A 228,435-nucleotide genomic window follows, 5' to 3' on the forward strand; every position below is an offset into this window, starting at 1 on the left:
GTGCCCTCTAGTGGTGAAAATGTATAACTACATTAAGCAAAAAACAAACCATTTCGACTAAAAACATTTCTTGTTAATGTGTAACGAATATTTGATGCAGTGAGGCAAAATTTATGCAGAATATAAATCTCAATTCTATAATGTTCTATTTCTTAACCCTTCTGTTACCATCCTGTACCAAACTCCTTGCTAAAATATATTAAAAAAAAGCTTAATCTATCTTAACATAACCCTTCAGTGTTACACACTGGACCTTTAAACTAAGTGACAAAAACAAGTACACCAGATCAAATGGAAAGCCTAAGATGAATGAGCAGTTACTGTATGGGAAGAAAAAAAAACTATTGACATTTAACATCACTTTTAATATTCTGATATTCTAACAGCTGATCCGGGACAGACGGAGCAGCTTTCACACCGGATCCAGAATGAGTGTGTCGTGTCTGACTTGATGTTGACGCTGTGGATGCAGAGGAGGAGGGAGCGGTGGTTATTTAAAGAGCCTCATCCAGTCCAGGATAAATATCAGAGGGTCCAGTCCGTTGACTAACCGCCTCTAAATGGTCTTCATCCTGAAGCGTGTGTGTTTCTGTGGACATTTACTGTCTATCATTAGTCCAGACTGAGGACGCTTCATCCTCCCGCTCCTCTTCCTCATCACTAACACCCGCAGCTCTAGCAGCTCCTCTTCTTCTCCCGGAGACAGTGTCTCCAGTTTATTTATTTTCTATTTTCCAGGGCTGCGCGAAAAATGGGCAAAGATTACTACAAAACGCTGGGTATCTCTAAAGGAGCCACAGAGGAGGACATAAAGAAAGCGTACAGAAAACAAGCGCTGAAATGGCACCCGGACAAAAATAAGTCTGCATCCGCCGAGGAGAAATTCAAGGAGATCGCAGAGGCATATGAAGTCCTGAGTGATCCAAAGAAAAGAGAGATTTATGACCAGTATGGAGAGGAAGGTATGTGAATGCTTTATTTCATCCTACCATTTAAACCCCCAGTGTGTGTACACAGTGTGTTCCCAGTACACCCGTATAAAACCTGGATTATTGAATATATAGGTACATATAACCCTCATCTGGCTTTAATTCAAGGCCCAGCAATCAGCTTTACAGACACACTGTACAGGACTGTACATTTAGTTGAATTACGTGGAACCTTCTATTAAACTGTATCTGCAGTTAAATGGTTAATTGTCAGTCCAGATGGTCATGGGTGGGTAGCATGTTTCATGTGAGAAAGGGAGAACGAGACCACTGATTGTTTTTTGCATCCACATATTCAAATCTGAAATAGTGAATGTGAAAGAAAAATGTGAAAGAGTGAAATAATGTGTTGTTTTTTTTGGTTCTGATATGATTCATTTCCATGGTAGCATGAAAATGTACACACATGAATTTGGGAAATGTCTCTTTCAAGTCAGTGTTTAATCTGTAATGTGTCTTAAACACTAGGCATGTGCACATTTTGGAAATTCTTACTCCCAAGGACCCAGGTTGGGAAAGCCTTTTTTAGTGCTCACAGGACAAAAAAATAATAAATGAATGTTGGCACAGAGAACCAGTGTCAAAAAAAATAATTATCACTGGAAACATGGCTGCCAGCGGGAGCACACAACAGATTTAGCCACTTAACAAAAGGCTCACCCAATAAAATCTATGTTAGGACTATGTTTGCCACTTTATTTGACTGCTAGGCAACATTTTCCAGCTCAGGTTTGGAAACCGCTCACTCTGCTGCACCAATGTCCATACAGAAAATCTGTGATTTCAGGTCTCGGGAACACTGGACACGCTGGTCTACTGCTGTGTTGTTTAGTTGTTTTTTTGTGGTAAATCAGAACAAAGGATCTCAAACACCAAAGTCACAAAATAACAAATTCGAGAATAACTTTAAAAAGCACCCTACAGTACATTTGATTGTTAAATATGTTGTGGAACAAACTGGACCACAGACATTTTGCTCTAATGTCTCGACTCAAAATTCTCTTGGTCATTTTACTACGGGCCTACTCACTGGTCCCCTACTAAAGTGAACAAAGCAAATTGAAGGCGGATTGGTCCACTCATGGCTGAAACACGAGCCACTTAGAAAGGTCAGTTGTATGAAACTTGTCCAGCAGGTGGGACTGCACATCCCTGTCATCAGAGGAGTCATCTTCTGTTGCATAAGGCTCTCCCACAATGCAGTGTTAATGTCAGGATTCCTCATGAGTCATTTCTGTTTTCCACCAGGTCTCAAGGGAGGAAGTGGACCCACTGGTGAAGGCCCAGGAAACACCTTCACCTACACCTTCCACGGGGATCCTCATGCCACCTTTGCCACTTTCTTTGGTGGCTCAAACCCCTTTGAGATGTTCTTTGGGCGCAAAGCCAACGGTCGCGACGACGAGGACATGGATGTGGACGGAAACGACCCCTTTGGCTCGTTCACCAGCTTCAACCTGAACGGCTTCCCTCGGGATGGCCACATAGGCATGGGGGGGCAGCAGCGCCGGAAGCAGGACCCGGCCATCGTCCACGAACTGAGGGTCTCCCTGGAGGAGGTCTTCCACGGCTGCACAAAGAGGATGAAAATCTCCCGCAAAAGGCTAAATCCAGACGGTAGGACCATGCGCAATGAGGACAAGATCCTCAATATTGAGATCAAGAGAGGCTGGAAAGAGGGGACCAAGATCACGTTCCCACGGGAGGGAGACGAGTCGCCAAACACCATTCCTGCTGACATTGTCTTCGTCATCAAGGACAAACCACACCCTCACTTTAGGCGGGAAGGTTCCAACATTGTGTACACCGTTCGTGTGAGCTTACGACAGGTGAGGCATTTCCTGTTTTGGCAGTGTTAGTAGTATTAATAGAGTCTGATCAGAGACAGAGACTGTACGGTACATAGTCTGCCTGAAAAGTTGTTTTCCCTGGAAAGTACAAGCACACTGTGTAAGCATAGTACTGTATCTACACACACAGACTATGTATATGCACTTATGTAATCTGGTTCATCAACATTGAGAAATAGGAGCTGTATCACAGGGAGGGCAGAGGCGGCAGCCACCCACACACTCACGGTGCAAGATGTACTTATATGGCTCCTCTGACTGTCCTCAACACTCAGAAATACACCTCACCACCTCGTCTCTCAGTGTTTGACTGCTGCATGCAGACACTGTAGCAGCCCTGCTGCTCTCAAATATAATATGTCACGGGTTTATCGCATACGACGTGTATAAGCCAGCTAAATGACAGAAATAAGCCACTTTGACGGGCCCCAGTCATGAAAATAGTGATGGCTGAGTTCCATTTAGCTACGGCTTGTTGGGCCTTGTTTAGACTGTAGCCCAAATTGGATTTTTAAGCATATGTAAATTGTATCTAGCTTGACTTTTTTGGCAGTCTGGACAGCTGAAAAACACATGAGATCAGATATTTCCAAATCTGATTCAAACCACATACAGAGGTGGTTTCGAATGCGATTCTGACAACACAGTACAAGTAAGAAAAACATCTTCTACAACAAGTATAGAGGTGTCTACATACATAATTTGTACACCATTTGAACGATCTGAACGTCTTGGTCGCTCAGATAGGATTTCAAAGTGTCTTCTGTGTCAATCGCAGCTCGACTCGAACAACAACAACAACAACGACGTAGCTCTGGAGAGAGGGGAGTTGATTGGAGGCACGTTAAGCTGGACATACAAAGAGCAAAGCTCCCGATTTATGTGCATACACTATGCCGTCCAATGCTAGGATGCGATACCTTCACGAAAGCCGACAAAAATTTCAAACAGGTTTGATTTTCATTCGACCACTGCTGATCTGGAGCTGGTCGTGAGGGATTCACTTGGCGCTTGTTACCACATGTATACGACGCGATGCACGATGCGTGATTAAGCTGAAATTTGTCCCGATCCCCAAAAAATAGTTGCACGCAGTGGTGATTTTGGTCTGGAAATTCTGGTGGGGACCTGCAGGAAAATCTTATAATGCAATCCAGAAATAGCACATATTACTCTCATACCCTCACAACAAAAACACAGTAGCAAGTGAGAGAGGGGACCACAACAGCTTTTACACAAAATTGCAGCTGAATAATGCCATCACACAAACAATGCCAATCTGATAACATAGATTATCATACCAATAGTACCACCAAATGGTAGTGTTCAAAATCTCACAATATCAAATACTCAAGATCGTGGCCTGTAACTATAGAAATCAATGTGGTAGACTCGACTAGACTATGTCAATATGGACACATGGATCTGATCGGATAACTTGTGCTATATAATGTGAACAGTTGGTCTGGAAAATCCAATTCTGATCGGATATGCTTACAAGTCCGATTTGGGGTACATGCTGTTTCACTGTCACACTAACAAGAGCTGAACACAATCATTGTTAATGTGATGAGTAAGACCTGTGCTTTTCCTGCTGGAACTTGTCAAAATGGCCCATTAGTGAGACTTTGTCATCCACTGTTAGTTTGCATTTTGGGATATAATTTAAAATTAAACAGATTTAAGAATGTTATGCATCATTATTCAGCTCTATTTTATTATAATTATTATGTAATCATATAATTATATAATAGGCTGACAAATATAAAAGATTAATTCATGTGTTAGTTATTTTCCCCCTCGACAAAAGACAATATGTTAGACTGCTGACACATCCATATCCCTGTCTTTTCAGTCTTTGTGTGGATGCTCGGTTACCGTGTCAACGATAGACGGGAAGACGTGCAACATGAAGATCACGGACGTTATCAAGCCTGGCATGAGAAAGACTGTCGCCGGACAGGGTCTGCCCCTTCCTAAGAACCCAGAGAAGAGAGGAGATCTGGTGGTGGAGTTTGACGTGAACTTTCCTGAGACGTTGCCGGGCAACGCCAAGGACGTCTTGAAACGGCATTTACCTGCTTAGGACGAAGGACACACACACACACACACATGCTAAACGAACGAAAGGAGAAAATGGCATGACAGGACTCGACAGTGACAGCTCACAGATGGATGTGCAGTATATATTTTTTGAGCTAGTAGTTGGTGTTTTGATAAATACCATGCATGCTGCCAGGTTGATAAAGACAGTATGGGTTGTTTATGTATAAGATAATCCATTATTAGTCCCAGAATGGGAACATTTACAATGAAAGTACACATTTTATGTGAGTGGATCTTTTCCACTTGATCTTTTCTCTTAGTTGGATGTGTTTAGTTGTGAATGAGTCTACATTTGCCAAAAATAAGCCCCACTGATCGTGGGAAAATCTGCAGTGCCAAAACAAGAACATTTTTCCATTCTCTCATATAGATTTTGTCCATTTCAAGATTGTCTTAAATATGTGTGGTGTACAAGTTATTCAAGAGGAAGCTGGTCGACTGGACTTTAGAATCTTACATGTGAAGAAACTGAGCTTGAATTTTGAAATAAACATTTCCACCTGAATATGATGTCACGGAGAGGCATTCACTGCATCCTCCCCACGTGAAATATTAACACTAATCACTTTAAAATCCCACCAGGACTGCTTACACCTTCTTCTCGGGAAAAACAGCACAGTTATATAGTAAGATGTGGATATGCTGTTGTTTTGAAACACAAGTGGCAGAATTTCAAAGATAAAAACTAAAAATAAAATTCGACTGAAGCGACTAGTGGTAAAATGATGACTGTGTAAATATAGCCGTCTGGTCTCAGCTGCTGGATATCAGCTGCCAACACAGAGACCTTTACATTTTCCCACCAGGGGACGCCACATCTCTCATCATGACTCAGGGCTATAAGACAGATGGTATATCTATCACATGTCTGCGTAATGTACGTAATGAATACATTTTTCCAACGTATACATTATTGAGTAGCCACTATAGCAAGTTATTAAATCATCGTCGAGTAATGGACAAAAAAAAATGCTCCTTTTGCTGACAAACCTTTGTGTAAAGTGACACCGATGTCCCTGAAATACTCACATGCACCACAGCTTATGTAAATGATGAGTCACTATTATCCAGGGAGGGAGTAGAGTAAACACACCTGCTCCATCCAACCAAGCCTGATGACAATCACTGGATCCAATATCAAACCAACAATACTTTTTGAAATATAATATAAGTTAAGATAGTCCTGACATTTACATTGTCACAGCAGCAAAGACAGTAAAGATAACGATAATAAATAATAAACATTTTATGCATTTCCACATGTGTGAAAGCAAAATATAGAAAGATATTAACAATATAAGTTAAAATAGAATGTACATTATAGACAGTTTCCAGAATATATACACCATGGGCTTGATATGTATAGTATAAACAAGGGTTGAACATGAGATATCATATATGTATATTGCACTTATGTAAAATTACAGTATATTATTATGTGATTAATAGCCTGATTACGTGTGGTCCACTGAGAGCAGTGCTTGTTCAGTCACTAATTTAATGTGAGATTTGAAAGGGAAACCAAAATCATTTTTTGATAAATAAGAATAACAAGTGCCACAACAGCGGTAAAAGATGAGTGAGTGAGACTTTGGTGGTGATTCAGTGCAGATACTTACTGATACACTTGGTGGAGGTAAAAAGGGCTGGAATAAAAAAAAAATTGCAGTTAAGTTTTCATCAGACTATTATCTGGCTTCATGTTGACATTTAAAATCTGTTGTGTTTATATTTCCGCCCTCACAAAGTAGTGGGTGTGTGACATGTAAAGTGGTTAGAACAAAATCTGTATTATGTGTCAATGTAACAAAGTACCTTTTAAATGCTTTAACTGTTACTATATACTTTTGTACTGTTTTTCAGGTTAAATCCCTAAATAGAGACAAAAACTGAGCCTCCACACATCAGTAATGCTTGATTTGCAAGTCTCTTTTTCAAACTTTTCAAGCTAAATATACCAGGAAAAAAAAGCACAGATGACAGAGTGAACAATCCATCAGTTTAGGAAACAGTCAAAGAAAACACATTTGTTCATCATTTTTCGATGAGGCTATTCGAATAGGTAAAAATTACTGTACTGTAAATGTACATGTTATTCCAACATTAGTATGTATGTAAATATAGGAGATTTACCAAAAATGTATTACTTTCGTCAAATTATTTACTTCTTTTTTACTTCATTTGTTATTAGTTGGTCAAATGTTTTATTTTCTCTTGTTTGCTCATTTAATTATTAATTTACTACTTTAATTATTGTTTTCAATGGATAATTTAGCAGCTACTGAGACCCAGGGGCCACTGGCTCATCATCCGTATACAAAGAAAATTAAGTCATATATTTATTTACATCACCACAATGACACTCTATTAACCTGCATCACGTGTTTTTTAAACTCGGACTAATTGTTTAACAGTGCTGGTCCCTGTGTGGCGCTGAGTGTGCAGGTGCACCGGGACTGTGGACCCTCCTGCCCCGTGGAGCCACGGTTCCTCCCACTGCGCCTGCGTCCCACGGCACGAGAGACACACAAACAGAGCAGCTATTGTTAGCCGAGGCGCAAGCTGCGTGAGTTGTGTCAGAGTTTATCTCGTACTCACCATCTACCTGCTGGACACATTCTACACCGTCGACGAACAAAGTCGAAGGAAAGGAGAGACGGAAAGTGTTCGCGGAGGGAAGGGAAGAAGGAAGGAAGCGAGTAGGAAATAAGGAAGTAAATAAGGACGGCTTGGTTGGAACTCAACAGGTACTTCAATGTGAGAGCAGCGGCTGGGACTTTCGGATATATCACGCAGGAAAAACACACTCGCAGACCGCGTCAAGATGCCGCTGGGACCGTGGAGGAAGAAAAACAAGTCGACGAAGGAGCAACTGGTGGACAACGAAGAGGTCGGCGGCGGTCACGCTGGTGTCGGGACCGTGGGTAAGTCCACGGTGAATGGAGCGGGACTCCCGCCTCCACCTGCCAACCTGCGGCCCAAACTGGTTTTCCACACGCAGCTGGCGCACGGAAGCCCCACGGGCCGGATCGAGGGATTCACCAACGTCAAGGAGCTGTACTCAAAAATAGCAGAGGCGTTTAATATCAGTCCACCTGAGGTAAGAGCTCACCTGCTCTTCGCGGAGAGGAAACATTAGTCTTACAGTCAGCGGTTTAAGCTCTACCTAATTCCACATTTTTCTCGACTTTTTACACTGTATGCTGTTGACACGGCCGAATGAACTTCCTGAGGGGTATCAGGGCAAATGTTTGTTGTGTGGCCCCCTTTGGCCCCCTCTGTGGATGAGTATGAATCCTTGACAATTAAGCAGAAATTGATTTCACTGATACATTTTTTTTGTTTGGATTTAGTAAATCGGTCAACCACCTTCTAATTGCTACCTGCTTTTGGCAGTAATTACAGAAATTGCCTTGCTTAATTTTGGAGATTAGCTCACGTTTTCAGGATTTTTAAGTCTTTTTTAACTGATCTACAGTTCGGCATTGTTCACTTTAGATTCTTGTGTCGGACGTCGTGCTCATGACTCTTCCATTGACGACACTCTCTGACCAATCAGTGTCTGACAGTCTGTTGATGACATCACATTTTAGTACCAAAAAAAGCACTAGTTACTATCACTAATGGAAGAAAGAGTCGAACCGAGTCATGCTAGAACTGAATAATGGAAAAGCGCCAATACTGTTCAAATTTTGGATTGATGCTTTTCTTCAAATGTTACGAATACACGTCACTGTTAATGAGAGTGAACTGTATGGATTTGCGATTGTGAGTTGGAACTGAATCTTGACGCACCTTCAACATTTACATTAAGAATGATACGACTGAATAAATTATATGTTCCAGAAAAAAAACTTGCTTCACTTAGGAAAAAACAGAAAACGCACACCTGGCTACAGCTAAGTTTAAGTTAAATAACATCTTAAAGGCTTCAGGAAAGGAAGAAGCAGGATATTAGTTTGTACCACTGCTGTAACTCTGCTTTACAATGAAAATATGTTAAAACAAATACTTTAGGAAATATCATGGGATGTCTATCAGACAGTTTGAAGGTTTGAGTAAGGTCCTGTCATATCTTTAAATAAACAATTTACGATTGATTAGATGTGCTCCTGTCAGAAGATAAACGTCAATCTCATGCTGCGAATTTAAAGACCACAAAGGCCTGAAGTGGTTATTAATGTTGTTGTTTTTTAGCAATCAACTGATATTTAATGAAAACAAATATCAGACATATCATGAATCCAAATAAGACACATATATTGTGAAATGATGATAAAGAACTGAAAACATGTTGATACAACACAGCAAAATCCCACTGCAAGACCAACATGGACAGTTAGTAGTATTATACTTATATTATTAATATTTTCTGACAATGCCAATATAATTCTACAAACGGAAAGAGTTTTAAATGCCGGCGCATTCCTACTAGACAGTTTATTTGACAGTCACATTCAATTCATGACATAACTGTTTGTTTGTAAATGAGCCACGGTGGCCTTTAAATTGAACTTTGATTGTGTCATATCAGCATTAGTAAAGCATGCCCTGCCCACAGCTTCAGTCGTTTAAAGCTGAGTAATATCTTTATATCACAGTTAATTATTATTTGACAAATTCGTTTTGCATCTATTTTTAGAGTGTTTTTTTCATTCCATGGCCATTCAGCATCAAATTCCTTTTGGAACCAAACACAACAAAAGTCGTGTCTGAGTCCTCTGAGCTTAACTCTTCAATTCAAAGGAAAGTGTGAGTGGCATGTTTGGCATGCGTCAGCCTGGGTATGACTAGATAGGCCGGCAGGGCAGCCTGTTATCAGCCTACTGTGCTACTGGAGCTGGAGTCGCAAACTTCCTTCCCTCTGGAAGCTCAGAGATACAGTTGCTTCATTTAACAAGTGCAATAATTGGAAAGGAATTAGTCTCTGTGGGGTTGTTACACAGTAGAAGAAGACTTTAAATATAGCACAGAATATTCCTGTTGATCTTTCTGATTTAAAGAAAGCAACAAGACTCAAAGTGAACTATTCTTTTCGCCTGCATTAGACATTTAGCCTTTTTCTACAAGCATTTGTTCCATCATGTCTTATTACTGATATTCTAAGAAGCCATCTGTCTCTGTCTAGACTTGCTCTAATACTGATGCTGTCTTACACCTTGTTGTTTTCCAACCACATTGCTACAGAGGAGTCAAACAGATCTCAGATATGAAGGTTGAATTGCACTCACCACCAGCCGCTGCCCTGTTTAAGTATTATAGACAAAGACAATTGTTTCCATGGACAGTTAAGTAGAGCTGTGGTTGGAGCACGACTAAGCCATTTAATTGGACTACCGTCCTTGTCCCAGTATAGAAACACTGGTGGGGAATCAAGTGTTTCCACCTGGCCACCAGACTTAGATGGTGGCTAGTTGGTTGCATAATCAATCTTTTGAGCTGAAAGAGCATGAACTCTAATTTTTTGCCCTGTTTCAATAAAAACTGGTTATGGAAACACCTGCATTTTCAAAAAGCCTCTCAAATATCGCTAAAACATTTTTATGTTCCCATGAGGTGGTTTTTCACACATGGCGATATAAGTGAGTTCACTTGGCGGTGTATGTGTGGACAGAGTTCCCCCGCTGCCTTCGTCAGCAGTAGAGGCAATCGAGATCACTGTTCCCAAACCATGGACACGCAAAATGCCCCCGCCACCTTCCTCAAAGTGGAATTGCGGCTCATACGCAATACACCCTTCAATGGTAACATCTGGAATTTTTTTAATATTGCTTTTATTTTGACAACTAGTGTTGTCTTCTTCTACCAGGGGGTGGCAACTGTGGAGAATCCGACAGATACATTTAGTAGTAATTTGGACAGCAACTAAGTTTTAATGATTTCTTTGTTATATGGAGCAAAGAAACCAGAGAATATTCAATTTTAAGAAGCTGAAAACCCTGAAAGCTTGTTTTAATCATTGAAGAAACACTCAAACTCATTAATTATTGATCAAAAATAGTTTAGTAATTGATTAATGATTGATTAATCATTGCAGCCCTAGTAGTAATATGACTCCCAGTCACATGGTGTGTTAGGACGACTTTTAGGAATATGATTTAGCCCAGTTTCCTTCAGATTATGTTAACGTGTGCAGTTCTGGTCAGACTTGCTCAATAATTAGTTTCTTTCTACTGTTTTGCTTATGTACTGACTCATCCTCTGTCATTTTTTTCTACCCTCCCTTTATAAAAAAGGAGGAAGAAATCTCGTTTGTTTTGATAGTTGTTTCATTGGCAGATAAGAAATAGTTTCTTGCTTGAGTTATGCCTGAATGTCTTACAAGAAGGTAGCAGAGGAAAATTACAATTCAATTGCCAACTTTTCAAGTCATACCATCAAGCATTTACTGTCACACTGGCATCCTTTTGACGTACAATAGAGGCAAAGAGTGAATGTGTGTCAGAGAGTTTTCCTTTGACCCAGCAATCTGGCACAAATAACTATACGCACGTACAAAGACAAATAGACGGAGGGAGGGAGGGAGTGCAATGAGATAATGTTAGATTGGGGCTCCACAGGTTTTTACCACAGGAAGTCCCTCACGTCCTGCTCAGGCACAGCCTCAAATCTAACCAGATAACTCGTCCCAGCCACAGCCAGAGACGTCCCAGTGGACCCTGGAGACCAGCTCTGCCCTGGGCCTCCTCCCTCCATAAACACCACCAAACCCCAATGTAGTGCCCATGTTGACTGGGTGTGTGCGTGTGTGCGTGTGTGTGTGTGTCAGACAGGACAAAGAACAGCCACTATTGTCAAATGGAGAATACATTTCAATACATGCAATTAGAGCTACTGTTGCAAATGTGATGCTCAAGTTTGGCTACTGGTTTTCTAAATTATATATGCTGAGGAGTATCTTATTCTCATTAAAAACTTGAGGTGTGACCTCAAGAGAAAACAGTGTAAGTGCAGAAAATAAATAAAGTTAAGCAGACAATAATTTGACATTCCAGTGGCTTGTTATTTTTGGTACACTAAAAAGACGTGAGGCAGAGCTACAGGTATTTTGTTTATTTTATCTTTTTAGTTTTGTTGAGCATATCAAAGCGTCTAAGTAAAGGTCAGTTTTTCACTACAGACAAAAGAGCAGTCTATTTTTTTTCTTTTTTTCAATCATTATCTTTGCACAAAAGCAAACTACTAAAGAATGTGCTCAAAAGAAAAGAAATTCAGCATTTGTCGGTGTACAACTGTGACACAGACTCAGTGACAGACTAAATAGTGGTTGCTTCTCAAAGTCTAGAAAGGATCCTTTCATGGCTGAATTTTATTTGCATGAATTTTATTTTTGTTGAGCAGTGTGCAGAGTTACTGGAGTGATGGCTTTTAAATTTGCATTTACACGTTTTACAACTATCAATGTATTACCACAAAAGGAAGCTTGGCTGGCGTCATTACTGGGCTATAAACTGCAGATTTAATCTGTAATTGCTACATATTTAATAAGAAGAAATGACAGCTAATATATATCAGTAAGTGCATACAAAATATCTAGAATAATGCAGTTTGCACACACTGCATGGCTTCATGTCTCCTTATCTGGGGCTGTGCCATATGAGATTTTTTGAATTATGATCTTTCTCCTTAAAACAAAGTACAAATGACAAAGAAACTAGTTTTGCTTTTATTATTTTCCCTTTGTGAGATTTGAAAAAAAAAGAAAATTCTCTTTAGGGTTAAAGTGCAAGACAATACAAGCCTCGAAACTAGCGGCCCTGCTATTGTAAACAATGGCAAAAATGTAACTTTTCAGCAAGTTTTCTACTGGTTTCAAACAATGTCCCAACTTCCAGGGAACGACGGTAACACCAAACTATGATGAAATGAGTCAAACTAGCTGTCAAAAGCAGCCGTGTTTGTCTCTTTTTTTCTCCCGTCTATAAGCTGAAGTAGATGCTTCTGTGTAAACCACAACCACAATGTGAAACAAACTCTTTTATTTCTCGAGGTCAAAATAGTTTCACAGAAACTGTGACTGTGGCGGTGTGTTAATTAGTCGTCACGTCACGTCAGGTCACGTCACGCTGAGGTTACATCATAAATGCTCAGCTGAGCCTCATTAGAATTACGCAATGAACTTACATTGTTTCGTCCACAGCACGTCAAGATCGGCTGAGCACCTATTGTTGTTGACAGCAGATGTTATAATAGACGTTATAATTGACATTACAATAGATTCAACAGTCAATAACTGATGGGAAGGAATTTGACGTGAATTGAAGACTATTTTATGTAAATGAATAGCCAGCAAAAGGCACGATGTGACATGGACAGAGCTTTAAATGGGCTGTTTTATGAGCTCAGGTCAAAGTCTGGTTGTTGTCTCTACAGGCAGCTGCAGAGTTTTAGGTGTGGCTGTGTGACTTTGCCTCTTGTCCACCTGTTGCAGTGAACCTGCTCGCTGCTCGCAGACAGCGCACGCACAGCCATTTGCCTATAGTTTGAATACCTGAGGCTTCTTGTGAACCATGCATCCTGTCTTTGTTTTGCAGGCTCCAGGTGGTTGTACGTTCCACGTTTGCAGCCTGACATTTCTTAATCGGGGAGGATTAGGGGGAAACAATCTTATTTAAGCTTCAGTCTGCAGTTTGTATTCGCTGAGCTCCTTGCGCTCACTGGTGTGTGAAAGCCACGCAAGCAGCAGGATAAACTCGAGCTAAGACTCACCTGCTTCTTTAGTCTCTTTCTGCATGTGAAGTCTTCTAAGCTTCTAAAACTATGAGGTTGAGAAAAGGTTTGTGGGGCTGCTGTAAATCAATTTCATTGTTCAGTGTGGTAAAAAATGTTATCAGAACACTTCCTCAGAGCCTAATTAATAATTTTCTTTTACAGTACGTGCAATTCCATTTATGAGGTGTTGCAGAATCTAATACACTACCTATACTGTAAGTGTATAGTGGTATTAAAGTAAAAAAAAAATCATGTGCTTCTCTTAAAATAAGCCTTTTATAATATAATTTACCGCGAACCTACTAGATAGGGCTGCAACTAACAAGTATTTTCTCGATTAATTGAGTAATCAATTGATCCATAAAATGTCAGAAAATGTTGATCAGTGTTTCTCAAACCTGAAAATGATGATGTTGATGATGAAAAAAATCAGAAAACTTGTTTTAATATTGAAAAACCCCTCAAACCGATTAAGTGATGAGCAACATAGTTGCTTTTGTATGTTTTTTTTAATTAAAGAAATTGTTGGATGCATCTTTCAATTGCAAATTTGTTTATTCCAAATAATGTATAATTGTTCTCGTAGGATTATTTCATTATATCAGAAAGGAAGCTTTCTGATTGTAATATAGAAGCTTTCAGGTTTCTCATTTGTTATTCCTTTAGTTTCTACATCATGGAAAATAAATAAATAAATAAATCATTTTAATAGCCACTGGAGACAGGTCAGAGAGATGACTAGAAGTTGCACTTGATTATATTCAGTGTCCTGGAAGCAAATCTGCCTATGAGCACGGCACACGCTCATAAAAAAACAAAATGTGATGCTCACGAGTGTGTGATGTTGCAGAAACAGATCCCAGGTGTGTGTGTTCGTGTTCGTGTTCACTGCGCTGACTGGACGGCATCTTATTTTTATAGTGGTTTAAGTGGTTGTTTACCAGCGGTGATGCTGAGGAAAGTGTTGCCATGGAACCACACGGCCAACTGAACAACAACTGATTTTTCTGAGGAGATTTCAGGTACATGGCGAGAGAAAATCAACATTTGTTCTAACCTGCGTGTGATGGGTGTGGTGATGTACTGTGCTGTGTGAGCGGGTTGTTGTTGAACAGCTGTGACAGCAACCAAAAACTCTTGAGTTTCACGTTTTGTCATCAAGTGTTCAGTTAATTATGCACCTTAAATCCTCCCTTGCACTGTTAATGAAGTAAATAAATACTTTCCAAGCATTCCAGGTCAACATTTATATATTTGCTTTTAAAAACACAGATCCCAGTCGCTCCGACTTGGCTCTGTGAAACAGATTAGTCCTGCCAGTTTACTTTGTTAGGCTCATTTAAGACGGGCTTTTCTCAATAAGCCCTGTTTTTTTGACCCACCTTTATGAAACAGTCATTGTGAAGAGCCTCACATCCGCAGTTAGGTAAATGATTACACTGGCTCGAATGCTGATGAATGTGATTTCCTGTTTAAAAACGCAGCCACGCCACAGTACACACCGCTTACATCAGCATTCCCTGTCAACAGCAAAAACACTGTAATAACAGTAGACCAATGCAGGAAATTGGAATAACATAATGAGTGCTAATCTCTGTCCTATCAGTCTGACCCTTGTTTATGGCTCGTTGAAGCTCACGCCGGTCACGGACAGTTCAGTTGCCAAAGAAACAGAATTCTCAAGCGTTTACTCAATCACAGTTTCAGTGCAGACAATGTATGAGAGGGAGATCCAATTAAAGCTGAAGCAAGGAGGATCATGAGAGAAACTGAGGATTATTCACAGGTTAGAAATGTATTTGTGTTCTGAGCTCCTTCCATCACATGAACACAGACAATTCCAAAAACCTCCTGCCTACAGCTCAATAAATACAGCCTTTAAAAGGTACAGCAGGTACCTTTTTAAAGGCTGTATTTATTGAGCTGTACCGTTCTGTAAGGACACTGCCGGAGGAGTAATGTCTAATTTCACTATGGGGATTACATGCAGGGGGGACATCTAGTAATTGAAAAACAGACTAACTTCACAAACAGAGGCCTGTCTATAAGCTCACTAGTCTAGGGTCTTGTCCACATTCCCCATGTCATCTTATTGGTATTGTTTCAAGAAATGTCTTCACCCAATACAAACCCCCCCCCCCAAAAAAAAGAAATGACTCTAAATGCTGTAGTACATATGCCAGACCTGTATGTGGTGCTGTAACGCCGCCCCGCCACATAACTACTCCAAAAAATGGCACGATGATGGAGGTGGGGCTATGACATAATCTTTTTCCCAAAGTAGTGTATTGGGGGGCATTTTGAGATGTTTTTGGGGCTCCCACAATTCCAGTTCTGTGTGAATAAAACCTATCAACCTTTGCACATTCTCCTAAACTCATTCTCATGTGTATGGACACTAGATCGGTGATAGCTGTTAGAATATAGAGAAATTTAACACTTGTTTCAACTAAGAAATTTAATTGACCACAGCTAGCGAATGCAAACGGTGATGTTGATTTCAGGCTACATCCATCCATACTACTACGTTTTCATTTAAAAAATGCTTTTCAGATTTTCCTGACGATGTTTTAGCTCTGTTTCAGAAGTAATCTGTATTCATACTAAACAAGATGCTGGGTCATAATTTCTAAAGGTCTTTGTTTACTATGCTAAAACACCATCCTGCATTTTTGCACGTTTGGGACCATTCAGAGCAGAATTGATGCATTTTTAAATGAAAACAGAGTAGTATGGATGTAGCCTTAGCCGTGCGCCAAAATATGGATTTGGTGATATATAACGTTGTCCTTCCTCGTGCAATACATTAATCGATACACCAGGGCAAATATTGATATTAATATTTGTCACTACTTGATGTCTATTTACGGTGGCGCTGCTGGAACAATTGAGGGGAACTTGTGCAGAAGTTACCTGGCTGAAGTAGAGTGAGTTTACAGTGGGATAATGGTGGAGAAAGCTACGTTTAAGGAATACTTCACCAATTTGCATATAGCTTTGTATTACTAGAATGGGGTAGTATTTTTGAAAAACTGTACTTCCCAACGTCAGTTTCCCCTGAGTTGAGAAATATCTACATTCTTTTCTTTGTTACTTGCACACCAGTGACACTTGGTCCTGTTAGTGTAACTGTTAGCAAAGATGGCGGACACTGTTTACATTCTGGGAATGAGGTCCCGTCCCCTAAGAGTGGGTCTAAAAAGTGCGGAATTAGCTTTGCAGTTTCAAGCCTCGGACCAAGTGTCACTGTTGGGCACGTCACAAAAAAAGAGTTTCTCTCCTAGACTTTAAAAACATGTAGAATGTAATATTTTCTCCAAAAATGAACAGAAAAGCTGTCGCCTCCAACTGATTTGGTGTATACTTGTAAATTACTTAGTGAGCACTGACTCATAAATAGCACCGTCATGGTTGATGCTGAACAGATTGCTCCTTCCATTCTCCCTTGTCTGTGTGAATATCAAGGCCTTGGTTGGTGTGATGCCGGGCCGTGGGAGGTGAAGTGTCAGTTCTTGTGAGCTGGGTCATCAGTCAAAGCAGAAGCACACACACACACACACACACACACACACACACATGACAGTGTGAGGTGAACGTGCTGTGGCTGTCAGCCCAGCAGGAGGAGAGCTGTAACACACGGAGATCTGCGTGTGTTACAGTGAAGCAGCTTAATACAGTCGGCCGTCTTGGGGGCTGTAGGCGTCTGCTGCTGTTCCTCCCACTCACTCTTGGGTAATAACGTGGCCTGGGGGGGAGGTGTCTGTGTTATTTATTTTTTTTGTTTTGAGAAGAAAGCAATAGAGACATCATTTCAGCTACAGTATCCTCCATAGTCTTTCAGTTTCTTTCTTTGTGGCCTCCTCTCCATTATAATCCTGTTCTTTAATAGTCTGGTAACCCCAGGCAACGTGAGAGGCTATGTCAGCGAAACTGCATGTGTGAACAGCGCCTGTTGTTGCTCTGAAATAAAAAGGCAAGGCCTTTCGCTGCCAGAGCCTGATTGGTGCACCAAGGTCACTTTCCTGGTGATCCAGTACAAATCAATCCCCCGTTGACTATGCAACTAGGAAGTCGGCCTCTTAAATCCTGGTTCTGTGTTCCTCAAAGCCCTACACTAAGAAGCTGATCCAGTTGTATAATTAATGCAATAAAACGTAATGTTCTGTCTTGGTGAATAAATGATTCAGAAACAGTCTCATGCTGGGTTTCGCTGTCGTGTCTCATTTTAAAGAGCTGTCAAATCTGTCCACTTGTGTAACATGTTCTGGGTGATCACATTTCCACCTCTCCGTTCTGCCAAGATGCGGCTGCAGCAAGGTGTGAAGCCAGATTTCTTCAGTTCTGGCTCGGGAGGAAAGGTCATTTTCTGTCTTGGCTTCACCACAGACTGGTCGTGCCTCGAGACTTCAGACACATCTCGGTTAAATCCACAGTTATGGACACACTGGTGTGGTAGAGGACTTATGTGCATAAGTCAGCCTGCTGCAGTGAAGACTGAGCCCCCTGATGATTCCTGGTTTTAGCATTCTGACGAAGCAGTTTGTCACCTACACTTTTATTTTTGAATATGACTCAGTTTTCACGCTGTGGCTAACAATAGAGCTTCTTTCTTTTGTGATTTGTGTGTAAATAATTCATATTATTCTCAGTGTTTCCCTCACTGTTTTAAAGACAAATGTCTTTACTTTTCTGTCTGCCTAGTTTTAAAGATTTTATTTTTTTTAAACGTTTTTTTTTTTTTTTTGCTAAACCTCATCAAATTTGACATTTTGTGTCTGCGTGTCTTGCACAGCTCCTGTTCTGCACCCTGAACACCCACAAGATTGACATGGACAAGCTGCTGGGGGGGCAGATCGGCCTGGAGGATTTTATCTTCGCCCACATTAAAGGGATCAAGAAGGAGGTCGAAATTTATAAATCTGAAGACGCTCTTGGCCTCACCATCACAGACAACGGCGCGGGCTACGCTTTCATAAAGGTGAGGACATTAAGGAACATCTTGCCCCCTGGATAGCAAATCAAAAATTCTGTTCTGTTTTGTTTGGTTTTCCTGATAGACCAACCATGATATATCATGTACTTAAATGCTAGTATTTGTAAATAATGCAGAAAGCTGAGTTTATTGGGGTTAAACCAGGAGGTGTCCAAATGTTTTGCCCTCAGCAGGATGAAACTGAAACATGGTATGTGCTACAGGTCAAAAATAAACAACTTTTATATGGTATTAAGATACTGGGATCCAAGGTTCCTAGATTAAATATTCTTTAACATGGTTAATCGCAACAAAAAGTACATTTTTATTACAATAAGTATCCAATTTTGGCCCCACTTTTGGCAGTCCTGGGTTTAACCATCTTTAAAGACAGGTTAGTCAGTTTGTGCATGATATTAAAGAGGGATAAGTACTCACTCAACATTTTATCAGGAAATCCATTATTACTAGGTTAGGCCTCTCTATTTTATCAAAATATCAAAAGTCTTTGTTGTGTCATTTCCACCAGATGGTGGAAATGTTCCCTTAGGATACGTGTCAAATGTCAAATGAAAAAGAGGTTTCAAACTTAAAGTTATAATGAGTTATTTCTGTATGTCATTTTTTAAATTATTTCACACTATAGACATATATATGATGCAAAATGCATCTACAATGTCAGTCAGTCAGTCATCATCTACCATTTGTTTTGAAATTCTGTCAAATATCATCGTAAATATTACTATTTTATCACTGTGATGGAATCTATTTTAGGCTCATATCGCCCACCCCTACTCATCAGTTGCTTTTTCTTTTAACAAAAGTTTGGCTTTTTATTTAAATTGACTGGCCTCTGCTGACCAAACTAAAAGGAGAGAAAAATCTTCAAAGATACAGCTAATATGCATAATGCATAAAACAATCTAGTAATCCCTTAACTTTCTAAAATAGGTTAAACGGGTGTTTCCTGCATATTAATTTGATACAACATTATTGTCCTGACCTTTTCATCCATGTATAAACCAGCAGCTGCTAAAGCACTTCCTTGACTGCCATTTTTAATTTTGCAAACTGGCTTTCTGGGTGCATGTCATGATTCAGCTTGTTTGCTGCCCCTGGGGCGGAGATGGTCTCAGGTGCTTATTTTTGGTCTCAGTGAGTGAAGAACACACTGCTGCTCACATGTGCCATCATGTGACTCTGACGCTGCACTGCACCCTGACAAACCTTCACTGCTCATGACACCACGGGTGACTTCATTCTGTGGTGCTGTTGTTTTTATTCGAGAATTTAAAAAGAGCCCAAAGAGCCTTTGATTGACACATTTGAATTTGATGTAATAACTTGTCAAATGCAGCGTTTCTGTCACATCTGGACTGTTTTACATCTTCTCTTCTTTTCACCGAGAGAGGTTAACTCACGCAAAATATATATATATATATATATATATATATATATACTGTATATATATATATATATATATATATATATATATATATATATATATATGTATGTATATGTACACACACATATATGGAAAAACCTTCTAGTTCAAAGACCTCTAAGCTGATAAAGCAGATGTCCAAACATGGATTTTAAATTTTTTATCTGTCCAATATCAGTGATTTTGACTAATATCAGACCAAATGTAAAATCTGATACAATACAAATGTTTCTATATCGCCTGCTTCTCTATGCACGGACTGTAAAGAGAGTTTGTGATATCGGTACCGGACACATAAAAGTGGTATTTTAACATTCACCGTCTTATCCACATCCCTGACATTTGCTGTCCTCCTCTCTTTTCTCTTTTCATGGCAGCGCATCAAAGAGGGCAGTGTCGTGGACGGGGTGAAGGTCATCTCTGTCGGCGACCACATAGAGTGCATTAACGGGCACAACATTGTCGGGACGCGGCATTACGAGGTGGCCCGCATGCTCAAAGAGCTGCCCCGAGACAAGTCCTTCACACTCAAACTGGTCGAGCCGATGAAGGCGTTTGGTGAGTAAGAAACAAGATTCAGGAATGAAGTGCGGCTCAGAGCAAGTTTAACATGTTTGTGAGTTGGATGTTGTGGGTTTGACTTTATTATTATTATTATTATATTATAGATGATTTGATTAATTAATAGGTCAATGAAGTGTAAAAAAACCCAAAACAAAACAGAATTTGGCCTCTGTGATGTCCTCAAACTAGCTGTTTTGTGCATCTAAATGCCCAGAAGGTATAAAGATATTTGATATGTTTGAGAAACACACTCTTTCTTCTGGTTGATAGAAATGCTTGAGCCCAGGTCAAAGGGAGCCAAACCTGCCAGTGACAACAAGATCGGCACAGGGAGGGGGACACTGAGACTCCGCTCCAAAGGCCCGGCTACTGTAGAGGACGAGGTTAGTCTCTCTTGGTCCTTGGGTTTGACAGTTCATTTAAATTCCCTCCACATCAATGTCTTTTATTGTTGTGCTCATCGAACTGATGTCATTACTATGGCGTCTTGTTTTCGATGCACACAGATTGCCCACAAAAGCTTTCATACAAGCTCGTATTTAATGTTCTCAGATAATACACGTGCAGGAGTAAAGGAGTTGTGTTTTGCAGCCAACAGAATTTGAGGAGAAGGCAGTGAAGAAAGTGGACGATCTCCTCGAGAGCTACATGGGCATCAGAGACACTGAACTCGGTGAGTGATATGAACTCCGTCCGTCCATTATCTATACCACTTATCTTTTTACAGTTGTGGGTGCAGCTGAAGTCAATCTCAGCTGACATTAGGGTATTAGGCGTTCTTCTTCTTCTTCAGTTAGTTTAATTGATGGTGGACACAACTATTTACTTCATTACTGCCACCAATTGTTTGGGAGTTGAACTGCATTCATCTGTCATCTCTGGTTGTCGTTTAAGCACCTAGTGACAGACATGAACAGGACAGGGGCTCTTCAGGGACCAATCAGATTTCAGCTCTGGCCAGTTCCCATCTTAGCCCCGCCCCCTGGACAGTTGGCCTGTCTGTTACAGGATCAGCATAACTGAGAGTTTGCTTCAAATAACAATAGTCCAGCACCTCAAATTGAGCTAGTGGTTGACACAGAATCATCCATTTGTGGGTGACAAAAGGGAACGGAATGGCGGGGGAAAGCAAATAATAAATGTTTTAAATATATAGTACATTATGATAGAGAGAGGATTCAAGGCTGTTTCTTTTTTCATGAATCATGTAGGCGTGTGCCATTAACATGGCTGACACAGCTGGCCTACACAGCTGAAACACAAGCCAGATCAGGGTCCCATAGTGAGTTGAACCGAACTCATCTGCCATATAGAAATGCAGCTGCACAGAGAAAAACAACCCTTCACACTCACATTCTCACCGATTGGTCAATGTGGAATCTCCAGTGAACCTCGCTTCAATCTGCATGTGTGTGGACTGTGGGAGGAAGCTGGAGTACCATGAGAAATCACACACACACACACACACACACACACACACACACAAAGAAAAATAGTCAATCAATCGTAGTATGCACACAGTTGCTCTTGTCACGATTTCTTTTGTGCATGTGGCTTGTAATGGTGTGTGAGTCCCCATATAAAAACAGGTAAACACTGTTCTTGAGGATTTACTTGTATCATCCATCAATGCAAAGACATGCTGTTCTTGAATTTATTAAAATGAGAATTTCAAACGTAACAGAAGTGAATGACTTTGGTGTTGAAATGTGAATTTGTACACAATGTTGTCTGTATGTGCAGTCAGCAGAAGAAATACACAGAAACTTATCCATGTGTGGAGGCACGGCGGCTTAGTGGTCAGCACTGTTACCTCATTCTGTGTGAAGTCTGCATGCTGCATGAGGTTTGCATATTCTAACCTGTGGCTCTCTGGTTTCCTTCCACCATCAAAACATCACAGTGCTTTCCTTTCTTTTGACCAAAAAGGAAAACATTCAGTCATCTTGTCATTTTGATATAGAAAGTTGAATTTGCATCACGTCCGTCTCTGCTCTTCTGTCCAGCTGTTGCAATATTTATTTATTCATCTGCTTTTTATTATTTATCTGTCAAGAGATGCTGGACAATGTGATCAATAAAGTATTTATCCATCTGTCTGTCTAGCTGCTACGATGGTCGAGGTTGGCCGCGACAAAAATAACCCGGATGAGTTTGCCATGGCGTTGGACGAGACCCTCGGAGACTTCGCTTTCCCAGATGAGTTTGTCTTTGACGTGTGGGGAGCCATCGGTGACGCCAAGCAGGGAAGATTTTAATTTCATTTGCTCCTGCTTCTGAATCTCACACACACATACACACACACACATACACTCACACACACACACACACACAGATGCCGCCCCCCAACTCACCTCTCACTATCCTCAGAAGCCAACTGGACAAACTTCAACAAGCACAAGCAGAGGTGGATGAAGTGTTCTTACCATCACTCCGTTGTTAGGTGTAGCTTTGCACTGCGATGGAGAGTCTGTCGGTCAATGCAAAAAAATGTCACACGTCAGATTTCAGTGCGATCTCTCGCAGAAGTCTCATGAAATGTAGAATTCCGTTTCCAACACTGGACGAGCCTCCTGCACGCAGAGGAATATATTCATTCATTCATTCATTCCTTCCAGGTGTTTTATCAAAGCGTTCATAAAATCACCATGGCAGCAGGATCGCTCTTAACTGCTTCTTAAAAGCTCTTGACACTGTTCCTCAGGTGGAACAGCCAACATACTCTAACAGTGGTCTACTACACTGGTTTTAAATGGTACGCGCGCAAACTTAAATTGTAAAGCAATCGCTTGGTTTTAATCACTTGTTTTAATAGCTGTGTAATTTTAATACACGTGTCACACAGCTTTTTATAGGCTTTTTTTTTATATGTGAACATGTGTAATTATATAACTTGTAGCAATATTTTGTCACTTTTTTCCCTCCATCCCATCTTTTAAAATCTTATACAGGATATTATGTTAAAAATATGTCAGCGTTTTCACCACACTCACATTACTAATGTTGTTTTTATTTTGTGATTTTCTTTTAATTCTTCCCTGTGCCCTTAAACATCTCAGCTTGAGCCTCGTTTCCATCCATCAGAGACTGAGCTGTAACTGAGCAATACCTTTGTATGCCTTTAATTCAGGTTTGACTACACACATTCCTTATGTTTCTTATGGTATTATAGTCCGTTAGCACTGTTATGTCATGAACTGAGGCATATTTAGAGAAGCTTGTTTTTCCCCCCCTCCTCCTCCCCTGTAATTTATTTCATCATGAAAAATCATATGCTGTAAGACATTTTGTACAGCGACATGGGCTTGACAGGGAGAGACTGTCTGGAATGGGAACAATTGCAATCCGATGTCTTAAAATAAAAGCACTCGCATTGATGTAAAGTGCACTAATTAAATCACTGTCAAACTGAATTGAAATAGTGACTTAATTAGTGTCATGTACTGGATGTTAGCTGTTCACAGCAGTTGTATATTGTATGACGAACCATAAGGGATCCCTGTTGTTGGATAGACAATAAAATTTGATATAGTTATTTCACTGTTGTGTCATTAATGTTTCTGGCTAATGTGTATTAATTAATATAAGTATTTTATATGCATGTACTGTAAATTGATTTGACACTGTTTAAGCAACGTGTCCAACATGATCACAATCCCTCCTCTGCACGTGACCAAACCATCTCAATCTTTTGACTTTATTTCCAAAACTATTCAAAATATGCTCATTTCTAATTCTGTCCGTCCTGGTCACTCCCACTAAAAATGTCAGCATCTTCAGCTCTAATGATAACAAAACAAAAACATCCATTACTCATGGTCTGAATCACTACTTTCAGGTCAGAATTATGTCCATTTTATAAAAGGATGTTCCTGTTGAGAGTCAAAGCCATGATAAAGTATTTGCTCATGGACATCGAGCCTCTAAAACTGAGGCCTCAAAATGGCAGGTGTTTCCACTTGGCCCAACAATGAAACCATCCATGTTCTACTGCTTTATCCTCCACAGGCTCACTGTGCCAATCTCAGCTGACAGGGCGATAAGTAGGGGACACTCTGCCAGTCCATCACAGCGACACAGAGAAAAGCCACGCTCAAGCTCCATGCAGAAAGGCCCTTATTCCAACCGGGTCACGAACCTGGGTCTTCTTCTGTAGTGGGTCTTCCACTACACCAGTGTTTCCCAGCCCTGGTCCTCAGGGGCCTGGGCCCTGCATGTTTTAGATGTTGCCCTGCTCCAACACACCTGATTCAGATGGTCAGCTCGTCAACAAGCTCTGCAGAAGCCTGTTAATGAGCTGTTTATCTGAATCAGGTGTGTTGGAGCAGGGCAACATACACCAACCGTGAAGCCCAACAATGACACCAAATAACACAAATTACCCAATACATTAAACTTTATTTGCACACTTGGCTGTGAACATGTATAAAATACATTGAGATACTTAACCAATGTATCCATGGCTCATTCAAAGAGTTTAACAAGGCTGGTTTAAAAAAACAAAACAAAACTGGTGGTGTCACTTCACAAGCAGCAAAACAAACAAACAATCTGAAAACAGGATTGAATGAATAGTAATTATTTTACAGGAAGGAGAAGTACAGGGTAAAAAGTGTGAAGGATATAAAGAACGTACTGAAGAGGATCTTTGGAAGCACATCACTGTAGGTGTTGGCCAATATCAAGCACTGTATCAGAGTGTGTGCGTGTTGCTGTTGGGTGAAACCATTAAAATCACCGCCGGTGCAACAGAAACGCGTCGACTTCAGTTGGTCTGAACTTGGCATACAGACGGCGCGACGTGTCCTTTCACCCAACAACAGGTGAGGGTTAGAAAACACAGCAGTTACCTTGGCTAGCTTGAGTTGTTTACAGTCAATCCTCGACAGACATCAAGTGCAGTATATGGCATTTCGTTAACACTTCATTACAAATGACAATGACAAGGAAAACAAATGCAGAATACAAAAGTAATGTTAGGACTGTTTGCTCTGTGAGAAGGTTCAAGTTTAAAGTATGAGTATAAATATTGAAAGAGATTGTATCAGGGCAAGTGCGACGCGTCCCCGGGGGGCGCTCCGGTGCTCAGGCAGAAGAAGAGTAGCCCTTTACGGCCTGACGCCCGCCGCTGCCTCCTCACAGCTCGTCTACAGAGTGACCGTGTTTGAAGGCATCGCCCGTCAGCTTCTCCTGAGCCTCCTTCATACCGGACACAACTGAAGAGGCAAAGGAGCAACAATAATCAGCCACTTTTTACAGTCCGAATCACAAATATTTGAACAGGAACAAAAATAATGCCGGCAGTTGTAAATATAATATTCCCCATCAGTAAAAAGACGATGATCTGCATTGTTACCTTGCTCTGCGTTGCTGTAGAAGTACTTGTAGTTTGGATTCCCGTTCCTGTTAGTGATCTCAGAATGGACTTTGCCGGTGGGATCTGTGATGATGGTGATGATAAAAATGTTTATTTAGTTCTTGATGAAATCCTAACAGGAACTCACCACCATTTTGGTGATGGATTCATTTCTTGCTTTGTCCATTAAATTCACCCAAATCCTCATTCAAATGTCACACAAACGGTCAAAATGCTGCTTATTGTTGTTAACAATTCAGCAGTCAGTCTCTCTAAAGGAATCGTGAACAGTGTTGACATGAACGCGACCTCCTTTCATACCGAGGAAAAGAATCCGAGGAATGTATCCACCATCAGGGCTGAAGTCTTCATCCTTTGGCTCCTCCTCATCCTGTTCATATAAGAGACAAGAAATGATTTACAGGTCAGAGAATGAAACACTGGCCATTCATTGAAGAAAGATCAGAAAGGAAGTTTCCTGAAAATGCTGCTGCCGTCAGTATTTTCTTACCTCCAGGTTGATCATTACAAAGTTGTGTGCAAGTTCAGAGATTTCCTTAGACTCTGCAAATTTGGGCTTCAGTGCTGGTTTAAAAAAAACAAACAAAAACAAAAAGACTGTTAACTTTCTTCAGTTAACTAATTTTAGATTATATATCTCATTTTTTGATAAACCAAACCTGTTACTCTTCACAGGTCACAACAGTTATTGTGACTGCTTCTTCTTCCAATAATAGGAATTTTTGGCAGGCTGTACACTGAGGTGTAATGCTGCCCTCCACAGTTCAAAGTTCATTATCACATTGTCAAAGGTGCATTGAAACGCATGTTTCCTACCATCCATGAATTTACAAATATCTATTTGTTTAATCTCACAGCATAAAATCGGTCTCCTTGTCAATCTAAAACAAGCTTGAATTTCGGCTGTTTAATGTCATATAAACGTGCCAAGTGAGGGCCTCAGACCCAGACTCACCCTCCAGTTTTTACTGAAAATAATAACACTTCTCGTTAGTCCGGTCCAACAACAGGCAAGTCTGGTTCAGCTCTTGGGATAACCTCACTGACATTGTCTCTTTGTCTCTCAACAACAGTAGCAGCTCCTACTGATCAGCTGACAATGTGTCGACAATGCAGAAGTCGCTAATTAAAGTCTTATGTAGTAGTTTCCTTTAAATACAACTGCAGATTTACTGAACTAAAAGAGGAAAAACGTAAGAAAAAATGTCCAATAATCTGACTTTTAATCAGTCGCTCCATTCTTGTATTTGTATTATATTAGTGGACATGTACTTTCATTGGAATGTATATTTACCTTTGCAGGCTCCGCACCAGCTCTTGTGGATGATGACCATGATGGGCAGCCCGCTGTCAACACAAAACACACAACAACGTCCGTCACACTTCACAAACAGTGAAAAACAACAACTCTCAGACCTGTAGCCATAGTGAAGATATTCAATATAAAGCACTGGATATATGGACACATACAATAGATCAACCAATATAGGAAGATAGAATGATAAAACAAAAGATACACTGATTTAGAGGCAGAATGGAATGGACTGGAACTCGTTTCCTCAAGTTTTTCCCACCGGTTCATTTTGTTTGCTCAATTCATAGTGTTTTTTGATGAATATTGACACCAATCTAATTCCACACAGATGTGGATTCTGCAAAAACATACTCCTTCACAATCATATTTAAATTTCAATCACGATCGTGGGATATTGAGAATGCGTGAGAATACCAAACAGCATTAAAGTGCTCCCTGAACAGCTGCCTGACTTTGTGCCTAAACGTTCCGTGACAGCTGCTGCTGTTTCCTTCACCACGCGTATGTAACCAAGTTACGCTACATTAAATAAAGACATACAACACATTACTTCCCACTGTAGAAACATCACAAGAGACACAACCGTTGTTTCTTTTCCCTCTCTCTGACTGCCTGTGTGTTTATGTACGTTTGAGAGTAAGAAGGGATGGGGGCGGGGAAACTAGGTCATACACTGCAGGGTCTATGAGACTGTTTTGGTCTATAAAAGGTTCTGTGCTACAGCTTTAATGTGACAGGAAGTGTGAATATATATCCAGGAAACATAGACTTGTCTCCCCTCTTGTCCTCTCTGTGTCCTCTGAGTATCAGCTCACCTGGCCTCAGCTTCTTTCTTCCCGTCGTCCAGTGTCCTCCAGTGGATATTATCTCCAAACCCTGCAGGGGAATGAAAGAGGTGGAAGAGGTTTTATATTTCTGGAAAAGGGTGGATCTGCCCTAAATACAGCTTCAATAGAGAGGAAGGTTCATCAAGAAACTATGGATAATACGACTCCGTGTGCGGTTATTCAATATCTGGCTGGAGGGGAACATCGACCGTCACCTGCTACTTCTTAACCAGCTCGTAGATTTATACGGCGGCAGCAAACAAATAATCAATACAGACAGCAGTGATGAAACTTCTATGTACGTAAATATGTATGTCGTAAATATGCGATTATTTTGTTTGATGATAAAAACTAAAGTTAATGTGACTTTCTGTTAAAAAAGTAAAAATTGTTTTCAAAACTACTACAATGACGACACAATAGGTGGCGCATCTATTACCATAAGGTGGCAGCAGTAGGAAGCATTGAATTAGTGAACTTGAGAAGTGTTGAACTTAAATGCATCTTGAACCTGCTCCTCTAAGTTCAACACAATGTAGTTCCTGCAAAAAATTTACCAATTTAATTTTTGGTCTTTAAATGCATCTTACTGCTGCAACTCTTAGCTCTCAAACTCACCACCTGTGGGCCACATACAGACCCCAGTCCATGTTCTGTGGCACACACACACACACTGATCAGTGACAGTGAATTTGACCTTTAACCTGCATTTTACCCATCCTTGTTACACACCAGTAGTAAACACATACACACACACAAGCCGGCAGCAATGGGGGATAGTGTGCCTTGCTCAGGGGCACCCCAGCACTTGGCCCTTCCCGGGATTGAACCCGGTGACCTTCCGGGTACAAGCCCATTTCCTATCCTTTGGCCATGGCCAAATGTGCACTATATATCAAAACAAACACTTTAACTTTGAAATGGTGTACAATATCAACCTGGCGATTTTTAATTTACAACTTCATGATGGATAATTGAGATATCATTTTAATTTCAAATCACTGAACAGTTCATTTTTCACTTGACCGCATCCCAGACCCCCTCCTGACCAGACTAGAAGTTCACTGGCCCCCAGTTTGAGGCCCCTGCTCTACTGGAACCCCATGAAATTTAGAAAAGGCTTCAAAGTACCAGTCCAGTTTGTTTTAATGGATCTGTATCTTTTTAAATTCAAAAAGGTGATGAAAAGAGTCTTAGTGGCCCCCTGGTGCCTTTTCTCTGGGGCCCCCAAAGTCCCTTAAAACGCCCATGTATGCAAATAAATACATTTACAGGTTATTTCACTTTGACTATGCACTTTCTTTTCTTTCTTTTTCTTTTTTCTTTTTACACATAGAGTGTTTTGTCGTGGGGTTGTGGTAACTATCAATGAGCAGCTCTGAAGCTGTGGACACTGTGGATATAAACTCACCTCTGCCGCTGGCTGCGTCCACGACGTCCTGGAAACACGTCCACGTTATCAGCAGCTGCACACACAAGAACACGGCGATGTTCACCACAGACGTCTGCATCTTGTTTTATCGCCGTTTTTCTTTCTCAAAGCTGCGGGAGGGAAGCGGGTAATGGAATAGCAAAAATGACTGTTCGTTCAACCCGCGACCCAGAAGTACAACCTCTTCACTTCACAATAAAAGTCTTCAAAATGCAAAGGATGTTGATGGAGCGTTTTTCCTTTTAATTTTTACTTCCGCTCTCCGTTTGCTGAAACCGGAAACTAAAGGCAGCAAAGGTTTTTATTTTTTTAATTTAAACTTCTCTTTTACAACACTCTAAGAAGACATTTTAACATATTGAGATAAACAAAGAATAAAAAACAATACAACATACACAAAATATCAAAATATCAGCAACAAAATAAAATAAAATAAAGGTATGGAGAACAAAAAAAAGACTTAAAGTACTCAGTTTGTGAGGCCATTCTTTAGTAATGCACAAAGGTATACATTTTAATTTCATTCATTTAAGGGACTTTATATAGAGTTAGATCTCATTATAAAAGCATGTAAAAATGGATGGAGTCTTTATAAAATTTTCCTTGATAAAATAAGCAAATCTTAATCATTAGGTCCAGTTTCGTGCTCTATATTATTACACCAATAATAATATCAGTTTCATTTAAAGTAAAAAAAAAACAACCCTGTATTTTATATTTAACCTTCCACAAATCTTTTATTGTGAAAATCAGAAGCGGAAAAGTGTTTTGATGCTGCTGCGAATGTTAGCTGCTCGATTCCAGCCTCATTATCATCGTGATCACTAACAGGTTGTCCAACAATTTGCATTTATAATGATAGTCATGATAATAGTTATTTGATTTACTCGTTAACTGATTTTGTGTCTTCGTTTGTTTCGATGACGACGTCAGCTGTTAGCCACTCGTTTAACCGACAACTCGTATATCTTGTTTCTATAGCCACCGTGCTAATAATAGCTACGTAAGCCTTCGAGCTAGGTAGCAACCATGTTAGTTAAATATACGTTTTATTGAAATGTCATTTTTAAAATCTTATTCTCTTGAGGGTTTTTTTTCAAGCTTATACTGCGTTGTCGGTGTATTTGTGTAAAATTGTCAGCTATATGTCAAGTGTGTGCTAGCAATGCTAATGTGCGCAGCTGAGAATGATCTGAGCTCTGATTGCCTAATGTACGCTGTGTTAGCTGTATTTCAACATAAACAGTGGAACCCACTTGTGTAGAAAACCTTGTAATTGTTTTTGTATGTGTTTGTTTTTTATATATAGAATATAATGAATCAAGAAAAGCTCGCCAAACTGAAGGCGGAGGTCCGGATAGGTGGAAAGGTACAGTCTCCTTATTATGTTTTATTTGTTAAAATCTAATCTGTAAAATGTGGGCAGTTGAATCTCAGAAGCCATGAACATGTGTGATCAAACAAGTAAGTCGAGTTTTCAATAGTGCAAATCAAAAATGTGCATAATAACCTGCTTATTTGATGCAATTTGTGCAAAGAAATTTGAGATTCTTACACACATATGTTTTGGGAGCCCTTTTTAATATTTTTACAGTACATAAATCATGTTGTCAAATGTCCAGCCCTTAAATCTGAGTCTGGACACTCAGGTTTGTCCTGTCTTTGGCTCGACGGTTGCTCATGTTAAAGAATGTGATGGCATCCAGCACTTGCCATGGGGAGAACAACCCCCTGATCTCAGCATTTTCTTTTATGAGGACAGGAGGCGTCAACTGGGGCCTCTGGCTTTTGCTCCCATTCATTGTGAGGTCTGCAGCTGCACACTAGGTGGCGTTATTTATCATTGCTGTGACAAAGGCCTTGTGCTTTTTTGCACCATGCTGTCGCTTTTAACAAAACGACACACTTTTGTTCACTTGCACTTACAAAGACGTTCACTCTACTCGGGAGCTCTTAATCCCAGGATTTTGTCAGTGAAAAATGATCAGTGAGTTTTGTAAAATCCCTTATTTAAACACCTAGTTGGATTAAATGTATGAAGGTGGCTTTTTATATATAAAGACTTGGTTAAATGCATCATTTAAACACTGTCTGAGAGGAAAGTGATATCAATTATGGTAAGGGTTTGTTTCTGAATCTGATCCAAGCACTTTTAATGGCATTAAAAGAACACACAGTCCAAAAACATGCAATATGGGGATTAGGTGAATTGGACACCCTAAATAGACCATAGGTGAGATAGTGAATGGTTGTTCTCTATGTGGCCCTGGCGAACTGTCCAGTGTGTACCCCGCCGGTCGTGCTATGTCAGCTGAGATTGGCACGGCACCCCCTGCCACCCTTATCGAGGATAAAGGGGTAGAAAATGGATGGAGAACACATACTGAACTTACATATTAGTCTGAGCATATAGTTTACAACAACACTGCCGATAGATATTAAAATACAGGTCATAGCAATTGGCGGTTTTATCAAGATCTTGTGTGTGTAGCTGTAGCTGCATCACCACCAGGGTCCAGAAATGAGTAAATTATGATGAAATGGATTTTAAAGATAGTCTAAGACAATGTATTGAACTTGTTTGGCAGTTAGTTCATTTCTAATCCTTTGTTTGGCTTTGACATGCGTTCTCTCCCCAGGGAACTCCCCGCAGGAAGAAAAAGGTTGTTCACAAAACGGCAACAGCTGACGACAAAAAACTCCAGGGTTCCCTGAAGAAACTGGGAGTGAACACCATCACAGGGATAGAAGAGGTGAGACATTTCCAGCAAGAATAAAACTGTGAAACGTATAACAGTGCTGTCCTGTTTTTTCCCCTCCCGGCTTTAATCTTTCTTTTTGGTTGTTTTATTTTTTTTACAGTTTCAAAGAATCAAAGCACACATTTTTGATTGAACCTGAGGAATTTATTTTTGCTTCATTCATTTATAGTGTGGCTCTGTTTGCCAGTTGAATTCCCAGCTGAATTATAAAAATTGACGAGATATTCATTGAAGTTTAAAGAAAAGACTAAGTAAAGACATGTTACCTAAAGTCGCAAGGTATTTAGAACACATTTTGTGTGCTATGCGTAAATGTCCTTGCATGGTAACTACATCCCGTGGGTTTTTGTGGTGTTCGACTTGATACACGATTGTTTTTTGCTTCTTTTGCATTCATCATATTTAGTGATAACACCCATTGTGGAATTTATTATCTAATAATAAAAACCTCCCATTAGATTAACCACACTGTTGAACAGGTGGTTTGATAGTTTACTGAAATGGCTTTTACTTTTTAATGCACCTTAACCATCAAGTGTAGTTTTGATCACTTCAAACACTGGTGTTATTATCAGCTAGTGCCATCTTATTTAACTGGAAATTGGCTACAGATACCGAGGTTCACACCATACATCAGTGCATCCCTAATCGTGTGTCACTCATTGCAACACTTGTGTCTAAAACTGACAAATATAATTAAGGTTTAAAACATGAAGCACTGCTGACAAATGTTTGTTTTTCTCTTTTGTTAAGCCTAGTTAACGCTACATGATTTTCAGTGCGATATTTGCAACTTGTAGTGCACACCTGACATTAACATTACTTCTGGATATGTGTCCGGTGACTGCATGGGATTGGATCCTGCCCTTTACTCAAATGCTCTCAGACATCATGACTGTGTGCAACAATAAAATGATGTCTCTGTAGGAATCTTTGATTGTTCACAGTTGTAAATATCACGTCTAAAATCATCTAGTGTGGGATTCAGAGTGATACTCTGACTCTGAAATTCATGCCATGTGAATTTGCTTTATTAAGTCTGACTGTCTTTTTCTCTGTCTTAGGTGAACATGATAAAAAGCGATGGGACGGTAATCCACTTCAACAACCCTAAGGTCCAGGCTTCCCTGTCAGCCAACACCTTTGCCATCTCCGGCCACGCTGAGAACAAGCAGCTCACTGAGATGCTGCCAGGAATCCTGAGCCAGTTGGGAGCTGACAGCATCACTAACCTGCGCAAGCTGGCCGAGCAGTTCCCACGGCATGGTGAGTACACACAAACACACACTCTCATAAATACAGAGAAGCTCAGATATTCCCTGTCAGTCAGGGTATTAGTGTAATGGTGTATTTTCACCGGCTCTACTCGCCTCGGCATGGTTTACGTAACGTTTCCACTAGCATTGTACCTGCTCCGGCGAGATTCCAAAAGCATACTGAGTAGGAACTATGCGATGATTGGTCAGACTGCTGGCCACTGACTGGCCAGAGTGCTATCACAGGAAGAGACGTCCGACACACAAATCAAGCCGAACAGTGCCGAACTGTAGATAAGTTTAAACTACTTAACAATCCTAAAAACGTGGGTTAATCTCCAACAGCTACCAGGAGTCTGGTGTAAAGTCACTAGTCACTCGTTTGTGTTTGGAGCCGGTGGAAATACGCCATTAGTAGACAACAGAATCCCTTTTCTTCTCTTTGGAAATTAGGTTTGAGTTACATTAGAGGAAGAGGTAGATGTGTGTTCACACCTGATATTGTTTTTGAATGAAGAGTGTTGAACTGATTATGATTGAATGATGGAACAGTATAGACTCGGCAGACATGTTCTCGCTCACTGAAAACATTGTTTCCAGTGGTAACACAATGAAAAACAGATTTTAACCACTTAACAAAGTTGTATGCTCAAGTCTACAATATCTGAAGAGTATGTTGACCGCTGTATCTTGCTGTTGGGTCTATTATAGCTGATAACGGAAGCTTGTTAATTGCTCACTCTCCTGTACCAAAGTCCATACAGAAAATGTGTGTTTTTAGCTTGTGACCACACAGCAGCTGTTCTGCTGGTCTGCTGCTGCCTTGTTTGGTTAGCTTGTGTCACTTAGTAAATCTGAACAAAGACTTTCAAACACAAATAAACACATTTAAACTCACTGATTGGGACAGTAGTAAAGCAACAACCGTTTCTCGTTGCCAAACGCAGTCTAACCATGAGATAAAACAACAAATCTATTCTTAAACTGTAGACGTCTGGAAGATTACATTTATTAGGTGAGACTTTTGTTAAGTAGCTCCACTCTCTTTTTACCCTTTGTCACTGCTGGTTACCATGCACTGACAACCATATGTGTCAGTACCTCATACTTCAGAAAACTCAAACTAGCCCTTTCATGCATAAATGAACCAGAGAGTAAATCTGTAATACAACCAAGAATTACAACTGCCACACTTGATGAGTCACAGCAAATCTTTCTAGCTGCCTGTAAGAGCCTGACAGTGTGTGAGAGAAAAAAAAACAGAAAACCACAAATATGGGTGTGACATATTGTGACATTTATGTTCTATTTTAAGTTTCACTTAAATGGTTTCAGTGATGAGGCCATTCTTCCTATTAATGTGACTCATAAAATCACATTTATGGCAAGAATGGCCTCAGTGATGATTCCGCAGTGATGTGCTGGTTAGCACCATCGCTTCACAGCAAGAAAATCCCCGGTTCAAATCTGTTTGACCTCTCTGTGAACAATGGAGATGTTCTGTGCGTAAAACCTGCAGATGGAGGTTAGGTTACTATTAGGGCTGCAACTGTTATTCAATGAATCAATCCCTTAATTCATCGGCAACAATTTTGATAATCGCTTTGAGTGTCAAGAATTAAAACACGCTTTCTGACTTTTCAGCTTCTCGAATGTGAAGTGTTTCTGATTTCTTTGCTCCATATGACAAAGAAATGATTAAAACTCAATAATTTTGGTTTGTGGACAAAAACAAGACATTGGAGAACATCATAATCTCTAGGTTTGGGAAACACTGATCAACATTTTCTGGTATTTGAACAAAAAACTACTCAGTTAATGAAGAAACTAATCGATAGATGACTCAATAATGTGAATGTGAGTTTTTATGGCTGTTTGTTTCTGCCTGGCATACTTGAACTAGTATGATTATGAAAAAGAAGCTGTTTAAAATGGACAAATATGCTGTGTTTAACATGGCACCGTACATAAGCAGATGTGTGTGTGTGTGACAGTTTGTGCAGTGCCATTTTCTGTTTAGAATCACTGCAGAACCAGTGGAGGTTAAATCTATGTAGAGTCTGTGACTGAGAGAAGAAGCTGGCTGAAATACTGTATGACGACTGTGATCAAAGAGTGAGAAGAGCAACAGGAAGATTTTTGAGCATTTTAAGGCAGCGTGTGAAAGAAGATAAAACTTTAGCACAACACAAATCTAAATTAACTACAAAGAACTTATTTCTACAAGTGGCAAATGAGCTTTGTGTGTTTTGCAGCAATGGACATGAAAGCAGTCAAAGAGGAAATTGCAGAAGAGGAGGATGACGACGTACCAGGTACAGATGAAGATTTAATTTCATTAAACGTCATTGTAAATGTGATTAATATTGTGTTTGTGATGGACTTACTTGTTTTTGTGTCTTTCAGATCTTGTGGAGAACTTTGACGAACCTTCAAAGAATGAAGCAAACTGATGAATCCTCCTTTTTTTTTTTTTTTTTCTCCCTCTGCTCTCCGTCAACCGTTTTTTTTTTTTTATGTTTACCTCTTACGGACTCACAAAGGACATTTCCTGTTGTGGGGAAACGGTTGTTAAAGGTGCAATGCATCATACCAGGAGATATGGCTCAGACTGCCACAACAACATGCAGTAGGTTTTGATTTCGGTCTGCGTTGATGTTTTGAACACTCCGAAAAATGCGGATCTGTGCGAATCTCCGCACCCAAAGGACTCAAACTACTTTAAATATGCTGTAAGCTTTTTACATGGCTAATATTTAAGAGATTGTTTATTAAAATATAGTGAACTGAATAAAGTGAATGAATATTTCCTTTTACATAGAGTGATGGGGATGAATTAAATAAAAACATTTTTGGCCTGTTCACGATACTTGTTTTTATTTATTTTTGTTTTACTTTCACTGAAATAATTAAACAAAGAAGCTGTAGTGTTGTATTTTCTTCTCTAATGAGCAAGTTTTTAATTATTTGTTGAGGCCTTTACATAAGACATTTATCGATGCTCATGTTATAAATAGAAAAAGCCACAGTGAACCTCTTCCTTTACACTTCCTTGAATTCATAGAGCTGCTCAGCTCATCTGAGCTGTGGTGGAACACAGATGCCTGGAATGTGAGGGGGAAATAATCAGTGTAACAAACTAAACTTGAGAAAACCTCTGTATTTGTGATTCATTAATTAACATCTACAGAAGAAATATAAAACATTTAAAATAAGATTATGAAATGACTCCATTAGAAGTGAATTTCACTGTCCTATAAATCATTAACATGCATTTTTATTAACTTATTTATGGTTAATTGAACATGGTATATGGTAAATGGTGTGTGTATGTATGTGTATATATATATATATATATATATATATATAAATAATAAACTCAGTAGTGCTGTCAGTGCTTGATATTTTTATGCAACAGATCCTGGTTTTGTAAATGTTACTCTGCAGAATAGACACTTTTAATTTGTAAATCAATAATGAAAATGACTTGGGGCTGAATTAGCAAAGCTAATGCAATGAATTCAATAAAAAGAGGATTGTGTGCATGGATAAGTAATGTGGTGTTACACTCATCATCCACAGTCACTGCTGTCACGTCTCGTTACATTGATCATGGGTGACGCTGCTCTCTCTCTCCGCTGCATCCTGCCGCTGCTGCAGAGCAGCTCTCACAAGGTTAACCGGGAATGAACTGGCCATTTTGGCTCTTGAGTGTCGTAGGTGACCGGGACGGAGCTGCGGACCCGCCCCGGGGCTCATCACACTACCTTCAGCAGCCGCTTTGAGCCAAAATGTCCCTCTTGCTGCTGCTGGAGCTAAGTGCGGGAACTGGATACGCTTAACAGCATCAAGTTAGACTGTAACAACTGTATGCAAACAGGAAATCATGAGTTGTCACCCAAAAAAATAAGAGTTCCTGAAACGACTTCATAAAATCTTGCCTTGATGAATCTTAGATCATGAGCGTTTTGGGGGACTTTACGGGCCCGGTGTAAAAGAGGCTGGGGGCCCCAATTTTTTTTACCAACTATTTGAATGTTTTGCTCTTACTTTTTATACACTTTGGATATACTTGTTTTTATTGCTACTGTGCACACTTTGAGATTATTTTGCGTTGTAAAGTGCCGTATAAGTACAATTTATTATTATTGTTATTTTTCATCTTACTAAAGCAAATAGCTCTGTCACACAGCATGGCTCTGCCTCCAATTCAGATCCATGATACAAATCACACGGTTTTTCTCTTTAAATTTGAATGCCTATTTTAATTTTTTATTTTTTATTTTTAATGTCATTTTAATGTCTTGCATTTATTCTGTGAGTTGCCAAATGTATTTCTAAGCCTTTGTAAAGCACTTTGAGTTGTATGAATAGTGCCACAAACTTGCCTTGGTGTGAACAAGGACAGGTTCACTGAGAGCACTGAGGTTCTGAACAGAACTAGAGCCTGGATGGGAACCACGCTGGTGCCTGCTGATGTGAAAGCCCCAATCAGTTGTCTGCCAGGATCATTATTTGACATCGCTGTTATGGTTTATGGTCGTATCTATGATGGTAACTAATCGTTTCTGAACTTTTGACTTTTGTACCTGATAAATGAAAAACAGTATTGCCAAATGTTTTTTTTAACTTCTGTTCGTCATGACCCAAATTCAAAGAGGAAAACCCACAAAATTCAACCTACGTTATTCTTAGCTGTGGTATTCACTAATTTGCACAAATGAAATGCCTCTTACCACAAATGTGTCTATGAGCTTCCCCCAGCTGATTTGACTGACATTATTCATAAATAAAAACAATATTTAATGCTGTGTTATGTTTACATTTTTGTAGGCAGCTTTTACTCCACTTTGTGTGTGTTTTCAATTCTAAACAGTGGTTTGGATTTATTTAGCCTTTCTTACTTTATTGTTAAATAAAGTTTTTAAAAGGCCCAATGGTCACTAAACCTGTTGCCAGGATTGTTGTGTTTTCACAATGCAGAAATATATAAATAGAAAAGTATGAATTAAAAGAAAAGCATCTCAACAGAAAGCATCTAACTATGCGGTTTTTAAATCCACCCGTCCATCAAGAGTTTTATTTTGAAGTCTGTGAACGGAAGTTCTCGGTGTAAACTATGCTGTCGTGACATTGCTCCTTATTTTTCCCCTAATATTGAACGTAGGGAGGGATACTTGAGTGGTGTCGCACAACTACGGTTGACTTACAGGCAATACTTTCCGACCAGTGCTCGCTGTGTGTGAGTGAGGCAGGCTGCTGCTGCTCAAAATAGCCCGTAAAGGCGATTAGCTATGAAGGATACTAACAGAGGGGCTCCACGGGACTGCACGTAAAGATGAGGATTCCTCCGGTGAGTAACTGAATTTGTTTTCGTGACATTTCACAGAGAGGCTCTAACGTTTCCACACAGAAGCAGGCATTAACTCACCGTGGGTGGGCGTTGTGGTATTTTTGTATTACGGCGTGTCTAAACGGCGAGGAACGCCGATACGGTGGCGTTACGGTAACGCTATATTTTTTTTTTTACGTCAATTACACAACACGTTAACGCTTCTCCTTGGCTTTACTAGCTGTGACCAAACAACCACCAAACACCGCAGCAGGCGTCACTTTCCTGGCGGCTGTGAGGGAAGAAGGCTGGAAGTGAAAGTGCTTTTCAAAAAATCCCCCACAATCTTTTAAAAAAAAAAAAAAAGAAAAAAAGTGCCGTCAAGTCCAACGAGTCATTGGTGGTGTGAGTGTCCGCCAGAGCAGCGAGTCGCTGCCGTCCCTCTGCTCACGACTGCCCGCTGAATCATTGGTGCTAACACTAGCTACTCCATTCCCTCTCACAGTGGTACAGCCTGTTGTTGCTAACCAGCTGCACTGCACTCTGTTTAATAACAGTCTCTCATTTTTTTTTACCACACTGTTTCGTCGACTTCGGCGATACTCACTCGTATCACCAAATCCTCGCGTGGATTTGGTGAGGTCAGTTAGCTGACCTGCTAATACAACTAGTATCCAAGTTATGGTGCCAAACTGTAGTGCCCTTTTCTTCTCAGCACAGCGGTTCTCTGTGTTTTCTCAGCCCACCTGTGATTAATATTTACTATCTGAGGCTGAGTTTGGCCTGCAGGCTGCGGCCACAGTGCCACTTTATGGTTGCATAATCCACGTTAATAGTCATCTGTCTGCCCCTGACAGTTGGTTTGTTTGTGCCTTGTGTGTAGCCTTCACCTCATCATTTCACTGTTAAAAAGATATTTGCAAGAATGGGGCCCATGGCAGTGTAGAGCTGCTGGGAGATAATTGAACAGCAATTGTCAAGTGCATTTTTTTTTTTAAACAAAAGTTAAATATGTATTTGATTGGGAGTGGGATAATGCACAATATTATCATGAATTGCTATTAAAAGCACACACAATAAGTTGATCGTGGTCAATTTCTTCATATAATAATACAAACAATAATCATGAGTAGAGAAAGTCATTCCTATTGCACATGAGTGACTTGAAAATGCTGCCAACATACAGTTCTAGTGATTTATTTTGAAGTAAAACAATGGGGAGCCTGCATCTTTCCAGTCATTCCAGTACCTTATCATTTATAATGATTTTATTTAAAAGTCTAGTGTGTAACATTAGAGGTGAAAATCACAGGGTACCTCACGGTACAAAAAACGTCTAAAGTTAAAGGGCAGGATTTCTCTATTTATTCACAACAAAGAGAACAAAGTGCATAAAGTCGATGTATTGAACAAGGATAGGGCATCTCAGCTTTCTCCACCATTATCCTGCTGTAATCTCCCTCTTCTTCAGCCAGGTAACTTCCAAAGTTACCCTCATTCATTTGAGCAGCGCCACCGCAAGGAGACATGAAGTAGTGACGTCTGGCAAGTGAAACTGGCAGAAATTTAATTAACTGTCATACATCGATTAAAAACTGATTTAAAAAAAAAAGTTTTGATCATGTCACTCAGCCACATGTCAGCCAGCCACAGTTACACACTGGATAGTTATGTCAGTGAGAAATCATAAATTAATTTGTCACTCAAGAGAAAGCCTTATCGGGTACTAATTAGTTTGTGCTGAAAATATTAATTGGTAAATGATCAATAGTAGTATAATAGTGATATATCCATACACCTCCAGCCTTCTCAAACTATCATATATATTATAATTAAGTAAATATCTGTTTGGATTTAAGGTTGGACAACCTAAGGCTGTGCAATATGGCTGTAGTATAGTAGTTGAGATTAATGTCAAAGAATGCAAGATTGATACTTTCTCCTGAGTGAAAGTCATAGAAACCACAGAATCATTAAAAAACTAAAATATATAAACGTTCAAAACCTTGTACCTGGATGAAGATTAGTTATTTTGCCATTGAAGAAAAATATACTTTAGTAATCATTGTTTTGGCCCTACTGGACTGTGCACAGTTCAGCCTGCTCTGAAAGTGAGTCCTCCACAATATATCAGTTCACGTAATGTAACTGGAAAAGTCTCTGCTTAATATGACATCCTTCATTTTCTTGTCTGGCCTGGTTTGGCATCACTCCAGTCTGGGTGGGTCTGGATTTTTGTCCACTACGGCTGTGAAAATCACACATTTTACCTGTTGCAAAAGGAAAAATAATATCCCACACCATCTCATGCAGTATTGAAATAGATTGGGGGGGGTTGACTGACTCAGTAGACTGAGCCAAAAGGCTTCCAAGCAAAGACGAGCTCTCTTGTGTGCACACTCCCCTGATGTAGGTTACTGTATACTTTCACAAAGTATTACAAGTCTCTCCCTGATGGCAGCACAGCAGCCTCTTATTCTGTCATGCAGTGGCTAAATGTAGATCACAACATACGGGAGACAGGAAACTCATAATGGCTTTTGACACTCGCTGAGAAGCAGTGCAGCTTTGTAACACACAGACAGCTAATCTCTTCTTTACCTCCTGACAAAGAAATTAGCGTTATTAGAAACTCTTTGGATGTGTCACCCTTTTGAAGGCTACAATTCTGCAGCATGCAGCATATGTTCTGCTTTAATTTTGTTTCTCTCCAGAAGAGTCTGGGAATAGAAAAAATAAAACTCACAGGAGTATGGAGGACAACTCCCAGTGAACTCCCAGTCAGGGCGGTGAACGTCGCAAAAAGATGTGTCACTCAGTCATGAGATCATGTTGTTGAAAAGTGATGTCAGTCCATTCTTAAAGGGAGGAAGTGATCATTTGAGGTTTCCTGCGTTCGCCCTGGGCAGACGGCGTCTGGAGCGCGGCCGCATCGCGAGGCGCCGTTTGTCAGGATGTGAGCGAGCTGACATGGGAAGTTTGTAGCACCAGAAAACAAGTTACAGCACAGACATTTGTTTGTGATTTATTTCAGTTTTACAGCTGATTTGACTTAACTTACAGAGAAAGAGGGTTTCCAAAAGTTAGAAATCCCCCCCATGTACTGTCAACAATTGAGCCAAAAACTTTCCCATTTAAAATTAAAAAAAACCCTAACTCTGCATGAAGATGTAATACCAAGCATTTCTACACTACAAGACTGATGTTATATAGTTTGTTGAGTAGTGTACTTTTCCAGCACACTTTAAATCCATTGAAATCAGTATTTATATTCACGTTAATGGACCATTTCATTTTTGGTTGGCTTGTCATACCGTGACCCTCATGTGGAGCAGTAGAGGATGAATAAATGAATAATGATGTCATCTGCTTTACCTGTCTGTGCTATTGTGATGAACAAATGCCATTTGTTTAACCCAATGTGCATTTTATCATCAAAGCCATTCTGCCACCCAAGCTTCTCAAAATCCACAGTGATCTCTTTAATTTGCTTGTTTTGTCCAATCAACAATTGCAAAAAAATGAAAGGTTTTTAATTTACTGCCACATATATAAAGAAAACGCAGCTGTGATCCAAATCTGAGATGTACTCCATTAATATTTGGTATTGAATTACCAGCCACAGGTTGATTGCGATTATTTTGATGATCAATTAAATTACATTGGTTTAATTTCTCATGCCAAAATGCTAAACACAAAAAAACTTTGTTACATTTCATGTAGTTGGTTTAGCAAAAGGTAAATTAAAGGCCTTACAGTGGCATTGATGTGATGTTATTTATAATTTTATAGACAAAACAGATGATCGAGAAAATAGTCAAATAAAAATAATATATCTTTGTATTGCACTGCTCTCAGAGGTGTGTGTGTGTCTGTAAGAAGATACACACCACAATACATGTAGAAGAACAGCAGCCCTCTGCTGACTCCTCTCATTCTTCTTGCTGAAGTCAGTTTATATGAAACTTTTATGAAACAATTCTTCTTTTATCCGCAAACTCTCAACTACAACTTCCAGCTAAGTGTAGGAAATAATTCTCAAGTGCAGATTTCAGTGACACAAGTGATTTATGATCTCTCCCCTGAATACCCTCCCTCCGGTTACCAGCCTATAGCAGGCCTTCCAAAAGTTTTGCGTCAGAGCTTTATCACACCATTCATCATGATTTAATGCACAGGTTGTCATGATTATTCCTTCCTGAAATACTCATTCTCATCACTCACTGTAACACGCTGTGTACTTCAGTATGCTAACGCACACAAAATAAGCCTATGATAACACGTGTTCTGAGAAATGAGGCCAGAGCCCTCCACTGATAAATACTGTTGTCTTAATATTAATATGTTTAAACTAGCAACACATTACTTATTCAATGAGTAACTTCTTAATTCTTAAACAACCACACTGGAAGACCTGTCCAGTGGCCTCCATTAAGCGATCAAAACGTTTGAAACAACTGAGGATATTCCTGAAACTTCTAAAACTGGGTCAGAACTCTCCAGGACTTTATTAAAATGTGGAAGTGTAGTGGCGAATCATAGTATTCAAGGGGAAAGGAAGTCCGAAAACAATTTGAACGATAATATTTGGTGAAATTCTACGTAAAACACAATAGAAAATCCAGTTTAATAGTGGAAGTAAAAGCATTTCCACACAGACAAGAGGAGGACTCGAGGGACTGAGACTAAACAGCAGTGTTACCTGAAGAAAACAACTCATCAGTGAGGCTAATTGGAGGAAAAGGCTTCAATTTCCTAGGGAACATAAAGACTATACTCTGGAGTGCTGTGTGACATCAGCCTGTTTGTCGTTAATGTTTTTCATAGGGTGTGTTATCTTGTCTGAGTGCAGAATGGTGCACTCTGTGTCTGTGTGTATGTCGTGATGACTGATCAGCTGGTGTCCCCTGAACTCTTGAGCTCTCCTGGTCTTTAGGAACATTTAGGCAGTGTTATTTATTCTTAATCTGATGGCACTCTCAGAAATTATAAATAATAAAGACCAACATTTTACTTTTATGTAGCTTTAAAATAGTTTTAAATTAGAGATTTCAATGTTGCCAAGTGGAATTAACATTATTAATGGGTAATGGATATTTAAAAAGTAATTGTATAGCCAATTATAGGTGATGTCTATTCAAACATCTTACTTTGTCTGACCAACAGTATAAAATCCAAAGTGAAAATCCTCATGGCTGAGAAGCTGCAACCTGCAATAGATTATTTGACTATCAAAATATCTGCAGATCAATTTGAGTCACTGGGTTACCTGTGAGGTAAGCTTCTATCAGAAAAGAAATTAATGGCTATAGAATGGTGAGCATATATTGATAAAAGCTAAATGGGAATAAAAAGGACCTTTCACCCAAAACTGGCTTCATCCATCCTCATGTTCAAGCAGGAATTAGAATTTAAGAAAAACAATGAACCAGATGCAATTATTGTAATGTGCAATTTTGTGTGTGTGTGTGTGTGTGTGTGTGTATTACACAGCCCAAAAATAAATGGCAGATGACACTAATGACTGAAGTGATCTCCAGCTGATGGGTGAGGAAGTGAAACTGAGTCTTGTTTTGAAAGCGAGGACTTGATGAACTGTAGAAGAGTTGTAGTTTGTCCGAGTCTCCTCGCTGGTTATGAGCTCGTCTCATTTGATTATGCTGTCATGCCAGGATGTCGAGTCAGCCATAGTTTATTGTGTTAGTTGTCTGTGAGGCCATTTCATTATTAGCATGTCTGGCTTTCGCTGGAGCTGGACAGTGTTCTTCATTTAAAAAAAAGAAAAATCGAGTGTGTGGTTTTGTTTTAATCATGTTTCATTCAACATTTTGTATTTAATGTTTTACACAATGAATGTTCTGTGTAGTCATGTTTTTACTTTGACGCTCAGAAATGGTGAAAATCAGATTGGTCACATATTATACATCTGTTTCTGTGCAGATCTCTAAGCAAACCTCGATTAGTAGTTTTGCTGTTTGCAGCAGCTGCTGCGTCTTAAGTTTTTATCCAGTAATTAAGAGGAATTGCTGAAAATATGGCTTTTATATTTTGGTTTTGATAATGAATGATTTAGAGTGTAAGTGTAAGTCAGCTAATGGTTTGAAGTGTTTAAAAATAAATGTCATTTTCAATTAATGGGTACTGGCCAATTGTTATTTAATTATTTAGCTGAGTATCACTGAGTTTTGTAGATTTACACTTTTTATTTTACTTGTTTTAATGTATTTTAGATTTAGTTTATGAATTGTAAACAACGTTTATTAAAGACTCGCAAGATATTTTTTTTTATTATTTGTTATTATAAAACTGTTATATTTTTATTAAATCCTATCAAATTCTGCTCAAGGCCCCATGCAGGCCTGGGTCGGCTCTGATACTGTAGGTGAATGTCTCTCAAGTTGTAGTAGTGGCATATTTGTACATCATGCAACTAACAAGACTTATTTTCTTTAAATAATATAGACAGTGACTGACACAGTCTTTCATACATGCCATGCATGTCTCCCTTAAAGCCTCCTCCCAAGTTTACATGTCTAAAAATACCTCTCTGTCATGAACGCTGGCTCAACATGCATTATTCATCACCTCTGCAGAGTAATTAAATCTTAATCAGAGACGGGCTCCTGTCCTCATGGAGGTGTGTGTGTGTGTGTGTGTGTGTGTGTGTGTGTGTGTGTGTGTGTGTGTGTGTGTGTGTGTGTGTGTGTGTGTGTGTGTGTCAGGAACTATTCGTTGCATCTTCTTGACTACAGGCTTTATTCAGGTGAGGACACAACAACGCTGCCATCTGCTCGTTTGCTCTCTACCCAATGAATTCTACAGCATTTGGCTTCAGTTCAGTTTGTTTTTCCGAAGCCGTCTCCTAATACAGATCAGAATCCAAATGTAAACAGTCAGGTTTAAAATAATACACAAAGTGCAGACTAGAGTAGAGCTTGTTGTTTGTTTGTTTTTTAGTTAAGACTGAACTGAGTCTGTTTTGAAATCTGAGCTTTCAAGGTTTGTTCAGATTTGTTGTTTTTGTTATGAAATAATTCCTGATTGAAATCAAAAGTCGGTCATTGTCATGGATGTCCACTCTGGTAACCTATACATATATAATCAAATGTATTTTATCGCTGCTTATGTTTTGACCACATGTAACAATTTTGTTATTAATTTTCCTTATTGGCAAATCTGCATTATTGTGATATGTCAGATAAACTGTACTGTACTTTATTTCAGGAAAAAGTTGCTGATTACTCTTCCTGTTCATCAGTTAATCAGCTAATCAAGGCAGGTGTCAACTGTACTATGAGCTACACTATTGTGTACGGCAACAAAATCATTAGTATCGCCAACCTAGATTCACTCTTTCATTCCCTGACTTATTTGCATTTATAATCTTTTCCACAAAAATCTAGATAGACTGGCAACTAAATGTTGAGTGACTGTAAAATAATTAGTGTATATTATTTTTCCCCACATGCACAAAGGATTCTTTAAAATATCACTGTTTACCTTTTTATTCATTAGCAAGTAAATCAGTTCCTCACTCAGTGACTCAGTGTGTGCTGATGTTACTTGGCTTGTCTCAGTGCCTGAAATGAGTCATCATGCTCCATCTGGACTGTGATTGCCTATAGGGTTGTAATGTTTTCTAATTGTAGTTTATTAGTTTTGTTTCATTCACCAGTGGATCATTAGTTTTGTAAGTGTTCTGTTATTTTTGGCTTTGACATCAGTATCTTCCTTCAGCCTCGCTCCTATAATGACTGAAATGCTTTGATTAATGCGCATGACACATGTGGGCTCCTGTCCTGTCCTGTCACTGTTTAGTGCTGACATCGTGTCCATGCTTGCATTTTAAATGAACTGGAAAATGTGTTGACTCTGCTCCATTCTCCGAGGCCTTCACTCTGCGGAATATTTGGTCTCTGGTGTAATCCCTGGTTGCTCTTGTCCTTATAAGAATGACCCTGAAGTTCAGCCTGGTTGTTTCTCATTTGCAGCCCTACACACACACACACACACATCTCATCCGCACTCCAAGGTCCCCTCATCAGCAAGGACATTCTGTGCAGGTTTATGATGCAGTAATTCAGGCTTCAGCTGTTTTACATTCATGACTCTGATTGCCTTGTCATGATATTATATGGATATTGGCTCTCTACCCATGTTGCGCTAGGTGCTGCACTGCTGTTTTTGTATTATTCATTGATCATGAATTCAGGTGTTCATGAATCATGTTATACACTGCTAACATCCGAATGCAGGGTATGTGTTTTGTCCTATAGAGTTTCTCACTCAAACGATCTTATTGGGAATAAATCTGCCTCCTGTGAAAAGTCCGTCCATGGGACCCTTGTAGTACTTTATTCTCTGACATCAAGTTGTGAAAAAGAAATCCAGACTTCTTTAAGGAAACTCAGTGCAACTTATATTAACTGCATTTGGCATAATTATAAACAGTTAATCCTTTTCAAATTGACATGTGAATTTGAAAAAAAAACAACAACTTGGATGTGCCTTCAGGAACTGGAAAGGTGCAGCACCCACAGAATGAATTATCACTATTTAATTTTATGAAAGTCTTAATATTTTATGTCTGAAAGTCACAGGAATCATTATGTTCTCTTTTTTTGGCCATTGCTCATCCCAGTAACTCAAGAATATAAAGAGATTGTGACTGAATTTCTTAAAGCTTAAATAAAGACTCCAGAAATGAAACCTCAAGCTCAGAATAAAAACTCAGCTGGCTTTTCTTTTCAAAAAATCTGAAGTTCATTTACTGTAAGAATGCAGGGAATTCACTTTATCTTGCTGTGGTTGTATCACCACACGGTGTTACAAGCAGTTTGCTTTGCTGTACAGGATGAGAAGCAGCGCATCACTGACTGGTGCTTTCCCTCTGTGTTTAAGGTGTGGGCGCTGGGCGCTTGCCAGACTGGGTGAAGTGACAGCTGAGAGGGAAACCTGCTGAGAACAAACACTGCCTGGGACGGCTGAGGAGAACCTCTGTGCAGGTGAGCACTTGTGGAAAGAAGGGAGGAAAAGAAACGCCAAAACATTTCCTTCTTACAAGTTTGTTTCCTGTCATTTTGATCAAAGGAACTTGTTTTAATCTAAAAAAGACTCTTTGACAGTACCAGTCACCTTTAATTCTCGTCTCGTCTTCCATCCAAGCAGTCATCTCTTTTAAATGAAAGAGATCATCTTTTTATTATACAAATGTATTATCATTGAGTACAGAACATATTTGTTAAAAAGGAGATAGGGCTCGGTCCTTTTGAGACATTTACATACAATATGGAAATGTTGGTGTATTCTTCGCTAAAGACTCACTCTTCCTTTCACCAGGTTCACGTGGCTGTCGACAGGGTGGAGCTTCCTGACCCATGGAGAATTACTTCCAGGCTGAGGCCTTCAACCTGGACAAGGTCCTGGATGAGTTTGAGCAAAATGAAGGTGAGCTGCTGTGTTAGCTTATAATAGGTGTGGAAATGAGACAGGGACCAAGTGAGTCACTGTGCTTGAATGATGCATTGGGCAAGATGCATTAGTGAGGTGTGGTCAGGATATAGTACTTTTCAAGTAAAGTTGTCAGAAACAACAATCTTTTCTTTTCTCTAAGTGATTTTTCCAACCAAGGTAAATTTTTCACATCCAACCAATCACAATGCCTGAATGTTGAAGGTGATGTGACATTAGAAATATTCAATTGAGCAAATACCCACAGCTGGGACTGTTAACAAACAAACAGGACCAAATCTCAAACTAAAATGCATCTTCATCAGTGAAGTGGTAAAGTATAAGCTCCTGAACCAAGCCAGCTCTCCTCTTCTTCAGTGTTGGTTTTACTCTGGTATATCTTTCAACTTTCTTTTTATTTAGTAAACACACATTTAATGCTCACAAATGTTAAAAAAAAAGAAAAGAAAAAGATTTGGGCCTTTATGAAACTGTGCTTCAACATATTGAGGTTGTTTTAAGTGTAAACACTGTATTAAGTTTAGAGCTGTGTAGGTGTTGCATCCCAGTATGCGCAATCACATTATCAGCGAAAAACTGTTCTTGCTCTGGATTTAACAATTTGAAACAAAATGTCCCTGAGGAAATGCTAGTCCTGCTGAAACATTATTTTGAAAGACTATTTTGATAGTTCTGTGAGCTCAGTTTGTGTTTTGGCTGAGTGATTATCTGTGTGTCCTCTACTGGAGATTCAGCATGGCAGATTAACGCTGTGTGTGTGTGAGAACTGAACACACACTAAAACAGCTTAGCATGAATTCCACTGAAGGAGGAGAGAGAGTTATACAGTAGCTGACATGGCTGTGTGAGAAAGTTGCTTTAAACAAATACTGTAAGAATTTTCATTTGTTTTACAGAGCTGTCACGTGTCAGCCTGAGTGATGGCTCCCACAGGGGAACCAAGGCATTTGGCCCACTTTCTTATAATTTCCCACTTCATCTATGCACTAATTTCCCACTTCATGCCAACCTCATTTCTCATTTTGTCTCCTAGTTTGTTCAGCTTTTTTCTTTTTCTTTTTTTTAAGCTCTTTCAATCACCTAGGAGTGTGTATTTGTGTGACAGTACCTTTGAGGTTTTGAATCCTGTAATTGGAGAGCATGATCTTGGAAGCAACTTTCCCCTGTGTTCTGTTATGTCTTAAATGTGATGATGGGATAACTAAAACATTTATTTTATATTTTCAATTTACAGAATAATAATTTCCTGTGATTAATTGTTTCAGCCATTGTTTGAGCTTGATGTCATTCCAACTTTTTATTGACTAAACTAATAAACAATTCAAAAACAAGCCTAGTTCACACTTCATGATTTTTAGTGTGATAATTTGCCTCAAGTCAGGGACCTAGATGGGGTAATGGCTGCTAAAAACAGAACTACAACAGTGGTTCATCAGAAAGGAAAAGAGGGAGAGGGATAAGAGAAATACATCATTAGAAAATTGCCTCCTGAAAGTCTTGTAGGCTGCATCTCTAATTTGATCTAAGTCTTCGCTTTCTTTTCTTCTCTATCGTCCAGATGAGACGGACACTCCCATTCTCTCTGATGCCAAGTGGACCCAGATCCTGGCCCCACCAGCCCACCTGCTCTCTCTGAACCCCGCCCTGGCCCACGCAGACCTAAGCCCCCGGGAGAGTCCGCTGCCTTTCAAGGCTCTCCCTGACTCCTCCTCCAGTGCCTCCCCGGGGGATGACCCTAAAAGACATCCTGGTCCTGAACTTTCATCCTGGACAGAGGAGAGGCCGGCAGACGTCCACAGTCCGCCTCTCCCCCAGCCCAACATTGGCAAACTGGTGGGGACTGACGACCTCTCGCCGCCCCCTGTGACGGCATGTAGTGCTGTGGAGAATGGTTGCTCTGCAAGCCCACCACATGACAGGCTTTGCAAGGAGATAAGTTCTCCTGCAGACAACAATCCTGGTGCAGCAGACCAGGCAGTTAAACCTCATCAGGAGGAGAGAGCTCCCTCAGCAGGAGGAGGGAGCTCCACTGTCCCTCACACTCACTTTAACTTTGAGCTTGGACATGGACATGGTGAAGCTTTATCTGAGAAGGTTCGTCCAAATGTGGCACCAACAACACAAGATAGGGAAGATGTTGCACTGGAGGACAATGCAGGTGTTTTACAGGACTATAGTCGAAAGAGATGCATTGCAAAGTCGAACATGGACAGGGGCGAAAGTCTCCTTAATGGTGGGAGAGATGTTCAAGCAGGTTGTGAGGTAGAGGAGAATGGTTTATCTCCTCCTAACAGGGTTGGAGTGGAGAAGGAGAGGAGTTACGATTCAGAAGAACACATAAACCAGCTCCTCAGAATAACAAGCCTTCCCAATGGTTTGGAGCAAGAGAGGAGTAGTGATTACAAGCTGATTGAGGTAGAACAGAAGGAGGAGGAGGGTTTCTCTCCCTCTCCTGTTCCCTCCAAAGAGGACTCTGTGACTGAGGAGAAAGAAATGGAAGAGAGCAAGCAGGAGAGCAGTGATGGAGGAGCAGTTGGTTCAGGTAGCATCCAACCAAAACTCAACAACAGTCGGCTGCAGCCGGTCAGTGTTCCGTACGGAGGGGCACGACCGAAGCAGCCTGTCAGCCTCAAACTTCAGATTCCACAGCCACTGTCAGGCCAAGTCCAAAACCAGCTTGTCACCAAGAACAAGAACCTCGAGAACCAGGGTCGGAGACTTACGCCACAGGAGACGAGTCTCAGTGGGTCTGATCAGAGTGCAGTTGGGGTGAATGGAGATGATGTTGTCCACTCTCCTTCTCTGGTGCTTTCAGAGAGCCCAGATAATGATCTGCAAGCAGGTCAACAAGGTGGCTTGTGCAAGAAACCAGCCAACCCCCTGGGTGAGGTTGCTCCTGTGTGGGTACCCGACTCCCAGGCTCCTGTCTGTATGAAATGTGACGTCAAGTTCACCTTCACCAAGAGGAGGCACCATTGCAGGGCCTGTGGCAAGGTTAGAAGAGTGTTGGGACTACTTTAAAAATAATTTTTTTTCTGCCCCTATTGTACCAGAAGTATTTAATGTGTTTAGCGGAAGATGCATAATGTCAAAAAGCTGAAAATCAGTTATCCCCATTTGCTTTGTATTAATTGTTATCATTGAACACTTGTATTTTATCAGGTGGAGGAAAAAAAAAAAAGGAAATTTGCTAAATATATAGGCCAATATATCTTTTGCCCTGATTTCTACAAATACCTTTTATGATCTTAACACAATCGGATTGACATGATTAATTTGGATTCATCAATGTTAATGAGTGTAGTGCATGTTTTATTTGTTGTGGAAACAACAAATAAAATAGATAAGTAGGGCAAAATGTATGATATCGAGGAAAAAATTGGGAGAACAGGAAAAATATTGACTCCATATTTTCAAAGCATTGTTGGACTCTCTGGAGTAAGGAGGTAAATTAAATACAATGCATTGATATATGAGTTCCCTATATTGTAGATGAGCACATAAGGTGTGCAGGTACATTTCTTGCAACCCAGCCACCCACACATGCAGCAGCGGGGCGTCCACACAGTGTTCTAGAGTGAAGATGTGGTCGCTGACACTGCACTGGAAAATTGCTGGTCTGCTACTTAATTTCCCATGGTGGTAAACAAACACACAGTCTACCACTTGAGCAGGCACTACAGTCATACTGACACCAGCATTGGGGCCCACAAAAAGAATAGACACAGTGGGATCCTCACTATAACCACCACCAGACTGGGAGCTCTACAAATGCAAAGCTTCTAATGGTGCTGCGAGACTCTAAAATGATCCACTACCCTTAGTCTAACCATTTGCTAAAATACATATGACTGGATAATGATGTGTAATGAGGTGTTAATCCGTTGAAATTGAAGTGCCCACTGGCCAAGTACAGGAAATCAATATCCATAAAGCGGTTCATTTACTGCACACTTGATCAGAACCTTTACTTCAATCATTCTCAATTTCTTACAAATAAATCTTTACAACTGTGAGACGATAAGGAGTAAATGTCACCCAGATTTGTTCAACATGCTCTAATCTTTATTATGCGAGACACTCCAGTAATGTTTGTGTGTCTGCCTGTTATTGTGTAGGTGTTTTGTGCGACGTGCTGCAGTCTGAAGTGCAGGCTCATGTACATGGACAGGAAGGAGGCCCGCGTCTGTGTCACCTGTCACTCTGCTCTGATGAATGGTGAGCCTCATTGAAGTTCTTCATCGTTATGAGCACAGCAACTGTATGAGTATTATTCTTGTTCATTACAACTGATCTAATAAGGCTACATTCACATGTAGGGCAAGCTAAAGTGAGTCATATCTGATTTTTTTTAGTTTTTGTTTTACACATCTGTTTGCACACAGAAATCCGATTGTCAATTCTGATTTTTAAATCAGATTTGTGTCACTTCAGTGTGTGGTCCTAGATTAGATATGTGAATGAGAACAGTTATCATGCAGCTTTTTGCCTTTGTGCACGCACATGGGAAAATAAAACAACAATTGAAGATAGTGACAATTTGGCACCTTGCTTCGGGAACCCAAGGCCTTGACCTGGTAGGGATAAGAACTGGCAACCTTCTGGTTACAAGCCTAATTCGCTTCCACTTATCCATGAGCTGCCTGTCCTCTAGAGCTAAATCTCGTCCACATATTTTTGAATTACCCTAAAGAGGATCAGTAAAGATGCCTCTCATCTTAACTCCCACCTTAATACTGAGTGGTTGGTCACACAAATGGATCTTTTCTGTTATTGATAATGACACATGAAATAAGACGTTAGTGCACATACCTGCCATTTGAGAGGGTAGTTGGATTCAGATGCAAGACACTCGTAGTTATGAATGTGAACTGTAAAATCTGATCTATGCTCAATCAATACTATTTTAATCTGGTTTGACTAGTGTATCTTTGGTGTAACCTGAATGTAGCCTCATTGGAGCAGAGTCCTGATTACGGAAATTATTGTATCTGTGATAGTCATTCCAAGATCCACTCATTTAACAACAAGAGTATTATAATCAAAATATGCTCTCAAAAGCATGTTTTGATTGAATAATATTTATAATTAATTGATTGATTATATGTATTGAATATATGTGTGAATGTCAAGCACCTGTTTCCAAGTACTAGGGCTGTCAATTTTCCTCTATAATCCCATTCGAATTCCATTCCTTATTATTTTTATTCATTATTATTTGAATTTTTAATTACAATTTTCAATACATTTTAACTTAATATCATGTGGTTGTTATACGTTCTGTCCACTGGGCCATGCGTTGGACACTGGCGGACTGCAGGTGCCTCTCAGTGGCGTTAATATAATATAATAATATGTCTGTGATGATGGAGAGCACTGACTCATGACTCGCGCTCTACTCTCCCCGAGTTTGTCGCCGGTGCATCTGGCAACGCGACGTTTTCGGCAGTGTGGCTCGACTGAGCTTTGGTCATTTTGAGAATTATATCTATGTCTGTGAAATGTGCGGTGACTGTCACATATGCCTCTGTGGTAACTCTGTCTGTGATGGTCATGCGGCTAAGAGCCATGTACCTTGGCGCAAGCTCTTTGAAACCGGACCCCTGCGAGATGTTAATCGGTCTTTGTAAATAAAGCGTACCAGTTTGTCCGTAATATCATTCTGATGAGCTGTAAACCCTGCGATTTGGAGTGAGGCAAAAAAGATGGTCAGGATTGGTGACCTCTGTGGGTACGTGACCAAAGCATTTTCACTCTTCGATAGGCAGAGGAAAAGAGGCCCGGGCTTGAGTCGCCCCCTTTTAACAAGTGTATTCTAAAAATGCACATTTGAATAGTAATTGCAGCATTCGATTATTCGATTATTTTTTCTAATTATATTCGACTCCCGAAATTCATTCCAACAGTGCTACCAAGTACTTACTATGTTCAATATATTCTACACACACAAAACCTAAAGCTAAAAACCTTTTGCTCATAGCCTTGTTATATGTTCGGTCTTCCAGCTCAATCATGGGACACACCGGTTTCTTCAAGCAGCCACAGTCCAAACCCCAACAACCCAGCGGAGTACTGCTCCACCATCCCCCCTTTGCAGCAGGCTCAAGCCTCTGGGGTCCTCAGCTCCCCTCCTCCCACTGTCATGGTGCCTGTGGGAGTCCTTAAACAGCCTGGCAACGAGGGTACGACCTTTGCCAAGCATAAAAATGTTTCACATTTTTCATCGACGTTCTGTCCACCCCTGCTCGTCCTGAGAATGATCTGTAGTTTTAATGTGTGGGTGTTCAATTAAGACACTCAAGTGTAATGTATTTTTTTTTTGTCTCTCTCGTGTTTAGCGTCCCTCACACGTGAGCAGAGGAGAGTGTGGTTTGCTGACGGCGTCCTGCCCAACGGAGACACAGCAGAGTCCCCCAAACCTCCGAGCTCCAGCCCCGTCCCCTTGCAGTTGCCAGCCATCTCCACAAGTTCAAACAAATCGTCCACTTCCGGTTCCTCAGAGGTAAGGTCAACACGAAGAACATTCAGCCACATCTAAGGCTCTTAGGTCAGCATGTACAGCAATGTTTGCTGAAAGAAGCTGTGAAGAATTCATTCTTTTTGTGAAGCTTTAATAAAGAGGCAGTAAACATAGTTGAACAGAAACATTCCTTCTTTACATAATCACAATGACAAATTCCTGTGGATTTGAAAAGCTTAAAGCTGGAATTTGCATTAAGCCAACACAGGTGATCACTCGCTTAAAGGAGAATTTTTCAAACAAGGTCCTGTGTTTGTATTGAGGATGTACAGTGTAAGTGAATAGTACTTAAAAAAAAAACACTTTTAGAATTGGACCAGTATGTTATTCTATCGGCCAACTACAGCGTTCTGCCTTATGCTCACCAAAAGTGCTTGTTTTCACCAATAAACAGCACTGAAGCACTAGTGCCACTGTCACTGTAAGCACTTACACACCCACATGTATAAACATAAAGTCCAGCTTGAAAAATCCTGCAATTACTCTTTAAAATTAGCCTCAGTGCATTAAGCTGAACAGTCAGTTGTGTTGGGCTGTGTTTGTGCCTCACACTCAGTGGACTTGAATGTAAACTGTCAGGATGATTCATGGCCAGTCGAGGGGAGTGATTGTTGAAGTGGCTCTGTCTGAGGTGACCTGCTGATGCTGTGAGAAACACAACTTGGGTATAGAATGAGACTTTTGCACAACATTGTGAAGGTCATACTGACATATACTCCATAATATATGAATTTGAGTTCACTGCCAAAAGGTTTTGATTACAGGAAGTTCACCAGTGAGAGTAGAAAAAGTGATGAGTTGTTTTTTGTTTTTTTTGCTTTTTTTTTTACAGTGGCTGTGCTTTTCATGCTGATTTCATGGATTAACATCTTGCAGTATATGAAATAAAAGGGGGAAGAATGTGATGGCGCATTCAGCAGTAATGACAAAGGACCACTCACTTAATTGTATATGTCAAACTCTATTTAGGTTCTTCTCAGTATGGGAGGACAGTCGCATGTTGTCTTCTGTGGCTCTGGAGGAGCTTTATAGAAAATAATTAACTGACAAAATAAATCACATTTGTAACGGAAAACTCGCATTACAGTTTGTTAATATCATTCTTGAAAGCTTACGAGGCATTGCATGTCTCATTAAAGAAGGTATTGGTTTGTATCCAATGGATTCTGTGATTCACTTTCAGAGTCTCCACTCACAGACCAACAGTATAGATGCTCTTCTATCAGCAGTGTTGGGTGCTTAAAGCTGCAGTGGGCAGGATTGCTCATAGTTACATTGAGATGAAAAGTTATTACCACAAAATCCTACCCCCTAACTTAAGTTAGGTTGTGATGGCACTGGTTTTATGAGTGAATCACATATGTGAACAGTATGTGCTCCATACTGTAAAATACATTTGATTGTGGTCTAACCCTGCCCCCGCTACACTTCCTCTTCATCCTCAGGCAGCCCACACCCCTGTGGCCCCGGTGGGCAGCCCCGTGGGCAGCTCCCTCAGTCTGATTCCGGAGGACGGGCTCCCTCCCATCCTTATCTCCACTGGAGTCAAAGGAGGTACGGGAGGCCACATCACAGGTGCTTGCCCTCATCCTCACCATTCTGCTGCCACTTCATTGCTTTGTCAGCTGCTCTGCTTGTGTTTATTTAGCCTGTTTCTCATGTGCTTTATATCACAACTCATGTTACATCCACTCATTGCCAGCAAGAGAGGGGGGAGGGGGTTTGTATTGCTGTATGTTCATGGGAATGCTGTGTAATGTCATTTTTGGTGGTCTCCATTTTTACCCTTTTATTTGTTCTCACCCTCTGATCTGTGTGTTTATGAAACTTAACTTCAACTCCTCCACCTATCTCTGCTTCTTTTACTCCACCTTAACCCACCGACAGACTACGCAGTAGAGGAGAGACCGTTGGAGATCGTTCTTATGCAGCAGCTGGAGGAAGGAGGCCCAGACCCCCTGGTCTTTGTGCTCAATGCTAACTTGCTTGCTATGGTCAAGCTTGTAAACTGTAAGTTACCCAGCTGGTGCTGTATTCTTCAAACATTGTTTTTTGAGGGAAGGGAGCGATAATGAGTGAGACACTGAAGTATTTATAAACTGCATTTGCTATTGTATTGTAAAACCTTTTTTTGCTGTTGAAGCTTGAAGATACTCGACCTGTGTGTGTGGGAAATCTGTGGGGAAGATTTGCTTAAATAAATCTTCAATTTAATTTAGTATTTATTACACAGTTCTGCTGTGCACTGTGAAAATCCAATAGTGTTTATTTGGCCGCACTTCAGTTTGCGATTAAGCTGTTTCCTGTTTGCTTACAGCCTTTATCAAAATGGTTTTGTTTGAAATTATTATAGAGTCTTGTTTTTTTTGTAGTCCGTGTGGAGTCAGCACTGATGTAGGAACATCAGACAGCATGCACATGTGTCATTAACAGAAAAATCACCCCTCATGTCACCTCTGTCAACCCACAGATGTAAACCGGAAGTGCTGGTACGTGACAACGAAAGGCATGCACGCCGTCGGTCAGGCAGAGGTGGTCATTCTGCTCCAGTGTCTCCCTGATGAGAAGACCATCCCGAAAGACATCTTCACCCATTTTGTACACCTCTACCAGGAGGCTCTCAGTGGTAAGAAGGCAGTCGGCACTTCACTTCACATTAGGGGGCTCATTGAGAAACTAGACCACCTCCAGCCCCACTGTGGACTCCTCTTAGGGGGAGACAGCAGCTCATTAGGAGCCACAGCACCGACCAGTGTAAGGACCCTCTGTCCATTTAAAAATAAGCCAAACCAAATGTTAATGTTGTATAGCATGAAGGGAAAGTGTTCCAGCTCTACTTTTTTGTTCCATGGAGACGACAGGTGCACCCAGCTGTCCCCTATTTAAAAACCAGGTTACTGCTGAATTGTGTCTCAGCCTTTTCTGTGAAAAATGGTCCAAACATTTGCCTCCCGCTGTCAGGTCGCCTCCCTGAAGGCGTGACATCTCATCACTGCTTGTCTTGGGCTTTTAACTCCATGTGCTGCGGGAAATGCTGCTAATATCGGGTGGCTTTTACAGCTCTCTCCCCTCAGGCAGTTTTCCCTTCTGTATTCACACTGGAGCAGTTTGACACTGGTGGAAAGGAAACATATTGTGTGTGTCGTTCCTGATTATGTTGCCATCAGTCAGGACTCAAGAAAAAGTGCAGGCTTTAGCAAGTCCCAGCCACGGAGCCACGGTCTTGTCCTTAGGGTTATTGTGTTACATGCCATCTAAAGCCAATGATGCCTCCCATTGATAATTAGTAACATAAGCCCTTTGTGGGTAATATGAGATTGTAGAGGGGAGCAGGTCATTTTTTATTCACAGACTAAGTTAAACCGGGAAACCTTGTTCCTGTCTCTTGCCTCTTCATCCCTCATTTCGCCATTCAGTTTTTCCTCCATGTTTTTGCCTTTATTTCTCATTTGTGTTCTAGTGTGTTTTAGCTTTGTTTTTTTCTATTTCATGCTTCCATTTTTAATCATATCTCTTTCATCTCATTCTTGGCATTTTTTCTACTTTGTGCCCCCAAACAGGGATTACATTACCTCTCTTTTTCTGCCCTCTGTCTCCACCGGCACCTGACTGAGCCTTCCCACTCTTATTTCACCAAGCCCTCTTCCTCCCGCACATATCTCCAATATCACTAACCTCTCTCAACCCTCCTCTTTCTCTCTCTCTCTCCATGCCTCCCTCATCTCCTGAAGGCAACGTGCTGAGCCACCTGAGTCACTCCTTCTTCACGCAGAGCTTCCTGGGCAGTAAGGAGCATGGCGGTTTCCTCTACATCAGCCCGTCCTTCCAGTCGCTGCAGGACCTGCTGCTTCCAAACCCGCCTTACCTCTTTGGCATCCTGATCCAAAAGTGGGAGACACCCTGGGCCAAGGTCTTCCCCATCCGCCTCATGCTGCGGCTGGGCGCAGAGTACCGCTGTGAGTTTGTACCAGTAATAGGGGAAGGATAATTTGGTTTAAAATTACTTAAGAGTATAGGGGAAAACAATCTTCATACACAGCTGGAGCAGTCCCTGAAAATGGTTCACATCATGTCACAAAGTCTTCATTGACAGTCTCAGTCATGTTTCCTCATTTTCTGATTAGCAAGGTAGGCTCCAGCATCCACATCATTTCTTGTGTGTGGACTTTGTTCAACATTTTCCAATACTGGTATCGCTATGAAATCTAAGATTCACATTCAATGCCAGATATATTTTTAGAGTATAAACAAGCTGTATGAACAGGACATCTGTAACAGTAAAACATCGTACAGGCCACACAGGATGTGATGTCATATTTCTGATGGATAATGCAGAAATATTGATCCAAGTGATCCCAGACTGTAATCAGTCTGTGAGAGAAATGCTGCTGTTTGCAGCGTGGTGTAATGTTGCACTAAACATGATTTTAAAATAAATGCTATTAACTGGGGACATTGGCCTGGTTAAAAATATGATCATGTTTGTCCAAGAAGGAAATACTAACTTGATGTGTGGGTTTTAACTGGAATGAAGAAATATAGAGCAAATATGAAACATAACCCAGGTATTTACTGAGGCATTGTTTCTTTGTTTAACTGAAATTCAGCTTTGCTTAAGAGCAGTTTATTGTGGCAGAACAACAGTTTTATGAATAACTTGAGAGGTAAAATGAATGTCCTGTTTCTGTGGGATTTTTTGTGTGACACTTTTTATTTTCATAAAGATTGAACCTATTTATTTTCACGTGTCGGCAACAGGAAGTGAAAGTGACTTTGCTGCGAGAGAGGAGATAAGACGAGAGGAGACATTAAGGGGTTGATAAAAGACAGTTAAATACGTTACATTTCCACAGACTGAGTTCATGAGAGAGAGATATTGTTGGCTAAAATGGGCTGAAGTTCTCTGTTTTGTTGTTGTTTAGGAGAAAATATCCACATGTTACATTGTAACACGTCTTCATAGGAGACCTTCGTTATTCTTCTCTGGTTGAGGCTGTTTTGAAAGGGTTAGTGAGAATTATTAGTAAAGTTCTGACTCATAGCAGTTTGGCTCACAACATTAAAATGTATTTTGTGAATATAGTGGCCCGCACCACTGTTTACAAAAATGTGAGCATCACCAAGTGACATTTAGTAGAAGGCAGAGCAGAGAACGTGAGTATCTTTCCTCTCGTGTTTAAACATTGAGATCCTGATTAATCCAAAGAGCCTTACTCGTTCAGTTTTCAGAAGAAATCTGTCGACCTCATACCCACCTGCTCTTATATGTTTGTCACAGCTTCCCACAGGAACCAGAGAGTCAAGTGTGTTGTGTGAGGTTTTAATCAAAGAGGTCCCTCTCCACCAAATCCCTTTTCTCACTGCCAGACGTGCCAGCACTGGGCGCCGCCTGGCTCCGTTAAGCCTCTTGCCGGCTTCCAGCGAGCGGGGATAGAATATATTAACAAAGACACGTATGACTGAAGCTCTTAAACACACAATTTAAGCAGAACCATGAAATTAGCCCACCACACACACACACACACACACAAAATGTTCTCTACACTCGCACCTCCTCCATTAAGCAGTGACCAGGAGAAGGTTGGGGGGGCTCGAGAGCGTACAAATCCCTGGTGAACTGCAGTCTTGTTGCTAATGAGAGTTTGTGGCGAGATCTTCTATCCAGCTGTTTGCTGAGATAAGACTAAAAATAGTCATCTAAGGCGCTTTGGTTGCTGGAGAAAGAGGCAGCATTATTTTTCACTTGTGGATTTGGAGTGTTCCTCCTAACTGCCGGCACAGTTCACTGTAACTGATGTAAGTGTGTGGGGGTCACCATCTCAGTTCATCAAATGCAGTGAATATCTTGGAAACATCACATACACTTATTAAAAGACCCCAAAACAAAAACAATGTTTGAACTGTTTATGCATTTTTATGCATTTCAACTGAATAATAATAATGACATCAAAAGATAATGACAGGGATGCATGTCTTTTACAGTTTATCCGTGTCCGCTGTTCAGCGTTCGCTTCCGAAAACCACTCTTCGGTGAGACTGGTCACACGATCATGAACCTGCTCGCAGTAAGTGCTTTGTTTTCCTCCACAGCTCTGTTATTAGTACATTTAATGTTTTTTTGTTTTAGGTTGAATGTCTCTGTTATATGTGATTTATGGAAAAAAAATATTCCCAGCATGTAAGCGTGTAATGGCTTTGATGTCGGGGCTGATCAGTGTATCACGTCTGTAGTAAAATGATATTTGTCACACAAACGGTTAATCTTTTTGTGTCTTTTTTATTTTCCCGTCTTTGTTATAGGATTTTCGTAACTACCAGTACACACTGCCGGTGGTGAAAGGCCTGGTTGTGGACATGGAGGTGAGGAAGACGAGCGTCAAGATCCCCAGCAATCGCTACAATGAGGTGAGTGACCTGCATTTGGTGTTTGTATTAACAACATCAGTTTCTGTCAGTTTGTAATTAAGTTATAAAAAAAGTCTTAAATATAATAAATAAAAATAAATAGACTTGTGCACCAACATGATCAATGTGGAGAAATTAAATTCTGTATCTTGCTCTGTACTGAACATCGTCTGTAGATTTGTCAGAAAATAGTCTACACTCAAAATATATTAAGTTAAATATGATATAAGGTAGTGTGGTGGTTAGCATCATCGCCTCACAGCATGAAGGTCACAGTGAGTGAATGTGTCTGAGTTTTCTCCGGAGACTTCAGCCTCTAAAAACTACTGTCTAAAGATATCCAGATTGAGGTCAAGGTCAACTGGAAAATATCTATTTTGGGGATTTTTCTGATAGGTATTGAGAAAATGTGAGGGATTTTGTGGTATCTAGAAAACACTACTGTTCTTAATTTGTGACGGTAAATTATTGAAAACATAATTATACATATGGTATACCATTCCTGTTAATGGATCCTCCCTACATTTCACACAATAGACCTTTTTATATATACATTTTTATTTTTTTCTAATGCAAGTTTGACAACTGGGATTTACATTGACTCCATTATTTTTTAATTTGCAGAGAACACAAAACAATCAAATATAGAACAATGAAATTGCAGCCTTTGCAATCTGCCAATAGCATTCTTTCAAATTGCAATTTTGATTTGGAAAACTATGATTTGTTCAGCCATGCTCTGTATGCTGCTCCTGTGATGGACAGTTAAAGGTACATCATCATTTCCTAGCCGCTACAACTGTCCCGATAAGTCCAGGTATTAAGCCTCTGTTGCAGGGGCCTCAAACTCAAAAATGACCTGGGGGCCAGTGAACTTCTAGCCTGGTCAGGTCAAGAGAAAAAGTTAACATAGCATTCTTTGTGATTAGAAATTAAAACTATATCTTGACAATGCATCATTTCCACATCACATCATTTGTTTTGACATTGATTTTATAAGTGTTATAAAGACCAGACCAAATGGACCAAACCAAACAAGCAAATTACTCCAAAACCCATTTGGACTCAAAGTCCCCACGGATTCTACAAAATATGAATAGATGCTGACAAAATAAATCCTTTCACCACATTAGTGACATCAGTGGAGGAGTTATTTTGTTTTAAAGCTCCATGTCCAGTCTGGTGATGTGGGATACAGTTGAACAATGGCCGGAGTTGCCAAATGGTTGTGATGCTGCTGCCTCCAGGGTGTGAATGAATGTCCAACCAAAAGAAGCAATTCACACCAAGCTCCATTTGGCACAGAAAACGCAGCATGGGTGTAGAGAGTGGTGCCAGTTGTAGCGTTTGGCTGCTCATGCAGTGACAGATGGGAGACTCGGTGAAGAAGGGACTGTTTCTCAACAGCTTGTGAGCTTTTAGTGCAGCAAGTGGTTAAAGCGCTCCAGATTTTCAGTTTTATTTCTGATTTGCATAGGACGCCCTCAAAGGGGCTCAGAGGAAGTGACTTTGGAGGAATTAATATGCGGAATCTTTCAACTATTGATACCCATGATATGTTAGTGTCTCTCTGCGCTATCTGTCATCTCGGTGTCGTCCCATTTAACTCAAGGACTCTGCCCTCAAGCCCAGTGCAATTAGGCAGAATCAGGCAGCCGCTCTCAAACCCATTTTTCTCAGCCCACACCCAAAAGACAGCTTAATTAACATGGATGTCATGTGTCCTTGTAGCTGATGAAGGCCATGAACAAGTCCAACGAGCACGTGCTGGCCATGGGGGCGTGTTTCAACGACCGCGCCGACTCCCACCTGGTGTGCGTCCAGAGCGATGACGGCAACTATCAGACGCAGGCGATCAGCATCCATCACCAGCCGCGCAAAGGTCCGTACACAGGAACACACGCATTGCTTTAACTCTTCTTTAACTCGTCTGGTTTGTATGTGCAGCTTTGTTACTGGCTGTGTTGTAGCTCATGGTTGACTTGTGAAGTGGTCCTCAAGTTGTGATTCTCTTCCTCTCTCAGTTACTGGAGCCTGCTTCTTTGTGTTCAGTGGCGCTTTGAAAGCCTCGTCAGGATTTTTAGCCAAGACCAGCATCGTGGAAGGTGAGAACTGTGACAACAGACAAACACGTTGACTGTAAAAATGCTGAAATATTACTTGGCTGTGTTTGTATGACTCTGTCACACAAAGGCCACAGAATGTGCTGGAACTAATGACTGTGACGACACCGATAAATGATCAGTGACGCGACTTGGAGATGCTGTGTAGTTGTTTCTGTGGGAAATATTATAAACTGATATTTCACATGATGTTTGATATCATTTTGTGTATTTATTACACTGGAAAATACAAAGATATGTACTGCATATACACAGTTTATCACATTTCTCTTCTATGTCCATAAATGAAACTGGCACTGTATATCACATTATACTCTAATAAAGTAAATTACCTACTTTAAGATGCAGCTAATGAAAAGTGTGTGTAAGAAACTTCATGATCACTGAAATGTCATGACATTGTGTAAAAGTCAAAGTTCAAGTCTTGCTGGGTTGTTTTTGTTTTTGTTTTTTTTTTCAACAAAACAAATCAAAGATATTAAACCCAGAGATATTGAAACGGAGAACAGTAAGAAGTCTTCACATTCAGGAATGTGGAACTAGAAACAATTATAATAGTAAATAAGAATTATTAGTCATTTTCTCCCACCCACAGATGGTGTAATGATCCAGATCACAGCTGAGACCATGGACTCTCTGCGTCAGGCTCTGAGGGACATGAAGGACTTTACCATCACGTGTGGCAAAGCCGACCAGGAGGAGAACCAGGAGCTCGTCCACATCCAGTGGACAGAGGATGACCACAACTTCAACAAGGGGTGAGAAGAAAAGACGGATCCCAGTCCAACACAATTACTACTTTTTTTTTTTGATGCTTATTGCTCGTGCTCGTGCATGCCCTCTGGAGGACACTGTTACCAGCAGCAGCCGGGTGTAATGATGAGATTTGATGTGGACACACAAAACACAAAATGGTTTTACTGTATCCTGATAACATTGCAGGAGTCAGGACACTCAATAACACCGTTGCAATGAATTTTCTGGATATTTTCTGCTCATTTTTTGCCTTTTTTGGCAATTAACAGCAAAATAAAAAAGAGAAAAGCTTCTTTGGTGGTATGCCTAGTTCACACCAGATGCTCGGCTCGACATTTATAGTGAGGTTTAACTGTGGTCAACACTCTGAACACACACTGATCAGACGTACTTTTATCTAAACCCACCTCTGTCTTGTGTGTTTTTAAAAATACAGTGTGATCAGTCCGATTGATGGAAAGTCTATGGAGTCCATCACCAGCGTTAAGATCTTCCACGGCTCCGAGTTCAAAGCCAATGGCAAAGTCATCCGCTGGACAGAGGTACGATTCTCGCGCACAGGTGACAGGTGTATGTGGCCCACAGACGTCACATCTGAGTCTATATTCACAATCTTTTTTTCTGTTGTTTAAAGTATTGAATCTGAATCTGATGAAGTTTTCTCAAGAAAGAATGACATTTTGGTTCAAGAATTGTTAGTTTTACTGCACAGAATCTTTTTTTTAAAAGCGTTTCTCTGATTTCCTCAGGTTTTCTTCCTCCAGAGTGAAGACCAACCCAACGGTCTGAGCGACCCGGCCGACCACAGTCGCCTGACTGAGAACGTAGCGAGGGCTTTCTGTGTGGCGCTGTGTCCACACCTGAAGCTGCTGAAGGAGGACGGCATGGCCAAACTGGGCCTGAGGGTCACACTGGACTCTGACCAGGTATGACGATGCATGTTAGTGGGATGGGATGTTACAGTGTCCTTCAAGAGTTTGGAACATGTTTCACTCAACCTTGTTGTAAGTCAGTCAGTTGGTCAAGGGGGGTGCTGCATCTTTGTATATTTTCTGTTGAATTGTTGGGCTGAAAATCAAATTACTCTTAGAAGTGGTCAGGATTTTGTCCAACATCTGTCTTGGTTGTCACAGGTGGGTTACCTGGCAGGAAGTAACGGTCAGCCTCTCCTGCCTCAGTACCTGAGTGACCTGGACAGCGCTCTGATCCCCGTCATTCACAGCGGAGCGTGTCAGCTGAGCGAGGGCCCCGTGGTCATGGAGCTGGTCTTCTACATCCTGGAGATCATCTCCTAGGACCATCTCTGCCCACATCTCTACCTAATGTGGACCTTCTGCTCCAAACTTCTTCTTGTTTTTCTTTTTAAGTTTTTTTTTTTTCCCAAATCAACCTCCTGACATCGTCTCACAGCCTCGTCCTCCATCGTCTCCCTTCAACTGTTTGCACTTGAAAAGAGCCTGAAAACTGTGCCGTGCCAGGTGTGGTAGCATTCCTCCACTCAAACCTATGCATCCAACCACCAGAGGTCGCCAGAAGGCTCAGAAGAGCAGCAGCAGCAGCAGCAGCATGTGTCTGTCAGGTGCTCCGATCACGCTGGGTCCGTCCTCATACCCACACTGTACATGTTGAACCGTGCTTTATAAAAGTAGTCAAGTGCCTATTAAAATACCACATTATTACAGTTATTATTATTTAACTGCTAATCAGCCGTGCAGTTTGTCAGAGGTAAATTAAAACAACGCATGCAGGAGTTTAATGGAACTAATGGAGACATGACATCTGGTTATGTAATCAGATTATTTTGATGGGCTTGTGTTTTAAGATAAATGCTATATTTTTTACCATGGAGCATAATTGAATATCAGATATATTTTGACAACACTAACCAGTTAAATTCAGAAGTGTAGGTTATCAGTATTAGGGGATAATCATCTGTGGATAGTTTGTTATTAACGTGTAGAGTTGCAGTGGCTCAAACTGTGGCGATCCATGAGATATTTTAAACAAATTACTAAATTGTGTAGAAATGAAGAGAATCGAAGTGAAATATATTATTTTCTAGCGCATAAGGACCTTTTTTTGTCTGATAAAAGTCAAAAACCAAGAGTCAAGTCCACAAAAAACCCATGAAATTACACCTGAGAACATTTAAAATGTGAAAACCGTGGCCTTTTTGCTTGAAAACAAAGTGAAGCGATGAATAAAAGCACTCTTCCACAGCAGCCATTTTGATGCGTCTCAGCAGGAAAAGCCTCAGGTGTTTGTGATTGAACATTAACGATGACTCTGTTCAGCGTTGATTATTTACACCTGTGCTTATTTTTTTTTTTACTGCGACATCAACATGGCTGCCAAGAGAAAGGTGGGTAAATGTTCAGATTTGCTTTATCAGACGAACGTCGCGTCAATCAAATTAACATTCTATAAAAGCCATGTTGCTACAATAATAAAAACTTTAATGTAGAGTTCATCCATAGAGAAACAAATCAAAGTATTCATTGAAGTATTAGTGTAGTAAACGCAGACCCTGAAAACAGTGTCACAGCAGTATTAGTGTACTGTGGGTATGTGTGTCCAATTTCAAGATGTGGGACACACTTAGCAGCAGGTGTGTGTGTATTTGGGCGGACCCGTCCCATCGTTACCATGGTGACCTGAAGAATCCTGACGCTTCTGTAGCACGGACGCTCTTACAAGGAAGACCGCTGGGAGAAAGTTTGGACTATTTCTCGATATTTATGAAGACAAACGAGGACAAATGACGAGCTGAGGAGGGAGACGCTGCCTCTGTGTGGTGATTTTGATTTTCTTTCTGTATTCCTTGAACTGTTGTTCTTAGTGCCTGCAGCAGCTATCCATCGAGGGGAGATGCAACAAATCTTGGCTCCCGGGCATTTCTCATTCGACGCCTGATGCTTTGCTTTATGGACAAATGCGTTGACTCTTTGTACATATTTTTACAGGCAGAACAGTCCCCCCCCCCCCCCTCCGTTACAACTCTTAACATCTGTCAAGACAGTATTACTGAAGTGAGCATCACAGACTCTTTTCTGCTGTGAAATGAGATTTCACGAGCTGCTCTGAAGTCAAAGAAAAGAAGCTCCTTTTGTCCTAAAGTAGACAATAAAAAAAGGTTCCAATGCTTTATTGATGAATTCAAACAGTCTGTGCATCAAGAAAAAGAGGAGGAAACATTTTTACTCCACTCAACTTCAAAATCATCAGTTGCTTGGTGTTTGTCCAGCAGTGGTTGGGAAAATCCCTCTCCAGGTATCTTTTTAATCATACAGAGACAATAGCTGGTGAAGATGTATAAATATATATAGATATATATAGATATATTATTAAAAACTGTATTAAAGCTGCAGAACTGGATTCTAAGCCATCTACAGGAGGAGAATCAAAGCAAGTGTCATGGCTGCTGCTGCTGCCACTGTGCGCTGGAAGACGTTTTCTCAGCAAGAAAGAGAAAAAAAGTTCTGTGTTTTTGAAGATCAGGGTTCCTGCAAAGTTGACTTCAAGCTGAATGTATTTCATCTCAAGTTGTCTGCAACTTGACGCCGTCACAGAACCTTGAAATCGACGTCATCCTGCTCCGGACTTGTCAAAACCTACGTTTGGAGACCTGGTTGATCACGGTGTTGCAGCTCCTCTGTCTGCTCTGTTCTGTGTTCTCCCTCAACAACATGGACCTGGAAAACAAACTAATCTAAAGAATGTATTCCTCCCGTTTCTGCTGTAAAATCAACAAAAATGTGTTTTTGTTTGTGTTTTTTGTGTCGCCTTGCCACCAAAACATCCCACGGTCCGTCTTTAATCGTCCTAATGTGAACTAATGTAAACCATCAGTGCAGTACGAGAGGGGAAAAAAAAGTGAGAACCAGACAATCACACGAAAATCTGCACAGGAGCCGACGCTTCATGTTTAAATTTGTTCTGCTTTCATTTATTACTCCATTTAAAGTATGTCAACTGTAGCAGAGAAATGTTAGTGGAGCCGAGGACAAACGGTCCAACAGTTCTGGGTTAATAAACCAGCGCTGGTGTCTCTGAATCGCTGTGTGACGTTCTTAAAAAAATAGTGTGAGTGAAGAGGATGTTTTCATTCTGCCTGTTTTCTGTCATCTGTTGTTTTTGGCATCATCTGCCGTGTGCAATATGTCCTTAATCCAAAAAAAAGGTGCAATTTGTGTGACTGAAAACGTAGCATTTTTCTTTTTTTTGTATTATTCAGTTGTAAGACGTTACTGTCCAAAACTAACACTGCATGCAAACAGAAACGAGCTAGAAAACAGCGGTTAAACAAATCAACTTTGCATTTTTACAGTTGTGTATCCTATTTCACTATTTTTTTTTCCCAAATAAATATCAGTCATCAGAAATGTTTGAAAAGCCAAAAAACATGTACAAATCTTTCTTTACACTACAAATGTTAGCGACAAAAATCCTGTAGTATATGTAAAATAAAAACTTATAGAAAATTGAAATAAGTGCTTTTTGTATTTAATTTCTTCTGTTCAACGTCGACAATTCACTTTCCATATTCAAAGGAAAAAAATAAAAACAAGGTATTTTAATAGACCATTTAAAGCAGGATAGAGACAATTTTAAAACAATATATTCTTGTTTCTATAACTGAGGCATTTTTTGTGAATTCAAAAAGGAGAGAAATATTTCAACAGAAACTAAAATGTTTGGTAAAAGTGAGTTCACGCGACGTGTCCGTGACAGAGATTCAGAGAAACAGAAATGTTGTGACCACACTTTGGAAAGACAGAGTTGAGGTAAAGCCGTTGGAAATGGGAGTCGTGTGATCGGCTCAGTACGTTCACTTATGGCTTTTTTTCTTTTTCTTTCAAAGCTTCAGTTGAAACTTTAAAGGGTCAGTTCACTCAACTGAATAACCCAGCTACCCCGACGCACAACTTTCTCACTTGAGGCTGCTTTATTTTGCAGCAGAGCAACGGTAACCTCGACAACCGAACAAATTAAAACTGCTGATAGAAATATTAGTTTATAAGCTGCTCCGCTGTGTTTGTCAGCTAATCTCTGATGAGGGAAAAAACCTGAGAAATTGGCACATAATCTGTTTTTTTGTGGCTTATAATAGAAAACAATGAGGCTACTAGAGAAATATATGATTCTTCATCCAAGTTGTGGATGTATCTGCTTTCTTTAAGACTATTAAACCACTGTCGGTGCTCATAACACCACCACCTGTGTTTTGTGACCCATAACATTTAAAAGTTTCCCCTTGATATGGCCAAAATAATCAGGTTAAATGCTGTAGCTTCTGTTAGTGTCCATTCAACAATTGTTTTGGAATTTATACATACTTAACAATTAAAACTACCAATCATTATTAAGCTGATGTAAAGGTTACCATGCCAGTTGAAGTCAAAACATTTTAGTTTTCCATCAAAAGTAAGTTAAAAAAGATGTCGTGACTGGTTTGTTTTAAATGAATGTTTTATATTTCTTCTTTGTAATTTGGGTGAACTGACCCTTTAAAAAACTGGAACATTCTGTAACCACACCACATGACAGAAGAACTGATGCATAGTTTTGAAAATAACTTTAAAGAAATACTTTGACACTTAGGTGAAATTTTACTTTCTGCCCGAGTCAGACTGTAGTGTCAACATGAAGGCTATTAGCTTAGCTTAGCTCAGCATAAATTACTTAGCCTGGCTAGCTCTAAAATGCTTCTTTCTTTCTTTTTTTAAATAAGAATAACTACTAAACCAAAATATAATATTTATCATTTATTTAAACTCCTCAAAAAGGTCATCAGTTGTTTTGAAAGGAAGTAGCCGCACAGCATATTCGTAGAAAAAATAGTGTTTATGGTAATTTGTAGCGATAGTGGGTCAATGAAATCAAAGTTGTTTAAATTAGCATGTGGTGCTGTTGGGCACTCTGGAGAAAGCTTTATGCTAAACTAAGCTAAGCTAATTGCATTCTGATTACAGGTGAGTATTTAACAGACATTTCCCAAAAATTTTTATTAAAATAACTTGAGTCAGCCAATGATGTTTACTTATGAAAGTGTGAATATCTGTTAAGGTTAAAGTAGTATTTAGTTTTCTGGACTGGAAATGTGAAGCTACTGCTCCTCACATGTAAGACAAGGTTTTTTAGACAAGTCTGACGATCTGGAATCACCGTTACAGATATCTGTGACGTCATTTTGACTAGTCAAAACTACAGTTTCTGATATACATAATTCACTTTTTACTAGGGAAAACATCACGTTTGTAATTCATGTGTATGGGGTTTGTCATTTTGGAAAATGATGTCTCTAATTCCAGTTTCGGAAATCTACAACTTCATTCTGACTATGCAACACTTAATTCAAGATATCCAAAAAGGACAAGTTAGATATCTTCAAATGAGGATAATTAAATATATCTTATGACTAGAAATAATGACGTAGATATCTGACACTGGAATTAAGAGATATCCAACTCTAGGTAAAAACTGAATCACAGATATCTGTAACTGTAGTTATGACGAGTAAGAATGATGTCACAGATATTGTTAATGAATATTATCCACTTGCCAAAGTGTCTCAGATTTGTGCTGTTGAGTGTAAACAAATGTGTCAAAGTGTGAAGTGTAGTGACCACGGTTTAAACGACGTAATCAAAGTGAATGGTGCCAAATAGGGAGTGTGGTCTTTAATATAATCATAACCGTACCTTGTTCAGTATCTTAATATCTTGTGAGGTGCCGCACCTGCATCTGCCTGATACTTTCACAAGAAAAGAAAGAAAAAAGAAAAACCCTGACATTTTCTTATCCCACAGCATATTTTAACCTTTCCAGTCGCAGGTTTGGCAGCTTGAGGCGAGTTCAAATATGCAGGATTTTACAGCAACAGTGATTACTTTGGTATTAGTGCATAGATACCAGAGCTGTGTAATATGAGGAATATGTACACATTCTTTTCTCTATATTATATTAACTATATTCATGTAGGGCAGCTCAACTCTTGAGCCCCTTCAACGTTAACTGTCTTCCACCAGGAGGCGCACTAATGGGTGCAAGAAAACCTTCATGGATAAATGTTGAGTGTTTTTCTCTCTGCATCACTCTGATGCTTCACGTCCCTGCAGCAGTTCCTTTGACTTCAGTGAGAGGGCGCTCCTGTGTCTAATGTGCAAACGCTTTAAAAGGTCAAAGACCTGTGAAGGTTCAAACTGTCCACACCTTCCCCTCTCCACGTCTTCTTCCTCCTCTGGGTGTTTTTGATTGAGTGCCTTTAATCCAGAAGACAAAGACCTAATCTGTCAGGAGGAAAACATTTATTATAATAAGTATAAAAACACCATATTAAATACAATATTAACAAATGACAGACATTTATTAATGTATGGGAATAATTACCTTGTAGCGTGTATATCTTGTATCATCATCTAAAGAAGAACCTTAGAGTAAAAAAAAAAATTGTTGTTTTTTAAATGATGCACTGTAATACATTATCACATGTGTCACAGTTAAAAAAAAGTAAAATACAAATACAATGAAAACAATAACAGTATAATTATCCAGATGCCAACACTGAGCTACCTGTGACTGGTCGATCACCAGCCAGCGCTCTGTGCTCGTCTGCTTGTCCTGACCGCTCAGAGGCTCCCGCAGTCGCACCTTCACTTCAACACGTCCTCCGGTGGCCTTGCGACCGTCCATCACCTGAGACGAGAGTTTACGTTCACAGGAAAACCATCACATGGGAGCTTAAAAACACATGTATGTAGAGCTGAAACGATTAATCGATGAATCGATTATTAATCGATTACTAAATTCATCGACAACTAATTTGATAATCGATTAATCGGTTTGAAGCTTTTATCATGATTAAAACAAGATTTCTGATTGTTTAAGCTTCTTAAATGTGAATATTTTCTCCGTTACTTTGCTCTGGATAACAAAGAAATTATTAAAAGTCAATCATTTTGGTTTGTGGACAAAACAAGACATTTGAGAACATCATCATTTCCAGGTTTGACGAACACCAATGAACATTTTTTAAGGTTTTCTGATATTTTATGGACCAAACGATTAATTGATTAACAAATAAAGAGAAAATAATCGACCGATTAATCGATTATGAAAATAATCGTTAGTTGCAGCTCTACATGTATGTAATATTCAGACTTAAAGCCTTAAACTCACCTCTACGATTTCCCTGATTTCACTCTGTGACTCTAGTTTGTCCATCTTCACCACGGCCGTTCCAATCGGTTTGTCGCTCCGGAAGAAACCGCTGTAAGTAAATGCACAACAACAACAAATACGTAGCATCAGTACCACTGTTTGACTCATTCTCACTTTTCCCCGGTCTGCAACACGTGTAACAGAATGGATATTTGACTCTTATAATGTCATGACTACCGACACAGCGCGAGTGGACATTAATCCAGGCGAATTCAGAGTTATCTTCAACTTTCTAAGGAAGACTTTAAACATCAATGTAACATATTTACATTGTCTGTGTGAATGTAGTTGTGCAGCACGAGGGAGCAGCTTTGTGTGTGACTCACCCTTTGTGCAGCAGCTCCAGCTTGAGGCCTTTAGAAGTCACTATCCTCCTCAAGCCGCGGTGGTTGCGGTTGATTGACAACGTGAAGCTCTGGTTGTATTCTGGTTAATAGTGACGCAGTAGAAACAGTAGAGAAATGTTGACAAAAAAAAAAATGCAATAAATCCCAACAAAACCCCCATAAGCCTGCATTTCCAAAAAGTAAATGTAACCGTGTGTCTGACCTGGAGAGTTAGTGTTCTTGATGACGGCAGTTTTGTGTTTCTGAGCCTGCTCCTGGTGACAAAATAAAAGACAATTATTAGTGTATGTTGCATCAGTAGCCTGCAGTGTGTGTGAAAAACAAACACACAAACAAAAACAGGCACAGTTTGAACTGTCTTACAGAGCTGGGGAAGGGGAAGTCAAACTTGACGTAGGCATCCAGATCGTTGGTTTGAATTCCTAAGGGAACAAAAAGTTGATCAAACTCTTTCGGTTGAAATTACATCATTTAAACCGGAAACTAGGCGACATTTAAACACAGAAACCTTTACAAAACTAAAAGTTTAACCTTTGAAATTTCAGTAAGAAAACCAACTACTAATATTTTTTTCAGGACTGACAAAGTATTGTAAAGTGAGGAGTGCTGAGGACGACTGAATGTTATTTTACCACTTGGTGCAGGAAGATTCATCCCTTTAACGATTATAACAACCATGTCAGTACTGCTCAGCTCTGGAAATATCCTGAAAGAAAGGAAAGGAGGAAAACATATCAGAATGAACTGCTCTTGAAAATAGTTAAAATTGCGACACCATGTGATGACATATTGTATTTCCTGTGTTGATTTAAAATCTCGTTAAATCTTGTTGCTTCTATTTGAGAGAATAAAGGTCAGTCAGACTTCCTGAATGTGCTTACCTGACGGTGTGGAACGACTTCTGTTCAAAGTGATATTTAGGAGGAGGCAAACCCCTCGTCTGAGCCAGCTTCAGCACCTCCAGGCTGTTCTTACAGCTCTCCGCCATCTTCTCAAACCTGGAGAATACAAACAAACATAGTGAAGGAGTCAGTGAACGCATCACAGTTGTTTTCATGACTGTGCTGTTTTAGGCACTGAGTTTTGTTCATTATACTTACTTTGTAGTTTCAGAGATGTTTCCCAGGTGTGTGAACTGCTTGGAGTGAGTCATACATTTCTAAAACGAAGGAGATCCAGAACATGTTAGTCAAGAAAAACAAAGGATTTCTGTGGCTCTGAATACATTTTAGAAAAAGAAATAGAAATATATATCAAAGCTAAAAAAAAAAAAGTCACACTGAAATTTAATCTGGGTGTGTGAAGTGTGAAGAGAATTGCAGGTATGCACATGATATTATAGATATTTCAGATTAAGAAATAGAAAGCAGGCAAAAACATATAATTTAAACCTTAAACCAGCCTTGATATCAGTATAGGACAGATTTGAAGCCTAATCTGATTATAACCCATAATTCACGCCCAGATAACTCATGTTTAGATATTTGAATATTTGTAAAGTACATTTCCAACTTTCCAATTCTAAGTTTTTTCAGCAAAAACATACATTTTCTTTTAATAAATATCAATAACGTGTTTGTGATCAGCAATCGGAGAAATCTCTCAACTTTAATCCTGCAATTTTACCTCGTACTGTTCTTTGAGCATCTTGGCCAGTTGTGTGTAAACCTGCTCGTCTTTCTCGGAGAGCTGAACGTCCCTGTGATGAACCAGGATGAAGTCTTCCTCGTCGTCACCAGGGGGCGACGGCACCTACAGACACGGGCCAGGTCAGTTATAGCTCGTAACTTGAGCATAAACCTCCACCATGACCTGATTTTAATATGATTGCACAATAGATTAAATCCACTCTCTGCTCACCGTACTGATGTCCACACTTTTCCCGCTGCGTACTGCGTCGATCATGGGTTCGAAGCCCTTGGCTGTGCGGAGGAAAGTCTTGGCCTGCTCCAAATCGTTCTTCTGCTTGGCCTGCAGTGCTGCCTTCATGTACTGCTTCTTCCGACCCTCCAGGAACTCCAGCTGCTGAACCGCTGCAGGCAAAACAAGGAGATTAAAGGAAATTTAAGGTAAAATGCTGCTAAATAATTAGAAGTACTTGCACATGGACTCTAGATATGGATAATATCAAAAAAGAGTACACAGTGAAGATAACAGATAACAGTGCTAGTTTAGTCTTAACAACTTCAGCCTTAACAGCAACAAATACAACATTTATTACTGATTAACTGACACGGCTTTAATCAGAAAGCTTTACTTTTGAAACAAACCTGTTGGGGAAAGTCCTTCCCTGTGAGTTGATCTGTCAGGTGAAGGTGAAGGAGTCCTTTTCCGTCTTTGACCTGCAGTGGAGACGTCTAACGTGGTTTTCTTTGGCTCCTCTGGAACAGCAGCAGGCTTTGACAAAAAAAACAAAACAAAGAAAGACACAAAATACTCTGTCAACACAAAAATATAACAAATAAAAAAAAAAAAAGATAATTTCCTGGAAACACTCACCTCCTCTTTCTCTTCATCGTCTTCATCTGGTGCTTCAGCAACATCGGTAGAAGTGAGCTTACTGGCTGCCTCCAGAGCAGCAATAATCCCCTGCTCAGCTCCTGTTGCTTTCTGACCTGGCAATGGAGGAAAACCTGTAATAAAGAAAGAAAGAAAAGAAACCAAAATACCTTTTCTGATTAACAGTGAAATGCTTTAAATACATTTATTTTTGCTTCATGTCTTGACAGACGATAAATTAAACCCCTATCTAATTTCACAGAGCTGCAATTATTTTGACACACGGAAAAAATAAGTTCACCTGGAGGAACTGGCAGCTCGTCAAAGTCGACTGGTTTTCCTGCTTTATGAGCTCGGATGGCACTCTGGTATTGCTGCAGCAACAGAGATGTGAAATGATTTCACACAATTATAACTACAATATTTATTCACAACACAGTTTCCCTTACATTAGGATGCAACATAGTATTTGGGGACGTGATTTGTTGTTGGATTTTCGCCCAGAGCAGTACAGAGCTTTGAAGTTGGGAATGATGGTATATCTTTAGTTTCATAGATATCAAATAATGGTCATTTGTATCTAATATTTTACACTTATGATTAAACAAATCAAATTTTGATTCTCTAACAGGACATCAACGGGAGAGTGTGAGGTCAGCGTACCTTAGCAATGCGGTCATGCATTCGTGCCTTGCGGTCATTTCCACTGGCTTTGGCTTGAGCAGATGCCTCCACATACTTGGCTAGTCTCTGCTCAAGGGCCTCCAGCACGTCTTTGGGAGCCACAGGAACCGATGACGCTGCAGGGGCTGAGACATGACAAAAAGGTAAGATTGTTTTATAGTTTCTCAATAAAGAGATTTCACCAAAAAAAGCTCAACTGTGTCTAAAGCAAATGCAGAGTTTCTCCTATTCACACTTAAAATATGTGAGAAAATAGTGGCTGAGAACACAAAATTACAACAGTGGAGTTTCTCTCCAATCCTCTGTTCTTTAGACATGCTCACACAAAAGTCACCTCTAATCATAAAACTAAAGATGACTTAGAAACTTAAAATAGACTTGATGAAAAAGTGTTGAAATAATAACACCTGGAGCTGCAGGGGGCTGCGTGGCCTGTGTGTTTTCAGCAGAGGAAGGTTCTGTCAGTGGGGCAGAGCTTGCGTCTGAAACTACACCACAATAACAGGAGATGAAGCGTGTTAGACAGAAACAGATACTGCAGATAAAAAACAAACAAACATCAGAACAGTAAAAATGCGTTGGGTTAAAATATAACACTTTTTGAATGTGATGAGTTGTTGTTCTGCTTGTTCAGTGTTTTTTTGTTGCCCTTCCAATTGTAATGGTAAGTCCATACAACAGAGATAGACATGCTGTTTAGTTTTAAATTACATTAGTGTAGTGATGGGACGATACAGGACATTATTGCATATCGTGATAAAGAGGACTTACAGTAATTTAATCTTGGTGGATTTAAATTCTGAATGGAGAAAAACATTTATATTTTACATGAGTGACTTAAAAATCCCGTCTACAGTCCTTGTGATTTATTATTTTGTGTTTTTTGATTTTTTTATGTGCCACAAGGGGAAACTGCATCTTTCCTCATGACTTATTAAGATATTAAATGTATTATTTCTCACTAAAAAGATATGTATCCTGTGTGTGATGTTTCTGACCACCCTATGTGCTGACAGAAGGCTACGCCTGTTTAAGTTTAAACATCAAACATAAATTATATTTTTCAGTCGTCGCAATATCGTGAATTGCAATTATTTTGGTCAGAGTAATCCCAATGTGAGATGTTTGAATAGTCCCATGCCAACATTAGTGCCCAACTTCTAAAAAATGCATATTTAAAGCGATTTAAACCTGATGCTAAAATGTAAAGAATGTATAGAAGGTTTCCTCACGCTGGCCTGGAGGAGGTGGAATGCCACTCAGGTCCACTTCTTGTCCTTTCTCCAGTGCCTCAATAACTGGATCGAATTTCTGCACAGAAATATAGGAAGAAAAAAAAAAAAATACCAACGGTGTCAAACATAATGATGGTCTTTGTCAGCATCCAAATTGTTGGGAAGTTTCACATACTGTGAGAGGAAAACCCTGCACTCATAGTCTGCAGTGACACACCCACAACAAGAGATCACACAAATAATAATCTGTCAGAAACTTAACCCAATCGAAGACTGTTTTTTTAAATTTATAATTTATCTCAGGTCCACAAAGCTGATGTGCAGACTTTTAATTATACCGTTAATTAACAAGTTTCACACTGGCCCGATGATAGTGTGGTAAAATGAATTTGGTAATTATTTATCGCTATATCTAACACATTTTTGTCAGTGTAGGACAACTCCTAGCGATAATTTAAATATGCTTACAACCAGATAAGCAACATAAAATTCCATTAGAAGGAAAAAATACTTATGAGAAATGTACAAAAAGTTTTTGTTAATGTCTTTTCATATAAATTAAATTAAATTAAATTAAATTAAATTAAATTAAATTAAATTAAATTAAATTAAATTAAATTAAATTAAATTAAAAACTTTTCAAGACCAACAACTAATCCGTCCACAAATCACAACAGTGCTGGTGTAAATGTCTGCACAGGGAAAGACACAGTGTCTTAAATTTAAACAAATCACTGAGGTCTGTAATCCGAGATCACTCACCTTACTGGTCCTGAAGAAAAGTTTCGCTTGCTCCACGTCTCCCTCTCTCTTGGCTTTCAGAGCTGCCATCTTGTATTCTTTCTGCCTCTCCAAAAGCATCGCCTTTGTCGCCTCGTTCGCTGCAGATTCCATGGACGACAGACACTCAGCAATTGGCTCAGTAAAAGGCCACATTCATAAAATATTCAGCAGCCCCACCCTCTTTTTTAAATATGCTGTATCTGCCTCTAAGATAAAAGATGAAAACTAAAAATAAAAATTGATAGTAAAACATATTAAATTTAAGATATTGCATATAAAAGAGTTCAGGAATTCCCATTGGCAGTGTTTTAATTTCTACGGCAGTGTCAGAGTATGAAACAAAGTGTTTGTGTTGACTGAATTTGTCATTAATAGTCATATAACTAACCAAATCAAACCTTATCTAATATGACTAATATAAATGTCTATTCCAGGACAAACTGACCATCTGTGTGACTGGTCTGCAGCAGGAGAGCAGGTTCCTCTGGCTGCTCCTCTGGAGAGGGGACGCAGCTCAGGTGAGGCGTGGCGGTGGAGGACGACTGCTCCTCTTCAGTGGTGGGTGTGATGATCTCTGGCACGCCAGGAGGTGGCGCTGTGGCCTCAGGCTCCTCCTGCTGATCTGATGGAGTGGATTCGGGGTGAGAGGGCACAGGGGGAGCAGGTCGTGCGGGGACAGTGGGACGAGAAGCAGTGCTGGGGGCTCCAGTGGCAACAGGAGGCGGGATCTCTGCCTCGCTCACAGACCTTCCCTTTTTCAGGTCAGTTAACATGGACGCCAGTGTCTGTAGACACAAACTTCAACAGTTAGCTTGATGCAAAATTATGTACACATCTTATATAATGACAAAGGATTTGGGAATTCATTTTAATGAGGAAAATCCCAAGAGAATCCAGGGAGACACAACTCAATTTACCACAACAATAGCTTGGTGTAAAAACAAAACAAATTATTAAAAAACATATGACTGTATCTTCTCATCAGGCAGTATTCTCACACACCTTCAAACCACGGTCGAACCTCCTGGCTTTAGAAGCCTCCCCTGCACTCTTGGCGTTCTGTAAGGCCGTCTTGTACATGGCCATCCTCTCCTCTAGGGTGTGCTGTAGGCTGCCGGGGGCCGCTGAGGAGACCTTTGCTTCCTGCTGTGGCACCGCAACAAACGGAAGATACTATAAACACGTGTTTGACGACATATTAAACATCGATGTGAGGGTAAGGAATGACTCAACGTGTAAAACTGTGGGTTGACAAATGAACATATTTGTCACAGAAAAACAGTTCGAACACCAGCTCCTGCACATCCATGTTTTATTTTTGATCACTTTTTTAAAATAGTTGTCAGGTGTTCAGAACTTTTTCTGAAGATGGAAACGCGAGAATTACGAGAATACACAAGTTTACCAGCAATAGTAAATAAATATCTCAAGTCTAACTATTTCAAAAGTCACAGTCTACACGATTACACGAGGTACACGGTTGTTTTGAGGTAGTTACACAAGAAAATGTGTGTTGTACCTGAGGCGGTGGCGACACTGGTGTTTCATCTTTGGAAATGTTGACAGTGGCAGGAGTTGTGGAGGAAACAGTTACGTCATCCTCAGCTTCGCCCTCACCCACCACTTCCTGTAGCTCTGCCTGATGAGGGAAAATACAGCATCTGATCAACAGCCATCTTCTGATTGATCATATTAGCGGCTGAGGTTCAGAGAACACGTGAGACCGCTTTCCGTTGTCAGGTTTGGTAAAAACCTGTAGTTGTTTGACAAATTATGTGCAAATGAAAATAAGACCAAAACAATAAATCAGCAGCAGTTTATGGAATTTTTGAAAATGACTGCTGTGTTTGCTCATAGGACTAACACCAAGAATTAAAGGATGTGATCAACATGACCAAGACAGTGGGAAACATCCCTGCACAGGCGTCAACTGTGTAATATACCTGATTTGCTGTGATTTGAACCATCCAGACTCCTCAGATTAACATAGTGGATATTTGTTGGATGTCTACTCTGCATCAAAACATGCGACTGGCTTAAAAGACTACTTGACACGAACCAAAAGATCTTCATCGTCTTCCACATTTTCGTCATCTTCATCGTCCACGTCCCTCATACACTCATCGGCCATTTTTGCGATGTCTTCCATTGGCAAAGTGCCTACAACACAAAGACACATTAGTTAGTTAATTAGTTTATTCAACTGAGTTAAACGTGTGACATCAACAGCTAGTTATGCGTCACTTTTAAATACAAATAAATGTTTGTAACAGGAGTTCACACAATGCTGATTAAGCTCCACACATCTCTCTCTGTTTCTCAGTATAGCAGTATTGTGTTTCCATCCCCATGCTGCACACCAACTAACTAACTAACTACCTAACTTACTAACTAATAAACTCACAGAGGAAAGGCGGAAGCACAACAGCCACGCTAGTAAAGCGAGACATCTGCTTGAATATGGACCTTGAGTCATCCTTTCATAAAACTCTGCAGGCTCAACTGAAGAGTGGGGAAAGTTTGATTTCGCCGTTTGCCTCACTGTACTGCTTCCCTGTCCAGGAGCAAAGTATCCACAGCAGTATGTATGTCTTCTTCTTATAATAATAATTTATGGCAAGCTATAACACAGTTTGTGGCCATGGCCTCAGTGAAAATCTCACCATTTATGCAAATATTAGTCTAAACATTAAAATTAAAAAAATAATAAGTGTAGAAATAAGTGGTTTAAGACTATAAACCATAGCCCGTGTACTCACTCTTGCCCCTCTGTTTGGCTTTCTCTCTGACAGCTTTACTTCCAGTGATAGAAGCAAGTTCATCCTCCAGGTCTGAGTCATTCAGATTGTCCTCCTGCATTCCCATCATCATCTCATCAGGGTCGACAAACAGACCAAACTGAAACCAGAGAGCACAACATCAACTTCACTTCCCCCCTCCTCCTCAACTATCAAGTACTTTTACTGCACCACATTTCCTATAAAAAAAGAAAGCCTGATATTAAATATATATCTTTCTAAAAGAAAAGCCACATTTTTCCTAAAGAATTGCACCACCAAATTACGAGTTTACAAAACTGGCTGAACAAGAAAAGCATCAGGTCACTGACTTGTTACAAAAATATGCAAAAGAACATTAGACTGAAATAAACGCATATTTAAGAAAAAATTAAAATAAAACAAAATAAAATAAAACAAATCCTGGCCCTTGAACACCCATACCGCAAACAAACATGGTAAAAGAACGGGAGGGAAAGGAAACAAGGTTCCTCTATGACAAGATGCAAAGGGATGCAAACAAAACACAACAAAATAGATGCACACAAAGATAAAGACAATGAACACCCACACATGAAAATGGCAGCGGAAAAAGGAGGCCGCTGCATTCTCGAGGAAATCATAATTTACTTTAGAAAACTATAATCTGTGTGTGTATATACTGTCCATAAAAAAATTGTTATTTCTTTAAAATTGTGCCTGCTGGGATCAAAGGTCAAAGAAATCACTCATAATGTTGCTCGGGCTTCGACTGCTTCTTCCTCTTTAGCCAGAATTTTCATGCAAAACCCATCCCGCAGGTTTGTGAACATGAAACATGATACATGAAAAATGCAGTTTGGCCAGGAATGTCGTACTACTATGGCTATTTTTAAGTATTTCAAGTAACCATGGTGACAAAAATCAAGAAAAACTGCAAAAGAAATTCCAACTGTAAATTATTTCAGTTGGATTTTTTTCCATTTGTTGTTCTCCATTAGTTTCTTTTCTTTTGGGGGAATTTTGGGACAATTAATGTTGAATGTTGAAATGAAAAAAATGACAATACCTGATGGTTCTCTCGCTACGTTGGCTATCAGTCAAATTTCCTATTGATTTAAAAAAAAAAAAAAAATTGTTTTGCCTTTTAGAGCAATTGATGGACAAGGTCCACAATACATGTGTGACCTTTTTACCCCATACGCGATATTAAACCGCTTCTCGTTTGTGTCTCTGCGTCTGACTGATTCAGCTGACCAGCTTTTTGAATTGTCCGGTGGCTTGTTTTTTAATCATTTTAATGGTATGTTTTTATGCGAGGTATTTTAATCGTTGTGTTATTTAATTGCACTCATCCTGTCTTATGCCAATCTGCACTTTAATTGTTAAAGCACTTTTTTTTTTATCTGTGAAAAGGGCTATAGAAATAAAGTTTACCTACTACTTACTTACAAAAAGTAAACAAAGGATTTTGATTACATTTTCTGGTGATGCAAGTTATGACCCAAATAAGGAAGCAATTCCATTTTGCTGGTGATCTATCTGGATACAGAAAGTGAGCGGTCTTGGTGAAGGATTTAAGGTGCTTTATCTGTTTATTAAAGTAACCTGAAGATCACTGATGATCTCACTCTCTGCCCAGGGACAACAGGTGAATATGATATTTCACATAAATCTGTATAATATCTGTATTTTCTGTTGTCCTTGTTAAATAACCAGTGATAAAATAAACAGATTTTGATTAAATTTTCTGGTTATGTAGGTTATGGCCCAAAAAAGGAAACAATTAAATGTTGGTGGAAATCTTTTTCTGGTGTTCTTAGTAAAGGTTTGTGGATTGTAGGTGCTTTATCTTGTATGCAAGTAACATGCTCACCGTCTACCCAGGGACAGGTGAATATGATATTTTACATACATCTGTAATAATAACAGTTTACTGCCTGTGCTTTTACCTGAGTGGGGCTAAATGTAATGAAGGTTATGTTATAGCTCAAAAGTAAAGAAAGGGTGAGAAGTCAACAGCTAACACAAGCAGATAGATGTTTGTTGATTTCAAACATTAGTAAACAGCTGTTCTACCTGCATGGCAGCAGCAGCGCCCTGGCGTCTGGGCTGTGGAGCTCTCTTCTTTTTACCAAACATGTTGTTGTTGTTGATGATGATGACGATGATGGTGGTGGTGGTTGGTTGGTTGCTTAACAAGCCCCTCGGCGACTCTCCAGTGAGCCAAACGACGCCTAAAACACGAACACGTCCATTAAAAGCTGGTTGCCGTTGTTAGCAGTAGCTGTAGTTAGAATCATGTGAGCGGTTGTCAGGTGGCACACACACACACACACACACACTGACAACGATCTGACAACTCGACTGTTAGCCGTTAGCTAGCCATGCTGCGAGAGTATGACCGTTAAAAAGTTAATTTGTGCACCGGAAGTCGTCTGTTTCCGTCGCGGAGAATTCCGTGTGTCTGTTCGTGTGAATGCCTGTGTTTACCTGCTCGATCGACACTTCACCGAAGAGTTTTCACAACAATTGTCTCATGTCTGCGGCTTGAGATTGACATAGTAATAAATGTTGCCCTGCGCATGCGCAGAGCCAGGGAGCGTCCCAACCTCATTTGACCACGGTTGATTTTTCTCAGAGCTATGACTGTCAGGCACAGCACGACTGTGTAACACGACTGTGTAACACTACTCTCTAACACTGTAATACTTCTGTGTAACACTGTGTAACATGTTGTAACGCTGTGTAACACCACTATGTAACACTACTGTCTAACACTGTAATACTACTGTGTAACATTTTGTAACGCTGTGTAACACCACTATGTAACACTACTGTCTAACACTGTAATACTACTGTGTAACATTTTGTAACGCTGTGTAACACCACTATGTAACACTACTGTCTAACTCTGTAATACTACTGCGTAACACTGTGTAACATTTTGTAATGCTGTGTAACACCACTACATAACACTACTTTCTAACACTGTAATACTACTGTGTAACACTGTGTAACATTTTGTAAACACTGTGTAACACCACTATGTAACACTACTGTCTAACACTGAAATATTACTGTGTAACACTGTGTAACATTTTGTAATGCTGTGTAACACCACTGCGTAACACTACTGTCTAACACTGTGTGTAACACTATAATACTACTGTGTAACACTACTGTGTAGCGCTGTGTAACACCACTGTCAACATTACTGTGTAACACTACTGTACACTACTCTGTAGTGTATGGAGTATTGGAGTTGACAGAATAGAATACAATAGAATATAATAGAGTTGACCAGAATAGAACAGTATAGAAGGGTTGAATATAATACAATATAATATAACATAACATAACATAATATAATATAGTTATAGTTATATAGAATACTCTTCTTTAATGTCCCTGAGGAACAGTTTAGTCCAAACAACCTGGACCGTTAAAGCTTTCTCGCAACTTAAATTTATACTTACTACACATCAGCAAAAATAAAGTAGCAGTAGTAAAAGTACTCAGAGTAAATGTTTTGTGCTTGTTAGGAAAGATGGAGTGATAGACCAGTCACATTTACTTTCTTCCTACTTTCATAATTAAAAAAGCACAACAATGAAGTGTTGGAGCAATAACTTTTCAGATGGGTTTAAAAAATCACACATCAAAGTTTCTGCAACTTTCCTGGGCAGATCAAAGAAGGCAAGACAGAAAACAAACAGATCAAAGGCAACAGCAAGAGAACTGTTGCATTTTCTAGGGAAATACACATTCTAGTTTTGAATTAGGTCATTTGAATTAGAAACTTTTCTTTTATTATTAAAAATTGTGTGGTCTACCTTTTTTTGTTGTGACCTCTTAAACCAGGTCACTACAAAACTATCTTTTGTATTTCCAGTTTCTTTTTTGTTAGTATTTATGAATTATACTTTCAGTTTTGTTTCATCAGCACTACTGCTTCCTGTGAGGTCTACCTGACAGACCAAAAATAGGGCAAAAAACCCCACCAAATGATGGCATTAAAAAGAGTCTTAATATGTTGTCCTCGTTTTAAATCTCTATAAGCTGTTAATTAAGATTTCAGGCAGGAGAATAAACATGTCAACACTAGATTGTAAACACAGATATTTTATTATACAGTAGTATATAAGAATACATAATAGTTTGTTGAATAAAAAGTTACATTCCTTCCATGATATAAAAGTCCAGAACAGGGATTATAGGCTACAGCTTGTTAGAAATATGTAAAGCCTGATGTTTAGTGCAAAGAACATGTAATCCAGTTTTGTTTTGAGATTATAGTGCAATGAGAAATCAATTCAGAGATTAACAAAAATGTAAACTGAACTATTACAAATCCCGGTGGTTGCTGCTGAGCAGTTTAGGGAAAGATGTGCCGATGGATTGGCCGTGTCGATACACGACCAGCTCCAGCACGTACTCGTCCACTTTCACCACCACAGACGTCATCTTCTCAGTGGACATGAGGAAGACGATGGTGAAGAGAGCAACCTCGAACTCTGGACTGACACCAATGAACGAGCCGCCAACCGGTTTCACTAAGCCCTTCCAGCTGAACTGTAGGTTCAGGACATGGTCGTCTTCATCAGGCTGTAAATAAGGATATTAATAAAATGTAATTAAGGGAGAAAAATGATTATATACACAGTCTGCATGTGCTCTTACTGTATTTTTGTTGTCTCTTGCTTTGTAGCCTTTGTAGTCAACATGGTCGTGTTTTTCCTGCAGGTAAAACTGGACCCAGTTGTGCAGACCCATGATCTCCTGGCCGTATTTGGTTTCTCCAACAAACACATGTTCAAATCCACAAGAGTCTTCACTAAAATGAAGGAGAAAAATCACTTTGTTGAAAGATTAATTTCTCATTAGTCCAAAGTTTTTTTTTTTCCTTCTCTTATCCTCTGTTTTCTCTTAGCTGTGTTCCAGGTGAAACTATGTGCTTCTCTTTTCATTAATATGAAACATATGCTAAGATAAGACATGCTAAGTGAAGATTAGGTCGGCTGTGTGACAAATCAACAATCCAATTAAATTCATTTCTAATATGAAAGTCCCATTTTGACCTTGGAGACCCTTGATACTGACCTCTAATATATAGTTACCCTATTAATAGTTTAATAGGAATATTGTGATAACAATTTAACATAACTCCAAAAAAATGGACTTAAAAGCTCCAGTATAATGGCAACTGCGCTTGAGGCGACAAAGACAAAATGAACATTTCAAAGCATGTTTTTAAAGTTTCTCCTCTTCATACATTTTATATGTCAGAAAATGGAGGCTGAGAACATGTTTCATCCCATTGTGCTGAAACATACCCTCCACTTCTGTCCCGATGGTAGAGGCGGAACCAGATGTCATACAGCTGCCGTTTGAAATGTGAACGTTCTGATGGTGACTGGCCCTTCCTCACCAGATACTTGTGAGCACACTGTAAAGAAGACAGAATAGTGCAAATACAGCATAATGATAGTTAGGTTTCCCCATAGCTTTGGATAAAAGCGTCTGCTAAATGACATGTAATGCAATGTAATGTAATATTACACTGCAGTAACTGCTGCTGGCTAATCTGATCTACTGGACCTCTTCTACAAGACTTTGAGAGTACTAAGTAGGAGGCCAGGTGAAAAAAAATCCCTGAATATTCACATTCAAAGTGACATGAATGAGATTCTAATGCAACGTGGATGAAAAAATAGCTTTATTAATAAATACAAGTATCTCTAAATGTTTGTGTGACATGTTTCTTTACACAGATTCTAAAGCACCTTCATGACGTCTGTCTCCATGATGGCGTTGATGAACAGCTTTGTCTCCTGCAGCTCCTCTGAAGTGACCCTCTCTGACACACCAGTGGACATCTCATAGTTGTCCAGCAATTTGATGAAATCTGCGCACAGAGGACAAGAACGTGTTTGTGTACAGTGTGGAAGAGAAGATTTTAATGTGTAAAAAAGAAAAAAGAAAGAAAGAACTGCTTCTTACGTGCATATGTCTCGATATGCTTGAGTTTGTCTTCGTTGACGTATGAGAAGAGCGGAGCCCTGGCTCTGTCTTTGGCATAGTTGCTTCCCTGAGGCACGTAACCTGCCCTGCCCTGGACAAACACACACACACATACACACACATCAGCAAGTGAGTGGATATGGTAATTTGATCCCGCACAATGCAAACATACTGGAGCCCTAAAATAACTACAACCAAGGAAGGTAGGAAGGAAGGAAGGAAGGTTATGCAGCCCCCCAATCAATTTAATACAGCCAACCACTTAATATTAAGTTAAAATTAGTTATTTCTGCATGTTTTTTTATTAACAGATTCATTTTGCATCATAAATGTGTTTATATGATCAACTATTTATCATTCCATAGCAAAACAAAACACCTTTATGTTGAAATTATGTGAAATATCATAAGAAATATTGTTATTTCTATATCTTTTTCTAAAAAAGGAAGGCCCTCTACTTTTGTCAGTAGAGGGCCAGTAGACTGGCCCTCTACTGACAAAACTAGATACTCAGTGGCCCCCAGGTCATTTGAGACCCCTGCTCTATGGGATCATCACCAGGAGGAATGGTTTACTGTTCTTATGATGGAAGTCATTGCAAAGGCTGTTGGAAATGCAGTGTTGGGTTATTTCTGTAACAACTGTTATTGTTGGTGTCAGAGAAAAAGTCAGGGAGTCACACAAAAAGAAACACCTGCAGAACCTGCAGAACATATCAACCAAAATCGATCATAATCACACATCAGGCATTGGCTGCACTGATTTAGAAAGATAGACATCACCAGAAAATTCAGTAATCCAGATGTTTCATTTAATTTGTGACTTATGCTCCTGAGAGGCAGAAAAACTTACCCTTCTTGGAGACATTACAAAATGTTAAGAAATAATTCCTAATTTGCAGCATATATAATATCTATGTACATGTATATAGGTGAATGTATACTGTATGTATATTAACCTTACCATGATTTAACAGCTCAGGCTGCTGCTGCTCTAATGATGTGACAAAGCTCTGGACTCTTTAATTCCAATCAATCAGTGTTTCTAAACCACAGTCAGTGTGATTATTGTTGGTGAACATGTGCATCACTATACAGCCACAGTAGGTCATGTTTTAATGGCTGCTTCCTGCATGATAATGATGCTCCATGTCACACAGCGACAGTGTGAGACTTGTCTGCTGCTGATAAATCTGCAGAAATAAAACCCTTATTTCCAACATCTTGTGAAATTCAGCAGATGAGACAGGACTTGCAAATAGCATCCTTTATTGTTGACTGAGCGTTTTGCATTCCACAGAAGTAACGATAGCAGTTTTACTGACCTGGGGGGAAATGATGTAATCAGACCCTGGTGTGAGGCGGTTGCTATCCAGGTGCCAGAGTTGGTTCAGCACTTCAGTGAGCTCCTGGTCAGCCTGTCGACTTTGAGAAGGAAAAAAAATCATAGTAACAAATGGACAAAGTGAAAGAAGTAGTGGTAGAAGCTGTGACTAAATAAAAACAGTGTTTCCTAGTGATAATTTAATTTAATTTTTTGTTCTGTAGAAAAATAAGTTAGCGATAAGAGGTTTTTCAGAGGATGTTTGACGGCTGTGTCTTTTCATGTTTCCCAGGTTGACGTTTTTCTTTTATTGTTAATTGTTAATAAAAGTGGGACAATAGCATAGAACGAACATGAGTTGAGAGTTTTAACTGGTGCTGATCGATCAAGAACGTGTTAATCTCATCTTTGTGGCCTTTCACACTTCTGTGTTCTGTGTCAGGAAAACCAATAATGTTTCATGTGGACATAAAATTAATCCTATTTTATTTGTACATTCTGGGCTAGAGATGAGGAAAAACATTCAGGATTTGACTAATATTATATAACATGATATGAAAGTTAAGGTTCAGTTTCCCCCAAATCACTTGAAAAACTTAACTCACCCTACACTTTATTGGTTTTATTTTAATGCTAAGGAGGAATAGTATCAGAACACAAACAGCAACGTTGCAGTGTAAATTGATTTCTGCCATTTAATTAATCAATGAACGTGCAGTTGATACATACACACCAAAAACTAATTTATAGTTTCTGCATAGGAGCTCCAAATCACTTATTGAAGCCATAATGTTCTAAGTCATGTATTGAGCCTGTGCAACCACTGGGGGCGCCCTGTTGTGCTGCTGTTTTGCTGCAGGGGTTTATTTGAACATAACAGAGACAACTGACCTGAGGGGAAACCACCACCAAACTACGTGACCACACCTTCACCACACCACAAACACATCTGCATGACTCTAAGTAACAATCACAGCTGGAAGAGAGGCCCAAAAGAAATATTAATATTTATCACAACATAGATTTAAATCAAAGATTGATGTTTTGACTCTGAAAGAAGTTACAGAAACCAGTTGATTGTGTGTGTTTTTCACTTCTTTATGAGGAGAAAACAACAAATAATTTTGCACATTTAAGGTAAAGGTCTCCAAACATATGTTACAAAGTATGTTTGTGCTAATTAATATTTGTTATGTTGCTACTGAAGGGGTTCAATATTAACATTGTTTAATTGTCCTGTCCAAGTATGTTATTATATACGATTTCTAAAATAGAATCTAATAAAATAGTCTCTATAGAAATACAGTAATTCCCAACGACAGCGTGGACTGTGTAAGTAACACACAAAAACAAGTTGTGAATCTTTTACCAAACATATCTCTTGGAAATTACTATTCATAAATAAATGGCAGTAAAAAACTGTTTGTTTGTCAAGTCATAAAATATAGAGAATATAATCTGAAGCCATGATCAGTGTGTCCAAAGGTCAATTTAAATCTTTCGGTTGATTCAATCTCCTCACACTTGTAGATAGTTTTTTTGGGAACTGCATTAACATTCAGGAATTACAATAAGTGAAGCACCATTCCTGTGATACAAAAGAAGCAGAGTTTAAAGTGAAAAAAAGAACCAGATGACAGGAAGTTGACACAAATTCTCTGTTCTTAATTTAACTTGGGCACAGATGTGGAAAAAATCCCAAGACAGAGCAGCTACAGACTGTTTTACTGCCTGGTTCTAGAGGAATTTATGTGCTGATGATGTTGTTCTCTTTTGTAGCTGTCTGATTACTAACAGACTCTGCTGCATCCAAACAACATGAAATCCCCCCCCCCCCCCAAAACATTGAAACCAAAACGTTTTTTCAACTATTTACCAACAACAAATAGCATCAGTGTCACATTACAGGGAAGTCAATGTTTACATCACACATTTCACTCCCTTGAATAGAGACATTGTGTTGAGAAGAATTTCACCCAGTCCCAAACAGCATAAGATCAACAACAAAAACTTATTTAAAGATAATTTGTTCTTAATTATCTAATTTATTTGATCTTGCATACTCACCCTCGTGCCATGATTCCAGGAGTATGTTACTCTGACTTCTCTTTTTCTCAAACGACATATGACAGTTATCTGAGGCCTCACTCATCAACTTTCTAGGGGAAACAGCCAATTACAAGGCAGGAAAAACGTCAACGCGCCGCCCCCTGACCACGCCCCGCCTCCTGTCACAGTACAAGGGCTGACTGTGACTGTGAGATAGACACTTAACCCCATGTTGCAGTGTGTGTGAATGACTAGATCTATATAAATACAGACCCTTACCAACTCTTCTTCTTCTGATTTTATTTGGTAGTAACGAGTAACAAAGATAGTTAGAGGAAATATAATTTGTGGAGTAAAAGTACACAATTTATTTAGAAAGTTGCTAGGAATATAACCAAAGTAAAGTACAGATACGTGAATTTTGTACTTAACTGCAGTGAACTATTTGTACTTCGTTACATTACAACGCTGCCAGCAACTCAACGCCCACATTGCTCTAAATTATGTACATTACATGTTAAATGTAGTCTGAGAATATTCATTGTAAAGAAGTGTTTTATTCACATGATTTACCGCGGCGCACACGAAAAGTTGTACATTATGCAATTGTGACGTAAAATCAATGCTTTTATTTTGAAAACCCATTTTGTTTCGGAAGTCTCGTATCGAATCGTGTGCGCGCGCAGCAGGTGCACACGTTGTTTTGGATTTTCAGTAAAAGCATGTGGGAAGGTCTTTATAAAGAAGCCCTTTCCCTATGTTTACGTTATTACATGTTATTTTCATGTGAAGTTTTCGCGTAGGTCTCATTTTGAACCTGTGCTTGGTGTCACTTCGACCAAGCGTCAACTTTATCCACAAACAATCGACGTTTGAAGAAAGCTAAGTGGCTAGCTGAAGTAGCAGCATGGCAGCTGTAGTGGAGCTGGTAGCTGGAAGCTACGAGCAGGTCGCGTTTGGTTACCGAGTGAAAACGGATGAAGAAGTAAGTTTAAGTGTGTTGTTTTGGAGTAATGTTTGTAACTGTTTGTCCAAAATGTTTAATAGTGTCTTAAATCGTGATGGAAAAGTCTATTTGTGACGCATTTGGATAGATGTATACTTTATTCATCACCAAGAGAAGTTTACATATGTCAGCAGTGTCCACAAACGTAAAATAAATAAAGATTAATGCAATGCATACTAATAAAAATACAGTAAAAACATGAGTCCGATACAAAGCAGAATGTATAGTTTAAGGTGAATGGTATGCAGTGTGTACTTCAAAATGTCCAATTCAGAAACCACCTAATAGTTTTTTCCCCAATTTTAGCATATAACTATTGTTTCCTAGACCTCGAATGTTTGTTGTTGTTACTTGACTTGAAGTATTGTTTTTAGTGGCTGTGTGTGTCTGTTTGTGTTTCCGCACTTGCCAATTTGACCAACAGAGGCCGACATAGGCTTGTTGCGTGAATGGGGTTGAAGTCTGCCATCTCTGATTGTCTTGTTTTTACAGGAGTGGATATCCAAAGCAGACTTCACTCATCACGCACACACGGCTTCCATATCAGCTGTGGCAGCCAGTGAGAGGTTTGTGGTAACGGGCAGCAAAGATGAGACCATACAACTGTATGACATGAAGAAGAGAATTGAGCATGGCGTTTTGCTTCATCATGATGGTGAGTGTCTCGAGTGGATCTAATACTTGTTTTTCTTTCTACTGTGACATGTAACAGGTGTTTTAAAGACACTTGTATCGCTCGCTTGTATTAACTTCTTTATGTTCTGTCCTCACAGAATTTAATACCTAGAATTATGTAGTCTTTATGCCATAATTCTTTACTCCAGTGTTTAATGTGTGAATAGGAGAAACTCTGAATTTGCAATAGCTACGCCATCAAACTGTGAAGTTTTAAAAAAAAGTAAAATGATCCATAATGTAGAGTAATTTCTTTTCAACATTAGGTTTTCGTGTTCAGCCCCTCCGAAGAGTCTTTGGTTAACAGTACAGGTCTGAAAGGAGTTAAGATATATTTTCTCAACTGTGACAGAAATTGTATAATAACCCATATAATATAACCCATTGTATATACCAGTGCTTTATCTAAAATGCTTCATGGTCTTCATTTTTTTTGCTGTCGGAATAAAAAAATAACCTTTCTCAAATCGAATAAATAAAACAACTTGTAGGCTGAAAGTTGCCTTATGAATTAACATTAATGGAGAATGACGTCACTGACCTCCTGTAAATTGTGCTTTCACGATGTTAGTGTTTTTGCCATGGGATTTTTGCAGAAAAATTACTACTATGTCATAGCATAACAGAATTTGTGTTATTCCTTATGGAAAAAACTGAAACGAATAATGTTCACCTGGCATCTATCATGTTTTTTGCTCAGGGTTGTTTATGATGAAAAGAAAGCTACCTGTGTCTTTAACAAAGTCTTGCTCCTTTTGCGTCTGTTTAACAGTGATTAATCCAGTAATTTTCCTTACAAACATGTGCCTCAATCTACCCTGTAATTGCACAGGCACCATCACCTGCCTGGAGTTTTATGGGACGTCTCATTTGCTGAGTGGAGGAGAGGATGGACTGCTGTGTGTGTGGAGCACGAAGAAGTGGGAGTGTATGAAGTCCATCAAAGCTCACAAGTATGTGCACACACAGTTTCAGCAGAAGCACCAAGATGTTTGTGCTTTATAGTTTGTATTAGTTTGGATGAGTCAGAGTAACAAGTTTCATCCTCTCGTTTTCTACAGAGGACACGTCACGTCGCTGTCCGTCCATCCATCTGGGAAACTTGCACTTTCAGTTGGGACAGATAAGACTCTCAGGTAAAATCCACAGCACTGCAGCACCTGTTCCGGGGAACAGAGGATCAGAAGTGACTTCTTTGTTGTTATTTTTTGTTCTTCTAGAACATGGAATCTGACTAATGGAAGATCAGCGTTCATCAAAAACATTAAACAGAGTAAGTTCAATTGTTAATTTAAAAAACTGACTGTTTTACTGAGATATTTTTTGTTTTTGAAGTGACCATAATTCCCCTCCCCCACACAGATGCACATATTGTGCGATGGTCTCCAGATGGGACTAAATATGTGGTGGTGGTAGATGACACGATGAACATCTATGACCTGGAGACAGCCTCCGTGACTGGAACAATCACAAACCCCAAAAGAATCTCGTCAATTAAGTTCTTAAATGTAAGTTTTCTGACTGGTACTCTGATTCTTTGACATTAACAGACACAGGGATGGCCATGGCTGCGATTATTGGTGTTTGCCTTTTAATCTCACCAAAAGATGACCGCAATGAATGTTGTTTTTCAGAACTCCATCCTGGCTGTTGCAGGAGACGATGAAATTTTGAGGTTATATGAACTGGGAAAAGAGAAATCGGTGTGTGAGTTCAAGGCTCATGAAACCAGGTAATTTCTTTTTCTGTGTGTGTTTAATTGTATTTGTTACTTCTTTTTGGACCTTATTTTTAACATGAAAATGAAAACTTGTTGTGTGTCTTCAGGGTGAAAGCCGTTGACAGTTTTGATATGGAGGATTACTGTGTGGTCGTGACGGCTTCAAATGACGGATTCATCAAAATGTGGAAACTCCATCTTAAAGAGGCATGTCTCTATTGTTGTTTCCTTCTCTTACAAGTAGAAGCCATTTTTTAAATTGCAGTTTCAGTCACATTCTGTAAAACATCTACATTTGTAACGGCAGTATTTTGTTGACATACTAAACATCACTGACTTAACAAACCAGTCTAATACAAGTTGTTTAGCAGCAAGAATAAGTAATGTAAGTATTTACATACACATGTATGTAAAAGAATAACATATAAGAAAAAGAAATCAGACTGTTGAGCTGCTAAATGTAATGTGATGTCCAACAGGAGCTGGATCCTCCCACCCTCCTTGGCGAAGTGAACACAACAGCCAGACTGACGTGCCTTGCTGTGTGGAAACCTTCATCAGTGCAGCAGATCACTGAGGAACCAGCAGCTCAGGCCACAACATCTGAAGGTGACATCCTGCAAACACTAAACCCTCTTTCACACTGAAATTTGTGGGTACACCTGGGGTTGTGAGGTGAAGCCACTCAAAACAAGTACTCAAAAACAGAGTTTCATTGGTTTTTCTGCCCTGTGCCTCTTTGTTCCTGTCTAAACAGCAGGCTTATTTAGAAGCAGGTAAATTATTTCCCCAAAACAACAATTTCGCTGGATACAGAGCGTGCTGAAAATCAATAAAAGTGTACGCCATGGGAGAAGCGGCTCTTGTCCTCCCATCTTAAGCTGTGTAGACACTGGTCCCTGAATTTGAGGGAATTGGTCCTGGAAAGTCCTTGAATTTGATGTCAACCGAGGTACATAATTATTGTATGGAACAGGAAGAAGTGATATGGAGCCACCCTGCTATACTATTGTGTCATGAAAAAGAAACTAGAAAATAATGTGTGCAGTACACAGTCCAGAATGTTGACACTGCACGGAGGGAATCTTCAAGCTAATGACAATATTTTACTGCCCTCAAATAAATTGGAAAGTTTAAAGGTATCATTTTTTTTTCTTTCTCACAAACACCCAACATCTGCTTTCGTCTGTCCACAGAACTTGCCCAAGAACTTTCAAAGACCAAGAGAGTTCGCATTACAATGGAAGAAGTCATTCTAGAAGATGAGAGTAAGCCCAAAAAAAAGAAAAAGGACGGTGGAAAATAATGTGACGACAATAAAAAGCTTTTAATATCTACTATGTTGTAAATCTAAACATTTTATACGTCAAACATGCCTTTATTTGTTATTTGCTACTGGGAGGTGATTCAGTGTTGTTTTGATTCAATATCTTTGTTGTGTGTACTGAAAAAGTCATGGAAAATGAGATTGGTAACATTAAAAATGGTTTAGTTTACATGTCTTTCATTCATGTGGGTTCCAACCCATATTAATACAACAGGAAATTATGCGACAGATGTGGTTGTGATTAAAAATAAGTAAAGTTAATGCAGTAATTCAGAATGATGGCAGAAATGGTGGGAAGAAAACAGAAAAGATGAGACACTAAGCAGAAGAAGATGCAGCTGAACATGATGTACACTGTCCTAAATATGAGAAGACAAGTCACAATCAGTGGAAAATGAATATACAGTTTGACATAATATGCTTTCTACAACGGAACTGAAAAGTGCAGCCACATCCTACTGCAGTATTGGAAAGAAAAATATAGGATACTTTTAGTTTATCTATTTTTTTTGTAATTTAATACCATATATGCCAGTCTTCCTCATCCTTACCAGATGGTGGCGGTAATGCACCACGGATTTTGTTACCAATTGTCAATAACGAAGAAGAAGAAGAATCAGTTGGAAGAAGAGGAAAAGCTGTGAACAGAGTGTTTCGGTTTATTTAAACACTTTTCTCTCTCACCGGAGCCTCTGTCTTATCTGGTAAGTGTTAACCTTATTTGTTTTTTTACATAACCTGTCGTTCATGATAAAAACCTTCGTTTTATACAGTTTTTCTTCACTTTTTACTGACAGACACAGTCTCCAGCTCGGTTCTGGTCATGGCTGTGGACTGGATTGGCTTCTGTTATGCTGTTCTAGTGTCGGCTGGAGGAGTCACTGGTTATGTAAAGGCAGGTAAGACAACACACAGGTTTCCATGTCTTAAGAGGACATTATATTGACTTTGATTCATTTCCTGTAGACGTACTTAAACCATAACTACTGCTGGACTAACGCTAATCCTGACCCTTACCTCATCTCAACCATACAACATGTCTTCGTTATATGATTGGTCTTGTCACGTTCTAGGGCCTTTTGTCTCCATATGAAGTCCCTTTGCTATGACTTAAGACAGGTTGGCGCAAGTAATTATTTTATTATGATATTCAAGTCATGATTCGATGAGAGTGAGCTCTTGGCACCATCTAGTGGTCAACTAGCAGTTACCTGTTTTTTTTTTTTTTTTTTTAATGCTAATCCACAAAAACCTACCTGGCCCTATGTGAACAAGTTATTTTTCTAGTGTTTTGAGATAAATGGCAATGAGTCTACCACATCGCTGTGGAGGAATCTGCACTCTTTGCAGATTTGTTTAAGTCTTTAAGTCTGGACTTTGACTAGTAATAGTACTTGTATGCTGGTACTAGGACAGTTGTCCACTTATAGCTTAAATTGACTGTGTATGGAAACACACTGTGTCATTAACAAAGTGCAGATGATCAGATTCTGAGGCCAGAAACACATGTCATATTTGAAGCTAAACCTGTATTTGCTCCATAGGCAGCACCGCCTCTCTGGCTGCAGGACTCCTGTTTGGCCTGTTGGCCGCGGCTGGTGCTTATCTGGCATCTCAAAATCCAAAGAATGTCTGGCTGTCACTAGGTGAGCATGATTAGTTTGTCTAGTCTGTGCTATAGTGCATCGTCCAAACACACAGAGCTAACAAACACGTCCCGTCCCTCCTGATGAAATGCAGGCACCTCAGGAAGTCTGACTGTCGTCATGGGACTGCGATTTGTCAACTCCTGGAAGTTCATGCCTGCAGGTTTCATGGCTTTAGCCAGGTAAAACATCATTACCACACACTTAAATGACCATGTGACTGCTACTGGATTGATAATAAACAATATTCTGCACCAGGATTATCACTGTCTTCTACCTTTTAATGACTTGAAAATCTTTTTTTGACCATGTCCTGATAAGAATGTTGTCATCTCTTTTCAGTGGAATGATGGTGGTGAAGATTATAACTGGGATGCTAAAGACGCCACACAAGTCTTCATAAAACTAAAATCCGTCTTTACTGTTAAATAATAAATACAAATTCATTTTATATGTAAAATGTGGGGAGCTGAGCTCACTTAATGTCAATGATTATTTTTGCTCCATTGTAATTAAATCATAAATGCTGCTGTTTGTGTAAAATGTATTGTACATATGCTGTATCTGCACCTTTTCACAGTTGAGAAATAATAAATTCACTTTCTTTAATACAAAAATAACTAGTTTATTTCTTTAGTTACTATTTTACAAAAACAGTCCGACGGCCTCTTCACGCTACCGATGGCCTCCGTATTTGACGGCCCAGTCGACTCGTCCGTGCACTGACTGTACGTTTGCGCTCCGTGGGAAAGTTTTCTTCCGCAAAGAGCTGGTGTTGGATCCAGGAATGTGAGGATTCACACATCTGCTCCTCCACCTGTCATACTCTGAAAAATCTTGTGTTGTAGTGAAGGAAAAAGGTGTGTTTGGACATCAGTCAGAAAGCAAAATGAAGTTGATAATGTGTATGTTTTCTGTTTACCTTCATCTGAGGGTGGCAGTTTATTTGAAGACGTCTTGTTCTTGCTTGTTTTGACTTTGGAGTCAATTCTCAGATCAGCATTTAAAGACAAATCAACTGAAAGATTCACAAAAGAAAAGTGTGTTGGAAAAACTCCTACATCATTAACAGCCTTCCAGGTAAGGAACATTCTGATTTGTTTCTAACTCCAGGGGGTGCTTTTGCCTTTTCTCTGGTATGGAGAAAGGCAAAGTCAAAGATGTTTGTTTTTGTAGTTGTGTTTTGTGTGTATTTGGTTGCATGAGTATACATATCAACATAAATCATGTAAGAGAGAGCAGTACATTCATGTTGACAATGCTACTTAACTGTTTGAACTGGTTTTATTGTACAACTTGATACTAACCAAGCACCAACTCAGTAGTAGATCCAATTATGGGTGGATAATTTATATTATATGTACATACAGTATGTATCTACTTACTTTGTTATATTTTTTGTATTATAGTGAATTTCTTAAGAAAGATCATATTTTAAAAAAAATATCTGAGCAGGCAAAATTTTGTGTGAATGTAGATTTTAGTATTTGCACTGTGAGAGTGTTGTGTCTCACCTGCCGTTGTGCCTTCACTCAGTGTCCGTGTGGTTTTCTGTGGAGCTGCTCCAGTTTCCGTCTTCTGAAGATGAGGAGATGATATATTCGTCTTGGTTCGGTTGTTGTCTGAAAAATATAACAGAAGAGACATCTGTCACATGGGAACTACTCATCTCTTCAGTAGTAGAACAGGTATGTAGTCCCTTCATTCATGTTACCTTTGGGAAGATCAACATCCTCCCGAGTGATTTCCTTCAGAAGCTGCTCATCCCTTAGTTTAGGAAGTCTGGAGTCTAATATCACGTCACAAAGGAGGAGGAGTAGAAGAGGAGGAACATGATGATAAATCATACAGAGAAATAAAACAATTTTTTTCCCTGATTTGGCCTCGAGGGACACTAACATTTAGCAAGAGTCATGAGAAGAGATGTTGTGCAATTTATTTCATTGCCTGTTTTAGTTTCCCCTCACTAATGTTACTTCTGGCTTTGATACACTGGCCAAAATACGAGACTCAAATGTTGAAATAAATGTTTCTTACCTTTACTACGGTCCTGTTGTTTGGTCAAACATGAGCTGTCCCACAGGTTTCTGTGGGTCACATGACTTACTTCTGACAAGCATTTCTTTGGATTAACACCTGAAAAAGACATCGATCTGAGAATTCACTCACAACATTTATTGTTGACCCATTTCTGATGAGACGAGCCTTTTTAGATGCAGTACATAAAGCTCTGCGAGTTTGGACATTGATGGTCATTAAAGTTGGGAAATTGTTGACTATTCATGACACAGAGTGTTTCAACAGACTGAGATTCTGTTCTGTGAAACTAAAACAACACTGACAGTTCTTTTATTTACTTTTGGTCCTTAAATGTTTCCACCACAGCAGTGAAATGTTCTTATTTTTCTCACCTGGCAGATACCTGGACTGGCGGAGGTAGTGCTGCTTGGCAGTCAACGGGGTGGAGTCAGTTCCGTTCATCCTGCCATTGTTTGGTAACTTTACTACAGTTTTTATCTTTGACTCTGAAAATCTGAAAAAAGTATTAGTTTATTTATTCTACAAAACTAATAACAAAGACACTTTTTAAAAATGTAAATGGAGAATTCTAACCGACAGCTGTCTAGTCTGTTGAGTGTCCTGTCTTTCAGGAAGCTTGTTGTGGGTTTTTTGGAGATAGAAACTCCGGCGTCTGTGTCGTCACCATCATTCCAGCTGTCGACTGACTTTAAAGAAGTCTGTCCCCATCGTTTACGTCCAGTCCTGAGTCCACATACACTGTTCTCTGCTCCAGGTGCTGCTCCTCTCTGAAGTAAAGAACAGAGTTCAAAATCAAAATCAGTAAGTTTTACTCTTGACCTGAAAAGGTTTTAAGGTCCAGGGTGTAACATCTGGAATATATATAACACAACCCATAAATGTTTTTATACATTAATAATCACTTTTTAATTTATATATATATGTATATATATAAAAAAAATTCCATTTCCGTAGCCAAATAAGCCATTTATATGTACTATAGTCAAGGGCCTTTTTAAGGTCTTTTTATAGTGGAGTTTGATGTGAACGTATCTGAATGATACCTACAGTGCACAAGCTCAACGGCTGTCCGTGCTTTACTAGACTGAGAGGTTCCTGCTGCCCTGCTGTAGCTTGCCGTATGCTTGGCTCCATGTTCTCCTGAGGAGCAGAGATCTCCTGTAGAGATTGTCTGGAGTTGTGTGGCTCAGTCTGGGTCTCACGGGGCTCTGACTCTGTCTTACACAGAGACAGAGGCTTTGGTTCCACCTCTGTCTGAGCCTTGTGCTGCTCTGAGGACTTTAAAGGGATGACGTGGAAGTAGGGATATCGCAGAGCCTGCAACACAGATATTACAAAATAAAAAATAGTTACCACATATGTTTGAGGCCAGAGTAAAAGTCACATAGTGTTGCTCTACAAAAGGTGTTATTTCTGAACTATTAACCTCTTAGGATAGAGGAATTTTCAATCATAAATGTTCTTGAAACACATCTATGTTAAAACTGTACCTGAGCAGCACTGGGTCTTTTCTCAGGATCCCACTGTAACATGTCTGTTGTCAGTGCGATGGCCTCGTTGCTGGCGTTGGGGATCAGAGATCTGAGGCTGGAGGGGACACACTTTGGGAAGCGGAAGTTCATCGAGGCGGCCAGGCTGTAGCCTTCAGGCCAGTCAGGCTGAGAAGACGAGGAACGAGATGACACAACAAATCTGTGAGTTGGTGTGTGTGTCAACACTCTTCAATGATGTGCAAGATAATAATAATCAAAGAAGAAAAACAGAAAAGCTTTCCCTACAATCAATCTGAATGGCAAACTAAAATGAGCCCAAACCTAAAACTCATATAATACTACTACTACTATTGCTACTACTACTAATAATAATACTATTGCATGTAAATAAAGAATATACCCTGATAAAAGCAAATGAATAAATAAAATGTCAAAATGTAATTGAATGCTAAAATGAAAATTTGCAAGAACAATAACAGGATGAAACGCTATTAAAAAAGTGACACAAAAAAATGATTTTAAAGTAGAAGTGTGTTTAAGTCATTTAAGCCAACTTAGATAATAAAGTAAAATAAACATAATTCTTGCTGCCAGAGTTTCATGAGAAAATAATTGTATCATGCAGTAAAAACATCATCCTCGAAAAAACACATACTGTACAGGTGATAAACTGAGGTCGCACAGACGATATGACACCAGACATGGCTCACCTTCTTCAGCGTTCCCAGCACCTGACAGATCTTGAAGACCTGGTCCACCTCGCTGTTGCCAGGGAACAAGGGTCTGAGAGTGTAGAGCTCCGCCATGATGCAGCCCACGGCCCAGATGTCGATGGGTGAGCTGTAAGTGTTGGACTTGAGTAGAACCTCTGGGGCTCGGTACCTGAAATGAGAACAGTGTTAAATGACCTGCATTACAAGTGGAAGACGTTTGACCTCTCACCCGAGAGGCTTCTTGAGTTCAGCCCCCCAAATTATGATTTTTTTTTTTTCAAGATTTACTTCATATGAAGACCTCCCGAACCAGACGACCGACAGCTAACATGTGGCCGTCACCAAATAAATAACACTGACCGATACCGATTCCCATCACAAATTAAAAACCAACGCAAACGCCGGGAACCGTCTTGTGTGAGACACCATTGCTAACCACTACACCACCATGCCTCCACTGAACCAGTGTTTTCAGAATATAAAAACAAACATTCTAATAAAAGACTGGACACATTTGTACAAGATGACAAACTGAATTACATATAGCATGACATGGTGTACTACTGTATTATCAACATGTCCTGATTGGTACTTAAATGTTATTATGCTGCATAAATGGAGGATATCCGCTTAATGAGCCCCGAATAATCACACTGTTGATTATCCAACCGTCTCGTCGGTTTGTTTTCCTCTCCCCGAGTGGATTTACTGTCATTCTCATTTGTCAGTATCCATTAACTGTCCTAATCTTTTTATGGTACATGCGCGACAAGTGATTACTGTAGCAGGAGTGACTGTGAGTCAGAGGGTCGATTCAGGTCGGGTCAACAATTTCCAGCATAGCTTATAATGTGCACCATCTCTATATCAACAGGAACAATGTAAATGCGGAGACGTTTCGTAAACAAAAACAAAATCAGTCTCACCATCTCGTGGACACATAGTCAGTGTAAGGCGGCTGGGAGCGGATTTCCCTGGCAAGTCCAAAATCTGCAATCTTCACCAGCTCTGGGCCCATGCAGAGCAAATTCTCCGGCTTCATATCTCGATGAAAATAACCTGAAAAAGTCAGTCAAAATAAACCTGCTGATGTTTGTCAAGATTTACATTATGTTATGAAATAAAACAACAAAGGTTCCTCTAGCTTCTACAGTTTGGTTGAAACCACGCACTTGTAGTGAACAACAGCAAAGATAGAGCTCTGTATTAGTTTTATGCTTACACTTATACGTATATTTGGAAACACAGCGTTAAAATATCTCGAAAAATACGCTTTAGAAAGTGATTAATGTAGAGAAATCTTGTATTAACACATAAAATATATCTGTGATATGTCAACAGAGATGAAGGAAACTAATTGAAATACTGGCTTCACTGGTGTCAACCAGTATATTCACAAAATGAATTTTCATTTGCAAGCTTCAAACTGTGTTTATGTCTCCGTTTACTCTATTGTCACGGGACAACTAGCTGTTCAAAGTTGGAAATACTGAATAATAGTCGAGATCAGTCTTGTATAAAGCACCTAAAGTAGTAAGGGATACTTGAGTAAAAGTACTAAGTATCTTACCAGAAAATAACTTTGGTAGAAGTTGAACTCACTTTTCTATAATATTACTTAAGTAAAAGTCTTAAAGTTAATGACATTAAGTATCAAAAGTAATTTTACTTTAATTTTGTAATCTAAAATGTACTTAAGTTTAAGTAAGTAAGGATGTTGCAGCATGTGAATGACAAAACTGTCGTGTAAAGCAGTTCATCAAGACGAGAAAAGCTCTATATAAATACAGACCATAACCAACTCTTCTTCCTCTGATTTTATTTGGTAGTAACGAGTAACAAAGACAGTTAGATAGGAAAGTTTATAACAATAAAACAAACACAGTTGCATGCACACAGAGTAATGTGCCTGCTAACTGTTTTAACACTACGCGTTGCTGCATATTTTTCCTACGTCACCTTTCACAAAAAAGACAAAAGAAAAGGAGAAAGGCAAGAGGAATCTCTTACCGTGCTTATGCACAAATGCTAAACCAGACAGAACTTGGAACAGAATATTCCTGATCTCATTCTCGGAGAACATTTTATCTTCCCTGGCAGCAGAGTGGAAAAACAAGAAAGAAAGATTGAAAGAAAGAAAGGATAAAGAAAAAATAGTGACCATGCTAAAATAATTATGCCTTAGTGAGAATAACAGAGATGCTGTGAAAACGGTAAGAAAAAAAGTAAAGCAAATGAAGCGAGAAATTGATCTGTTTCACTCACACCTCCTTTTCACAGAAGCACAGAGACATGAGTCATTTTTGTTTGAGAGAAAATTATGGGATGCCTCATGATTTATCAACTGTCCATCATGATTTTACTCTTTGGCTTGAAACACAATGTGTGTAAGTCTCTGTTCAATCAGTGAATTAGGTACAGGGTGTCAGTGCTGGCCGTTGATAACGCAGCATCTGGAAGAACTACCATGTTTGTGAACAATGGACAGTCCCTGCTTTATCTAAAATGTCATGTTTCTGACAAATGACTCAGGGAACTTGTTTCTGCAAAGAATAGATTAAAATAAAAAGAAACTGGCACATTTTGACTCAAACTGACCCCAAATACTGACCCCGACGTGTTCTTACCTTTCTTTCATGAGCTGATAGAGGTTTTCTTTCATGAACTCAAAGACAAAGTAGAGGTAGTCATTCTCCCTGATGACTTCCTTGAGTTTCACCACGTTGGTATGGTTCAGCTTCTTCAGAGACTTTTTTTTTTTCAATGAAACACACACACAATAGAGACATTAAATGTAGTCATTAACACATCACATCATCATTGCAGAAAATGTGAACACATTTTAGATGTATCGTACTACTGTTTTTCAATGTTTTAGGTGAAAGTTTGTTATTTTATTGTCCATAAAGAGGTTTACCACCAGATATGAAACCTCTATCGCACCCTGCTGATTTCCGGAGTAGTTACCAAAACAGTCTGTGGCCTCTCTGACCCTGCAGTGACCCTCTCTCCCCAGGATATTATTCAAAATCTTATGACAACTCCTTATATTTTAATACATGTTGGACAAAAAAAGGAGTTGGATTTTGAATTGTTGTTGTTGATTTTGAAGAATAATCTACATTATGTATAATAACTGTTACGATCCTCACCTTCACTTCTCTTAGATTCACACACTCATCCCAAGAGTAAAACTTCCTCTTCATCCTGTAGAAAAACATGATTTTCATAATTATGTTATCATTATTTATTTAATTCTTAGGCTTGAACAAAATCAATTAATGCTAAAAGTTCCTACTCAATCAATAATTCTGTAATGTCTGTAAGGTATTGTAAACGTGTTTTATTTGTTATTTATATGTTATTTTGAGGTATAATGTGGTCATTGTACAGTGACTATGGGCTACACATCAAAAACTACTACATCACTGTTATCTGGAGTGAAAAAGCTAATTTTTGATCTTGTTTTGAACTTATTTCCTCAAAAACTTTTCGCGATACATTCTTGGAGCGACAGTATACAGTGTACTTTCACCCCGTTGAGTGTCATCAGTCGGATCAGCTTACATATAACCTTACATTTACAAACAATCCTAGTGGTGCCTTGTAAAAACATGATTCATTATTAAATAAACAGCTTGGACAAATAAGGAGCCTGAAAAGAAGAAAAATAATAGTATATTAATAATAATTCTAAAAGAATGGCTACTTTTGAGAAGAAACCTGCGTTTGTTGATGCCTGAAAATGATCCCAAACCTTGTCCTTTCAAATGCCTTTTATTGGAAAATGATGCAAAGACAAAACCTAAAACATTTCAAAGCATTTTCAATCATTATTAATTAACTTCAAAGCACTGGTTATCTCACAGTTTGTATCCTTTATGGAACAAATTTCCCTTTGCTTCCTATGTACAATGGTGTTCCACAAGGTTTAATTATTGGCCCTTTGTTTTTGATATATATTATATTTAGGTGTATGAATAACTATATACCTTTATAGCAGTTTAAGAGCTTTGAATCCACTTCTCTTAACAAGCCAGTGTTTCTCATATGGGTATGAGTATCTCTTTCATAATATAGGTTTGATGGTCACATGTGTGAAATGTAATGCTGTTTTGTCCTGTATAGTTGCATTGAGTTATAAGTGAATACGTGCATTAAGTGTATTTTTACCTGTTTATTTGTGTGAAATTGAACTATTTCCTGTAATATACTCACATAGGTTGATTTTCAAGCCCCTTGAGGGTATTTGGCAGTTATTATTGCAGCTATTCATTTCTTTTTTATGTTTGTAAACCTGAATCAATACAATACAAAATACCATTTACTCATGTCTGCCAATGTCAGGATGCAACATTGGGTCTGATGCGCCCTGCAGTGTCCACTCAGGGATTAAATCAGCTTTTCCGCTATGAGACAAACACAAGCAGTAAATGTTGGTCTCTGGTGTGTCTAATGGAGCTGCACTCACCTCTTTATGGCCACCAGCTCCCCAGTGTCATTGCTCTTTCCCAGGAGCACACTGCCATACGTGCCGTCCCCCAGCTGCTTCAGAGTGGTGTAGCGCTTCATGGTCCACAGAGAGACATGTCTCTCCTTCACTGTGGAGCAATGACTGCCCCACACAGTCCAGCAGTCAGTCATTGTAAGCACAGCCACATCTCTCCTTCTACCTCTGTAAGGCTGCTCACAGGCTTTTACTCTGACAACAGGTGTAACACCCCCCTGTCTGGTGATGAAAGAGTGGATGTTTATCTGGTGAGGGAAAGTGGAAAAGTGACGCTGCTATGTCCACCCTGCCTGTTGCTGCACTGTGTGTGTCTCACCTAGTCTGATAAACTATAAGCCCTTGCGGACAGAGGAAGGGCAAAGACACTGTAAGGGATTAAAAGTGGAGCTTAAAAGAATGTGTGCCAGGAAACAGACGTGCAGGAGGAGCTGGTTTTACCTCATTAAGCTCGCTGACAAAGAAAGAAAGGAAGCAGGATCATGCTGGCACATTTCTGTTTTGTCAACAAGTCTGTATTCATGAAGTGGATCCAGGGACAGACATCTTTGGCTAACTTAAAATGAATATAATGTCCTGGGGGGGTGTTAGGACAACTGAGCTGTGTTGTATTAGAGCCACTCAAACCATAGTTATTAGACTAAATGTACCTCAACCCAAGTCCGAACTTATTTTCTTTCTTTTGCTTTATTGTTATCTTTTTGGCTGTCATTTAGGGTTAGGATTAGCAAAATGCATCGGAAACCACAGTATATAGAGATAAGTGGGGAAAACAAAGTTATTTGTCAAAGCTTTCAGAAATGAATGGAGTGGAAAGTACATCTTGGTCAGACAAACAAATTATTTCAGGGAAGTCCAATGAGTGCAAATGTAAGCATGGCAAAACTTTTTAATAGCATGTCTTTGGGTTTATAAGTCATAATTACTGGTTTTATGATGGGATATTTTTCAGATATTGACTTACAGATAAGCTATCAAAGGGAATGTTTTGGAAAGTTGAATTTAATGATGAATAAAACCATGAACCTGGTGCTTTTGTTGCACAGTAGCTTTAATGTAGGAGATACTTTCCCTCTGTGTGCGCTCATAAAAAATGCCCAAAAATTAAAACAAAACAAAAAAACAAACCCCAATCATGACGTGCTCTATTTTGAGGGAATTAACTTAACTCTTAATTTGTTTTTAACCAATGTGGATTGTTGCATAAGTTAGTTATTCATTACATGGACATACAACTGAATGACTTCTTTCTTGTCTCTGGTTTTCAAAATGTGCTTATGTTTTATAAGTGTGCCATCTAGTGGTAGTTTCACCTCTGCACCTGACTGTGAATTCTTTCTGACCTATGATAATAAACGATCCGTCTCGATAATAATCCGATTTCTCCCAATTATAGAATTTTTTTCTTCAAATGAACTGCAAATGTCAAACAACATTAAAATGTCCCATATAGTAGAAGATGTTTTCATATTCCAGGATATATCTGGTATGGTGATGTTTGGTTAGTAGCTAAAATAGTAAAGAACTATATTTTCCCTGGCAGCCACTGAGACTAACACAATTATCCTTAAAAAAAACCAGAGCCCATATTTGACACACCCACAGTCAGATTTAGTCCAAAAGAATTGGCGACATCTTAAGGTTGATTTAAACTTGTGCAAAAGATGGAGTCTATCATTCCACCTGTGCAAAATCCACTTGCGTTTCAGTCTATTTCGGATCAAGCACAATAAAATAACCGCGTAAGTGTTTTGCCAAGCCATGTTTGTTGCCACTTGGTACTCGCTGCTGCCCTCTAGAGGAAGTATTGTGTAAACACCAATAGAAGCGCAAAAGACGCTGGAGATAATGTTTGGGACAAACAAAAACGGAGTATAAATGTGCCTTAATGGTGAAGACTGCAGTTTGTAACAGTCGTTCAAAACACGACATGTGTGTTGGTTTCTCTGTTTTTGACACCATAGAAACATGGCAACAAAAGATGGCTGCCTCTGTACAGCAAGGCCCTTTTCCTAAAATGCATATAAAAAGCTTATTCTAACCATATGGTTTTTATTGAAACCATCACGCACATAAACAAACTTACCTATGGGTAGTTCATTCAACTAACCTTCCTCAGTTTCCCACACTGGACCTTTAAATGTATTAAATACTCCTTATGTCACAACAATGATCCACTTGTGCAAACATACTCACAAACGTATTCAAATGCTGTCACTAAACCCTGTTACTGTAAATGTCAGAACTCGAGGATAAAATGTTGTTTACGGCAGTTTTGAAGAGATTTGTCCTGCAGCGACGTCTTTTAAAGACAGACTCACTGCGCCAAACACAAAGGCTGAGCGACTCCAGCGCACAATGAGTCTTCAAGCATGCAGGCATGAAATGTGAGGAATGAAAATCATGAGCAGCATTCTCGAAATGGCCATACTGTAGTAAGATCACGTGCCGCGCATTTTACCTAACAGCTGTGCAGTCAGATTGTGGAGTGTCTGCGCACAGTGCGCAGCGGAGAGCCGCTTTTTCCCCTCCGAGCCTGTGCTTTTGGTTACTTACGGTAAGGTGGACCCGCAGTGTCCACTAAAGGATCAGGTGATCCACGAGCTGAGGAGCGAAGGCTGACTGTGGAAAATGCAAAATGACATATAGCAAATGTCCGAGCATAATTCATTCACGTTTTCGCCACAAAGTCGGACTTAAATCGCACCGCCGGAGCTCCAATGTGACGATGGCTCGTTAGGGCTGGTGGCGCGACTGCGATTTTTTTTTTTCTTTTTTGGGGGATATTTTAATTTATGAAAAATCACATTCACGGACAAATATTGCTGTCAACATGGGGCTCTGCTACAGTTTGCGTCCCCGGCTCTTCGGGGACCTGAGCGGGTCTATCTCCAACGCTACCTCGGACTCGGACCAGCCTCCGGACGCCGCCGTGCCCACCCGCGCCGGGGGAGCTCGCCCGGAGGACACCGGGGGATCCGGGGAGACTTCGTCGCTACGCGCCGGTGGCGGCCCGGTGCGCCCCGGGGACCCTGCTGCCAGGCTGCCGGCCGGGGAGCACCGCCGTGGAGACACCGGCACCGACGGTGTGCTCATACAGAACGGAGGTGGTGGAGGTGGCGGAGGAGGCGGCGGTGGCGGAGGAGGCAGCAGCGGCAAAGGGACAGGGAAGGACCGCGGCCGACGCTTACAGCTGCTGCAAAAGCCCAGCACCCAAAAGCAGAAAAACTGGGACAAATTGCTGGTGGAGGAGAAGGAGGCCGAGAAGGATGCAAAGAAAGTCAGTAAGAACATTGACAGGGAGCTGAAGGAGCAGAAGCGAGAGTACAAACAGACGCATCGACTGCTGCTGCTCGGTAAGTCGCTGTCATTGTGTTTTATAATTAGAAACCAAAAAGTACATGGCCTTTTACTAACCATGTCACTACTGTGTGTGCTGGTGGTGGTGGTGGTGGTAGTGAGGCCTGTTGTTGTTGCCACATCTGTGAGCTTTAGTGTGAACACTGTACTGTACACCTCCTCCTCCTCCACCTCCTGCTGCTGCTGTTGTCACTGACACATGCTGAAGATGGACGGAGCTGAGAAACCTGGAGGTTCTATGTCAGACTCAAGTGCCACATGTAGGCTGAGGGATGAGGATTTTGGCCAGTGGTCAGCAACTGGCGGCCCGTGGGCCAAACCTGGCACGCCAGCATTAACATCCGGGCCCATAGATTCATAAAAAAGAAAATCATAATTTCAAATGTTTGCTTTTCCTTCACAAAAACGACAAAGCCATTTATTCTCAAAAAAACACAACCCAATATTAACTGAGTCAAAGAGAGATTTCAAGACATTCTGTGGCAAATTCAAGTTACTTATTTAAACCCACATGATTGGCCATTTTTGTACAATATTGAATAGTTTACTTGGAAGAAAAAGGGTTAGTTGACTTGAGTTGTTATTTAGATTTTGGCTACTAGGCAGGTTTATCTAGAGCAGTGTTTCTCAATCTTTTTAGACCAAGGACCACTTAACCCATAAAAAACCACTCACAGACCACCTAACTCAAAATAGCCCCAAAACGGATGCGTTCAGCGGTGTCACAAACTGGTCCACTGCACTGCTCAAGTCAGACTATGCTACAAAACAAATATTACAAGCTACTAGTTGATTTGATATTGAAAACAACACATATATGTTGCAGGCAGTTTGAGAAACACTGAAATTAAAACACTGAAATTTGAAATTTTAAAACATATGCTACTTGCTAGTCACCTCACGGACCACACTTTGTGAAAGGCTGATCTAGAGCAATAATGAATTGTATAATGCTCTATAGTTGTATAGTATGATACAGATAAAAAACTGCCCATCAGCTGATAGTGCTGTGTATTGACAAGAATCTATATCCAGGTCCAGGGGTGACAATACTATAATATATTGCGATTTTTTTCCCCCTTCAAAATATCCTATTTTTTTTAGAAATAACAGCGTGATACACACAAACAATATACTGTTGAATTTGTCAACATTTGACTTTGTCAAGAAAGTCAAACATTCTGAGAATCTGCTGTTAACTAGATGAAGGAGGTTTAACTACAACTCTAAACCACTGTCAAGAATATTTCCAATATATCCTTTACAGCACTTATGAATTATCACAAATAAGTATATAAAGTATAAAGTATTTTTCTGAATTAAGCATACAGTGCATTGTAATTTAGTACATATTGGCCTGTATCTTGTAAAACTCTATATTGTTACAGTATATTGACTATAATTTAAATGGATTTATTACTACTTTGTTGGTATAGTGGAAGCGCGTGATTCTCCAGAGACTATTATAACCTACGGCTGCAATCAGTGATTATTATTTCATAATTGATCAATCTGTCTATTGTTTTCTCAGTTAATCGACAAGTTAAGTCCATACAAGGGTTGATGTCATCAAATGTTTTTGTCTGCAAACCAAAAATGTAGTTTTACTGTCACATACAACAGCAAAGAGAACATCAGATTTCAAGCTGAAATCAGAGAGATTTTCATTAAAAAAATCTCATGCCAACTCATTAATCATTTATTAAAAATGATTGAAGATTATTAATGTAGTAATTGACTAATGATCAGTGAATCGATTCTTCGCAGCAGACATATTATTTACTTTAAGTGCATCCAATAAATGAGTCTATATTGTGATGGAGAAGATAGATGCAGTATCACATGCAGTATTTGTATTGTTATTGTGTAACAGTATAGTAGGTTGTAGTAAACAAATCTATATGGAGACAACTTAGCTTTTGTAATGCATAGTCTGAGACTGTGATTGACATTTCAATAGTATAACATAGTTGACTAGACTGTTGCATAACAGCGTGTTGTATACAGTAATACTATCATATACTATGATATAGTGTACAGTGTAAAAGCATGCAGTGTTAAGAGGTTATAATATAGAATAGTATTGTGGTCTGTTGCCTGTGATTTATTTTTGTTTGTATGTTTTGGACAGCCGAAGAAAAATAGTACTTTGAATGACAGTGGGATGTTTAAAGTTAAAGTTTTCTTATAATAACAATGAACAAGTGGCAGAGTAGAGTGCAGAATGGAAACTCATAGTATAGTATATATATATATATATATATATATATATATAGTATCTGCTGATATTGTGCCGATAATACCAAACATCCCTACTGGAAATTATTACGTTCTCAGATGTCTTATTTTGTCCACAAACCAAAATGATTCAGTTTGAATGATGCCTTTGTTACATGGAGCAAAGAAACCAGAAAATATTCACATGTAAGAAGCTAAGCTAAACAACAACAACACTCAAACTGATTCATCGATTATCAAAATAGTTGACGATTAATTTAGTAATCGATTAATTGTCACAGCCCTTGTTTTGTGTAGTAGTAGTGGTATGGAAAGTATTTACATTTAAGACATTTACATTCATTTTTTTGCATAATAATAATAATAATAACAGTAGTGGCAGGTACAGTGCAGAATAGTAGTTCATAATATAGCACAGTTTTACATTGCATAACATAGAAAAACAGTATTATATAGTATAGTACAGTATAGTATAGCATAGCATAGCATAGCATTGCATATCATTGTATAGCCGTTTTAGTGTTACCGGGCTGGTGATCTGTTCAAAGTCTATTTGGGTAACATATAAAAAATAGCCATTTTAGTATCATCATGATAAACATATAAAAGCAATAACAGAATACAGTACAATATTATATTATATATATATACATATATATATATATATATATATATATATATATATACATGAATGGATGGATGGATGGATTGATAAAAAAAAAGATACCAAGTATTCCCATAAGAGCACAAATGTAAGGTTTGTGTCAGCTGCTAATATTTAAAAATAACCCAGTCCAGTATGAGGGCACCTGATGTTTTTTTATGGCATGTCAGGTAAATTCACAGTATAATCACAGTCATAATTTACTGAGGAGTTTATCAGGAGAGTTGTGTTATAACATCACACATACCATAATAACCATGTGTGTAAGGTAACACGGTGTTAAAGTCCGCCGCGTAAAACTGCCTCAGCGATGAGGAAAAACTATGTTTAAATGTCGCTACATTTACACTAAAAATAGCCACCTCTTATAAACAGTGTCACACCTAATGCCACAGTGTGTGCGTATGCTTTACTTTAAACAGTGCACCGCTCTGGTACTCTACATAATAAATGGCTACCAGTTTAATTTCCTGAGTAAACAGCCCTCGCTAATTACACACAGGAAGAAATGGCTCATCCTAATGAAGTCACACAGGGACGTGTCATACATTCTTCCATGAGCCAACAGCTGAAAACTATAGTGACCTGTCTCACTGTGTGATTTTAGTGTGTTATTATGGTCTTTGTACGCCAGTCACGATGGTTTTTTGGGAGCGACAGTATGTGTCCTGGTTTGTCCAGGAGCTTCAGCATGAGCCACACTTGCTCCCACACACTTTTGGTTTCTCTGAAGAGGCCTTCGGGACTTTACACCCTCCTGGTCTCCAGTAGGACTCCTGTTGCATGCCAGAGGACTGAGGTGGTTTGTGTTCCTCTGAAAGTGGACACCTTTCAAATAGTGTTACATTTCAAGGCAACGTATGTGAGCGAATCTGGGTCACTTTATCTGTTTGTATTTGCTGCGGGTATTTAGCGGAATAATGATAGCCATAAAGTACCTTTCGTATTTACATTCATCCTGCCATGTTCAGCTGCCGCTGTTAAATTTATATTTATAGACATTAAAAAATGATTTTTGGTGTTAATTTTATACATTGTACAACTCCGAGGAAAGATTCTGCAAAACTCAGGGTAGATTGAGGGAAAATGTCTGAACAGAATTCTAAAAATTAATCACAACAAAGGCTTTTTATTGTTCAATTTTAATGTATATTTTTTTAAAGGTGCAGAAATGACAATTAAAATATATCTTCATGCTTGCAAATAAACCCTTGTCAGTTACTAGTACAAATAGGACTGTGACGGTACATTATAGCGAATGCAGTGACCTTTCCAAAAGAAAAAGGCAGTTTCATTAAATTCATTATAAGAAAACAATACAGGGATTTAAAATGTTGTCAAAAAGAATGTAAAATAAAGTTAATAAAGTATGGGATTGAACACAAGCGAAATAAATACATACATTTAAAAATGAAAAGTGATATACAACAAATAAATCAATGTAAAAAAAAAAAGGACGTTGAATGCTTCAGAGATCAACTTTTGTTTGAAAGAGAACATGGATTTTATTAGTTTATATAAGAATGAAATATACTGTTTATCAGAGCTGAAACAACAAATCCACCAGTCAATCTGCAGGTGTGAATGTGAGAGTGAAGCCATGAATCACTGGAACAGGAGGATATGATATGATATGACTCCTCATGAGCACAACAACATTGTCAAGGTGCTGTGGCTGAAAGAAAAAAAAAATCTAAATTCTTTTAATAGAGTTCCCACAGACTTTATATTTTAGTGCATGAATACAGGGACAGGAACTGGAAGGCCAGTTCCTTTTCTTTTTTGGAAAGGAAGTGACTTTATTGTTGGGTCTCTTGGACCACGTTCAGTGTGAGCCTATGATCATATCTGGTGCAGCTTTCCTAGATGTTTTTAAACCCCAGCCTTATCACGACACATACGCAACAACAACAACATACTGCTAATGTAGTAGCAGGGAAACAGCGGGACAATGATTAACATGTGTTGTCATTTGTTTTCATTGGTTTTTGAGTCATGCATGTGAAACCACGTTTTTTGCACTGACGTTCGTTGTGGAACCCTTTAAAATGGAGTTGGATGAACTTTGCTTCCGTCTGAATAGGTTTTATCATTGACCTGACTTCTTTGAACTTTGCCACGAACTCAGCTGAGTTCCCAGCTAATACAACGACCAACAGAAAACAAATGTTGCAATAACAACAAAGTACAAATACAAGTACTACTGTACTTAAGTACAAAATTCACGTATCGTTACTTGACTTTGTTATTTATATTTCTAGCACCTTTTAATTTTATGCCACTACTTTTCCTCTAACTATCTTTGTTACTCGTTGGTAATGGTCTGTATCTATATAGACCTTTTCTAGTCTTGATCAGCTGCTTTACATTGCAGTTTTGCCATTCATCCATTCACACGCTGCAACATGTGGTCAAGTGTCTTGCTCAAGGAAACATATAGACTAGCAGAGCCAGGAGTTGAACCCATAACCTTCCAGTTGAAAGAGAACTCGCCCTACCACTGAGCTAGCATGGCTCAATCCTCACTTTTTTAATACTTTTACTTCTAAAACTTAAGTACAGTAAATATCATATACTTTAAGACTTTGACTGAAGTAATATTATAAAAAAACTGACCAAAGTTTTGTGTTAAAATACTTGTAGTTTTACTCAAGTATCCCTTTTTAAGGTACTTTATACAAGACTGTTGAAAACACACAGGCTCGGATTATTGTCGTGATTGTGATTTTGGTAACTGTTGTGAAATGTCCAACAGAGTAAATCAGAGTCAACTGCACCACATTAGAAAGACGTGCCTGTGCTCGGTCGCCTTCATTTGCTTACTTTATAATTCTGCTTTATCAAGAGCTTGTGTCCCACAGAGACTGCTCGAACGTTCTTTCCGGCCTCAGGGGAAAAGAAAAAAAAAAAGATTTCAAGGAGGCTAATTTTATCTGGATATCACTTGGATGTCTGCCTTGTTTGTACCGTACATGCTTCAATTACAGTCAGGGTTTGTAAATAAATGGAGAAGATTTATACACAAGAAATGAACTATTTTAAGTGACAGATATTCTTAGATTTTTCTGAACAGTGTACTTCAACAGGCACCAGGAAAACCAGTGTATTTGTGTGTATTTAATGCAGTAATTATGCCGAGTCAGCATACAGCATACATCTTTACATTGTTGAGAGTTGATCTGCCGCTATTTTTAAAACCCTCACGCTGCCGTGGGGAAGAAATGAAACCCCAAATTTAGGTGGTGCCATTGCCATTTTGCAGCACAGATCTGCTTTCGGCCTGAAAATACTAAAAATATCTTTGTGAGACTCTGAAAATTGACTACACCGGTAGAGCTGAGTATTTTTAGACTGTTTTATTACAATGTTTAGTTGAGAAAAGGAACTGGAAAGTCAGCACATGCTCACAGAGGGATTTATCGTGGAATATTTCTGTGATTATTGCAATGTACTGTAAATATTACAATTATGGTTTAAATCTCCTCTCCAGGCGTCTGAACACATGATACATGGTACTACATAAAATAGGGCTGCAATCATTTTCATTATCGATGAATCTGTTTATTATTTTCTTGGTTAATCTAACACTTGTTGATCTTTGAAAATTCTTGATCACTGTTTCCCAAACCTTGAAATGATGATATTTTTAATTGTCTTGTTTTGTCAACAAAACAAAATGACTAGTTTCAGTGATTTCTTTGTTATATGGAGCAAAAAAACCCGGAAAATATTCACATTTAAGAAGCTGAAAAATCAGGAAGACTTTGTTTTAATAATTAAAAAACCCCACACAAAACAAAATGTTACAAAATTTGCTCATATATACATTTTGAAGGTACAGTGTGAAGTTGGTTGTTGCAGCTGAGTATTACCTCATTTCACCTGTTCCTTCCAAGTGTGTTTGAGGAACCTATGTATCAAAACTGAAAAGATGTTTCGTATGTCCTTTTGTGGGCTTTTGTAAAGATGTGGTATTCCAGAATGACGACCTTGACAATCAAAAAAATAAGTGTAATGATTGTGAGAACGTGTCCCCATAAGCAGAAGGTGAAGTAACAATAAGCAGAACAGATTTTTGAGTGGATGTACTGTAGGTACCTTGAAATTAGGACATACACACACTCTCTAAGTGTAGTTCAGAGTGCAAACTAAATATACAACTCATACAGTACTTCCTTATACAGGATGCTAATTTGTTTGGTTCTGTAACATTCATGGGGAACTGTGTGTAATGCTGCCTGCACCCACTAGAGAGTGATGTGGGCCAGTCACTTATTTTGTGACCTTGCTTCCTGAAGTGGGGAGGCCGGACCTGTGATCTTTGGGCAGGGTTGGGGTTGTGGTGGTGGTAGCAGTGGCAGCGGTGTTGGTGTTGGTGCTATTTTCACACCACAATAGGTGAAGTGATGGTTCCTGTCTCGATTTGCATGATGCACAACTCTGCTGCCCTCATTTCTCTACGTAAAATAAGTATTTGCATTGTGTTTGCGTAATGGGTACAATAACAGTGCACTCCTTTGTTATATGTTACCTAAATAATCCTTCATGGGTGTCTTATGCTGTAGAGTGATCTATGAGTGTTTGCAATGCAAGCATGTATATATGTACTGTATGTATGTATATACAGCTCTACTGTACATGTAATGGTTGTTTTTGACTCTGAGCTCAGTGAAGCAACAGTTTAGCATTAGCTTCTTGTCACAGCCCTGACCTACAAAGTTGTCGTGGCTGCTCCAGAAGGTAAAAAAAACCCGACTCTCGGTCTCACATGATGTGACAGAATGACAGCAGTGTTCGTGTTGACGTTACAGTGGTCGTCTAAAAGTAAAGTAAAAGTGCACAGAAGGGTAGTGAAAGAGTCACACTTTAACAAATCCACACCCCATTTCGATGTGGTTGAGAGGAAGCCACAGCAACCTGAACATAAATGTCAGACACTAACAACACTCTGAAATGTCATAACCATAACTCGCATCACCACACTGGAGTTAATGTAATACCTGTTCTGTGTTTATCTTTATCTATCTGTCTGTCTGTGGTGTACAATATATAAAAAATATACTTTATTTGACACTATACCTACGACTTACTCTAAAATCTCTACTACTCTACTACTGTCTTTTCCTCATGATGAAGCTATCCAACATTATATAAATTATATAAATAAAATGACCATACCTCACAACTTAGTGGTGTTTGCAATAATCTAATACCATTGCATCATTCTACAAAGTGACATAATGCACAGAGTACTTTAAGTGCAAGAACATTTTAAATGTAATGTTTGTACTTTTACTTCAAATGCAGGACCTTTTCTTGACAATAGAAGGGTGGCATAGTAAGTTGTGCAATGTACAGTAGTAATGAAGTACATTTACAGTAGTTTCCCTTGATATACGTATTTGAGGAAGAGCAACTTATTAAAAAGTACAATATTTTGCTCTTAAAAGTGGAAAAGTAGAAATAAAACAAGCATAAAGAAACAACTACATATCCCATCTTCATACTGTGCAATGGAGATATTTACTTGATGTAACCAGTCTTAAATTTTCTCTACGTCGTGTTCAGTGAAATGAAGACCAGGATGCAATTCTTCTTCTCAGTCTGTATTATTCCACAAACAACATGCACTCATTCATCTGCTGCCATCTGATCACAGATTCCATCTCCAGCCATATTGATACGATTCTGGCTCAATTAATAAATTTAAAATAATATTACAATCATTAACATGAGTTCTTAACATTTCTTTTAGCTCTTAACTCGTTCATATTTCAATAAACCAATCCATTAACCACATTAATCATAATGAAAGTGCATCTCCATACCTGTATTATTCCACAAAAAACATGCAGTCATTCATCTGCTGCCATCTGATCACAGATTCCATCTGTAATTGAACGAAGGAGATGCATGCAGGACATTCTCTCTCATCCACGTGCACACATACGTACGCACACGTGCACACACGGCTAGCGTTAGCTGCTAGTTTGAAGCCAATAGCTCGCCAAATTCAAATGCTCACCCCACGACTAACCAAACCTAATTATAACAGTTTTAAGATGTTTACAACAAAATTCGACACTTTACAAAACTTAGCACACCGAGCCGCGGGAAAAACACTTACCTCCAGCCATGGAGTGAGCACACGCACTCCCATACCTACGCATGTACAAGATTACGTCACGGTCCTATCACGGCCACACACGCAAAGACTGCACCACAATACAGAATGGAGATTACATTACAGAACTTATTAATACAATTTTTGGTGTAATTCAAAGGCCTTATCATAACAACCCTGTTACATCCACCCCTCCTGAATTTCACCAAAATCACAATAGACCTCAAAACACTGACATCGAAAGTGCACAAGCATAACAGTCGACATCCTACACCCGGACCAGTAACCATAAAGACCTTGTCTCAAAATTCGCTATACAAAAACCACCTGCAAAGCAGATTAAAAGCAAACATGGAGGTTGTACAGGCCCCCAGCCCTTTTAGAATACAAAGGTGCAGCCTACACCCCATACCATCTGGTCCCTTAAATTACATGTCTAACCGTACCTCATCCCAAATATTGTATTTACAATCAGTGTGCTTTAAAAATTTTAAAAATAAATTAAAAATTCCTGCAACAGCACATATATAATAAACCCATGAGATCCTTTAAATCCTCAAACCATGGTCTCAATGAGTCTGCTTAACTGGCTTTATCACCCTTCCCACCCTTGTGACCCTCTTATCCTGCCTCGTGGCTGAGTCGATGTCACGTGAATGGTCAGAGGTCTGAAGGAAGTCGAAGTCAACAGGGGAAACAAGTCGAATGGAGTCAATGTCACTGTGATCTCCTCCAAAGGTAACTGAAGTACCGATCGACTGGGCCCAGAACCATTTTGTGGATCAGGTGCATCATCGTTGATAATGTCCCCTGAGAGAACGACAACTCTGGTAGTATTATTGCGGGAGTCTGACAGGACCCACAAGGAAGTGTGTGTCCGGGTGGATTCCTCCTCCAAACCACTCAGTTCATCCCTCTCCCTGGAAGCACTGTGGCCATCAGCATCTGAGAAACTGTCCACTGACTGACTCTCCAGTTTGTTCTTGACAGGGAGGAAAGTCACATCCAATAGCAAATTGCGATGAACAACCTTGCGATGGCCTGCAGAATCACCGATTTCATACACATGATTAATAGGGTTCCTCTTAATAATTGTGTACACGACCGGATCCAACTTATCCGCAAACTTTTTCTTGCCTCGCTCTCCTTTGTTAGCAAGCAGCACACGGTCTCCAACTTGTAATGAGACACCTTTAGTTCTTTTGTTGTACTGGCAGGCCTGATGCTTTTGTCTTCTTGCAGCGTGCTGTTGAGCAACTCTGGCGGCCTCAGCCAGATATGACAAGAGCATCTTGGAATAACTGCTGAAATCAGTAACCATAGGGTCGTTCAGAACACACTTGAACTTTATGTCCACCGGAAGTCTTGGAACACAGCCAAACAACAAATAAAATGGTGCGTAGCCAGTAGTCTCATGCTCAGTAGCATTATAGGCACATATCAGCGTCTGAATCTGCTGTGGCAACTCTTGTTTGGCTCTAAAAGGGAGAGCCCGTAACATGTTACCAAGGGTATGATTGAACAGTTCTGTACCACATAGGGTGGTAGGCTGTAGTGTGAGATTTCTTGATCCCGGACAATTGCAGGAGTTCAGACACCAACTCACTCTCAAAATTAGTGAGTAAATACGCTGTGGTAAGCTCTTAGTTTTGCTCCGTGGGTCTCTTATCTCTCTATACAGGATCCCATCCTGAACTTTAAGTTTCTCGCACTGCTTCAGCAGGGCCAAGGACTTGATGTCCATGCCATGTCTCTCCCATCTCGAGGGACGTCTCCGACGAGTAACAAAAGGCGCTACACTGGAGATAGTGGGATCAGAGAAATGGTGGTCCTCCAACTCCAGATTGTTACTGCTAGACATAATGAGCTAGATGAGCGGTTCTACATTTGGCGTCATCCTCCCAATCCTTCTGGGATTGCAAGGCAGCTTTGACCTCACCGACACTACAACAACCAGCCACATTTAAAGGGGACTCAGACAACTGGAGTGCCTGTAGATGCTGGATCTCAACTTTGAACGCATCCTGAACAATTTCAACTGCACTGTCTACTTCTTCTACCAACCTGTGATATGGTTCCTTGAGGAGACGTTCGCTAATGGAAAAGGTGAAAGGTTCACGACTGAGTGCATCTGCCACTACATTTTTGGGTCCTGGAATATACTTCAGGTCAAAGTTGTATGAGGATTACTTCGCCACCCACCTTTGTTCATAAGCATCAAGTTTGGGTTTGGTCAATATATGAGTGAGCGGATTATTGTCTGTCCAAACCGTAAAATCATGCCCCTTCAGCCAGTGGCTGAATTTCTCCGAAACACTCCAGTTCAAGGCCATGAATACCAGGCGATGGGCTGGATATCTCCTCTGTGACTTACTGAGAGTCTTGCTAGCAAAAGCAATAGGGCGTGCTTTAGTCTGTCCAACAGGTACCTGGGATAAAACCGCTCCCAGTTCATCCAGGGAAGCATCAACATATAGAATAAAAGGTCTCGAAAAGTCTTGATGTGCCAACACAACACAGTTCAGGAGTTCATCCTTTAGCCTATAAAAGGCTGTGCGCACACTGGGAGGTCAAATCAGCAGTAAACTTTCGGAACATGCCAGCATTGCGGTTAGTCCGGCCCCTCTTCTTCTGACTCACCATCAGGCTAAACAGGGGCTTGGGAATGGACAAGCAACCAGGAATGAAGCTCTGATAAAAAACACCATGCCCAAAAAGGACTTGATCTTCTTCACAGAAGGTGTACAACCATCCTGCTCCATGAGCGCTGATACAGTGGGTGCCAAGCCATGGAGCCAGAATCAACCCATGCCCTTTAATTCAGCCCTGCCACCTAGTAAAAATCTCTCTAAAATCTGTACTACTTTATACTTCTTCTCCCCTACCTGTGACTATTATACTGCATGTTATCATAAGACAGAACCAGCACAAATGATATACATTGTCTTTCCTCATGATGAAGCTATTCAACACTATATAAAATATATAAATAAAATGACCATACCTCACAACTTAGTGGTGTTTGCAATCATCCAATACCATTGCATCATTCTACAAAGTGACATAATGCACAAAGAGAACTTTAAGTGCAAGAACATTTTAAATGTAATGTTTGTACTTTTACTTCTAATGCAGGACCTTTTCTTGACAATAGAAGGGTGGCATAATAAGTTGTGCAATGTACAGTAGTGACAAAGTACATTTACCCTTCACTGTGTTCTCAATTACAAATGTACAGTAGTTTCCCTTCCTTGATATATGTATTTGAGGAAGAGCAACCTATTAAAAAGTACAATATTTTGCTCTTAAAGGTGGAGAAGTAGAAATAAAACAAGCATAAAGACACAACTACATATCCCATCTTCATACTATGCAATGGTAATATTTACTTGATGTAACCAGTCTTAAATTTTCTCATTGACTCTCTCATAAATTGCGTTGTGTTCAGTGAAATGAAGACCAGGATGCAATTCTTGGGTTTCTCAGTCTGTATTATTCCACAAAAAACATGCACTCATTCATCTGCTGCCATCTGATCACAGATTCCATCTCCAGCCATATTGAAATGATTCTGGCTCAATTGAAGGTGACATAGACCGGAAGCTCCAATTAACGCTGCGTTTGTGTGTGAATCTGCGTCATTACCTCGTTTATGAAACCCTAAAGTTTCAGAACAAACAGTTCAGCCACTGCTGAGAAAATAGTGTTGTATTGTTTTCCTGGGCTCTGCGAAGCGGATCGACACTTCCTTAATTTGATGTCGTCATCAGAAATCCTCACCACCGTAGCGCCTCCCGGTGCGGGCACTAGTCCGGGCACATCCGGTTGCGTACATTCAACCGCAGAAGAAGAAGAAGAACTACTCTCGTTGTAGCTGCTGAGATGCAGAGCATCCACCGTGCCAGAGGGGGAGCTGTGTATCTGAGAGCTGGCCTATCTATTACGTCACTTCCAGGTACCTGGCCAATCACAGGACAGTAGGAAAGCTCTCGTTGGCTGGCCAATCACAGCAACTGTTTGGTCTGAAACAGCGCGGCTGACGAGAGCGTCAGCGAGGAGATATTTTGATCGGCTCGTTTGCAGCGATTAGGAGGTTTTTAATCATGAAAACAAGTTAATATATGTAAGTAGACCTCCATAACTAACATATATGTGTGATACAAGCATTCTATGTCGCCTTTAATAAATTAAAATAATATTACAAACATTAATATGAGTTCTTAACATTTCTTTTAGCTCTTAACTCGTTCACATTTCAATAAACCAATCCATTAACCACATTAATCATTATGAAAGTGCATCTCCATACCTGTATTATTCCACAAAAAACATGCAGTCATTCATCTGCTGCCATCTGATCACAGATTCCAACTGTAATTGAACGAAGGACTCATCAGATGCATGCAGGACATTCTCTCTCATCCACGTGCACACATACGTACGCACACACACGTCTGTTTTATCAGATTAAGGGAAAAAAGAAAACTGGACAAAAGGGAAAAAAGCTACTCTGATTTGCAAAGATTGGCATCAGTGCTGGCCATGGAAAAACCCACATCAGTCCAGTATTTTAGTATTATAAAGGTCCATTGTGTAAGAATTAGGGACCTCTAATGGTGAGACTGAAGATTGTAATAAGTGGAAGACTCCTCCAGTCATCCTTCCCTTTCCTAAGCAATCAAGGAACCACAGCGGCTTTTATGCACTAGAAAGACTTTTATTTATTTTTTGCTGAATAAGCTTTTGCTTCAAAATGAGGAACACACACTGGTTGGTTTGTCCATTCAGGCCACTGTAGAGAAATGGCAGTGCGAGATGGCGGCCTCCATAAAGCAAGGTCCCTCCCTTGCAGTATAGAAGGATAATCTTGCTAAGATACACATACAAAACTAGTCAGAGAGAGAGAGAGAGAGAATACAGAATGAGACAGGTCAGCTTCATACTGAGTGTCCTCACTTTTGGATATTGTCCATAGAGAGTTTACCCACTTAAGTCCAGATTGTGATGAAGTCCCAGAGACTCCAGTGTTTTTTTCCTCTTCAAAAACATGTCTTTTTTCAGCAACATTATGCCCTATTTCAGCGGTTCTCATTTCTCTTTTTATACCAAGTACCACCTGAGAAAATATTGAGCTCTCGAAATAACGCTAAATATTGTAAAGATTAAAATCAATTCTGTCAATTATTACTATTTAATTAATTACAAAAAAAAACAAACTCCTTTCTTTCACATTTGGAGTCAGATATCATAATAAGAGGTGAATGCATGAATCCGTCTGTCATGGCTGGGTTGCAAACCCCGGACTCTGGATTCAAACACAAATAATACATTATAAAACCGAAGCTGTGGCCCGTACAAAATCTGACCGAGGGCCACGGTTGGCCCGCGGGTCGGGGTTTGGACATGCCTGATCTAAATAAACAAGTTTGCATAAAGTGTGAGAGATTTTTTTAATGTAGACTACATATTTAAATAAATACATGTGAACATCACTAACATCTTTTATTTCCTAAAAAAAAAAATAATCATAATTTAGTGTTTCAGGATGTAGTATCACAGACATACATGCCTCATATGGATAAGGGGATTTCACGAACTGTTTTAAGTGAAATGGCAGAAAACACTACACTGAGTTATAATGGTAGCTCCTAGATTAGTTTTATGTAAGATACACATTGATAAGTGAAGCCCAGTGCACTCAATCACCTAGGTTATTATAGTTAACGAAAAAACTAAAATTGAAAAAAACATTTTCCGTTAACTGAAAGAAAAAGTAAAAAAACAAAAGAAGTAACTAACTGAAACTGAATTGTGTGTTTACTAAAAAAAACCTACCTTTTTTTGCCTTTCACACTAACTTTATCCAACCTCAGCAGTATGATGTGCATTTTGTACTTCAGGTTACTTTCTTGTCGACTGTTATATTTGATTCAGGGATGGTTGTTCATCTGATACATCTGATTTATCTAATACGACATATTTTGTTGGGTTTTTATGACACAATACGATCTCTTTGCATCTTGCACCTGGCAAATGCTCGATATTATAAACCGTCCCCTAAAACGAACACTAAAACTATTAAAAACTAAACTAAAATTAAGCATTTACCAAAAATAAAACTAGCAAACTCACTCTTAAAACTAATTAAAACTAACTAATTTTAAAAATAAAAAGTCAAAACTAATATAACCTTGTCACTCTCAGACACACACACACACACACACAGAAACACTGTAAATTGGTTGCCAGTTTGGGTCAGGGCCTCCTCTCAGAGGGAGGAGGAGGGGAGAGGGGGGTGGACCAGGAGAGGAAGAAGAAACACAGCTAGTTCCTGTCTCAACCAACAGCCGTAACTAACTACCACTATTTCACCACTTACTCTGTTGACTCCTCTCCCTCTGCTCTGCCACACACGTTATAAAATACTGGTTAATGTTATAATTTAGCGCAGGTAGGTAGGTAGGTGGGTAGGTGGGTTTGTTTTCCACCCCCTCCGCCTCCTCCTCCTCCTCCTCCTCGTCGTCGTCCTCGTCCTCCTCCTCCTCGGTCCACGGCTACTTCCTGGTGCCACAGAGAGAGGCAGTGCTGAGTTAAAGAGGCAGAAATGCTGATAGAAATTCAGATAGAAAAAAAATACAGAGAGAAGAGAGGGGTTGGAGCCACGATTGGAACAGTTGACTGGATTCCCAGAAAATGAAAAAGCCTCTCTGTCTCTTCTTGTTTGTATGTGTTTTTCGGGGGGGGAGTGTTCCTCTGTTTCGCCGAGTCGCCATTCTTCGTCGGTGTGTAAACTACCAGGCGCTGTGGATGACGGTTGGCTGCGGCTGAAGCGGAATTGTAACGGGGAACGTATTCCTCCCTCCGACGGAGAAGCCTCCGAGAGATTTTCCCCGGTTTTTTTTATTTTACATTAGCCTCATTCCTGTGTCATTTCAACCCACAGTGTCGGCCCGGGTGTTATTCTGTGCATATATACACATACCGTTTTACGATTCCACAAGGAAGGGTTAGGGCGACGGAAGATGGGTTGTTTGGGCAACAGCAAGACTGAAGATCAACGCATCGACGAAAAGGCACAGCGAGAGGCAAATAAAAAGATAGAAAGACAGTTGCAAAAGGAAAGACAAGCGTATAAAGCCACACACAGGCTGTTATTACTGGGTAAGGCTGCTTTATGTGTCACAGTGCTATGAGAAATGTAAGCTAACCGTAATCCTTGTCGTTTACCGAACACGTAGCCCCATTTGACAGCGCTTGCAATAATATGTCATGGGGGTGGATATTGATGGAAGCGAAGCTCCACCAGATCCGTCATTTAACTGGCTTCATTTCCACAAAAACATGTTTTTGTTTCTGCCGGAGGTCGGGAGGGCTTTACGCTAAACAAAATGTCCCCCTTTTCTGTGCTAACGTTGGTGACATTTTGTGTATTTTTGTGTGGTCTGTCTTCGAAGGTGCGGGAGAGTCCGGAAAAAGCACCATTGTGAAGCAGATGAGGATTCTACACGTCAACGGCTTCAACGCGGAGTGAGTGCTATTCACTTCGCTTATTCAAAACAGCAACGTTGCCGGTTTGAAATATGGATAGCAGTGCTCATTTTCATGGCTTCCCTCTTGGTGAATAACACTGTCGGAGACCACAGCAGAGCCTGTGAATGGATTTTCCCCAGGCACTGCAGCGCCTGTCGGGCCCAGTATCCCATGCAAAGCAGCTAATACCTTTCCCCTCTCTGTTCTCCTCCTCCTTTTCGTGCACATGTACAGTTATCATACATACGTGATGATCTCAGTATCACACAGATGCCAATTAATTCACTGTTTCCTGTTTCATGTGAGAGGGTGAAAGGTTGTGATCGACACAGGCCTATTGATGATTTGTTTTGCTGCAAGGCCTTGCATGGCATTGATCTTACCAGTGGTCTATTTTAAACAGGCCTAGTACATGTCCAAGTCCTGTAACTGCACAAAATCTTCCTTTTTTATGATGTCCAAGTGTTTTTTTTAAAAGAGGAGGCTGGATTTTAGAGGACACAGACACAATGCTTTTTTAAAAGCACAGTACAGACCTATAACAAGTTTCCCACAATGTCAATACACATCTGAATCCAGATCTGCATCCAAATCTCAACCAAAATCATAATTTTTTCCCTTGGCCCACAATGTACACCGGCAGAAAATGCCATCCAAATGCATCCTTTACTTTTTGAGCTATGCTACTCATAACAAACAGAAGTGGCCAAAAACATAACATCTTTTGTGGATGTAAAAATGTGAAATGTCTTGATTACAGCACATATAACATATGTATGTATGTATGTATATATATATATATATATATATATATATATGTGTATATAATTTACTTTACCTTTACTCCAGCTTCACATATTACCCCAACCTTATGTATAATTTAAAATATACTCTACCCGGTCCTCTCTTCATGGTAAATGTGACTTTTGTCTTATGTGGGTTGTGTTTTCGTGACTGCTATCTCACACATGTGTTCTGTTCCTAATGCAGAGAAAAAAAACAGAAAATCCAAGATATTCGGAAAAACGTGAAGGATGCCATAGTGGTGAGTTTCATACACTTCCCTTTCCCAAGAAATGCTCAACCATTCACACTGCATTCCCATTTCACCCATTATTATACAGACAAACAAACAGAGTTTCTGGGCCTGTATTCTCCTGTCCTAATGATTGTTGTTTTTGTTTTGTCCCACAACTTCTGCTTTATAGACTATAGTGTCTGCGATGAGCACTTTAATACCCCCTGTACCGTTAGCCAACCCAGAGGACCAATTCAGAATCGAATACATCAAAAGCATAGCACCTCTCTCTGACTTTGACTATTCACAGGTAAGATATTCATTACGGTTATATTTGTATGTGTTTGCAAATGTATGTGACAGTGAAACATGGGCTAGAGTGTGTGTGTGCTATGTCTTTCTTGTGTCTGTGATGGTATGTGTTGAGAGCATTTTGCTGTTGAAAGGCTAACAGTTTTGGTCTTGGTGATATAGCTCAGAGATGTCGGAGCTAATTTTGCTATTATAGGTCTGATGTTGCCATTTTTGAGAAATTAGGGCTACATCCATGCAATGTTTTCATTTGAAACTGGCTTTTTCAGATGAAAACTGTCTGCATCCAGATGAGTGTTTCAGCTCTGTATTAGAAATAACCTACATCCATTCTGACGCAGCTGGAAATGAACATCATAGACTTGTTTAGATAAACTGGGCGTGCACGTGCCAAATAAGAAAAGCTTAGATTCAGCTGCTATTAATGAGAATCAACAATGGAGAAAAGTAAAAACAAAGATTTCTGTTGTATTTCAAATAATAAGGTGAAACTAAAACTAAAAAGTTTTGACCGAGCTTTTCGTTCACACCTGACAGTCGAGTTGTGGCTGGTAAGAAGTGAATGGAGGTAATGAGGATCACTTTCAAAAGTCTGAATCTCTGCTTGTCCAGACTAAAATGCAGTCCCTGAGTTTTGAAACCAAGATGAAGCTCATCAGCTCTTTCACACTTTTCGGGTTAGTGTTGACGAAAGGCTTATCTGGAGCACAAGTAATGCGTTCAAAACAAAAATGGAGTAGTGTAGATTTAGTGCTTTTTGTGACGTAGTGGAGTCTTAAAAAGAATGCTAAAGGTATTGTCCTTTAGTTTGAAAGTCAAGAACTGGAACGACAAGAAGTTTTAAATTTCTCTTGGAGCCAAAGCAGAAATAGTTTGTGTAGATTTGAATGCAAGTTGAAGAGCATGGGATTCTTTTAACTGCGTGATCAGCCATTCAATAGCGTGAGGTCATGTGATGGAAATGTAGATAATGTTTTACATAATTTTGTTAAGTGTTCCTTATTTGACACTGGTCATGCGGTTCTGCCAAACTAGAGTGACAAATTAATGCAGAGCTATACACTCATGAAGATTTGGATTTTTGTTATAAGTGCACTTCTGTGGGAACCAAATTAATATTTTTGACAAACTATTAGATCAATCTTGTGTTGATGTATTCATCAAAACGTTTGCTTTTGGTATTATGTTCTATGTTGCTTTTTTGTACACCAACACCCTTTTTTAACTGAAACCATTGGATGAGAGAAAAGCAGTATTGATAATTGATTGTTTTGGGGTAATTTTACAAGCACAAATGTCAAAACCCCCCACATTACAGCTTTTATAATATGAGCACTTGCAACTTATCTTTGTTTCATATCATTGCAAACTGAATGGAATTTAGTTTTGGACTTTTAGTCTGACAAATCAAGACTTTGATTGAAAATTTCACCCTGGGCCCTTAGTGATTGGCATTGCTTGACTTGGTTAGTTATGTTCTTTTGGTCCTTAGGTCTAATCCATACCATCCAAATATTGCTGCGCCTTGTCTTGTCTTTGCATTGCTACTTCAAATCTTTCAATTATGTTTTCTCAAGATCCCTCAAAAAAACTTGCTGTAATATCACTTGGAAAGGTCCATTCAAAGGATTTTGGTGTTAATTTCTGACCAGGGCCCACAGTGAGTTTGTTATCAGTGTTAGCAGTAGTCTGTGCTGCTGCTGTGATGTTGTGTGAGGGCCGGGGCCGTGGGGAGAGCTGGCGTTGAGTTCCCAGGCCTGGCCAAGCCAACAGGAACAACATGGCTCTGTGTGGAGTGTCTGTGCTTGTCATCAGTCTCGGGTTTCACTTGTGCCGTGGGTGTCACCACTACATTGTCACTGGGTGCCACCAGGCATGATATCCAATACAACGACTCAGGAACACGGCCAATCACAAACCTGTGGCTTTCACCTGTTGGTGCTGTTTTGAAAAGTGGAATCACATTTTACCTGGAAAACGTTTTGGCAGATGATGTCTTGGTGAACCAAAGTTTGTTAATTTCTAAATGAAAGGTAAAAACCAACTGTTTGTTTGTTACAATTAAATACATTTTGTAGATATTACCTGCAAGAACTGGATGTGTGAATGCAAGTGTCTAAATCATTTGAAGGAGACACTTATTCTGACTTTAGCCTGCCAGTTTCCCAGGCTACAACCATACTTCTGTGCTTTCATTTAAAAACTTAATTTTCAGGAAAAAAAATGTACATCTACATAGGCTTTCCAGCTATGTATATACAAAAAAAATCAGCATCCATATGAACACACCTAAACACGTATATCACTCGATCCTTCAGATACACTGCATGCACATGCCAGTATAAAGTTTAAAACGGCATCTGTCTTCTGCAGTTGTTTGCTTAGTTTGAGAAATTACTATTAACCAGAAACGACAAGAGTGAAAAGTAAGAACAAGGAATTTGGTTGTGAGACTGACACTGAGGTGAAACTATAACTAAGTGGTAGTGGATGTTTTTGCTCAAAGCTGATAGTTCCGCCATGGCCAATATGAACCAGTCAGAAAGGGAAAGCTGGCAACTGCGTCATCATTTTCAATGGTCTGTTTCTGCCTGTTTAGACCAAAATATAGTTCTCGAGTTTTCGTACAGAAATGAATTCCATAGCGTTTTGAAATGTCATGTGTTTTCAGTGGTCTAAAAATGCCCTGGGTAGTGTGAACAGCAGACATATCCAGAGCACAATTTATGTGTTTTAACACAAAAAGCAAATAGTGTAGCTGTAGCCATAGTCCTTTTTGTTATATGGTTATTTAAATATACTTGCATACTTAAAAATACAAACATACTGAAGAGCTACTCTGGACAGTGTCTGCACCCGAGTATTAGTAGACAAAAGTTCCAACATTTAGCTGAATGACATTTTGCAGTCAGTTAATCTGCCAGTTGTTTTCTTTGTACAATTGTCAGGCAATAAAATGTGAGAAAATAGTGAATAGTCCATCACAGCTAATGGATTGTTTGGCCAATCAACCATCGGAAAGTCAATGATTCAACTTATAATATTCTCCATAAAAACAGAAAATCTTCACATAGAAGCTGGAACCAGCAGCCATTCTTTTACACGAGAAGCAGCTCAGACAATTTGTTGATTATCAAAACTGTTATGATTCACTTTCTATCTCATGGCTCACTGAAATGTTCTGCCATTAAACTCTCTTTTGGTTTTTTTGCTCTTGAAAACATTAACAACTGATTCAAAAGTTTTCTGTGAGAATGTAATACTGTAACTTAACTCTTTTGGTAAAGAGTGTGTGTATTACAGATAAATAATTCATTCTCTACCTTCTGTGATAAAGTTGTATTATACTGCTGTTCTGTTATTGGTGTTACAGCATAATGAGTGAAATAATTGCTTTTTTGTATCTAATTATATAGCAATACCCGTGTATTGACTATGACTCATTGGATATCTGTTGTTTCGTGAGGTCATTCGATGTGGCAGTGTAGTAAAGTTTTTTTCCAGTCCTAAAAAAGTGAGTCTGAGACAGGACACCATTGTGGTGTGATGTTTATGGTTATTCAAATAAAGAGGGGACTAGCAACAGAGCCATGGCTTCATGGTGTTGTGATCTACTGCAGATTTTATTGGTAGAGAAGTTGGTTTCACTTCTCGTATAAATTGGATTTCTACCCATATGGTTTATTGATATAAAATTATGACATTTACTGTTGACACTGCTGTCTAAATTAAAGGTAGTATCTTTTTGCCAGGTAACATTATCAGATTTTGGTGAGTCAATTCAAACATTACTGGTTAGGCCTGGAGATACGACCAACACACCCTAGTTTGTTTTTACAATAAAGTGAAAATCAGGTGAATTTTTTCTTCCAATTTGAAAATGTTTTTTGCAGGCGTTTTTGTCATTGCAGATCTTTGTAAGGCAGTCGTTTCCACTTGTCCTTTTATTCTAAATGACATGCTCAGTTTTGACGGCTTTAAATCTTTTTTATCCAAGCAACCTCCAGTAGCTTGAAGTAACCAGCACCCATCGAAAAAAGAGCACATTACAAACGGTTGTCTATGCAAATGGAAACAAATGCCAATGTAGTAGCCACACTAGCCACCCAACAGTGTGTATCAACTCAAGTGGAACAAATTCAAATAGGACTCAGTTTTGCACCATGTATCTTTCTCTTTCCCAGAAGCCTTTTCCATTTGATGCCTAAAAAAGCAGGTCATGGTAAATACTGTAAAACCATTTGAGATTCACTAATTATTCTTTTACACACAACAAACATCCAAGGATTTGATCTCCAAAAATGTTTTCCTTTTTTGTTGGCTTACAGATATGGATTACATTAAATTGTTCCACTGCTCCAGAGTATCTAGCCTCACCCATTGTGAAGTGATCTACTTTGTGATTAGGTGCAGAATTACTGGACTGAAAAAAGTGGATGGACTTGGATACTTTGTTGCACTTCTTTTAGCTTGAATATGATATGCATTCGCTGCAGCATCACTTTGATAAGCTTATGCAGTGTCGTCCATGAACTTGTCTTTTCCAGCACACCCCAAAAGGTTCTCAGTGGGGTTAAGGTCTGGACTCTATGGTGGCCAGTCCATGTGTGAAAAATGATGAATCATGCTCCCTGAACCATTCTTTCACAATTTCAGCCTGATGAATCCTGGCATTGTCATCTTGGAATATGCCCGAAATCCTTGGTCATTCAGTATATTTAGGAAGTCATCTCACCTCATCTTTGAGCACATAATGTTGCTGAACCTATACTTGCAAGCCCTACCTCTATAGACTTCAAATGTAGACACTGTTACTTCTATTTAAATTTCCTTAGCTGGGTTTGGCTGGTTACGTTTCAGCAGTCACCCGTGAGTGTGTATCTTTATTTATCTTCAGTTAACATGCCAACCTATACACATGACTTACTTACTATCAGAGAATGTGACCTGAATTGTGCTCCTTTTTTTCTTCACTACCATCAACGCTAATACCTCTATACCATTACTTTTGTTGGTAGCCTTTTAGTGATTTCCTCATGATGAAAAGTGTATTTAAGGTTTAATTTTTTGCATTAACTTTATGCTGGATTTTCCTGTACTCTACTAAGGTAGCCCATCTGCTGCGTGACTCTTATCTTACACAGATATCCTATTCAAATGAGGTGATAATGTGAGCTTGGGCTGTGAATGTCTTCCTTAGAGGACAATTCGATATGTATCTAGATGCATGAGCTATGTCAGGAGTCACGGAAAATACATCTTATAAAAGAAGGATATTATTCAATGCAGTACATTTCTGTGTAATATGTTGACATTCATTTTCAATTGCAAATTAAAATGAGCCAAAATCCATCTCCACTTGCCTTCAAATGTTTCATAAAAGACCAGAGAAGCTTATGAATGTATTTATTTTCCTTTTTAATAACACATTACTGATTTCTGCCAACTGGTAACTGCCTAATTGTTATTGGCTGTACTTGGGCACAGTAAGCTTTCATTGAAAAGTTGATTATCGTTAACAGACGGGCCACATAAGTCATGACTCAGGACCAGGTCACAAGTATCTAATGGCCCTTTTCCTCTATGGGCCTGCCTCGCCTCGCCTCACCTCGGCACGACACGTCACAGCACAGTTTAGGTTGCATCTCCACTACAAAAAAAGTACTTACTCAACGTGGGCGTAGTCACGTTGAACTGCGGTGACTTCGTTGTACATGCAACATACAAACTAGTGACTTGTAAAGCAGTTGTTTGTTGTTTGTATTTGTTCAGTACTTCCTCTATGAAATACAGCGTCAGGGTTGTGATGCCGGTCGCGATCTGCAGTGCTGTCGCTAAATACACCAGACTCCTCGATTTTAGATTAACCCACATTTTAGGATTGTTAAGTAATTTTAACTGAGTTCGGCACTGTTCGGCTTGATTTATGTGTCGGACGTCTTCCTGTGACGGCAGTCTGACGACGTCACGCATAGTACCTACTCACCACGCTTGGAACCTCGCCAGAGCAGGTATAGTACCTGGTACCACAATTGTAGTGGAAACGCAACTTAACCGTGCCACGCGAGGCGAGTAGAGCCAGTGGAAACACGCCATAACATAGCTACTTGTGACGTCATGATGAAAATGCACAAATCAATTTATCGATAATCATTGATAAAATTATCAGACAATTGATCGATAAAGACAATAAGACACCAGCCATGGGGGGCACATCCAGTGTACACCTAGTGTCGGTCCCAAGCCCGTATAAATGGGAGGGTTGCGTCAGGAAGGCCATCTAGCATAAAAATCTGGTGATCCACTGTGGCGACCCCTAGGGAGGGAGAAACCAAAAGAAGACAGAATCTGACATGGAAAACATTTCACTAATCTGAGACAGACTATTCAAAGCAAGTATATGTGCATACAAAAACATGTTTATACTGAACCTTTCTTATATTGAAAATGACAGCATATTATAAATAATTAATGTAATTGAATTATTGCCCAGCCCTGATCTATTCCAGTGGGATGAGATGAGGTCGTTGATGTTGATAGTCTGGCTGGCTTTGTACAGAAGAATTAGAGGAGATTGACTATTGTTGTACATTTTGCTTAAAGGCCAAAGGTCCCTTCAAAACTGTAGACGGAAGAATTCCAGTGTCCTGTTTTGACTGAAGATGCAAATTGTTTGCTTCACATCCTTGTTTTGCTTAGGTGATTGGATTTTGTCAGTTTTTGTCTGCATGACCTATATGATTTATGTGAAATACTACTTTATGCACACACACACATACCCAACTTCATAAACTCTGACACAAACACAGAAATTCTGTTCCAGCAGAGCCATCGGAGAATCAGCATCTCATGGCTGCTGGTGGAGCGGTGTTGAACTGGGAGGAGCAGAGGAAAGAGTTAAAAAAGCTTGTGTTCAAGCAAATTCCCTTCTGGACTCTTTCTGTGTTATCAGTTCCTCTGTAGGGCACTGCAGCACACACTGCATTTATTCAAAGGCCTAGTGTCACACGCCTCTGTGGAAAAGAGCCCTGAGGACCATACTCTGCCTTTTTTCCTCCCTTCTCTGCCCCTTCCACTCTTTTCCATCCTCCCTCCATCAAGTCCCAACACTTAGTAGCTTTGTCAGGCCCTTCTTTGGGTTCTTCAAGCCCTCCTGTGTCTGCTGGTGTAAAAACTTTGCTTTAACTATTAGCAGCTGAATGTAATCAGTACTGTTGAAACTCATTGATATTAGTTGAGGTGTGCGTTAAAGTTGGAAAGTCCCAGAAATGGAAGCAAACAGAGGATAGAGAGCAAATATGGCCCAATCGTCTTTGTTAGTTAGAGTTTGCAGCAGGTAAAAATGTGATGTTATTATTACAGGAAGCTGAACCGTAGTTGTCAAATTGAAAATAATGTATGACTGACCCTGACACATAACATGACAGCATAAAAGTGTTATTCCTGACATATGCCTGAAAAGTTATATTTATCGGTAACAAAAAAGTAAACATCCCTCTCTCTGTGAGACTTTCTCTGAGGACTGGACCAGTGGATTTCCTCCATGTTGAACTTAATCACCGGATCTGCCGAGAGGAGCTCTCCCGAAGCATGTGATCATTTATCAGGCTCCTTCTCCCTTGCTCTCTCTGGTTCAGGGCTATTTTCACCCTCTCCCCAGTCGGAGCGCAGAGCCAGTGCTGAGTGCAGAGAGTCATGTGGTGGTTCCAGGCTAGAGGAGGAGCCCATCTGAAAGACGTGCACAGAAAGAGACGAGGGATATTAGCCCAATCATCTTTGTTTGGGGCATACAGCGAGTCCTGGGAAATGTCTTAAAGTCATTGATAAGATGTGTTCCCCTTATAATGCTCCCCATTGTCCAGGAGCAGGAAGTCAGCTGAAGCACTAAGACTATGTATAGTCATTTACAGCACCAGACCTGTGGATGGATTTTGCACAGCAAAAAAAGCTTACTATGTCTGCCTATTTCTGTTTTGTTCTACAATTTTTGCTGAATTTGATCCAGTGCTAAGCTATAGCATTGAAGTGCTGTACCTTTTGTTGCTTGAGCTTAGGAGAGAGGAAAAAGCTTGTGACCAGAAAAGTCACAAGTTTGATTTCAGAAACCGCTAGATAAATGTGTATCGAGAAAGCGAATGACAACTGCTACAGCCGTGAGGGGTGTAAATGCAGGGCTGCAAGTTCATTGATTTTCATCATGAATGAATCTGCCGATTATTTTCTCGATTCTTTGATCCATTAATTAACTTTACTAGAATTTTACTGCGACGTAAACCAAGAAAAGATGTGACATGATCACACTTAGAGCAAGTGGAATGATTGTTCATGACTTAAATATGTCAGTTTACAAAATGGAAGGCAGCTCGAGTGGGAAGTGATTTCATTTAGTCTTATTACTATACACATTATTATACAGCCTTTTTGATACCCGTTTATCAATAATGATTATGATCTGTAGTTGCAGACCTATGTAAGATAAATGTGATGTTTCTATGATCTGTGATTTCTGTTTTTCTCTTGGAAGTAGGGCTGGACAATAATATAGTAACAATATATTGTGCAATGTAATTTTATCCAATTTCTATATTATTATATCTATATGCACTGTGCAAAACAATATGAGAAACAACACATAATTGCTATAATCTCTTTTAACATTGGTATTATCTCAGGTGTGTGAAGTCTTATGTAAGTGGTTTCTTCAACTTCCAGTCAGGAGCACAACTTAATCCTTAATTCTGATTCTGATATTTTAGCTACTGATTTGAAACGTTGTTTTTACTGTGATAACATGTTTGGTCTTATTGTCCAGTCTTACATGAAAGGTAATCAAAAGATGGCTCCACCACTAAAACCACTAAAATGAAAATATTTACAGTTCAATGTCACTTTTCAAGTAGAGGAATAGTTGGACATTATCAGGCATTCAGCTTTATCTTTCGAGAGTGGTATCAGTTTCATTTAAAGCCTGATAACAAGGATAAACGGAAATGCCTTCTCACAACTTAAAAGAAACTAAAAACTCTCGAGTCAGCACATTATATTTTATTTGTTTAATCCAAACAAACAGAAATAGAAACAACAATTACTAGTTTTTCTAGTAAACTGTGGTGTGTAGCTTAAGCTTATCCTGCACAGGTTGCCAAAAGGAGTTTGTAAGTATGGGTGTCAGTGTGCAGTAGGTCCGCCCCGTGTGTATCAGCTCGATCATACCAAACCTGACAAACTCCAGGAAGCAGCACACTGTCGTGTAGCCCAGCACCTGTTTGTCGAGAAGTAAAATACTATTTTTTCTTATCCTGCTTGTAGAGGAGCTTTAGCAAAATATTCTCAGGACACCATTACTAACAGAAGACGGTGGCTGTGCTTGGCAACAAGATCTTGCATCACTATAATACAGGGACATTTGCGATAAGGGTAATCATAACAATATTTCAACAGAATTTCAAAAGTGAAAGCATTTGTTTTGATCAGGATTGATTTATACTGTACTGTACACATTAAGAAAAGACACCCACATATGTAAAATGCAAAATGAATGTATAAATATTACAAAAATAGATACTGTATTATCTACATGCATGGAAGAAAGATAAGCGTATGTATTTTTACTTTTTTTTAATCTAATACATCCAATAATATACACAGGATGTGGTTGGAAAGAAAGGAAATGAATAATTTGAAAAGATTGTTTGATAAACATAAAAAATGAGTTTTTAGGTGTTATAATTAATGAAAATGTGCACTGACAATCACATAGAAATTAAACAAAGTAAAACGAATTAAAGCATTCATTAAATAAAAAAAACATATATAATATTATCGACTCAATGATTGTGCCATATATGACCTAATGTACTTAATTATGGGGAATCATCAGTCGATAATCATCAAACTCTTTATTAATTAACTTAATTTTATGAATTAGTATTATGTTTTGCAAATCATATATAAAGCACATTTGAACACTTTGCCCTCCAGTATTCAGAAAAGATGAAGACAAAAAAGATATTATGATTTAAAAGGAACAGCGATCTATAAAAATACCCAGATTCATGGATTGATGTATCACTGTAAAATGAATCAGTTTATCGAACACACAAATATTACATTCAATAAGATAATTAATGACAACATGTTCAAAAAATATGATGACTCTGTGTGACGGTTTGTTTTTGTGTGTGTTGTTGTGACAGTTACATTATTTTGTGTAGAATACTTTATGATGTATCAGAAAAACAGTAATAAGTGAGAAGCCTTATTTTACTTGTGTTTTACTAATTAATGTCATATTTAATAAGGGCAGATAATAATAATAATAATACGATTATTCTTTCTGCTCCTTTTCATTCATCTCTTTGGATTTTCCTTTTTTTAATTACATAATTTAATCTATTTTTATTTTTGAAATATTGTTTTCATGTCAATTGGTGACATACATATTTATTATTATTCTGTGTATATTTGATTTTTTCGTCACAGGGTGCAGCTTTGCATGAGTGAAATTGTGGTCTGAGGTTTGAGTCATTAAAGGTTTCGACTTTTTTTTTTTATTAACTTTTGCATCAAAACTTACCTATATCTGTGCTGTAGAGCCAGGAGTATTTTCTCTCTGACACATCAGATGTGTCTAAAGGACATTTGCATTAAAACACACCATTATATCTCCATAACAGTGCTGATCATGAATGATGCAGCCTCTGTTGCAGCAGCTGAGGCAGGCTGAGAACCAGTGTGTACTGTATAAAAGAATGCTGATATTTTTGGCCCCGTTTTCCAGTTGAGGTCTAGGTTTTTATCATAGCATTTATCATCAAGTTTTACTTAACCCAGTTCTGCTTTCCTCCCTCATGTGGGTGTGGCTTCACACAGACAAGGTTAGGGAGAGGGAAAGAGAAAGTGCTCTGGTTAAGGAGAGTGGTGGTGTGTCGCTGCTACATTATGGCCCTGTTTACACCTGGCATTATAATGTCTTTTCTGTGACCAGGTAGCACTTCACCACATGCATTTACACTTAACATGTATGTCCAGTGTCCACATCAAAGATCTGATCGCAATCTTATCACCGTTGTCCCACCGTCCCCTCTAGCAACAGACTACGGCATCACATACTTTGAGCTCCCTTATCAACAACAACAAGAAAGTTAGCCGCATGTGAAGTCACACTATTGTATGGACTCCTCTGCTTTTCAAAGCAGGGGGAGGAGTCGTCTTTCACGAGCAGAAAACCGCTATCCTCTGCTCACGTAGTTGCGGGTGGGGCAGAGATGCATTGCATTTACATCTCTGTTCAATGTGGTCACAATGCGTTTCTGCCTACTTCCTGAAGTGGTATGGCAGATCGGATAACAATCCGTTCTCGCGTGTATTAACACCTGATTGCAATATGATCACAGAAAACACATTTTAATTCCAGGTGTAATGGGGGCCATTGAGTGTATGAATGAATGGATGAAGTGGAAACTGTGTCAGCTATATTGTTTATATTATGACATGGCATTTTCTTGTCTTGTAAAAACGTGTAGCTTTTTATTATTGTGAATAGAAATATAATATGGCACAGCCCCAGTCTACTATTGCATGCAACTTTAAAGCTAGTGTTGTACTTCCCACATCCATGAGGTTGCTTGGGTTTGAGTCATGTATATTTCATGTACAAACACGGTTGAGAGAGAGACTTATATCCATCTATGAAGATAGTATGTGCTATTTGTTTGTCTCTGTTTCTTTTGTAGTATATATTATCATTTGATTTCTTAATGATTTTTTCCTTCTCTTTTTCTCAGGAGTTCTTTGACCATGCAAAGAAGCTGTGGGATGACGAAGGAGTGAAGGCATGCTTTGAGAGGTCCAATGAGTACCAGCTCATCGACTGCGCACAATAGTGAGTTAAAACCTGCAAAAACTACATTTTGTGGAATAGTTTTGAGCTTTACTTAAAATGGTTTGCTCTCAAGCACCTGCTTTGTGTCGGTATAAGATATTGAGAGGAGGACAAGTGAGTTTGGTTGAATTTGAAGCCTGTAAATTGTTGTCCTGTCGCTGCTCAGTCTGTCCTCTCTGTGTCGTGTTTGAGGTAAAAGCTCTCGCTGTGTGTGCTGCTGTCGTGCTTACATGAATATGGTTGAGATGTGTTTACTCTGGGTGTGGCAAGGCAAGCAACAGTTGTATAATGGAAAAGTGGTCTCAGACTTTTGGACCCCACTGTATATCTTTTCATGTCGGCGTGTTTGACGTTTCACCATGGCAATATGCAAAGCCAGCTCTGGCCTGTATTAAAATGTCCAGCCATTGTATTCAGCAGCTAACGTTTATTAAGGTTTAATAGGTTTATTGGTCGACTAGTTTGTCGATTAGTTGAAAAATGTCGATCAGTGTTTCCCAAAATTCTAAATGATGATGTGCTTGAATGTCTTTTTTTGGTCCACAAACTATTCAGTTCAATGTTTTTGTTAGATGAAGCAAAGAAAATGTATTCAATAGTCATCAACTTAGAAATCGGTTAATCGCTGTGGCCCTAATGTTTTTTGGCAGGTTGCTGAAGTTAAAGTGTCTCATATTAGTGTTGAAAGTGAAAAAACTAACTGTGGTGTTATTGTGACAGATATTCTACATACTTAAGATTACTTCAGTTATGAAAGTATGATAATTGCTGTGTGGCAAAGTGCAGACTGATGCCCCACATTATTTGGAAGGCTCCTACAATACCTTGGGCCTTTGTGGGGAACTGGTTGTCCACAGACCAGGAGCCCCATGTTACCTGTAAAAGGAAGTTTGGATATGCAAAGCGATTCACTGATTACAATGTCCTCCTTCTGCTTCCTCTCTGACTCACCTCTGGATTCACATGTAAATATGAGGACGTGCACATGGTTGAGACTCAGGAGTGCAGCCCACTGAAAATTGTCTCCTCCCATCCCAAAGGTTGGCTTCTGTTATCACCCAGGGTTTGGTCAAAGGCACACTTTATCAGCGAGTGGGGGATATTGTCTTGTTGTCAGCCATCTGTGAGCCTATGTTACATGAGCTTTAAAGTTGGTATAGCACAATGACAAAACAGGCTCTCCTCTCTTTTCCTGAAAATCCTCTGTTCCTTGGACATACATTTTGACTTTGGGTTTAGTGGTTCCTTGGTTGCCATGCCTGAAACAGCTTCCATAGAAAGTAGAGAGATAGTCAGGTGATGTTAGAGAGTCACATGAATCTGTAAGGTGGAGCTGTTACAGGCCAGGGCCTGTGTTTGTCTTTTCTTCTCTGTCTGCGTTTGTGTGCAGTACGACTGCACAATATGTGAAAGAGCATCTTGTGTCAGTCAGTCATGTTTGACATGTATTTTAAACTGTGTTATTAATATTCTGTAAATGCACAGGTCCTCTGAAAGCTGAAATCATAAACCACAATCTCTGATTTTATCTGCTTTTCTGTAGAATCATCATAATATGTGTGATTGCCAGAGTCATGTGTGCCTGGCTGATGTCTGGAGTTTGTCAGACGGCATAGCTTCTCACTTACTTCCTCTTGCAGTTTTAACCTCTGTATGAACTCTTTGGATGGAGGGCATTCATAGATACTCTGTCCTACATGGCAGCAGACCTGTCTGTGTGTAAAGGACCACACACACACACACACACACGCGTGTGCACACTGCACACACACACACACACACACACCACCTATTGTTGTTAGGACCACTTAACTGTACACTCTGTTCTTATCTACTGTGCTGGATGTAGTGCAACAGTGGCAGACGGCCTCAGCAGCCAAGTAGGTTGAAAGGAGAGAAGCACAGTTCATAGGTGTAGGGTTTTTATTTTTTTTGTATTGTGGTATTTTTATCATTTTGTGTACGGATGGCTTGACACTACCTTTTTGTGTCGAACACCAATATCACAATTTTACTGGTAGCGATGAGGCTCAGGCTTCATTGTCCAACACAGTATCTAAATAACTTAGTTGTTGATATGACAACTTCAAGATGTATCCGGTTCATCTATTAATTATCACATTGATAATGTTTATCCTGTACACGTTGTAAATTTTTTTCATTTTGTTTGGCTTTGTGCTATTTTCATTCATTTTAATCTTAATTCTTTTTTTTCAATTTTATAAACTTTTACTTGTGTGCTCTTTTTTTCTGGTACTTACTGAGTCTGATATGGAGCAACTGTAAAAAAACAATTTCCTTTGGGATAATAAAAGTATTCTGATTCTGAAATGGAAACTACAATTTTAAGCAAAAGCAGAGGCTGCATTTAATTGTCGTATTTTTGATTGTTCCATGATCTGTTGTGGAAATGAAAAATTAATACTGCTTTATGTTGTTTTGGATTGAATGAATGTCCTCTGTTTCTTGGACATACAGAGGATGTGATTGATTATAGGGCCACACTGATGGCATTAGCAACGCATCTACGTCACATAATGTGGTGTTTTTCATATCGGCACACATGTTAACAAATTAGAGCAGCCACACTGTCCAACTGAGTTCTAAATTCATCTCATCCAAGCAAGCCTCACTGTTCTTCTCATGAATGGAGCTACATTATTACCACACTGTTAACATCTATGTTACAAATGTTGTTAAATACATTATACATGTACACCTTTCAAATTACACTGACTGACTGATTGAATATCTACCAGGGCATGACTCCATTGGTTGCAAAAGAGAAATCTAGTTGATGGTCAGATAATGGTCTCAATCTTTAATTTGTGGCCTTCTTCAATAGGACATTATTTTGCTTTTCTAAATTATGTTCCCAGTTAGAGAAATATAGATGATAAAATGCGGCACATATGAGTGAACAACAGTGTGATTGACAAGTGGTATTTTTCAATAGGTATTTGGTTTCAAGTGACGCCTCTGAACGCTTAGTTAAAAAATGTCAAATTGCAGTTCTACAGGTTTCAAATCGGGAATTCCAATTGTTAAAGGCAACGTTACGACCGGTTGCAGTTAAATACCATGTTGTCCGGGTATTTAGTTGAGAACAGAGACTTACTATGTGCATTAATGAGGTTGTTTGGAGGAATGTGTCTTGAAAAAAGTTGCTATGGATGTACAGTTCATTATGAGCCAAGAAAGAAATGATAAATTATTAGACTTTCGTGGTGAGGAGTAGTTGTAAACTTTGCAAGATAGGGGTGTGTTTTGATGCTGTGGGAAACTGAGCGGCCCTGACGCAAGTTTGCGCTCTCTGCTTAGTTAAAAAATTATGTTACTTATTTTCAAAGACAAACCTTATGTAAAACATCAGCAGCTTAACAGTGTACACACAGGTGATGTGTTCCCTGTGTGGGAGGTGCACAGGGAAGCAGCCTAAACACAGGCCTCTAGTGTGTCTCACTGGGTGTGATCTTGTCCCATCTTCCACTTATGATCCTGTAGTCAGACCAGGATGTTGTAATTTCATCTTCTTTTTTTGTTTCGTTTCTCGGTCTTTTACTTCATATATTGAACTTTCACAGACTCCTGTTTGTGTAGTAGACTGTCTTGGATTACAAATGTGATAAAAATGCTTTCAGAAACACAGTAAGTAAATTAAAGAGGAAGTTGGCCTTTGTGTTGCTGTTTGTGGGTGGAGCGTATTCACAGCCAACAATCTAACATGCCAGCAATCTAATATAATAGATATATTGTCATGACATCCTCATCAGATCAAAGCAGAAGATGATTTGTCCTTCACAGACCTTGCTCGACTGGCACAATGTTTTTCCAGCAGGCCCAACACTAGCGACCCATTGGATAAAGCCACAGGAAATAAGTGCGGCCCGATGGCGGGTGCTTGTTATGCCAAAGAGCATGTCCATATCGATGCATTTGGAATCCTGTCACCCATTGATCTGCCCTCTGCATTGCACATTTATACGTTTTAAGAGCACAGATATGTGTCTGCCAGTTGATTGATTATAAGCTATTTTTAGCTGCAGTGTGCTGGCTCCATTGCAATGCCTTGTATGTGTCAATGGAAAAAGTCAAAAACATTTTTTTCATGTGCAGTCCCATAGCAAATTACACCATTTATACCAGGTGTTTACAACTGTAGTAGCTGATTGTTATCCAGTGATGGGTGTTTTTTTTGCTGAAATGAGGCTCTCTCTGCGTCTGCATGTGTACTGTGGCTGGGATGTTAAGTTGCAGCAGCAGGGACGAGGCCAGAGCAAAGCTGGCCTGGATGCAGATGGTGCTGGAGCTGGAGTCTGGGAATGTAACTAAAAATTCCCCGCACCTGCAGGGCCTTCAGTATCGCTGCTCCAACCCTCTGGAACTCACTCCCTCTGGCTATTTGCCAGACACCAACTCTGGAGTAATTTAAATCACTGTTGAAGCGACGCTTGCTTTGTGTTTTGGATCTGTCTTTGTTTTTCTACTGTACAGCGACCTTGGCTTTCGTGAAAGGCGCTTTATAAGTTATTGTTATTATTATCATCATTATCATTATTATTATTATTATTGTTATGATTATTATTATTCGCTTCCGGGTAGTGCTGGGTGGTATGACCAAAAATGTATATCATAGCATTTTTCAAAATTGAATCGGTTTCATGACGTACAACTGAAACCGCTCCAGCAAGAGAGAGAGGCTTAGTTCAATCTATGCACATACAGAGCAAGTGGTCAAAGAGGGGTAGCGGTGGCGTAAGCGTAAGACAATTTACGCTGCTTTCCCAAGTCATCAATCTCAATTTTTTGTTATTGTTTTTCCCTAGTGGCAGAAATTACATACTCTGCATTTATTGCTTGTCTTTACTGTTTTCTTTTACTAAATATCTTTGATTTTTCACCATTAGTGTTGCAAAACTACAAAATGTACACTAAATATTTATTCACCTTTTCAAGTATATTGTGGCATAATAATTGATAGCAAAAAGGAAAAATTACCCATTTCTCTTAACATAATTTTATCTGTCGTTTCATATCAGTTGACCATTCATAAATGTAAAACCTGAATGACTGAACCTTTATCTTGCCCGTCCACACCACAAACATGAATGAAAGACATTCATTTTGATAAGTGGCTTGTAGTGGCGAAAGTACACTTAATTCCAAAGCCACTGAATAGTCGTTAGCTGTAAGTAGGTTTCAATTGGCTTGACTCGTAGGTACTGGTGTAATTCATCAATCACGAAGGCGAGTTGTGTGAAGGGTTTGAACATTTATTTCCTCTTGCCGTACATCCAAGTTACATTTATATGCAGACCACCGCCCACCACGGCACCTTCAGGGAGGTGCGTCCTGATGGGCCGTAGCCTTGCCACCCTGACACCCCCCAGGCCGAGCAAAGGGGACCAGATCCCCGACGTCCAGTGACGCCCCCCGGCCACCACAGCCGCCCCCCCACCCAGACTGCCAGCCCCAACACGGCTGAGGGGTGGGCAGGAATTGGGTTTTTGTAGGTGGTTTACAAATAAAGCTAACTTATCATTATAATAACAATTTATGGTAAATATAATTATCATAAAATATTAAAATAAAGTCAGGCCAGAAAAACTGCAGACATATTATTATTATTATTAGGCACAATAACAACGTGGTAAATGTAATTTTATAATTATTTCACTGTGTTCATCACATTTATCAGTAACTTTATGAACCGATAGTGACGATAAGACAAGCAGCCTCGAATGACGAATAAATAACTGAAAACTGCTTTGTTGTAATATTTTAAAAAATGTAAAAGAAAACCCATCATTGCCTTCATTTATTCACATTTCTCATAAAGTTTTCACATAGTACGGTTCCCCGACAGTAGCCGTTCCCGAGACGCCACGTGCTTTGCTGTGACGTCACTCTGGGAAATACGATTTTTCTTTTTAAGGCCTTTAGGAAGGTTTTACAAATGTGAAGCACTGATGCCGTTTGATGGTTTTACCTATAAATGGCAGATCAGAGATGTTAATTTCTTTACAGAGTGTTTCTTCAATGTCTAGCCACAGGCTGTCCAGTTGTGGAAGTTCCAGACCACCATAGGCTTTTGCTTTTTGGAGGGCTTTTAAACTGATGCGTGCTGGTTTGTTTTTCCAGAGGCATTTAGTGGTGGCAGAGTCTAATGATTTAAACCATATTGGTGAAGATTGAGTTGGGATCATTGAGAAGAGGCAATTGATTTCTGGTAAGATCATCATTTTTATGGTGGTAACTGTTCCCAGAAGTGATATAGGTAAGGAATTCCATCGGAGGTCATCCTCTGTTGATTTAAGTTATGGAGTATAGTTTAATTGTGCGAGATCTGACAACCTGGACGAAAAAATTACACCCAGATATCTAATGTTTTCTGATTTCAGAGGACTGGATGGTGGTGATTTGAAGTCATGGTTGATTGGTAGGATAATCGATTTTGTCCAATTTATTGAGTAATCTGATTTGGCTGAGGATGTATTGTGTATTATTTTCAGAAAGAGAGTTTTGTAGGAAAAGTAATACATCATCAGCATAGAGGCTTATTTTGTAATGCAGTTTTGTTGTTTGAATACCAAAAATTATATTTTTGTTTGTGCGAATTGTGCTGCAAGTGGTTCAATAAAGATGGCAAATGGTGATGAAGAGAGTGGACAGCCTTGTCTGGTGCCTCTCTGGAGGGTGAAGCTTGGAGAAGTTTGATCCTTTGTCCTGATTGAGAGGCACTGGGTGAACTCTATACAATTTTGATCCAGGAAATGAAGTTTTCTCCAAATCCAAATTTTTGCATTGTAGCAAGTAGGAATTTCCAGTTTACTCTATCAAATGCTTTTTCTGCATCTAGTGATCTAAGTTTATTGATTGTGCAGTAGTTATATTTACTAATCTGCGTGTATTATTAGTTGAATGTCTATCCTTAATGAATCCACAATGAAATGTGTTTATGTCTGTACTAGGGGTTAGTTTACCGTCTGAGTCTTTTATGGAGTGGATAGTTGTTTTTTCTTTGTTTAATTTAAGTTGGTTAGCTAGGTATTTACTGGATTTATTGCTATGTTCAAAGTTTTCCATGCGTAATCTCTCCAGTTGGAACTGCGTTTTTCTTTCTATTATTTTGTTAAATTTGAGTTTTAATTTTCTTGTATTATTCAACAAGTGCTCATCTTGGGATGTAGGATAAGCAGTCTCTAATGTTTTTACTTTATGTTGTAGTTCTGATCCCAGTTAGTTTTCTTTCTTCCTTTTAAATGAGGAGTAGGAGATTATTCTATCCCTCATAACTGCTTTTGCTGCCTCCCAGAGGACACCTGGTGGGGTTCCTGGCAGGTCGTTTGTTTCCAGAAATATTAACCACTCTTTTTCGTAAGTATTTGGTGAAATTTGGATCATCTAGTAATAATGTTTTAAATCTCCAGTTTCTGGTTGGTGGTGTGATGGCCTTATTAGTTATTTTTAGTGAAACTGGTGCATGGTCACTAATAGTGATAGTGAATCAGAGTGTCTGTGATGTCTGATAGAATTGAGCTGTTGGTGAGAAGTCAAGTCAATTCTAGAGAAGGAGTTGTGTACAGGTGAGAAGAAGGTGTATTCTTTGTCGGCTGGATTACAGGAGCGCCAAGCATCACAAAGACCATAATCACTCATGTATTGTTTAAGTGTTTCTGTCAATTGCCAGTTTCGTGTTGTTCCTGCCTTACTGAGCCTATCAAGTTCTGGGTTGAGTGCCATGTTGAAGTCCCCTCCTATTATCAGTGTTGTGTCTAGGTGAGTGGACAGTGAAGAGAAGAAAGTGTGAAAAAAGGAGGGGTCATCGACATTTGGACCATATATGTTTGATATACAGAAGTCTGTATTATTGATTAATAAGTGAAGTATTATAAATCTAACTTCTGGATCTATCATAGTGTTTTTATGTGTGAAGTTTAATTTACTATTGATCATGATGGCTACTCCTATGTCTAGAGTTGTAGCTTGCTGTGTACATGTGGGGAAATTTTGATGAGGTGAGCTGGCAATCTGACTTAGCTAGGTGTGTCTCTTGTAGTAAGACAATGTCTGCTTGAAGACTATTTAGGTGGTTGAGGACTTCGTTTTTTATGCTTCGAGGTGATTCCACGCACATTCCAAGTGACAAGCCTGAGTGTATTCATCTTATTAACCATATCTATTTATCTAGTGTAACCTGTGTGTGTTCTCTGTGCGCAGATGTGCACGTGCTGATGCCTAGGATAGGGTGTGTGTGTGCCTGTCTGACAGCCTATGTGAGCTGATGTCTAGGATAGGGTATGTGTGTGCGTGTATGCATGTGTGTGTGTGCCTGTCTGACAGCCTATGTGCGAGACTACAGCCTGTATATCGATGTGTGTGTATGTGTCTACGCGCTTGTGGCGTGTCTGTGTGTGCGTGCGTCTATCTGATAACCTGCAATACTACACCCTGTATGTGGATGTACGTATGTGCGTGAGTTTACGCGTTCAGTGTGTGTGTGTGTGTGTGTGTGTGTGTGTGTGTGTGTGTGTGTGTGTGTGTGTGTGTGTGTGTGTGTGTGTGTGTGTGTGTGTGTGTGTGTGTGTGTGTGTGTGTGTGTGTGTGTGTGTGTGTGTGTGTGTGTGCGTGCGTGCGTGCGTGCGTGCGTGCGTGCGTGCGTGCGTGCGTGCGTGCGTGCGTGCGTGCGTGCGTGCGTGCGTGCGTGCGTGCGTGCGAGCGAGCGAGCGAGAGAGAGAGAGAGTGCATGCGTTTGTGCCGTTATATACAGGGACCTCGTTTTGATGTGGTCATTAATTACAGGATACATGTTGTAGATAATGACAACATGTATGTTTTTCTATGTTTTTATGAACATAGAAAAACATAAAAACATAAACATGAAAAACACACAGAGTTGACAAAAATAACCAACCAAACAAAATCCAACAATACATTCTTACCGCAGTGATTGTGAAGTTAGTGACAGATTAGATGAGGGAACGATCGTATTGATTTATTGGGGGCGATATATCGGTTTTCTGCGTGTTTAATAGAGCCAGGGGGTTACCACTTTAAATTCGCTGTCGGAGGATGAGGCTGCTCCAGGGGAGTCCTCCGGGCGACTGCACTTGGAGGAGGGGGTAACCGCTGGTTGTTTTTGGTAGATGGTGCGTGCTGAATATGATGGCACATCGTTTAGCGGCGTTGCCATGGCAACTATGCAAAGTCGGATTTTTGCGACAAAAAACAAACTGTCACAACTTCCCGAATCCTGGTCCGATCTGAACCAAACTTGCTAGGATTGATAATAGTTCGGCCCCGAAGACGTCTATATGAAAATATTCAATTTCCAAAACAGAGCCCCCTGCTGACAGCAGACAATATGACGTTTGGTATTTGAACGCACTTTTCCTAGAGCTTTTGGGCGATCACCTTCAATACCGGTATGACATTATGCTACGCAGCAATCGGGCACAGCCCACACCCCACCTGTCCTCAATCGAAGCGCAATACCCTAACCCTGGGCTTTACCGTACCACACCAAACTGAACCATGAAGGAAGCGCAGCATAAAAGATACATGCATTATGATACAGAAGAAAAATAATCACATTGGAACCAGAGTTCAAAGCCTGTATTTTTAGACTTTAAAAGTCTTCCTTTTAAAAGTATCTAAAAGTCAATGATTAACCAAAAACAAATGAAAACACAGATAATTAAAAGTATTAACCATTTGTCTTAAAATATAGGATGGAAGCACTTTGAGGAGCCTGTCTCATCGCTCCTGTCAGGGGAAGGAATGTATCTCTATTATCTTTGTAAAGACAGTTATATTGTGCCTTTCCTGATTAAATAAATAGAGCTAATGTCTCCAAAACACTCCTCGTCTACTGTTCCATGGGTTTTAAAGATTAATGCAGTTATATTTAATGAAACAAAGCATCACTGAATGTTTGAAGTTGTAAGGGCTGTTTTAGATGAGGGTGTAGGTTTGTGAAGCTGGCCCAGGATGGCGAGGTACAGCCGGGACAGGACGAGTCTACAACAGTCCTGAAAATCGCACATAGACGCATGTCTGAGGCTGGGTCTGGTTCTTGGCCTAGACTGGGGCTGAGGTTGGGGCAGGGATGTAGTGCTGGTCACGGGACTCTGTCATCAGCCTGGGGGCCACTGACACAGTCATCTGTGGCAGTAAAGTTCTAAGAATGACCGGCATTGTCAGCCAGCCCAGGCCCCTGAACGGCCTACAGAAACAGAGGGGCTACACTTCACAAACAGTGGCTCTCCTCAATAAGGAGCCTCTTCTGTTCATGGAAGAGCCCGAGAGAGCGATATTTATACACTGGCTGCATGTCACCACTGCTTCTTTCTGTCACCAATAAGTTGCTTGATTTCTCCGTCTTTTAGCTGACTTTATGTGCAAGCAGCACCAGGGGATACAGTTGAGCTGTGGGTGTTTTCTGAACGTGTTTGAACTCATCTGTGCACTTATATTTCAATGTGATAACTTCTTACACATTGGTTGTCACATTGTTTTTTATGCATGAGAAATGGGCTTTTCCACTTACAGTAGATGTTTGTCTCACTGCAGCAACAGAGCACCATTTGAAATTGTATTAAACCTTTATGGACTGTATTGTTTTAACCACTTAAGGGCTGAAGTAACCATTGAATGTGTGCATTTAAAAAGTCTGATGCTGAAGTATGTTAAACTATATGTACTACACTGTAGTTTACTGACAACTTTAATGTTAATTGTACCTGGAAAAAAAACTGTGATGAACAGGTATTGAGTGGAGGCAATGAAAAAAACAAAAACTAAAATCTGTATTGTCACTTTGAATAATTAACTTTGGCTTAAAGACAAAAACAGACAGCCCAACTTGTGTTTTCTGCAAAGTTAAAAAAATTCTGCACTATAATACAATTGTTACCATCAAAACATGGGTTATGAATATGTATAGTGTGTTTTGGTATTTTCATATCCTTATATATTTATACCATTTACAGTCAAACTATTAAAATGTTTTTTTCTGATGATGAGATGATATGATCTTTTTGTGAGAATAAATGATGGTGCCTATGTTTACTATGGCTGAATTAAAATCATCATCTGAAATGATCACAAAAAAGAAATACTTTATTCATAAAAATAATCATAAAAAGCCTGATTAACAAAAACCTTTGTGTCACTTGTTAAAATCAGATGACCCTGCTGTCAGCTGACTGAGAAATAATCAAAGGGGGCACTATAGTGTGTTTGTGTGTGTGTGTGTGTGTGTGTGTGTGTGCGGTGAGTGTGAGTGAGATAGAGAGATTTCTGAGGAAGAGGAAGGAGTGGTTTTGAGCATAACTGTAGAATCTGATCTGCTGGAAGCTCAGTTTGACACTATATACAGAAACCACTGCCTCCTGGATTTCATGCAGTTAATGCATTTTCTTATCGATAGTTGGTAAACAATAATTGTTATTAATAAATAATAGAAACACACAACTTTTTTGTTACATGTACATTAAGTTGTGGTCCACAAGCACTAGCATCATGGCCGCTCTGTCCTCCGCCCGAGTTGCGACGTTATGCACTGTCAAATCTGTGGCTTAGAGGCAGCTTAATCTTGCCTCACTTTTTGTTTTAATGCTCTTTGACCCTTTCTCATATTAATTATGCTAGTGCTTAGGTTAATGTGTGCCGCCTGCCAATGTAAATCTTAATTACACCGCATGTGCAGTCCAGAGAAATAACACGCAGACGTAAAGAAACATACATGCTTGTTCATTGAGTAATTATTTCTTACTCCATTAAATTCTTAACGTCAATTAACTGGCCAACAGTTAATCATTAACATCCCTAATGGCAAAAGTTAGGGTAAAGGGCTATGAAAAGGATTATGTCCGAGTGTCCTCACAACTGTAAAACTGAGTGTGTGTGCCCTTTTTAGATGGGCTGTCAAACACTAAACATATTCCAGTTTAGCAGTAGGGCCTTGGATTTATTGCAGTGGTTAATGGCTTTATTTCCTTTTTAAGTGTTTGAATTTGCTTTGGAAACCGTGAGAGACAGAGAGTGAGAGCCTAAAGCTGCACAGTGTAACATGCTACATGTCACAAGATTAGCTTCACAGCCTGTGTGTTTTTATTTTGTTTCTGGAGACATTAAGTTAGATCACACTGGAAAGGCTTCACTCCTAAAGAACAAGATACGCAGTTTAAGTAGATCATTTAAAGTGAGAATCTGCATTCAATGAATAAGAAAATAAAAAAGCCTTTTGCACAATGTATCAAATTAGCAATATTGTGCCATGTTTGGTTTGTGTTTACTGTTAGCGTTCAGCTTCACTTATCTTACATATGAAGTGTTGCAGAGAAAAATGGAAATCTATGTCCCACTTAAAGAAGGAGAATTGTGGCTATAAATAGATTTTTATTTTTGGGTTAAAATGTGCGTCCATTTTAAAGGACAGACGGAGACATGGAGTGAGGCTGGTGAATGGCGGATATCTGCGAGTCTGTTGGTGTGTGCTGAATACACACACGCCTTTCTCTCTGACACACACACACACACACACACAATCAGGAGTGTAAAGGCACAGACTGTTGGAGGACAGCAGTGGCACTGCAGGTTCCTTGCGCAGAGATTGTGGAATGGTCGTCCACAGACCCCCTCCTCTCTCTCTCTCTCTCTCTTCACTGAAGCTTCCCCCTCTGTCACTCCCTTTTCGCCCCCTCCCCTTCCACCTCACCCCCACCCCCCACCCCCCTTAGAGCTTATGTAAACTAGCTGTGGAGCCAGGGCAAGCTGAGGCTATTTTTAGCTGCAGTACTGCAGAGCAGAAACTGGCGAGGGAGGGTCACGTGTGCGCAGCCGAATCAAAGGGAGTATCCCGGCAATGCGCTGTAAACAAAGGGAAGGTCAGTAGCAGAAGGTGAGACACAAAACGCCTCTGTGTTGGTTTTGTGTGTGTGTGTGTGTGTGTGTGTGAGAGAGAGTTTGCACACGCATGTACGCGTGACCACTCACTGCCTAACCATACCTCCTCTCCTCTTAATGCCCTGACATAAACAAATCATCACAAGTGTATTAATGTCCCCATATGCTTTCCCCCGTTCACTGTCTCCCTACTAACAGACACCGACCCACATGCACGCATACATACATACATACAGCTCAACTATTACTTCCAGTGTTAAAGACAGAGAGGGGAAGCTGAATTGATCAAAGCAGGGTCTGACAAGTAAGGAGACATTTTGCCGTCTAATCATGACAGAGGTTCCCAGCTCCTCACTCTCTTCTGACATTGAGCATGAGACGAGACTTAAAGTCATAAAAAAAACCCTCCAGAAAAGCTCATGACTATGTGTGTTTAGCATTCTCACTAGCATGTTTGTATCACAGTTGATATCAAACCACGCCGCGCCTGCTCAGTTTGCGGTCGTTGTGTGCTGTAGCTCAGGTTGTGTAGCCTGTAGGCCTGGCTAGCAGCAAGGCTAATGGTTAGCATAGTCCAGCCACACCCAGGCAAAAGGTTTCCCTCCACCTCAGCCACTAGTCAAACAAGCCTCAACTTTCACCTTGTGTGGAATGTGGTCAGAGAGGGACACAATGATATTTTTAGAAGTCTTTTATATTTTTTCTGTCACAGCAGATTGTTTCCCAAGACTGATTGAGCCGTTGCCTGTTTCATCAGACTAGGTTGAAGGAGTTAGCTTGGAGGCTAACATAAGTAAACATCCGGCTCCAGCACAACAGTTTTGGTTGGCTGATTTATTGTCGTAGGCATTCTTAACCTGGAATTCTGAAGCATCTCAATACTGATAACTACTGGTTAAATACTGGTCCATATCTAACCTAAAGTGTCCTGACAAGACTGACAAGATAATATTCTATGTCAGGGGCGTATCTGGTTCCTCTTTGTATGCCTTTGTGGTTTTTCAGTGTGATACTGTACTGTACCCAAAATCAATATTTATTTAGAAATTTAATTCCCATCCTTACTTTGTGTTGTTACAGCTGCTACAGGATAAATAAAGGCGTAATGTTTACGTGTTCCTTTGTGCATATTGGTAATTAGATTTATTTAGTAATGTATCTTCCTGTGTCTGCTTGAGCATAAACACTTGGAACTTGAGCTAAACCTTTAAAGTCTTGAATCTTAATCTTAAAAAAAAGCTACACACATTTGTTTTGATGAACATTCTAAAGATATGTACCAGGACTAAATGCAACGTAATATATTGCACATAAAAAATGTATATATTATAAAACCATTTTGTGTAGAGTAATTTTAGATTTTTGCATTTCATGTGGCTCTGTAAATCACTTTGATTATGAAAGTGCTATAAAAATAAACATACTAACCAAAATAAGTTGATAAATGAGTCAAACAAGAGAAAATGATCTAGTCTCATATTGCTTCATCATCCAAGTAATCCAAGTTATATCTACCCGTGTCTATTTCAGTTTTATAGATATAGGGACAGAGGGACTGTTAAGTGAGCTGTCTATATACATCCACCCGAGCATAACACATGGTATATTTGTGTAGTGCAGTGACATCATTCACAAAAATGTGACTACTCCCCGACACGGTGCTTAATTAATCAGTGCTCATATTTGTTTCTTAATATCTAAATGTAAAACCCATAACCTGTGTTATGGTTTTATACATTATTATTAATGTATTATTATTATTATTATTATTATTATTATTATAAAATAAAGTAAAAATATGTAGTTCTTTAAGTCAAACCACCCCATCGCTAAATGTTCCTTCTAATGTTATTCTTAAAAGTGGTATTATAATAAGAAGAATATTATGGCCTATGGCTGGTCTCACAGAATGTTTTTAAATTAACTCTAAATAACTTGGAGTCACATGAATCAGGCTGTAGATGTTTAACCAAATCACAATGATGTGTTTAATCACTGAATGCTGAAAATGTTATGATATTTTTTTATTCTGTATTAAAACAAATTTCAACTTTAATGTTACCTTTAGTCTCTTTAAGTTTTACTGTAAGTTGTTTTTGTTCTCTAATCCTGTTAGATATGCTGCTGCCTGTCTTTGCCAGGAGACATTTTAATGATTATAATTATGTGTTCTGTTACAATGTCAGATGTCCATAGTAAAAGTGGCTTAAATCTAAAGCCATTTTTTAAGTAATCCTCTGAATACTTTACTATGAGATCGAGGCACATATTCGTTTACAAAAATTGCATACTAAGTATGATTGTAATTGGAAGAATACAAATACCCAACAGGGCAGGTTTACTATACACAGTCCTTCGGCAACAACAGAAAAGCATTTTACCCTACAGGAAATGCTAGCTTTCGAATGTACTAACAGCAGATATTTTAACTTCAGATGGAATTTTGGCACATTGATCACACAGAAAAACCAATAGGGCACCTTTTAGACAGTACAAGCTGTCAAGCACACGTTCTCCACTCGTGTGCTGTGCTTTATTGTCTATTTTCCTTTAAATTGTAACCTAATTTACAAAATTGACATCGTGTTCTATTGAAGAAGAGCTAGAATTAGCATTTAGACCATCAACTCCTCAGGAAAATGTTTACTGACATACAAATCAAGTGATAAGTAGGCTAATTTTCCTTTTACAACCAGCAAGTCACCACTCACTACCAGTGGCTACTTCTGTCTTACTTCCCTGGATTCACTTTTCCAACATCTATTGTATCAACGTATGTTGTCATCCAGCCTTCTTCAATTTTTGTTTTGGTACCTAGTCATCTGTGTGTCCATTATCATCCACACCATTGGTGATTATGTCCACAATGAAGTGTAACAGAACAAATGTTGCTTTACTGAGCATTGCCGTGGAGCATATCATGGCTATGCTACTGTGGGTTAATGAGTGTGGCTACATTGCATTTTTTTATTTGTTTGTTTTCAATGCACAAGGTAGCTTTATTCACTTGTCTCTTTTTGTATATTTTGGGTTGTCTAGTGCTAAAGAGAGGAGATGTTGATGCTCTCATATAACATCTAGTGGTGGTGAATATTGTGTATATAAAATCTTTAAAGAGGCCTGAACATAGGCTGGTTCTGTCAGAAGCAATAATTGGTTAGTTAATATTTTGGTTGGAAAACACAATGTAGCATTGTAGCTTGAAAAACAAATGTACAAATCAATCAGTCAACCAATTGTTTAAGCTCTAGTCCACTTATTTTAACAGTATTAGGGGGAGTAAAATCAGGAGAGTCTGATAACTAATTTTACAGAACATCAAACTGAGACAACAATCCACTGGAATAATCTGCAGGATTCTGACCCTGTTCTCACCTCGTCATAAGCAAAGTAATGACACGGTACATACACTCAATAATCTGGGCAGATATTCCACTAATCACCAACACATCAATTCACTTCAATCCATTGCCTCTGATCTGCTGGTGTCACAGGAACAACATAGTGAAATAACTTGGTAATTTGTACAGACTAGCTGTGTTCCAGTTTATCTGGTTGCTACTGTTTTTTTTTTGTTTTTTTTTTTAAATTGTGGTTGTCACAACATCGACACAGTTACCACTTGGTCATGAAGTGTCATTTTCCAATATGCCTTACCGTAGCCATGCTCCATCTCATGGGACTCTTATTGACTGCTTTGTGACTTGTAACATCCTTATCAATTATCCCCACGGTTCGGCTCTCAACTCACATAACCCTGCGTGTCTAATTTATCAACTGACACTGTGTCTGTCAGGTTGTGACAGAATGCAGTAACTTTGTGCCACTGTACATGCTCCGCAATGCACAATATTACAGTCCTCTCTTTGCAGAAATGAGACTTGTGTTTGGTTGAGTGCTCAGAGAGAGAGAGGGAGAGGGGGAGATGGAGAGAGAGAGAGAGAGGGAGGGAGGGAGGGAGGGAGGGAGGGAGGGAGGGAGAGAGAGAGAGAGAGAGAGAGAGAGAGAGAGAGAGAGAGAGAGAGAGAGAGAGAGAGAGAGAGAGAGAGAGAGAGAGAGAGAGAGAGAGGTATGAACTGACTGGGGTTGCCATGGGAACCCAGCTGGTAAAAGCAGGCAGGGTCAGTGTGGAAGACAGGCTGTGTGCAGCAGGAGCGAATGGATGCCACCCGGAGGCTTGTTTGTGAACTACACAAACATCACAGGCCTGCACAGATCAAGTTCTGACTGAATTTCATATCTTAAATCAAATCTTAAAATAAGATGTTAAAAATAAATACTGGAAAGTTTCTTTCCTCTTGTGTAGATATTGGTGATTCCTAATCACCAGCCATTTCAGCCTGCACTTGATGGATCAAGCTTATGCAATCTGCACTGATACTGTGGACTTCCCTGTCTGATATGTCATTGGTTATTGAGTTTTGATTCAGGGGAAAGAGGAAAAGCTCATCGTCACTAGGTCACCGGTTGATTTCCTAGCGGAACAACTAACATGACACGAGACAGTAGTTTGCAGGTGAGAGAATTGAAACCTGCTCCATATGGTTGATTCGACAATTTTTTCTTGGTTTTCTATTTTTGGCACAGACAAACTCAGTAGCTGACAGATAGTATATCGATGTCGGACTTCAGTATTATTTAGAGAAACCCATCAGTCAATGCTACTGTGAGAACTGTATTTGAGAGCCTCACATGAGTCATGGTTTAGACTCCACTGTAGTTCAAACACTGATTTTGGGGGCTGAGTCTATTTTAAGCCAGGGCAATGTAATGGTCCACATACAGAAGACACTGAACAGAGACAAAAGAACATTACAATATATTTTACATTTTTATACAACACCTTTCAAAACCTCGACTTGATGCAGCCCTGGAAGGTGAATTGGCGGCCTTGAGATAAAGCAGGCACGTTTGTTTACATAAGATTTGGTTTGACTTTCACGAGTGTCTCCATTCTTGCTCCTATATTTAGGAAGCACCCACTGAGCTGCTGATGGATTTTTCTAGTTTCAGATCCATCTTCTAAACTGTGTAGTGTTCCTGTTTAGATGGATGAGACAGACCCAGGGCTCAGATCTTTCCACCAGGTGACCAGGATCTTGCACAACTCCTCCTTTACTTGTCCCACTGCATGTGACTGTGTTTGCTGTACCAGCTCAGTACCTCGGAAATTCTGCATTACGAGCTTTGTTGTGCAGCTGGTTTGTTCAGATCATGGGTGTGATGCAAGAAAAGATGGATGAAACATAAAGGAAAAGGTTTTCATGCCAAGATATTGGATATTGGATGACATTATCCTATATCAGGATTTTGTGATACAGAAAATGAAACCAACTACTCTTTTGTTAAACAACATTTGAGTTAGTTTGTTAGTGCCCCTTCATTTTAACACCAAGGTTGAATATTGTCACTCAGCTATAAAACACAACTGCACTTCAATAAAACAGGACACAGAAAATCAAATAGGCATATAAATTGAACAATTTAAATAAAGCTTTCCTATTGTGACAGTGTTGCTGCCATGTTCAGCTGTCAGTGTTAAAGTGCTTGTCACCAGTCATAGACTAAAGTGAAAGTCCATTGTGTTGGCCTGAGCGGCTCAAAATATGGAAACTATTGATTTGATCCTCTGCTCTGCTAATTAAAGATGCTCCGCTATTTGTAAAAAGTCAACCCAATTATCAAATGAGCACATGAGGCTGGGTGCTGTTGGTTGGTGTGAAGGTTGACTGACGGTTGCAGCGGACATTTTTGAAAAGCAGTACTCGTGTCGTTTCAACTTTGCACTGTGTTTTGTTTTTGGACATATGCGACCCTGATGGTAGCAGTTTACTGTGGCATTAATTTAAGAGTTTAAAAGAAAATTTATGCTGTTTCATTCACTTATTAACTAGTTTTTCCATATGTGTAGCTTTATTTGTATTTGCTTGTTTGTGTGTTGTCAAATCCTCACAGATTTGTCATGGAGCTAGGTAACCCATGTTCCTGTCGTACCATACCATCACCACTAACACCAACATCCCTCTCCCTGGAAAATGTGGTGCCTGAGCCACTCCTCCTCCTCTTCCTCCTCCTCCATCAACAACTGTCCCTCAACCTGTTTTCATGCTTGTGTCTGTGTTTTATGGAAAGATGAGGCCAACAACACAGAAAGACCAGGCCAAGTCAAGTGATACTATCCACAACAAAGCCTATACATAGCAACACAGTCAGGCCCGCAGGACGAGTACAGTGTGTTTTGGCTAAATACAGAGAGAACCCAGCCCTGCTGACAAAGACAGAGGGACTGTTATAGACAAGATAATAGTGGAATAGTAAGAAAGCCTCTTGATATGGCCTTCTTACTGTGGATAAAATGATAAATGAAGAATTACTCCTGGATTAATGTTATTTGATGTTTGCAAACAGGTTTTAAAATGGGGAAAATGCAAAATAACAAATGAAAACTGCAGTCATTGACTGGACCCTCACACTCCTCTGTGTGTGTGTCAGGGTGTGCCACTACCGTGACCAACGCTGCGACTGACTACCAGAAGACACAGCTCTGAATGTTGTAGAATTATGGATGCCGCTCAATAGAAGCTGCTGTTGGTTCCTCTGCCCACTGGGTGGTGCCAGAGAAAAATCACCAATAATAGTTTATTGTGTAAATCAGGAAATGTGCATTTCTGGCAAAAAAGTCAGATGGAAATGCTGAGTACTCGCACCTTTTGATCCATACCTTACCATGGCAATCCATGTCCAGATCAAAACAGAAGAAGACGGGTATCCATCTCTTTTCATGTTAAATATAGCCTTATAGCCAAAAAAAAGGACGCACATTTTGTGATTTGTTATTTATGTTTATGCATGTTCAAGCCACCAGAAATGTGATTATTGTGAGAAAAATAAGAAAAATTACAATAATAGAAGTAAAAGCAATAGAGAACTCTTAATGTCTGCACCTGACTTAAAAAAACAAACAATTGTCTTTTTGGAACTAAGTGAAAGATCTTTGGCCTCCTATTTTCCTCAATGCACTAATTTGCTCAGAATGACCACATCACACAGTGAGCTAGACATAGTTCTGGGAGGAAAGTGAAGGAACTAATATAAACCAAAGGTTTCTGTGGACCTAAAGTGCAGCTCACATTCATGTAGCACTCAAACAAGAGGAGCAGTGATAACTGCACCTAAACCTTCCACTCAGACATTATCTGGAAGGCCACTCAATAATCAATGTTATCTTTTACATTGTTTTTCTTTGTTCTGTTTGTTCCCCCCTCAGGCTGGGTTTAATGGCTATACATGGCTCTCCAGTGCTCCACCAATAGTACTTCTGTCACATGGCAGTCACAAAGAGCTCAGTAACTACAACATAGCTAGGTTTCTGCAAGGAAGGCTTACTAAAAATACCCCCACATTGTTGCAGTGATGGGTCAAAATCTGGAGGTTTTTGAGGCTTTGCTTGTGTTTTTGTCGGAGCAGTACATGTGTTACATCAACATCTTTTCAAATGCAGTCTGATTTGCTGGTTGCGTTTGTCTCAGACACACACGGATTTATAAAGTAGATGTCATTGATTGAGTTTTCTAAATGTTTTTCTTGACTTTTCTAGACAAGTCACCACATCGAGTGGATTTGCATTTTGTCTCTGCTCAGTGATGATGTCGGAGACATTTACATTCAAATTCAAACTTCTTTTTTTTTATCAAGCACAGAAATGAAACATCATTAACTACTTAGTTAATTGATAAACCAAGGTTAATTTCTCAGTTGTGTGAATTTGTTTCCCTTTGTCTTTGTTGATGAGCTACTTTTTAAGTCATTTGTGGTGGGCATGTTATGGATGAAGTGACTGATCGAGAATATAATTAGTAAACTAATCAATTATGGAAATGAGGAAAATGTTAGCTGCAGCCCCAATCAAGTAGTTCGGGCATGTTTCTTTTCTTCTTTGTGTCATCTTCACTCCATGTCTCAGTCTATGTTTTACAACTCTGTAGTCACACGCATACTAATCTGCCTTTTAGACGGATAGAGCAGTGGCTGCTTCCAACATGGGTGTTGTAATTAAGCCCACAAGTAAGCTAATGAGGTAAAGGCTGTATGATTATTCTTTTTTTGATGAATAATTGAAGCCTGAAATGCCAGTAAATGCTAATTAAAACTACAAATTGACATCTACAGTTGCCTAGTTTTATTTATTTATGTATCACTCAATGTCCAAATATTCAGAAATATTCCTCTTCTCCTGCAAATAATGTCATTTAAAAGTTGGAAATTGGTGAATATATGGCATTGTTTATATATTTCTGTCAATGTTTTTTAGTTTTCCTGCAAAAGATGGCTGCTTTAATCAATTCCGTTCCAGCTCTAAATTTGATAATATCCCGAGTTTAAAACTTTTAAGACTTTCTCTTTACTTCTTTCTTGTGGTTTGTTTTTGAATTTTACTGCTTGCTTTACTGCTTGTCTCTTAAATATATATAAGTAGGGGGAAATTATAATATCCATTAAACTGTTCATCAAACCATTTTTATTTACAGAGCCATGATATTCTTAAGCGCCACATTTTGACATTCAGTATCTGTACAGAGGTTAAAGTTCAGGTCCACTAGTTCAATTTTGCAGCTCGTCCAAAATGTATCAACTGTCCAAAGTCCAGGGTGTAAGTTAGTGGCTTTCTGGGCTGTGTGGCCACAAAGGAATTGTGGGAATTTCACATTGTAGATTAGATGCCTGACCTGCCTGTGGAGATTATTGTTTATTACTTTTATCTCATCTGGTTAATAAGTCTGTAATATAGTGTGCCATAAAATAATAATAATTCATCCTTGCTGGTTGTATCTGTTCATGCGCTTTAACCTCCAGGTAAAAAATTAAATAAAAAGGAGTTACGTGTTTAAATATTTGCTCGCAGCTTTTTGTTTCAAACTGAATGTAGATGGCTCATGTTGCATTATGTCCTGGAAATATACTTTCTCTCCTCATACTGTGTGTTGTGTCGATGCACAGGGTGTCTCTCTGTGAGAAAGTGCAGGAATAACCTTACTTGGACTATGTGAGGCAGAAATTAAGTCAGTGTGATGGAAACAATGTTGTGATGAGTGGTGTCTCTGTTCCTAATGTTTCATATTGGTGCATTCATTTCCAGTCATTTAATTCGAGATGGGTGTGGTTTTTTGCGTGCTACTTTTAAAGCTCTGAGTTGATCAGCTATCCTAGGCTGAGACCATGCGAACCGTACAGAAACCCAAACCCTGACCACTGATCTTAACCTGCATCAAGTTGCTGGTACAGAGAGATTGGGTGAAATGATGGGATGGTGAGACGCTCCCTGGTCAACATCTGTATCCATCCAACATACCACTGTCACTCAGCATCTACAGCTGTAGACTCTTCAAGGAATTCCCTTCTCATCTGTTGCTTATTTTACTCATCATTGTGTATATTCAATTTAAAACACTGCAGTGAACATACATATATATATGTATATATGTGTATATATATGTATATATGTATATGTGTGTGTATATATATGTATACATATACATATATATGTAACTTTGAGGTACAACAGATGAATGTTTTACTTTAGATGTGTGACATATCTCTGCAATTGTTAATTGTTTTCGATTCATTAAAAATTGTAAACGCTACATTATCTGACACTGGTCAAGTATCGACTGATTTGAAAATGAAATAGGTCACAAGTTTAACTTCCTATACTTTAATTCAATCTATTCTATTCATTAGGTTAGAAAACAGTACACAGCAGTCACATTGAATGCCTTTTTACGGTCTTTTGCCGGCGTCTGTCCTGGCTGTAGCACTGTCTTTTTTGGGGCCTTTTCATGGTGTGATCTTGATCCTGGGGCTTGAGTAATGCCGTGTTTCCCCAGCGTTGGTGGCCAGAGCCTGGCTGCTGTGCTGCAGAGACTGAACTGCTGCTGCTGCTGCACATGCTCTCTCAGTAGTGAAGAGACAGCAGCAGCAAGCTGTCTAACCTCCATAATAAACCGCCTTATGTAATCACTCTGGCTAGAGACAGACAAAAATAGCTCAGACTGAGCAGCTCTGCCCTCTTGTGGTAACCATGAGCCTCAACACAGGCCTGACGGGCCTCTACAGGGAGTCGGACATGGCGGCTGCATCTTGCAGCGTTCACTGCAGCTCACATGGGCATGAACTAAAGAATCCTTTCAAACAAGAGATGCATTTAATAAATGAGGTCACAGTGAAATGTGATTTGTTATTTGGTTGACGTTAATGCTCTCGTTTTTATCAGGAAAGTGGCTTTTTTCTAAGAGATGATTATGGTTTGGTCTCTCATGCAGTCAGACGTCATGCTTTTCCTAGTTTTCTTGAGTTCAGAGAGTTCAATCTGAACAGGTTTGTTGTTCTCTCTGACTAAACAAATGAATAGACGTTAGAGCTAAATCTGGGTCTCTCTCTCTCCTTCTCTCTTTGCAGTTTCCTGGACAGAATTGACTCTGTAAGACAGAGCGACTACACACCAACAGACCAGGTCAGTCCTCCTGCTCATCTCCTCAGCACATGGGCTACATATTAAAACCCAAAATCTAATACTATTTGTATATAACTCTAAACTGGACATCTCCTTTGTTTTTGTGTGTTTTACAGGACCTGTTACGCTGCCGAGTGTTAACTTCAGGGATTTTCGAAACAAGGTTCCAAGTAGACAAAGTGAACTTTCAGTAAGTCTTTTGCTCAGTATTTATAAAGCCCATAGTTTACAAACATCAGGGATAGGAAGAGTTTAGCTGATTCTACATCTGTGCATAAACAACTGCACTAAACCTCAGAACTCTGGCAGTTTACACGTATCTGAAACATAACGTAAATCTTCTATGGTCTGAGCCAGTTAAAAACTATTGGCCATTGGTTGCAGTTAGAGTGAATGTTGTGTAACTGCCTTGATGATGTCAGAGGAGATGACCCATTTCCACAGTCACAGACACAACATACTTATTCTACTATCTGAAATGTGCCTTTGTTTCATATTATATCATCCTAAATGTTTCTAGAACCTGACTTCCCTTTGGATGTGATTCCTTTTTTTTTTCCTATTCCTTGTTCAGCCATGATGACCTCATGGTCACACAGGGAACTGAAAGCTGTTCTTAATATTATTTATTCATCAATTGATTATTTATGTATCCAGGAGGCATTTTAATGCCAGATGTGAAAGGTTGTACTTTGAGCGATACGGCCACGTTCAGTTTGCTTAGGACGGATGTTAATATCAGGTTTGAATGGAGCCCTAGATCCAGTTTTTCTCAAATCAGACCAGACCTCAAAAGAAAAGAAACATCTACTGTGAAGTGCATTTTATATTAATTTTGATTAATATTAAAGTACTGCCAACTACAATACAATGTGTACCTGGTGTCTTCAGTCCTGTCCCAGTTGGAATGTGAACATTGTGTCCACAAGAGGGCAGTGATGAGTGTGTTGTTGTATATCTTGAGTCTGACCTAGTATTTTGTGTCTTACACAGCATGTTTGATGTTGGGGGCCAGAGAGATGAGAGGAGAAAATGGATCCAGTGCTTTAACGGTGAGACTTGCTCTGGCATCTCTGCTGATAGTACTTTCTCCGACCTACAGCATCACTTCTCCTTCTATTCACACAGTACTGTGTAAAGGTCTTATGTCTGTCAAATTCTTTAAACATTGGCATTTGGATTGAAATGATGAGATGTGAGTGAAAAGTTGATTTTAAATGTGTTATTCTAAAATACACCTGCATCTAGTGATTAAGTCAAGATGCTGTGGTAGACGAAATTGTACCGGCAAAAAAGGGAGAATTTTAATCCCAAACCGACACGTAATTAAGATTAATCAATGCACCGATGAACGGCAATATCATGTTGCAGCCACTGATGCTGTTCCTCTCCTCTCTCCTTCTAGACGTCACTGCTATCATCTTCGTGGTGGCCAGCAGCAGCTACAACATGGTAATAAGGGAAGACAATAACACCAACAGGCTACGGGAAGCCTTGGACCTCTTCCGCAGTATTTGGAACAACAGGTGAGACAGAAATTGAAGTGATATCTAAACTTTTATGTCCACGTGGGCTTTCTTTGCTGTGTCATTTTGTCTTTATCTAATTTTGGTCTGTGTTATGCTTTTTTTTCCCTCTCAATGTTCATCTCACACATCCACTTTGTACGATGTCTAATTAGGTTAAAACCACTGGATTAATTTTTAACTCAAAATGTAGATTAATGATAAAAGTCCACGGACAACTTTGGAAATCTACATATTAATGGTTGAACCAATAAACCAAATTTTGTATTTTCATTTGAAAAATGTTCAACAGTATTGTTGGTGAAGGATGATCTGGTCATGGAAAAATAATATACACACAAATGACTCTTTTCACAGATTTTATGACTTTATAGTTGAGGAAAAACAGTTATTCGTCCCTATTGAATGTTTGAGAGATATTTCTTTGTAAATGAGAGAAAAAGAATCCTCACAATGAATGTCTTTGGACAATATGGACATAACAGAAGAATAATCCTCATGGTTTTCCGTTCTTTGTTTTTCAAACAGATTGAATTGTTTTGGATAAATCTCAAGTGTTGTGCAATTTTAAAGATTAATATTCTTTCAGATGCAGCACCTGCAACAATGATATCCTAATTGTGACTTTCTGATATTCCACTTAAATCTATCACTCGAATTTAAAACAACATTTTAAGTAAAAGTTTATCTTAAAATACATAACAAATAAGCCAAGCAGCATAAATGTATGACTCTGTGACACAGTGGCATCACATGAACACAAGCTCCAGTACGTTATCTTTACTGTGTTTACATACATGTTTGAATACTCGTAGATTTTCTATAATGGCATTTGTGAACATGTCTTTGCAGATGGTTACGCACTATATCGGTCATATTATTCCTGAACAAGCAGGACATGCTAGCTGAGAAAGTATTAGCTGGAAAATCCAAAATTGAAGACTACTTCCCAGAATATGCTCGCTACACCATACCAAATGAAGGTACGTGGCGAACAGAACACCCATATCCTCACACGAGCACGTCTGTTGTGTTGACTGTCAATGTGTTTTTATTTCCAGCAACTCCTGAACCTGGTGAAGACCCACGAGTGACAAGAGCCAAGTTCTTCATCCGAGATGAGTTTCTTGTGAGTGTACAAATATACGTATTATACATAAATGTGGATTGTTTTGAGAGCTGGAGCTGATGAATGTTCTGTCATCGACAGCCTTGTCCTGTTAATTCATAACCCAGGATTTTCTGCTCGTGCTGCTGGATCTACGCCATGTATAAATACCGCCTGTGCATTTTTATGTAGAACTTGATAAACTGCTTGTGCTTGCGCTGACCTTCTCATGAGGACAAGTCGACGGGCAGAGCTGCTGAGCGACACTGTTGTTGTTTTTTATGGTGCTGTATGAGCAGTCCATGATTTATTTAAAATGGACACAAAGGAATCTCACCTCAAGGTTCAGTTTCTAACTTTTTTGAGAGCTTTTCTCGCCGATGCATCACAGAATGTCTTGCTTTTTATTGAGGCACATGTTAGCAGGTCAGGTCGACCGCACTGCCAGCATGAGGATAGTTGTCGGCTATTTCTCTATGAGTTGTGTATGTTTTAGAGCAAATATAGTTAGTGAAAATTATCCTTGACCACAGTTTCAATGTTCATATCTGTCAGATATGTCACAACTTTTTTTTTGCTCATTATATAAGCATAAACGGGCCAGGAAATGTCCCTGATAAGTTTCGATATCTGGCAGTTATGTACAATTTACTACATGTTAAAATAGTGTATTAACAATTTATTGAGGTAAAAACATTGTAGTTTTACATGAACACAACAGTATAAAGCATATTTAAACTAACATTTGTTTGAGTCTTTGTCTCAATGTCCAAAAACAGGCTGAAAAATGGAAACTATGTCCAGGCGTTTTCCCAACGCTCTCCTTCCTGGTGACAAAGATGAAAGTGAAATTACTGTAATAGCGTTCAGAAACTGTTGGGAGTTTTTCCGATAGCACAAACCGTTGTGTAATTACAGTTATACAAAGTGTGCGTCTTCTGTGATGCGCTCTGTATTAAAGGGTTTTGAACAGTAGCTTCCTGTGAAGGAGACACGCACTGCACATGCGTCCAGATTAAACTCATTACAATAGATATATTACTCTCCTCCATGGAAACTAATTGTCGTAAGTATTAGAATAACAATTTAGATTTTGATACAGTTACCCCATCAAAACATTATTTCAGTTGCTATTTGCTCGCTGATTGATTCAAAGCCCTATTTTGCGCACAGGCTCATTGAATGAATTTGACGTTGACCAGGTTCATCACCTGCAGTCTTCATCGTCCCTCTGATCTCTGTCCTCTTTCTGTCCCCTCAGCGGATCAGCACTGCGAGCGGCGACGGCAGACACTACTGCTACCCCCACTTCACCTGTGCCGTGGACACAGAGAACATCCGGCGGGTGTTCAACGACTGCCGGGACATCATCCAGAGAATGCACCTGCGGCAGTACGAACTCTTGTGATGGGAGACCGTCTCCGTCAGCCGTCTTGTTTTCCTCCACCATTGTGCATCCTTGACAAACCCCACCTGCACCTGAACCTCCACCCTCCTCCTCCCCTAAGAAACCCTCAATGAACCCTGACCACCCCTCCTGTCGAGGACTATGAAGTACTACTGAAGTGTGTCAAATACTCTTCCTCTTCTTAACTTCTTAGCTTTTTGTACTTCTTTTTTTCTCTCTCTCTCTCTCTCTGAGAACGATTCATCCCCATTTCACCGATGTAAAAGGAAGGATGGGGAACAAAGTTGTTGCGTGCCGCTTCTTCTTCTTCTTTTTTTTTCTTTTTTCGTTCCTTTTTAAATGCCTTGATTTTTTTGTCATTCCACTAAGCCTTGGGCTACCTCCTTCCCCCCGCCCCCCCTTTGTGTCCTTCTGTTTTTTGGCTTTGTCATTGGACCTGGACTGGTGGGTGTGGCTACGTAAAACACACCTACAGGACCTCAGTGTAGAGGCAGTGTGTGTTAATGTGTGTGTGTGTGCGTGTGTGAGATGACGAGCAGGAGGAATGCCATGTGAGCAAGCGCGCACACGTGTGTGGGAATGTTTGTGTGTCACCTGCTGGATAAAGCCGGCATCACCACCATTAAATTTTCCCCATTTTTAATTTTAATTTTTTCTTTTCACGTCGCCCTCTCCGACCTCCTTCTTCTCTCCGCGCGGAAAGACGACTGGACGCTGAAGATGATGAGGGGAGGGTGCAGAGTGGATGAAGAAATAAATGCACTTTGCATCAGGTTCCTTAATCATTTTTCTTTTCTCTTCTTTGTTTTTTTTTTTTTTGTTGTTGTTGTTTTTTCTCCAGAGGAAGCATACACACAATGTAGCATCACAATATTTATTACCCTGTCACGACGTTAGCTTGCCGAGCTGCAGGGTGGACCGAGCAGCCAAGCCACGTGTGGAGCGAAAGATTACACGATGACAGGAAATCCGACGAAGGCGACGGCGCGATGAAGGATTTTAATGAAGGAAAAGGGGACTGAGCTCTCTGCACCTTAGCCCTGCTGCCTCCACGGACTCGGACCTGCCTCCTTTTTCCACACAAACCATCCTTTTATCTTAGAGATACTGATGGGAGGGGGAGGGGGAGGGGAGGGGAGGGGGAGGGTGGGGAGAGATAAAAATGTATTGTTCTTTTTTTTTTTCTTTTTTGTTAACTTGTACACTGTGCAAGGTTGAATTATCCTGTACAGACTGTAAAATGTAATATTATTTTGTACAACTTAATTGAAAGAAAAACAAATCTACTTGTAGATCTTTGTGCCTTGATTATGGCTGTACCTGTAAATGAGCTCAGATGTAAGTATGTTTTCGACTGCGCTGTACAGCTTGATGTCAAACTCTATCGGCAGCGGAAGACTGCGGGTAGGGGACTTTCTCTGTAGAGTTTAGTTTTTTCTGGTTTATAAAAAAAAGGAAATGCTGTTTAGTAAAAAATAAAAAATAGGGAAAAAATCCTAAAAACCTGTATACATTATGCAAATTAACCACTTACCTGCAGTGAAGACCAGATGTTGCAGCGCCATGCCTTTTTTTCTTTCTTTTATTGGTTTTAAATTTTTCCTCCTTTTTATTTTTATTTTCGTTTTTTGAATTTCACAGCTTTAAAGAAACATTGGGAATCCATTGAGAAGTGTCCAAATTGCAACCTGGTGTTGTTTTACTAGGAACCAACATTTCTTTTTTCTTTTTCTTTTCTTTTTTTCGATATGAAGTGTGTCTGAGATCTGTACTGATGTGCGTGCCTGTGCGCATGTGTACGTAAAAACAAACATAGACTCACAGACGCATTGTGTGTGCGTGCGTGCGTGAGGGCGCGTGAGTGTGCGTTGTGTGTAAAATTTTATAAATGTATGTACATGTAAATTTATAGGTATATATAAATATATATGTACAATTATACATGTTTAATTATGTGTGTGCCTAGGTGTACATACCTATGTATGTATACGGTAAATATGTATACATACACACATAGGGAAGCATGTTTAGAATGGAGATGAATAAATGAGAGCGTGCAATATTAGTAATTCTTTGGTCCTTTGGAGCCATAACCAATGGCACAGGCACTATGAATGTGTGAGCAGCACCCAACAAGACAAGCTCTTCTCCTTGTACAAACAGCATCAGCCTTTTCTTCTGCTACAGTACACGTCTATCCCCAAAAGAGAGTGAACTGACTGGAGGTGCAAAAACCTTGTTTGGCCTGGGAGGATGATTAAATGACATTTTTATTTTCTTTAAATAAAGAGGCACATTAGAGGACTTTGCTTTATTTCCACCTTGGTGTCCAGATGTGTCCACATTTGTTGCCGTGTTTTGCCTTTGTTTGTTTTTGGTGGATTTTCATTTGTGGCGCTGAAGATGCAGACACATGATGGGGTTCCTATATGTACACAGTACACCCGGTGGCCAATTTATTAGGTACATTCATTCAGATAATGCAGTCTTACCCTCTTAGAGGTGTTGATTCAGCTGCTTGATCCCCCTCTTAGTCTGTGTTGCGTCACTTTTAAAAGTTAACAAATGTTCATCATCGCATTGAAACCTTTGTCAAGTGGGTTCTGGTTGCTGAGTAAGCCGATCAGCGCCACGCCACACAAAATACTAGTGGTTCGAACTTCTGTCGACTGGCGACTCTCCCACGCTGCACACAGGAAGTGATTTGTTTCATGTCAAGACAAACAAATCGTGAGATTGTGAGACGGCTGCAAACAGGTTGGAGTACGACTGAAGTTTTAGAATTCTGCTCAAACCCGATTGGACATCAGTAAATGCTTCTTTTGTGATGTCACTCACTCAGTCACGTCTGACGATAACACTTGACCAAGCCTGTTTACACATGAAGTTAAAGTTAAATAGAGGTGGCATAATGGCATAAAACGTATCTATGAATGGTAATACATATGGCTAAAAATACAATAGAAGCGAGAAGGCAAGTTTCTAGCTGTTAATAACACCTAGAGAAGGGAGGCTGCAGGGGAGGTGGCAGGGAGACCGTCCTTGTTCATTGCCCCACCACCTAGAGGTGGTCCATGACTGATGACCCTGCAGCTACCAATGTGGTATGCGGTCCGGCTTAGGCCTGACTCAGGGAAACGGACATCCCTGCCATGCATAGTCTTCCATGGGCACCTGTGGAGGTGTGACAGATATTCATCCATCCGTATATTCATTTTCTACTGCTTTATCCTCCACAGGAGGGTCGCGGGGGCACTGTGCCAATCTCAGCTGACATAGGGCGATAGGTGTGGTCACCAGTCCATCACAGGGACAAATATAAAGACAAACAAACATTCACTCTCACTCTCACACCTATGGTCAATTTAGAGTTTAACTAAACCCCATATTGCATATTTTTGGACTGTGGGAGGAAGATAGAGAAGCCGGAGAAAACCTACACACAGGGAGAATATGCAAACTCCATGCAGAAAGGCCCTTGTTGCTGCAAAGGCAAAAGTGTACAGTGTTCAATTCAGTTAAATTCAATTCAACTTTATTTATTTATTTATTTATTTACTAATAAATAAATACATTTATTTACTAAGGCATTTTATAAAGACTTAACAAGGTCAAGTGTCAGTACTGACATACAATACATTCTAATAACATTATAATCACAATGTGATGAGATTAATTTTATAAGCTAGGGCTGCAACTATGATTATTTTCGTAATCTGTCAATTATTGTGACTTGTTTGGTAAAATGTCAGAAAATGTTTAAATGACACGATGATGTTCTTGAATGTCTTGTTTTGTCCACAAACCAAAATGATTCAGTTTTAATGATTTCTTTGTTATATTTAAGAAGCTGAACAAAAACACTCAAACCAAATCATCGATTAATAAACATGTTTTGAGTTTAGACTCCAAACTCAAACATGTTTTACCCTAAATTCCATTTCTTTCATCAATGCCAAGCTTTGGATGATGGATCAAACATTGTTTTAAACAAAGCTTTATCATGAAATATTTGCCGGACTGATGGATGTGCAGCTTCAAACTGAAGATTTAGTCATTTCCAGACTCAAAAACTCGTCTTAATACTCTCTTTTATTTATGTACAGTTCATCAGAAATGTTTTTACAGTTTGGCAAAAAAATAAAATAAAATCTCACAAACATTTGGCACAAAATGTCAGCAATAAATACATAAATGTGCTTCATAAAAACAAGAGTTGACCGGATGGACGGTCAGATGACGACGACAACAACAAAGTGTTTACAGCAGATCACAGTTAATCATCAGAGTGACAGAGACATCAATTACCAGCATACTAACATGTGACTGTAACACCTTAAAATAAGAGCAGGGGGTCTTTAGAACGTACAAATCTGCTTGTTTGATTTGTAATAAGTGATTCCGAAAGTTACAAGAGAAGTTCCCCCATATGTGGCCCACATAAAAACAGCAGAATAGTCCTTTAAAGACATTTAAAATCTATATTCGAGTCCTTCACAGTGCTGAAGAACACTTGCGCTCACGATTGGAGATGGTACGACCGGACGTCTTCGCCCGTTCCGAGGAGGAAAGTCACATTTGCGAATCCTCACATCGAGTTATCTGTAAACTGCCCACTTCGTAGTTCTGTCCTGCCACCCCGAGGTGCGCTCTGGGTAACGTAGTTCACAGAGACTTGTGCTTGCCCAGCAGACAGAGGCTGGAGCACTGCAGCAGGCCTTTTATCCACATACAGTGAGCCAGGACGAGCAGCATCAGGCAGGCGCCCGCCGAGCAGTACACGCCGATCACCGTGCTCTCCTCCGGCAGGAAACACTTGGACAGAGTGTAACTGTCAGGCGACACCGACGCCTACCGAGGAGGAGGAGGAGGAGGAGGAGAAAAGGAGGAAACAAGCATGAGAATAGTGAGGGTAAATGTATAATGTATATGTAATAATAATGTAAATTACTCACCAGGATGAAGCTGGGGTTGTTCCTGTTCCTCCAGCTGAAGGACGGAACGCTGATCTCGGGGTACTTGTTGTCATGGAGAACCTCACATCCGCTGTGGGTGTGTCCGCTGAGGATGAGGCGGGGCTTGAACAAATGCAGCAGCTGAGAAGAAGAAACTTGCACGCTGTTGATTTGCATCACCGCTTTCATCATGTGACTGTTTCTGTTTCTTCTAACTGTACTGCATCAATCTGCTTTAGACACTCTGTGTGTGTGTGTGTGAGGAGACTGCAGAGTACTCACCCTCTGTGAGGCCTCCTTAGACAGCACGTCATACTTCTCCCTGAACAGCAGGTGTCGCTCTTCAGGCGGTGCAGCGTCCTGTCCTGTGCAGCCAGCGTCACTCACTCTGTACAGAGGATAGTGCTGGAGAGCAAGAGCAGCAAGAGTCAGTCATTGAGAGGAACAGGGTAGTATAGTTTAGTGATTTATTTATTTTGTGCGCCGTTTTAATGTGTCACAGAATAAATGGGACAGATTCAGGGATTTAGGGATGGGATTTTTTGTGTCCGATACAGTCATTTCAGACCATTTACAACACATTTGTGCCTAAACATGGCTCAGCTAAACTGCTTTTGCTGATTTTATTAACATTTTTGTGTGTGCATAATGAAGCATGCAGATGATGATGATTCCCATCCCTATTTTTTACCGTCTGTTGTTGTCGCCCCGTCGTTTCCTCTCATCATGCAATAACCCCCCCCCCCCCCACTGCTGCACTTTTCTGATGGGGCACTTATGTATGTGTTTGTGCATAAACATCGACGCAGTGTAACACTGGGTGTAAGTGCAGTGTCTTATTTCCTGTTTTTGGAGAATCTGGCAACATGTAAACTAATTATACTGTGGGTAATTAAAAAAATAAATAAAATTGATTCTTTTGTTACTTTTTCAAATGTGGTCACTTTAAAATGCACCATTTGAACAGTTTCGATTAAAGTGACTTCACTGTGAGCGAGTGTAACTGTGATTTACCTGTAACATGATGGGGGACGAGGGAGGAAAGAGCTGCGAGCCGTCACAGCCGTCCGTTGATCCACCGCCAGCCTGCGAGCTCTGCAGAAAAAGACAACAGGACAGTGTCAACTCCAAACATGGACATTTAAAACCAAAGTGCTTTACATCAGGGGTCTCAAACTCAAATGACCTTAGGGCCACTGAGTATCTACTGTAGTCTGGCCCGTCAAGTGAAAAACTTTGGAACTATTTAGTAGGAAGGCGGGCAACATGAGCTTAAAATTATATCCTGAAATTCCATCATGCCATCGCAATGATAGCTATTTCACAGAATTTCAAAATAAAAGTCTCTGTGTTGATATGCAAGATGTATAGCTCGCAATAACAGTTTATTTATGACGCAAAATGAATCTATTACTAAGAATAATTCAATATTGTTTGGGGGGGGGGGGGGCCGCAGAAAATGGACTGGAGGGCCGCATGTGGCCCACGGGCCATGGCTTTACATGCTTAAATGAAGTTAAGTAAAGCAATAAATTAAAAATAAGGAAAGTCACCAAATAAATTGAGTAAAAACACCCATTAAAACAAGTATAAATAATAATAACAATAATTATAAAGCTCAATTGGAATTGGTTAAGGTTTTTTTTTAGCATGAGTATGAAAAATATTATGTTCATTTCACTCCAAAGAGACTGAATGACCTCTGATATCCGCAAAAAGTCCAACATCGCGCATCACAAAGATCTGGTTTACCAAATAAAAGGATTTCAGTTTTCTTTACTTAAATGAAAAAACAATTCTTTAGGGATTTAACTGAGTCCTTGTTTGAAAACACCTGCTCCAAGAACAGCTGAGGCTTGGATTCAAAAGTTGCTGAGGTGCGAGTTTGTGTGTTTCATTTTCTGTCGTCTTCACACGACTCCACACACCTGGGTGTGTTCAAGGTGCTGACAGTGTGACACCGAGGCACTGACTTAAAGAAACGTCCTCTCACCTGAAGGGAACAGTTGAGATCTTTGGAGAGTTTGATCAGCTCCTTCTCCACTGACTGGCAGATGGGGCAGCCGTCGCCGTGCAGAGCCACGCTGTTCACCAGCAGGAAGCTGACGAGAGAACAACAGTGACCCTGAGTGACTCTGCAGACACTTCATCCTCCACAGTATTTCACCTGTACATTTCATGTAACTTGCAGTTTTTTTTTTTTGTCCCTTAAAGTCATTTTAATGAATGCCGAAGGCATCAAATCTGAAAAATACACCTGTTTTTCTTTTGGTAAATAAAATACAAGTTGTTTTACACTGGAAACAGTAACACACTGTTAAGGTAGTAGTGTTTTTCCTTCCACTTTGTACGAAAAAAGGCTGATTAAGTGATTTCTGCGACTTTTTTCCCCCAGTTAATCAGTCAGTTAATATTAATGCATGTCTTCAGCATTAACCAGGTTCACAGCGTGAAAAAAGGGCGGACTGTACTTTGTCATTTGTGCAGAACATCTCTAGAAATGACTGTCATCTTGAATAAAAGCACTCTTTTCCTGTTCTGCTGCTGCTGCTGCTGCAGACAGACAGACAGACACGGGGGTGTTCATGACATGTCAGCCTGTGCTGAGTCCCATGTTTGTCCTGCTGAGTCATGTTACGTGGCATCTTCCTCTCACTCACTTCACTCCCTTTTTGGTGACAATCCTGGTGGAGGAAGCGTTGAAGACCTTCTCGAAGCGCTGCAGCTTGAACCAGTCCATCCTGCGGGGACACACACAGACACACACACAGCACAGCACTGCACGTCAGGACACACACACAGACACACACTCAGTCTTTCACATCTGTCTGTCACACACTGTTACATAAGAGTTCCACTTCCTGAGACGCCGCATGTCCACATCATAACCCACAAACATAACCATTGTGCCAATGTGTTACGAACCACTTTTGCCAAATTTGAAGACATAAAATTTGAAAAACGTTGCACAAATGTTTCGAAATTTGAAATATTTTCAGAAATATTCTCTGCTCTGAAATGCTGAGGTGCGTGTCATGTTTGCACTGCATTCATAGAGAGAACACTCATGCACATAATGCATTACTGAGCCCCTTACACTAACCCTTAACCATTACAACGAAATGTCTCACCCGTAACCTCAACCCACATCTAAAACTAACCCTAAAACCAGGTCTTAACCCTGAAAAAGCTCTTAAATGTTGCATGGACCAGACAAACTGTCCTCACTCTGTATGATTTATATGATCTTTGGTCCTCACACACACACACTGGTTTCCATGACTTCAGAGGACATTGCATTGATTTACATTCATTTCCTGGAGACTTACTATAACTGTAACTATAATTACTACTGGCCTAATCCAAATCCTAATCCTGACCCTAACCTTAATTTTAAAACATGTCTTTACCTTAAAATGGAGTAATTTATATTATGGGAACTTGATTATTAAGTCCCCATAATGTGTCTGTGTAATCAGATTTAGGTCCCCACAACATAAGGAATACCAGACACACTCACGCACACACGCACACACGCACACACATTCTTGTACAGAATTCTTAAGGGAAACTGCATAATGCATTCCCTTGCTAACCCTCACAAATAAATGCCTAACCCTTAACCTAGATCTAACCTAAACCTAATTCTAACAATAACCTTAAGACCAAATTTTGACCCTGAAAAAGCCCTTCAAGGTTGTGAGGACCAGACAAACTGTCCTCACTCCACATGGTTTATACAATATTTGGTCCTTACAATGCCACAAATACAAGAACACACACACACAAACTGGTTTTCCTTGACGTCAGAGGACAGTGCATTGAATTACATTCATTTCCAACACCATAATTAACCATAATTACTACTGGCCTAATCCTAATCCTGACCCGAAATTTAAACTGACCCTGACCTCAGTCTTCACCTTAAAATGTAGCCATTTACGTTATGGGGACGTAATTATGACACACACACACACACACCCACACATGCACATACCTAATGCCTTAACCTAGATCTAACCTAAACCTAATTCTTACCCTAACCTTAAGACCAAGTTTTAACGCTGAAAAAAGCCCTTTAAAGTTGTGAGGACCAGACAAACCATCCTCGTCTCTGCATTTTATTAAAGGTTTTCAACCTGTGGCTCTCGGACAAATGAGCTGTTTTAACGTAAATGGGACGGTGTAAAACATTTGGGTAATTTGACATTCCCAGGTTTCAAAAGTTATTAATTAGTCATTGTATTATCATTTTATCAGTTGCATGTATCCAGCAGTAGCCAAACATGTCGAGCGGTAAAGGTGTGTTCACTGTTTAAAATATTTGGCTCAAACTCAACAACTGATTATAGATGTGTCATGGAAAAACAAACTGTACCAGGGAACACGCCGACAAATAAACTGCCTGTAAAGGTGTCGTCACCGATTGCTTAAGAGGTAAAAAATCACATTTTCACGTCACATTGTCCTGAAGAACAGAACAAAGTCCAAACAGCTGCAGTGAAAATGCCAATTATTTAATTCAGACTTCTTTCAACTAAATACTTGGAGCTTGTTACTTTTTGTCCTTGACCTATAATGAAGTCTTCTTATCGAGTATAAACTCCTCCTCTGGTTTTTCAAGAATGCGGTGGCTAGTGTGTGTGTTTTTTGTCTTATAATATAAAAATAGAATTTAAATACAAATACCAAACTACAGTACTAACATATCAGTATTATGGTCTTTAAATTCACTCACAAATACAGTACATAGGCTGGAACTTTTGAATCTGGGCACACAGTTTCCTAATGTAGCTGATTTTGAACAAACAAACCAGAAAATAGTGTGTTTGTTGGGGATGAATCACCTGCACAATCACACACATTTGGTGTCCGAGTGAGTATTTACACAAGCACACGTGGGATTAAGTGAAAAGTAAACCTATTTTTAATCCTTAATAATGAAGATCTATGACATGAAGTCATCAGACACATGCTTTTTTATCCAGAGTGACTTTCAAGGGTCGTGTATTCACTACTGACTACAAATATGGCACAGAAGCACAACCATCTTATGTTCATTATACTCGCTCCACAGTCAATTTTAAATATGTGCATAAATGGCTCAAATTGATGGATAAATCCCTGCATGACATGAGCACATTAGAGACATTTTAAACCCAGTTGTACCCAGGGACGTAGTCAACACAACTCTGTATGTGTTTCCAGACACTAACTTTTTTAAACTGCCTTTTATTGCCTGGTTTTTCACATTTTAATTTATTTCACCTCTAAAGTTTTAGTGCTGTGAAGCACTTTGTGAATTTTATTCTGCTGGCTTTAGTCGTACTGACACAATAATTAGTTTTTTTTTCTCATGTCAGTCATGGGAGCATATGGTGCTTTTCCACTAAATAGTCCCGCCTCGGCACGGCACGGCACGGCTCTACATGGTTTCATTGGGTTTTTTGTAAAGCAGTTATTTTCAGTGTAATTGAATCATTAGAATCAGTTGATTAAGAATATTAGTTCAGCACTTCCTCCATCACTGGAGCACAGACTCCGTGTGACATACAGCGGCAGGGTTTGTGATGCTGTCTGCTAACTGATTTACAGTTCGGCACTGTTCGGTTTGATTCCTGTGTCAGACGTCGCGCTCATGACTCTTCCGGTGTCGCGGCATAGTATCGGCTCAGCTCGCTTAGAACATCGCCAGAGCAGGTACTAAAAAAAAAGTACCAGGGGCTATCGCTAATGGAAAACAAAAAAATAAGTGGCAATACTGGGTGTCTCCTGGAAGGACCTGACCCCTAGTTTGGGCACCACTGACCTACAGTGTCACCCTGACTGTTAAATAAGTAAAGTCCCCTCTTAGTGGATCATAATCAAATCATTTCTCAAAGGATTTACAATGTGAACAAAGTCCTTTTATTTCTTTTTATGAGGCTAGTCCCCTGGTAGCTGATAACAAAATCTCAAGTTAAGACACAAATGACTGTTGTCCACACCTTTCTGTAACCAGGGCGGTGAGCCATACTCATAAAATCATATCAGCGATATTCTGAAGGGACATGAATCTTTCTTTCAATTTGTCTTCAATCGGGACTTCCTGAAACAACGCCACGGCTGTTGAATCAGGCAGAATTCCAGAGCAAATGTTAAACAAACAATAAAAACAATAAAGCCGTGAAACTCGCTCTTACTCATAATGGAACCCGATGTCGTGGTTTCCAACCAGCACAACCAGTTCTGTGTCAGTGGAGTGTCTGAACATCCTGTGGAAGCGGCGCACGTCGTCCTCCCAGTGCTGCAGAGACACGACGACACAAGACAAGACAACACGAGACAACACGAGACAACACAAGACAACACGAGACAACACAAGACTCAGCTGAGGCAGCAACGAATGTACAACCTTTAAAATCAAGAGTTTGGGCTTTTTGGAAAAGTGGTTACATGAGGAGCAACTGACACACTGACATGTGAGAAACAGACACTGGCTGACAGTGGGGACACCAGGGAAAACACAGCACACGAGAGCGGTTGATCCACTGCTGCCTCCATCACTAAGTTCAAATGTGCTTTGGTTTCCAGTTGGAAAAAGCTCTTTAAAGCCTCGTTCACTCAGAGGTAATGTCGCTGTCGTTTGACTTTGGTCCCTTGGTGAAACTTGACGGCGAGTATAAGACGATTTGAGGTCACTGACAGGATGAAGTACGATGAAATAAAAAATACTGCGTGCCGTGCCAAGTTGTACAAAAGTACAGTTCCCTAAAAACATGAAGCAGACAAGGAAGAAATGATCTGATGTCAATAAAAAAAACCTGGATTACAGGGATTGAACACAGGTTAAAAAACAAACATTAAAACACAAAAATAAACAGGTGTTTAGACCAGAGGGAGCGTGGCTTTACAGTGAGATAAACATACTTGGATTTTATTAGGTGAACCTTTTGATAAGTGTCTTTCCCTCTGTCCATGTTGGCAGCCATGTTGTGAGTGAGAATAATCCCTGTCAGCATGTCCATGTGGGCCTCTGTAGGGATTATCAATGGGCTGACAATATGGGTTGCAAGCAGGTTTGTCCCTAGTTACCATGGTGACCCCTCCTGTGTTTGCCCACATGGGAAGCGTTACTGAGACCATATGGGACCGGCTTAATTTGCCCACTTTGTGCCCAATTAGCCTGGAAAGTGTACGAAGTGGGCAAACACGGGTAAAACTGAAACAATTACTCGATTAATCAATTACTAAATGAATCGTCAACTACTTCTGATTGTATCAGCTTCTTAAATGTGAATATTTTTTAGTTTCTTTACTCAGATAACAAAGAAATCCTTAAACCTGAATCATTTTGCTCATCATTTGCAGGTTTGACAAACACTGATCAATGTTTTTTAACGTTTTCTGACATTTTATGGGTCAAACGATTACTCGATTAATCGAGAAAATGGTTGACAGATGAAGCGATTATTATGATCAGTGATGAATCAGTTTGAGTGTGTTTTCTGATTTTTTTAGCTTCTTGAATGTGAATTTATTCTGGTTTCTTTGCTCCATAGAACAAAGAAATCATTTAAATCATTTTTGGTTTGTGGACCAAACGAGTGCTTGATTAATCAGGTAAAATAATCGACAGAATATCATCCCAATGGCCTGTACCTGTACGCTGAATGTTTACATACCTCATATTTTAAATGAATTATCACTTTAATAGGAAAAACAACAACAACAAAAACCTAAGAGTTATTAGAATCTGTGAGGTTCAGCCTCCTGAGCTCAGCTGCTTTTGTTTCAGACTCTAGATTTAATTGTGCACCTGCACACCCGCACACAAGAGACCTTTAATTACACCAGTGCTGTGGGTTTACATGATGTTGTTCACTGTGATGTGACTAAATGACTCGCTGACGCCGCTTGTAATTATCACTCAAACCATATTAGTTGATCGCTTGAAAAATCAATTCATTGCTTAAAAATATTTGTTGGCTCCAGCCTCTCAAATGTGATGAGTAGCTGCTTTTTTCTGTCTCATATGTAACAATAATATATTCTCTTTGTGTTGTGGAAATATTCTTTTTTTTCCAACCTGCTATTTTCTGACAAAAAGACCAAACAATAACTGCTGGAGTCAAAGCCTCGTGGAGTTTTTGGTTAGTTTTTGGTTAACTGTTACTTCTATTATTATTGCATGTCCTCCCTCTTTTGGTGCGATACTAAAATCAAACAAGAACATGTTATTTCCTTCTCTCTGTGGAAATGTGAGCCCTGTGTTCCTGCCAAAGTCCATGGAATACAGATGAGTTAAAAATGAATGAGGAAGCAAAAAAAGAAAAGAGGAACACACTGTGCTGCTGGAGGAACTCTTGTTGTTTTTTTGTGCTGCGCTTGCTTCTCTTTCTGTCTGAGTTGATGAAGTGATGGATGGATGAAACACAGGCAGAGAGGTGAACAACTGATGCTGCTGTTTCCCACATATCTGCATCTTTGTTACTAAATGATAATGTTGTTGTTGTTGATGATGAGGATGATGGTGATGATGATGATGATGAGAGCACTGGCCTCTGCTCTGCATCAGCATGAATAAACACCGTGGCTTTGCAGACAAAAGCAGCAGAGTATGGGGGGCGGGGGGGGGGGTGGGGGGTGGATGTCTACGTTACCTTCTGCGAGCTCCACTTGCCTTCGTCGAAGATGTCCCCGAGAATGAAGACAATCTCGGGCCTGAGCAGCCACAGCGCGGTCTGGAAAGCTCGCTCCATCTGCCATTCCCTGCGCGTGCGGACACACAGTTCAGCGTCATTTCTTGTTTATGTTTACAAAATCAATCCAGGGATGATGGGATGGATGAGGTGCAGTAATGGACCGCCTTAAAAAATGAAAAAAGGCAACCAACGTATTTCTTTTTTTTTTTACCTCCTCAGCTTGTCGAACCAGTGTCCCCCCACGGCTCCCAGGAGGTGCGTGTCCGACAGAACCATCGCACGGACGGCTGTGTCCTGCGCGGGGCGGCCGTCCGTGCCCTCGGTCCCTGCCCGGGCATGGCTGGTCTTCGGCCAGGCGCACTGCAGGATGGCCGGGAAGTAGATGAGATACTCGCAGAAAAAGAAAGCGCCGCCGACCAAGACAATCAGCAGCAGCGCCACCATCCATCTGACGCTAAACCTCGGCATTTCTTTGTTATTCTGGGTTGTCGATGCCCTGAAGTGGCGCACTGGTGCCGATGGAGCGGTCCATGAGGCATCTTCACCTCCTCCGGACCCGACGCTTCAGGTCTCCAGCCGTGTGATGCTCATGGCAAGTTCAGCGCGAGGAGAATAGAAGACAAACCGCACAAAGTCCAAATGAGTCGAAATGTGACGAAAAAAAAGGGGGAAATACAAATAAAATACAACAATGTCCTTCGATGTTAAAGAGGGAGCCGAGCCACAGAAGCAGCACCAGCAACCCGCCACTGCTTTACATGTACAGCATCTGTGCGCTCTCTATGGTCAAGTTAGAAATAACACTTCCGCTGCTGGCTTTTCAAAAATAAAAGACCAATGTCTATTTGTAGTGGCAGTAGCAGCAGGTTTCAATTGGCTTGACATCGTAGGTACTGTTGTAATTCATCAATCACGAAGGCGAGAGAGAGTTGTGTGAAGGGTTTGCACATTTATTTCCACTTGCCGTACAAGTTACATTTCCATCCACATTTATCCAAGCTTCTCGAGGATCAACGGCACATAGAAATATTCCCTTGATGTTCAGTTTGTGAATGACGATCTATAGATTCCAACAGTACTACACAACCTGTCCCGTAGTGACCTGATGGTCAAATACAGCTTCTAAAACGGACACATCCATCCAACTGCTCGATATTTTTCAGTACATATCTTCCAATTCCTTTATCTATCATAGGCGTCAAAGATGTCAAAGTGTCCATGGTAGCTTTTATCTAAAGAACATCAGAAAGGCCACAAAGCCACGTTCCACGTTCAAAGGCAACTGTTAATAAATGACATTGTAACAAGTGTCAAATCTTGCATCAACCACCCGACCTAACCCTGAATTAAGGCTCCTACTATATTTTTTTGGTGGTTTGTCCTCTTGAATCTATATATAAAAGTTGTTGTTGTTGTTTAAACAAGAGAGAAAGCACTCTAGAACGCAATCTTTTGCCAAGGAATTTATTTTTTGGACATTCTAAATTCCTTAATCCATATGCATGAATGGATAATCTAATCAATTGTTCCATGTGCCATAACCTACTTCCCCAAGAACTGTCATCAAAATCAACACAAAGAAAATGTGGCCAAAAACAGTAACAAAAAGACATTTTCAGACATGGAGTATGCTTGTTGAAAACAGCTTAATTCGTTATTTGTCTTCTTACTCTTCATGTTTTTGTTTGTACAAAACATGAAGAATCTTAATCTGCTTTGAAACAAAACAGACCAGTTAAGCAATGACAGAGTAAATGGTTCATATCCCTTCTTTGAAAAAAAAAATATGTATATATATATATACATATATATATATATATATATATGTATATTTGCCTACCAAGAGCAGAGGATCAGGGGAATTCAGCTTTAAAGCAAGAATCATACAACTTCCTGTTGTTTTCTTGCTCATACCTGTTAGCTTGACGACACTTTTCTTCTCTTTGTCAAAGAGGAGACATGACAGAGAAACACTTCAACCACTCCAACTAAAAGTTATTTTTAAAAGCCATGCAATAAGTAATCTGAAAAATACCATCATATTGATAAAACTGATCAGTGATCAGAAGATCTGGCATCAGTCCACACAAACACTAACAGAGGATTTGGGAGGATAAATGTGATTAAGTGCTTAAAAGAGCAGTTTTTGTGGAATCTTACTGTCACTTGTTTTAACACTACCTCTTATTGTATTTTGACTATGTACTGTTACTGTATTTCCTTAAGATCTTATGTTTTTATGCTGGTGAACCGACGGCAAATGTGGTGGACAATAAAGTTCTATTCTATTCTATTCTATTCTATTCTATTCTATTCTATTCTATTCTATTCTTAAGGGCAGCTGTCTGCCAACAGAGGAACAGAGAGGTGTTTCACGCAGGAAACATCCAACCAAACACCACTGCTTTCATTTTTGGCTTCTGGGTTGAGTTACCTGCTAAACTAGTTGGTTTGCAATAGTCTGACATGCATGGGTGCTTCAGAAGAGAAGACAGTTTCACACCCTTTTAAAAAAAAACCACATGTTTTTTTGTTGTTTCAGCAGCAGCAGCAGCAGCAGCAGCAGCAGCAGGAAATGCACAGTGTATGATTTCGGACTGAGGCAGAATGAGGAATTTGGAGAAGTGAAAAAATGGAGCATTTGCAGAAAACAGCAGCAGCAGCAGCAGCAGAGTGAAACTGACACATGATGATGAAATGGAAAGGCATTCACGCTCCCATACAGCAGCTCCATGTGATCATGAATGAGCATATCTGTCTCTGGAGACTGAAAAGGGTTGAGACTCTGCTCTTTGCTCCAGATGTGTGGCTTCACTTCACTTCCCTCACAAGACTTTTACTTGCACATGACCAGTTTTTTCACTTCAAAACTTAACACACAATTCTGATTAAAAGACAACAAAGCTGTGCTGTGAGCATCTGCAGAGGGACAGAATTTCAAATCTGGAGATTCACTGCCTTGCCTGAAAACAACAGAGAGACAGAATTTACAATCTTTTATGTTACAAATCCCACTTCCATTCACATGCAGGGTCATGACTGGATTAACCCCCCACATCAGGGGAAAATCCCTGGGGTTAAATGTTTTCACTGCAGTTGCCATTATTATCAGTCAAGTGACAATCATGACAATTTACTGATTTAATCTGATTAAAATGTATTTAAAAACACAATTTTACAAAAGTATTGGGAGCAACACAATTATTGGATGTGATCTTATTGGTTCACGCTGGAGTTCCTCCTCATAGAAACGACTTTTTTTACTTATTTTATACTTTGCACAACAGTTGTGTTCTGTCTTATTCTCTGTCCTTTAGCGGCTGCAACATCTGAATTTCCCCAGTGTGGCATCAATAAAGTATAATCTAATCTAATCTTTATTTTAAGACTAAAATGAAATTTAAAAGCCCCCTTTTCAGTGTATCACACAAAAAAAACTACAGAGACTTTATTTTCCCCAACTCTGCATAAAACACTTACACCATCATTACCGTGACAAGTGAAAGCAGCACAGGACATTTCCATTTCAGTATTTACATATTAGAGAATAAAAGCATCCTGTTAGTGGATAAAGGAAGCCGCTTACAGTAGAGTCGAACCGCTGTGTTACATTAGTCTGGGTGGTTTTCCCTCAGACGCTGAGCACAAGTTATATAATGTGATGTGGGAAGAAAACCTGTGAGATCTGCCAACGCACTGCAGGTGCATTTAAATGAGTGACTTGTGCTCGTGTGTTGCTCAAACAAAAAGTTTCCTCCTAATGAAAGTGACTTTAGTGACACAAGTTAACTTGAGTGTGAAGCTGAACACGGGTGCAGGTCATCTGTTAAACCACACAGATTCTGTTTATGAATATTTAAAGATCCCAGCCTTGTTTTCTTTCAGCTAACTTCCCCCTCCCTCTACACAAATAAATGCCTAATAATAATAATAATTTTACATAATACATTTTATTTATATAATAGTGCTTTTCATGAACTCAAAGTCGCTTTACATTACCCATTGTACCCATTAATTGTTTTAGGCATATTAGGTTTATCTGACTTGTAAGGTGTGTTTTGATGTACTATCAACTGTACTTTTATCATATTTTATTGTACTGATGTTTTATATTTATCATACAGCACATCAGTTGCATCATTTGTACTGTATTGTCCCTATTTAAATAATTAAAAAAACTCTATTCTATTAAATGCACAAGAATGAAAAACAAAGGACAAATAAGTTAAAAACCGTTAAACATTAAAATCAGTCTTGAAGAGGTGAGTTCTGAGGAGTGATTTAAATGAGGAAAGGTCAGAGTGAGTTCCAGAGGGAGGGGATGTAATGTTTTGCTTTGTCTCCCCAGGTTTTGTGCTTAGTCCTGGGTTCTGTGAGGTAAAAGAGAGGGGCCTGGTTACGGAGGACTTTAAAGGTGACAAGGAGGATTTTCTGTTTACACGTACATTCCACTCACACGAAAACAACAAACTGCATCAGTGCAGCGTTCTGCACATACTCACTCAACCTCATATTCCATTCTGGTGCATCTCCACCAGGAGTTCCCTCATTTGCATTTCTGTGTATTCTTTGAGTTGCACAGGTGTGACCTCATTTAGTGAGTTGGTGCTTTATTCATATTACGAAGTGTCTTCGCTACCATCTCATCCACGGTGTCCAGATTTCTGCTGGCTGGTCTTTCCAGCCCAATGCTCCCTTCTGGAAAGGGTAACCAGAACAAGTACGGCGGGCACAACTCGACTGTCTTTCTGAAGGTTTATTCCACATACACAGTTAAGCAACAGTTAAGTTAAGTTGAAGTTAGTTTGAAGTCAGTTAGACGGTCAGTTAGACAGTCAGTTAGGTTGTAAAACCGACAAGTCGTACAAGTTCTAATGATAGATAGATTTACAAAGGCGCATACGAAGGCAATATATAACAAAACATGGCTTTGACGATGCACCTTAAAGGCACTTTAAAGGCAACGGTGCTTTGATACCAGTTACAACAACGAACAGACCAATAGAATGAAAGACAAATAGCTTTGCCTGCTAGAAAGTTCTACACACGGCAAGTAGAAATACTCCCAAGTCACTGAATGCAACCAAAGGTGGAGCCAAGCACCAGCTGGATTGCTCTTTCATGGAGTGTAGATGCTTAGACGTGTGCTAAAGTCTGGAGACTGTCCGGAGGAGCTGTATGTGTGAATACAAATGTCCGCAGAATTCTCGGGAGATTCTCCTGCCAGCTATCTGGTCTAATCCCCGGATTACGTCCAAGTGATCTTGTGAGAATGCAGCAGGAGTTCACTCCTACATCGTGTAGTCAGGCCAAGTACCACCTCCTCGTCTGCATCCTCCAGAGATACTCCAGCTCCTATAAATGTGTCTGACTATAACAATCTCCAGCTGTGTTGTTCTTTTGTGAATAGCAAACCCCAGATTATGTCCAGAGAATTGGTTTGGGACATTTTCCAGACTTTTGCTAAGTCTGAAAACGTCTGAAACAGCTGCAGTCACAGACGATAGATTTAAAACAAATTTTTGGTTGTTGATGTAATTATTCTGCCTCTGTTTGGTGTTGGTGAATATCATTCGTATGCTGCGTCCTTCATCTGAAAACAGGCTCAGTCTCTGGCTCAATTGAACCTGAACCTGAACCTAGCAACAATTATTTCAATAAAACCAATGAGACAAAACTAGAGTTCATCGGTTTATTGTGGTGTCTACGTAACAATAGGGTCTCCGTATGCACAGTTTTTCTCGATACCCAGGTTGAACCAGTTGCCTTTTCCTCCTTTGTATGCACTGGTGACAATTCTGGCCCAGCCATGTTCACCCTGAAGACAAAAAACATAGTATTTAGTCTGCAGGCAAGAAGCACAACATCGACTACTTCTTGAAATCTCTTCACTGTGTGGTGCAAAGAGAGGAAAAACCAACCCAAAACTCTCCCCAAGAGTTCCTGACAATCCAGTGCTCTGTGCCGTCCTCAGTCACGGCCCAACCAGCCACAGACACGATGTGATTTGGTAAAGACAGGGGGTGAAACTCTGAGAAAATTCCTCCAGAGTATCCTTCCAGGCCGTCGGTAGCCATCAGCGCACAACTGAAAGACACAAAGGAGCTTCTGAGGTCCTTCACCCTGCTCAGTAACATCTGAAACATGGGGTTTATTCTTTTTCATCTCTTTTCACATTTCTTTAACATTTCATGAGAGCATTCCTTGAATATATGTTGTTATATATGTATATTATAACGCCTGGATGTGAAAACCAAGATCTGTGCTGTAACTTTAATGTGTCTAAGGCAGATTTACACATTTACAAGGGCTGATTTTCAAGTTTATATGTAATGAAACTTAAGGCTGTGATGTTATTAAAAAAATAATAACATTATATATATATATATATATATATATATACATATATAGACTTAGAATAAAGCTTTTAAAGCCAAGCTTTTACTAAACAAATCACATTCCGGACAAGATAAAGAGTGAAAGAAAAACATCTAGGGGTGAAGTTACATATTGAAACCAAATGAATAACCTTTGCAAACAAAAGGATAAAGAAAACACAGTTATTCATTTTTAGGTAATAATACATTTAAATTATTGTTTTCAATTCTGTTGATAGAGCCCATAAAATTATATGCACTGTGTATTAAATCCTCATTTCACAGCATTGGATGTACTTACTACACACTTAAAAAGTCTTAAAATGGAAGAAGCTTTGACACGTTAAAATGTAATTAAGTTTAAAAAAAAAAAACACGTAGGTACAGGTTGGTGAATGTGAAGAAGCCACATGCAAAAAAAACTTTTGTTGGCACATGAATATTTAGTAGCAGTGGGGTTTTTTCCTCCCACACAATTATGCTCGTATTTTTCGTAATTTAAGAATTGCTCTGTGAGTCTCCTTCACATTAAACAACTGTAGATGAAAAAGAATAGTGAGGATGAATGATGGTACCTGACGGGCCCGTTAGCGTAGATTTCAGCTTTCATCTTTTCTCTCCCGGAAACTTTTCCATAATCTCCCACTTTCCACAGAGTGTAATTCTTCAGCACGGAGCATGAGTCAAAGAAGGAGCAGGTGCCACACTGGTTAAACAGCTCACACTCTGTGGATCAGACAAGGAAATGATTTAGCATACAGTGATGAAATGTTCAAACATGACTATAATTGTATCGTTTTTTTTATTTAATGATGTCAAATCTTGGTGAGGATTTTCAGATCTCAGAGTGGGCCTCTGTCTGCATACTTTTGTCCATATATCTTTGATTATGGGACAAACTTTGGTTTTTGGCTTGATAGTTGTTGCAGGTTTCATCGGGGATGCCACTCTCGTGTGCGTATGCGTAGACTCCCATGTGATCTCCACCATAACAAGAGCCTGCCCTCCCACAGTCGATCACGTTCTGTACGGACAGGTAGGCAGACGGCCACGCTCCTCCACGTTTGATGTTGATGCGGTCTAAGACAAGACAACATAAACCATTACGGGGCTGAAACAGCAGCACAGTTGTGTAATAGTTCTAATTTCAGTTATTTACAAAATAACATGCAATAATTATTCTATTCTTTCCTCCCTCCCTCCCTCCCTCAGATGTCATGGTTACCAGCTAATGCACTGGTGGCCCCCATGGCCCAGCAGGAACCACAGTACTGGGGAATGTGCTGGTTCCTTGTGACGCTCACATAATTCTTGCCCTGGATGTTCCTCCAGTCCCACGACGGAGGAAGGTCCGACAACTTCACATACTCGTGCGGCCGAGGCCGAGTCCTGAAAGAAGTCAAGGGTACGTATATATATATATATATATATATATACACATATATATATATATATATATATTCACTGAACAATGCTTTCAGGTGACATTCAGGTCCATTTCATCTACTTACTGAGATTATTAAAATAAGCACATGGCTGTTAATACTTAAATAAATCAGTGCACAGCAGCATACACGCAAACACATTTGGTCAACACTATTATGGATGAACAATTGATGCAAAATACCTAATTGCAATTTGAGAACATGAAATATATTACAAGTCAGATTTTATTTGTGATTTAACTTTTAAAGTCAATGTTCAGTTATATTATCCACTGTGTTAGGGATTTAAAACAAAGATGCAGCATTTTCACATGCGATAACATCATTATAATTATCTGCATGCAATGCAAAGATGAATTGTCAAACACATCAATGCTTTTGTTTAGATTAAAAAAAATATGGTCTTCATGTGCTCTGAAGTGCCACGTCCCCATCAGGATTGAGATCTAATATTCAAGAGGAACATACAGTGTGTCATACATTAAATAACAATCTTATCATCTGGGATTGACCCTATGTAATAAAAAACACAGACTCTACACTTGTGTATGGACCTACAGAGTAGAACAGGTCCAGGGTCTCGCTGTGATTTCAGTTCAGAACAGAAATAGCAGTGTAAACACACACAGAGTGTAAGCTGGTAGATAATCACAGTTAAAAAGACAAAATGGCCACAAAGCAAAAGAAACTGATCCCAGTGAGACTGAAATAGTTAGAGAGACTCAAACTGACCATAAAGAGGTGTAAACTTTCACTTTTGGGGGTGCGGGGTCAGAGCTGTGGTGCCTTACTGTGATAAAACCATCAACATGTTTAATAAATATGCTTTATCCATCACCCGTCCCTTATAAAGGATTTAGAGGATTTGGTACACATACATGTGTCCTCTTCATCCTTAAACATCAATAGATGATATGATTGTTTAATAACACTACACTACAGTGAAATGTTAATATTATTGTTTTTAGTGTGTATTACTGTATGTACGTAATTTCTAAGGCATTTAGTTTATTTTATTTCGAACATTAATAACAAAATCTTTGTCTTTATATCTCAATGTAAATGGGTTCGTGTTTGGACAGTGCTTTAATTTTCACATCCATACAGTTCCTCAGTTTCACTCCACACACTGAAATACAAAAACTTTTCCTAATTTCCTAATATTGAAATGTAATTTCCCTCATTTGTTTCTGGCCTTGAACATTACTTGTGCGGTTTGGTATTCCACCATTTATATGTAGCTATTCTACAGTTACATGCATTTTTACATGCAGTTTCTCATTTATTCACCTGCTTATTATTTCAATTATTATTATTATGAAGTCTGTGTCCATGTCTTAGCCTTGTCTTTGGTTTGTATAACCTGTACTGCAGGTCTGGGTCTTGGTCTCTTCTTCTACAGTCTTGTTGGGTCACTATTCTTGAATGAACAATTGCTGTGTGTGTGTGTGTGTGCAGTGTGATGATATTTGTGGGACCCTTAACTGAGCCTTAACTGGTTAAGTCTAATGCTAAGTTTTGCATTATGGTTATGTGACAGCATCATCTGTAGTGCATTACTGCTCCTTTAAGTCAGGCAACCGTGACTCATCCACAGACAAACGTAAACAACAAGCTCAGTGTTAATGTATGTTATATTGTTACTTACTTGACACCGTCTGGCCTCTCGTCTCCGATGGGTTTATAACAAGGCTCTGATAAAAGTCGAGAGGTTTGTAATGAAAGTGACAATGATGCTAAATAACAACACAGCAGAAGTGGAGACACTGAGGACGCCATGTTGGGTCCTGACTGACTGTCCTCTCTCGTCTCGCGCGCACACACGTCGACCTCTGTCGGCCAGAGCGACCACTACACCCTTCCACTGAGTCTACCAGACCAATAATATACTAATATAAATGAAAACCTACATGTAGGAACCAGTATTGTTAACAGTTAAGGTTACTCTTAGATGTGGTATCGTGGACCTTTGATGTTGTTAGATAAAGGGCACTGTGGGCCTTTGATACTTTTTATGCTGATAGATAAATAGATGGTTTGTTAGAAAATATTAAGCTATTATAGATAAATAGATGGTTTTCTAGATAAATAGATTGTTTGCTAGAAAATATTAAACTATTATAGATATAGACAATTTAATATTGTTGATCTGAGAGAGGCTTGGGTATGTGGATGGAAATATAACCTGGATGTATGGCAAGTGGAAATAAATGTGCAAAACCTTTACATAGAAACAGTATATACGAGTCAAGCCCATTGAAACCTGCCAACAGCTTTATCATTTTGAGTGGCGTCGGAATTAAGGTTAAGTTTGCCGTGAACAGTGAACACAATATTGCATGTCATTGCATTTTTCTCTTCACAGTGCATAGGACTATAAACTACCTGAATAGATTATCTGTAGCTGCTCTCTATCCAAACCTGACGGTGTGATTTTCAAATTTCAAAAGACATTTTTAAACTGAAACATTTATTCATGCAAATGACTGACACTTGAGCACAGGAAAAAAAAAAGAAAAAAGAAACATCCTTTGTGCAAATATGTCTTTACTTAACACACACTCTTGACTTCTCCGTGATAGTCATCTTTATCCAGATTACATGTCATGTCTCACCACATGTTCACGCTTATACTGCAGCTAATGCAACAAAACACTTTAAGCATAAACTCGGCCCTGGTACGTCACAAAGCACAGCTGTGTTTTAGCGTAAATCACACACACACAACCTGTGAACTCAAAATCTGTCAAGAAAAGCATTTTATATTGATATATTAAACTTTCAAAGAGAAGATAAGAAGCACAGTGGTCCATCTCCTTTTATTTAACAATAAATCTGTAAATGTCCGAGTAAATTATGAACATTCTCCCTTTGGTTAAAGTCAACAGGTCACATAAACTGTCAGGATCAGGACAAAACACGCATCAGTTCTTCCTCATCGTTGTCCCCCACACCTTCTGTATGACTGTCACAGGTGGTCACGAGACCAAGTCCCAACTCTGCCAGCTCTTCACAGCTCATGTCAGTCGTCACCATGATCTTAGTCTCCAGGCGGTTACATAGAGTCCTGTATGAAGGCAGTGGATATCCAAGCTCTCTCAAATACTCATAGCCTTTGGTGCCGACTGCACAGCGGATCTTGCGGGCCTTCAGGATGGTCTCTGGGGACCAGACTGCCCGGCGGGAGCGCTTGGTGAGGCACAGGGCACGAATCTGATCCTCGTACAGAAAGTTCTGTAGGCCCCTCTCGATCCGGTCCAGACGATAAAGACGTTTCTTCATCTCCTCTGCCTGGTACACACAAAGTGGAAAATTGTCTATTTAGATCAGGAAATAACCCGTGGTTCTTCACAGCTTTGACAGTGATGTAAAAATTCACAAGCAGCCACTTCATAAGAAAAAATCAAAGGAAACAGTGATTTGTTGGATGAAAGCAACACTAACATCCAACCTACCTCCTTCTGTAGCCTTGCAGTGTGCTTCATCTCCTGTTCCAGCTGTTTCTTGAGGATTTCACACTGTGTGCAGGACTGCTGGTCCTCGCCTGTTCCCTCTGCATCATCTTCTACTGCACCAGACAGAGGTTTGCATCTGGCATAGCCATGGTCCCCAAATTTCTTCTCCTTTCCTATTAGGGACACAAAGCATCTTATAACTATGATAACTGAATACTTGGATTTCCTTTGCTACAGTTCTTGTTTTATTGCCAAGCACATTATTCAACATGTTTGTGGTCCTGGACGAGCAGATTAGGTTGAGTCTATATTCAATCACCTGGTTCAGGTTTCAGGGGCAGCAGGATGTGTGGGGTGGTTACTGCAGGGTAAGGAGGGTCTCCAACACTGAAGAGAGTAGGGATGGCATTGGGCTTCAGCTTTTTACCCCCGGCTGGAGACCTGGCTACCTCCTCAAACTGGCTCTGCTCAAAATGATCCTTGGAGAAACAACAATGACATACACACACACTGGTTTACAAAAAATTATATAACCCACAATAAAAACAAAGATAATGCAAACACTAATACATGTAAATGTAAGGTGAACCAAAAGATATCTTACCTTAAGAATTGACAAATCAATAAACCTTAACTTTATTTATCTACATGCACACTAACATTAGCTTTAATGGTGATCTGGGTGGAAACTTACCTGGCAGAGTCTGGAATGAGGTGTTGGTTCGAAGTCACGACGACAGTTCACTACCCACTTTTTCTTACGAATAGGGTCTTTGGGAAATCTGAATAGCTGTTTGCCAATGCTGGTTGAGTTGGAGCAGTTTGGAGCGGAGCAGCCACCCATTGCAACAGTTTAAACTAATAGTAAGGGTGAAATTAGTTGATAATAGATTAGGAGTGCTTGGCTGTAAATGAAGCTCGGCTGGGGATTGTAATCATTACTATTTAAAGATATACGCCGTGTAAAACTATTAAAAAGTTACATTTACATTAAATATTCACCAATGGAAACCAGCGCGCTATCCTGTAGATGTTCACATCATTTTTAACCGTCTAATTTTAAGTATTTTAGCCGAGATAAAAATGTTTCTCACTTTGTTTGAGCCAAAATGGCGCACTTCTCTTCGATGGATGAGTATAGTGACGCAGTGTTTATGTGTGCCCAATGTAAACGCCTGTCTGAAAAGATTTTAATGAAAGCCAAAAACTCAATATAGAAAATACATGGAATCACACATTACATAGTAATTGATTAAATTTTAGTTTTCATTGAGGGCGACTATTTCTCACGTACACATAGAGACAAAATATTCTTTGCGCTCTGGCAGACGTCACATTTATATGTCAAAGGACCCCGGGAAGCACGTTGATATGTTTACGGTTTAGCCATTGAGAGCATGATTGTGAGTTATCGACCAGAGACAATTACATTTAAGGCCACATTATGAATAAATGATTACGTTATTTGTGATAGTATAATGTGTGTAAAGAGCAGAGCCGGTGAAATCGTTTGCAAGTTAGTTGGATAAGTTAGTCAACACTGTTATTAGCATTGGTAGCACCAACATCGCTTCAGCGGCATAAAAAGAGGAAAAGAGTTGCCGGTCATTCTACACTGAATCGATCAAACATGGCATCGTCATTGGTTGTCCCAGTCATCGATGTCCAGAACGACAACTTTAAAGAGCTTTGGCCTGCTATGGTCGTGGCCATTAAAACGTCGTCCTTCATTGCACTGGACACGGTGAGTAAAAGTTAAGTGTGTACAGATTTGGGTCATAGTGACTGACAGCCTCTCACTGAGCATCATTGTCACGTGATAATAGTAATGCAATTAAATAAACGTAACGGGTCTCTGTTGTGTTAAGGAGCTGAGTGGTCTTGGGAACAGAAAAGCTTTGCTGGCCGAGTGAGTAAAAACATTTTAGATCGACTGTCCTGCTCTGTACTACTTTTCACACCTGACTGTAATTGGCTGCCATACAAGAAGCATTGGAAGCTAGTGAAAGTTTCTTCTGTCACGTTGTTTTGTGATGTTTCCATATATTTGCTGTGCTTGTTCGTTTCATACTCTACATTAATGTATTAAACAAAATTGCACCTCAGGGGCTATAAAGATTTTCCAATCCAATGTTTCAGATCTATTGAAGACCGATATAAAGCCATATGCCATGCTGCACGCTCTCGCTCCATCCTCTCTCTGGGAATTGCCTGCTTTAAGAAACAGGACCTCAAGGTACAACATCGAACAGCGTACGATATCTGTCTAACTTAAGAAAACATAACCTCTGTGAAAAGTTAAAAGTGCAGGATTTTTCCATTTATCTCTCTGTAATTCCCCTCGTCAGGTTGCAGACACTTACCTGGTCCAGGTTTATAACCTCACCCTGTTGTGTTCAGAGGAGTACATCATTGAGCCCCAGTCAGTCCAGTTCTTGGTGCAGCATGGATTTGACTTTAACAAGCAGTATGCACATGGAATATCTTACTGCAAAGGCAATAATAAGGTAATGATGGTTCTTGCTTTTACGTATTTGTGCTGTGTGTTCTTTATCCATTGTGCTCAGTATTGCACCTGTCTTTACCAGTATTACATTGAACGAGACTGTAAAAGTACATTTTTACGGAACTTAATATTTGACTGACCTTTTGTCTTTCTGCTCTTTATTCAGGGAGGATCTGACAACCAAGGTGTCCACATCAGGGCCTTATTCACTGAACTGCTGCGTGCCCGGAAACCCCTGGTGCTCCACAATGGCCTCATAGACATTGCTTTCCTCTACCAGGTTGGTGAAAATGAATTTAGTAAGATATTAGTAAATACGTTTTATTTATTTTTCTGCACTGGCTGCTCCCCAAAGTATGCTGTTGTTGCCTTTCTTCCTAAGCAACTCTATTCTAATCTTCTAATTCATTCACTATTGCTTAATCTTCCACATGAGTGTTCCAGTGGGAACTGGTGGTCAATCACAGGGCCACAAATGGGGACAACCATCCCATATGTGTTTACTTCACATAATATACGAGGTGGAAGGCTATTTAATTTTGCAGAGACTATGTACCATCTTGCTTTATAGTTTATAGTAAATTTTACATTTGATAAGTGTCAGTCTTTTAAATGCAATTTATTCATCCTCTTTCTCTCCACTAGTGTTTTTATGCTCATCTGCCTGAACGCCTGGCCACATTTACAGCCGACCTGTCTGAGATGTTTCCTGCAGGCGTCTATGACACCAAATACGTCACTGAGTTTGAGCTGCGACTCAGTGCTTCCTATCTGGAGTATGCCTTTAAGAAATGGTTAGTAGGTGATTGCTGTTTCTATTCAATATAACCAATGGAATATCAAAGGAAGTGATGACCTATTTCTGACTATGGCTACTGCCAATTCTGAAACACCCAATATTATCTTTGAATGAATAAACCTGATAATTCAAAGAGATATGTTTGACAAATGAATCACAACTTTGTTTCTTGCTTGTGTTTGAAAACATATAATATATCTGTCGACCCAAAACACTTATTGCACTTGTACAACTGACACCTAAAGAAAGAGAGTTGATGCTGTTGATGTTTGCTTTTGTTTAAGCGTTTTAATGTTTCCATATTTCATGTCGTCCACCCTCCAGTAAGCTGGATAACAGTCGCAGTCTGACTTCTGGAGGGACTGCGCATCATGTTCATGTGGAGTTTTGTAAATATGCTGGTCCCATGTCCAGCTATGTGGACTTCAGAGTGTGTCCACTTGTTGCCTCTTCTGAGGGACAGACTGACATCTGCGAGCGCTTCTCCGTAAGTGTCACCTTTTAAAATATTTGAAATCAAACATGGTACTATTAAGAAAGTGCTATTTCTGTTTCTGTCCAGATCAGACAAGCAAAGTAGACTTCTTGTTGTAATCTATATAAAATTCTTAATTGATATAAAGTTGTCCTCTCTTTTTGTGTGTTTGTTTGACAGGCGTTTGGCTGGTGTCAAAATGGTTCCCAGTGTCCATTATCGCACGACACAGACCTTATCATCCTCCAAGATGAGCGCAGCAAGGATGACAAGCGAAAAAAGAGGAAGAGACGCCGAGAGAAGAAAAGAGGTCACGGAGAGGAAGCAGAGGGTTCCTCCATGTTAGACAGAGCCCCGGAAAACAAAATACCCCACATGGAGGTGGATCAAGATGAAAGAGCAGATGAACAGCAAACGATGACTGTTGATCTGGCCTCACAAAGTGGACCAGTGATGGACAGTGATGGAAACGCTCAACAGAATGAAGTTGGAGACACGGAAACAGCACATGAGGGGAATGGAGTAAGTGAGGACAACACAGGCGCGAGACATTCTGTAAGAAATGCTGGTGAGGAAACAAACGGAAAAATGAATACAGACAAGAGTGAAGAAAACAAAGTCGTTGAAGGAAAAGAGAAGTTTAGTGACCCCTCAGCTGGGCTTGATGCTCAGAAGAAGGCAGACGCCGGGACACACCGAGCAGGGTTTGACGCCTTTATGACAGGATACATTTTTGCTTACTCTTGTACCTTTGTCCAGAAGGACAGAGTGGCAGCTGAAGACAAGAACAAGGAGGACGGGCAGTTGTGGCTCCCTTCCTGTCTCAATAAGGTTTATCTCAGCGGCAAAGAGGCGCCACTCAACGTGGTTAAAAGCACCTTCTCTAAGTCATCCAAGGCTCACACGCAGAAGATGGAGATGGTGTGGGAACGCAAAATGTAGCGTTTGCTCACAGTTAAAACAAGTGTAAATTCACAATGTATTCTTTTTTTTAAAAAAAACAAAAAACATGCCAGCATCATGGATTATCATTATCATGACAATGAGGCAGACTGAAAAATCAGTAAAAGACTGTCTGTGAAATTTCGACCTCCATGTTACCCAGTAGATTGAACCTGCTGAACTCATTTGTTTTGTTTTAATTTTGATAACTTGTCACATATTCATCAGGTTGAATTTTCAAAGCTCTGGAGGTTTGCTTCCCTTATTTTTATGGAATACTATTAACAGGTGAAGTTTTGATTTGTCTGAAACATATTTGTGATAAATGATCATATTCTCAACCATTTCAGCTCTATTTTTGCAGGCATTGACTAAGATGGTGTATCAGCACTTGACTTATGAACATATGAGCATTTTGCTAAAGAAAAGAACCACTTGTATGGTTATTTTCATTTTCTCGTTAGGTTAAAAGTTCCAATAGAAATATACATGTATTGATTTATTCATTCATTGATAAAATGAAAACTAATTAGCAACTATTGCGAGCAGTAATTAATAGTTAAAACACACTGATGCCCAACATTTTGTGGCCCCACAGCCAAAGTATTTCTTAGTTTTCTTGGTCTTGACATATGCAGAAGCTCAGTATAATGTAATGAACTTTTTGTTTTGAATTGTATAGGTCATTGATTTGAGTAGTCTTCTCTTGTTGACCTTGTAATCAACCTGTGAAACTACAACATTCAGAATGATGGCGTCTGTGACTTCAGTTTGTAAAAGCAGCAGCACATTGCAGTGCAGTGGAGCCCCTTTCCATTGAATGATGTCATCATGTTTTCAGAAACGGCCAAAGAGATGATGGTGATTGGTTTTACTCCACATACCATATGTTCTATGAAAACCTGTTATTAAAGAAAAATAATTTACTTTATTTACTCCTCTGGCATCATTTGGAAAAACAGTAAGAGTACAGAGAGACACTTGTAAATTAAATAAATTGATTATAGGCTGTTACTGTATTACACAGGGCTGGGCAATAATTAATTGGGCAACAACAACTAATTCCAATCAAATAATATATATGATGATATCATTTTCCTCAATATCAATGTAACACAGGTTCAATATATATCGATTTGATGTATCTACTGGTTACACGGAAGCAAAACGCAGTCTTCAATCACCTTTACAAATTTAAGTGCTGACAATAAAATATGTAAACACCTGTCCTCATTCACTGCCAAAGTTTCTGGTGAGTGATTCATTTATTTTATTTTTTTAATTCAGGCCAACATTTAAAAGTAAAATTTAAAGTTAAAGTTAAATTACAAATTGTAATTTTAAGTACCAGTACACATAACACCTACTCAGTTACAGTAACGTGAGTAAATGTAATTCATTAATTTCCACCTCTGCCTATGCGAAACAGGTGCATGTCATACGAGAGTTCAGTACTACAATAGCAACTACCATACAGCAGGGGGCGGTAATCCAACTTTAACTTGACGACGAAGCAGCAGCAGCAGCAGCAGCATCCGTGAAGAAGAAGTCATTGATTAGAGCTCGGTACACATGAATAACCGCCTCTTGTCAGACAAATGATACAAACTCTGACGTTAGAGCACAAGAGCAGCTGATAACATCGAGCACAGAGATGGCTGAAGAAGAAATTGACTACAACATCGTGTTTCCAGATGCGGGGACAACCGGTGATCATCATTTTGTCATTGTATCGCTGACATGCGCATTTATGTCACAGTTAGCTCAACGTAAACGCTAAAAACCTACGAGCGCGTGTTCGCTGCGGAACTTAACAACCCGCGCACACTCGTTTGTTAGCTTCACTTTAGCTTAGCCCGCAGTGACAGCTGTGCTAACGTTACTGTTGTTGTTGTTGTCCGCTTTGTTTTCAGAGAGACACTGGCAGGGGACAAAGGAGCCAGTGGTGATACTGCTGGGCTGGGCTGGCTGCAAAGACAAGCACCTTTCCAAGTATAGCGCCATCTACAACGAGCAGGTCAAAACTGATTAGCTAAGCTATTTTTTATAGTGCTTTATTTCTGTATTGACAGCTGTGTTTCGTCACTGTGCGTACAATTAAGACAGAGGCGCCACTGGTTTGTGTTTCATAACATATATAGAGGAGGATGGACCCTGCAAAAAAGCCCTGTCTAAATATGAGAAATAAATAGAAGATATAGACTATAACAAGTGCAATTATCTGCCATTGCAGTAAGATAATTACACTTCTAACCTCTTTTTCTCAAAGAGTTTCAAACTCTATGCACACACTTAATTAATTAATACAGCATCACTTGAATATTTGAAATAATGTGAAATAGTAGGACAAACGCAGGTTTTACTAATTATATAAATCAACAATGTGCAAGTGTTCACACTAAATACTTGACACCTGAACCTGTAGGAGCTGAAAATGTGTTATTTAAACCTGCATGCATCTTCCCCCCCTATTTTCCTCGATGTGTTCCAATAAAGTGATTGAGAAATATTTATAATTTTGACTTTTTTAGAATGCAAATAATGTCATAGTGTTTCTATTCACAAAGATCAGCGTAATCACAACAGATATCACAAAAACCAGTAAACCTCGTATGCACCTCTTTAATTCATTCCTTCTATTCGGTCTTGTCTTTTAGGGATGTGTCATCATCCGCTACACCGCTCCCCTGAAAACACTCTTTATCTCGGAGCCGATTGGCTACAAGGAGCTGCGTGGGATGGCCCTGAAGCTGCTGGAGATTCTCTATGACTATGAGGTGGAGAACAGTCCTATTTTTTTCCATGTATTCAGTAATGGTGGCTTTATGCTGTACCGGTACATTATAGAGTTTCTGCACAGCGACAAACGGTTCAGTTCCCTCAGTGTGCTGGGGGCTGTTGTGGACAGTGCCCCAGGCAGTAGGGACATTCCGGGGGCCCTGCGTGCAATGACATCCGTGTTGGGACCACGCGTGAATCCTCTTTTGCGCTTCCTCCTCCTCGCAGTTTTTGCCGTGGTTATTTTCCTGCTGCGAATCGTGCTTTACCCGTTGACCAAGTTCATCCACAAGAACCACTATGATGCCGTGCAGGACAGGCCACCGGTCTGGCCTCATTTCTTCATGTATTCCAAAGCCGATCAAGTTGTCAGACACTCGGACGTCGAGCTCTTCATGGAAAGCTTGAAGCTGAAGGATGTCCCTGTGGACAACTTTAATTTTGTCTCCAGTCCCCATGTTGGCCATTTCCGAGATTTTCCTGAGCAGTATGCCCTCAAGTGCCGAGATTTCCTGGTTGCTTGCGTGAAAGACTTACAAGGGACTGAAGTGAAAAGGAGACACCGAGTTCAAGATCAGTGAGAATTACAGGATTTTGGGGTATATCTTTAGTGTCTAACTTCATTTTTCCTCAGTGGTCTCTGCTAAGAAAATGAGTATAAAAGTGTTGTCAAGGAAGCTGGAATTTGCGCTGAACTTGTATAGGATGTTTCTCCGTCTCAGTGCACATAGTGGGAAGGTTCCACATAATATGTGCTGAACTTAACCCAGCCCCGTGAAATCCTGTGTCTCACATGTGCTTGCCACAGAGGCTTAATATAGCGCACTCGGTAGTCGTACACCACATATACAACTGCTATACACTGGGATATTTAAGTTATTTTGGGTGATTTAAATGGTATTTAATATTGCTGTTAAATGTAATGGATTGTAGACGAGTAGTAGTGATTCTAAATGAAATAGTTGGGAAATAATAATCTGTATATTTAAGCTGTAAAGGGTAAGTGTGCAAAGGTGATTGCAATAAAGGCAACTTTGAGAATTTGGAATAATTAATCAGTTTATGTTTTCTTTGAATAATTAAGTACATGCACACCATTAGAATAAACAGCCCCTAATGTGGTTTTTGAAAACGGATTCAGTTAAAGCAAAGAGGTGATTGACTATGAATGTATGTGTTCAGCACAACCTATTTGTACTTTTTAACTGATGTGCCTTCAATAAATCAGAATGCTCATAAAATATATTGTTCATGTGTTTGTGAAGGCTCCCTGTGTGTCCAAAAACATGCATATTTATGGATTAGGTAAAGTGCACACTCTAAATTGACTGTAGGTGTGAGAGTGGATGGTTGTTTGTCTCTGTGACCTGTCCAGGGTGTACCCCGCGAAGCTCATGTGGAGGATAAAGCAGTAGAAGGTGAATGTATGAATGTCTGTGAAGGTTCTCCATCATCCAGGTCATAGTCATCATAGCAGTAGGCTACTAGATGTGCTTGAGCTAAGTTGAAGATGTTTCACCTCTCTTTGAAGAGTAAATCTGGTGGAAAAAAACAGGTATTTGGCCTCTGAGGCAGAAACCTGTCTCGAGACTCCAGAGTTGTTAAGTTGAACAAGATGAGCAGGACTTTCGGGATTTTGTTGGAATTTTACCTTCATCGGTAAGATCTTTGATTTATTTGCTATATAGCAAGGTATAATGGAACAAGTAATACAGTTTTAACACGATTAAAACATGGAATATGTATATTTTTTATGGAGCCTTTAAAGTTAGTGTTGGAGACAGGGACAGTTTATGAGCGCTCTTTTAAAAGAGCAAGGTTTTATTTCAGCATGGTTCCTTCATCTTGCTCACTTGCTGATGACCAGAGGGCCTGCATGTAATAAACGTCATCAGAGTGAAGGACGACATCGGGGAAAAAAACATAAGTGTCTCCGTGATCTTAAAACCAGAGGCAGATAAAAGTTCCTTCCATTTCCCCTCATCTCCTGTCATGACACGTCACCGACTGTTTGAGGAGTGCGCCTCTGAATTGGTCCTGCAGGGATGTTTATTGACTGTCTTGGTCATGTCAAGTTTGACATTTGTAAGAGTGAGCGGTTGGTATTTGTCTCTGCACTAGGCCTGGACCTTGTTTCTATGTTTCATGTTGAGCCACGAGGAAGGAAAAGGAGAAAGAGACAGGTGAACATTGCTTACTGTACTGAGACGCGCTGCTCTGATCACTGACTGACACATCACTGACATTTGTGTGAGATGAGAGAGGACATGTTCTTTCAGTGCATCTAGGCAGTTGTGGAGCAAGTATTTAGACTATACCTGGTAATGTACGAGATAAAATAATCCTTTACAAATAAATCATCCCCTGAAAACGTCAAGCACTAAGTTGTTATCCATTCATATTGTGTAGTGTGTATATATAATCACTTGATATCAATCACTTACAATTTGGATTCTATTCACTATATGTTAGTAAATGGCTGTGTAATGTTAAAAACCCACAAGGAACAAATCAACTGCACATACAATTAAGTATTTTCTGAAGTTTGTGTTAAATAATTAGCAAACTTGTCCCTCTAATCTAAAGATATACGAGTTAATAAAACCCTGAAAAGTTTAATTGACGATACTGTAAGATGCTATAAAAGGTAATTTAGGGCAGTGACCACTCTCTTAGTTTTTTTTTAATATATATTTTATTTAAAGTTTTTCCACAGATTGAACATTTATAAAACAGACAAGAAGAAAATCAAAGAACATAACACAAATACCACAAAGAGCCAGTTCCCTGTACACAACTGATGAAAACATTACAAGAACATGCACAAACATTTCTTCTGAGCCTCACATTAGATGGTTTATTGTCAGGTTTTTGATTTAATCAATTAATTACCAATTAATAACAAATAATCTAAAGTTTGTAGATGAGTTTCCATGTTCGTGCACAAACAAATGATTTAAGGGATCCTGAACACCACTTACATTAAAATACCCTCACATACCTGTTAATGCATAAAGTGAAATCAATCACCATGCAGACTGCTGCAACAATCACGAGGCAAATTCAAAATGTGGAAGGTATGTTCTACAAACAGTGGCGCTAATATTCCTAAAGAGGGCAGCATTGCCTCACCGTTCCCATCATGCAACATTTCACAGAGGCCTCAACTGTGCATCAAGCCCACGGACCACCATCAGGTTCAGCACTAGTTATTTTAGTCTGTGAAATGTTGTCTGTGGGGAGATATCCCTGTGCTTTACAATGTGAAACACTGTTGTGGTGCACCAAGAAATAACATCTGCAGGTTAACAGCAACATTAGATTTGTAAAATGATTCCCTTTTTTTTTTAAACATTACAAATGACATCCACAGTGGGAGATGAAAATGAGAGAAGAAGAACAGAAGGGTTGGATATGAGATGCCGTCATAACGCCCCCGCTTTTAGAAACGCACTGAGGAAGAAATTACACCATGGAAGTTAATGAAGTCTCACAAGTTGATGAGGGGAAAATTGCAGCGAAGAGGGGTCAGCGCTTTCTCTTTAGCCTTTCCCTCTTCCGAGGAAAATGGCTGCGGTCAAGATCCATACTTTTAGAGGACGCTGAACACTCCAGCGTAGAGATGGAGTGAGAGAGATGGGGGAGGGCACCAAGATTAATGGTATTAAGTGGTAGCACTTGGCAATGCGGTAACATATCGTCTATGTTCTCTATTCCACGCTGATAGTTTCATAGACCTTGGCTTTACACATTGACTTTTAGCTGTGATTTACAGGATTCAAATAAGCTGGGCAGCTTTTTATCTTCACAAGACCTGCACACATCTTCATTTTGGACTCACATTTGTGCCAGTTTTATCAAAAAATGCATTCAACACCTTGAAGCAGGTTAATGTTTCGCCTCTCCACCTTGGCAAATCATGCAAAGCCCCAAAGTGAAATCTGTTTTTCCTCTGCAACAATTTCCCTTGGTTTAATGTCAGAGCGAATTGAAGAAGTGTTTATATTTATGTTCATGTTGACATTTTGGATGCAAACCTCTGAACCCACTTTCCAGATCATGAGATGGGGATATGCAGTGTTTTATCTGACACACACACACACACACACACACACACACACAATATTGGATAGGATCTCATGGCAAATCTCTGAACCCTCTTTCTGTGGTGATCTGGACTGATATTGTATAATGTTTGACATTTTGATTTTAAGTCTGACATACTTTGATTTTTTTCCTTTACAAAGCAGTCTGTAGGTTTACATTTCTGTGTCTCCATGTTGCGGTTTAAATGCTAGAGTTTGTATTGATTCGTTTGGAAGATAAATTTACATTTTTAACCTCTATATCCATTTTCTTATTCTTTATAGTCCTCCCATTCACATCTCTTCTTACACACACACAGACACACACACATTCATACTCCGGTGTGTCATGCTGTCTTTTACAGGTGACACACATGGCGTTGAAATGTCGCCTTTCTCGATCTCGCTCCACGGGACCAGCCTTGTGATCAAGTGGAGCAGGGAGCCAACGAGAAGTCACTCAAATCATCCTCTTTTTCCTCTAATGAGCAAAGTGTCCTGTGGAAGCTGAGTCTGAGACAGCATGGGAGCTTCCCCCACACACACACACAAAGAGGTGTAATCCATCACAAGTGCCCTCAAGTACCTTCAATATGATAAAATGCTGAGGTTCAGGACCAAAGTCCTAACCGCTTTTGAGTAACTTAAAAGGTATCGTGGGGTTCTGTATTGAAGAATGAAGAGAAAATTGGTGTGTGTGTGTGTGTGTGTGGTTTTAGAAGAAAATCGGCTTGTTGGACCAGACAGGGAGCCGTCATCAAAATCTCTTCTGGTCTATCTCAGTCCCTCAGCCTCTACTTAAGACCAAAAGAGGCACAAAAAAAAAGAAAAGAAGAAGCAATGGAATGTTAGATAAAGAGAAAAAGGACAGGAAGACATAGAGAGAAAGAGAGGAAGATGGAGAGTGAGAGGAACAGCAGTGTAGAAACCCCTCAGCGTGTGTGCAGCCTCTCTCCCATTGTGTGGTGCAGCAGGCTGCCTCTCACACACTGTTCAGTGCGTGTGTGTGTGTGTGTGTGTGTGTGCGTGCATGTGTTTCTTCACAGATGTCCTTGAACAGAACCCCCTCGGCTCTGCGGATCCCTGCTGCCACTGGAGAACATTTGACAAGCAGCAGGCTCTTGTTAGAGCGCTGTCAAATTAAAGGTGTGTGTGTGTGTGTGTGTGTGTGTGTGTGTAGGCCTGAGAATTTTTGTGCGCATGTGTGGGCCCGGCGCAGATGTGTGTGTGTGTGTTACAGTGGCTCTATTCAGAGCCCTGTCAAATTAAAACTACCAAACAAACTGTGCATGTCACATAGACAGGCCAACTCGTGTCTGTGACGGCAGTGGTAGGGCCCAGGGCTGCTTTGTCTGTGTTTGTTTGTGGCTGAATATCCGTATGTGTGTGTGCATGTGTGTGTTTATGAAAAAAAGAGACTTGGATTTTGTGGCATGCATCTTTTTTTTTTTTACATGCATCTTTCACTTGTTTGCAATAAACAAATACATTGGTGGAAGGGAAGAATCTAATGAGGTGTGTCTAAGAGGGAAACATGAGTCTCTCTCTCACACACACACATGGAGTCAATCTCGACATAGTAAAAATATTTGTCTCCATCCTGATGGTTTTGCATGATTATAGTAAAATCCTACAATATGGGAATCTTTTATAAAATATAACCAATTACTGTCTTTGAAACTGACGCAGATTTAAACTAAGATAGGTTAATTTTTTTATTTTTATTGGTGTTGTTCAGTAAAAAACGAACAAATGAATCTGAATCTGAGCGCACAAAAAGTGTTTTTCTGATAAAACATTCAAGAGGCTAAAATAATATGATAACACAAGAAGACAAATGATTATTGAGACACAAAGGAAAGCGATACTAGATTTCCTGCAGGTTGTGTCGACAGACACAAATGTAAATACAAGGCACAACCACAGGATATCCCACTGTGTGTGTTTGCTATTGTAAATTATATGGACAATTCTTATAAATAAAGTCTATTTTTGGTTCATTAAATATTTAGTTTGGTTTAGTTTATTTTCTTTTGGCATCCAGACTGGAATGAAGATAAATTAGAATGGGCCGAGGTCCGCAGCCCAGCCGCAATGAGACAATGAGAGCGTTTTTCACGATGCTTTGCTGTCAGAGTTTTATCTGAACATCTGAACATTAAAAAAAATAGACACAGTTACCAACAAATTAGACAAATGTCTAACATCTCCACAAACACAGACGCTAGCTTACCTTGCTAACATCGCTAAGCCACAAAACCTTAAAAGTTCCATTTAGAAGGGTTTATTGTCAGAAATGTAATGAATTACCCAGAAATATGTTTGTAAACGTATAAAATAAATATGGTTTAGTGTTTCTAGCCTTAGAATAAGCCTTTTAAATGTAATTTGGGCTAAGGGCCTTGCTTTACAGAGGCTGCCATCTTGTGCCAACATGTTTCTATAGCAGGGAAAAAAGCAGCCAGAGTGTGTGTTTTATGTATTAAAACACAAATGAAGAAGAATGGCCTTGCCCACCTCAACTTAATGCATAAACTAATGAAGAATTATAATAAATAACTGAATATAATAAAGAACAAATTGAAGAGAGCAAGTTGAAAAGTGGTAAAAAAAGTGTTTACATCCCTTCTAGTATGTTAAGGCACCAGTTTGTTGAAGGACAATGTTATGCTTTGTGGCAACAGTTTGAGGAAGGCCCTTTTCTTTTCCAACATGACATGTGTCCCAGTGCACAAAGCAAGGACTATGAAGACCTAGTGAGACAAGTTTGGTGTGGAAGAACTTGACTGGCCCGCACAGAACCTGATCTCAACCCCATCAAGCTCCTTTAGGATGAACTGGAACAGAGATTGTGAGCCAGGTCTTCTCGTCCAACATCAATCTGACCTCATTATTGCTCCACAGAATGAATGGACACAAATTCCCATAAAAAACACTAAATAATCTTGCGAAAAGTCTTCCAAGAAATCTGTTGCAAAAGAGTTACCAACTCCATATTAAAGTACTGTATATGTATTTGAATACATCATTACAGTCCCTGTTGGTGTAATGTCAGGTGTCCACATAGTCTATAAGTTAGCTTCAACGGTGCTTGTACAGAAATACATTTAAAAAAAAAAAACCATTTAGACACACCAGTCTTAATGCAGAGATAACCCGCCGCTGGCCTGGTTTACTGTATGTGACCAAGAATTTGGATTCTTTTTTTCAGTGTATTGTAGTGTTTGTACACCGCAGAGCCCATGTAAGTGTTTTAACCTCGCCTCCATTAGCAAAATGTTATGATTTATGCAGTTGCTCGCAGACTAATATCTTTACAATTCTTTTCTTCTTCCTTTATCTTGTTGCAGCGAAGCCGATTTATCTTAAAGAGTGATGAGGGGAGGTCGCTCTCTATGCAAAACGCATTAAAGCCAAATGAGGAGTCTATTACTCAAATCTGGCTGATAATCCGTTAGCTAAAGACCCCTGGCCGCTAACTAAGCAGATTAAGATATGTCATTGCCACCGTGACCAGGATGACAACAGGACACTGCTTATGATCTCAGACACACACACACACACACACACACTTATAAACATGTAGAGAAACACACACACGCCACTTACCTACATGCAGTGTCTCCTTGCCAACTCACTTCATAGAATTAATACTCCCCTCTCCGCCTACTTTGTTTGTGTGTGTGTGTGTGTGTGTGTGTGTGTGAGGCATGCACAGGGACCCATTAAAGGGCCACATTTGTATGAACATGGACAATTTATCATGGCTTGATTAACATACATGATTTTATCTTCCCCGCTTTACTCTCTGTGCTTCAGTCCTGTGGTGATAATTACAGATAATTTATTCCGCCCGGTTAATTAACAGGTTCTCCACACAGAGTCCTGAAATGCTGCGTGCACCTGAGAGCTGACTTGTTTTTGTCGTACTGTTTTTAGTCAAAAACAACAATGATTAAAACTCTCCCAAAGAAGACCTTTCAGAAAACTCACCTGACCTGAACACCTCTGAAGAATAGGATGCTGATCTAGTTGTAGTGTGATGTGCGCAAGTCAAATTAATTCAGTTTTATTTGGGAGGTGACTTAATCACAGAATACATTATCTCAAGGCATTTAGGATTTTACAATACTAATGAGAAAACCCACTGACGTGAAAAAAACAATCTAATCTCTATGACCAGATTCTACAAAGTCTGTCAGACTTCTGGTTCTGTTCATATCATGTTCATGTCTAGTTTTTGACATGTGCAGCCTTAGGTGTCTGCAGGTTTACAAGGCGGAGGCATAGTCTGCACATAAAAAATTGCTAACCCTGAAGTAACAATATATTGAATAGCCACCAGGGGGCGACTGATAGGAATAGTAGTCTATGGGAAAATTTGCCAATTTAAATTGTAAATCAAATCAAAAATTTCAATAAAACATGATGTCAACTTTTTAAATTATGTTACCAGTTAGAGGAAAAACGTGGGTCAAAATATCGATTTGGTGATATAGCGTCGTCCTTCCTCATGCACTACGATAATCGCAATGCCAGGGCAAATATTGATATTTGAATTAATACATTAAGGCGCTCTAAAGTAAGTCCCTGCCAGTGCAGATGTTTCCTCACGGTGGTGCCGCTAAAATGAAAGAGGAATGGTGGAGAAAGCTATATTAAGAGATGCCCCATCCACGTTACATACACAGACTTTATGCACTTTGTTCCCTGTGTTGTGAATAAATAGAGAAAACCTTTTAGACAGATATATCACAATTGTGATATTATCGTGTATCGTACTGTACCGCATCCTATCGTATCATATTGTGACGTATAGTAACGTGAGGTACCCTGTGATTTCCACCCCGACAACAAATCACAGCACGTATGAGTGGACACCAGTATGATTGACAGCTGGGAAGGGCCAATAGGTGCCTGGTTGCAGGTGATTTGCAAAACCTCAACACAGATGGCCAAATCTCAAGGCTTCACAATGAGAGCCCAGTCGTCATTACTGGTTGCCACTTGAGCAGAACCAGACTCAGGGCAAGCACTTTAGAATGTCACTCACATAATCATTATGCCCTTTTCCTCTTAAACACACCACTACAAGCATGCACAAATAACTCCCAATCTCTGCACCACGGATAAGTAATTCAGGGAAGAATGCGCCCAGTGTTGTGTCCATTGTGAATCAGTGATGATGTGGTTTGGAGCCCAGCTGTGGACAGTAGATGGCCCAGGGCAGACGTCAGTGTCCACATCTCTCCAGACCTTGGAGCTGGATGACCTGTGCTGGGCCTGTCTTGTTTCCAACGACCATTTGTTACTAATTAATGGACTGGAGCCCATTCTCCAGTGCTGAGTGCAACACAAACCCCATGCATTAACCATGACCATGCCTCCGTCTGCTGCCAGAGCTTGGAAGACAGAAAGATGGAGAGAGAGCGCGAGTGGGACAGGGAGTGAAGTGACAACAAAGAGCAGCATGCACCTGTAACATTTCTAACATGACATTATAACATGACACATGAGGACAACCGTTACTAACCACTTACTTGCCAACACCAAACCCCGTAGAGAAAATCAGCAATTGTACATCATGACACACAGGAGTTGTTAATCCACTGTTGCCTCCATCTCTAAGTGTTCATTTGTGACTTGAATTTTACATACAGCAAGTAACATACACTTACAGCCACAGTAGCAGCACCCCATGTGTCCCCATGAGCTAAAAATGCCAGTTTTCCTATAGTGGAATTTGGTGCAGGAGAGTGAGTGATTTATAAACTTCAGTTTCCAGCCACACAATTCTGTCTAATGGCATTAAAAAGTGGCAAACATATTCTTAAGACATTGTAGACTTACGTAGGTGTAGATTTGAGCCTTTGTTAAGTGGTAAATTCAGTTTTTCCTCCTGTTTTTTATGTTATACATGCTCTCGGGTGGGTCCGTGGAAACGGTGCCATTGTTGATATGTCCCTACCTCATATAGCCACAGCAAGAGGAAAACTGAATTATGACTTTAAATTTATAGCATTAGTAAATATTGGTTATTTGCCCTTTCTAAATCAAGTGTTGGCCCTTCTCTGTGTCTGGTCACCTTTATATTCAAACTGCAGTATTAGGAGCAGCTGTGATATGAAAGTATTTCGGCTTGCCTCAGAAAGGTCTCTCATAAGATTGCACTTGCCCTTTAAGACTGAAAGCGTCCTTGGTGGCCATCATCGCACACTCACACACCAAGCGAAAGCCACGCACACACAGTGGAACACACGGCGATGCATAAATTGCCATTATCTGAGCTGCCGCCAGTGGCAGAAGCGCCCCCACCAAGATCACCTCAGCTGACAAAAGTTAATTTGCACTAATGATGTTTTACTCCTCTCATTACCTTAAATCATCTCCCTCGCCTCCCCTCCCTCTCTTCAATGCAGAGGGGGAGAGAGAGAGAGATGCAAATCCAAAGGTATGGAACCAGAAAGAGGACTAGAAAGAGAAAGAGAGGGGCCAAAGTGGAGTGAGCACAGTGGCTGAGAGAGCAGTCAGCAGTTGGTAATTGTTATGGCTCTGGATGAAGTTGATGTCCATTGGAGCTGCTCCAAACAGCTCTCACTGTTAAATATTTTACACCATGGTGCAATTATCAAAGCTACTCAAGTTAATTTTTGATGGAAGGCATGTGCTCTCTCAAACGTTTACTGTACAGTCAGCTGCAGCGTTGTATTTATGTTGCAGGCTTAAGTGGTGGACTTTGTAATGATAACAGAGTCTAAGCTTAACAAGTGTAGAGTGTTTAATGTGCAAATGAGTTTCTTTTTCTTTTTTCTTTTACTATGCAGGTTTTAGTTTTACGAGTGGATTAATGTAATGAGTGTTGAGTTGCATTTCAGCCAAACTTCTGCCTCACAGGTGTCGTTTGTGCTCGAGCTTACAGTTAAAGGGAGGGTTTATTTTAACCAAGTCACTGATGGGAAGGTAACAGTCTAATCTACAGTATCTAACTGTCGTTTGACCTGCGAGTGAATGCTGATTAAACAAATTCCCACTGGTGAAAAACTCCATTTAAACCCCGGATTAAATGGGTTTCGTGCGAATGGGGTGTTATAGAATCTCTGATTAATCTAGGACCAAATTTGCATGTTTTTAGACCGTAGGAGGAAGCAGAAGTACCCGGTGTTACGACCGGGCCTAGGGGAAAACCTGATCGCGACAAGAGTGTGGAGACTCCCTCTTTCCAACTCCCAAGAAACCACAAGCAACACACTAAACTAACCATTTTAAAGGTTTATTAAAAACTAAAAGTTCAAAATGTCCACTGCATCTGGGGGTGATCAAGCCTCCTCTGCAGGACCAATCGGCTCCCAGGATCCACCTATACAAACATGCACACCTGCAACCCATCGCACACTCACATGCAGACACACACATACACACACAAGGAGAAGAAACCATGACCCTGGGCTCGTAACACCGCCCCCTTTAAAAGAGAACATTTCTCCCCTTAAGAAAGACCAAAATGGTAAAGATGCATATTTTCTTATGTTGTACCTCCAAACAAGCTACAGAATATCTGGATCATCGTAAAAAGGTGTTGAAATCACTAACAATGGGATCTTTTCTTAAAAAAAACAAACTCTACAATCTTAAAAGTACAATGTAATAATCTTCTTTATCCTTGGTTTGCCTGCTCCTTGTTTCCTGCTTTGTTTTGTAGTATTTCCTTGTACTTTCTGTCCTGATTGTCTGCCCTTATGTGTTTCACCTGTGTCTGATTAGTATTTAGTCTCTGTTCTCCCCAGTGTCTTGTTCCACTTCTCTTTGTTCACTTCAGTCTACTCAGTTTGTTTGTATTTCAGTTTTGTTATGATCTGTTCTGTTTTACTGCTCCCTGTGTTTCCGCCACTTGAGATTTACTTTAACTTCCCCCCCTCCTGCTTTAGAGTTTTCCACTTTTTGTGTTTTTGTTTAATATAAAGACTCCTTTTTCACTTTTTCCAACCCTGCATTTGGGTCCTATTGTTTTTTGTAAACTGTAACATCTTTACTGTCATGTTCTAAACTTCCACAGCCCCACATATTAAATTCTTCACTCGATGTCCTCAATATTGATTCAAGGGGACATAATCATGTAAAGCCTGTTCCTGTGACACATCAGCTCCAACATTCGCATCAACCATGAGCAGCCAATTGATGAGGGAAAGGGTATTTGTAATTGTTTCTGGAGGTGCATCGTAGTGAGATATTCCACTGTGTGAAAAATGGCAAATCTGTGCCTGAATAATAATTTTTTTTAGGATAGCTGTCATCTTGGTCTTCCTTCTCCCATAATCCTTGTGGTGCATGAGAGGCCTTGAGGAGGTTTTGTTTTTGTTGTCCATGTGTTTGAGTTTCATCTTGACCATCAGTAGCCTCTAGCCAGGAGCAGGAAGGATGTCATCACACATACAAGAGACTTTTTAGTCACTCAGTGACACAAATGTGTGTGCGCACACACACACACATACAGTATATACAGTATATATATATATCTATATCTATATCTATCTATCTATCTATAGATATATATATATATACATATACATATATATGTATATATATATTCATACATACATTGTATGTCCAATGTGATGCAAGAGAAGTGTAATGTGAGTGATGATAAGTTGGCATGAAGGGGTGAGGGATCAGAAGTGGCTTGCATGACGGATCAAAGGGTTACATGACAACCAAGCGAGGACTTCCTGGTTGACAGAAACATCCCTCAATTGGACAACATGAAGTGTCATGATGTGTGTGTGTGTGTGTGCGTGCGTGTGTTGAGGACAAAGAGATCAGTCCCGGAAAAAGGCATCACCCAGTATCCAGGATGATGTGATTTCTTTGTCTCAGGTCATTCTGCCGGTCTGTGTCATCATCTTCATCACTTGTCTCTGGTGTGGCGTCGTTTCTCTCTCACACACACATACACACCCACACAGACACAGACACAGACACAGACATGTATACAGTTCTGTTTATGTGGGGCTTTATTTCACTGTCTCCTCATATTGAACTTAATGTACTTGACGGATCATCTGTGCTGTTGGCCGCTCACTTCTATCAAACATCTTATGCTGTTGGTTTTCAAATTAGAGAGTTGTGTATCATTTACAAATATGCTGCAAAAAAACTGGACACCTATCTAATATTTCTTTTAAAAGTACTGGGGTTTGAAAAGTCTAGTGCTTTTCTAGTATTAATGACCCCTTAAAGTCCTTTTCACTACAGTTTAGAGGAATATAGATGATGAAATACGGCATAAATGAATGGTCACCAGTGTGAGGAGATTGTTTCACAACCAGGAGACTTGTGTGAAGAAGTGTGAGAAACGCAGCCATCACACACCCGGCACTGGTATGTTAAACTAGTGCTGCAACTGTTCATTTGGCAAATAAGAAAATAAGACATCTTTTCCCTATCATATAATACAGGTGTTTAGCGATAATATCTCACATCACCGCAACTCAGCCTTTCTTTGTGCCTCTGAAAAAAAAACCAGGGGCTGTCTTGTAGCCCATCTCCATGTATCACCATGTCCAGCGCCCTGCGGCCTCTGGGAGGATATAGAATCACACGCACCAAACATAATAAAGGTAATTTACTGCCAAGGCAAATTCCATAGCTCTGGGCCTCCACCCCATGTTAAACAGCCCGCTGACCTTTAGCGTCTGATTTCATAAAGAGGGACACAATCCGATTAAGCCTGGATGAGAAAGGTCAAATGCACTGGCAGTTGTGACGGGAACGTCGCCACTAGCTGGCTGGAGACTGACCGCGGCTGTGTCGACTCCAGCCCTGTGCATGTCTGAGTGAGTGAGTGTGCGTGTGAAAAAGTGATAGAGGCTGTGCGTGTGTGTGTGTGTGTGCGCGTGTGTGTGTGTGTGTGGTGGAGGTGGGGGCAGTAACGACAGTTAGCCTCTGTGGCCTCTGGAGCCGTTAGCAGAAAGGGCAGCATATCTGACATGGGTGGCGTGCTCCCATTTTATGTCCCAGTGACCACACACACACACACACACACACACACACACACACACACACACACATGCATACACCCATACACCCATGGCACCAGCTTTACCTGATAGTATCTTCTTCCCAGCTGAGCCTTGAAATGCAGCACCGTGTTGTAGTGTGTGCAGATTTCCCTGTCCTTTTTGGTTATTTCTTGTCATAGTATGTTGCGAATGTCTTCACTGATTAAATGTCTGTGTGTTTATTATCTCTTAAGGCTATCGAACCTTGGTTGTCGTCATTTTAAACGTACATTCATCTCATAACTTGCCTTAGGTCAGCATTATGACAATGAGAAGTGGCCTTATAGACTGCCACTAACTGGATTAGGGCCGAAACAATTACTCCATTAAATGATTATTATTTAATGAATCGTCAACTATCTTGATAATCGATTAATCAGTTTTTTTTTTTTTTTAAAGAATTAATTTAAAACAGGTTTTCTGATTTTTCAGCTTCTTAAATGTGAATGTTTTCTGGATTCTTTGCTCCATATCTTTGAGGAGTTAAAGAAACACTGGTTTTTCAACATGTTCTAGAGTTTTTGGACTGTGGGAGGAAACCAGAGAACCCGGAGAAAACCCACACACACACATCATATTTTCTTTTATACAAATCATCAGTTAGTTCACCTCTGCCAAGCAAAGACATTTTAAACAAAATTTGCATAAAGTTGGGCTGGAATAGTTATTTTGAAATGTAGGCTGTCAATATATGAAAAACATGTCATATAACTAACTATAACTAACTATTTGTTTTAAGCATTATACAATAATACAATGGATTCAAAAACCCATGAAAACCCATAAACGTGACGACAGCTTGAAGAAATATGAGTACCAGTTCTTTTTTATTTTGTCTTCTGTAGGAGCAAAAAAAAACTTTGTAACCTCAGTTCTAATGGACGAGACTGTACGAAGGATTCCATGTATCTTTAGTGTGTGTGTGTGTGTGTGTGTGTGTGTGTTAACACAGGTACTTTATCTCTACTGTGGATGGTTTTGGTAGCAGCGCTGTCGTCTGTTTTACGAGGTGCCCATTAAGGAGCTCACATGGATAATGTTGATTGCATGGGGCGCTGCCAGAAAATATCTCTCTCTCTCTCTTTGTGTGTGTGTGTGTGTGTGTGTGTGTGTGTCTGTAGGAGCAAGAGGTTTTAACGTGTGTGACTTTGCATACATGTACAGTATCTATATTTCAATATAAATCTAAAAGTGTCTGTTTATTGTGCACAAATTTGTTGCAGGATGCGTGAACAAGAGTGGGGAATATGGTGCGTGTGTGTGTGTGTGTGTGCGTGTGTGTAGCCTTTTATGAATGCACATAGACGTTGTGCCAGTGTGAGTGTGTGTCATGGTTAATGTTGATTGTGTTGGGGGCACAGTGAGGTGCTGACAGTGCCGCGGCTGCTGAATGACGGAGATGATCTTAACAAGCACAGGGAGGCGGTCGCCACCCTCCTGTTTACAATATGGAGGTGCTAAAGCTGTCGAGGCCATAACTACTGCACACTCCTCTGTGTGTGTGTGTGCGTGCGCGCGCTAATACCACCTTGTCCTCCACCTCTTTGTTGTCACACTCCTCTTCCTCTGGATCGCGACAGGATTGCCTGGCACTCCAGCTGCGAGAGAGAAAAAGAAACCTTTTCACTGAAGCATCACATCGGCCTTTACTTTCCCAAGAAATAGACAAAAAGACACAGATGAGACTTAAGATGTAACTTTAGTGTGCTGTATGTTTTCTGTGTGAAATAATTTTACGGATTATCATTTCAAGTTAATTGAGCATCTGTCAATCAACAGAAAAAGGGAAGTTTTGCCATTATATACACTCATCGGCCACTTTATTAGGGACAGGTGACACCTCATAAAGTGACAGGTGTAACACCCAAGGAAGTTTTTCATCACATTCTGACATGTGCGTATAGACATGGTCCTCTGCCATGTGTATATATATATATATATATATATATAAATACTAGCAGTTTCTGTCTGAGCAACCACGCCACATTCCATATTTAGTACTTTATTTGTGGTTCTGATGATATAAAACACTCGAGAAGAAAATAAATCAGATAAAATGTAAATTTGGTCTCTATATTTAGTCTCTGTATTTGAAAAGTGGAACCTCACTGAAAATGAATATGACCACATACTGTATAGATCATTGTCCCAGTTTAAATCACGTAAAACAGTCTGGTCTAATCACTGATCATGACATTGTCTGTATACAAACTATTTGCACGGCATTTTTTTTTTACATAATCATGTGACCCTGTAAGGACAGGGACTTTGTGTATTGTGTGATAATATTATTAAACAGAATCTTTGACCATATTTGAATTCTGGCTGCTCAACGGGGGAAAAGAGCGCTTTTTCATGAGCGTCTGACTGCTACAACTCCCCCATTTCATTGATCAAAATATTAGCATAATGGCCCGCGTCTCAGGTCACTTGCTATTCTGGCTCATCTCTCAGCGTTTTGGAATCCAATAGTGGTTACTTGAAGTGAAACAGTAGGATAATGGCTCCGTGGTGAAAGCCTGGCTCTTGTAGAGCAGCAAAAGTTAAAAGCCCACACAGAGTTATCATAATAGGCCACGCTCAACGTCAGCCAAGTCCTCTTTTTGAAGCGCGCCTAATTTCCCACGATGATGATGATGAGGATCGGCCGGACAACATGCTCAGGAACAATTAGCAGCAGTCGCTGAATTGGACACTTTCCCCTGGTCAGGCTTTGAGGGCCACGACATAAATAAGTCCCCTTGTCAGCCGTTGCCGACCGACAGCTAATGACTCTCATTAATATGCAAAATAGCAGCCATTTTTTTCTGCTTCTGTGTGTGTGTGTGTGTCGCTTCTCATTTAGTGCATGTGTGTGTGTGTCCAGTGCAAAGTGACCAACTCGAGAAAATGTCTAATTGTGAGTCAATTATGCCATTGAGCCCATTTAGATGTTCATTTGTATGCAAATGTGGAGGCTGCTGGGAGAGAAGAGGAAAAGGAAGTGGCATCAGACAACATGGAGGGCAGAAACAGTCACTGAACGCTGACACGCGCGCACAACGGGCCGAGCCTGCATGACTTCATTCATCATTATTTCGGGTGCGCAGAGTCTTAAAGGTCTGGTGGTGATGTCACCGAGTTCCGATGCTCTGAAGAGTGTTTGAAGTTACAACAAAAGTCACCGATGGATACAAATATTGGAAACAGAGAGGAAACTTACTGTCATTATTTTATCCCACGGATAAAATTGTGTGGATTTAAATGTATGAAGCTGTCTCATTTTACTTGCGCTGTGTTCTTCTTCTGCCTCACTTGCCCACTCATGACGTAAAATGTGTCTACCCTGCCCCACACTGGTCCTTCCGACTATCGTGGGTATCTTCTGCTTTTAAGCTTATTTGAACAGATTATCTAATCAAAATATCCTGTAATGTGAGCGGTAAACAGACCCGATTTGAACATCATTGGGCGCATCAGTGTCTTCCCAATTTCAATCATTGTGTGAACACATTTGACATTGGTTTCAATGTAACAGACATTTGTTTAAGTCCATTTATATATAAAGTGACACACCGTTGATTGCTAATTGATTCAACGTTTTATTGCTACTGTCAGGTAAGTTTTTGGTTGCAGAGAGGGTTTGAATCTCATTCCAACAATAAAAAAGAAGACTTGAATGCCTTGCAAAAGAAAAAGATCATCTATTTATCCTTAAAGTTATAGCATCTGCATGCAGAGACAGTGTGTCCATATTATATGTAGAATGCCCAAATATCTTAACAACTGATGCAGCATTAACAGAGCATCCGTCTGTAGAGCGTGAGAGAAGAAGACAAGACCCCGTGAAATCTCCTTGTATAAAGTTCAGTGGTCTGGCCTCTGGTATTTGGTGGCATCATAGTTCATTTGCCTTTGTTTTTCTCTGCCTGATTTAGCTGCACTGAGGGAGCTAATGCTTCGGGGTTCAAATAAACAGCCCAGAACACAGCGGGCAGACAGAGACTACAGAGTGGATCTGACCTAATGTTCAACCTTGTCTCCTAGAAATTACACTCCCACTCCCACACACACACAACTAACTTTTAGTTTCTCACAGCGTAATTGGGGAGAAAATACTTTCCTTATTCCTACTTTGCTTGGTTGTGAGGCAGGTTTGTACTGTTGGTGTACTTTTATTGTGTTTCATTCCCTGAGAGAAGTGTAGATATTTCAGTGTTTCAGGTACTCACTATTGTTGTCAATTTAATTAAACAAATGTATTTTGCCTGGCTGCAATATAATGCTTACAAAGACACAATTCAATAAAAGGATCTGCATTCAAATTGCAGCAAAATTGAACAGCAAATTGTTCCTCGGTATAATCGTTTATAGTTTGTTGTAGGTATTCATGTGTAAAATTACTTTTTCTTTTTGTTTCCACCACATCACGTGGTTGTCTAAGTAAAATATAAAATGCATTTGACTCAAACTACTTGATTATGTTAGATAAAAAATTTTTTTTGTGGATTTCAAAGTTGCAAGAGCATCATCAGAATGTGATAGTGCTGTATCTGTTCTGAACAAATGAGCAGCATCAATGTGTACTTTTACTCATAAAAGTACACATTGATGTGTGTTTACAACTTATTTATGCAGCAAAGAAGTGCAAAACATCCGGTTCCCCGTCTGTACCTTTCTCCTCTCTGCTCTTATGAGCTGTGGACTCATGGTACGGAACGCAGAGCTCATCGTTTCATCAGGCAATCATCCTGAAGATTTGTACCCGTGGTTTAGCAGAGTGGGCCAGTCCCAGTAAATGATTCCCAGATCCATCATTCCACTGTGATCTGATCTGATCTCCTCTGCTGTTGATTAGACGCTTATTGGAGCGAAGAGCCGAGGCATCAATATGACGGTGGGCGGAGGAGGTGGAGGAGGTGGAGGAGGAAAGAGGGCTAGAAGATGAGTGGAGGAAGTGAAATGAGGGGGAGTAGGAGACAGAGAGATGAGGGAGAACGATGACACCCTCTGGTGGATGAGGCAGATATGAAATATGTGTAGTTGGTAAACTTGTCTCATTATGTTCTCTACATACTGTACTGTGTGTGACTGTTGCAGCGTTGTGAAGAATTCTTGTGGCAAATAAAAGTAACTCCCATCAGTGTGTGAAACATGTGGAAAACACAAAAAAATAGTCTGTAATGTGTGTCAAGAAAATCCTGCGTATGTGCATAATGACAATGCTGAACAATCAGGAAATAACACAAACACACACGTGACGTACTTCTCCCACAGTATGCAGCAGCAGAAGGGGGAGAGATAAGGGCAGGACGCACCCTTAAATATCAGGTGGGCGCCCCAAAAGTGAATATGGGGGACAGAAAATCACAAACGTGACAACTTAAACTCCCGCGTCAGGGTAAAATATAAAAATAAAAACAATACATACATTTTGTGTAATAAACTGCAGTATGCAGAGGTGGAAAGAGTACTGAAATATTCTACTCCAGTAAAAGTACCACTATTTTGATACAATTTTACTCAAGCACTGGCCTTAAAATGTACTTAAGTTAAAGTAACTTATTTAACTCAGAGTAAAAGTTACCTAGTTACTTTTTTAACAAGGTTGGGGTTCTTTCTTGTGTTGTGCAAAAAGGAAAAAATAAATAAAATAAGTGCTGACAAAATAAAATATGTAAAAACATAATGTATCACTTAAAATGGGGCAAAGGTTAATTAACACCAATTAATACTTGTCCTCATAATTCACTGCCAACGTTTCCAGTGCGTAGTGAAGTACAGCACTTCCAAAGAAACATACTAAAAGTAAAATAAACAAATTAAAAAATTACTTTGAAAAGTACCCACTCCATTACAGTAACGCGAGTAAATATAATTAATTACTTTCCTCCTCTGGAAGTATACGTTACAAATATGCTGCAGTAACTGACCCTGTTACACTCATACCTGTGTGTGTGTGTGTGTGTGTGTGTGTGCAGCCGTTCCTGCTTCATCAATAGTGGTAGAATATCCTGGTGACATTGAGCAGTCATTACAGCAGCCATCAGCAGTTAATGAACGGATGGAGTCCACAGCATTGCCACTAAATTCATTATCTCACTGTATTGGACTTGACGGTGCAGATTAATAATTGGTTTGTCACGCAGATATTTTGGATGATTAATATGAGTATTGATTAAGAGGAAGGAGGTGGTGTGTGTGTGTGAGTTGATGATGATAGAGGTGATATGAGGAAAGTGCGTACACCAGCGGTGGACTACAGGGAGTCAATGGTTGGCCAGTGAAGAGACTGATCAGAGCAGTAGTGAGAAAAATCACTGCAGCCCAAATTAATCAGCGCTGTGGTTTGAGTGCTGGTCTGGGCCTCGCTCCCGCTCTCTCTGTGTCTCTCTGTGTCTCTCTGTTTCTGTCTCTTTCCCTGTGAGATCCTAAAGCTTGTCCATAACTGTGTTTCTGCATCACACTCATGTTTAATTCATAACGTCTAAGTCCGCCTTTCCATGTCTCCGTCCGTGAGCATCACTGTAGTTTATTTGATCGGACCTTATCGCCAGTGTTTGTCTGAGTGTGAGCAGCACAGCTCAGAGAGTAGATGACAGGTTTTGATGTAATTCAGGGGGATGTAGGTCATGGCCCTGAAGGAAGAAAAAAGATTTAAGTGTATTGACACTGTGGGGAAATGAGCGACCTTGGCGGTGATGTATTTATGCTATTTACATATTTAACTACTCCACACAATGGACATAATCTTTGGGTCTGGAAAGTGCCTGAAATCTGTCTTATTCTCACTTGATTTGTATCATAACTTAAAGCTAATGTTTCAGGTGTTTGTATCAGGTCTTTTTCAATACCGTGTGGTGTCCACTTTGACATATTATGGCCCCATTTAGAGTAAAATGTACGATAAAGCAGGGTATGCTTGAGGGTGAGGTCTATACGGTGTGACTGACGGATGATGTCTCTCTCGTCTAATTAATCAAATAAGTGAGACTATTTGCTGCAGTGAACACATTTTGGTCTTCATCTTCATCTAGACACCCACACAATTATTAAAACAACACAAATAAAAGTCCTACTCACGTGGTGGTAAAAGCTAAAGAAAACAAATGTTAAAACAGGAAGCGAAGAATCATGACAGCCTAACAGTTAATGGCAACTTATTCCAGAGCTTGGGAGCTGTGACTGCAGACACCCGATCCCCTCTGAGCTTCAGCCTGGTCTTTGGGACAACCAAGGTCATGTGGTCCGCCGACCTCAGGGCCCCAGAGGGAACAGAATGGCCGAAGCAGATCGGAGAGGTATATTTTGACAATTTTAGCCAATGAAGAGTGGAAAGAACAGGTGAAATGTGCTCATTTTTATGTTGTACTTTGAGAACAACATGGTGCACAATGACTTGAGTTTAAGCAGCAAATAGTGACTTCAGTTGAATACAAATAGAAATCCACAGCTAAACCAGACTGTGGCACAGCTCTGTTGCCTCTGCCGTGTACATTTGTGATGTGTTGCCTTTGCACGTACATTTATCACAGGTTTATTCTCCTGTTATAGCCCCCTGTGACCTTGCGGAAGATCAGGTGATGTACATATTTGGTGTGTGGGAAAACAAATGACTTGTATTATTGTGTGCTAATGTTGATTATATCTAAAGTTACATAAACCACTGGAGATGCAGTGAGGACACGCGTCTCTTCTTGTATATGTGTGTGTGTGTGTGGACTGGCCCCGTGTAGCTGACTCTCAGAGGAGACATCTTGTTGTCTATCTACTGAGCTCAGATTCATTACTATTGATCAGCCATGTACTGGATATATAGATCCACAAAGTATATAGATAAGCCATTTATTATGGCAGTCCACATGTATAGATTCACCATGCGAGCATATAGATCGACCGCAGACAGGTTTACTGCTCAATATCTGCATCTGCACTCAAATGCTGCTCTATGCCTCCAGAGAAATTTGTTGAAAAATTTGCATTTACCCTCTTGTGTCCCGGCGTCAGGTGAATGAACAGAAAGCAGATAACAATAATGTTTTTTTTTTATTGGACATACAAGGAACAGAGTCGCGTGTGAATTTGTAGATTTAAGCCTGAAGAGACACACTCCTTTTTCTTCTTCTCTAAAGTCTGTTTTGTAAGACGATACAGCTATAAATCATTCATCTGAATGGATGGATTTACAAGTGTAAAACCAAAATAGCTTTATCACACAGGGTGTTTATCTCAGAATTGGACAGCGTTGAATGCTGCTCATTCACAAATGGATTGAAGTTCTTTTTTTCTGAAAGAGAAGGGATTAAAATCTCATCTTTCGTATGGAGTTATCATTTATAATCACTATGCCCTCCCCAAAAAACACCTGCCAACATTATTACATCAACAATGCTCCCACCTCTTTCCCTTTTTAATTTACACGCAAAAGAAACTGCTTATTGTGATACATCCATCCAGATGTCACCGGTCCACCCGTCGTCATCACGAGTATCTGTGGAGATGATAAAGTGACGTTAGGCTTCGTTTCAACAGAGTGAGGGTAAAAAGGGAAGCCTCCCTCTTAGATTAAAGAAAGCCTCAGTTTCCGCAGGGACAATAGGGAGGAATTACCATATGAATATGACCACAGCACCCCGGCCTCTTAAGACCATCAATCTCCCAATGCCGAGTGCCGCAATGCCAGATAACCCCCTGGATATCCCCTCTTAACCTCAATTTCTCAGGATGTATTAAGAGATGGTCGTCACCGAGAGGAGGGGAGAGGAGAGGGACTCGAGCAGGAGGAAGGGGGCTCGGGATTCAACCAGCAAGTGCTTTTTCTCCAAACACCCGAAACAAGTTATAACGCAATTAATCTTGTCCAGTAGGAGGGAGGGAGGGGGGGGGGATATGGCAGCTAAGTGAATTTTACATGAAGAGCCTCCCTCTACTCGCCCACCTTTTTCCTGTATCACAGCATCCATCAGTCGCTGTTGTATGAGTAATGAAAAGAGGAGGGAGTGTCAGCTCTGCGTGCATATCAGTGCATCAAACCTGTGGTGGTATGACTGATATGAACTTGATACGAGAGGGAAATGAGTTGTAAACACAACTGTGACTTAATATTACCATATGTTGTATGGTCCAAAGTCTGCTATGGGTGAAAACATTTGAATGTGGACACATAATGTAGAAGGTATGTGTCCAGGTGCCTTTATACTATAATAATAGTATAATCGCCGGCTTTCAGCAGTGCCATCACTAAAAACACAAGACTCCTCTGTTAAATGTTGAGATTTTAGACATTTCCTTGCTAAATGTTGCATGTTTTCAGGATTTTTATCTACAGTTCCAGCATTGTTCAGTTCAGTTTGATTCCTGTGTCAGACGTCGCGCTTGTGACTCTTCCAGTGACGACACTCTCTGACCAATCAGTGGACGACAGTCTGTCAACATCCCATTTTTAGTAATCTTCTGTTGTGGTCTCCAGCACCCTCTAAAACAGGCGTCTCAAACTCAAGTAGTATCTAGTTTTCAGGAGTGGGTGTTTATTTTGATATGGAGTGATACATTTTTTATATAATGCTAAATTAATCTATAAATATCAAAAACAGACATTTAAACTTGGGGCCCACGAGTGGCCTAGGTGACTAGGTGATCTCCACCTAGTAGCTAACTATTATATTCATTTATTTTTATACAACATTTATTTATATAATTAATTCTCTATTAAATATGTAACTTTATAAGTTTGTCAACACGAGCCAACATAGATGATGCTGAGGTTAAGATGGAGAAAATGTCTGGTAGATCATAAACTAGCGGTTAGGTTGTAAACTACTGACGCACAATGAAAAGCTGAAGTGTTCACAGTTTGAATGTTTTATCTGTGTTCCTGACAAACACATTACCCCACAAAAATCCTGACACTTTAATGCCCGCTGTTGAAAACCCCAGTAAATATTGTACCAAAATATGCGGCGCTGCTTTACTGACATCGTTACTGTAGCATCAGTGTGAATGCTTTTCAAACAGCCAGACATTTGTTTTGCATGCAGTTTTTTGATTTATGACAAAACGTATGTGTTTTGTGTGTACAGGTTATTGAGTGTGTGTGTGTGTTCTTGTATTAGTTGCCTCTTCAGGACCTTTTCTGGCATAAACACCGACCTTGTGTGTGTGTGTGTGTGTGTGTGGGTGACTACAGGATGTGCAGAGCCTGAACACATCCTCCTGTCCAGGTGACAGCTGCTTGACTTTTAATTGTTCACAGTGCACACGGCCTGTGATGATCCATCAGCAGGTCAGACTGTAACAACAGCTCACTGACACTGTTGTGTTTCAGCCCTCTGAACAATGGATGTGTGATTTCAGCACCTTTTCTGTTTTTTTTTTCTTCTGTTTTGTCAGATGATGTGTTCAACGGACTCAGTAAATTAAAAATAGGCTATTGTGTCACTCTTTGCAGCCCAGCACTTCCATTGTGGTGATTGGAGGATGTCTATCTGCACTAAGCGTGCTGGTGTTAAAACTCTTATTACTGAAAACCAAATCTACTCCTCAAGCCCTCTGTAAACTTTCAGTATGCGCTGGACTTTGTTGCTCAGTCTCTCACAAATGTGTCCAGTGGCTTCTAAGAACCTCTTCATCCTTATGACCACGTCACTCCTTCCCCATCTTTTATTCCATGTCATTCCTCCTCCTGTTCTCACTATCAAGAGCCAAAGTTGTGTTGAGTGGCACTCAATGATTTTGCTTGTGTGAAGATTCTACAACATCTACTCTTGATAATATTGGCATATTTTTGTGAGGCATGAGAGAATATGTAACCGTTGTCAACTAAGTTGTTGTATTTGAATCTTTGTGAGGTCCCAAAAACATTTGTGGGGACATTTTGTCGGGCTCCACAACTTTAAATGTTGAAAATTTAGACTTGATTTCATCAATTTACCATCATACATTTCTGATATATAACCATAGATGCAGTGGAAGACTGAGCCGCACTAAAGTTTCGAGCTTCACAAGCCTCCGCTGATTGGTCACATTTCATGAAAATGCTTTCAATGACATACCTGGATCTCTGATGATTGACTCGCACGGTAACGCGGTTTCTGATGTCTGCAGAAGTTATCAAATAAAGTTCTTTATCAAATAAAGTTCTTTGTCTTTTTATACAGTATACAATATATACAAAAAAGAAGGTCAAATAAAAAAGGTCAAATAATTGTTAAACAGGATTGACTTCCCTCCCATGCATTTGTCAGGCAAATGCACCGGTGTATAACATAATGTACATGTCAGAGAGAGAGAGAGACAGAGGGACAGAGGGACGTCCGCGGTCTCAGAGGAAGAGAGAGAGCAGAGGAGACAGTGATATAGGTGCATCAACCTTTGCGAGAAAGAGCGACAGAGAGGTGCAGATGGAAGAAGGGAGAGGGAACACAGGTGTAATAGATTTCTGGTGTCTATATTTCATGTTGAAAATTGGCCGGTACATCCAAGCGGTTTGATCTATGAGGGCCGTCGTCTAAAGAAAAAACCTTAGCAAATGTGTAATTTCTCCCTTGATGGAACACAGACGAAAGGCTATTCTTCTTATTCCCCCTCTTTCCCTCTCTCTCTCTTTCTGCCTCACTTTTGCGTTGTTCCCTCTCTCCCTCCCTCCCTCCTTAACTCTTCATGCTCCTTGATGTCTCCATTTCATTACCAGCCCTCCATCTATCAACCTATCCTTCGTTTTTTTTAAAGGATTGACTTTCGGACGGGGGCACAGTGACTGTAGGTGTTTATCTGCCCCATGGTCACAACAACGGTTTGTTTGCCTTATACTTTGTATTTATTTCTGTATATACTTAAATACTGCACAGATACTGTGTGTGTGTGTGTGTGTCAACCACAGTGACCTCTCTGGTCGTGTTTGCTGCTCTGTGTTCTGGTGTCACTCACTTGAGCAGTTTTCTTCTGTGCAGACTTGATGTAAACACTGAATAGAGACAGAGCAGCAGCAGCATTATCGGGGGGAGGGGCAGGGGAGTTCAAATGTAAAAAAAAAAAAAAAAATAGAAAAAGTTGTAGAATAAATGGGGCGAAGGGCTGAACGGCGCCGCACTACTGATGTGTAAAAGATAAAGAAGGTATCTGCATTGATCTACGAGCGAGCAGGCAACTGACAAGACGAGAGCGAGGACTGAGAACAAAGCAAATTGAGGCCTGCGAGTTTATCACAGTGAGGCAAGACACCACCAGCTATCACTGTGTGTGTGAAACTTCCCCAGATTACTTTAAAAGAAGTACTTCATTGTATTGTATATGTCATATTAATCAGGTATTATCGACTTAACAATAATCTAAACATTGGACAAAGTCAGAGGCACAATTCTTGGTTCATGTCATTTTGGAGTCGCTGTGTTTTACAGAATTAATTTGATGAGTTACTAGTTATTAAGTTAATTTCCTCAAATGTATATCCTTTTATGTTCTCTGTTGTTTTCTATGTCTATTGTTGTTTGTCTTGGCTCGGTCCCCCCATGAAAAAATGTTCCTGTTTAATCTCAATTGGCTTTTCTCTTGGATAAATATAAAATAATAATATGGTCAGGGATGAAACAGGAACATATTGTTTGTGAAAGCACAACCTAAGAGCGGTTTAGAGTTAATTCTATAGCAAATACCTAAATATTAGTAAAGTATTGTGTTTTCAGCACAAACAGACAAAAGGAGAAAATATTGCCTGGAATATCCACATTGTCTTGTGAAGAAAAAAAGAAAATTAATTGCAATCCTGATGTTAGACCCCCCCAAAATATTCAGATTCTAAGAGAATGTGAGATTTATTAAGTATAAAATGCAAAACAAGAAAAAACAGGGCAATTAAGATCTGAATATTTTCAGTAACGAATGTCAGCGATCACCTTAGAATTGAGCCACTGCTGCTGCTGCTGCTGCTGCTGCTGCTGGTTGGTGGTGATCGTACTACTAATAATGTGAGATCAGTTGTCTCTATCAGCGGTGGGCCGGGCAGGCCTTTTAATCATGGTCTAAGGGCTGCCGAGCCTCTCTATCATCATTGAACTGTGTCCGGGGCTAATTGTGGCTATATTTCACTGTCCTCGTGGCTCGCACACCGCAACGATCCGCTGGCCTGCAGCTCAGCCACACACACACACACACACACACACACACACACACACACACACACCCACACACACACACACACACACACACACATACGACCTCCAGATAGGTCTAAGGGACAAGAAGACACATATAAACATGTCCACTTCATTCGTACAAGCGCAGATATTTGCTATAAAATATTACAACTTACGTGTGAAAGATAAAAAAAATATAAAACCAACATACCAAACACAAGTTATATATATACTGTATATATATATAATCCAGAATTCAAATAAAGTCCAGGCCAAGTGGCTGACATAGATTAATACAGACTCGTTATTTCTAAATTCCTGGTAAATAACAATTAAAGCCCAGGTAAAGACATCCGGTCATCATTCCAATGGGCATAAACTTTAATCTCATCTTATAATGGACATCTTTTAATGTGAAATATTGGTGCCAGAAATGTTGGACTTCTGTCACTGTGGTTGAACATTGAACAAAAACCAGCAAAAGTAGAATCAATGACACGCTAATGAATCTAGTGGTGTGAAAATGTTCATTATGCTGAATTACTCGAGACGTCGATGAAACCTCGGCGAAAGGGTCGACTTTAAAACAAACTGCATCAACAGTAAATTAAAACATGAGCGGATCAGGAAGCAGGACAACGTCTCACTAAAATATATAATAACCTTACAATCAGGCCTGGGTCTTTATCCAGCCTTTGAGAATTTACCGTAATTGTTCTTTTATTATGTTAACCTTTTGTTAATTAATTAGAAAAAAGAAATAAAAATCTACAGATGTTTCACAGTAAAAGTCCTCTTGGGAAGTCAAGAGATGATGTCCCATTAAAAAACCAGAAGGCTTTTAATGTGAAACAGATGGAGAAACAGCTGGAAAAGGCAAAAATCAGCAAACACAGAGAGTTTGCTATGACAGGTGATACAAGCCTCTAATAATCAATTAATAAAGGCCTGTTCCTTCAGGTGAATCAATCACTCAGTGGTTTATTACTCTGGATTAACCACTTCTTTATACACAGACACACTGACTTTTGCTTCCTCCATCTTCCTCCATTTTTCCTCTTTGCCTCACCATGACACAGATAAGTCATTATCTTTTAATTTCAGTCAAAGTCTGGACCACACATGACCTGAGACTGGAAGAGGAGGATGAGTGGATGAGCGGATGGATGCTACTTCACCTCTTCCTTCCCTTTTGCCTTTCTCCAGCTCTGTTCATCTCATATCTGCTTCCTTACCCAACACATCATATACAGTCGCGCTCTGTCAAAGCGTCGCCTTACAGACGCTCAGGATATCCTTCCATGTTCAGTCTGAAAGTAAAGCACAGGGATTTCTATTGATTCCAATGTAAACACACTGGTGGTGCATTTACACCGTCAGAGCAGAGAAGGTTAAGGTTAGGATAAATATCTGGGTTAGGCTAAGTTGATATCCACTGTTGGCTCACACTCTGATCTGACTGTTGCCCAGTGCACTGGCCCGTTGCCATGCTACTTAACTGTCTTTAAAGGGTCTGTCATTTATTATTATTTATATTATATTATATTATATATATTATATTATTTATTTGTTGTTAAACATTAAAATGATGGGTTCTTTTCGCACATATAGTGGTATTATCATTTATACCCTTGTTTCCAAACATGTTTTAACACAAAATAGCACTGTTAACGGGGAGAAAGAAGAAAGAAAGAAAGAGAGAAAGAAAGAAAGAAAGAAAGAAAGAAAGAAAGAAAGAAAGGCTTTGGCATTGGTCTCCGTGTTGCTTCACTGTCTGGGAGCAACTGTACTGTATTGGTGGCAAGTTGATGCTCAGGCATCAGTATTACGCTCAGTGAGGAGTGAGTTCCCAGAGGCATTAAACAGCAACCCTCCCTCACACCTTGTTAGTTTGAACTTCCTCCACAAATTACCTGGATGTGTTTGTTTTTACTGCTCACGTATTTTTGTCCAAACAAGAGCTGAACTGCATTTAACCCATGTTACTGGAAACTCTGCGATAAGTGAAAAGCTGCACAAAAATGAAAAAATGAGTTCAGGAAATCAATTATTTAATCTCTGTCCAAACCTGATTTGTGTGTGTTAAAGCTTTTGAAAGAGACCAGTGAAAACACAGCCGGGGCATAAATGTACTAACAGTGTGTATATCTGATAGCACTTACAGGACTCTCTGTCATCACAGATGGCTCTCTGTGGTTTCCAAAGAAGCTGTGGTTACCACACACACACACACACACACACACACACTCATGCATTTGAGTCTGTTTGTGTGTGTTTGCTCATGTGAACATATTGCATATGCCATGCATTTGCGAGCAGGTTTAAAAACCGTAACAGTAGTGGCTCCTGTTTCAAAAACCCATTTTAAAGCATTTACACAATCAAGGACCACACACTTAACGGAGGCACCTGATGCCAAAACATCAGCAGTCAGAGTCAGTGTCTAATGTAAGAGCCACGTAACAGCGTTAGCAAAGGTACTCAACGGCTCTCCATGTAGAGAGACATTACCTTGTTAGAGAGGGGGAGGGGACGCCATGGTGAAATTAAAATAAAACACCCATACATGCCTGACACATGTACATGGAAAGACCAGATCTTGATTTTATTTAGCAATTTTGCAATTTTGCTTTTCTGCAAACAGTAATGGCACTTTTCCACTATACAGTTTTTTTTTTGTTTTTCCATTACAGATAGTACCTGGTATCTGGTACTTTTTTAGTACTTGCACTGCTCTGGTGAGGTTCCAATGTGACGTCAACAGACTGTCGGCCACTGATTGGTCAGAGTCTGTCGTCACTGGAGGAGTCGTGAGTGCATCGTCCGACACAAGAATCAAACTGTAGTTCAGTAAAAAAGACAAAAAAAAAAAAGAAAGATCCTGAAAACAATCTCCAACATTTAGCAAGTACGTTTCTA

The 228,435-nt window shown here is 39.8% G+C and overlaps 16 protein-coding genes across 24 annotated transcripts; 9 read left to right on the forward strand and 7 right to left on the reverse strand.

The window, feature by feature from the left end:
* Positions 1–453: 453 nt before the first annotated feature.
* dnajb4 (DnaJ heat shock protein family (Hsp40) member B4) lies at positions 454–5,656 on the forward strand. Its single transcript, XM_058632629.1, has 3 exons — positions 454–962; positions 2,238–2,818; positions 4,695–5,656. Exons 1-3 carry the CDS (start codon positions 752–754, stop codon positions 4,923–4,925), a joined length of 1,023 nt encoding a protein of 340 aa, XP_058488612.1. The 5' UTR covers positions 454–751; the 3' UTR covers positions 4,926–5,656.
* Positions 5,657–7,448: 1,792 nt separating this feature from the next.
* On the forward strand, positions 7,449–24,172 carry gipc2 (GIPC PDZ domain containing family, member 2). Its single transcript, XM_058632643.1, has 6 exons — positions 7,449–8,045; positions 18,450–18,635; positions 20,451–20,631; positions 20,908–21,020; positions 21,229–21,310; positions 22,744–24,172. Exons 1-6 carry the CDS (start codon positions 7,770–7,772, stop codon positions 22,893–22,895), a joined length of 990 nt encoding a protein of 329 aa, XP_058488626.1. The 5' UTR covers positions 7,449–7,769; the 3' UTR covers positions 22,896–24,172.
* An 843-nt stretch (positions 24,173–25,015) lies between these two features.
* txndc12 (thioredoxin domain containing 12 (endoplasmic reticulum)) lies at positions 25,016–29,788 on the reverse strand. The gene is made up of 7 exons (XM_058642376.1): positions 29,568–29,788; positions 28,145–28,205; positions 27,309–27,361; positions 26,505–26,578; positions 26,315–26,384; positions 25,994–26,077; positions 25,016–25,853 (listed from the first exon to the last, which is right to left on the reverse strand). Exons 1-7 carry the CDS (start codon positions 29,665–29,667, stop codon positions 25,774–25,776), a joined length of 522 nt encoding a protein of 173 aa, XP_058498359.1. The 5' UTR covers positions 29,668–29,788; the 3' UTR covers positions 25,016–25,773.
* A 544-nt stretch (positions 29,789–30,332) lies between these two features.
* Positions 30,333–36,140, forward strand: LOC131468307 (transcription factor BTF3 homolog 4). Its single transcript, XM_058642391.1, has 6 exons — positions 30,333–30,419; positions 30,898–30,957; positions 32,228–32,341; positions 33,415–33,616; positions 35,862–35,921; positions 36,013–36,140. Exons 2-6 carry the CDS (start codon positions 30,904–30,906, stop codon positions 36,057–36,059), a joined length of 477 nt encoding a protein of 158 aa, XP_058498374.1. The 5' UTR covers positions 30,333–30,419; positions 30,898–30,903; the 3' UTR covers positions 36,060–36,140.
* Positions 36,141–38,758: 2,618 nt separating this feature from the next.
* Positions 38,759–67,360, forward strand: zfyve9a (zinc finger, FYVE domain containing 9a). Of its 4 annotated transcripts, none has more exons than XM_058622507.1 (19): positions 38,759–38,959; positions 47,840–47,943; positions 48,278–48,385; positions 49,968–51,403; positions 52,528–52,627; positions 54,415–54,591; positions 54,748–54,911; positions 56,375–56,483; positions 56,817–56,939; positions 57,400–57,555; positions 58,661–58,885; positions 60,912–60,994; positions 61,230–61,334; positions 63,066–63,216; positions 63,359–63,439; positions 64,053–64,215; positions 64,650–64,755; positions 64,963–65,139; positions 65,347–67,360. In XM_058622507.1, exons 3-19 carry the CDS (start codon positions 48,316–48,318, stop codon positions 65,506–65,508), a joined length of 3,588 nt encoding a protein of 1,195 aa, XP_058478490.1. In that variant the 5' UTR covers positions 38,759–38,959; positions 47,840–47,943; positions 48,278–48,315; the 3' UTR covers positions 65,509–67,360. The 4 variants fall into 4 exon arrangements, with proteins under 4 accessions (XP_058478490.1, XP_058478499.1, XP_058478507.1 ...); XM_058622496.1 differs by having other exon boundaries at positions 38,760–38,959; positions 56,375–56,504; XM_058622516.1 differs by lacking the exon at positions 54,415–54,591 and having other exon boundaries at positions 56,375–56,504.
* Positions 67,343–84,355, reverse strand: cc2d1b (coiled-coil and C2 domain containing 1B). 4 transcript variants are annotated; one of them, XM_058622551.1, is made up of 26 exons: positions 84,217–84,355; positions 82,817–82,974; positions 80,741–80,879; positions 80,041–80,141; positions 79,501–79,620; positions 78,984–79,124; positions 78,427–78,766; positions 77,961–78,079; positions 77,196–77,274; positions 76,371–76,451; positions 75,943–76,088; positions 75,581–75,653; positions 75,280–75,413; positions 75,051–75,177; positions 74,641–74,813; positions 74,407–74,532; positions 73,881–73,939; positions 73,662–73,778; positions 73,413–73,486; positions 73,144–73,202; positions 72,983–73,034; positions 72,760–72,859; positions 72,392–72,482; positions 71,786–71,908; positions 71,603–71,643; positions 67,343–71,502 (listed from the first exon to the last, which is right to left on the reverse strand). In XM_058622551.1, the coding sequence occupies exons 1-25, from the start codon at positions 84,221–84,223 to the stop codon at positions 71,632–71,634; spliced, it is 2,751 nt and encodes a 916-aa protein (XP_058478534.1). In that variant the 5' UTR covers positions 84,224–84,355; the 3' UTR covers positions 67,343–71,502; positions 71,603–71,631. The 4 variants fall into 4 exon arrangements, with proteins under 4 accessions (XP_058478534.1, XP_058478525.1, XP_058478518.1 ...); XM_058622542.1 differs by having other exon boundaries at positions 78,984–79,127; XM_058622535.1 differs by having other exon boundaries at positions 78,984–79,154.
* Positions 84,356–84,844: 489 nt separating this feature from the next.
* LOC131442217 (uridylate-specific endoribonuclease C-like) lies at positions 84,845–90,265 on the reverse strand. The gene is made up of 7 exons (XM_058612413.1): positions 90,152–90,265; positions 88,086–88,185; positions 86,741–86,852; positions 86,524–86,645; positions 86,074–86,186; positions 85,421–85,574; positions 84,845–85,345 (listed from the first exon to the last, which is right to left on the reverse strand). The coding sequence occupies exons 1-7, from the start codon at positions 90,160–90,162 to the stop codon at positions 85,085–85,087; spliced, it is 873 nt and encodes a 290-aa protein (XP_058468396.1). The 5' UTR covers positions 90,163–90,265; the 3' UTR covers positions 84,845–85,084.
* Positions 90,266–90,724: 459 nt separating this feature from the next.
* On the forward strand, positions 90,725–94,871 carry pak1ip1 (PAK1 interacting protein 1). Its single transcript, XM_058646667.1, has 10 exons — positions 90,725–91,118; positions 91,632–91,794; positions 92,647–92,767; positions 92,876–92,950; positions 93,035–93,087; positions 93,177–93,322; positions 93,449–93,546; positions 93,642–93,741; positions 94,014–94,143; positions 94,731–94,871. Exons 1-10 carry the CDS (start codon positions 91,041–91,043, stop codon positions 94,838–94,840), a joined length of 1,074 nt encoding a protein of 357 aa, XP_058502650.1. The 5' UTR covers positions 90,725–91,040; the 3' UTR covers positions 94,841–94,871.
* A 264-nt stretch (positions 94,872–95,135) lies between these two features.
* Positions 95,136–97,403, forward strand: LOC131470747 (transmembrane protein 14C-like). The gene is made up of 5 exons (XM_058646682.1): positions 95,136–95,565; positions 95,659–95,760; positions 96,406–96,507; positions 96,602–96,689; positions 96,850–97,403. Exons 2-5 carry the CDS (start codon positions 95,685–95,687, stop codon positions 96,908–96,910), a joined length of 327 nt encoding a protein of 108 aa, XP_058502665.1. The 5' UTR covers positions 95,136–95,565; positions 95,659–95,684; the 3' UTR covers positions 96,911–97,403.
* Positions 97,176–105,909, reverse strand: LOC131470723 (serine/threonine-protein kinase MAK-like). Its single transcript, XM_058646664.1, has 15 exons — positions 105,225–105,909; positions 103,906–103,960; positions 103,381–103,502; positions 102,764–102,846; positions 101,680–101,812; positions 100,751–100,922; positions 100,038–100,205; positions 99,595–99,864; positions 99,121–99,314; positions 98,919–99,040; positions 98,545–98,643; positions 98,222–98,296; positions 98,022–98,129; positions 97,430–97,525; positions 97,176–97,343 (listed from the first exon to the last, which is right to left on the reverse strand). Exons 1-15 carry the CDS (start codon positions 105,395–105,397, stop codon positions 97,183–97,185), a joined length of 2,031 nt encoding a protein of 676 aa, XP_058502647.1. The 5' UTR covers positions 105,398–105,909; the 3' UTR covers positions 97,176–97,182.
* A 1,942-nt stretch (positions 105,910–107,851) lies between these two features.
* Positions 107,852–166,962, forward strand: LOC131468048 (guanine nucleotide-binding protein G(olf) subunit alpha). 3 transcript variants are annotated; one of them, XM_058641896.1, is made up of 12 exons: positions 107,852–108,616; positions 125,101–125,173; positions 126,167–126,221; positions 126,385–126,504; positions 138,293–138,390; positions 161,755–161,809; positions 161,926–161,999; positions 162,803–162,861; positions 163,215–163,335; positions 164,188–164,318; positions 164,397–164,464; positions 165,705–166,962. In XM_058641896.1, the coding sequence occupies exons 1-12, from the start codon at positions 108,094–108,096 to the stop codon at positions 165,849–165,851; spliced, it is 1,524 nt and encodes a 507-aa protein (XP_058497879.1). In that variant the 5' UTR covers positions 107,852–108,093; the 3' UTR covers positions 165,852–166,962. The 3 variants fall into 3 exon arrangements, with proteins under 3 accessions (XP_058497879.1, XP_058497888.1, XP_058497896.1); XM_058641905.1 differs by lacking the exon at positions 107,852–108,616 and adding an exon at positions 124,002–124,807; XM_058641913.1 differs by lacking the exons at positions 107,852–108,616; positions 125,101–125,173; positions 126,167–126,221; positions 126,385–126,504; positions 138,293–138,390 and adding an exon at positions 151,258–151,294.
* A 2,963-nt stretch (positions 166,963–169,925) lies between these two features.
* Positions 169,926–180,721, reverse strand: mppe1 (metallophosphoesterase 1). Its single transcript, XM_058641665.1, has 9 exons — positions 179,702–180,721; positions 179,449–179,557; positions 176,989–177,092; positions 173,467–173,547; positions 172,800–172,908; positions 171,821–171,901; positions 171,089–171,211; positions 170,807–170,947; positions 169,926–170,702 (listed from the first exon to the last, which is right to left on the reverse strand). The coding sequence occupies exons 1-9, from the start codon at positions 179,956–179,958 to the stop codon at positions 170,517–170,519; spliced, it is 1,191 nt and encodes a 396-aa protein (XP_058497648.1). The 5' UTR covers positions 179,959–180,721; the 3' UTR covers positions 169,926–170,516.
* Positions 180,722–185,168: 4,447 nt separating this feature from the next.
* LOC131473787 (cathepsin Z) lies at positions 185,169–189,195 on the reverse strand. Its single transcript, XM_058651339.1, has 6 exons — positions 188,961–189,195; positions 187,093–187,256; positions 186,768–186,947; positions 186,443–186,593; positions 185,412–185,577; positions 185,169–185,308 (listed from the first exon to the last, which is right to left on the reverse strand). The coding sequence occupies exons 1-6, from the start codon at positions 189,089–189,091 to the stop codon at positions 185,195–185,197; spliced, it is 906 nt and encodes a 301-aa protein (XP_058507322.1). The 5' UTR covers positions 189,092–189,195; the 3' UTR covers positions 185,169–185,194.
* Positions 189,196–190,112: 917 nt separating this feature from the next.
* Positions 190,113–191,904, reverse strand: si:ch73-382f3.1 (uncharacterized protein LOC100151273 homolog). The gene is made up of 4 exons (XM_058644125.1): positions 191,462–191,904; positions 191,087–191,246; positions 190,768–190,940; positions 190,113–190,603 (listed from the first exon to the last, which is right to left on the reverse strand). The coding sequence occupies exons 1-4, from the start codon at positions 191,609–191,611 to the stop codon at positions 190,220–190,222; spliced, it is 867 nt and encodes a 288-aa protein (XP_058500108.1). The 5' UTR covers positions 191,612–191,904; the 3' UTR covers positions 190,113–190,219.
* A 199-nt stretch (positions 191,905–192,103) lies between these two features.
* toe1 (target of EGR1, exonuclease) lies at positions 192,104–196,420 on the forward strand. The gene is made up of 8 exons (XM_058644113.1): positions 192,104–192,511; positions 192,636–192,676; positions 192,907–193,003; positions 193,116–193,274; positions 193,440–193,553; positions 193,919–194,067; positions 194,397–194,559; positions 194,728–196,420. The coding sequence occupies exons 1-8, from the start codon at positions 192,398–192,400 to the stop codon at positions 195,487–195,489; spliced, it is 1,599 nt and encodes a 532-aa protein (XP_058500096.1). The 5' UTR covers positions 192,104–192,397; the 3' UTR covers positions 195,490–196,420.
* Positions 196,421–197,017: 597 nt separating this feature from the next.
* tmem53 (transmembrane protein 53) lies at positions 197,018–199,510 on the forward strand. The gene is made up of 3 exons (XM_058634988.1): positions 197,018–197,198; positions 197,403–197,506; positions 198,147–199,510. Exons 1-3 carry the CDS (start codon positions 197,144–197,146, stop codon positions 198,846–198,848), a joined length of 861 nt encoding a protein of 286 aa, XP_058490971.1. The 5' UTR covers positions 197,018–197,143; the 3' UTR covers positions 198,849–199,510.
* Positions 199,511–228,435: the final 28,925 nt, after the last annotated feature.

This window comes from Solea solea, chromosome 1 (assembly GCF_958295425.1).
Source record: "Solea solea chromosome 1, fSolSol10.1, whole genome shotgun sequence".
Taxonomy (NCBI): Eukaryota; Metazoa; Chordata; class Actinopteri; order Pleuronectiformes; family Soleidae; genus Solea; species Solea solea.

What these genes read in the sequence shown, in the direction of transcription:
- dnajb4 (XM_058632629.1), top strand. Translation starts at nt 752, where the DNA reads ATGGGCAAAGATTACTACAAAACGCTGGGTATCTCTAAAGGAGCCACA. An exon ending in TGACCAGTATGGAGAGGAAG is followed by an intron (nt 963 to 2,237) that starts GTATGTGAATGC and finishes GTTTTCCACCAG; the next exon opens with GTCTCAAGGGAGGAAGTGGA. An exon ending in TTCGTGTGAGCTTACGACAG is followed by an intron (nt 2,819 to 4,694) that starts GTGAGGCATTTC and finishes CTGTCTTTTCAG; the next exon opens with TCTTTGTGTGGATGCTCGGT.
- gipc2 (XM_058632643.1), top strand. Translation starts at nt 7,770, where the DNA reads ATGCCGCTGGGACCGTGGAGGAAGAAAAACAAGTCGACGAAGGAGCAA. An exon ending in TTAATATCAGTCCACCTGAG is followed by an intron (nt 8,046 to 18,449) that starts GTAAGAGCTCAC and finishes TGTCTTGCACAG; the next exon opens with CTCCTGTTCTGCACCCTGAA. An exon ending in CATCAGAGACACTGAACTCG is followed by an intron (nt 21,311 to 22,743) that starts GTGAGTGATATG and finishes CTGTCTGTCTAG; the next exon opens with CTGCTACGATGGTCGAGGTT.
- txndc12 (XM_058642376.1), bottom strand. Translation starts at nt 29,667, where the DNA reads ATGCAGACGTCTGTGGTGAACATCGCCGTGTTCTTGTGTGTGCAGCTG. An exon ending in GGACGCAGCCAGCGGCAGAG is followed by an intron (nt 28,206 to 29,567) that starts GTGAGTTTATAT and finishes ATTCCCCTGCAG; the next exon opens with GGTTTGGAGATAATATCCAC. An exon ending in TCCTCGGATTCTTTTCCTCG is followed by an intron (nt 26,078 to 26,314) that starts GTATGAAAGGAG and finishes CCATCATCACAG; the next exon opens with ATCCCACCGGCAAAGTCCAT.
- LOC131468307 (XM_058642391.1), top strand. Translation starts at nt 30,904, where the DNA reads ATGAATCAAGAAAAGCTCGCCAAACTGAAGGCGGAGGTCCGGATAGGT. An exon ending in AGGTCCGGATAGGTGGAAAG is followed by an intron (nt 30,958 to 32,227) that starts GTACAGTCTCCT and finishes TTCTCTCCCCAG; the next exon opens with GGAACTCCCCGCAGGAAGAA. An exon ending in GGAGGATGACGACGTACCAG is followed by an intron (nt 35,922 to 36,012) that starts GTACAGATGAAG and finishes TGTGTCTTTCAG; the next exon opens with ATCTTGTGGAGAACTTTGAC.
- zfyve9a (XM_058622496.1), top strand. Translation starts at nt 48,316, where the DNA reads ATGGAGAATTACTTCCAGGCTGAGGCCTTCAACCTGGACAAGGTCCTG. An exon ending in ATTGCAGGGCCTGTGGCAAG is followed by an intron (nt 51,404 to 52,527) that starts GTTAGAAGAGTG and finishes GTTATTGTGTAG; the next exon opens with GTGTTTTGTGCGACGTGCTG. An exon ending in TACGGGAGGCCACATCACAG is followed by an intron (nt 56,505 to 56,816) that starts GTGCTTGCCCTC and finishes ACCCACCGACAG; the next exon opens with ACTACGCAGTAGAGGAGAGA.
- cc2d1b (XM_058622535.1), bottom strand. An exon ending in AAGACGATGAAGATCTTTTG is followed by an intron (nt 79,621 to 80,040) that starts GTTCGTGTCAAG and finishes TTCCCTCATCAG; the next exon opens with GCAGAGCTACAGGAAGTGGT. An exon ending in CAAGAACACTAACTCTCCAG is followed by an intron (nt 72,860 to 72,982) that starts GTCAGACACACG and finishes ACTATTAACCAG; the next exon opens with AATACAACCAGAGCTTCACG.
- LOC131442217 (XM_058612413.1), bottom strand. An exon ending in GCATATCGAGACATATGCAC is followed by an intron (nt 86,646 to 86,740) that starts GTAAGAAGCAGT and finishes CTCTGTGCGCAG; the next exon opens with ATTTCATCAAATTGCTGGAC. An exon ending in TGGAGACAGACGTCATGAAG is followed by an intron (nt 86,187 to 86,523) that starts GTGCTTTAGAAT and finishes TCTTCTTTACAG; the next exon opens with TGTGCTCACAAGTATCTGGT.
- pak1ip1 (XM_058646667.1), top strand. Translation starts at nt 91,041, where the DNA reads ATGGCAGCTGTAGTGGAGCTGGTAGCTGGAAGCTACGAGCAGGTCGCG. An exon ending in GGAAACTCCATCTTAAAGAG is followed by an intron (nt 93,742 to 94,013) that starts GCATGTCTCTAT and finishes GATGTCCAACAG; the next exon opens with GAGCTGGATCCTCCCACCCT. An exon ending in TCAGGCCACAACATCTGAAG is followed by an intron (nt 94,144 to 94,730) that starts GTGACATCCTGC and finishes GTCTGTCCACAG; the next exon opens with AACTTGCCCAAGAACTTTCA.
- LOC131470747 (XM_058646682.1), top strand. Translation starts at nt 95,685, where the DNA reads ATGGCTGTGGACTGGATTGGCTTCTGTTATGCTGTTCTAGTGTCGGCT. An exon ending in CACTGGTTATGTAAAGGCAG is followed by an intron (nt 95,761 to 96,405) that starts GTAAGACAACAC and finishes TTTGCTCCATAG; the next exon opens with GCAGCACCGCCTCTCTGGCT. An exon ending in GGTTTCATGGCTTTAGCCAG is followed by an intron (nt 96,690 to 96,849) that starts GTAAAACATCAT and finishes ATCTCTTTTCAG; the next exon opens with TGGAATGATGGTGGTGAAGA.
- LOC131470723 (XM_058646664.1), bottom strand. Translation starts at nt 105,397, where the DNA reads ATGACTGACTGCTGGACTGTGTGGGGCAGTCATTGCTCCACAGTGAAG. An exon ending in AACAGACTAGACAGCTGTCG is followed by an intron (nt 99,041 to 99,120) that starts GTTAGAATTCTC and finishes TACTTTTTTCAG; the next exon opens with ATTTTCAGAGTCAAAGATAA. An exon ending in CCAGTCCAGGTATCTGCCAG is followed by an intron (nt 98,644 to 98,918) that starts GTGAGAAAAATA and finishes TGTCTTTTTCAG; the next exon opens with GTGTTAATCCAAAGAAATGC.
- LOC131468048 (XM_058641896.1), top strand. Translation starts at nt 108,094, where the DNA reads ATGGGGCTCTGCTACAGTTTGCGTCCCCGGCTCTTCGGGGACCTGAGC. An exon ending in GCATCGACTGCTGCTGCTCG is followed by an intron (nt 108,617 to 125,100) that starts GTAAGTCGCTGT and finishes CTGTCTTCGAAG; the next exon opens with GTGCGGGAGAGTCCGGAAAA. An exon ending in GTCAACGGCTTCAACGCGGA is followed by an intron (nt 125,174 to 126,166) that starts GTGAGTGCTATT and finishes TTCCTAATGCAG; the next exon opens with AGAAAAAAAACAGAAAATCC.
- mppe1 (XM_058641665.1), bottom strand. Translation starts at nt 179,958, where the DNA reads ATGCCGAGGTTTAGCGTCAGATGGATGGTGGCGCTGCTGCTGATTGTC. An exon ending in GCAAGTGGAGCTCGCAGAAG is followed by an intron (nt 177,093 to 179,448) that starts GTAACGTAGACA and finishes GTGTCTCTGCAG; the next exon opens with CACTGGGAGGACGACGTGCG. An exon ending in CTAAGGAGGCCTCACAGAGG is followed by an intron (nt 170,948 to 171,088) that starts GTGAGTACTCTG and finishes TCTTCTTCTCAG; the next exon opens with CTGCTGCATTTGTTCAAGCC.
- LOC131473787 (XM_058651339.1), bottom strand. Translation starts at nt 189,091, where the DNA reads ATGGCGTCCTCAGTGTCTCCACTTCTGCTGTGTTGTTATTTAGCATCA. An exon ending in GGCCACCAGTGCATTAGCTG is followed by an intron (nt 186,948 to 187,092) that starts GTAACCATGACA and finishes GTCTTGTCTTAG; the next exon opens with ACCGCATCAACATCAAACGT. An exon ending in TACGCTAACGGGCCCGTCAG is followed by an intron (nt 185,578 to 186,442) that starts GTACCATCATTC and finishes TGTGTCTTTCAG; the next exon opens with TTGTGCGCTGATGGCTACCG.
- si:ch73-382f3.1 (XM_058644125.1), bottom strand. Translation starts at nt 191,611, where the DNA reads ATGGGTGGCTGCTCCGCTCCAAACTGCTCCAACTCAACCAGCATTGGC. An exon ending in GCCCCTGAAACCTGAACCAG is followed by an intron (nt 190,941 to 191,086) that starts GTGATTGAATAT and finishes TGTCCCTAATAG; the next exon opens with GAAAGGAGAAGAAATTTGGG. An exon ending in CTGCAAGGCTACAGAAGGAG is followed by an intron (nt 190,604 to 190,767) that starts GTAGGTTGGATG and finishes TGTGTGTACCAG; the next exon opens with GCAGAGGAGATGAAGAAACG.
- toe1 (XM_058644113.1), top strand. Translation starts at nt 192,398, where the DNA reads ATGGCATCGTCATTGGTTGTCCCAGTCATCGATGTCCAGAACGACAAC. An exon ending in CCTTCATTGCACTGGACACG is followed by an intron (nt 192,512 to 192,635) that starts GTGAGTAAAAGT and finishes TGTTGTGTTAAG; the next exon opens with GAGCTGAGTGGTCTTGGGAA. An exon ending in GAGTATGCCTTTAAGAAATG is followed by an intron (nt 194,068 to 194,396) that starts GTTAGTAGGTGA and finishes TCCACCCTCCAG; the next exon opens with TAAGCTGGATAACAGTCGCA.
- tmem53 (XM_058634988.1), top strand. Translation starts at nt 197,144, where the DNA reads ATGGCTGAAGAAGAAATTGACTACAACATCGTGTTTCCAGATGCGGGG. An exon ending in TCCAGATGCGGGGACAACCG is followed by an intron (nt 197,199 to 197,402) that starts GTGATCATCATT and finishes CTTTGTTTTCAG; the next exon opens with AGAGACACTGGCAGGGGACA. An exon ending in GCGCCATCTACAACGAGCAG is followed by an intron (nt 197,507 to 198,146) that starts GTCAAAACTGAT and finishes CTTGTCTTTTAG; the next exon opens with GGATGTGTCATCATCCGCTA.